This window comes from Rhipicephalus microplus, chromosome 9, assembly GCF_043290135.1.
Source record: "Rhipicephalus microplus isolate Deutch F79 chromosome 9, USDA_Rmic, whole genome shotgun sequence".
NCBI lineage: Eukaryota > Metazoa > Arthropoda > Arachnida > Ixodida > Ixodidae > Rhipicephalus > Rhipicephalus microplus.
The window spans coordinates 92,841,999-93,099,864 of NC_134708.1; the positions used below are offsets into that span (position 1 = coordinate 92,841,999).

At 46.6% G+C, this 257,866-nt stretch overlaps 5 protein-coding genes and 2 long non-coding RNA genes across 11 annotated transcripts; 4 read left to right on the forward strand and 3 right to left on the reverse strand.

The window, feature by feature from the left end:
- Positions 1-9,027: 9,027 nt before the first annotated feature.
- LOC142772012 (uncharacterized) lies at positions 9,028-22,285 on the reverse strand. Its single transcript, XR_012886237.1, has 2 exons — positions 22,062-22,285; positions 9,028-12,264 (listed from the first exon to the last, which is right to left on the reverse strand). It is a non-coding gene; the product is annotated as an uncharacterized LOC142772012 (long non-coding RNA).
- LOC119185068 (uncharacterized) lies at positions 19,627-90,410 on the forward strand. 3 transcript variants are annotated; one of them, XM_075874078.1, is made up of 6 exons: positions 19,627-19,803; positions 33,326-33,462; positions 33,523-33,590; positions 43,901-44,121; positions 66,610-66,693; positions 90,234-90,410. In XM_075874078.1, the coding sequence occupies exons 1-5, from the start codon at positions 19,708-19,710 to the stop codon at positions 66,688-66,690; spliced, it is 603 nt and encodes a 200-aa protein (XP_075730193.1). In that variant the 5' UTR covers positions 19,627-19,707; the 3' UTR covers positions 66,691-66,693; positions 90,234-90,410. The 3 variants fall into 3 exon arrangements, 2 of the variants coding, with proteins under 2 accessions (XP_075730193.1, XP_075730194.1); XM_075874079.1 differs by lacking the exon at positions 43,901-44,121 and having other exon boundaries at positions 19,634-19,803; XR_012886235.1 differs by lacking the exons at positions 33,326-33,462; positions 43,901-44,121.
- LOC142772113 (uncharacterized) lies at positions 48,859-51,405 on the forward strand. The gene is made up of 2 exons (XM_075874244.1): positions 48,859-50,315; positions 50,544-51,405. The coding sequence occupies exons 1-2, from the start codon at positions 49,855-49,857 to the stop codon at positions 51,403-51,405; spliced, it is 1,323 nt and encodes a 440-aa protein (XP_075730359.1). The 5' UTR covers positions 48,859-49,854.
- Positions 87,853-127,564, reverse strand: LOC142772011 (uncharacterized). The gene is made up of 2 exons (XR_012886236.1): positions 127,364-127,564; positions 87,853-87,981 (listed from the first exon to the last, which is right to left on the reverse strand). It is a non-coding gene; the product is annotated as an uncharacterized LOC142772011 (long non-coding RNA).
- Positions 127,565-157,565: 30,001 nt separating this feature from the next.
- Positions 157,566-222,769, forward strand: LOC142771403 (uncharacterized). 3 transcript variants are annotated; one of them, XM_075872881.1, is made up of 5 exons: positions 157,566-157,743; positions 178,367-178,503; positions 178,565-178,632; positions 181,156-181,239; positions 222,598-222,769. In XM_075872881.1, exons 1-5 carry the CDS (start codon positions 157,660-157,662, stop codon positions 222,753-222,755), a joined length of 531 nt encoding a protein of 176 aa, XP_075728996.1. In that variant the 5' UTR covers positions 157,566-157,659; the 3' UTR covers positions 222,756-222,769. The 3 variants fall into 3 exon arrangements, with proteins under 3 accessions (XP_075728996.1, XP_075728997.1, XP_075728998.1); XM_075872882.1 differs by having other exon boundaries at positions 178,379-178,503; XM_075872883.1 differs by lacking the exon at positions 181,156-181,239.
- Positions 168,515-170,559, reverse strand: LOC142772013 (uncharacterized). The gene has a single exon (XM_075874080.1). It carries the CDS (start codon positions 170,526-170,528, stop codon positions 168,651-168,653), a length of 1,878 nt encoding a protein of 625 aa, XP_075730195.1. The 5' UTR covers positions 170,529-170,559; the 3' UTR covers positions 168,515-168,650.
- LOC119164699 (uncharacterized) lies at positions 190,663-193,914 on the forward strand. Its single transcript, XM_037416914.2, has 3 exons — positions 190,663-191,165; positions 191,266-192,650; positions 193,059-193,914. The coding sequence occupies exons 1-3, from the start codon at positions 191,010-191,012 to the stop codon at positions 193,912-193,914; spliced, it is 2,397 nt and encodes a 798-aa protein (XP_037272811.2). The 5' UTR covers positions 190,663-191,009.
- Positions 222,770-257,866: the final 35,097 nt, after the last annotated feature.

Consider the following 257,866-nt stretch of genomic DNA (forward strand, 5'->3'; position numbering starts at 1 on the left):
GAGGGATATTATGGCCTATATACAGCCGCTTATCACAACCATTGTCCATATCTCTTGTAACATAAACTGGTGCTCTTTGGCCAAGAAATGGCCTTTGCGCCACAAAACATCAAACATCATCATCATTTAGAGTTTAGAGCAATGATTCTCACATTCATCTTACCGATAATGTCAATTATCCTAGTGGAGTTTCGTACTTATTCTAATGACGTTCTCTTTAAAAAAAAGGCAGATCTCACGTACAGTGAAAATCAATTATGTGTGAAGCACGAATAAGAAAGGTTGATATGTGACTTAAATATCAGCACAATGTTACAAGGTAGAGGTAAATGATGCCGTTCATGACTTTGGTGTCATGATTATCATGTTTAGGTGTCGCGCTTACCTTCTTCATCTATCCACGTCACGTGATACCGAATTTAGTTTATTTGTAGCTAGCGAAACGACCACGAGCAATCGATTATCGTGGTGCTTTGTCATGTTCATACATTATGCGCGTGACAGGATTGTCATGTTTGTACCAGTCATATAATCGGTCATCCATTCACGTCACGTAACACCTAATTTGATATATGTTGAGCTAGTAAAATGGCCGCGAGCGCATCAAGAAGGGTCCATTATACTCCCACGTTGCGTTGACGCACGCGAACTCTGGGCACTGCGACGCTACGTTAGCGAAAATTGTGGGACACTTAAGCTTCGCCTTTAGGAATTTAACGCAACAGCTAAATTTAGCTCCTAGTTCACCCTTAAACTGCTAAGTGCATACTCAACAATATATTTTGTTACATACACATGCACACGCACAAAAACGCACACAGTAGATTGGACCAGCGCGTGCGATTGTCGCCGAAAGATCTTGTTTTCGTCGTAACACCTGTCCAACGAAATGCGTTTGAAGGCCCCTGAACACTTTTAGGGGCGAAGCTCCTTAAGGCGTGGCTTGTGCGTCCCTCGTATTATGTAACCCCCAGTGGCACATACCCGAAATAGCGGTCACCTCCAAGGTCGTTCCGGTGAGAGATTTCTTCTGTGCGCTGTTGAACAATAAAACATAGTGCATGCACATGTTAATGGCTGCTAAGTGGGAATGAGAGACAGGAGCATTTGGCCTTTAGGTAACGCGCACGCTGCGATCCCCATTAGCAGCTATTGGCATGTACGTTGAGCACGACCTGACAAGAAAGGGTTGCTACGTTATACTCGCTGGGTGTAACCTCCTATTGGTTTTAGAGAGGTTTAGCGATCGTTGGGCCGCATAGCCATGAATACAGTGAACTAGTATATACCATGAACTCGAGGTGGTTAAAGGTGGGAAGTAAACCGGAAGCGCAAGCCGTAAGAAAGTGTGCATGTGCCACCTCCCGTTTAGTCCTTGAAATGTCCGCTGGATGGCGGTGCTTCTATATGGTGAATATATGATGAAAAGATGCGAGATGGTGGTACTTGGAGTGCTGAATAGATGGACGAACGGACACACAGACAGATGCATGGATGGACGCATGAACGGACGCAGACGCGGGTGCATGGACGAACGCAGGGACGGGCGCACGAACAGACGCACGCACGGACGGGTGGATGGACGCATGGACGGTTACACAGACGTACGCAGGAATGGACGGAAGCAAGAACGAATGAACGGACGAATGCTTCGGCCCACTTCCCATCAGTCACACTGTAGATATGCTGCCATTTTTTTATAAAGTTGCCATGAAGTTAAATCCCTAGAAGAATTTATTGCTTCACTATTTCAACCCCACAATAATTTTAGGACCCATTCAGTTCAAGAGGAGTTACAAATGTTTGTCGATATGTGCAATTGCATTGTCTCTTCACTCGTCGTCACGAAAGCGCTGGAAGCTAAGCAATGAGGGGTGGCAAGGCAAATAAACTACAGTGCCTCATGACCTTGAGCACTTTTTTTTCTTTGAATGCGCGGCTTCTTCAGTCTGATCGCATGTGTACGCGTAGAAGAGTGGTGGCCTCCCACGGCTGTCTTGGCAACATAATTTTTTGGTCACAGACGCACAGACAATTTTTCGCTCATTACCAACGCGACCGACGCCGTCGGCGAGTTTTCTGAGACACGAGCTGTCTAACTCCATAGTCTGTAGCCAGGCGCGACCACTGTCCGTCGGCGCGACCCGACGACAACCAGTGCGAAATTTGCACCGATGCATTACCCAGACAACAGTGTGCCTCCCTCTTTTCGTTACGGAGGGATGCTGGGCACGTTGAAACATGCATGCATGAAAGCAACGCAGCGCGGCGCACGCCTGCTAATATTGTTACGGGAAATAAAGTATACACTGGTGGGCAAATGCGTACTGGCGAATATACTGGTGAGCTGATGCGTACGACGCTGCTGCCGTCCGAGCACATTCCCGTTCAGCACTTCGTCGTCGTCATCCTCAGGCATCTACTTAGCTCGTGACATTACCCGTCGGCGGCAGAAGCACCGTCCCGGTGCGATCAATTCTCGAGGCGTGAGAACTATGGTTTAAGCCGTAAGACGTGCACTATATCGGTCGGGACTGAAGCTGGTACTGACGTGGTATGAAGTGGAGCTATCTCATAGGTCACTCTGGTGACCTTGCGTATGACGCGGTAGGGGCCAACGTAACGGGACATAAGTTTTTCGCTGAGACCAACATGACGTGATTGTAACCACAGCAAGACGAGTGACCCCGGAGAGCACTGTACGTCGCGGTGCCGGAGATCATAAGCAGTCTTTTGGTTAAGCTGCGAGGCACATAAACGATCCCGGGCGACTTGGCGGGCGATGTCAGCTCGGGCCAGGGCATCACGAGCATAAGCAGTCGATGAGGGGGCGTCAGATTGGAGCATGGTGTCCATGGGCAAAGGTGGGTCATAACCGAACAGTAGGTAAAAAGGGGAAAATCCAGCTGTAATATGACGTGAACTATTGTATGCGAAGGTAACGAAAGGTAAGTGGATGTCCCAATCTTTGTGATCCTTGGAGACGTACATCGCTAACATATTCGTCAAGGTACGGTTGAGGCGTTCCGTGAGGCCGTTGGTTTGCGGATGGCACGCTGTAGTGAACTTGTGGTGGGTAGAGCAGGATCGCAGGAGCTCGTCGACTACTTAAGATAGAAAACAGCTGCCGCGGTCGGTGATCAACTGACGAGGAGCACCATGACGCAGAATGATGTCATGAAGAAGGAAATCGGCTACATCAGTAGCGCAGCTGGTGGGGAGGGCGCGTGTAACGGCATACCGCGTTGCGTAGTCGGTAGCAATAGCAATCCACTTATTACCGGTGGCCGACACGGGAAAGGGTCATAGAAGATCGAGTCCTACTCGGAAAAATGGCTTATCTGGTACTTCAATGGGCTGGAGGGTACCAGCAGGTCTCAGAGCAGGTGTCTTGCGGCGCTGGCAGAGGTCGCATGCTGCAACGTACTGTCGCACAGAACGGTAGAGGCCAGACCAAAAGAATCGGCGGCGAATGTGGTCATGCGTGCGTGACACCCCTAGGTGTCCAGCGGAGGGGGCATCATGCAGCTGGGCCAAAACGTCTGAGCGAAGATGCACAGGAACAACGAGTAAAAGCTCAGCACCATCAAGGCGGGTGTTGTAGCGGTGCAAGATGTCGTTGTGAAGAACGAACAGTTGTAAGGAGTGGTCAGGGTGAGGAGAGCGCAGACCATTGACAATAGCACGCAAAGAGGGGTCGCGGCGTTGTTCAGCAGCTATGTCGGTGAAGTCGGTAATTGAAAGAACGAGGGCCTCTTGCTCATCTTCCCTCGTGTCAGGGGGATCGACTGGGTAATGGGACAAGCAGTCGGCATCCTTGTGTAGTTGTCCGGATTTATAGGATACGGAAAAAGTGTAGCCTTGTAAGCGCAGCGCCCAGCGACCAAAGCGTCCCGTAGGGTCGTTGAGTGAGGAGAGCCAGCAAAGCGCATGGTGGTCGGTAATAACAGAGAATGGTCGGCCATACAGGTACGGTCGGAATTTCGCAATGGCCCAGACGAGAGCTAAGCACTCGCGTTCTATGATGGAATAATTTTGTTCCGAGCGTGACAACAGTCGGCTTGCATACGCGACGACGCGGTGCATGCCTTGTTGCCGCTGCGCGAGCACTGCGCCTATGCCGTGGTCACTGGCGTTAGTACGAAGCTCCGTGGCGGCAGATGGGTCGAAGTGTTCTAGGACTGGTGGATTGGTGAGAATGTCAACGAGCGACGAGAAGGCGTTTGCTTGCTGTAGGCCCCAGGTGAATGCGACATCCGTTTTGAGGAGGCAGGTTAGAGGACGGGCACCTTCAGCATACTTCTCGACAAAACGACGGAAATAGGAGCACAGTCCCAGAAAACTTCGTACGTCCTTGGCTGAGCGGGGTGTGGAGAAGTCGCGAACTGCTCGGACTTTCGCAGGGTCTGGTTGAACACCCGCAGCGTTAACAATATGGCCGAGTACGCAGATTTGGCGTTGCCCAAAGCGGCCTTTGGATGAGTTAAGTTGCAAGTTGGCACGTCGAAAAACATCAAGCACTGCGGACAGACGGGTAAGATGGTCGTCGAAAGTAGTCGAAAAAACAATAACGTCATCAAGATAGCAGAGGCAGATGGTCCACTTCATGCCTCGAAGGAGAGAGTCCATCATGCGCTCAAATGTCGCGGGGGCATTGCATAATCCAAAAGGCATCATCTTGAACTGATAAAGTCCATCAGGAGTGACGAAGGCCGTCTTTTCTCTCTCTTTGTCGTCCACAGCGATCTGCCAGTAGCCTGAGCGAAGGTCTATTGAAGAGAAATATTTGGCACCGTGCAAGCAATCGAGTGCATCATCTATGCGCGGTAGGGGATAGACATCTTTCTTGGTAATATGGTTGAGATGGCGGTAATCAACACAGAATCTCCAGCTATTGTCCTTCTTTTTAACAAGTACAATGAGTGAGGACCAGGGACTATATGAAGGTTCGCTTATGCCCTTATCAAGCATTTTATCGACTTCTCGCTGTATAATAGCACGCTCCGGGGCGGACACACGGTAGGGTCGTCGGCAAATGGGTCGAGCGCCACCGGTGTCGATGTGATGGGTTACCACAGATGTCTGGCCCAAATTACGGTCGCCGAAGTTAAAGATGTCCTGATAAGAAGCAAGCACACGGCAGAAAGCAGAGACTTGTTCAGAGGTAAGCTTGTCAGATAGCATTGGCTTGAAAAGGTCGGAACAGGAACGTGACGAGAACGACGTTGATGAAAACTCGGGTGGCGAATCGGTGGTTAGAGCGGAAACTGTGTGGTCGACCAGTGGTGTAAGATGTGCAAGTGACATGGCGCGAGGAATAACTTGCGCTGAGAGGCCGAAATTGAGGACGGGAAACGAAGTTCGGTTGACCTTAACGGTAACCACTGTGTTGGGGAGTGCAACATTGCTTGTCTTGGTGACGTCAGAAATTCGGGCAGCAACATAATCACCATAGGGTACTGCAGGATATGGCGAGAGTTGGACTTGGACTGCGGCTTGCGGCGGAAGTCGAAGAAAATCGACAGAGCATAGACGAGGTGGACTGGTAGAGACAGTCTCCGGAAAGGATGGTAGTTCGAGCCGAAGAAGACCTTTGGAACAGTCAATGAGCGCAGCGTGTGAAGTCAGAAAGTCGAGTCCAAGAATGAGGTCATGAGGGAAATTTTCCAGTACAGCGAACAGAACTGAAGTTTGATGTTCAGAAGTTGTTCATCGCGCAGTGCACATTCCAAGCACAGCAGGAGTACTCCCATCCGCTGTACGAACGGTAGGTGCAATCGCAGGCGTCAGAACTTTTTGGAGGCGGCGGCGGAGGTCTGAACTCATCACAGATATTTGTGCACCGGTATTATTAAGAGCAGTTATAGGTAAACCATCAACGAGAATTGTAAGGAGGTTGCACCGCTGGTCGGGAGTAATCAGAGGAATTGCAGTCTGAGTCGTGTATGCAGCGTCACCTCCGGGGGCTGCACCGGCTAGTTTTCCGAGCGACGGTCGTAGGGAGACCGAGAACGGCGGGTTGGGGCGAACGGGACTGACGACGCACGGGCGATGGCGAGCGGCTGGTCCGACGTTCTGGATTATGCTCTGCACCTGTCTCAGCACGGTAGGACGGGGCATAAGGTGCACGTTCAGAGCGAGGTCGCCAATCATAGAAGCTCGGTCGAGGTGATGAGGTCAAACGGCTGCGGCAATGGCGAGCGATGTGTCCTATCCGATGGCACGTGAAACATATGGGCCGATCATCATGAGTGCGCCATTCAGCTGGTTTTCGTCGTGGCGCGAACGTGCCGTTCGGAGTGGCAGCCGCAACGACTGGAGCCGAGCTGGAAGTAGCAGGGGCATTTTGATGAGGTGGCGAAATGCCCATTTTCGCGATCTCTTCGTGAACCACGGCCTGTATCATTGAAACAGCATCGAGGTTGTGTCCTGGCGCGCTGACGCTAGACATAGCGGGAGCCATAGCCTCGAGTTCCCGACGGACTATTCTGGTGACGTTTTCTGGCGCTGGTGGTTGGTGTAGTGTGGGCAAATTTTCACAAGAGGACGTAGCCGCCGTGTTGGGAAGGTGGTCAAATCGGTGAACTATGCGCCTACTTTTTGCCTGTTCGAAGCGACGACATGCTTCGATGACCGACTCCACCGTCGAGCAGTCCTTGGACAGGAGAAAATTGAAGGCGTCATCCGCAATTCCTTTCAGGATGTGTCCGACTTTGCCCTCGTCGAGCATGTCCTTGTCGACCTTGCGGCACAAAGCCAACACGTCTTGGATGTACGCGATGTACGGCTCTGTGGATGTTTGGACACGAGTCACAAGCTCTTTCTTTGCGGCCACTTGACGTCCGATGGGTTTCCCAAATAGATAGCGCAATTTCTGCTTACAGACGTCCCAGCTAGTCAACTCTTCTTGATGTGTCCCGTACCAGAGTTTTGCCGTGCCATGCAAGTAGAAGATGATGTTCGCCAACATAAGCATCGGACCCCAATGGTTGCTGCTGCTGACGCGCTCATATTGAACCAGCCAGTCATCGACGTGTATGCCACTTGTGCCGTTAAATGGAGCTGGCTCACGAGGTTGCACCACAACGATCGGCTGCGGGGCTGATGGATCTTGTTGACATTGAGTAGCCTGGTCAGTCATCGTGGTAGCTGCAATGCGCCGTCCGCTGCGAAGATCCAGCTCGTTGGGCTGTATAGCGAGTGGTACCTCGCACCTTTCACCAATGATGTTACGGGGAATAAAGTATACACTGGTGAGCAAATGCTTACTGGCGAATATACTGGTGAGCTGAAGCGTACGACGCTGCTGCCGTCTGAGCACGTTCCCGTTCAGCACTTCGTCGTTGTCATCCTCAGGCGTCTACGTAGCCCGTGACAATATATGGCGAAACCGGCGCCCGGCGTCGCAACGCCTGCGTGACACGACGAGATGAACGCCGGCAAGCACGTGCACCGCCTCACGACGAAATGTATTGGGGCCTTGACTGTGTCATGTAGCCACGATCTTACATGACAGGAATCTCATTATTAACATGTTTGCACCAGCAACATACTTTCATCATCCATTGAGGTCACGTAATACCCAATTTCACTTATGTGAAGCTAGCGAAACGGCCGCGAGCGCATCAGGAGTGTGGCATGTTGCCATGTTGTTACATGACACGCATGTCATATTTATCATATTGGCACCAGTATAATACCTTCGTCATTCATTCACGTCCCGTAGTACCAAGTTTGGTATATGTGAAGCTAGCGAAGCGGCCGCGAGCCCATCACAAGCGTGGCATGTAGTGATGCTGTTACAAGACACGCATTTAATGATTATCATGTTTCCACCAGTCACAAACCTTCGTCATTCATTCACGCACCGTGATACCGAATTCGGTATTTGTCACGCTCGGAAAACGGCCACGAGCGCATCATGTGCGCGGCATGTGGCCATGTTGTCACATAACACGCATGTCATGATGTTCATGTTAGAGTCGGTCACTTGTGTTCGCCATGCAATCATGTCATACCATACCAGTTTTGCAAGATGCGATGTAAACGAAACCATCACAAGAGCTGTAGTACCTTGACAAGTAAATCATGAAACCTAAGACATTCTTGTCATGCTTTTGATGTTATGACTAGTCAACTATGTTCTTACACAGTCATGTTAATCCACACCAAGTTTGGTAACGATACCATTATCGAAAACACCAGGAGAGCTGAAAGTCGTAGGCGGCTGCATGGGTAGATCGATAAATAGATAGATAGATAGATAGATAGATAGATAGATGGAAAGATAGATAGATAGATCGGCTCAAGGTCGGCGAAGTTCGCTGAGAAATGCTGCGCTTTTAAAAGCTTAATATGGCACTCTAGTGACATTGTAAAAGCGAACTTAAAGTAAGATACCTAGCTTACTTCGTAAGCTACATATCTTGTAAGTCACTGTGGCAACTAAGCTCATAGTCTTATTTTAAATTTGCTTTTATTTCGGCAGCAGCATCGGCGTCACGGGGAAAAGATGAGAAAACGCTCGTTCTTGCACAAGGCAGCAGACGCTGTGGGCCTGCGCGCTGTGGCCTTTGGTTTTCATTAAAGGGACTCTAAAACACTGTTTCAAATAACCCTAGAATGAGCTAACTGGAAGAGCTCTTTGCCCCACGAATTGAATGCCGCAAAAATTTTAAGAATCCGTTCACTGCGAGTAGAGTTACAAAGGTTTGTTGCATTCTGCACTCGTATTCTCTCTTCTCTCGTTCTAATGAAAACGCTGAAGCTAAGCAGAGAGGAATGAAAGGGCCACAAAATAAACTGTAATGCACGTTTTGTGAACTTGAGCACTTGTTTATTTTATTCTTCAAATGTTTGACTTTTTTAGTGTAATCGCGCGCGCACGCGTGGACAAGTAGCGGCCCCCCGTGACGATCTCTGTAACGAGTGAGCGCGTCATGTTCAAATCAGCCAATGGCTGATAGATGTGCTTGCTACGTGTAATTTTCGGTAGATGGCAGGATTCGTCGAGAAAAGAGAAAGCAATTTTTAACTGATTGTGGTAATTTATTTTGAAATACAGGCTGCGAGCTGCGCTATAATATTTTGCTCACGTGTTGGCGAGATCCTGTACCACCGAACGGCAGCGTTTTCTGACCACTCTCAAATATTGTTACAGGGCCCCTTTATTATACTTCTAATCACAGCGGTCGTGTCGGGCTTGCTCCCTCTCTTGAAAGACCGAAATTCTGTCAGTCTCCAAAGTCGCACGTTTGGCACAGTTTGGTGACCCGGACGTGATCGACGCAATTTGTTTTCGTGGCAGACGTTACAATCGAGAATAATGACAGTACGAGTTCTCGAAACCGGAATCTTTCCGAGCAATGCGGTAAGCCTTTCTGCTCAGCCATAGCTGTCCGCCTTCCTCAGCACTAAGACCAGCATCCGTCGGTGTGGTTTCTTCAAGCGGAATCACAATTTCAAGTCGCTAGTTACTGCTCCGAACCTACAAAGTTCTACTACACTCTTGTGGCATGATCGCCCACCGCTATAGATACATGACAGGTAATGAAGGGAATACTGGAAACGCAACAATATTATAAATCTACGTCACGGTGTTCTATAAAGGACGCGAAAGTAGTGTAAACACGTTTTATAATCTGAAAGTGTTGATCAGGATAAGCTTGTTTTAGGGCGTGCGCAAGCTCTGAGAACGGTGAACTGAACCGCGATGCATACAAACGCATGACGATCTGGATCCCTTGAGCACTCTGCTTTTGGCGAATGCCAACGATTATCCCAAGAAGACCCTGTTACAGCACATGGCTGTTTGACAGCTTTCTCTCACCCAGCAGCTTCTGTCCACTGAACAACCTGGTGACCGACGCCCCGGTCAACTTCTTTGCCAAATGAAGCAGCTGCTCGGAGACAACCAAGATCCTTGACGACACACTGCTACGCGAGTTGTTCTTGCAATGACTACCAGTGAACGTGCAGATGGTTGTGGTGACCGTTTTTACCATAGATCACAGTGACCTTGCCGCATTGGCCGACAAGGTGATGGAAGTAGCCACACCGACTATCACAGCAACGACAGCGTCTACCAGTAACAGTAGAGCTACACAGCAAACTCCCCCGTTCCTTATTTGAGCGTCTCAAACGCACCGTCTCTGCTGCAGAGCACTGAAACGTATTACCTCGCTGTTCACGCCACCGAAGTTTCAGGAAACAGAGACACACAAGTCATGACGCGTCGCCAGCATCTAGCGTCTGCTACTACCATCGTTGTTTTGAAGAAGACGCTTGTCGCTGGCGGCTTCTATGTGTGTAGCAGCGGGACAGGCCAGCTGACCATTGACGGTGACAAGTGGCACGGCCCAGCACATAAGTCACCTGTTCTACCTCATCCGCATAGCTACAGGAGAGCGTTTCTTTGCCAACATTGGAGCGAACGTTAGCATTATTCCTGCTCAACGCTCCGACCGAAAAAGGACGCCTGCACCTGTGCCGTTTCTGCAAGCCGCCAACGGTACGAAGATTCCAGTTTACGCATCACGTTCTGCCATGCTCAATCTTGGCCCCCAAAGAGCGTCTCGCTGTATTTTCTTGATTGCAAATGTTTGACGCGTTCTCATCGGAGTTGATTTCTTTCACCACAATAGGCTCCTCGTCGACGCAAAACAGCAAATTTTATGGGCTCTCTCACCCACCTGACTTTTACTGATACCCCTACAACAACTACAACGCCAATCGCACTGATATCTACTATGTTGGGAAAACCTATTGCTGAGCTCTTATGCAAATTTTTCACTCTGCACGCCAGCCGGACTGGACGCAACCGGTGCAACACGACGTCGGTCACCACATTGTCACCGCTGGCCCTCCGGTCTATTTTCAAGTTCGACAATTCGATCCCACTCGGGCGGAGTTTAAGGACATGCTCGCACTCAGTAGCATTTGACCTACACTTCGCAACTGGGCTTCAACACTACGCAAAGTACCTAAGAAGATTGGGAATCGGCATCGATTGAACGATTATCGGGCACTCGACAGCATCACAGTTCCCGATCGCTGCCCAATTTCGATTATCTAGAACTTCACGGTAGCGCTGCACTGTGCGACAATCTTTTTCAAGATCGATCTTGTTCACGCGTATCATCAGTTGTCAGTTGCGAAGAAAGATATAACAAATGCTTTCATCACCACACTTTTCGGCCTTTTTGAATGTCTCCGCATACCCTTCAGCCTACGGAATGCTGACCGATCATTCCAGCGTTTCACCGACTCCGTCACCCATGACATGCCTTTCGTCTTTGCCTACATCGACGACCTTCTTGTCGCAAGTTCTTCCGTCGAAGGGCATGTTCAACACCTGCAGTTGTCGTTTTCCCCCATTAACAGCTATAGAATTGTCATCGATGCCACCAAAAGTGAAATTGGTCGAGAACTTGAGTTTCTTGGATACGTGGTCGACGCGAACAGCGTTCAACCATTGTCGTTCCAGGCTTCCGTAATCGAAGATTTTTCACGACCGACTACGATGATGAAGCTTTACCAAGTTCTCGGGTGTGTCAATTTCTATCAACGGTTTATACCCAACTGTGCACGACTTGTGGCCCCCCTGACGCTCTGTTCAGCTCAAACGAAAACAAGCGCTTAAATGGATTAAAGAGGTCGCCCACGCGTTCACGTGTGTTACGTCTGCCCACGCCAGTTCAGCACTGCTGAAACATACAGAGCTAGATGCACCGACTGCTCTCATGACAGACGCCTCGAACGACGCTGTTAGTGCCATGTTGCAGCAATTCATCTATAGCACGTGGCATCCACTCGCTTTCTTCACAAAGAAGCTGAAGCCTGCACAGACCCGCTACAGTGTTTTCGGCCGTGAACTACTCGCAGTGTACTTTGCTGTCGGACACTTCCAGCACTTCCTAGAAAGCCGCAAGTTTAGTGTCTTGACCGCCATAAAGCACATGTGGAAGCCATGAACTGATCAGCGTCCTTCTACTCGCCACCAGAGACTCGACATTTCTCCTACATCTCAGAATTTACAACAAGATTATGTCATGTCAGAGGCACCGACAACTTTCCTGCCGATGTGTGGAGCTGCGTCGATGCCATCTACACACGAACCGTACAGCTATATATCATCGACGTTAGCCTACTCGCTACTCATCAGCATGGCGACACCGAACTGCGTACCCTCCGAACTTTGTCGATGTCCCTGAAACTGGAGGACGTCGTCTTGACTTCAGATGAAACATCGGCAGTGTGTGATACCTACACAAAAAAAAAGAAAGAAGTTAACTTCTTTGGCGCAAACAATACGGAAAAAGGAAAAAAGAAGGCGAGGAAAGAAACAGATTGACGCATTGATTGTGATACCTAAACCGGCCCACCCAGATTTTTCATTCCGGCACCGATATGCAGACGCCTGTTCCACGCTGTACACAGTGTGTCGCGTCCGTGAATGCGCGTGGCACGGAAACTAATTTCTAGAAGCTACGTTCAGCCTTAGCTAAACGCGCAAGTTCGAGACTGGGTGCATTGTTATTTGCCGCGTACACGTCCGAAGATCCAGCATGATCCTGTCTCTCCTTGAAAGTCCTTCCTTCTACCGGACGCGCCTTTTGACACCATACACTTATAGCAATTGAAATAAAGTCTATTGGTACTGCCATGTGATTGTAAGATGAAGAAAACTGAAAGATAAAAACTGAATTTAGGCATAGTTGGTACTATATATTGAAGCAAAGTTTGAAGCGCAAGCATAGAAGACGCCACAGAAAGAAAGCACACAAAACACACAAGCGCTCACACTATTTAATGCATACGAAGCTCAATAGAGCGTTACCATGCACGCCCACACAACAAACAAAAGCTTCGAAGAGGTCGAGCAGTTACACTATTTCAAAGTAAAATATGTATTGCTGATGCAAACTTGAAGTATTTTTACTATTCATGATTATAGGTCACTTGTGGGACCTATAAGAAAGCAATCATCATAACGCGTATTGGCCACGTAAGTGGCCTGATTCTCACTTACATGGCTTGCACTGAAAAGTAAGAATGCTTGATTTCGCCCTACAAACAGTATAGAAGTGACTTCGGCTAGCGGACTATACTGAGGATGTAATGCGAACGAATACAAAGACGGGGGAAATGCGATGGTAGCTGCGCGAACACTCGAAGCGATGAAAGGCGTACGCGAATGACGATCCAGTCGCAAATGTTCGAAAGAGTGCAAACGCTTGCTCTGCGTGAATTTCTCCTTCTGCAGTTAGAACGTTTACGTCGTGCCTACGCTTGTATGTCACTTATATCGAACCTCTCTGAGATGAGAATAACTGTAGAATCAATTCAGAACCACCTAAATAAAGCGTCGCTACGGTTTAAAGCAAGCAAAAATGAAGCTAGAAATAACTCTCATCACTAGCTAAATGCACCACTAACCTAGAAGCAACCGCGTGGGTTTTCAGAATTGTTCGTTTTGCTCTGCTAAGGAGTGCACGCACTGCGAGGCTGAGCTGGGCGAGCAGGTCGTGCAAGCGAATGGAACCACACACGTCCCAAACAACAACTAAACATTTTATTTCCCTTAAAGTGCACAAAGAAAAGTCACGCGATTCTATGTGCTTGCGCTCTTGACACTCGTGCACAGAAGCACCGTTTCGCGGCGCTACAATACACCTCCCTAGAAAATAGGCTAACACCAAGTTGTAGTTCATAAGTTCAGTCGCACTGGAGGTCTTGTGTGTCGTCCACTCCGCGTGAACGTTTCGACGAATCGTTGGGCTGGCTCAGTCTGGTCTGATAGTAGCCTTTCTGGATATGTAACTCGAGATGGTGCACGTGCTTCGCTGTTGCTGTCCACGCACGCTGGTTTTACGTATCAAACAAAACCACTTCATGACGGCCACCTGTGTCGATCGTGATGTGTTTTTTAAGGGGCGAAACTCTTCAAAGCGCTACTGTTCATCCCTCGTCCTAGTACATAACATTTCTTACGCTTTGCCCTTCCAGGTGGTGCCGGTGGAAGATTTCTCCTGTGCGTTGTTGAACAATAAAAAATTTCCAGCGTGCGCGTTAAGCAAAAGTCAAAATCTCCTATCTCTCATTCTCCATTAGCAGCCATTGGCATGTACATTGAGCGCTAACTGACAAGAAAGAGTTGCTACGTTATACTCGCTGGGCGTAACCGCTTTGGTCTTAGAAAAATTTAGCGAGCGTTGGGCCACAGCGCCATGAATACAGTGAACTAGTATATACCATGAACTCGAGGTGGTTAAAGGCGGGAAGTAGACACAAAGCGCTAGCCGTAAGAAAGTGTGCATGTGCCACCTCTCGTTTAGTCCTTGGAATGTCCGCTGGATGGCGGTGCTCCTATATGCGGAATATATGAAGAAAAGATGCAAGATGGTGGTACTTGGAGTGCTGACTAGATGGACGAACGGACACACAGACAGATGCATGGACGGACGCACGGATCACTGCACAGACGAATGGACGCATGGATGGACGCAGGGGCACATGCATGGACGAACACAGGGATCCACGCACGAACAGATGCACGCACGAACGGGCGCATGGACGCACGGACAGTCACACAAACAGACACCTCGCCAGACCGAAGCAAAAACGAATGGACAGACGGCTGCTGACCCTACTCTCCATCATTCCCCTCGTGGATATGCTGCATTTTTTTCGTTTCGCCACCTTGAGTGGCCTATCAGAAGAGGGCTGGAGTGGACGGTGTACAGCGTCACGCTTCACGGGCCCATGAGAACAGGTGAAGAGATCACTTGAGACGTGGACACGCCGTGGTGCTGGCAGACGTGGAGGGACAGGGCGCAGCTTGCTCATAATGTCCCGCAGTCGCAAGGCGTACTCGTTGTGTGACTGAGCGTTTGCGTTTTTACTGTCAGCGATGAACTCCACAAGAAGGCGAGGTGTTCTGCCGTATACAAGTTCAGCTGAGCAGCAGCCAATGTTCGCTCTCAGAGCCGTCCTAATTCCCAATAAACCAGAGGTAGAGCATCGACCCAACTGTAACTTGAATTTGCCGTCAAGCTAGTCTTCAGTTGGAGATGAAATCTTTGCACCATACCGCTGCTGATGGGATAGTAGGCCGTCATTCGGATGCGCCAGATTCCTAGGAACGGCGTGTTGTTCCCGAATATGGCAGACTCGAATGGCGTTCCGCTATCGGTTGTCACAGTCGATTGAACTCTCAATCCCGCTATACAGTGGCAGATTAAAGCGTGAGCAACCGTCTCAGCAGTGATATCTGGGATGGGGACGGCCTCCGGCAATCGCGTGAAGTGGTCGACCCAAGCTAGCAAGTAGTTTTACCCTTGACAAAAAGGCAATGATCCCACGATGTCTAAATGTACTCGGGAAAATTGAGTGTCCGGCTGGGGAAAAGATCCTAATGTGGTTATAGTATGGCGCCACGCTTTGGAGCGCTGACAGTATAGGCACTCTCGAGTCCAGCGTCAGTCATCCTGATTTATTTCAGGCAACACGAACCTTGCTGTGCACGCTGAGTGGCTCGGACTGCCGGGTGAGAGAGGCGTGCGGCGATTCATAAAAGTTGCGTTGAAGATCCGAAGGCACAAACGGACTGGCCCTTCCAGTGGACTTGTCACAGCATACCGGTCCTGTCGGCTAATCTACCCATTGCAACTTCAAGGCGCTGGTTGTGGACTTCAGTAGGGGCTTCAACTCTGGATTTTTGTGTTGAATCGGTGTTAGTGTGGTGAAGTCAATGCTACTTGGTAGGCTGACAGCGTTGATTGGGCTGCGCGAAAGGGCGTCTGCCGCTTCAGTGTCCTTCCCGCTGACATGGCGTATGTCCATTGTGAATTCTGCGCTGTAAGACATTTGGTGGAGCTTTCGTGCCACGTGTGCACCCGTATCCTAGTTGACCGCGCGCAATGCGCGAGTCAGCGGCTTGTGATCTGTGAGCATGAAAAATTATCTACCTTCTACATAGTGGCGGAAGTGCCAAATAGGCGCGTATATAGCCAGGAACTCACTACCAAAGGTGCTGTATCGGCGTTCTGCCAGGCTCTCTATTTTGGAGAGGAATTAGGAAACATGGTTACACCTTCCGCTTGACTTTTGTTGCAGTACGGTTCTGATAGCCGTGCCTGAGGCGTCCACCATAATGCATTGCGGTACATCAGGTTGTGGGTATGCGAGCAGGGTGGCATTCGCGACAGACTACTTAATATGCCGAAAGACCTCTACCGCTTGTTCATTCCACTGAATGTCGCTCGCCTTAGTTCCTGGAGCTGCTAGTAGGCTGTGCAGTGGTGGAAGGATGTGGGCGCACTTCGGAACGAAACTCCGGTAAAAGTTTACTAGTCCTAGAAACTCTCGGAGCTGGCGGATGGTGTTTGGGTGTGGAAAACGCCACGCTTGTTTCGAACTTGTCCGGGCGTGGTTGCACTCTCACGCTTGAAATGCTGTGGACCAAAATTGGCAGCGATGGTACCCCGAACACGCACTTAGTTGTGTTTATAACGGTGCCGTGTTCTGCCAGTCACTGTATCACGCAGCGTAGATGGCTCTCGTGCTCTTCGGGCGTTCGGCTAGTGATCAGCATGTCATCCAGGTAAAGCTTGCAGAAGTAGAGGTCCCGGACAACGCCATTCATGAAGCGTTGGAAAGTTTGGCCAGCATTCCGTAATGAGAAAGGCATCCGCAGAAATTCAAACATTCTGAATGGCGTTGTTATCGCGGTCTTGGGAACAACCTCTGGTGCTACGGAAATCTGATGGTATGCTCTCACCAGATTTTTTTTTAGAAGATGTTCGTGCCATGCAGGCCGGAGGTCAGGTCGTGGACGAGTGGCACTGGGTAACAGTCCGGCACTGTCACGTGGTTTAGTGCCCTATATTTCCTGCAAAGACGCCAATCACCACCTGTTGATTTGGGAACCATGTGAACAGGCGACGCATACGGGCTGGATGAAGAGCGTATGATGCCGAGCTCCATCATATACGAGAAAACCTGCAGGGCTTGCCGTAGCTTCTCGGGCAAAAACCGCCGTAGGTGCGCGTAGACCGGTGGTCCTGTGGCTCCTATGTGAAGCTGAACATCATGTTTTACTTGATGTTCAACAGAAACTGCCTGTTTCTGTTGCGCCAGCTCAGGGAACTCTTGTACTATGGCAGTGAAGCGATATTCTCCTGATGGACGGAGTAAGGTCGGGCTGAGCGCAGGACGCAAACACGGCTTTCCTTGAACCGCTGCACGACATACAGGATCACGAAGTGGTTTGTTTTGAACATCAACCATCAGACCAAAGTATTGCAAAAAGTCAGCGCCCAATAACGCGAATTTGACATCGGCGGCTATGAACACCCCTTTGAACGTTCTGATGAAAGCGATGTCCAGTGTGGGTGAAGATGTCGGTATGTTCGTATCAGCGTGTTATTTATGGCTTGAAGCGGTGATGTAGTAGGGTTCTTTCTTTCGGTTTGTGACGCGGGTATCACGCTCACCTCGGTGCCTGTGTCGACTTAGGAACGACCCCCGTTCTTGAGGTCAGTAACAAAAAATACTGAGGGACGTCTTAAAGGCAACTGTAGCAGCGCCGGTCGCACTCAGTGCTTGCTTGCCGCGGTCGTTTCCCGAGCGCGCGCAGGGTGAAACACAGCTACGCGCAGAATATACGAACCGCCGATGATACCAGCATATATTTTTGCGCTGCGGCTGTGATACCGATGTGTTTGGCTCAATTGCATTTTGTCCTGTCCTGCTTATACATGCAAAGCTGATAATGTCTCGGTGATTCAAGAAATATCTGCACGCATTTGCTGAAGTTCCTCCTGAGCCCGTTGTTCTTAATCGGCACCCAGTGATGTGGGCGTGGTGATCACCATGAGCCGATCAGCTAGCTTGACGACCACAGTTAAGTCTTTCTGCTCTTACGCCTCGACAACCCCGCGAACACATGATGGCAGCTTTTGCAAAAAGAACTCTCGAAACGATGCTCCGTCTACGCTGTTTGTTGTTTCGCCGCGTATTAGTTGCGTTTGCCGCAACAGCTGACTAAGGGTATGGTCGCCCAGGTTCGTGTCGTGAAACAATTGATGTAGGCACTGCGATTCGTTGGCGTGACACGGCGGGTGACAGTTTCTTTTAGCGTTACGTATGCTTTTTCGGCTGGTGGATCGAGTAAGAGATCCCGTATTTCACTGGCTATGGGTGGCGGGAGGCTGCTCACCACATAGCAGTATTTGGTCAAGTCTCATGTGATGCGCTGCACTGTGAACTGGGCGTCTACTTGAATAGACCAGAGTGCGGGGCCCGCGATCCAAAAGGGTGGCAGCTTACCATCGACTGAGTAGCCTGTCGCAGAAGCGTCCGTTGTAGACGTCGAAATAATAGTCGCGGATTAGATTTGTTAGATTTGTGGGGTTTTACGTTCCAAAACCACCTTATGATTATGAGAGACGCCGTAGTGGAGGGCTCCGGAAATTTCGACCACCTGAAGTTCTTTAACGTGCACCCAAATCTGAGTACACGGTTCTACAACATTTCTGCCTCCATCGGAAATGCAGCCGCCGCCGCCGGGATTCGATCCCGCGACCAGCGGGTCAGCAGCCGAGTACCTTAGCCACTAGATCACCGCGGTGGGGCTAATAGTCGTGGAGTCTGTCGTCGACGTCGAAATCATATAGCCACGCTGATGCGCAATCCCGGTGGCTCCACCACAATTCCGGGTCACCAAAACTGGAACACACTGCGAGGCTGAGTGGGCGAGCAGGTCGCGCGAGCGAAATGGACCAGACGCGTCCCAAGCAAAAACTAAGCTTTTTTTTTTCTCTTGAAGTGCATGAAGAAAAGTCACGCGATTCTTCGCACTGGTGCACAGAAGCAGCGTTTAGCGGCACGACAAAGGTTTTCTTTTTTGTGGCTCGTGCAGATTTCGCCTATTTTTCTCTTTCACCATTTTCCATCATGCAGTTCTAATATTATATTCATTGAAAGCAGCTCATCAGCAGGATCTTTCAAGAATGGAGGCAGCTATAACCTGGCCTCAACATACCATTCTTAAAGGTCCACAAGTCACTTTGTAAACCAGCCCATTATCCATAATCCACAGACAAACAATTTTAACCAGGATGTAAATATTTTTACAGCATGTGTCCCCGTACAGGAATATCTTTCTGTTAGCGGCTTCTGAAGAATGTGTATTGTTTTCGGCAGGGTCATTAATGATGAATTGAACAACAGCAGTTTCGTTGATCAAATCTGCAATGCGACCCACACGTACCTCAATGAAAAAGTATCTTGCTAAATGAAGAAAATTAGCTCTTGTTCGCGCATCGAAGACTGGACTGAGAACTATCCACTGCAGCCACCTAACCCTCTCGTTTTCAGAAACAATAGTTTTCTTGAACATATTTTAACACAGCGCACGTACTGTCCACAAATGGCCCAGCTTTCAGTTCTCTTACATTTTTGCAGCATTGTGCTACAACAGGTTGTGTCTATTGTTCTTTGGATATTTTCTTTCTTTAGTATTGACGTCGAAACTTCGGTCACGTGCCCATTGTCCTGCAGTCGAGACATTATTAGAGATAAAGCGCTAGAGATACATGACAGGTAATGGAGGGATTACTTGGAACGCAACAATGCAATAAATATACGCCACTGTGTTCTATAAGGGACTTGAAAGTAGTGTCAACACGTTTTTAGGCCTGGAAAATGTTGATCAGTATGGAAACGCCCGTATTCGCAGCCATACTGGTCATTATCATCATTGATATTACGCCTCAGACGGCATGTTGGAACGTCAGGAAGGTAAGTTAGTAATTTAGGACATTACAATGTATATTCTAATACTTCGACGCACAAAATTTTATGATCTTCAGTATTCCAGCTTCATACTCGTTTATGAATCTATGTCAGTGTTTTCTGGTTGACATTCATAAGCCAAGAAATTGGACACAATGAGAAACTCGCATCATTCATGAAAACGTATTTTGGTGGTTCTTGGTTCTTTCCTTTGTTTATCGTTACAGGTTTCAGGAGCGAATAAAGTTTTGCACATTTCAGAAAAAAGTAATGCTCTCAATGTTTTCTTCACATTGAATAATAACTGCACTGTGGATGTAATTGAATAATTATGAAGACTAACTATATACATATTCTGCTAAATGTTAGCGAGTGTTATAAATTTGATTCAACAATGATACCACGAAGAAGTGGTCTGCGCAATTGACGCGCTTCATTCTAGGACTGGGTGCTAATCGTCAACTTGAGATGCTATGGAGTATTTGCACTTTCTTTATTCGTGCTGAACAGCCCAATGGTTACACAGAAATTTCTTTCAGTGTGCACGTGGATTATCCCTGCGTACTAACAATGGATAGCTTTGTCAAACAGTCTACCGAAATTTGACACCACTATTCGGCTCTTCCACAGCGCCGTAGTTGTCTGCCACCGCCACCGCCAGTGCCCGTATCCTCATCGCACGACATTAGAAAAAATAACCTATTACCAATGACACAGTGGGACTCGAAGCCGGGTCAGCTGGGTGCCAGCCCAGTATTGGGCTACTGAGCCATGCCGGTGCTTGGGACTTGTTGGTAACCTTGCCTTAGGTAGGCTTGATATCACCAAAGCAATCGCACTAATATGCAATTTATAAAGCGTTTTAAAACAGCAAAGAACAAGGAGTCATCGCATTATGCGAATAGCGCTACGAGTAGGTAGTCCAATACTGCAATGCAATACAAAAGCTTCTTTTCGTTCCGCTAATAACTGTCACGCATACCTTCTTCAGGCATATTTCCTCATCGTCATCTGTACCTGCATGAACGATTGGCGAAAAATTTCTTGCAATGGTTTAGCGAATACCGCGCTTCTCAGAAGATTGACGAAAAATAGCATAGCGAATGCCGGCCTACTACCATACAATTTTTTTATTATTGCCGTAGTTGGCATCGATCAAGTGTGCTTGCAGCAGTTAACTAATGTGTGTTTAAAAAAGACTGAAGGACCGCTGTTCTAGCTTTCGCAAAAACAGCTCTGCACATACCACTCAGGCCTGGTGTTTTTAGTATTACTGGGGAAATTTACTGTTGAAAACTGCCTTTTTGAACAGGTGGTCCAAACGTGAAGTATAATCGCAGAGCGTTGCGTCGGTTTTTTACACGCTTGTGCCTTACTGATATGACACTTCCGGCTTGTCAACTTTTCTTGTACCTTTGGTTGACCAGGTAGAGTATCCATAACAATTTTGTTTGACCACAAGCCACGAGAGCATGGTGCAGATTGTATTTGTATAGCATATTTTTGAAGATCCATATGTTATCACGAATGCCCACTTTACATGGAAACATAAACGTGTGTCTATTCCTCACAGGCATTTTGTTTCTAGCTTGGTACACTTGTACATGATTTCACCCTCCGGGCCTCCAGTTAGAAAGAAAAGAAAATGTTATTTCTTGTGAACAGTAGGACCGCATTAAAAAAAAGTGCCCCACACAGCGCCTTCATATGTTTCAAAAAAATTAGAGGGAGCTTTAAGTTCAATTGCAGTAGCACAAAATTAACGCGAAATGAGCGCGAAAAACCGAGACCTTTTGTATCAAGACGAATGGAAACATTTGCGTCAGTGAGCATTAACTCGCCCCTCTTGAACAAAGAGACAATGTTTTCGAGTAGTTAACTTGTACTTTTCGACTCGTGGCTGAATATTTCTTGCTCTTCACTCTTAAGTGCAAGTGACGGTTTTTCTTCTTGTTTTCAGCAATATATTTCCAGGTGTAATAAATTTACACACAGCTGTTTATCAGCGCTTGTATCGTGTGTTCCGTCTTTCTCCGTCCTGTTTCTTGAGCTGTTTTCCTTAGTATAAGTGGTAAAATACTGGTCCGGCACACAGCGGACCCGGGTTCGAGCCCCACTGTGTCATTGGTGCTAGGTTTTTTTTCCTAATTTTGCGCGTTTTTGTTACGGGCACCAGCGGCAGCGGCAGACGACTGCGCGTGACCAAAGTCGGCATCTCATAAGAGATTTTGCTGTAAAATAAAACAATATGTACAGACACTCACCCTTTGTCAAACGACACCAGATGCAAATGGTTGCACTGAGACTATCTCTAACATCACTATCCGGTTCCCGCCATACTGAGAATGCGAACCTGTCATGCGGTTCGTGCAAGTCGAAAAAGAATTCTAGCTTTGAAATATCATTTCGCAAGAGTGGAATCTTTACCGCGCAGTCAGCGCAATGCGCTCATTCGCCACAGAAGGAGCTGACATATTGTTCACCTCGTTTCGCAACAGTCGCCCGACAGACCATAAAATGAATTCAAGGCAATCCTGCTAGAAAGGGCAGCTGCGTCTGAGAGAACAAAAATACATCTGCTCTTAGCAGAGGAGCTTGGTGAACGACATGCAAGCCAGCTTTAACGGTAAATGAGGCAGTTCCTCGGCTCTTTGTGGCAACTCTTTCTGCAGTGACTGCAATCCCAGGTTAAAATTGTGCTTGCTACAGCGAGAGTCATCAATTTGATATGAATGGCGACGCCAGCCGATGAATTTTTGGATGAGCCGACACCCAATACCCCAGTATATTCATCATTGCGCCCACACAATCGACACCACCCGCACCTCTCATCACTCCTCACCCTCAAAAGCCTGCACCCACTGCCACTTGCTCCTATAAAGTTTCACTGTCTTTGCGCTCGGCTGAAACAACTCATCACGGCCGCACCTTTGTCGATGACATGCGCACATCCCGAGCGCCAACATCACCGTTCTTTGATGCCCAATTGTCAGAGCTAAGAGCAAAGTGACTCCCAGGTAGACCTATGTGCGTTTACTATCGCCGTATCAGCGCAAATAGCTGACACTGCCTTTGTCCTTGCACATTGTCGGAAAATCCAATGGCTCACAATTAGCGGCGACGAGACGTCAGTGCAAAAAAGAACGTTGCCTTTTCGCACACTTTTGACCGAACAACCCGGCATGACTTAATGTCACCAGAGTCTAAATAAATAACCTCCCAGCAACAAAAGCAGAACGCACCTTCACTGTAGAACGCCAGCTGAACAAAAAAGATGTGTTGACAGTGCTGTTACACCTCAAACCTCTAAACGAAACTTATTCCCGTGTTCAAGGGTCTTTCGGTGAGTGCTTCTAGTTGGTAGGTGATCCTAGTCGCAAGTTCTTCACTCGAAGAAAACTCGCACAACTTCTGCAAACTTTTTCAACGCCTCTCCGCAAACGGTGTACTCACCAACACGGAAAAGAGCCGATTCGGAGAAGCAGCCTTTAGATTACTTGTTCAATATTCCGACACCAAGAACATCCTCCCACTTCCTCACTAAGTGCAAGCCATCAGCGAGTTTGCAAAACTGGCCCGCCACGGTGGTCTAGTGGATAAGATACTTGGCTGCTGACCCGCAAGTGATTGAATCGAGTCCTGCAAAGTAAAACGTTTTACATCCAAAAGGTTGTAAAAAGGGTGCTTTTACAAGAAAGCACCCTTTGCAACAACTTTTATTACTCATAAATGGTCGATTGAAAAGAAGCACCCCTTTGTTTGGGTGCTTGCCTCAATAGCACCCTAAAATAGGCTCTACGGGTGCTTTTGTGCCTGAGAAGGGTGTAGGTGACGATTCAGAAGATGAAATATGCATCACAGGAAGAACACATAATTATAATATTTGGGATTTTACGTCTCAAAAACCTTGATATGATTATGAGGGTCGTCGTAGTGGAAAGCTCTAGATATTTTGACCATATGGTGTTCATTAATGGGCCCTGATATCGCACAGTGCACAGTGCACCTTTTCGCCTCCGTCATAATTCGACTGCCATGGCCGGCATCGAACCCGCGACCTTCGGATTGGTGGCCGAGCAGCGTAGCTACTGCACGAATATGTGGACCTTGCGTTAAATGACGGCCTAAACTTAGAATGTGTGAAGGTGCTCTCCGAATACAGTAGAATGCCAGCAGAAGCAAATCGCGTTTCATCTATAATGGAAATTAACTGCAATCCACGTTACGAAAGCTCACCTTAGCGTTGGTTATAAGCTACATGTTTGCTATGGATTATATACAGGAACGTAATGTTCGCCCCAGTATGGGTGTGTGTGCGTGAGCCTGCGAGTGTGTTCGCGTGTAAACGCGATTGTGTGTACACCCGTGCATGTGTGCGTGCGCGTGTATGTGCGAGTCCGTGCTTGTGTTAAGCGTGCCTGTGCACATGTGTACGCCCATGCATGCGTGCGTTTACGGTCGCGCGTTTGTGTGGCCGTATGTGTGTATACGTGTATGTGTGTGGCCTGTGAATAAGTATGCGTGTGCATCAGCCCGTGCGCCCTCGAATTTCGTGTGTGTGTGTGTGTGTGTGTGTGTGTGTGTGTGTGTGTGTGGGGAGGGCGCACTGCTTCTTAGTGTTTAAGGTCCCACACCTGTTCAGACTGTGAGTCTATATGGGAGGTGGCTTAAGGAATGGCGGTGGTAAACGCACTGTACACGGACAATTCAGTACACAGAAAACAGCTGCACATTTTCGTACCTCATCGTTGCTTACGAACTTGCTGCGGTAGCTGATTAGGTCCGCTGAGGCACTTCTACGCTCGAAAATGTGGGTTAAGACCAATTCACACGGAAAGCTGTCATTGCACTTACGCACAACCATCGTTTATATTAACAACGTTTAACAAGAACGTGCCCTGCCTTTGCTACAGGTGCTTAGCTAGCTCATTGGGCAACCAAATGGAATTATGTGCTGATGATGTGGTCAGCAAGAAGTTTGTTATATCAACCTCGGCACATTTCGTGGTGCGTGACAAGCCTTCTAAACATCCGCGACTGTGGATTAATTTGTTCCAGCTTCGACTACGCATTCAGTGCTTGCGGCATCACACGTGGAATTGCCAGACACAGACAATGCGAAAAGAAATTCCTCTGGAAAAAGGTGTAGCGATGCTTCCTCTATGCCACCGAGGACAAAATAATTATTGTTTCTGGCCATTCCATGGTGAACTTTGTTTTCCGCAAGTTTTGCTTCACTATTTTTCGCCCACTACAATCGCATTCCGTTAAAATACTCAAAGAACCCGAGGCTGGTAAATAACCTGCGTCGCTGTGCGGCTGGCTGGAAGGAGAGTTGCCATTTACACGGAGTCATTCTTGAAGCGCAATTCGATTGCCTTCCGCGTCGAACCACCGTCCGCCGTACGCGCCATAGCATTTGCCTTTCGGCGCCATCTTGGCGGGTTTCCCGCTCCCCCCCTCCCCGCTCACCCCAGTCAGCGTTGCCCCCACAACGGCGGTGTAGATAAGCAAATAGTCGCGTCACCGAACACCTGCGTCGACAGCTGCGACGCCGCCGCCAGTGCCTCCTCCCTCTCTCTCTCAACGTTGCTCTCTTTGTCTCATCCGTCTTTCAAATGCGTTGCGTTGGTCTGAGGTCTTGGTCGCTGTGCGAGTTCTAGCGAACAGGCGCATATTCAATGGTGGTCACGCATGAAACCGTGTTTGAAGTGACGCTCGGATTAAGGAATATTTATGGAGCGGCGGACACGGACAACGTGGGCCTGTTAACGGTGAGTGTACTGTTTTCGTAGGTAGTAATCATACAGCGCTAGCTTGGCGCCTGCAGCAGCTCTGCCGAAGTAGGCTGCGAGCAATTTACAAAAGCATGCGTTCGTGAGCCTGTTGCAGATGCCCGATTAAACGTGTGACTTAACGAGTTCACACTGCTATGCGGGATGTTGTGTAATTGCCTGCATCACTTATACAGTGAGTGATGTGATCACTTAACAAGGGCACGATTCGTTGCTGATCGCACAGTGTCTCTACACTGCTCAAAGTGATTATAGTGTTTCAAGATGCGCTTTAGGCTACATCGTAATAACATTTCTATTAATACTGAAATGTGCAGCGTGCTTCTGTAGGTGTAAGCGTGAAAAAAGGAAGAAAAAAAAATTTATGTACAGAGGCGCACTGTACGAAATGTCTTTTTTTTTCTTAAATACGGTATAGTTTGAGGTGCTGATATGCCGCGAAGCTCCCAGCACGTGCGCGTCGGTCTTTTAAAATATTTAGGACACGTGTCACCAGCAACAGGGAAAGATCTAGTAGACTTCCAAAGGCGCGTTGTTGTGGCCATCACCGTGCGTTGTTTTCCCTCGTTTCTGTTTGCTGCTTTCGTGCTTCGCTTTCACCTGCGATAACGTTCGGCGTTATAATAGAATCGAGAGGGTAAAAGTGACTGTGGGAGCTATGTGCGGTAGCTCTAGCACAAGCCATGGCTGGTGCAACGTAGACAGCGTCCGCGCGCGTTGGTGTCGTTCGAGCGCCCCTACTTGCTTGATTGTGTTTAACTGAGTATTCAGGCACGGGTTACGTTTGTAAATCTCGTGGTCAATAATCGCTAACAGCGTGCCCCTGATTGCCATCAGAGAATGGGCTTGGTTGCCGAAATATAGCAGACGCTTTTTCTGAAAGCAAGCATTGAAAAAAAGTTTAAAAAAAATACTTTCATACGTGCTAGGCAGTGCCTATTGCAGGCCCGCAACTCTTTAAAAACTGCACGAGCTATCACATCTTTTATCAAATTACAATGAATTAAGAATATTGAATTATAGATGACGAATTTCTGTGCTAGATTAGGTGGACAAAATACATGATCGCAGCCCTACGTCCAGAAAGCAGGCAAATAGAAAGCACAGCGTCAAATTTGGATTCGATGCCATTGACGGAGCTTCTTTTGAGCGTAGAATGAACGAGAAAATTGTTCATTTTTGATGCCCTTATAGAGGCAGTCAGAATTGCACTGATTGCTGAATTGTCACAATTCCTCAGATTGTTAAAGGCGTGAATAAAGTCAGTAAACCTTTTACTTTCTTTTGCAGACCTCTTCGCTAGTGCCACGCGCAAGATAATTTTTTCTCATGTAAAAGAGAAAGCAGAGATGCCTTCACTGTTTGTACATGAAGAGGTACGTTTCTTGTGCGTTTCGGTTAATGCTACGTGTTCTGAATGTTGTACTTTAAGAATTGTTTTTCACACTGGCTCACAACCCTATAGTAAATTCATTCTTAGGTGAGTTCAGGCTTTCGTAAGTGCCATTTTCGAGCTGTAGTCTTACACTTCACCTCAATTCAGGAATTTGCTGTATGCTGGAAAACTATCTTATCTTTATCGTACGAAATTATTGGAATGTATGGGTTGTATGCTTGAAGTTCAGTGTAATTTCAATTAAACGCCATTTCAAAGGATATACACTACACCTTCTTCATATATGGTACTGCGGGAACAGCACGAACATCCTTTTATGAGAAGTCATATTTGCTCTTATTACAGGATGGGAGGGTGCCGCTGACGTCCTGCGTAGTCTACCCCGGCCCCAGCCTAGAGCAAGCATAGTTCCTGAACCTCCACGTAAATTACCGAAAAATCTTCCGTGTCAGTAATGACGAAGAAGGAGAGACAGCACTGATGAGTTGATTTTTTTGTATTTTCAACATTGTTTACGACCGCAAGGCCTTTAACAACCACCCTGATTAAGTGGCTTATTTTCGGCGCGAGTTTGGAGTTTATCAAAGAAGTTGTTCAGGCAGTACGACGCTACAATTTTAGTGTCAAAATGACTGAACAACTTTTTCTAGTGTGGTCATGGTAGATGAACAAATATTGTTATTTGTGTAAGTTATTCTGCTTGAATATAGCTGGACCATTCCATGCCAAACGTCCCAGCCACTTTGCCGACCATCTGAAATGTATTTGAAAAAAAATGTGATGACTTACTGCGTTGAAAACAGTGAACTGCTTGAATATTCCAGCGAGATAAAAAGTTTTATTCATGTGGCTGGCTTATAACTTCCTGGCATAATGCCCTCTATGTGCTGTTTCTGGAAAATTTTGTTTTAAAACTACCGCTCATTTTTTCTAAAGCATTCGGTCTGCCAGTTAGGTAAATGTGCTTCTGTAAGGTATTTGAAGCTCAACATTATTAGTGCAATTTTTTGCCACATTCGCTTCAAAGAATAAAGCCAAAATGTGTTATGTTTGCAATAATATTGCAATATTTTACTTTGTATGAATATCTGAGCAGTGAATACTTACTCCACAGAAGGTATATTTTGAAGAAAATTTCTTTAGACCTCTCAAGCTGCTGGAATATACGAGAAATTTTTACGAATTTCACAAAATCGTGATTTTTGTCAGTATTGAGATGCAATTTGCTCCATGTTGTGATACAATGAAAACTCATCATTATACCCAAATTGTAAGAAAATGAAATTCTTTCTATAATAAAAATCTTATCGCAAAAAGGACAGAAAATAGCGCTGTCAACTGAATTTTATTGAAGGTGCTACGAGCGTTTTTATAATGAGCACAAGAACAGGGCTCATCTGCAACAACACATGTGTGACCATGACAAAATACTTTTAACCGAGAAAAGAATACTCTTTTTCAGAAAAGATAACTGAAGGTGTATTGATGCATTGATCTTTGGCCTTCCTGATAAAGAGTTCGAAAATCTCTCATTTTTTCAGCTTGCTTTTTTTCAAAAACCGTGTTTTATGAAACCTAGGACTACACTTACATTCTTTACCGTGTCCGGCCATGAGACTACTATAGCCCTTCTTAACATAAATCATGCTGTCTTGCTTGATCATTAAGCCTTGCCCAGTTTGTCCTATGTTTACTTTTCCACATATTAGCGGTATCTCATACTCATTAGATTGCATTCAGTAAACCTATTCTAGTGACGAATGGTGGAAGATTGACTATTCCTGTTGCTGTAAGTACATACACTTTTGAAAGCTTGCAAGGGGTGGAAAACAACAATGTCATATCTGCTGGCTCTTTTCCTAAAATTGTGAGACACCTTATGTACGTAGTACAGTGTAACATGCAAAGGTCATTGGTCATTCTGTTTTTCTTTTGGTCCTGTTTCCTTTAACTTTACTTTCTGCAGGACGGTTTCGCAAACGAGTGTGATGATACTGTTGGGGTATTGGCTGGTGCTATAAGCCCAGGAGTGCTAAGAATGCTCTGCCTTTTGATAGTGTGCATTCAAGATCAGTATAAAGAGGAATTGATACCACATGTATTCAGGCCACCCTTCAGAAGTCACGTTAGCACAAGGGTGAGGTCAGGCTTAAAAACCAGAATAAAAGACAAAAAGATGCTGGATATCCCGACAGAATCATCACACCCGTTTGCGAAAACCTCCTGCAGAAACTAAAGTTAAAGAAGACAGGACCAACAAAAAAACAATGACCAAAACCTTTGCAAGGTATACCACATCACGTGTCTGACACTTAAAAAAATAGCCAGCAGTTATGATCATAACATGTTGTTTTCAACCCCTTGCAAGCTTTTAAAAGTGTGGGTACTAAACAGCAAGAGAAATGGTCGATCTTGGAGCATCCGTCACGCGAATAGGTTTACTTAATGCCAATTTAACGTTTGTGGAAGTGTTTTTTATCAGGTAAACCAATGATCAGTGCATCACTACACGTTCTTTTATCCTTTCCGAGGGGTAGTATTCTCTTCTCAGTTAAGATTATTTTGTAGTGGTCACACGTGTTGTCACGCATAAGTACGGTTCTTATACTTCATATAAAAGCGCTCGTAGCACATTCATTAAATTCAGTTGACAGTCGGTGCTCTTTCCTGTCCTTTCTGTCGCTTCCTGAAGTTGTTGCGCTATGACTAGCACACAACCACGATGAACCAACTCGCCCAAATCAAACTCTTGTTACGTAACACGTATACTAAGTTTCATATAGAAAGAAGGAGCGGTGCTTTTAAAATAAAACTTTTTCAGATACAAAACCTAGACGGCATTCCAGGAAGTTCAGAAGGCAGCCACGTGACCAAATATTTTTCCTCTCTTGAATATTCCAGTAGTTCACTATTTTCAATGCAGCACGAGTTTTTCGAATACATTTGAGATGGTTGCCAAAATGGCTGGGACATTTGGCATAAAATGACCCAGCTGTGTCATTAGCCGTAATTTTGCATTACCTTTTTTGTTTTTTGTGTGTCCTGACTCAGTTTTGAGTTCGTTTTAGCTTCTTCTGTTTCTTATTATTGTATTGGTTTTTAATTATTCGCTAAAGTTATATGTGCGAAAGCCTATATATGTTTGCATGCACATGATTTCTCATAACCAATTGTTATACATCCACGAATACAAAGCTTAAACGACTGTGATTGTTTACATTTGAAAACACTATCCATGTATATTTTGTCGGCATCACTTCTTGGGAACGATTGTGTACATGAAGGCGTATATAGTGAAATCATGGTGAGTGTATATATTTGAAAGAATTATAAGTATATATTTGCCTGTACTTCATTCCTATTAACCGATTGTGTACATGAAGGAAAATTAAACTGGAAACCACTGGAATTGTAGATACTTGAAAGAATTATACGGATATATTAGCATGTATTTCATTTGTAGTCTCTATGTACTTGAAGCAGTACAATAAACTGAAACCAGTGTAATTGTATGTTTCAAGGAATTGTCAATAAAGTAAAACTGAAAAAATTGAATAAACATTTGAGGTGTTCCGTGTGTAGTGTACGTATACGTCAACATGTTACACATCTGGTGAAAAAAGTTGTGTAGCAGAAGAAAAGTTTAAAAGTTTTATTTGCCTATTAAAGAAATGCACTATGCAATGGCAGCAAGGCTTAATTTTCTGTAGTGTTCATCGTGCCTACACTGTGAAGTATATATAGATCCAGCAGAAGTTCATACACGATTGTACGTGTTTATATTTTTGCCCACACGCAATGAATTGAGCTCGACAGGTGGTGCATCATTGATAATCAGGACCACTTTCTTCAAGTAGTGTGCAATCAGTGCATGCTGATATCTATTAGTGCAGTCTAAAAGAATACTGGCATCCCTGCCATGGGCACTCAACACCCTTGTGCCCCCTTCTAGCACCCTCCTCAGAGGGAGCTAAAAAGTGATGGACATCGAAGGCACCCTTCTTCAAGGGTGTTTTTGTAACACCCTACAGTTTTTTTACATATGCACCCTATTCTAAGAGTGCATGGAAAAGCACCCTTTTTGGAAGGTGCTGAATTAACACCCTTGGGGTATAGTCCACGGGACAAGCTCATTTACACCCTTCTGGGTGTAAAAATTTTTACTGTGTGGCGGCGTCGGCTGCATTTTCGACGAAGGCAAAAATGCTGTAGGCCCGTTTGCTCTGATTATGGTGCAAGTCCTAATAACCCCAGGTTCTCGAAACATTCAAAGCCCTTCACTATGGCGTCTCTGATTATTACATGGTGGTTTTGGGACGTTCAACCCCACATAAAAATCAATCAGTTTGTAAAACCAACGTCGACCACAATGATCTGTCAACCTTGGTCTCGTAAGCTTTTACCGCCGCGCTAATAGAAACTGTGCCAATCTGCTGAAACCAGTATACCACGTGCTTTTCAGGAAGTTCTCGGCAAAATAGTGCAGTATTCACTGCTGCTTATGATGCATTTAACGCCGTCAAACGTCCCTTGAGCCGAACATACTCTAACCACCCACGCAAAACAAGATTATTCTCTGATTCTCAGGACTGGCGCTTCCCAAACAATGCTGTGCTACAACAGAAGTACTGCGTCGTAAGGCAAACTTGCGTTTTTATCGAAACACTAGACTCCTACTCAGATACATCACAGCATTTTTGGTCCAAAACTTCTCGCCACACACCTGGCAGCTCATCACTTTTGCCACCTACTCGAAGGCCGAGCGTTCAGAGTTTTCATCGTTCACAAGCTGTTCATCTACGCCACACTTATTCACTACATACATCACGGAAAAAGTGAAAACTAGCCTTTATCTCGGAATTCTTAACGAACATCTTTGCATCAGTGGAGCTGAGCACATTCCCGCTGACGCAATTATTCATGTGGATGCAGCCACGCGCAGTCGTTTGAAAACATCAGTTTCGTCTTAGCAATATATATATATTGATATGATCTGGAAAGAGCGCAGGCAGGTAACTCAGAGCAATATGACTTACAGGACACGCAAACAGCACTCTAATTGGAGACAGTATTCATTGAAGACGTGTCAATCATACCCAATTCATCTACAGCCACACAGACCGTGTTTGCATAATGATTTTGTATGAAAAATCTTCAATTCCTTGCACAACCGTGCACACTGCAGAATTCGTGCAGCTCAAAAGCTGATAAAATGTCATTTCGTGAGGTCGGTGCGATTCGTTACAACGGCAACCGAGTCGCTGGATTTCTCACACACTAAGTAACCTTGCACCAATATGCTCCTCGTCAACACTTCAGGGATTAGGGTCGCCATTTGTTTGCGACAGTTGTCAGCAGCCTTCTTCGCTCTTCTGCAACGTCCTAAAACAAACAATGTCTTATACCTGCAGTGTCTTCAGACTTGCTGAATACTTGAACCATGCACCAGGGGCACGTTGTCCTTGTGCATGTTTGGAGACCACTGAGACTGAGACTGCAACTTAGCATTCGTAACCTTTGTGCATCATACGTTGCGTAATGACGTTACTGGTTATGCTCTGTTTAATTGGTTATATTGCTGTGACCTGCTCTTAACTCTCGACTCACTACTTCCTTCTGAGGCTAACTCAGCAGAATTATACGCTCACGACCCCACGTCTTGTCGTTTCTGATTATTCACCATTTTATCGGTTACATGGCTGTAACCTGCTCTGAACTCTAGACTAACTAGTTTCTTCTAAGGCTAACTCGACAGCATTACATGCTCATGACCACATTTATCGTGCGACGACGGCCCGTCGCATTGCCCGTGATCGAGCCTGGTGTCTAAGCTTTACTGAAACCGCCATTACGACTGTCAACACAACAACATACGTTTCAGCCTAGGTTCTACGGTGCTTGTCTGACTGTCTTTCGTTTCACGTTGGCCACCGAGAAAAACTACTGCCACGCTGCGTTGGGCTTTACCGAGTTCTTCACCGAGTTACTGAAATCACCTAAGAGATCTCACAACTAACTCCAAGTCTTCGTCCGCCTGAGTAGCCCCGAAAGCTTCGCAGGTTTCTCGACTAAAGTCCTTAAATCACGCTCACCAATCCGAGGCACCGATACTGTGCTTTGCTTTTACGATCAGGGGCAATCTTATGTAGAGGTTTGAGCGACTGTTCACTAGAGATAACTATTAGCCGTATAAAAATTGTCTCGGGCATTAAAACGAAGGTGTCACAGTCGTCATAGTGAATGAACGCTACCCGTCTTATATGTTGTGAATTTTAGTGTATACTGCAACCCTGCGCCCATCAAAATCTACTTAAAGTATTGCTTTTTATTATTTTAGTTCTTCAGCCAGATGGAGCCAATATGGACGACCGAAACAACTCGCAACAAGCCTATCAAATGCGTAGTAGATAAAGTTCAGTCTGTTAAACGATTGTCAATTTCATTTAAAAGATGTAAGTTCAACAGAGGAAATAGGTAAGTTTTTGTGTTTTCACTACGTGTTTTCTGCTTAATATGTATGTTTCTTATCCGCAGATGCGAATCTGGAATATACGGAGTGCTTGATGCAGAGAGCTTAGATCAGATGGCAATATATCATAAAGGTAAGGAAAAATCATGTGCTTATTGAGAATAATCAGGATGTAATGCGCACCAGCAGCATGCCACCCATAATTATTTCATAATACTGAAGGGTTCGGAGCCTCCAGACGAGAATTCACATTTTGACGTCACCAACTCTTATCCTCAGTACACTGTAGTTTAAAATGAATAACATATAATTACAAGATACTGGCACATGGACCTCTGTATTTTCCAGTTTCTGATTCATGCAATTTACGCGTGAAATTGCCTGAAAAAGGCATGTGCGGAAAGTCGAAGGTACCTGATTTCTTGCCTACTTGGAAATGTTCATCAAACAGGTAAACGAAACTTAGAAGTGACAGCCGTGTGTAGTCGAAATCTAGACGTCGGTCAACCAAGTGGTTTCTTTACCCAGCACTAGAACCTCCTTTGAAAGCCACTTCTTTCCGTGGAAGTATCGAAGTGTAATCACTTGGCGGACATAATTTCAAGCGCTGAGCACTCTTTTTCAGAAAGTACTTTCACCGCAAAAGCGTCTGCTTACGCAGGCGTTTGGTATGCAGCGACACCATGGGCCCGAGCTAACGGGGCGGATTTGACACCCTCCCACGCCTAGCCGTTCGTGGCTTTGCCATGTCCTGAGAAAAGGGGATCCTGGGGGTTCAGTTGGCGCTGGATAATCAGACCTTCAAGGCTCCTCGGCAGAGGCAACACACCTCTTTGGCCCTGACTTCACGCAGACGGCGCCCCTGGGCTGACCAACCCAGGGGAAATCGGCAGTCACCTTATCCTATCTCTCTCTTTGCTCATCTTCGTTTTTCTCTCAAACTTTTTATTTGTCCTGTTATCTTCTTTTGTCCATTTACTTCCAAATTTCCTGGCGGTGAGGGTTAACTTTGTTTAGCCATCACACCTTGGGTAAATACATTATATAAGTTATAGTGGCGATGCATGGCTGGTGTCTCCAAGTGTTTGTAAATTAACCTTGTAGCGTCCTCTTGTTGGGCTCGGTGGTGGTTGGCTATTACCGCTGCCGAAATAAATACTCTCCGTATGACATATGTTCCTCTCCATCCTTATTGCTCCCTCAAGAGGTAAACTCTTAGTAGCTCGTGCTGGGTCTGCCGTCGTTGAAGCCTAAATAGATAGGACGGTGCGGAACCTGCGCCGTGCTCCCACTCTCCACACGCAGGATTGCCCAATAAAGTCTATTTCTCTTTTTCTCTCTCAAAAGGTGGCGCACCGAAGAAGCTTCCCAAAGTATGAAGTCATTTATAGTCAAACGAAAAAAAGAGAGTCCGAGCGGATTCACCATTCCTAGTGTCAAAGACTTTAACGTAACAAATTGAACCAGGGTACTAAATGACAAAAATGGGAAGTGGCGACCTCCTATCGGAGGCTCGAGACAAAGCACAAAAATACGACAAACTACTCAGGATTATATCATTTGGAGACACTCCTGCTTCAGTGGGCCAATACAGGTTTATGAACACTGTCCGTGGGGTAATTTCTGCTGATGATCTTATCGATCTGCGCAAAAGCGAAATGTGGGAAGTATGGCAAGATGAAAACGTTGTAAAGGTACAGAGAATAACGATAAGGCGTGACAAGAAACAGACCCCTACAAAACACACATTATTCACCTTTGGAACAAGCGACCTACCAGAATCAATAGAAACCGGCTATTGCAAGCTGCGTGCAAGAGTATACATCCCCAATCCTTGTAGATGTTTCAAATGTCAACGTTTCGGGCATGGATTAAAGAGTTGCACAGGGCGTGCCACCTGCGCAAAGTGTGCATCCATCCAACACATATCCGATGACTGCACCTCAGAAGCAACTCACTGTTGGAACTGCGAAGGAGATCACCCTACCTACTCACGATCATGCCCCATAAAGAAAAAAGAAAAACAAATCGAAGAACTGAAGGTCAAATTCAATCTGTCATTCCTAGAGGCACGTAAGCGTTTCGCACTTCACAACCCCTCTTCTAGCTCGTTCGCAGATATGACGCGCCGGGGTGCCGCGCCACATCTTTCTGCACGCGCCAATATCACACATGTTTAGTGTGGTCGTGGTCTTTGCCATCAGCTTCCCGGCTGGAGCAGCCTGTACTGCTCCGCCATGTGACAAACAACGTCTGCAGACTACCGTGTCTGCTGGACCCCGGACCACTGCAAACGCAGTTAGGTCCGAAAGTTCTGTGAACGTGCCTGCCGAGCAGGCACCATCCACAACCTCACAAGAGGTGATGGATACAAGTCCTACTCCTCCGTCGACTTAGAAACCGAAGGATAGGTGCAACTTTTTGGAGCGCGCCAAAAAAAACCCCTGAATTACGGGGCCGCCCAAAGGCCCTGTAACCTAAGGCAACACTTTTTGTGCACACAGCAACACAAAACGTTAAAATGACAGAAATACTACAATAGAACGTAACAGGGATGTTAAGGAGCCTCGACAATATCGAGAAACTTTCACACAAACATACAACAACTGTGCTGTGTGTGCAAGAAAATCACTTCAAATCGAAACACACCAACTTCTTACACAGTTAGGTTATTTTTCTGAAGGAGCGAGATGATGCAGTCGTGTCATCCGGTGGTGTTGCCATTATAGTTACTAATGGAACAGCCTGGACACATTTATTGCTTCCAACATCTCTTGAGGCAGTGGCTGTTCGAGGTGTTATATTCAACAAACTAGGAAACATTTGTTGTATTTGCATATTTCCGCATCACCGACTCAATAAACACGAATTCCAGTCTCTAATTGATGAACTTTCAGAGCCGTATCTTCTCCTTAAAGACTGCAGTGCGCATAACATTTTGTGGGTAGACTCGTGCTGTGATCACGAGGTCGTCTAATCGAGGAATTCCTTTTGTCTACTGGCACATGTCTCTTGAATTAGAAAATGCCAATATATTACAATATTACTAACAACACATACTAGTCAGTAGACCTTAGCATCTCGTCTCCATCGCTTTTTGTGCTCCTCAAATGGGAAGTCTTCAATACTTCTTATGGAAGTGATCATTTCCCTATAGTTATCATCAACACAATTGCAAATGATAGTCCTCCGCAGGTTCCCAAGTGGCTCATCCAAAACGCTGATTGGGAACAGTACCAAAAAGTTACTCGCTGAACCTAGAATGAGATGAGTACGCGAAGCCTAGAGGCTGCTGTGGATTACTTCACTGCTTTTTTGGTTGACGCTGCAAGCAAATGTATTCCACAAACAAGTGGACTCTCAGAAAAGCGACATGTTCCATGATGGAACGAAGAGTATCGTAATGCACGCAAAAAACAAAAGAAGGCATGCAAGTCGCTTCGAAACTCGTCGAAGACTGACAATTCAAACTATAAGAACATTAAGTCCCAAGGCAGGAGGAAGTGCCGACAAGCTTGAAGACAAAGTTGGCATACGTTTACATCGGGCATCACCTCTTATACATAAGCAGGTAAAGTTTAGAACCGGGTGAAAAGCGTAGAAGGAAAACAAGCTTATTCACTTCCTTTAGTAAACGCACAAAGCCACAGCTTGGAAGACAAGTCAAACTGAGTGGGCGCACACTTCGAGCAGGTTTGCAGATTTGCACACTACCCTCCAGATTTCCAACACTACAAGACAAGAGTGGAAAAACGTAAAGTAGACACAAAATGTACTAAATATGAGGCATATAATCAGCCATTCTGCTTGGCTGAGTTACAGGCATCTCTTACTTGCTGCAGCTATTCCCCCCGGGACGAAATGCTGAAAAACCTGCCTCTAGAAACTGAAAAAAAAACATTACTTTCCTTTTACAATGCTATCTGGTTTTCTGGCGTGATTCCTCCCTCCTGGAAAACGACCATCGTCCTTCCAATACTAAAACAGGGTAAGGATCCGTCCTCTGTTACGAGTTACAGGTCCATCGTATTAACCAGTTGTTTTTGTAAACTCTTTGAAAGATGATAAATCGCCGCATTATACACTTCCTTGAAACAAAAAAAGTCTACTTGACCCGTACCAGTGCTGTTTTTGAGAAGGTAGATTCACTATAGACCACCTGGTACGTATTGAAGCACAGACCCGAGACGCTGTTATCCACAAACACTTCTTTCTCTATGTCTTCCTAGATGTATAAAAGGTCTATGGCACAACATGGCGCTTTTGGTATACTTCGAGACCTCCCAGATTTAGGTATACGGGGTAGAATGCTGAGTACAATTGAAAGTTATCTGTCCAACTGGACGTTCCGTGTTCGAGCAGGCACTTGTTCAGGAAACAGGGGTGCCCCAGGGTGGTGTACTAAGCTGTACTCTGTTTTTCATCATAATGAATATATTGCGCCTCTCTATTCCTAGGACTATGTTTTACTGCACTTACTGCACTGTAGACGATGTCCAGTTCGGCTTTAAGTCATGTAACCAGGCAATGTGTGAGCGGCAGGTGCAGCTGACTTTGAACAGAATTTTAAAATGGGCAGATGAAAGCAGGTTCCGGCTGATTACACAAAAAAGTACTAGCGTGTCAATGTCTAGAAAGAGAGGCATTCATTCCGAACCTCACATGGAACTACATGGCCAGCGCCTTTCAAAAAACACTGATCACCAATTCCGAGGCCTAATCTTGGGCACCAAGCTAATCTTTATACCACACATAAAGTATCTAAATCACAAGTGCTTAAAAGGGATGAACATTTTAAAAGTCTTATCACGCCCTACCTGGGGTAGAGAAGAAAAGTGTTTGATGAGTTTATATAGAAGCCCTATACGGACAAGCCTAGATTACGGGGCCATAACCTATCAGTCTCTGACACCAACAGCCTCAAAGATGCTCGAGCCTGTTCATCATCTTGGCATTCATCTTTCCACGGGTGCTTTTCACACAAGCCCCGTGAAAATCTTGTCAATTGAATCAAACTAATGCTCTCTCCATTTGACACGATCCTACCAATCTTTTGTCTACTTCCACAAGGTAATTGCCGACAAACAACAACCCGTACACTCCGCCATCAATGACTTCTCCAGTTCTGTCCTGTTTAACAACCGCCCTGCCATATACCAACCCTATGCACTTCGTGTAAGGACTCCCGCCGAAGAGACGAGCTTGCGGCTTCTTTAACACAGTTTGGCTGCTCTCGCTGTATATGTCTCGCCTTGGCAGTGGCAGCTGATAGATTGCGATATGTCTTTTATACAAGTCACGAAGCTCACGCCAAATGCACATATTAATGCATATTTCGTAGAACTGCAGCAAAAATACTCATGCCCAGAATTTTATACTGATGCCTCAAAAACCCGCCTTTCTCTCTCTTATACAGCAGTCGATCCACCTTTTTTATTAGATGCCGGTATTCTGCACCTGAACACCAGCATTTTCACAGCAGAGGCTTATGCTATACTGGTAGGTGTTAAACTCATAAAACAACTAAAATTACAAAGTGCTGTATTCTACACAGTATCCCTGAGCGCTGTGAAAACCCTTAAAACACTCGGAAAGCAAAGAAACCCCACTTTTTATCTCCCTTTACTCAATCCTGTGCACAGTGAACGCACTCAATACACATGTCATAGACTACTGGGTGCCAGAAACCCATGAGATACAAGGAATTGTTTTGGCGGACCACTTAGCTGCAACCACCAAAGAAACAGCTACCAGTAGATCAATAGTGATTCCTGCACTTCACTTGAAACCTTTCCTGAAACAACAGCTCAGGGCCTACTGGCAGAGCACGTGGGACAGACACACAGATAATGAACTCCATGCTATTAAGCCGCAACTAGGTAATTGGCCACCACTATCAAAATCACGACACACAGAAGTAACACTAACAAGGCTTAGAACAAGGCATACACACTCTACATATTCTTGTTTTCTGTCCTGTGGCTATCCACCCCTATGTGAGAGATGTGGAGAACCACTTACGGTTCTCCACATTCTCGTCCAGTGCAATGAACTGGATGCTTTAAGAAAAAAGCACTTTTTACTGCCCTACCGACAGCAGCTCGCACTACACTCTGGGATGCTCATTGGTAGGAATCCGCTTTTTAAACTGCAATCACTTTTCGCGTTTTTAAAAGATGTTCATAGCTTTCACCACATATTTCGAGGTGATCCGTAGCGTGATCTCTGTACCGTGGTCGTGGCTGCGGTGACTATATCATCATCATGGTTTTATTATCATCACATTTCGCCATCCACTTTCACTGCACATACCTGGCGCCACTGTCATGATTTTACTACTTCCATGTTTTTACCCGCGTTAGCGCGAGAAATTTCAAGGCCCCTTTACAGCCACGCATCTTATCATTGTTCATATATCTAGTCTATTGAAATGGCACTCTTCGGCCATCAATTGGAGTTGCGCCAATAAAACGACCACCACCACCACCACCACCACCACCTACACCACCACCACCACCACCACCACCACCACCACCACCACCACCACCACCACCACCACCACCACCACCACCACCACCACCACCACCACCATCATCATCATCATCATCATCATCAGAGAGTACTTTCTTGTCCCATATTTCACTCTCTTTTCCAGAGTAAATCACGGCTTGTTGAGGCATAATACAGTGATTCCCCAAGAATGGGTAAAATATTTCTCCCAGAACAAAGCTACAAAACGCTACCCGAAGCAGAGTAGCATGACAGTACTAAAGAGAGTAGCAGTACACCTCACAAAAAAAAGACAACAGACCGTGGGCTGAAATTGGGCTTTATAAAGGCCTTTCATAAATTTTCTTACACGTGGATAGAAAAAATAAAATAAAAAAATAAAAACAGTGAGTTAGACTTAAACTATCGACCTGTATATGCCCTGAACAATGCAAATCCGACACAGTAATCGCTACACTACACTAAAAAACGGCAAGCGTACAGGTTTTGCAAGTTATTAGTAATGCTCGTCATTTCTAATTTCTTGTTAGAAGTGCAGATTTTAGTGTCTTCGCATTTCTCAAAACCAGCTGAACTGTAGCTAACGTATGTCATGTGTTTTTTTTGTGCTTCGTGAGATCAGGCCATCTCCCTAACACGTGTTTTACACTAGAAAAAAAGATCACCACAACCGCTTATTTGCACTGACTGGCTCGTCGTTAGTCATTTCTGTATATGAAACATCATGCTTCTGAAGTGTACACTAAATATAGTTGGGCTTTTTTTCCTCTTTAGAAGTACTTTAGGTCATTCTTGTTCACGTTGTTGTTCACGTTCTACGACTAAAGCCATAATTCTTCCCTGTACCGTACCGTACGTTAGGCTTACGACAGCATCCTCCATGCGCGATGGTCGTAGAAAAAACCCGAGTATTAACATAAGGAGAATGTCTTAGGTGTTTACATTGAGTTGCGATTGTGATCGATTGAATAAATTAATAGCTGTTTATTTCACCACACAGATACGAAGCTAAAAATGCGGATATTAGCAGTTCCCAGCGCCCTTGAGTGCACAGACATCCACTGGAGTGGGCTGAAAACGCTGTTCTTTTCGTTAATAGTTTCTAATGACTCCAACAGATGCAATACGTTCTACTGCCTATATATCTGTTTATTAAGGAGTGCTAATCAATCGTGGTGTGCCGGCACATCTAAATGTCATCATGAACAGGTGTATAACCGCGTTTCACTCAATAGTGCCTCAAGAATACCTAAGCATTCTATTCTCTTAAAGAGAGCTACGTTAGAAAGCTGTTTCACTCTCTCAATTCAAACAGAGTGATATTGAATTTCACTCTATTTGAGGCTTTGCGAGAATAAAGAGTAACTTGTTCTTATTACTACACCGATACCCTCCGCAGTTTTTTTAGTGTCCTCGAAACCCGTGAGCAAAACTCAGTGAAGGAGCGTTATAGTAAAAGGTCGTTATAAAAATAAAAAGTCGCTTAAATCGCCCCTACAGTTAACATGATCTGAGCCCTGGTCCCGGTATAACCCTGCGTATTTCTGTGTAAAAACCTTTGAAATGGTCGGTTTTCATGTCGGATAATCTGAACTGCAGAGCCTCTGAGTTTGGTCACTCCACGCAGAAGACTGCCACAAGGATCACAACATGTTCTCGAACAAACCAACGTAAATTTATTACACATGCAGAAGAATAAAAAAGCGTCACCTCTCAGAAGATTTTTTTTATGCTGTGCAGGAGCTCTTGGTCAAGCTAAAATATATCCACAAGTGGTCGTAAAGAAACAAGTGCAATTTTTTATATTGTTTCCGACATAACGCCTATGGTACAGAGAACACGCAAAATAAGTGCTAAAAAGTTCAATAATTGATTGCGTTAACTCTACCACGCTAATGAACGTGTGGTGGTGCATATATACCATCAAATATTTCAATTTTACGGTATTGCTCAGATAAGTGCACGCCAGTCTTTATATTAAACGTATCATTGCGTGACGAACCAAATTTATTCGCTGTTAAAAGCTTGACGAAGCTAATCGATAAAAACACCTACCACAACGTTTATTAGCGTCTTGTTCGCAATACATTGCAGAGGTGGTTTCTGGGTGCAATGTTTGTACATATTAGCGCCCGTCCACACATTTGAAACCCGCCTAATTTTAACATCTTTAATATTTTCCTAGAGATTGAATAAATTTTTAACCTATACAACCACACCTGCTAAATATCATACTTTTGCATTTAGGTTATAATAATACTGGTCCCCAACAAATTGATCTTCAGGAAAGCTTCAGCGAGTGACACTGTCGTGGTAGCTGAGGGAGACACATAACAACAATACATTCATAACTAAAATATCCCCACCCAAGCACTCTCTACAAATGCTTAACCACGAAAGCTGAAGTATTAAGGCCCGGTGTTTAGCAGTGCGCACAAACTGACGCTGACGCACAAACCGACGCCTTTCAAAATTATTATTTACACGTGCGTGCTTCCGAATGAAGTTAGGCTTACGTATGGCTTGGGTTTACCACAGCCTTTATTTCACATGCCTTAGATTCAGCCTCGCATGGTCACGGTTATGGAAGAGTGTAATGAATGGTTAAACGTGTTTTGCATTGTGCTAAAAATAGATATTGTTTCTCGAACGACAAGTGGTCACGAACATTGCCGCCAAAGCAAAGGTACTGCTGGGAAGAGAAAGAGAGAGCAAAGTTTTTATTTTGCCACTAGAGAAACTCTCGCACAAAGCGAGCGTTTGCTCTTGCGATCGCACTCCGACAATCATCACATTGATGCCGCAACACCACGTTTATGCAAGCGTTGGATATTACAAGCTAACTCACAACGCAGTCAATGGCACTCGTGCTTCGGTACTATTCTGCGAACGACGTAACGGATACCAATGGAGACCATTTATGTCATCGCTCCCGCACGTTTTAGGGGCGAAGCTCCTAAGAGTGGCACCCGTTCGTCCTTCGTCGTAGTACGTACCATGTCTTACGCTTTGACCTGCAAGGTGGTGCGGTGAGAGATTTCTCTTGTGCGTTCTTGAACAACATTTAAATTCACAGTGTGCGCGTTAACTAAAAGCCGAAATCTCCTGTCTCTCATTCTCAATTAGCATTCATTGGCATGTACATTGAGCACTATCTGACAAGAGAGGGTTGCTACGTTATACTCGCCGGGCGTAACCTCCTTGGTTTTAGAAAGGCTTAGCGAGAGTTGGGCCGCAGTGCCATAAATACAGTGAACTAGTATATACCATGAACTCGAGGGGGTTAAAGGTGGGAAGTAGACAAGAAGCGCAAGCTGTAAGAAGTGTGCGTGTGCCACCTCTTGTTTGGTCTTTGGAATGTCCGCTGAATGGTGGTGCTTCTTTATTCAGAATTTATGATGAAAAGATGGGAGATAGTGGCACTTGAGGTGTTGACTAGATGGACGAATAGACACACAGACATATGCATGAACGGACGCACGAATGGCTGCACAGATGGATGGACACATGGATGGACGCAGGGGCGTATGCATGAACGAACGCAGGGACAAACGCACGGATGGACGTTCGGAGGCACGAAAAGACGCACGCACAAACGGGCGGATGGACGCACGGACGGTCACACAGATGGATGCATGGACGGACGGAAGTAAGAACGAATGGACAGGCGGATGCTTCGCTCCACTCTCCATCATTCACCCCGTGGATATGCTGCCATTTTTTTATTTTTGCTTTTTCTACGCATATAATGCTTTCGCTGTAAAATTTGCCGGCAGACCATTTATACTTTACCACGTATAGTGTCTTTAAGCATTCTAGACAATAAAAGAGAAGACGAAGAAGTGTGTTTTGAATAGGAGCTACTTCTGCTAACTCCAGCGTATTTCAGTGGTAATTTAAGTCTGTTGATCGGTTTTCACTGCCTCTTTGAAGGGGATGGATGTAGACTACCCCGGGCGCCTCCGGCACCAGCGGCGTCAGCGGCGACCGCCTCCAGGAAGCGGATGGGCCAAGCGAGTGACAGCGACAGTGAAGATACTCATGCTTACTATCTCAGCAGTGAGGACTTTTCAGATGACGGTTTCCAACCTTTGCTGAGCCGCAAAGCGAAGAGGAGGAACATGAGGACATCCTCATCCTCAACTATTCAAACTGTAAGTGAAGCGGCAAAATCGAACACTTATACCATCCTGTTTCTGCCTGCACTTCCTACCGTCAGCATGAAACGCTTTACCAGACAGTCTGCGTCGAGGCCTCTGGAAACACTCGTGCCAAATGAGATCACGGACATAAGAGTGAACGCCAGAAACAATATACTGGCTGTTGACGTTTTGCATGCAAGTGCGTTGGGCGTTCTGTGCAGTGTAACTGACTTGGACAGCAACCAGGTCAGCTCTCATGTTCCCTTGGGATGTGATGTAGGAACCAGCGTGATTTACGACATAGATGTGGCTATTTCCAATAGTGACTTACCATTTGTTGTCAAGTCAACAACTGATACTCCAATTGTTGATGTCACCGGGCTAGGCAAGTCTTGCTGTGTGAAGATTGCGTTTAAGAGCACATCACTCCCCTTTCATGTGAAGGTGGGGTACTTTAAACATGCTGTGCGGCCTTTCATTCCAAAGCCTCTCCAGTGCCGTAAATGCATGAAACTTAGACATATGAAGAGCGTCTGCGAGAATTTGGTGGTATGCCACCGCTGCGCCGAGCCCCATGAAGCGGATAAGTGCGTCGCAACTGTCAAGAAATGCTCTAATTGCAATAAATACCATGAAGCCACATCGAAGGACTGCCCGCGGATTCAGAAGGAAATTCAGAAGGAAAAGGAGATGGTGCGCGATCACTCATCTCATTGAGAAGCCGCAGCTAAAGTCAGAAGGCTTCATTCACGTCGGCGTCCGTCTTCAAGGACGCCCGCTACCTGCTCGACACGTTTGCCAGATCCCTCATCAGTACCACCTCCTTTGCCTCCCCAACCACATGCCGTGGGAAAGGCTGTAAAGGACAAAGCCTGCGAGCATACCGTAACTGTGACAGAGTGGCCTGCACTTCAAAGGGAAGCAGCATCAAACGAACCGAAGGAGTTCATGACGGCCATTCGGTGATCCCGGTTCGATATCTTTCCAACCAAGACAGGCAAGTGACTGCAATCGTGCAATCAATAAATGCCACGATTCGCACGCTACGGAGCAGCATACAATCTCCGTCTGCAAAGAGCGCACTGCAAATACTGGATGCACTGAATCCAGTTCTTGCTAACGTCCTATGAGCACAATGGCTCAACAAAATGTCATCTTCGGCACTGAAGTTAAAAGTGAGTCGATTTTTCAGTGTAATGCCAAAGGCACAAAGTCCCGTATCTCGGACTTTCGCCGATTTGTTCGGGTCAATCAATTCTCTATACTTGTCATATGTGAACCAAACGTATCAACGCCTTATATATTGTCTGGTTATGAAGCTTTTTGTTCAGCCGCTTGCGAAGAACGAAGCAAAGAAATTGTTTACATTCGCACAGACTTGACTTAGCCTCCGCACTCAATAAGTTCAAATGACGACAATCAGTACGTGTGTCTTCGTGTAAAGAAGAATGCAGTTTTGTTCAAGCTGATTGGTGGATATATATCTCCGTCATCGCGATTTGACTGCGACAGAATAAAAGACATCCTAATGAGGACCGATGGGCCTTGGATCATCACCGGTGACTTCAACGCCCATCACATGCTTTGGAGAAGCACTAGGATAAATGCCAGGAGCCGGAGCATGGTTACATTCGCTTCCGATTACGACCTTTCCATCATGAACGATGGTACCCCAACATATCTGCTGGGTCTCACGTATGGCAGTTGCCTTGACCTGACATTGGTGTCACGGTGCTTCTCTCACAAAGTTAAATGGTTTTGCGATATTGAGACTCATGGGAGTGATCACACACCCACCTACATGAGGATCGATGGTATCATAAAACATTTCTCTTCCGGTGTTGTAATTTGCACTGACTGGTCGATTTTTACATCGCGTGTTGAGGATGCTTGCCAAGAAGGCCTCGCCTGCAGCCTGGAAAATACCATAGCGGAAGCTATGCAAGCGTTCAATTGTAAATTACCATTTTCGTCTAAAATAACACAGTTTGACATCGAAATGGAAAGATTACGAGCTATACGAAGGCGTGCTGAACGACGATACAGACGCACAAGATCAATTTACGATCTGAGGGAAACAAGACGGCTCCAGAAAAAGATTCAACGACGCATTTACAAGCTGGAGAGCGAACGCTGGAAAGCATTCTGCGACTCTCTAGACCCTCATAAACCGCTGTCATATATCTGGAGAACAGTTCGTGGTCTTCGCTCCTCTCCGCAACAACGGCACTCTTTTAAAGCTTTGGCACTCCATCATGAAAAAACAGAACTCGAGGTGGCTGAAGAATTTTGCACGAGAGTTGCCGGGAATATTGTCACGCAGCAAAGGACGACGCAGTTGTCTATGAGGAAAACAAGTTTATTGGAGCGAACCTGTGCTCCCCTAACAACTGAAAAAAATTGCCCGCAGCTTCCCTCGGGGGAACACTGTGGAGGATGCGGAGCATATAATTGGTTAACGGGGTGTTAAAGTGCGACTTACTTGGGTCGATGGCTAAATTGGTTAACGTGGTTGTGAAATGGGGTGTTAAATTGCGCCTTACTTGGGTCGATGGCTAAATTGGTTAACGTGGTTGTAGGAGGGGGTGTTAAATGAGTGAACACGTACACACGTATGCGAAGGGGCGGCGCTGGTCGAAGGGACGTCGATCATTGTGTTTGTGGATTCGTTTGAATTCGTTTCACCGCGACCTTGGACGTCGACGCGCCGTACAAACCAACCGACGAGCGGCAACTGAGCGAGCGAGCGCCGACCTTGAGTATATATACAGCGCGACGGCGCATGCACTGTCAGCTGTCGAATGTTCGAGAAGGGGGAGAAGCGCAACGGCGCATGCGCGCGCGTCAGCTGCCGATGTTCTCGAAGCGCGACGGCGCATGCGCGCGCGTAAGCTGCCGATGTTCTCGAAGCGTGACGGCGCATGCGCGCTACATTATACAGCTAGCGAATGTTCGTGAAGAGGAGAAGCGCACGCGGTGTGTAGAGGAGGAAGGGTGCACAGATGGTGGAGGAGTGAAGCGCGCGCGGTGTGTAGAGGAGGAAGGGATGCACAGATGGTGGAAGAAGGAGGCGGAAACTTGCGGACGGCGCCGCACTACAAGCCTCGATTATTAGCTGCTCCGCATCTAAAATACACAGGCGGCGAAGCAGCGGCCAGCAAAACGACGGGCACGCAAGTGAGCGTCGGCGATCGAATGACGCGGCATCGGCTGTGCGGGAATTTATATCCCTCGGCGCGTGGGTTTCTCGAATAGTCGAATTGTATCAAGAACGCCGTGATAGCGTTTGTTAAAAACGCTGTTCGTTCGAACAGCACTTCCAACAAACAACGCTTGAAGCGTTGTTTCTATCGAACAACGCCTGAAGCGTTGTTCGATAGCGTTTGTTCGAAACGCTGTCGTAGCGTTTGTTTGAAACGCTGTGAAAACGGTGATAGCACAGGCCGGCGCAGCCAGGCCGAAAAAACAAAACACAAATAAACAAACCCAATGCATGGTTCGCGGCATTACCCCCCTCTAAGAGTGCATCGACCCGATGCTAACATAAGGGACAGTCCACACAAATTAAAAGTTCGTCTTTGTCCGTAGAAAGGTTTTAAGCGAACCACATGGACGACTTCGGGCCGCGTGCGTCGTCGTGATGTACGGCAGTCCCCATCGGAGATCACTTCGTATGTTTGTTCGCCAACACGTCGTAGAATCTGGTAGGGTCCGAAATAGCGTCGTAGAAGTTTCTCACTGAGTCCACGTCTTCGAATGGGAGTCCAAACCCACACACGATCTCCAGGATGGTACTCGGCGTCTCGGCGTCGGAGATTGTAGTGTCCGGCATCCACCAGTTGCTGGTCTGTTATACGAGCTCGAGCGAGCTGGCGGGCCTCCTCCGCACGTTGGTGGTATCCTTGGACGTCGCCGTTGAGGTCGTCGTCTTGTACGTGCGGAAGCATGGCGTCGAGCATCGTAGTCGGCCGTCTTCCGTAGACGAGCTCGAACGGTGTCATCTGCGTGGTTTCTTGAATAGCCGTGTTGTACGCAAACGTGACGTACGGGAGGACTTCGTCCCACGTCTTATGTTCAACGTCGACGTACATAGACAGCATATCCGCGATTGTCTTATTGAGCCGTTCTGTTAGTCCATTAGTTTGGGGGTGGTACGCCGGCGTTCTTCGGTGATCTGTGTTGCTGTAGCGTAAGATTCCTTGCATGAGCTCCGCAATGAAGGTCGTTCCGTGGTCCGTGATTAGGACCTCAGGGGCTCCATGTCGCAGCACAATTTGGTTAATAAAGAACTTCGCAACTTCTTGTGCAGTTCCCCTAGGAAGAGCGGTGGTTTCTGCGTACCGCGTCATGTAGTCTGTCGCTACGACAATTCATTTGTTCGCGGATCGGGATGTAGGGAACGGGCCCAGAAGGTCCATTTCGATCTGTTGGAAAGGCCTCGTTGGGACGGCGATCGGCTGCAGAAGTCCGGCTGGTCTCGTCGGTGGTGTTTTTCTTCGCTGGCAGTCACGGCAGCTCCAGACGTAGTGGGTGACACCGGATGAAAGGCGGGGCCAGAAGTATTTCGCCTTGATTTTTGTAATCGTGCGAGCTGTTCCGAGATGTCCGGAAGACGGGTCGTCGTGGCACGCTTCCAAAATTTTGTCACGAAGGTCTGCGGGGATGACAAGTAGATAATTCGTTTTCGTTCCGGGGTTGAAATTCTTCTTCACTAGGATGGAGTTTTTGAGGCTGAATGCTGGTAAGTTGCGCTTCAACGCCCTAGGGACGGCGACGTTGCGTCCTTCGAGGTAGTCGATCATGGCGCGGAGGTCAGGGTCGGCACACTGCTGGTTGGCTAGGTCGCTCTCTGTCACGGCTCCGAACAACGCGCTGTCTTCATCGGAGTCCTGTGGTGGTGGGTCGACGGGGGCGCGGGACAGGCAGTCGACAGCGGAGTGTTTCCTGCCGGATTTGTAGAATATTGTAACGTCAAACTCTTTCAGGCGCAAGCTCCACCTCCCAAGACGACCAGAGGGGTCCTTCAAATTGGCGAGCCAACACAGCGCATGATGGTCTGTCACAACCTTAAACGGTCTACCATAGACCTATGGGCGAAATTTTGAAATGGCCCATATGATAGCCAGGCACTCTTTCTCGGAGACAGAGTAGTTTCTCTCCTCCTTCGACAGACCACGGCTTGCATAGGCGATTACCTTTTCGTAACCGCTTTGCCTTTGGACGAGGACGGCACCCAAACCGATATCACTGGCGTCCGTGTGCATTTACGTTTCGGCGTTTTCGTCGAAATGAGCGAGCACGGGCGGGTTTGCAGGCGTTGTTGCAGCTCGCAGAATGCCTTTTCTTGGTCGTTTTCCCAGCTGAAAGGGGGGGCGCTCCGGTCGCCGAGCTGAGCAGACGTGCTCCGAATAAGCTCCTCAGTTTTTGCTGATTGCGCCGCCTTAATTGCTTCCAATAGATTGGATATCAACGCTGCAGTGTCCGTGAACATCCCTGGACTCGATTGATACTATTTTTGGTCCGGCCAACCGAACTTTTTGTCAATTTTTGACGTTTTCTTCACTTGTACGACGCTAGGCCTAGCGGACCACGCCTAGGCTTAGCACGAGTACGGCCGGGGCACGTAGCTGCGTTGGTGGTCGGCCCGGCTCGACGCTCGACTCCTCATCGCCGAAGGTGGCCTCGGCCTCATCGCAGCTCAACGTCGTTTCCCACAACCGTTTCGCAGCCCTTGCTACGGAAGACATGGACTTGTGTGCTGGCGGCAACGACACTACGACCACCGACACGATCAACGACCAAGAGGTGCTACGCAGCACCGGCCGCACCGCAGTCGTGGTGCGCGGCAACGACTTACACCCAAGCGACATCGCGGGATGGAAAACCTCCGGAAAACAAGTAAGCCAACGACTTAATAAGCCCCAGCTTAACGAAGTTACCCAAAGCAGCAAGCCAACTCCGCCATTTAGTGAAGCTCAAGCAAAACGCATGGTAGCGAGAATTACTAAAGCGTCCCGCATGCCGCTGAATTTGCCGCGGGAAGAGCAGAAGATTGTAATACGACCGAGAGGAGGGCTATTCCTAGCAAAACTGGAAGCTGACATCGTAATGTCCGCAGTAATAACGGCAGCCAAAGTTCCCAAGACCATAGCGAAAGCAGATACGATCTGTATTAATCCCACGCAGAACATCATCGTGATCAGCACGCCCTGCCCCGCCGCGGTGGTGTAGTGGCTAAGGTACTCGGCTTCTGACCCGCAGGTCGCGGGTTCGAATCCCGGCTGTGGCGGCTGCATGTTGTAGGCCCGTGTGCTCAGATTTGGGTGCACGTTAAAGAACCCCAGGTGGTCAAAATTTCCGGAGCCCTCCACTACGGCGTCTCTCATAATCATGTGTGGTTTTGGGACGTTAAACCCCACATATCAATCAATCAGCACGCCCTATGAAGAACGAGCACTTTATTATGCAAGCGTACGCTCTCTGTACATTGGGGGCCGTAGCTACGAAACGCATGCCTACTGCACCGCGCCTCACGGCACAGTGAAAGGAGTAATCCGTGGCATCGCAGTACAGAACACTGCCGAAGATCTGCACGGGAATATTGTTAATCAAGCAAACCCGCAGGCCCTTGAAGCACACAGGATTGAAAACACTACATCGATCGTCATTTTGTTCGCAGGAACAAAGATTCCCAACTACATAAAGTATGGCTCCATTATAGTAAAGTGTGGATTATACGGACAACACCACAACGTATGTAAGCCATGCGGCAAAATCGGCCATCGAGCCGATGTATGCCCCACGCCGGAAACCAAGATCTGCTTTGCGTGTGGCGCACCTAACCCGACGGCAGACCACGCGGCGCGGTGCAAGCCACGTTGCAAACTGTGTAACGGAGCCCACGCCACGGGCACGGAAGGCTGTACGAACAAGTACAAGGTGCCCTTCGTAGTTACTCAGCGCAGATGGGAGCGCAGAAACGCGGCGTCAACGTTTCCGTCGAAAGACTTTCCGCAGCTGCCACCGCAACAACAGAACGAAGCGCATCTATCAAAGAGAGGACGCAGCCGCTCTAGGAAGCAGGACAAAAGCAGGGGACAATCGGCGAGCCGCGGCAGAAGCACCGACGGCAAGCGCAGCGAAAACATGAATTACAACCGCAACCAGCAGCGACCGGGCAATGTGATAAATGGGGCCCAAGCAATCAACCCGCAAGCGGCGAACCGCAATCCGCTCAACCACGTAGCTGAAGCGAAGGACAACACGATCCAGTCACTACGCAATGAAAACGACTAGCTCAAGCGATGCATCACTGAACAGAGAGCTCAAATGTAAGAGATGAACGCTAAGTTGAACCAACTCATCAACGCACAGCAGCAGCAGCAGCAGCAGCAACAACAGGTGACTCCGCCACCGCCACTGTCGCCGCCGCAGAGTCAACCAAGACCCCCAACGCCAAAGGAAAACAACACAAACTTAGCCATGTAGGTACAAGTCCCAGTTACTACGGAAGCTAACAGCGCAGAACCCGAAACGATCGACGTTGCTAGGACAAGCGAACCGGCACCCAAGAAGCGAGCGCTCAAATACGCACATGAATGAAGAGTCAACGTTAGGCTGAACAGCCTAGAAGAACGTCAAGATCGACTAGAACAGACCATGAAAGCCAACTACGAAATCCTGAGCCAAGTAATCAAAGCTACTAACGATCGCCTAGATGCTACCAACGCACGCCTCGACACATTGGTGACACCCGTACATGGCATGCAGTCTACCATACAAGGAATACAGACTAAGTTGGATGCACTAATACACTTGCTGACGGCGTCAGGACTAATCCCCCAACAGGCCTTCACCCGACCGCAATAATGGACGGGACAACGGCAACAGGCACCACTAACCACAGAAACAGAGCACAGACACAACAGCATCATCTCCTCATATGGCAATGGAATCCCAACGGCATACAGGGGAGAAAAGCATCGTTACAACAGTACATAAAACAAAGCACCAAGAGACCCGACGTTTTAATACTACAAGAGACGCAGAGTGAAACCCCACCGACGTTACCGGGGTACAGATCCTTTGCGAAGCCCCCCAGCGCACGAACAGTTGGGAAAGGCGCAGGGCAGGGGGTCTGCACCTTGGTAAAGAAGAATCTAACTTCAATAGATCACGAGCTGCTACCCAACGGCGCCATCGAGCACAGCACGGTTGAAATCGTCACCGGGAAGCGCAAGCGCCGTGAAAGCACTTTTATAATCAACGTGTACAGCAATCCGAAGCACTTCCAGCAAGAATTCCGCACCCTTGTGCACAAAGCACAACAGCTCGCGGGCTCCAACGTAACCCTACTGTGTGGAGACTTCGACGCTCAACATATGGCATGGGGGTATCCATACACGACGGCGAAGGGCCACAGTCTCTACGACGAAACAATGGACGCAGGTTACCAATTGCTAAACGACCCCAACGCACCTACGAGAAACGGAACGTCGTCGCAGCGAGACACAAACCCGGACCTCGCTTTCATAAGCACGGCCTCAGCACTGCGTGGAGTCACCTGGCGGAACACCGGGGAGACGTTTGGAAGTGACCACTGCATACTCGAAATTACAGTACCCATCGCAGAGAACACGCAAAGAGCACAGCAACAGCAAATCATCGACTGGCACGTGTACAGAAAGAAATTAGAAGACAACGTTACGGAAACCATTGAAAATATAGAAGCATGGACCAACATGTTGAACGCCACGACCAAAGACGCCACTCAGACGGTAGAAGTGGCGCCGGAGGCAACGATGCTGGACAGCAGACTAGCGCACCTCATGGAAGCCCGCAACTCGCTGATACGGCGCTGGAAACGTCAACGCCACAACAGAAAGCTACGCAAACGTATAGCACAACTCAAAAGAGACATCGAGCATCACAGCGCAGTCCTCTGCAGACAGCAGTGGCACGCGGTGTGTCAAGAAGCGGACGGTCAACTACACAAAGGCAAGACGTGGTGCCTGCTATGCCACTTGCTCAACGATCAGACAACCAAGGGAGCTCAGCATTACATGCTCAACAAGACAATTCACAAAGCCGTCAAAGAAATGGGAGAGGCTGAGGTGCAACGATGCCTGGACGCCAAGTATCTCCCCGTAACGCCAACGGACCCACTCCCCAGCTACGAAGGGGCAACCAACGAGAGACTAGATGCCGACATCGAAGAATGGGAAGTGCGAGCGGTTCTACAAACAATCAACTTTAAATCAGCATCCGGACCGGACCACGTCACCAACAAGGCATTGAGGAACTTGAACGACACGGTAATCGAAGCCCTCACCTAGTACTACAACCAGTGCTGGCGGATGGGCGAGCTACCGCAACAATGGAAGACCGCGAAAACGGTCCTGATCCCCAAACCGGGCAAACCACCCAGCATAGACAACCTGAGACCCATCTCTCTAGCGTCGTGCGTGGGCAAGGTGCTTGAACACGTCCTACCCAACAGATGGCAACGTTACTTGGAAGAATCTAACATATATCCACATACAATGCTGGGGTTCCGGGCCAAACTGTGTACCCAGGACGCCATGCTGTTGCTCAAGAACGAAATCGTGGACAGACACTTTCCCACTTTGGATAACAGAGCGGTGCTCGGACTGGATCTCAAAAGAGCATTCGACAACGTACACCACTTGGCCGTCCTTCGGCAGGTGTCCCACTTCAACATGGGGGAGAGGACGTTCGCTTACATCAAAGATTTCCTGACCAACCACACCACGCGGCTTGTGGCAGGAGAACTACAACTACCGTTCAAGCAGCTGGGGAGCACGGGGACACCGCAGGGCTCGGTGATCTCGCCTCTGTTGTTCAACCTTGTCATGATAGGCGTTGCAAGAACAGTGGAACGCGTTAGAAACATCAAGTACACGATTTACGCGGACGACATCACGCTGTGGTCAACGGGAGGAAGCGACAGCCAGATCGAGGCAGTCCTCCAAGAAGCCGTCGCCGCCGTAGAAGAACACCTACGACCCACCGGACTCAAATGTTCACCAACCAAGTCGGAACTGCTAGTGATCTCACCGCGAAGTGCGCGACGCCCTACAACGCAGAACATCAACGTGGTAACCCAAGACGGAACGCCGATACCGCACGTGCAGACGCTCAGAGTTTTGGGGCTGCACCTCCAGGACTTGAACCGCAACAACGTGACGGTACAGAAGCTCCACGCAAAGCTCTCGCTGGCCACCCGCCAACTCAAGAAGGTGGCCACAAGGTACCAGGGCATGCGAGAAGACAGTCTACTACGACTCACCCAGTCGTTTGCAGTCAGCCACATCTCTTACGTAGCGTCGTTCCACAATTTTAAAGCGGCGGAGAAAATCAAGATTGACGCGATGATCAGAAAGGCGTACAAGATAGCCCTGGGCTTATTATATCCCCACACCAACACAGAACGCATGCTTGCGTTGGGCGTTCACAACACGCTAGAAGAAATCGCAGAAGCCCAGCGAACGGCGCAGTATCACCGCCTGTCCCAGACCAGGACGGGAAGAACGATACTACAGCTCATCGGAATCAACGCGCCAGCGACGACTCCGGAGGTAGCAAAGCAGCTACCCCGGGACGTTCTCCGAAGACTGAGGGTTCCACCCTTACCGAAGCACATGCAACCACAAGTGCACCAAGAAAGAAGAACGGCGAAAGCCAAGGCCCTCACAAAAGGTCACGCCAACAATTCGCGCGCGTACTACGAGGACGTGGCGAAGTATCCCCACCGGCCAAACACGTACGCAGCAGCAGTCATCGCAGCAGACACTGCAGTACTCACAACGTCGGGAAGCATACGGTGCAAGTCGCCCACGCAAGCCGAGGAGTTTGCAATCGCGCTGGCACTAGCGATCCCGGATTGCCGCACGGTCCTCAGCGACTCGAAGACGGCAATAGCCAACTTTGCTACAAACAATGTCTATGGAACCACTGCAAGAGTATGTTCTACTATAGCAAGACCGAAAACCAACGTTACCGTCAAGCGGTTCCCTGCGCACGCCGGGGAGCTGGACGTGGGCCGGAACCGCAACGTCGTTGCGGCCTCGGAGCCGCAACGACCCGATGCCGAAGACGGAGAGTATTTTATCACAACCTACGCCGACGTTCTGCAGTGGTACAGAACGAGCAGACGCCTCTACCCACCGCCTTACCGAGACCTACAACGCAGAGAAGCAGCCACACTACGGCAGCTGCAAGTACAAGCAATGTGGACCCCCGTCTGGGCAAAGCACGTTTGCCCGGAGGTTTACACCACTGATGTATGCCAACACTGCAAGAAGGCGTGAGCCACCCAGAGACACCTCCTTTGGGACTGTGCACCACCGCCGGGTAACCAAGAAGTAATGCCAACTGCCATAAGCAGCAAAATCAGCCGAGAGCCAGGCAATCAAAGAGACGTGGTCCAGCACGTGCTTAGCATCCTAGAACGCCAGCGGCTGAAAGCGGCGCCCCCACGGGTTTGACTCGAGTAGGTTGCTGCTCCGGGACGTCCGAGCACTCTAGTGTCTCGCTTTAATCCCCCTACCCCTTCCCCCTATATACCGGATCGTCAATAAAGTTGTTTCACTCACTCACCCAGCTGAAAGAGGTGCTTTCTTTCGTCAGGCGCGTGAGTGGCTCTGCAATGCGTGCGAAGTTTGCGACGAAGCACCGGTAGTATGCGCGCAGTCCGAGAAACCTTTGCACACCCTTCTTATCTTTCGGCCTCGGGAAGTTCGCAATGGCTGATGTTTTTGCCGGGTCAAGAAAGACTCCCGCGGCGTTCATAACATGACCTAAGAAATTGAGTTCCTCGCACGCGAAACGGCAGTTCTCAGGCTTCAGTGTTAACCCCGACGTACGAATGGCCTGGAGTACAGACTCCAGCCTTGTGAGGTGTTCGTCAAAAGTCCGGGCGAATACGACAACGTCGTCGAGGTATACGAGGCAAGTGTGCCACTTCAGGCCTGCTAGCACAGTGTCTATGACTCTCTGAAACGTTGCGGGCGCCGTGCACAGCCCAAACGGCATCACCTTGAACTCGTATAGACCGTCCGGGGTTATAAATGCAGTCTTCTCTCGGTCTCTCTCGTCCACTTCAATTTGCCAGTAGCCGGTCTTCAGTTCCATGGATGAGAAGTACTTGGCGTGGCAGAGGTGGTCGAGGGTGTCGTCGATTCGTCGCAAGGGGTAAACGTCCTTTTTGGTGATTTTGTTTAGTCTTCGGTAGTCGACGCAGAATCTTAAAGTGCCATCTTTTTTCTTCACGAGTACAACCGGCGCAGCCCACGGACTTTTTGATGGCTGTATTATGTCGTCGCTGAGCATGTCATCAACTTGAGTCCGGATAGCTTCGCGCTCGTGTGAAGAAACGCGGTACGGTGACTGTCTGGTAGGTCGGGCTCCATCTTCGGTTATTATCCGGTGCTTCGCCAAAGGTGTCTGACGTAACTTCGAGTTCGAGAAAAAACACTCGCTGTAGCGACGGAGCAACTCCAGTAATCTGTCCCGATTTTCTTGCGACAGTGCCGGGTTCACGTCGAAAGGATGTGGCAGCCTGGAAGCATCTGCGCGTGCGCGTTCAAAGGTGGCGACCGCGATCACTTGACTCGCTTCTTGCGTTTCTTCGAGGAACGCAATTGCAGCGGCCTTGTTTAGATGCTGGTACTCCTCGGTGAAATTGGTGACCAAAACGTGGGATCTGCGTTGCTTAAACCGCGCAATGCCTCTTGCGACAGACACACCGCGGTCTAGAAGCAACCTGTGGTCAGTCTCCACGATAGCGTCGACGTCAGGAGCAGCACCTTCACAATAGACGGCGATCATCAAGCTTGCACGGGGGGGCAGGATGACGTGATCGTCGGCGATCCTTACAGCAGCACGGTGTCCGAGGTTCGTCTGCGGCGTCGTGGAGTGATCGGAAGAAAACTTTATCGACCTGGTCTGCAGATCAATTATTGCGCCATTGCCCGTCAAAAGTCCATTCCGACAATTACGTCGCGAGAGAAGTTAGGCAAAATGACGAACTCCGAAGGGTACGTAGTGCCATCTATGGTGACGCGCGATGTGCACATTCCACTTGGGGTCACGAGGTGGCCTCCTGCTGTGCGTATGTGCGGACCGTCCCATCTGGTCGTAACTTTCTTTAGCTTGGACGCGAATGACCCGCTCATGACCGAGTAGTCGGCTCCCGTGTCGATGAGGGCGACTACGTCAAGGCCGTCGATGGACAACTGGACGTCGGATGCCGCTTTCCTCGAATTTCGCGTGCGTCGGGGCGTCGTATCGCGGCTTGCACGTGTTGATGGTCGGGCACTATGCGTCGTCATTGTCGTCTTCTCAGCGGCAGGCTTCGTCATTTCGGGTACGCGTCGTGCAGCGTAGCTGTCGTCGTTTTCGGTGGTCTCGTCAGGGTGTCGTCGGGTCGTCGGGATGAGGGCATGTCGTGAGTCACGGTCTTGCGCCGATGGAAGGTTTTCATTTTCTCGCCGTTGTGCAACTTCACCTCCAGAAGCTGCTGCTTTTAGTTTCCCCCTCGTGGGCTGGGGGACCTTCCACGGGCGACGTCAGCATGGCTGCGACGGTTGGGGGATTGGTATGGGTAGGACGACAGCGAATGGTTGAAACGAGATGGTCCACGGCTGGTGTTCGACAGGTATTCTTCGATCTCAAATGGACGCTGGCCGGCTCGCGGGCCGGGTGTGTCGACGGAGAACCCACGCAAACCCAGCCTCTTGAACGGGCAGCGGCGGTAGACGTGGTCGGCCTCTCCGCAGTGGTAGCACAGCGGACGATTATCTGGCGTTCGCCACACCTCGGTCTTCCTGGGTGCCTGGTTTCGGGTTACAGGGGGTCGGGCGGGCGACATTGGGTGGCGGTACGGCGGGGCCTCTTGATAACGGGTTGGGACGGGTCGGGGTCGACGAGCAGCAGCGGAGTAGGTCATCGCTTGTGGTTCGCAAGATGCTTCCGATGGCATGGAATTCCCCTGTGCTTGCTGAACCTCCTCGCGGACGACGTCGGTGAGGGAGGCGACTTGGGGCTGCGGCGTTGCTGGGAACAATTTCCTTAGTTCCTTAGTTCCTCGCGAACGACGGTGCGGATGGTCTCCCGCAAGTCTTCCATCGCCAATCCAGGGGCGTTTACCGGGCTCACCGAAAGGGTGTTGAGTGGTCTATCGTATTGCCGCGAGCGCATATCCAAGGTCCTCTCGATCATCGAAGCCTCGGTGACGAACTCAGCGATGGTCTTAGGGGGGTTGCGGATGAGTCCAGCGAGGAGCTCTTGTTTAACTCCCCGCATCAGAAAGCGCACCATCTTCTCTTCTGCCATTTCGGGGTCAGCTCTCCGGAACAGCATCTTCATCTCCTCAGCAAACAGTACAACACCTTCGTTAGGGTGTTGCATTCGCGTCTCCAACAAAAGGGCGACTCGTTTTTTCCGCACAACCGTAGCGAATGTTTTGAGGAATTCGCTCCTAAAGACAGTCCAGTCGGTTAGGGAGCCTTCATGGTTCTCAAATCACTTCCGAGCTGCATCCTCCAAATAGAAGAAGACATAACGAAACGTTTCTTCGTCATCCCACCTGTTAAAGATGCGGATGCGCTCCAGCTTCTCTAGCCACTCTTCCGGGTCTTCACCAGGAGATCCTCGGAATAATGGGGGCTCACGAGGTTGTTGCAGAACGACGGGAGGGTTGGTAGCGCTGGTCATTATTCCTGCGTTGATCATCGTGGTTTTTACGTCTTCTTCCCTTTTTTTATCCGGGAGCAGTCCAAACTCTGGCTGAAGGCCTTGCTGTCGGCGGCTGACACGAGTTGGGCGTGTTTGTCGGCTTGGCAATGGCTTGGGGTTCATGTACCCCGCACCTCCACCAGATGTCACGCAGCAAAGGATGACGCAGTTGTCTATGAGGAAAACAAGTTTATTGGAGCGAACCTGTGCTCCCCTAACAACTGAAAAAATACACAGGCGGCGAAGCAGCGGCCAGCAAATCGACGGGCACGCTAGTGAGCGTCGGCGATCGAATGACGCGGAATCGGCTGTGCGGGAATTTATATTCCTCGGCGCGAGGGTTTCTCGAATAGTCGAATTGTATCGAGAACGCCGTGATAGCGTTTGTTAGAAACGCTGTTCGTTCGAACTGCGCTTCTAACAAACAACGCTTGAAGTGTTGTTTCTATCGAACAACGCCTGAAGCGTTGTTCGATAGCGTTTGTTCGAAACGCTGTGGTAGCGTTTGTTCGAAACGCTGTGAAAATGGTGATAGCACCGGCCGGCGCAGCCAGGCTGAAAAAAAACGCAAATAAACAAACCCAATGCATGGTTCGCGGTAATATTATGAACGAGAGCATCGACACCGTGATCATTACTGAGACGCGATTACCAGAAATGGACATTCCATTCACCATGGAAGAACTGGAAGGTGCGTTAGTCGCTTCTAAACGCATGTCATCGCCAGGTCCTGATGGTATTACTTATAGTGCGTTGGGACACCTTGGACAAAAAGCCAGAAAAGAACTTTTAACATGCTTCAACAACTCCTGGCTCAGCGGCAGTGTTCCCCGAGAATGGAAAATAAGTCGATTAATATCACTTTTGAAATCGGGAAAATCACCATTGGACTTGACAGCGTATGGCCCTATTGCCCTCGCAAGCTGCCTCGGAAAAGTGATGGAAAGAATGGTTCTACTTCGTCTCGAGTGGTACTTGGAACGATACACCAAACACCCTTCTTGCATGGTAGGTTTTTGTCGGGGCCGCTCCTCCATCAACTGTGTCCTTGACCTATCGACATTTGTTCAGCAAGAAAACAGTCGCAAGTGCATATCAGTGGCACTCTTTCTTGACGTGAAGGGTGCATATGATAATGTAGCTCACGATGCCATGCTCACTTCTCTGGCAGCAATGGGCATTGGTGGACGAATGTTTCAATGGATAAAAGATTGTATAACTGGCAGAAGTTTCTTTGTGCAAACATATGAGGGTACAACTGCTGAACATTACACCTACTGCGGAGTACTTCAGGGAGGGGTTTTAAGCCCCACATTGTTCAATGTTGCCCTTGTTCGTCTGGTGAGGGTTCTGCCAAAGTCGGTGTGCCTATCCATATACGCCGATTATATTTGCCTCTGGAGTGCTGCAGATACTCGCCCTCAGGTGCGTGCACGTATACAGCGGGCAGCAACCCTCACAACAGCCTACCTTCAGAAACAAGGCCTAACTATATCAACTGTAAAGTGCGCGTTGATGGCGTTTACACGCAAGCCAATGACGCCATACCCTGTTTACATCAATAGGCAGAGTGTCAAATATGCACGGACGCATCGTTTCCTGAGCATAATAATCGACAGAAGTCTTTCGTGGAGCCTGCATTGTGCGTACTTGAAGAAAAGATTGCTATCTATTGTTCATATAATGAAATTCATGTGCGGGAAAGCATGGGGAACTTCTGTGGCCTCCATGCTACAGCTGTACAGGGCCCTATTTCTGGGTCTGTTGCGCTACAGCTTGCCGGTACTGACTAACACTTGCAAATCCAATACTCATTCATTGGAGAGTTTGCAGGGTCAGGCACTGCGTATCTGCCTAGCACTGCCCCGATGTGCTTCTACTTATGCCACAACCATGGTGTCCAAAGACCATCCGGTCAGGACATATAGAGTCGTGGATTGCCTCAGAGCGCACATTCGACATGCTAGCCGTGTCCCCGACCACCACTTGGTCCTTCTGCCCTCTGGAAGACCACGTGCTACGTTTTCAGACGTCATTGCCAAACACCTAAGCAGCATTCCATCAGGATATACGCCAGCTGCGAGAATGGCATGTTCTTTGTGGTGCCTCGACCAGCCGCAAGCACGTCTAGAAATTCTGGGAATCAAAAAGAAAAGCAATCACTCCAGAGTAGCATTGAAGCAAGCAACACTGCTATTATTGCATGAGTTGTACTTAGACAGAACGCAAATATACACTGATGGGTCCGTCTCTTCAAGCAGCTCATCAGGTGCCGCTGTAATTCCGGCTGCAGCAATGACAATCAAGTTTAAGTTATCGCATATGACTACATCTACGGCATCAGAGCTTGCTTCTATAAGGGCAGCTTTACAATATCTCGTTCAAGAACGTCCAGCAAAATGGGTCATATTCTATGATTCGAAGGCAGCGCTTCAGAGTTTGCAGTTTGCCATGCGTAGGAAGAGTCGTGAACAATTGGTACAAGAAATAAGACATTGCCATCGTGAAGCTCTAACACGAGGGCATAATATTATATATCAATGGCTGCCTGGACACATCGGTATTACCGGAAATCAATTAGCCGATGATGCAGCCCACTAAGCCCATGAAGGAACCCGTGTAGTCCCGATTCCTCTATCAAGAAATGATGCAGCAAGACAACTTTACCTGCTGGCTCGATATCTCACACGCACGTTCTGATCGTCTATCAGCTTCCAAAGGTGTCAATTTTATGAACTGGATCCTTCGCTCAAGCTAAAGCTACCATCACAACTTTCCCGCTCCGATGCGACACTGTTATGCCGCCTTTGGTTGGGTGTTGCATTTACAGAGGCCTACTCCTTTCGCATTGGTATGGTAGACACTCCTACATGCGACTACTGCGGATCTGAAGAGACCATCGAACGTGTCCTGTGAAGCTGCGCTTGCTACGACACACAGCGATGCCAGCTCCGGATGGTTTTGAATCAACTTGACCCCGGACCATTTTGTGTGCAGAAGATACTAGGATCTTGGGTATCTGCCTCAGTTGCGCAGAAAGCGACTAAAGCACTGCTACTTTACTTAAAGTCAACAAATCTGAGCGACCGCCTGTAGACTGTGTGTGCTCCCCTAGTGTGCTCGTGATTGTGTGTACCTTCTCATCTCTCTGCAACGTCTTTTCTCCCCTTCATCTCTTCCCCAGTGAAGGGTAGCAAACCGGATGTGCGTCTGGTTAACCTCCCTGACTTTCTTTGCATCTTTATCTCTCTCTCTATCTCTCTAGGCAATAAACTTGTTGAGGTATAAATATTGTTATAATCGTGATTTTAATTGTGCACCTGTGTGTAGCAGTAGGTCAGGGGTTGAGGGAGAAGAGGAGAAAAACATCCCTTGAGTTCAGTCAATTCTCGTTCGATCCCCCAGAGTTGGTCTGGGGGGTTTATTGTCCTAAACCCACCATGAGAGCCACCATAGTGGAGGGCTCTGAAAATTTCACCCAACGGCGGTTCTTGAACGTACACTCAAATCTGAGCACACGGCCCTACAGCATCTTTGTCTCCGTCGAAAATGGAGCCGCCGCAGCCGAGATTCATTGCACAGACCTGTGGGTCAGCAGCCGAGTACCTAAGCTACTGGACCATCGTGGTGGGGCCGCCAGATTTAACAGACAACAAACAAACGAACGATAGATACAACCTTGGTTCCTACACAATACCGCTGAGACTCCCGCTATGTGACATCTCAATACACCCATTCGTGGGCGTGACAGAGTCTGGTGCACATTCGGGATACACAACGTCGACGTGCCACGGAGGTACAACCATTCGAACATCAACGCAGTCGCCGCCTAGGTGTTCTTTCAACCCCAGACCCAGTGCACGCACGTTCACATACTCAAACTATCATTGTAATATTATTGACAAATTAGAGGGAAAAATTAATATATGAAAGAGGCGGAGAAACTACTAATGCGAACGGAAAACACACCACCGGTAAATATAAGACGTTCGTCATGCACGACCATATACGTGCATGATAAAGTACGGTATTTGTTGAGAGCTTCGCCACGTTCGACGTAGTGTGCTAAAAGGGGTTTCAAATAAATAGGTAAAGAACTTTCGCGGTTTTTTACAAACTAGGGATTTACTGTTAGGCGGCACATGGCAGGTAGAGAGATATATTTGCTTGTGCCATAAATAAATTGGCTAGTACCAAGCGTTACGTAGGGGCGAAACGTGTATTCGTACTAACAAATAACCTTGTTTACCCCACCATGCTGTAAATATTTACTCTTACGAAACGTGCGAGCTCAGCTACCAATGCAGGGGATTGCTTTAATAAAGAAAAAAGAGCCCTCTGGTGCACTATACTCACTTTATATGTACTTTTGTGAAATCTGACCGAGTGAATCAGTGCCATATTACCCCCGGCCATGAATCATAAATACAAACCTGCGGTGTATAATACAAAGACATTGGAGTGGTTATAATTAATACGCGATTACCGCGCCCCGTAGTCGACAACAGCCGACAGCCAAATAACTATAAGGAAGGACTTAGCCACACTGAAAATTGGGGAACTCTAGGTACCCTTTCACGTTAATTAATTACCTAGCAACATAATCCTGCCAATCGAGTGACTCGGCATACGGAAACTTGGCATGTACCACGTCCTCACAATAATTATGAATTTGAAACATTGAAATAGTCTCTACCAAGTGTTATGTATAAATGGAAGTTAACTAATGATAATCTGCGTACTTTCTCTAAGACTGATGTGGCATATTGGGTGTTCTGATTGTGTTTTTCTTGAATGCTGTGTGATTGGTGTTATGGTTACTTTGTTTCATACATTGCTTTGTTATGAATAGTCTTGTATGCATTTCAGAGTTGCTTTTTTATTATTTGCTCTCATAAGCCATACGCGCGTTTCTTTCAGTATTGTCGCTTTCGGTTGTCTAACATTTTTGTAACTTCGTAACTTAGATTTTTTTCTCTGGGTAAATGGTCTAGCCAAGTTGTCACATGCAGCTTTTTTCTGTTCACATCAAACGACGTGTACATTGTTTCATCATGAAGGTAAATAAATAAAATCAGCTCAACTCACCTTACGAACAAACGTAGAAGTTTAATCCCGTACTATCCAAAATCATACAACAATGGCGTCTGAGGCACTAGTCGACAGTTATCCCAAATTAGGCAACAGGTAACCACTACCAGCCAGTATATTTAGGTGGTAGTGTAACCAGTTTACGCTAGAGGACAGAGAAGACACTTTAACCCATGTTATTTGGTGCTAGCCAATATTTCTGCGTGTTGTTAAGGGCAAACCAATGATGTATTGGATGTACACCCCATTTTACGGCATTATGTGAGGGAAAAAACATGGCTACTTCATGCTGTATGCATCTTAGTTTCTTTTTTTATCCATTTTCTGACTCATGAGATTATATTTTGCACTCTTGCATGCATTGAACATTTTGGAATGTTTTTAGATGCGGAAGCATCTTATACACTCGCCTTGTAGTGCGCCGTCCGCGCCGTCCGCGCCGTCCGCACCGCTTCTCGAACATTCGACAGCTGACGCGCGCGCATGCGCCGTCGCGCCGTCGCCCACCATCTGTGCCGCGCGCGCTTCTCCTTCGAGAACATTCGACAGCTGACAGCGCATGCGCCGTCGCGCCGTCGCCATCTGTGCCGCGCGCGCGCTTCTCTTTCGAGAACATTCAACAGCTGACAGTGCATGCGCCGTAGCGCTGTATATATACTCAAGGTCGGCGCTCGCTCGCTCAGTTGCCGCTCGTCGGTTGGTTTGTACGGCGCGTCGACGTCCAAGGTCGCGGTGAAATGAATTCCAACGAATCCACAAACACAATGATCGACGTCCCTTCGACCAGCGCCGTCCTTTCGCATACGTGTGTACGTGTTCACTCATTTAACACCCCCTCCTACAACCACGTTAACCAATTTAGCCATCGACCCAAGTAAGTCGCAATTTAACACCCCATTTCACAACCACGTTAACCAATTTAGCCATCGACCCAAGTAAGTCGCACTTTAACACCCCGTTAACCAATTATATGCTCCGCATCCTCCTCAGTGTTCCCCCGAGGGAAGCTGCGGGCAATTTTTAACTCGTACACGTTCATCAGCTGAAATTTACTTGACAGTTGTCGGAGTCATAACCTGTGGGTCGTTAAAAGATTGCGAGTAGGATCAATCCGCTTGGTTATTTGGCATCAAACTGTATTATTTCGAACATACTGTATCGAGTGCATGTTTGAAATAAAGAGAGCACATTCTTCATTCACATATCGCGACAGGCATTAGCTGTGTCATTTTCTTTCATTCCAGTCAGCATGGCTTCCAGAAGGGCCTTTTCTGTCACACTCCACTGCTATTTGTTCACTAACGACACCAGTTGCATCCTTGATACTGAGAGCCCCGTTGACGCACTGTTTTGACCTTGAAAAAAGCTTTTGGTAAAATGCCCCACAACCGCTTATTCCTAAAACTGTCGCGCCTAAACTTTCATCATCTCATTTTTCAATTATTACGTGACTTTCTCTCCAACCGCAAACAATTCGTATACGTCCACGAACACTCCTTTTTTCTTGCTCCAGTTATATCCAGGGTTCCTCAAAGCACAGTCTTTTTGTGCCTCCTCTACCTCATTTACATTGTTGCTCTTCCACTCAAGATTTCTTCTGGAATTCTATTGTTTCCTGACGATTGTTGTTGCGTGCTATACTGCGTAATTAACAATAATAATAATGTTTTATGCTTATAATCTCACCTCACGGAAATTGAAGATTGGTGTCAGAGCTGGCTAACGTAAATAAACACATCCAAAACCTGTATTCTCACTTTTCATCGATATAAGTAATACCCTGCTCGTGATAAGATTACATGTTACCCTTCAATGTGTTCTGGCAACACTACAGATATTTAGGAAATAGTCTCAATAGTAACTAACATGGCACTACCACATAACCAGTATAGCAATTCTGCTAGTTGTGTTCTTTCTCTCTTGCGTCGTATTAACTGATTAGCACCCCCATAGTCTAACTTCCAATCTACTGGTCTTTCGTCAGGCCAAAAGTTGAATACGCGTGTGCCCTGTGGTACCCATACCACCATAACAACATCACCATGCTTGAGTCATTACAGAGCCGTGCTGTGCGTTTTAGATTTTTCAGACTATTTCCTTAACTCTAGTTCCTCAAAACTCAAATCCAAAGCAAACCTTCTCAGTTTTTATCTCGCCGTCGAGTCACCCACCTTTCTCTCTTTCACCAGTCATTTTTCAACCTGACATCAAAGAACTGAAATGGCTTTTTCCCAAATGCCGCGCTTCAATCCGACCCAACCATGATCAAACCTTTCATAGAAGAACTGTTGTGGTATATATGCCCGCCCCTCATGTAAAAACCCCTTCCTTTAGGGGGCTTTGCGGTATAATAAAGAAAAAAAATATTATTCACCAATTTTTTCACTTCTCAGCTTATCTGCTGTGCCATAACAGCTCATCACACGAGGTTCATAGTTTAACACAGCCAACAAACTTTGTAAGCTCTACTTTGCCTTTCTAAACTCGCCATAACTCCCCTGTAAGGCACCCGGAAGTCTCCCGTTCTGACCTTGATATTTATAAGTTTAGAAATGGTGTTACAGTGATAGACTTTTAGGGCATTTGTGAACTCTATTCACCACTAAGAAAAGGCTTGCAAATGTTTATAATTTTATTTCTTTCGTTTTTCAGACACCTTCAAAAGAACGGAAAACTTACTTTTTATGTCATTTGACCAATCCTGCGGCGTTTTCAAGGTCCAGTCACTATTAGAATGTACGTGCTTTCAATTCATTCTCACGCTCTAAAAAGATCTCATAAGTCGCTGTTCTAAATTACAACTTCAGAAGAAAATACAAGCTCCACCTATAGCCAACACTGCCTCACCGGGAAAGGTTTTGCATAAGCGTGCCATCCAATTATTTTCGCTCAATTCAATGACATGAATACCCTTTCGCGTATTTAGGATAGTTCGTGCTCCCATGTGGATGTCCCTCGTTCATGTTGCCAGTATTTCAAAAATTGAAAGTCTTAGTTAATATCATCAGGTAATATAACATCAATTTAAAATGAAAACACACAATTTATATAGAAATGAGTGTAATATTTATTATAGGAGTGCACGCACCTTACCAAAGAACAAGTACGTACAGTTATAATACACAGAGGCTTGCGCAAACCTGTTACCTAAGTGGCTGAAAAGCGTTCCGCAGTATTATGCCCCGAGCTTGTAGTTATCATAACGTTGCATCTGAATGTGACAAAGTATGCCTTCGGGAACGCTTGTTCACATAGTATGTTCCCGGAGTGGAGAAGCTGTCTTTCAGAATCATAGAAGTACAGATAGGTGTTTAAAACATAGCCTCCTGAGTTCCTGTGTTTGGGTTCACTGTGACAACACGCCTTACAGTCTTATGATTTGGAAAACTTTCACTAGGACTGATCAGCATCACGTCTTTGGATAAGTACTGCCTCATTGCTTATTGGTCAAAATTTCCGAAGCCCTCCACCTCGGCATCTCTCATAATCAAATAGTGGTTTTGGAACGTTAAACCCCACAAATCAATTATCATTGCTTATGTTCTTCTCGTGTGTCAGTGCTGCCGACTATGAACGCCTAGCTCCCGTACGAAGACTTTTAGACCAATTCTCAAGTTTTTTTTCTCCGTGCTGCTTGCGAAAGTTCAAAGCAGCTGTACCCTTTGCTTTGTTGTCATTTCTTTTGTGCTCCGGTCAATGCTAACAAATATCAAGCTATTTTACAGGTAATCTTGATCCACATTATATGCTTTAAGTGCATAATTGAAAAAGATATCCCAGATGGTCAGAGCATTGCCTGACCTAATCATTTAGAAGTGTTCACTGAGTGCGACACGAACATATACAACATGCTCCAGTTACCTAGAGTAGCTAACACAAAATACCTCTTCACAAAAGCACACCTTTCGAATGATGCTGTGATACACCCGTGCAGGAACGACGTGATTATGGAGTAATTGCAGTACTCCAAAGCACACGAATGAAAGTCCGCTTTGGCAATCAGTGTGATAACTGTCGCGTCCTTCAGCTCATCAGATATTTGCTCATCTGTATCACCAGTGAAAGAAGAGAAAGAATAGTGGTATTGCTGCTCGCGCTCGCTTCATTTGACAGCTGGTCGTCATAATAAAAGTACGGCGTCGTGTTGAAATTCGCTGTGTTCGCAACTCATCGTAGTTTTGGCAGTGCTGAATAACTTCCGCAACTGTTCGCGGGTCTTTTGCCGCCAGCATGTGGAAGGCATCATCTTCGATGCCCTTCAGAATGTGTTTGACCTTGGCTGTTTCAGACATGTCGGGATTGTAGCGACCGCAGAGGCCCACAACGTCCTCGATGTAGAACGTGAAACCCTCTCCAGACAGCTGGGTGCGATCTGGCAAGCGCTGGTCTGCGCGGAGCTTGCGCACTGTTCGGCCAAGCACGACCACGAAAGTGATCATCTTGAAAGTGGCCCAGTCGGTAAACTCAGCTTCTAGGTTCAATATATATATTTATATATATGAAGGATGGTTTGTAGAGGCCGACAAGTAAGAAGTGCTTCATAGAAAAAACATGGCGTATGACAGTCATCATAGCGTCCCACGAGTCGACAGGATGAAGACCTGGCCGCCGCTCATCAGCCTCACATCATTCATGAAGCCACCGCCAATACGTGTGAACTGAATATTGTCACGGGGTCGTGACGTGGCCAAAGACAGGAAACTTCGTGTTGGGATTTAACTGTTTATTTGGGCGAACCTGTGCCCGGTAAAGGGAAAGTCTAATTACAGCAGCAGTCTTGCACAGATAGCAGTCTCGGACTGATAGCGGCGAACGCAGCGTCGGCCTTCGATCAACAACTCACAAGCGGCGAAGCGCGTCGGCATTTAAGCCCAAACTCCATAAGCGCGGAAATGCACGCGACAGCGAAGAGCGACGCTATGAGCGACGAAACAGGGCGTTCGCGCGACGTGTCGCGTGCTCGTTTTCGCGCGATCGCCCGGTTCTCCAGATTTGGAAACCGTCGCTCATCGCCCGGAAGTGCTGGGCTCAAGCAGCCAATAGCGAAAAACCGGAAAAGACGAAGACTACATAGGTGCACGTGATCCTGCCCTAGTCACGTATGCGCAACAAGAAATAACGCAACGTTTATTACGCATGCGCACATAAAAATGCTGCAAGGCAATAATAAACACTTTCCGTTCCATTACACAACAATATATCTTATTGTTTAATTGGAAACCGCTCGCTACGCGGTTTTCTTGGTGCGAGTTGACGGCTTCATGTCAGCAACAGTGGAATTCGCTCGCCGAAGCCGTCGCGTGAATGAGGTTTGCCTGCGCTAGCGACTGATCGCGCGACGCCGATCTACGTCGCGTTGCTCGTCGCTGTCGCGTGCATTTTCGCGCTTATGGAGTTTGGGCTTTATACCCTTGTCGTCGAATGTTCTAGCGTTATCGCTGGCGGTGGCATAGGTTCCAGAACAATCTGTACCGTTCGCACAGTGGGCGTGATCTTATCGAAATGATCTACTACAGTCCGGAACCTTCTCGAAACCTGCAGGCGCGGTTTGCGCCGAGAATCGTGTGGTGTTTCGGAACGATAACAAAAACTTATGAAATGGAACGTGGCATTGCCCCCTCTGAAAAAAAGGCATTGTCCCGATGCTTTAACTAAAGATGAAGGTACAATAATAATGCAAGAAAGTACAATGAATAAATTAGAATACAACAATAATAAAAAAACACTGTTTCAGTTTGTTAACGTGCATGAAAGGCGCGCGACATTGACGACTTCAGGTCGCCATCGGCGTCGTTGAGAGTTCGTGATGCCGTCGGGGACAACCTCGTAATCAAGTGGGCCGAGACGTCGAACCACCTTGTACGGTCCGAAGTACCGTCGGAGAAGCTTTTCACTTAGTCCACGTCGGCGTATCGGCGTCCACACCCAAACACGTTCACCGGGCTGGTATTCCACGAAGCGTCGTCGAAGGTTGTAACGGTGGCTGTCGGTCGTCTGTTGATTCTTGATACGGAGACGCGCAAGTTGTCGGGCTTCTTCGGCTGGTTGAAGGTACTCGCTCACATCGAGGTTTTCTTCGTCGGTGACATTGGGTAACATGGCATCGAGCGTCGTTGCCGGGCTCTTTCCGTAGACCAATTTGTATGGAGATATCTGCGTCGTCTCCTGCACCGTCGTGTTGTATGCGAAGGTCACATACGGAAGAATGGAGTCCCACGTCTTGTGTTCGACATCGACGTACAATGACAGCGTGTCGGTGATCGTCTTGTTAAGCCGCTCGGTAAGGCCGTTGGTCTGTGGGTAGTACGCTGTCGTCCGGTGGTGGTTTCTTTGGCTGTATGCCAAGATCGCTTGAATTAAGTCGGCAGTGATTGCCGTTCCTCTGTCGGTGATAAGGACCTCCGGGGCGCCGTGACGTAGAACGATATTTTCGACGAAAAACTTAGCTACCTCGGATGCACTGCCTTTTGGCAGGGCTTTTGTCTCGGCGTAGCGGGTGAGGTAGTCGGTAGCTACCACGATCCACTTGTTTCCGAAAGCCAACGTCGGGAACGGCCCCAGTAGGTCCATACCAATCTGCTGGAAAGGTCGGCAAGGTGGGTCAATTGGCTGCAAGGTTCCGCTGGCCTTGTCGACGGTGTCTTGCGTCGCTGACAGTCCCGGCATGTCCTCACATAACGAGTGACGTCGGTGGTAAGACGTGGCCAGTAGTACCTTTCTTGTATCCTCGCGAGCGTGCGGGAAACACCGAGGTGCCCTGCCGTCGGATCATCGTGCAGGGCCTGCAGGAGTTCTGGTCGCAGAGCTGAAGGCACCACAAGGAGGTACTTAGCTCGAAGCGGTGAAAAGTTCTTCTTTTGTAGAAGACCGTTTCGTAGAAAGAATGACGCAAGTGCGTGCTTGAATACCTTCGGGACTTCGGCGGTCCTGCCTTCGAGGTATTCTACTAGGGCTTTAAGTTCCGGGTCGGCCCGCTGTCGTTCAGCGAAGTCGTCGGTAGTTATCGTTCCCAAAAAGTAGTCGTCATCCGAGTCGTCGGGTAGCGGTTGGTCGACACGCGCACGAGAGAGACAGCGTCAGAGTGTTTTTTGCCGGACTTGTAAATGACAGTAATGTCATATTCTTGAAGTCTCAGGCTCCATCGTGCGAGGCGACCTGAAGGGTCCTTCAAGGTGGCTAGCCAACACAAGGCGTGGTGGTCGCTCACAACTTTGAAGGGCCTGCCGTAGAGGTAGGGGCGAAATTTTGACGTAGCCCAGATGATGGCGAGGCACTCCTTTTGTGTTGTGGAATAATTTGCTTCTGCTTTGGATAGCGATCGGGTGGCGTAACTAGTAACCCTTTCAAGTCCGTCAGCCCTCTGCACAAGAACGGTGCCAAGACCTACGCTGCTTGCGTCAGTATGTATTTCTGTCTCGGCGAATTCGTCGAAACGGGCAAGTAACGCAGGCGTCCGGAGGCGATGTTTAAGCTCCTGGAAAGCGTGTTCCTGTGGCGTTTCCCACTTGAACTCCGAGTCGGTCTTGGTAAGGTTAGTGAGAGGATCGGCGATGCGGGCGAAGTTTTTCACGAACCGCCTATAATAGGCCCACAGTCCCAGAAATCGGCGCACGGCCTTCTTGTCAGTGGGCGGCGGGAAGTCGCGAATGGCGGCTGTTTTCCGTGGATCGGGACGAACTCCAGACTTGCTGATAACGTGCCCCAGAAACAAGAGCTCCTCATACGCAAATCTGCACTTTTCTGGCTTCAGTGTGAGTCCGGACGTCTTGATGGCTTGAAGTACAGCTTCAAGGCGCCGAAGATGCTCGTCGAAACTCGAGGAAAACACGACGACGTCGTCCAGGTACACAAGGCAAGTCTGCCACTTCAATCCTGCCAGTACTGTATCCATAACGCGTTGTAAAGTTGCAGGCGCTGAGCAAAGGCCGAAGGGCATCACCTTAAACTCGAAGAGGCCGTCCGGTGTTATAAACGCCGTCTTCTCTCGGTCTCTTTCGTCGACTTCGATTTGCCAATAGCCATTCTTGAGGTCCATTGACGAGAAGTACTTGGCGTTATGAAGCCGATCAAGTGCGTCGTCTATTCGTGGGAGAGGATACACGTCCTTTCATGTGATTTTGTTCACGCGGCGATAATCGACGCAGAAACGTAGGGTTCCATCCTTTTTCTTCACTAACACCACGTGGGATGCCCATGGACTCTTGGACGGCTGGATAATGTCATCTCGCAGCATTTCATCAACTTGTCTCTTTATTGCCTCACGTTCTCGCGTCGAAACCCTGTACGGACTCTGACGGAGTGGTCTGGCATTTTCTTCGGTTATGATTCGATGTTTTGTGATTGGTGTCTGCCGAATTTTCGATGACGACGAAAAGCAATCTTCGTATTGCAGGAGCAGGGCCTTGAGCTGTTCTTGCTTATCGTTCGGAAGTCTGGGATTGACGTCGAAAGCTATAGAAGGGGCTTGGTTCCTCCGAGCAGGTTCCGCAGAATCGGCGAGGGCGAAAGTACTGGTGGCTTCGACAATTTCTTCGATGTATGCGACCGTTGTTCCTTTGTTCACATGTTTGTACTCATTGCTGAAATTTGTGAGCATAACCGTTGCTTTGCCTCCCCGCAGCTCTGCAATTCCTCTTGCGACGCAAATACTTCGGGTGACCAACAGATGCTGACTGCCTTCAACGACGCCTTCGAAGTCAGGTGATTCAGGAGCGCCAACTGAAATAATGACGCTTGAGCGAGGCGGAATGGTGACTTGTTCTTCCAGCACATTCAAGGCATGGTGTCCAGACGGCGTGCGCGGCGGTAGTGCTTCTTCTGTGGATAACGTTATCGACTTTGTTTTTAGGTTGATGACAGCACCATGGAGGCATAAGAAGTCCATGCCAGGGATGACATCTCTCGAGCAACGCTGTAGGACTACGAAGTCTGTAGGATAAATACGGCCGTTAATGGTGACTCTCGCTGTGCAGATTCCTGCAGGCGCTACGAGATGACCTCCGGCTGTGCGGATTTCAGAGCCTTCCCAAGCTGTCCTAACTTTCTTTAACTTCGTGGCGAACTACCCACTGATGACGGAGTAGTCGGCTCCAGTATCGACGAGAGCGGTCACACTGTGGCCGTCGATAAAAACGTCGAGGTCGCTAGTTCGTCGTCTCGCAATACAGTTAGGGCGTGGCGTCGGGTCACGGCTGCGTCGGCTTGTTCCGCTGCTTCCATGTTGCGTCGTCAGGTCACCTTCGGTAAGTGAGGTTTCGCCGTCAGGGCTTTGCCTGGTTGGCGTTGTGTTCGAAAAGCTCCGTCGTGGCATCGTCGTCGTCGTCGGATCTTCAGTAGTTCGTCGCACAGCAACCGCACCTCCATCGGTTGCTGCCCTTAGTTTGCCGGATACGGGCTAGGAGACCGGCCCCGCGTTGGGCCAGAGTACTGCCGGGGGTGCGGTGACATGCGGCGGCTGGGTGACGGCGAACGGGAAGGACTTCGTGGTGTCCAATGAGTTCCTGCCAGGTAGTCGGCGATGTCACGTGGCCGATCTCCTGGCTGCGGACGCGGTGCATTGACGGCGAAGCCACGTAGTCCCATCTGTCGGTACTGGCAACGGCGGTATGTGTGCCCGGCCTCGCCGCAGTGGTAGCAGAGCGGGCGGTTGTCAGGTGCACGCCAAACGTCCGTTTTCTTCGGTGCACTGCGCTGGCCCGCTGGGGAACGGTAGGACGTCGGTTGGGGTGGTGGCGGCGGTGGCGTCTGGCAACGGAAGTGTGACAGGGCGGCGTTTTGGCGTGGACGGGGAGGAGCGTTGTGGCGCACTGCAGCGGCGTAGCTCATAGGTTCTGGCTCGGGCGGCGGTGTTTCGGGAATTCGAAGCGATTGCCGGACTTCTCGCACAATGTCGGCGATCGAATCCACTTGAGGCTGCGCTGAAGGCAACAGTTTGCGCAGCTCTTCGCGCACGATCGGTCGGATCGTTTCACGCACGTCGTCGGAGTCACTGGCTTGAGCAGCAGCGCATTCCCGAGTCAGGCGACGATTATACTGTCTGGTGCGCATGTCCAGCGTTTCTTCGATGGTGGTCGCCTCGAATACAAATCCTTGGACGGTGTTCGGTGGATTCCTCATTAGTCCCGCGAAGAGCTCCTGTTTGACTCCTCGCATGAGGAAACGAACTTTCTTTTCCTCAGGCATGTCTGGGTCAGCATGACGGAATAGGTGGGTCATCTCCTCTGTGAAAATTCCAACCTTTTCATTTGGTAGCTGAACCCGGGTCTCGAGTAGAGTAGCGGCCCTCTCTTTGCGAGCGACGCTTGCGAACGTTTGCAGAAATGCGCCACAGTAGACATCCCACGTTCGGAGCGTGGACTCCCGATTCTCTAGCCAGGTCCTTGCGGTGTCTTCCAGATAGAAGTACACACGACGGAGCTTTTCTTCGTTGTCCCAGTGGTTGAGGGCGGCCACATGGTCGTATGTTTCTAGCCAGGTTTCCGGGTCTTCAAACGATGAGCCATGGAACGTTGGTGGTTCCCTGGGTTGATGAATGACGATCGCGGGCTGGGACGCTCCGGTTGTCATTGTCGCTGCAGTCAAGGTTATGGTCTTGGTCTTCCGCGCCTTGTCTTGTAGAAGGCCGTACTCCGGTGGGAGACCTTGCTGTCGGCGGCTCGTTCGCTGCTCTTGGTTGGTATCGGTGTCTTCTCCGCGACGGGGGCTGGGTTCACGGCTTGACGGGGGCGTCCGGTACATGAACGAAGCATCACCTCCACCAGATGTCACGGGGTCGTGACGTGGCCAAAGACAGAAAACTTCGTGTTGGGATTTAACTGTTTATTTTGGCGAACCTGTGCCCGGTAAAGGGAAAGTCTAATTACAGCAGCAGTCTTGCACAGATAGCAGTCTCGGACTGATATCGGCGAACGCAGCGTCGGCCTTCGATCAACAACTCACAAGCGGCGAAGCGCGTCGGCATTTATACCCTTGCAGTCGAATGTTCTAGCGTTATCGCTGGCGGTGGAGTAGGTTCCAGAACAATCTGTACCGTTCGCACAGTGGGCGTGATCTTATCGAAATGATCTACTGCAGTCCGGAACCTTCTCGAAACCTGCAGGCGCGGTTTGCGCCGAGAATCGTGTGGTAATTCGGAACGATAACAAAAACTTATGAAATGGAACGTGGCAATATAGACCACAAAAAAGGTAATCTCAGGCGCATGCAGTTACCCGCACCATGACAGAACCATCGACTGATCTTCCCATCCCCAACTACATCGGAGCAGTGGATAATGTACATGTTCAGGACTGATTCGACCTGTTCGAGCCGCACGCTATTGCTCATCGTGGTCGGAACGGGAGATGATTACGAACTGCAGTGACTACGTCACCAGTGAGGCACTTAAATTTTACGTAACCGACATATTCGAGAACGACGAGTCATGGCAAAAGATAAAAGCGGAGATGATAACCCGTTTTAACGACTATGACCAAGACCAACTCATTGCCAACCATCTAGAGACAACCGCACACTATCGTCAATTTCCTATGCAGTCCTCAAGCATTCGAAAGCCCAACAATAATCGACAACTGCAACAAGACGAAGTGGCACATGAGTTTACTTTCAGAAGACCATGCGTGTTTTGAGAAAAACCTAACCATCAAGCGCTCCTTCCTTCTGCATGAAAGTCGGCATTTTGAAAGTGCTCGCTCTAGCATATGACGTGAGACGTTGCTCACTAACCTGATGCTCGCAATTCTTTGTCTCGCATACGCGGTCCACCACGCATTTTTATCACGCGGCCCTTTAAGCGCTCTTATTGCATACCATTTGCCTCATAAGGACGCCGCGACCACGGTAGACGACCTGACGATTAACAAAAATACCCTGTCAAGCCATGCTCTTTCTGGACGGGTTCATTCACCACCGTGCGGCGCACACACACTAGACAGTCGAAATAAAGCAGAAGGCTAAGAGAAATTGAACACCACACAAGATGTGCAAAAGCCCTTCGTAGTGAACACTGCCGAAGAAGCCTCCAAAGACCTTTTCGTCGATTCTAGTGCCCCACCTCCATTTTCTTTTGAGAATCACGACAACCCAACGACTACCCACTACTTATTGGTCACACCAACTATCAGAGAAAAGCAGGCTCGTGTTACTAAAGGACTAACACCTCGTCAGATTCCTCAACATCAGCAGTGCCATCAAGAACTTGAAAATTTCCGTAAACTACGGCAGTTACATCAAGCACTACGACGAACTAATATAAGACCACAAGCAGATTTGCGGCTTAATGATGGTCTTCAGGAACGACACAAACTAAAGAAAAGACCAAGTCTACATCCGAGCCATATTCGTAGAAGGAAACGTCATGGAAGTCTTCTGTACCAGATATCAAGGCATCCTGTACAATCGTACCGACAGAGATATCACCACAGAAAACCACAAAACAGACTGAACGCTACCAGTTGCAAAATGCAGGAACACAGACATCGTATCATCAACTTCGATTCTCGCACACGCCATCTGGAAGCTATGCGTCCATCTCAGCGACGACACAGAATACAGTGCCTGCGACAGATATTCGGCACCTACGACATCCAACCTTCAAAGGCTACAAGGACGTCCAACCTCGTTCGCTCTTCACAGCTGCTGAAGGAGTGTCATGGTTAGTGCAGTTGTGCAAGACGCGGTTATCTTTCCCAGAACGCCACAGTGAGCCTCGCCCACCAGAACTCCTGCGCTAACCGGACTGCTGCACTCTCTCCTGAAGTGTTTGAAAGTTTACAGAACTTCTCTGGAGCATAGAACCAATTATGAAGTTTGACACTTGTGACTTTTTAAAGTTTCCTTGTTTACGTTTTCTTGTTCGTAATTCATGCCTTCTTTCGGGAGGATGGGAAATTGTTAGACGTATGAAACGATGTTTTGTACAGGCCGAGAAGGAAGAAGTGCTTGATAGAATAAACACGGTGTATGAGCCAGGCCGCGTCATAGGTCGCACAGCGTAGGTCGCCAGGATGGCTCCAGAAAAGGAGCCATCCTGGGGACCTATGCACCGGGTAGGATGAGTGGGTTATAGTTCGGTGTCAAGCGATCGACATGAACAGTCTCGCGACCACGACGGCGTCCATCTCTTTGGTTGAACCGACTCAACAATATAGTTAACCGGTGAGGACTGACGTAGGACTTGGTAGGGGCCTTTATACTTCGGCAGTAGCTTGGTAGAAAGACCAGGAGAAGATGAGGGAACGGGAAGCCATACCAACGTGCCAGGCAAATATGACTGCGGGGAGGGGCAGGTTTTCAACGTGACGGTCCTTCTGGTACGTTTAATCGTTTTCTGTTAAGGAACGCGCGAGTTGCCTGAAATTTTCCGCATAGGTGGCGACTTCGGATACCGTTGTGGATTTTGAAGCGTCCGAACGGTACAAGAGAATGGTGTCCAGGAATGAGGAAGGATCGCGACCATAAAGGAGAAAGGATGAAGAGAATCCTGTCGTAGACTGAGTGGTGCTATTGTAAGCGTAAGTAACAAAGGGGAGTTGTGGTCCCAGTTTGTGTGGTCAGCGAACAAGTACATGACAGCATGTCGCCCACGGTGTGGGTAAACCGTTCGGTCATTCTAATCGTTTGCGTATGGTACGCGCTGGTTGTCCGATGCACAACGTGGCATTCACGAAGAAGTGCTTGTACGGCTTCTGAAATTGACATACGTCCGCGGTCGCTGAGTAGCTCACGAGGCGCGCCATGGTGAAGAACAAGATTGTGAAGGCTAAACAAGCCTTCACAATCTTCACGTGATGTGGCCTCTGGCAGCGCAGCAGTTTCAGCATAGCGTGTCAAGTGATCGATAGCGACAACCACCCACCGGTTCCCGTCAGGTGTGTCGGGAAGGTGGACCGTAAGAGTCAATTCCGATGCGGTAAAAAGGTTGAGATGGGCAAGGCAGCGGCTGCAGTTGTCTATTGGCTATGTTTGGTGGGTTTTTTCGGCGTTGACATTTGGAACACGAACGTACGTACTGTTGGACAAATCGGTACATTCCGCGCCAACAGTACCGCAGCCGAAGGCGTGCATAGGTTTTTATCACACTGGCGTGGCCGCATTGAGGATCCGCATGAAATGAGTCGCCATTAGCAGCACGTAGCTGGCGAGGAATCACAAGCAAGCACTTGAGGTTGTCGGAAAGGTAGTTGCGACGTTATAGGAGTACATCACGGATGACTAAATGTCGAGCTGTACGTCGTACTGAAAAATTGGTGATACCTTGGTGTGGCTGAGACAGTACCTTTATCATAGAGACTTATCCAAGCGTTTTGGCGCTGCTCGGAGTGCATGTCAGGGAACCAATGTGCCGCAGCGTCAAAACTGAAAACAGACACACTTCCATGTTCCTGGGGAAGTGGAGAGCGGGAAAGGGCATCGGCATTCTAATGTCGGTGACCGACTTGTAGATCACACGGGCATCGTAGTATTGGAGACGCCATGCCCAATGAGCCAGACGGCCAGACGGGTCTTTTATCGACGATAACCAGCAGAGGGCGTGGTGATCAGTCACGACATGAAATGAACAGCCACAGACGTAGCGTCAAAATTTTGTGATTGCCCAAACGATGGTCAGGCATTCATTTTCTGTGACCGAATAATTCTCTTCAGCCCTAGTAAGAATGCGACTGGCATAAGAAAACATGTACTCGTGGAAGCCAGACTTGTGTTGAGCAAGAAGAGCGCCAAGGCCGACTCTACTAGCGTCGGTGTGGGTTTCGGTAGGGGCATCTGGGTTATAGTGATGGATAATCAGTGGAGATATCAGCAAAAGACGTAGTTTCGAAAATGCGTCATTGCAAGCGGAAGACCACGCCAAACTTCCTTCACTGTCAGAAAGTAGCCGTGTTACAGGGGCTATTACGGATGCGAAATTACGGACGAATCGACGAAGGTATGAACATAATCCGATAAAACTCCGGAGTTCATTCAATGTCGATGGCTTAGAAAACTGGGCGACGGCACGGAGTTTCGCTGTGTCAGGTAAAACACTATCCTTGGTGACAACATGCCCTAAGAGTGTTAGCTTCCGGGCGGCAAAATGGCACTTTTTCAAATTTAGTTGGAGCACAGCATGTGTGAGGCATTCAAGGACACTAGCGAGGCGCAGTAGATGGGGGTCACGGTATTTTGAAAAAGCGACCACGTCGTCCAGATAGCACAGGCGCGTATGCCATTCGAAGCCTCGAAGTATGTTGTCCATCAGATGCTCTAAGGGGGTAGCGGCTTCGCAAAGACCAAACGGCATCACGTTAAACTCGTACAAGACGTCTGGAGTAACAAATGCAGTCTTGGCGCGGTCAGGTTCATCCATGGGTACTGGCCAGTATCCTGATCGAAGATCCAGCGAGGAAAAGAACTCTGCTTTTTGCAAACAGTCGAGAGCGTCGAAACTTATAGGGAGCGGATAAACATCTTTGAGCGTGATCTGGTTAAGGCGCCTCTAATCAAGACAGAATCGGATGCTTCCGTCCTTCTTTTTGACAAGTACCACTGGGGAGACCCACGGAATGTTGGACGGCTGTATGACGCCACGATTGAGCATATCGGACACTTGATCGTCAATAACTTGGCGGTCAGAGTGAGAAACTGTGTGGACGCTGACGCAATGATGCGTGGGCGCCGGTGTCTATACAATCAAAAATTGCAAATATTCGGCCAAAATGGGTTTGCTGGAAGTGGAAAGACGTCCAGAAGCAGACGATAAGTGTCAAGAGCTGGGTTCGTTGTACAACTGGAAGGTTCAAATCAATAGATGGAAGGAAGGCGTCCAGGAAAGATGTGATGGACGAAGGAGCGAGAGTAACACTGACGATCTGAAGGTTTGTAGCGCGATCGAGCAGTTGACAGGCGCAAACACAATCAATGTCCTCAAAACGGCCGATGAATTTGCCACTGAATAATCTGGCTGGCACTGAAAGGATATTCGTTGCGTAAATGATGGTTGCGGAAGTGTTTTTGACCATCTGAAAAGCAAAAGTTAGAAGAACGTTTTTTCGAGAAGTGAAGTCTTCAGACGGTGTGAACATGACGTTCGAAAAAGCAGCATGGTTGCAGGAGATCGGCATGATAACCAAAGACATAGGTAGGATATCCGTGTCTGTGGCGACGACAAAACAAGAAATGAAAGGCTTGTTAGAATCGTCGTCTGCGAGTGATGATAATTCCAGTCCGGCCCAGGCACAATAAACAACGGCAAGATGTGTGAAAAGGAAGTCCCAGCCTAATATCATGTCATGCGGACAGTATGAAAAACCGATAAATTCGACCACGTACAGAAGTCCCGGATGAGTAGCCAAGCCGTGCACGTCATAGAAGGGTTTACTTGATGCGCGTTAGCCGTACGCAGGGAGAGCGGGAAAGCGAAATCGTACCTTTCTTTAACTTACGACACATGGCTTCACTCACTACAGACACGGCAGCTCCAGCATCGATTAATGCTTGAACGGCAACACCTTCAATAAAAACAGTGATTTCGTTAGTGGGTAGAGTACGAGGCCTTGTAGAGTTCGATGGTGGCGCAGCTCTTGCCTCCGGAACTGCGATGGTCAGTTTTATGTTTAGGCAGGTGGTGCACGCCCAATTATCGGTGAAGGCTAACGTCGGCGTTGGGATGGCGATCGGTGCTGGTTGAAGGCGGAGCGGCTCGGTGGAGTGGTATCCGAAGTAGCATCGAGAGGCAGCGTCTGTGGTGGCTGTTTGTGGGCGTAGCCGTAGGTTTCATCGATTGTACCTGGATGAGAGACGCGGCGGCTGTCGAACAGTTCAACATGGCCAGGCAGACGAAAATAGTAGCAGATGGGTCTGTTATCCGGTGTGCGCCAAGTATTGTTGGGAATCGTTAAAGGATGGCGGGAAAGGAAAACATGTGAACTTCTGGTATGCGTCACACGTAGAAGATGTTCGTTTGGTGGGCAGAGTTGACGACGTTTGACGGTGCATGCGCCGGCCTTCGCGCGACGTCAGCGTAAATCAGGGGAGCGGACGCAGGGATTGGCTGGTACGTGGGCGGGAGTGCCTCGCAGACTTGCTCTTCAATGGCTTGGCGCAGCGATGAGGTCAGCCTAGAGTATTGATGGGAAGGAATGGCGAAAGAGACAACTGTCCAGACATTTCCTCTTGGATGAACTGTTGGATTTGTGGCGTCAATACCGTCTGCTCCAGTAAAATTGTACCAATGGTCAATGGTGACGTGGTCGTCATGTCGAAAGTACGACGTCGTGTTGAAATGCGCTATGTTCGCAACTCATCGTAGTTTTGGCAGTGCTGAATAACTTCCGCAACTGTTCGCGGGTTATTCGCCACCAGCATGTGGAAGGCATCATCTTCGATGCCCTTCATATTATGTCTGACTTTGGCTGTTTCAGACATGTCGGGATTGTAGCGACCGCAGAGGCCCACAACGTCCTCGATGTAGGACGTGAGACCCCCTCCAGACAGTTGGGCGCCATCTCGCTAGCGCTGTTCTGCACGGAGCTTATGCACTGTTGGTCGGCCAAACACGTCCGCGAAGGTGATCTTGAAAGTGGCCCAGTCGGTAAGCTCAGCTTCACTGCACATGACACAAAAGTGTTGGACTTTCACGCATCGGTAAAGAAATTAGGGCATGTGTATTCATGTTGCTGTTCTAGAAAGTATGTATGTATCTGTGCAAGGGGTGCGTGCTTTGTGACTTCAACAAAAGAGATATCACAGTCTACAAGCGGCCGCTGCCACGGTGGCAGATATGTTGCATGCGCTATCAAACTGTGTTCCAGAAGAGGCACACTTGTTTCCTCAGCCAAGCCTCTTACACGGAGCGCGTAGGGCTGCTTGAACGAAGGACGGTAGCCACTTATGAAGTCTATTGATGAAAAATACTTGGCCCGCCGCAGTCTGTCGAGGAAATCGTTGATGCTAGGCAGCAGATAGACGTCTTTTTTAGTTACGCTGTTAAGTTTTCTGTAGTCAACGCAGAAAAGCAGTGATCCATTTTGTTTCTTAACGAGCACGACCGGATCTGGCCAGGCACTCTCCGAAAGTTCGAAAATGTCGTCTTGCAGCATCTCTTCAACTTGAGCATTTATCAAGTTGGGAACCCCAGCACGTATGATGAAAATTGAAATCGCCAATCAGAATTTTATTTTCATAACGAGAAGTCGCTGCAGCTTCTAAACATCGAGTATCTATTACACCTTTAGTAAAGTATGCATTTACCACCAAAAAAGGCACGCAGCCTAGTAAAGATATTTCGAAGGCGAGAATTTTACTGTCAGGTGACATGAGCTTATACGCAATTTTAGCCTTGAGACCTATTCCAATATTAATAAAAATGTGGCTGTTACGTGTCTCCGTGATGATATGCATAGCGGTTGCTCTTCAATTTACTTAGCATGTTAATGTGTACGCCTATATGTTATGGTTTATTATGGTGTTTTGGGCTGCTATATTTATCTATTTACTGTTATGCCAAGTTGTATACTCTATGTCTTGTGGAATTTTTATGATTAGAAAACTGGACCCTATGTTTGGACCCCAAGTGCACTATGTTAGACATTTTTAAGGACTAAAAAGCAGCCGGCTGCCTATTTGTGCACCACCACCTTGCATTATGCCAAGATTAAAAGAAAAAATAGGCAACATGACTGACTTTAGAGTAAATAAACTATCATTGTGTAACGTGCACTGTGTTGGTTAAGGTATCTGTGATATTTTATTTTTAGTGCTCACCGAAAAATGATAATGAACGCATAACGAGCATGAGTTATAAGCGTAGTTCTTGTATCTTAGAACTGTTCTCAGTGAAATAGAGACAATTTGGGGTTGTAGCGACGGCAGAGTACCACAACGTCCTCGATGCAGGACGTGAAACCCTCTCCAGAGTGTTGGGTGCGATCTCGCAAGTGCTGTTTTGCGTGGAGCTTGCGCACTGTTGTTCGGCCAAACACGTCCACGAAGGTGATCTTGAAAGTGACACAGTCGCTAAGCTCAGCTTCAAGGTTGTTCAACCGAAGCTCCGCTACTTCTCCCAGGTAAAAATGGACGTGGCCATGCTTGTCGTTTTCGTCCCACCTATTATTGACGCTTACTTTCTCCTACGAAGAGAGCCAGTCCTTGACATCCTGCTCATCGGTGCCACTGAAGATGACTGGGTCTTGCTCTTTCGGGACATCGGGACAGCGGGCAGATGGGGATGTAGGAATGGTCTGCTGGGCAACGTCGGTGGACATCGTTGACGGCGAAGGTAGAGTTCGGTTGTAAAGTTCAAGTATTGGAAATGGATACAGCACTCTCCACCACTTACTAGTACACCTTTAGCAGTGAGCCGAAGACACTTTTTTGGTGGGGAAACGCAGAGGTAAAGCCGACCAGCTGTCAAGCGGAGCAAGCTTGGTTGGTTGGTTGGTTCCTCAACACCTTGGCGCAACCCACCTAGGGGCATAGGCCATGAATGGGACGGTGCCTTGCTTTTTAAATTAATTCACTTCTTATAAGAGAGGATTGGGTTAATTAGGTAATATAGGTAATATAAAAAAGGTGTTAAATTTCTAAGCAAAAAAACCTTGAAAAGACAACATTATAAACACACAAAAAAGAAAAATATATACATAAAACAACTGAAGTTACTTATTTTTAGCATTCAATTCTTTCAGATTGTCGTAACAAATTTGTAACAGTGGTGAAAACGCTCCTGTGGCTGAATTCAAATGCGACTGCGCAAAATGAAAGAAATACCGGGAGTGTCAAGTTTAAGCCCAACTTTCGTAGGGGTTCTTCTAGTAGATTTTTCTTTTGAGTTTTGAATTTTCGTCATGACAAAAAGAAGTGCTCCAAAGATTCTCTCTCATTACAACACTCAACAACACTCTTCCTTCTCTTCTTTCACTGGTGCTCCTGCCTGTGCCATATATCAATGCTGCAATATATATAATCAAACTAACGGACGAAGGTGAGAAAACCTTTTCTTCCAACGTTTCAACCAGAGTGCAGCCTTCCTCAAGGAATACCTGACGAAGCTGGACGACGGTTGATTCGTCGGAATAAAAAGTTAACGCACGTTCGTCTCCTATTTTTAACATTGAAAAACACTGGGTCAATTGAAACTTTCTGGATAATTGATGAGAATCAGTGCTGCGAAAACAACGTCAAAGACTCGAAATACCATGATATTGACTGACGAAGGCTAGACCAAGGCTGAAGCCTTAGAAGAAATAGTTTCCGCACGTCTGTCTGTTAATTTCTATTTAAAAAAACTCTGAATCCACTTTTATATATATATATATATATATATATATATATATATATATATATATATATATTATGCCTTGAAAAAGACAGGGTTTCTGTCGAAACGTTGGCACAATAAACAGTTGTTATGTGAAAGCGCATCTACTTTCATATATATATATATATATATATATATATATATATATATATATATATATATATATATATATATATATGTGTGTGTGTGTGTGTGTGTGTTTGTAGCCAGAAATCCGAAATCCGACAGTATTCTGCACCTCCTCTTCTTCCTCTACTTCCCTCTAGCTGCGACACACCCGAGCCCCAGCGCGTTTCTTTCTCTAGCACACCGTAGCCCGCAAACTTTCAGTTGTGTCATGCTGGCTGTATTGTCGTGGTCGGTCGAGATGACGTCTCAACATGGTTTGGTCGCGTGCATAAGTGCCTCTTGTGGGCGAAACTAGCTCCATCACAGTGCTCAGCTCTGGAAATGCTGCAACTTAGCTTGGGAAGTCTGAGCGTACAACGGCGCCTAAAATAGACTTGGCGGGCAAATCGTACAATGGCGGGCAAATATAAAGCGTACAATGGTGGGCTAATCTATCGAAGTTCTCGGCCACGTTTGTATTCGTTTTAGAAAGTTACCGAAGACGATTCTGGCGGACACCACTGGCTGTGCTATTGAAGTGGTAGGTCTCACTGAGGAGTGTCTTCCTGCACGTAAAGGCAAGGCGCAGGAGGCTTTTTACGTACAAACGAGGTGGTTGTCCGGATCATGAATGATCATAAGGCGCTGCTGTGATTGGAAGTGACGTACTGGCAAAGCGAAGGTCATATTTTGTGCTGGTGTGGCACTTGACATGACAGGTATGCTGTCACAGTGCCAGTGCACGACCGATGACGGTACACCGCAGGTTTTCAATAAATGGCGCATGATTTCAAGAGCAGGGTGTCATGCCATTTGGGTCTAAAGGCGTGCCGCATGAGAGATAGTTTGGCTGCGCTACCAGTCATATAGTTAAAATGACTTCTGACATACTCACCATCATGGCTTTGTTGCATTCTGCCACGGTGATGCATCGACGGGGGTGGCATAGACGTGGGCGCTAGGAGAAGCGCAAGCGGGCCATCGAACGAAACAGTTGGTTTTTGCTATTCAATTTAGCAGCATCAATCTTTCTTTGCCTCCACGCGACAGTCATGACCCGAACCATGAAATAACAATCCAGAACCTTCCAACCAACACTTCCTCTGAACTAGCCAACCGCTAACCCACCTATCATCAAGGTTCGACTACCAGATAAAACCACGACGCCCTGCTGATTTCTATCTACATCACATCGGTTCGCAGCAAAAAAGGTACGCCATCTCGAGTCAAGCTTTCTCCTACTCTGCGATGTGCCGTGCCTCCTCCTGTGTTGCAGGCGTACGGCTGACTGCGTGGTATCGTGATAGCCCAAGCGCAGCCAGGAACACCACCTCACCTGCTCTCTGATACACTGAAGCTTAGCTTCGAACGTCGGCCCGTCACTGCCATACCATATAAACAATTACCAACTCAAGTTGTCGGATTGGTGCATAGGACTGTCGCGCAAAAAGCATTTCGTTAACTGCGAGAAGCAGAAGACAAGAGAGTACAGCACCGATTTTACGTGCTCCTTCATTTTCATAAATTAGTTTTTGCGTGGCAGTCATCTGCTTTAGATTGCCCTCAAAACAAGCAGTTTTGTGACTTCACAGGTTTCGGTACTGTGGCATCAGTCAGCACGTGGGTGACTACACAGCCATGCACGACATGGTTTTCGACGCCGCACTTAGAACAATACTGTGTAGGTGACGTGCCATGAATGAGTGTCGCCCCACGCCAACTACTTTGACAACTTACCTTTTGTTACCGACGCCAGCGATCAGAGTACACTGCAGTGTATCTACACAGACAATTCCCTGGCAGAAATGGTAGAGAATGCAGTATTGTAAGTGCAAAGCCTTTTTAGCAAAATTCGGCGACTTTCAGCGCATCAATCTATCTATCTATCTATCTATCTATCTATCTATCCATCTATCTATCTATCTTCTCTCTATCTATCTATCTATCTATCTATCTATCTATATTTTCATCTATCTATCTATCTATCTGTCTAACTATCTATCTAGCTCTCCTGGGCGTTTTGAAAAGCCATCAATACCAAACTTGGTATGGGATAACATGACTGTATAAAGAACTTATGTGACTTTTCGCCACACGAAAATCCTGACATGTATGTCATGAATGGTAATCATTACATCGCTTGATCCTGCAGCTCTTGCGGTGGTTTCGCTTACATGGTATGCTGCAAAACTGGTATGATATGGCGTGATTGCATGTTGAACACAAGCGAAAGACCCTCACAATAAAATTATGACATGCATGTCATGCGACAACATGACGACATGCCACGCTAATGATACACTCGCGGCCGTTTCACTAGTGTCACGTATACCAAATTTGGTATTACAAAACGTAAATGGATGACGAGAAGGTGATACTAGTGCAAACATAATAAACATGAGATGCGTGTCATGTAACAGCATGACTACATGCTACGCTCTTGATGCGCTCGTGGCCGTATCGCTAGCTTAACATGTACCAAACTTGGTATTAAGTGACGCGAACACACAACATAGGTAAATGCACATCCAAACATGGTCATTACGACATGCGTGTCATGCAACCCCTTGTCTACATGCCACAGTGATGATACGCTCGCGGCTGTTTCACTAGCTTCACAGATGCCACATTTGGTATTACGTGACCCCAATGGAATACGGAGGTATGTGACTGGTGCAAACATGATAATCATGAGTTGCGTGTTATGTGAGAACATGACTAAATGCCACAGTCAGGGTGCCAAAACACTTCTAAATGACGTGGTGCGCGTGCTCACCGGCGTTCATTTCGTCGCGTCACGCTGGTGTTGCCACGCCAGGCGCAGGTCCCGCATATACTCGCAGGCGTGCGCCGTGCTGCGTTGATTTGACGCATGCGCGTTTCAGCGCGTCCGGCGTCCATCCGTCCCGAAAATGAGAGAAACGCAGTATTGTCTGGGTAACGAATCTACTTATCTATCTATCTATCTATCTATCTATCTATCTATCTATCTATCTATCTATCTATCTATTTATCTATCTATCTATCTATCTATCTATCAAATCACGTACGTCTGGGTGCTCTTACGATCAACCCCTTAACTTAGGGTAAACTTAAATTAGTTTAGAGGGTAAGAGGGTTTGGTGAATACGGCTCACTAATCCTGACATGAATAATGTCACAATGCTATCCCGTACGCCATCAAAGCCTTCTCCTCACACCTCTTTTGTTAACGCATGAGCGTAAAGAAAAAGCTGACATTGGCAACGTTGACCCTACAAAAGCAAATAATAAATGTTTGTGCCCCAGCAGAGGAAGCGAAGCCAAGCATTATGCGTGGAAGTCAGGTATTCTACCACAGACCCATGCAAGGTCTCCGGAATACTTTTAAAAAATATGCTATTGTTTGTGAAACGCCAATTTTTGTTCCTGTCTTGACTATTGAATTTTGCGCGTATGTTTAGCGTCCCTTCGTAAGGTTTCGCTTAATATAAAATTGCAACAGAGTCATCTTCTGTCCGCATGCTTTGCACAGCTTTATTTCCAAGTTACATGGGATCCGCTATTTTGTTGTGGGCTGTAGCAGGTAGCAAAATGTATGTCACGAAAGGATCTTCATCTGGTATTGCAGTGTGCCATTACTGTAAAAGAAATCGAGTAGTTCTTAGAAAATAGAGAATTTTGTAAAGAATACTCTGAAAATACAGAAAAAAATGACTGCATTTGAAGCTGCTTGAACATAAATATGGGGCGAAGGTTTCGGAGGTGATTATTGTGCTTAAAGTTGGCATAGTTCTGAGACTAATTGTGGTTGTGATACTTATATACATTTTTTATTCAAAGAGATAGCGCTGAGACCATTGCGATATAGCGGTGATTCTTCCTCAAAGCTGATATGAGGTTCCGAGTTCGGGGTAACGTTTTGACTTCATAATCACAGCTTCATTAGCTATCATCTCAGGGGTAGAACTATCTTGTCGGTATCGCCGCCTTGCATCCGCTTCAAGTTGTCTCCACTGAGCGTCAGCTTGGCGTTTTTCCCGCTTAGCCTTTGCTTCCTTAGCCCTACTGTGTGGTGTAAAACTTTGTAGTTGCCGTCACCGCTTTGCATCCTCTTCCTTCTTTTTTGTCTCCGCGGTAGCTTCCCGTCGATGGCGACGCTGATACTCAGCACGTCGCGCTTTCCTGCTTTCGTCTTTGTCCATATGAGAGAAGAAAATGTGTGTTATGGAGCGTGGTTATATATATAGCATTGACAGCCACGCCATCACATTTTAGATTAACCACAGCACCCTCTGTTGCTTATAGGTTGACGGTTACATGCAAAACAGTTACCACCGACGCCCTCTGTTGCTTATAAGTTGAAGGTTACATAGTGTTACGGACAGACAGGAGACGGCGGACATCGTGAGGTCTTAAGGAGCTTCGCTCCTAAAAAAAGGCAGAATATCTACGGAGTGAATGATGGAAAGTGGGGCGAAGCATCTGTCCGTCCATGCGTCCGTCTGTGTGACCGTCCGTGCGTCCATTTGCCCGTCCTTGCGTGCGTCGTTTCGTGCGTCCGCACGTCCATCTGTGCGTCCGTGCCTGCGTTTGTCCATGCATCCACCCTGCGTCCGTTCATGCGTCCATGCGTCGGTGCAGTCATCCGTGAGTCCGTCCATGCATCTGTCTGTGTGTCCGTTTGTCCATTTATTCAACACTCCAAGTACCACCATCTCGCATGTTCTCATAATATATGCCGCATATTCACCGCGATCCAGCGGACATTCCAAGGACTAAACGAGAAATGGCACACGCACACTTCGTTACGGCTTGCGCTTCGTGTCTACTTCCCACCTTTAACCACTTCGAGTTCATGCTATATACTAGTTCAATGTATTCATGGCACTGCGGCCCGACGCTCGCTAATCCTCTCTAAAACCAAGGAAGTTATGCCCCACGAGTATAACGTTTCAACCCTTCCTTGTCAGACAGTGGTCAATGTACATGCCAATGACTGCTAACTGGGAATGAGGGACAGAAAAATTCGGCTTTTAGTAAACGCGCACGCTGCGAATTTTTTATTGTTCACCAAAGCATAGAAGAAATCTCTCACCGGCCCCACCTTTGAGGTCAAAATCTAAGACTGGTTACACACTACGACTACTACCACGGCTACGAAGGACGAAAAGGTGCCGCTATAAGAAGCTTCGCCCCTAAAATAAAAGTTGGCCCCGCGCTGCTCGGCCTCCTGGAAGCTTCGCAGCGCTTGCGGAGCGCTAGGATTAAACGCAAACGCACCCACTCACACAGCAGCGTACTATGCGGGCGCCGTCGGCAGTCATCAACTGTGGGGCTATCTTTAAGCCCGCGCTCAGCACACTAGCCAGTATATTTCTAGGCACTGTAATACTGGGCCCTTCATGATTCGCTCACAGACGTTTTCTTAGGTCCACATATACAAAATTTGGCGTTAGGTGACATAAATAAAGGACGAAATATATGACTGGTGTAAACATGATAGTCCTAGCACGTGTCATGTATGAATAGGAGAACATACTACGTTCATAGCGTGTTCGCGGCCGTTTCGGTAGCTCCACATATACTAAATTTGGTATCACATGACGTAAATAGATGATGAAGGGAAACGACACATCCAAACATGATAATCATGTCACAGAAGTCATGTACAGAATCATTTAACTCCACCTCGTAACAATGTGCTGATTTTAAAGTGGCGTATCAACATTTCGTGCTTCACATACCATCGATTTCCACTGTACGCGAGATCTGCATATTTTTTTTGATGTGCCCTAGCTGGAACTTTATTCAATATAAATATATATACTCAAAGCATTCCAGACTTGAATTCGTAAAACGTTTTTGACTCAATCTTTTTTTTTCTTTTTAGGGGACTCTGTCTACTTTGATCTCCGTTTGAGAAATTCTTCTGTTTCCAGAATACCTCATAAAGCCTGTCGAAATTACTTTCAACGTGTGATTGGAAACCAACGCCCTATGGTCGTGTACAGGCCTGACTGCCAGTGGCTATATTTAGGCAAGGGAAGTAAAAAAGTATAACTTTTTACCGGGGTGTTATATTTATTTGAAAAGAAACTTCATATTAACAATGCTGACATTCATTTTATCTATAGTTTCAACTACTCTAACAAAGATCTGTACGTTTTTCAATGACTTTCTGCTATGAAAACTGCAATATCGCCACTGTGGGACATTATTAAAGTGAAATTGAACAGACACTGAACTTACTTGGCAATTTAGTCACTATAACTACAGTCACTATAAGTCCGCCCAAATAAGAAAATGTTCATAGGATGACTGTTGGTGCGTTGACGATAATAACTTAGGCTTTGGCTAAATAACGAATATATTGTTCACACAGAGCATGCTTATTTTGTTCATTTTTGTCAAGATTGGATTTACTCATGTCGATCATCCTTTCATCATAGTGTTTATCAAAAGATATACGGGCAACAACTATAATATAGGATATCAAAACAACACAAAGTAAGGCATAATACACTACCACAGGCCTATCAATACAGTTTGTGATTACGTTGTTTAGGAGATGATCGCCAGAACACGCAACAGTGCGCTCTGTTGTTTTATTTATTTTGAAGTGTACCTAACAGCCTCGGATCCTACCTCGCAGCCACAAAGGAAACATAACCACGCAAGTTGTGGTATACGTGTTCATTAAATTCAGAGCGACTGTCTCTTTGCTACATTTAGTGATGGCGCCTGCTAACGTCAATATTTATGTGGTTGTGAATTACTGTCTCATTCACGGTATGCCTTTTTACTTCGGTTATAACTGTAGGAAGTCCCATATTACAGAGCTACTTCTGTTCATGGTTCTGTGAGCTCTCCCCGGTAACCATCACCAAGGTCGCATTCCGCTTCAGCTGAGCTGGAAACCTTTATTCAGCCACAAAGAGGATTCCAACTAAATTAGTCTCCGTCTATTTACAGAATCTCTATACGAACACTGCGTGCGCACGCAAGCGCCCGTGTGTGTGTGTGTTTCGCATATTTTCTATGCTTTCCAGGCTCGGGTGGCTTTTCTGAATAGTGTGAAACGGAATGTCAACCACTCGGTTTTCCAGTCCAGCTAACGTGCATCTACAAGAAAATTGTCTTTTATTGCGTCCAGATTAGTTGCAGTGTAAATTTCGGATGCTAGAATAGATTCACAGCAGTTCTTGGCGTAGACCAGACATTAGGCAGCGGTGTCCTTCAGTTTCCCTGCACACGCCCCTAGTAGCCAAGTGCCTGGTGGTAAGCACGTGACATTTGCCTCCCTCCGAAAGAAGCATCGTCCCGATGCGTAGCCCTGACGTGGACCTGCCAGGACCTGGATTGGCTCGGTAGTTCACTCGGCCGCCAGGATACAGGTGCTGTTGTCGGTGTATAGTCGCCGATCACTTCCGTAAACACGGAGCCGGCGCCAGCACCACGCAGGGCGTCGAGCAAAGCCTGGTGCGGGACTGAACCAAACGCGTTGTGAAAGTCCAACAGCGCCGCACACAGGTCGGGGCCTCCCGATCAGGCGATGTCGAGCCTGCGTTGTAGATTAGATTTAAGTTCGAACGCGCCGTCGTGCGAAAGGAAGCCCTTCTGGCACTTCAACGATACGGCGTGTTCGATCATCCAGGCCTGGAGCCGGGCTGCAGGGCACTTGGCATAGAACTTCGATGCCGTGCAGCCGAGGGCTATGGGCCGCCAGTTTAAAGGGACTTGCGGATTTCCCCTCTTGAAGATGAGGATGGTCCGCGTCGTCCTCCAGGAGTCCGGCGTTCGGGGGTGGTGAAGGCAGGCGTTGAACAACGCTGTCAAGAACCGTGGCTTCGGGTCGACCATTCGCCAGTGATGATAGGTTAAACGGTCTGCGACCCGTGTTCTCAGACTTGCGTAAACGCACGTACACCTCGTCCGTCGAAAAGTTCGACGTGTCGACGCCCGCCGGAGCCGGATCGCATCCGAGTAGCAGGGTAGAGTCGGCTTGGCGAGCCGACCACGTGCGTCCCCAGTGATCTTGAAGGTCCTGCAACGGGATGGCACACGTCTGTGGCAGTCCCTTTAAGATAAGTCGGACTGCGCGGCGACGGTTGCGGCGGTACAGCCGCTGAACGTCGACCGCGTTGGAAGGGTCGGGCTCGCGGCGCTGGCGACCAGGACGCACCAGTAGGAGACGCATCGCCGCGACAGCCAAGGCGACGACCCGCATCCTAACTGCCTCACCTTGAGCCCACTACACATCAGAGGGTGGGTCTCGCAACAAGAAGCGGAGCAGGCGTGCCTCGTACTCGAGGAGGCGCGTGTGGTCCGGTGGCATCTGCAGCGTCGCGGAGTCTGACTCGGGCTGCTCCGGTACTTCGTCGGGATCGTCAGGAACCGCCGCGGCCTCGTCCACGGACGCGGGCGGCGACGCGAACTACTCGACCACCAAGAAGGAGTGTCTCGCCGTCGTGTGGGCAGTCATCAAATTTCGTCCGTATTTGTACGGCCGCTCCTTCAAGGTTGTCAGCGATCATCACTCTTTGTGCTGGCTCACCAACCTCCAAGATCCATCTGGTCGTTTGGCGCGCTGGAGCCTAAGACTTCAAGAGTTTGACATGATCGTTGTCTATAAATCTGGGAAGAGGCACACCGACGCCGACTGTCTCTCATGGTCGCCAGTGGAAACTGTCACTCCTGATGACGAAAACATCGAAGCGGCTTTCTTGGAAGTTGTCAACACAGCCACTATTGCACGAAAGCAGCGCAGTGACCCTGAGTTGTTACCACTCATTGAATATTTAGAAGGACGACGTAAAGACGTGCCGCGGTTATTTGCTGGAGGACTGCCACCTTTTTTCTTGCGAAATGATGTTCTCTATAAGAAGAACTTCTCACCAACAGGTAACCCGCACTTCCTCGTCGTGCCTGCCTCTCTTCGAAAAGAAATTATGGAAGCGTGCCGTGAAAAAGCAACTTCTGGTCATCTATGCTACACCCGAACATTGTGCCGACTACGATGCAAGTACTACTGGCCGAAGTTACCTGCTGCTGTTAACCATCACGTGCAAACTTGCACCGACTGCCAAAGACGCAAAGCGCCTCCCAGCAAGCCAGCTGGTCTTTTACATCTAGTCGAAGCACCAGAAAAGCCGTTCACCTAGACTGGAATGGATTTTCTGGGTCCCTTTCCAACTTCCACTACAGGGAACAGATGCATTATTGTGGTCACTGATTACCTGTCCATTTATGCGGAGACTACAGCTATGCAGCGCGGCACAGCAGCAGAAGCCGCTCAATTCGTCATCGAAAACATCGTCCTTCGGCATGGCGCTCCGACAACAGTGATCACTGACAGAGGACCTGCCTTCACCGCAGAGCTTTGGAGTCGGTTCGCAGACTCAGCAGTACAGCTCACCGGAGAACAACTGCATACCTTTCGCAGACAAACGGACGGACGGAGCGCCTCAATAGGACCCTCACAGACGTGATCAGCATGTACGTTGACACGGAACATAAAAACTGGGATCAGATATTGCCGTACGTGACCTTTGCTTATAACACCGCTCGACAAGAAACCACTGGAATGACACCGTTCAGTCTGATCTATGGCCGCGAAGTCACGACAACATTGGAAGCCATGTTGCCGTATGAGTTTGACAACATCCATGTAGACGCCGAGGAATTCACTCAGCGGGCCGAAGAAGCCAGACAGCTCGCGCGCGTGCGTATTTGTCATGAGCAGCATCAAGATGCACAACGCTACGACACCCGACACAAGTTTATCAGCTACTCACCAGGCGACAAAGGGTGGGTCTAGATTCCGATACGTCGACGTGGCCTGTCTGAGAAGCTGCTAAGACGGTACTTGGGTCCATACAGTGTCACGCGACGCTTGAACGACGTGAACTACGAAGTTGTTCCCGACACTGATTGCAGTTCTAAGGGCCAATAGCATTTAACCAAAGTCGTGCGTATGAAACCGTATTTATCGAGTTAATGAGCTCCCAGTTACCGTTTTCGTACGACCACTTCATACGCCTGGCAGAGCACCTAAGCTGCGCATCGGGACGATGCTTCTTTCGGAGGGAGGCAAATGTCACGCGCTTGCTCAAGAAAGACGATGACAGTTGCGCATGTGCCACGAAGGACAACGAAATGGACGAAGAGGAAGAACTCAAAAGATCGACCTCCTTCTGGTGTCTCAATCTCTGCGGCAAGACCTCTGTTTTGACGTGGTGACAATATATATATATATATATATATGTATATATATGTATATATATATATATATATATATATATATATATATATATATATATATATATATATATATATATATATATATATATATATATATATATTGAAAAAGGGTTTATTGACGACTGTTGCGACGGTGGTCCTACAAAGAAACACGATCGTGCAAGAGCAACGGTCAAGCAGATGCCGGCGATGATCAGCACGAGCCGAGCGAGCGAAGCCCAGCACCCAGTACCCAAGCGGTGGCGATGTTGCTTGCCAACGACGCTCTTTCTTCTTCACAATTTGCCCCCGCCGAAAAAGAGCCATCCTGGCGACCTAAGAGTCTGGAGGCAGAGGGCTATAATATGGCTTAAGGCGGGCGACGTGGACGATGTCACGTCCACGCCGGCGCATGTCGTCAGATGGGGAAAGTGGCTCGATGAGAAAATTCACCGGCAAGGTTTGCTCTAAAACGCGGTATGGGCCCTCGTACTTTGAAACGAGTTTTGAGGAAATGCCGGGGGTTTGGTAAGGAACAGCCAGCCATACAAGTGATCCCGGGTAATAGCTGGGGCTTTGTGAAGAGTCGACGTTGTTTTCTTTCTGGCGCTGTTGTTCTCGAGACGTAAAGGTGCGTGCGAGTTCACGGCACTCTTCCGCATTTCGGGCAGCTTCGGACACAGATGGGCATTCGGATGCGTCAGGACGGTATGGAAGGAGAGTATCGATGGTGTGGGATGGTTCGTGTCCATAAAGAAGAAAGAAAGGTGAAAATCCAGTGGTAGACTGTGCCGCGGTGTTATATGCGAACGTAATGAATGGAAGAATGCGATCTCAGTTAGTATGACCGGATGTCACATACATGGCGAGCATATCGCCAAGGGTGCGATTAAATCTTTCCGTGAGCCCGTTAGTCTGCGGGTGGTATGCCGTGGTCTTGCGATGAACAACATGGCATTCAGAAAGCAGAGACGTGACGACTTCTGATAGGAAGGCTCGACCTCGATCGCTTAGTAGTTCTCGAGGTGCACCATGTCGTAATATGAAGCGATGAAGGATGAAGGATGCTACGTCCCGCGCAGTGGCACTTGGAAGGGCGGCGGTCTCAGCGTAGCGTGTTAAATGGTCCACAGCGACTATAATCCACCGATTTTCATGTGATGTTGTCGGTAGAGGGCCATAGAGATCAATTCCGATCCGATCGAAAGGTTTGGCAGGGCACGGAAGCGGTTGAAGCGCACCGGACGAGTGGGAAGGCGGTGATTTGCGACGTTGACAGTCAGGACAGCCCATAACGAATTTTCGAACGAAATTATACATTCCGCGCCAGTAGAAGCGATGGCGAATGCGTTCGTAAGTTTTGAAAACTCCGGCATGACCACATTGGGGATCGTCGTGAAAGGAGGCGCAGATTTGTGATCGCAAGCTGCGCGGGACAACCAAGAGCCACTTACGACCTTCGGGGGCGTAGTTGCGTAGGTGTAGTAGCTGATCACGAATGGCGAAATGAGCAGCTTGACGTCGGAGAGATCGTGGTACCGCAGTCGTTGACGATCCAGAAAGACAGTTAAAAAGAGAAGCGATCCACGGGTCCTTGTGTTGTTCACTGGTAAAGGAGTCGAGGTCGAGAGATGCGATGGAGATACCAGTGGTTCCGCAGGCTGAGTCGGGAGGTAAAGGCGAACGCGACAGGGCGTCGGCGTCAGAATGCTTGCGTCCGCTGTGATAGATGACACGAATGTCGTACTCCTAGATTTGCAGTGCCCACCGAGCTAGGCGGCCAGAAGGGTCTTTCAATGTGGCGAGCCAACAAAGTGCATGGTGGTCCGTTACCAGGTCGAATGGGCGACCGTACAAATAAGGGCGGAACTTGCGAAGCGCCCACACTAGCGCCAAGCACTCTTTTTCAGTGACGCTGTAATTGGCCTCAGCTTTAGTAAGTGTGCGACTCGCATAAGCGACGACGTATTCGGAGTAGCCCGGCTTGCGTTGGGCGAGGACGGCGCCTAGACCAACCCCACTAGCGTCTGTGTGAACTTCCGTTGCAGCTGTTGGGTCGAAATGCCGAAGAATTGGAGGAGATGTTAGCAGACTACGGAGCGTGGCAAACGCGACGTCGCAGTCAGAAGACCAGGATGAAAGGTCTGCATCGCCGCGTAGGAGGTTGGTCAGTGGTGACATGATCGATGCAAAATTTCGCACGAAGCGCCGGAAGTACGAACATAGTCCGACAAAACTGCGTAATTCTTTCAGTGTAGTAGGTTTTGGGTACTCAGCGACTGCTCGCAGTTTTGCAGGGTCGGGTCGAACACCATGCTTGGAGACGATGTGCCCTAAGATGGACAGCTCTCGCGCGGCGAAGCGGCACTCTTTAAGGTTCAGTTGGAGCCCAGCGTTGGTTAAACACGTCAGAACCAGTTGGAGCCGAAGCAGATGCTTAGGAAAATCGGGAGAGAAAACGACAATGTTGTCGACATAGCATAGACACACAGACCACTTCAGTCCACGCAGTGTGTTGTCCATGAGCCGTTCAAACGTGGCAGGAGCATTACAAAGACCAAATGGCATTACGTTAAATTCGTACAGGCCATCTGGTGTAATGAACGCAGTTTTCTGGCGATCCGCTTCTGCCATAGGAACCTGCCAGTATCCAGATCGTTAGTCTAAGGAGGAGAAGAATTCGGCTCCTTGTAGGCTGTCAAGGGCGTCGTCTATGCGCGGTAATGGATAGACGTCTTTCCGCGTCACCTTGTTTAATCGCCGGTAGTCGACGCAAAATCGAATCGATCCATCTTTTTTTCGAACTAGAACGACAGGAGATGCCTAAGGACTGTGCGATGGTCGAATAACGCGACGGCGTAGCATCTCTTCGACCTGGTCGTTGATGACGTGACGTTCTGCAGCAGAGACACGGTACGGTCTTTGACGCAATGGCTGGTGCGAACTGGTGTCAATGTAGTGGTGCACTGCGGAAGTCCGACCCAATTGCGGCTGAGAAACGTCGAATGAATTCGCGAAGTGCTGGAGGAGATTAAGAAGCTCGGCGCGTTCATGGGCACCTAAGGTGTCGGCGATGGAACTCGAGAAGGTGTCACTCGATGAGCACTCCAGTGGGGAAAGGGCATGAAGTTCGGTCGAGGCGCTACTGCACGATTCGTCGGGAATGTTAAGGAATAAAGAGGAATCGAGGTACTCCACTCGACCGACACATTCGCCGGCAAGTAGCGTAAGCGGTGCAGAAAGTTGGTTGTGGACGAAAATATTGCTTCGGCCCGCAGTGACGTCGAGTGTAGTGAAAGGCAAGGAAACGGATTTGCGGCTCATGAAAATGTCGGAAAGTGTAAACATTACTGTAGCATCGTTATAGTCAACTTAGCAAACCGGGACAACGGCAAGAGAGGCTGGCGGAATTTCAGTGTCCTCACGCACGACAAGTTTTGGCGACCACTCAAGGGTTTCGTGCAAAGGTTCGTCACACAGGTGCGAAAATTGAACTTCAGCGCGTGCGCACTCGATGATAGCATGATGATTTGACAGAAAGTCCCACCCGAGGATAACGTCATGCGAGCACACCGAAAGGACGATGAACTCGACAACGTACATAGAGCCTCGGATGAATATGCGGGCCGTACAGGTGCCAAGAGGTCGGACTTGTTGTGCGCTAGCTGTACGAAGGGATAGTCCAGAGAGCGGCGTTGTCACTTTGCGTAGGGAGCGGCAGAGCAGGGCGGCTATAACAGAAACGGCAGCACCTGTGTCGACGAGGGCAAAGGTAGAAACACCATCGACAGATATAGCGACGACGTTAGCTGGTGAAGTGCGAGGACTTGAGCAATTTCGACGACGGCGCAGTTCTTGCCTCTGGAACTGCGGCGTTCAGTTTTCCCGGTTGGAGGAAGCGGATCTAGGACGCATTGGGGACAGTGATCGCCTGCGAGGAGATGGGGAGTGGGGAGAGTGAGTTTGAGGCTGGTGTGACCGAGACTCAGGAAAGTTAGTGTATTCATACTGCGGTGAGGGATAGGGAGCAGGTATGTGCATGGGCTGTGGGTCATACGGTAACGGCCGAGTAGCGTCGTGGAGTGGTTGGAAGCGACGGCGACAATATCGTGCCACGTGTCCTGGAGTACCGCAGGTGTAGCAGATCGGTCGATTGTCAGGAGTGCGCCAGGAATTGCTGACTCGTGGTGCGGCCCAAGGTGTCGAAAACGGGGCGGAGTGGGTAGCGACTGAAGACATGGGTGGCAAATGCTGCTGGCGGGGTCTGCTACGTACCACCTGGGCATACGTAAGAGGCGCGGCCACGGGCTGCATAGCCGGCGCATGGGCAACAGGCATGGCCACAGGCTGCTGGTGGGCAGCGACGGGAACAGCCTGAGCTACCTCTTCGGCAATAACGTCGCGGAGTGGTGAGGGCAGACGAGAGGATGGCGGCTGCTGCGTGAAGGGAATCAACGACAGTTGCCGAGCTACTTCTTCACGCACAAAGTCTTTAATCTCTTGCAGGGTTGGTGAGTGGTCGGGAACAGAAGTGAGACTGGAGAGCAAGTCGGCGTGTGAGGAAAATGGCCGAGTCAGGGCACGCTGCTTGGTCAACTCGTCGAAACTTTGACACAAAGTGACAAGTTTCGCAACGGTGGCAGGATTACAGGCCAGGAGCAGCTGATATGAACCGTCATTTATCCCTTTGAGGATGTGTTGAATCTTCTCCGACTCGGGCATGGTGGTGTTCACACGGTTGCAAAGACCAATAATGTCTTCGATGTAGCTGGTGAAAGATTCTGTTGGCTTTTGTGCGCGAGTCCGCAAGCGTTGTTCGGCTCTGAACTTGCGGACTGCGGGTCGGCCAAAAACGTCAGGAAACAAGGTTTTAAAGATGGACCACGTCGTGATGTCGTTTTTGTGGTTGTTATACCACATTTCGGCCACGTCAGTGAGGTAAAAGATGACGTAAGTCAATTTGTCCGCGTCATCCCACTTGTTGTTTGCGCTCACCAGTTCATAGTTAGCGAACCAGTCTTCCACGTCGGTCTCATCAGCTCCGCTAAAGACCTTGGGCTCTCGCAAACGAAGAACGCCGGGGTTGCTGGGGGATGGAGTGGAAGAGCCAGGTTGCGCGTTGTAAGTAGCCATGATGGGAGGTAGCGTTCGGTTGCGCAGCTCCAGGTTCAGGCGACGGAGAATGGCAGCACCCAGGTTCAGGCGACGGGGAATGTCAGCACCTTCCACCAATTGAAAAGGGTTTATTGACGACTGTTGCGACGGTGGTCCTACGAAGAAACACGATCGTGCAAGAGCAACGGTCAAGCAGATGCCGGCGATGATCAGCACGAGCCGAGCGAGCGAAGCCCAGCACCCAGTACCCAAGCCGTGGCGATGTTGCTTGCCAACGACGCTCTTTCTTCTTCACAATATATATATATATATATATATATATATATATGACTCTATAAAGAATGGGAGACGTGGCCTGGCTCATACTCCATGTTTATTCCACTCTCCCTTCTTCCTCCTAGGCTTCCACTAACCATCGCTACCTCCTTACGTTACAGGATTCCCCAAAGTCCCGTCAGACAACCAAAACGAAAACTGAACATCAACGGCTTAGAATTAAACACTGTCAAAAAGGCAAGATCATTCCATATTCCAGGAAAATATCGTAAGCACACAATAGCTTCACAGGAGAGTGCAGCAGTCCGGTAAGTGCTGGAGTTCTGCTGGAAGAGGCTAACTGTTGTGTTCTGGAAAACTCAAGTACACCTTGAGCGTGGAAGCTGGTGATGGCACTGCGTGTAATATTGCGAGGAATGAACGTGGTGTGAAGGATTTGGAGCAACTGCAGCATAATTTGAGTAGGTGGCAGCGTGTTTTTTGTCTTTATTGGTACACATGCGACGCCAACCGTTTGCGTATATGTTAACCAAGGCGTTTGCGGTGATTTCCGCGTCCTTTCGGAATACAGTGTGTTGGTTTGCGCCTTTTTCGTCGGTGTATGTCGTGTTGCCTGAGTATAGATCTCTGCTAGAGAAACCTTACTTGACAACCTTAAAAAAATGTATGGAATTCCATACTTTTTCGTCTTGAGTGAGACACCTTGAATATGTTGTCGCTTTGGTTGACTCGTTTGTAAACGTCTTCCTTTAAGCCACGTGTGTTCTTCCGACATCTGTACTTGTCCGTGTCAAACACAGGGCGCTTAACCTGGTCAATTTCATTGTGCTGGACTTGCTGATGCTGCGAAAAGTGTTGAGGTGGCAGCACTTTTGGAATAGGAGAATGCTTTTTCTGGCAACTTGACGTAGTGTCCAGTTGGTAGCTGTTGCAACGGTTTTGAGGCAGTGATGTTAGTAGGACAGATTTGGCTGGAGAAACATCAGAAGTGCCTGTGACATCGTTTATTGCGTAGGCTTCTGGCACCTGGCAACCTGTCAGAGTTGCTTCCGAGCCTCCTGTGTTTGCGATTTCAGACGGCTGTGCTCTCCATGGCGACACCACAACAAGCGTGGTTATGTCATATTCCAGTTTGTAATGCTTGTATTTCTGTTCAACGAACAATGCGAGCCCTTCTAGCGCATGAAACTGAATTGTAGGTCCCGGGCTTGACTGAGTATGCTTCGAGCTTCTCTGCTCTATTCCGACCATAGTGAACATGTCAGACGTGAGGTGGGTGTTGTGAGCCAAGTGACGGAAAGACAGGAGGTGGTAGAAATGCGCTAGACGGAGAGTACAGTGCACAACGTGGCTTCTTATCGTGAATGCTACGGCCAGTAATGACGTAAAGTTTGGTTTTGAATCGGCCAGTCTAGAAACGCAATGCGGGGGAGAGCACACTCTTACTGCAAACAGATCTGGCTGGCTTACAGTGAGAGGGTGTTTTAATTGGTCTTGTTTGAAAGGCCACTTCATTCTTCTTGTCCTAATGCGTGAGCAGTGCTTCCGACTGTGGCGACCGAGTGCGATTGTTTCCAGATGGTAGGCAATAAAAAATCCTTCACTCTTGTCGTGAGAACGGGCGTTCATCTCCTCTTTGATTTTTTGCTACGACTCAACGCTCTTGAATATGTGTGTCAAGTAAAACGCGAAGGCCTCATGGGAGATGTGGTCAGTGAAGTTGGTGATCATATTCCGTTCCTCCAAAATGCAGCGGTGGCGTGGAGCTCGAAGTGTTTGAACCAGTTTTCTACGGGTCCGTCGTCCACTGATTCAGTGTACTTGTTTAACAAGGTGTTTCCAACGCTTTGCTACGACGGCACGGTGATGGCACCTGCCCGTCGCTTTGCATTCGACACCTTATCACCTCTTTTACTGGCGCGCGTCTTTTTCCACGGTCGCGCACGGCTTTGTTTTCGAAGATAACTGCCAGATGGCGCTCGTGCCTAAGGTAAAGTACAGACTGGCAAAGGGTCATGGTAAAGGGGCGTCGTGCCTAACGTAAAGTACAGACTGGCAAAGGGTCAAGCAGGAGTGCAAGGAAAATTTATGGCTGAAAGGGAAAGTGGCAGGGCAAATGACACTCTTTGGTTTCGTGTACTTGTGGACGGAACAAAGGGCAGAGAGAAAAACCAGGCAATGGTAGAGTGTATATCAAAGGACATTCAGGAGTTAGGAGGAGAGTTCGAGATAATTATACTAGGAGATATGAATGCACACATAGAAGATATAGATGAGTATACCGACCCGACAGGCAAAATGATCATGGATATGTGTGAAAGGCTTGATTTGATCATTTGCAACAGTACCAAGAAGTGTGAAGGGCAAATAACATGGGAGGTAGGAAGGCTGCAGTTGACGATAGATTACGCACTGATGTCACATAGGATGTATGATAAGCTCAGGGGAATGCACATAGATGAAGGTGGCTCCAGAAGTCTGGGTAGTGATCACAAACGTATCAAGCTAAGCTTTGGAAGAGCGCTGAAAGTGGGAAGGAGACAAGATGAGAAACTACAGGAATATTTTTATTCACAAAGGCAAATTGAAATAGTCACTAAACAAATTGAGCAAGTAATCACTGAGGATAATAAAACAGTGCGGACATACACAAATCTAATTAGAATGTTTGAGCTAGAGCTTGCTAAGGCACGTGACAAGTCACACCAGAAAAGAAGACAGAAACCCAAAAGTTCGTGGAATGAGGAAGTTAAGAGAGCCATAGCAAAACGTCAGGAAGCTTTAGGGAACACAGGCCGGCTAAGCAGCGGGGTGAACCGACAGAGGATGTTGAAAGAAAATGGGAAATCTTTCTAAGCTGTAGAAGGGATGCATCCCTTATGATGAATGAAAAGATTAGAAGAAAGGGAGCCCAGTGGCTGGCAGAAGTACATAAAAAAGGTAGAAAGGCATCTGCGAAATTTTGGAACCATTTAAACTACCTAAGAAATGAGACGAGCCTAGAGCAGAGGTTTATAACTACAGCTCAAGGTGCTAGGCTAGCAGGGGACGAAGCTATTGAATATATAATAACAAGGGTGACACAAGAGTTTCAACAAAAAAGTGCTTTATGCACCACCATAGACAATGATGAATCAAGTGGCACAATGGCTCCAATTTCACAAGAACGGAAAGTGCTGAGAAAAGGGTTCCTTGTAGTACATCAAGAGGCAAAGATGGCATTCCTGTTATACTGATAAAGACATTAGGTCCGAAGTCTAAGCAGGCTTTGAGAGAGGGTGAGCGAAATAATAATTGATGGAAAAGTTACCTTAGCAGGATGAGCATGTTCTATAAAGGAAAGGGGGACAATGCTGACAAAAACAAGTACCGTTCTATAACAGTGACATCAGTGCTATACAGGCTGGCTATGCAGATTATAAAAGAAAGACTGCAGGCATGAATAGAGGATGAGAGGGTGCTGGGGGAACTGCAGAATTGGTTTCGCAAACACAAGAAGTAGGAAGACAATCGTTTCTCACTGACGCAGTGCATAGAAATAGCAGAAAAGGAACACAGGTTCCTAAGGCTACAATTTTTTGATATCAAGGGAGCGTACGATAGCGTGGTTTAAGAGAAATTGTGGGGAAGACTGGACACACTAGGCGTGGAAGATGTAGTCACTAATCTTTTAAAGGATATCTATAAAGGTAAAAAGGTAATTATAAAGTGGGAAATACAGGCGTCCAAGCCTGCAGAGGTAAAATGGAGGCTGAGGCCGGGGTGTCCCCTGTCCCTTTAATATTCATGATGTACCTACAAGGACTAGAGGCCAAATTAAAGGGAAGTAGACTCTGCTTCAACATCTCTTTCATCAAACAAGGAAAACTCATTGATCAGGCACTACCAGCATTGATGTACGCAGATGATATAGTGCTAATGGCCGACAACAAGTAAGACTTGCAGAGATTGGTGGACATCTGCAGTAATGAGGGAGCTAGGTTAGATTTCAGATTTAGTAAAACAAAATACGCAGTCATTATTTTTTACGACAATGAAGGTAGTGAGCTTAGAATACAGAAGGTCACGCTAGAGATAACAGATAAATACAAATATCTGGACGTATGGATAAGCAATGGGGCCGTGCACCTAAGGAAACACGAAATATACGTGTCGACTAAAGGTAACAGGAAGGCAACGGTAATGAAAAACAGGGCACTGTGGAATGACAATAGGTACGATGTTGGGAGAGGAATATGGAAAGCGGTCATGGTTCCTGGTCTGACGTTCAGCAATGCAGTCTTGTGCATGATATCAGAAGTTTAGGCAAGATTAGAAATTAAGCAACGTGGAATGGGTAGGCTTGCTTCAGGAGCTCACGGGAATACACCAAATCAGAGAGTACAAGGTGACATGCGATAGACAAGATTTGAAGACAGGGAAGCTAGCAGCAAGATAAAGTTTGAGGAGCGATTGAGAGAAATGGGGGAGGAGCGTTGGGCTAGGAAGGTATGCAGCTACTTGTACATGAAGAATATCGATACAAATTGGCGAAAGCGAACCAGAAAATTGACTGGTAAATATTTGGAAAACAGCAGGTGTCCAAACCAAAAAAATTATCGGTTAAGAAAAAGGTGAAGGAAGCTGAGACTGATATGAGGAGAATGACCATGAATAAAAAGTCCGCACTAGAAATCTATCGAACTTTTAAGCAAAAAACTGCCTAGAAAAGGATCTATGATAATACTCGGGGTAGTTCTCTACTGTTTGAGGCCAGGACGGTAGTATTGCGAAGCAAGACATATCGGGCCAAATACGAAGGGGTAGACACGGTATGCAGTGCGTGTGGAGAGGAAGAAGACACTGCGGAACACTTGATAATGTTCTGTAAAAGGCTTCACCCTATAGTTTAGGATGATGGCCCAGAGTTTTTCAAATCACTGGGATTTAAGGACAGTGAGGGTAAAATAGACTTTAAGCAGGTAGAAATAACTAGCACGAGGTTATCTGATTGGCGGCTAAAGTCAAGGCACGAGTGAAAATAAACCCTTCACTGCGAAGTACGAATCCTCAACCTCACTATTTAAGGGAAAAAATAAACCTAGTGTTTGGTTCATTAAGTATTACGGCTTGGTGGCGCTAGCACCACCCAATCTAAAGGGTACAGCCAGCCAGCCAGCCAGCCAGCCAGCCAGCCAACCGTCCGTCCGTCCGTCCGCCCGTCCGTCCGTCCGTCCGTCCATCCATCCTAGGTTCGCTTCTTCGCCTCCGTTACACACTCGAAGCACTCTAACGCAGTGCCTTCAGAACACCAATGACCAATTTTCTTGCACAGAACATCAAATAAACGTTTTGTTCACTTTCTCCAGACGCAAAACTATCGTCTTTCGACGACATTCATAGTGTAACGTGTAGACTCGGGCGAAAGTTTTTCACTGTCACTTCTTCCTCCTCAGCTTTCACCAACCATCGCTACCTTCTTACGTTATACACACACACTTATACATATATGCGTACACATATACTGTGAGTTATGTGGGAGTCGACGCCGGCGGCAAAATAAAGCCCAGAGTGTCCATATTATTGCGTCGTAACTTATGAAGGCTTAATTTTTGTCCCTTCCTGCATGGCGGTATTGTATGCGAACGTTGCGCACCAGAATACCCTGCCGAATTTTCACGCTCTACTCCGATGTACATCGACAACATTCCTGACAACGTTCTTCTGAGCCGATATGGCAATCTCTTCACTAGCTAATTATGCACAATGGTTCTCTAAGATTAGTGTGCGTAAGTTTCATGAAGATACCTGTCTGCTCGCTATAAACTTTCTTTCCCTATCCGGGATCAGCGCAGCAGGAGGTCCAAGCCGTTGTAGAATGTTCGTCAAAAAGAATTCATTTGCTTCCAGTGCCTTACCATGAACAAGCGATGCTGCCTGCAAATATCGAGTTAGCGCGATATGGACCAGTGCAACTATTTATTCTGGAATAAAATTATGTAACACTATATTCTGACTTTGCTCATTGAAATTTTGCATGCGGAGGGTTGCAGCAAGATATTGTGAAGTAGGCATGCTGACTCTGTTCTGTTTTTCTTTTCTCTGAGTCGTTCAAATTTAGAAAAACAAGAGCCCATTAAACGCACGTGATCAATACTGCACCTACTAAACATCTTTTAGGTTACACGATTTATGCGTTGAAAAAAAATGAATTGTTTGTGCTTCAGCAAGAACAAAATAATTCTTGTATAGCGCAAAAAGTGTGTAGAGTGCATAGTTTTGCCCGGAACTGTAGTCAAATCTGGGTGTGCTTTTTACAGTACAATAGAACTTCGTGAGAGCACGCACGCACCTGATGTTGGGCAATGCATTTATGGCAGCAAACACTATTTTTTCTTAAAAAATTATCGTTTCTTTTATTGCGATAGCATTGATATGAACACACTTGACTGAATTTTTCGGCCACCGTCGTCGTCGACGTGAACGGGGGCGTCGATGTCATGCACCGTATATGTATACGTATCAATATATTTGAAAACACAAGAAGGAAAAAAAAGCAATCCAGAAAAAAAGACTCCTGCGCGAAATAGAGTACGTGGGATTTCCGCGTCGGGAATGCAAGGCGTTCACCACTGAGGTACCTTTAAGTACGTCCTTGGACGTTCAAACGGCAACGTATTTATAGCTCCCACTTACCTTTGTTGGCGGAACTCGGGGGGGGGGGGCTATCATGTTTCAGCGTTATCAGCAAGACGGCGCAGTGAGCGCGTGGTAGCTAGGGAGCCTTCATGTGGGCGCGTCTACGTCTTTTAAGGCCATTACACGCGCTAGCCGCACAGCCGCTCCGCACACCCGCCCCGCACAAATGGGCAAAAGCGGCCGTCTCTGTGACGTCATGCAGGGCGGCTCTCAACTTTTGAAAGCCGCAAGCAGGCTCGCATGGGTCGCCTCTCACTGGCTACTACGAAAAGCGGCCTGGCTGGCCGCCCCGTCGGCTCGCTTGGCAAACATGGCGCTTGCTGAAGCGGGCGCTACAGTGACATGAAAAAAGGTAAAGAATAGCTGATTTCACGGAGGAAGGAAAAAGGCAAGGAGAGGCCCTGACGTCACTCGTTGTGAAGCCGCGATGAAGCCGGAAGTCGGTCATTATGACTAGGCAAATTCTCCTCTCTTGTTTACATAAGAATCCGAAGCAGAAGGCGCGACTCCCTCTCCGGCTCGGAAAGCACGTGGGCTGCGCAGCGCGTATGTCGTGACGATCCGCAACTAATGGAATGGGGCTCATCACTCTGAGCCAGCAGGACACCTTCAACGAAATCGCTTCGTCCGAGTAATAACAGGGAGTAACAGCTCGCCGACAACGAAGCAACTACGAGAGAACGCGCGCTAGATGCACTGACAACGGCGAGTGCTTTCACGTCATTAATTCAGCAACTGTACAGACAACACGATCGGTCGTGAGCCTTCTACGGTCGCATTCCGCCACGCAACTGACGTAGCGTCCTGCCACTGTGTCCGTGTTCCGCGTGAAACTCACCTGCGTCAGCATTCTGCGACCGTGGTGACTTTGAGCACGGTGCTAGTGACAGTTGAACGTGGTTGCTGTTACGTTGAGACACATGCAATGCTGGTGAAGAGTGTACCAAGCGGAACAGAAAATGTGTTTTAATACGCACATGCAAGTTGTTACTGTACACACACAACACGAAACTACGTATGTGCACATGGTCCTCACGGCGTCTTGCTGGGCTCAACAGCGTCGTCCGTCACAAGCAGGAGCACTGCTCAACCGTCACTGACCTGCAAGGCGTTCGTCGTCATTCAGCTTCGTCATGGTGCCCAACGCCATTTTGCTGAACACAAACTGCTTCATCCGCGTCATCCGCCGCACGACACATGGATATGCACTTGTTCTGCGCACTGTTGCAACCTCGTGATCGACAAAGGGATTTGGAAACGTTGCTAAGAGTAATGTAACAGCCAGGAGAACACTACGTAACCCATAACGCGGCGCAGAGCACAGATATTGTCCGCCACGGCTCAGCACGAGACCTGGGGAGGCACACATTCCACCGCCAGCTGCGGCCGCTCACTGCTAGACCAGCTTCACTGCGCAACACGTAACCATAGCAACGCCGCCATTGTGCCTAGTGAATATGGCCGCCATGATGTCATTTCCGCCACATTTTTTACGCCCTGCGCCGGCTGGGCATGCCCTCTCCTTACCTTTTTCCTTCCTCCGTGGCTGATTTTATTGTTGTGACCATCGTAAGCGCTGTGAGACTCCAGGGGAGATGTCGGTAGCCAGCCAGTGCTCACTGCCCCGTCAGCACGTTCACTGCCCCGTCAGCACGTGCGATCAACAGCGGAATTGAAGAAACGAGCACAGTGTAGAAATTGTGTTTGCGAATGCGAGTGTCGTCTTTTCGTGTGTTTCCTGGGTTGTAGCGTCCATCTTTGAAGTGTAGTCGCAAAGTGCTTCGAAGATTTTGTGATGTAATCATCCAGCTTTCTAAAGCAGAATATGCGTTTAGTGCGAGCCGAAGTGAAATGTTTGTAATCATCGCAACAAGTGTTAGCGTCGGGTGTGTTCTGTGGGTGCCGTTCGTCGCAGCAAATAGCATGCACAAATTTTGAACGCTTGCGAGCGCTAGCTTCTGCTATGATAAGGAAGGGCAAGTTTTATTGCCCGTCATTGTTGTCATTTGTTATGCTCAACGCCGTACGAGTGCTGTTGTGTGTAGCGCTTTGGTGACGTTGTGTGGGCCGTGTCACATTTGAGCAATTCTGTCCAGTGTTGTGAAGTGTGTTCATGAAATGTAAACCGTGAAATATTTAGGAGTGTACAGCTCAGTTTCCGATTCGTGTAGTTGCGTGCATGTGCCCTGAAGAGGAGCTTGCATACAAGACATTTTTGTGCATGTAGCCCCCCCCTCCGCAGTATTTAAGGTACGCATAATGTTCAATTGTCTATGAATGCGTGAAGTAAGGTATTGTAGACCAAGTTTAAAGCAAGTGTAAATATCGCAATAAATTGTCAGATGTTCGACAGTAGCTGCTAATACAGCACCAATAGTTTTGTCAATATTGCAGGCAGTCATGCTACATTACTTGAACACCATGACAACTGATATAATATGCAATGGTTATCTGTTTTCATCAAACACTTGAAGAATAGTTTAACAATATTTTCAATATTCTGCAGAAATGCCCATGTCGGTCTTGTTAAACATGCATCTGTCATCGTCAAGTGTGTAGAAAAATATTTCAAGCACATATCAGGTCAATAAAAGTTCAAACAACAAAAATGAATAATATTGTTAGCTTGGTGTTGGATGTCTGTTCCTTCGCAATAGTGCACAGAAACTGAAAAACGTACACCTTGTCTCCTAAGAAGGATGCCTTCTCTCAATCAGCTAAAACATTTTATCAATCAATTACCAGAGTGCGATGATAATTCGTCATTCTTGTCGATAATATATATATCTCAATTAGTACGAAGTACTGGAGTAACTTGTTGGCAATCCTCTACACTTATCAACTGTCGGTGGCAGTTGTTGAGGATTTTTGGTTGAATGAAATCAGTATAATCTTCCAAGCAGGCTATATTGAATAAATCCAGCTATATGTGCATGTTCTTGCGGTGGAGGTGCTGAGAGGTTTCTGTAAAAATCTGGAGCTATTCCACTCGGTGAAGGTGGGTGACCAGCCAAGCTGTGTCGCACAAGGATCTTGATTGCCTACTTTCTATATTTATACATGTATTAGGATTTTAAAAACTTTAGCATATGCTTTTTAAAGCAGTTCCACCTCATTTTATGTGGCCTAGAAGTGCAACATGTCAGTTATGTATTTATGTATGCATTTATCCCTTTGCTCTTTAATTTTTTCATTCACCAGTTTCTGTGTAATTTTTATGCACCAGTAGTGAGTGGTAATGTTTGCCCCATTTCTGCGGTGCATACCCAGTAGGAGCTTTCTGTAGATTAGGTATGTGTTTTTAGAGTCGCAGTACAGACATACTTATTACTCTCATGGTTGCACTGACATCAGTCAATTTACCTAGTGCGTCAGCTACCAATTAAACTCAGTCTGGACGCATTCAGTCCCTTAGTTCAAAATTTGAAACTAGAGACAGTTGACGACCATAATTTTCCGTTCAATATGTAAGCTCGTGGAGTTGTGTGGACCTATACAGTAGAACCTCACTGATACATTCCCGCTTAATACGATTTCGCCGCTGATTGATCTGTGTGGTTTAACATCCCAAAACCATGATATGAATATGAAAAACGCTGTAGTCGAGGGATCTGGAAAGTTTGACCACCTGTGGTTCTTTAACGTGCACGTAATCTGAGCACACGGGCCTGCAGCGTTTTCACCTCCACCGAAAATGCAGCTGCCGCAGCCCAGATTCGATCCCCTGACCTGCGGGTCAGCAGCCGAGTACCTGAGCCACTAGACATCTGCGACAGGGCAATGATTTCCCGGCAGCTACACTCGCAATCGTGAAAATCAATTAAACCAATTTAGATCATAAGTATTCTCAGATCCTGCATTTATTGTGCTCACTTTTTTTTCAGGAACTTATCGACGTTTTATTGTATATTTTGTAGCATGCATCATGAATGTAAGACATGATTAAAAAAATGTGAGACATGATTCCAACATCGCGGCTTAGGTAACTTCGAGGCAGTCTAATCACGTAGAGATTAACCTGTTTTGGCGAGACGACGTCGCTTGAATGTTATTGTGTCTCTGTGTGCATGAATAACAAAGGAACCAGCTCGTAATGTAGTGATAGCACTGACGTAACAGCAGAGTTTGCATCCCACTGTGTCGGTACTGCTACATAGGTGTTTTAGGGCCAGCAGTGCAAGCCATTCATAGCCTTGCTGCCAAGAACATTGATAATAATCGAGTGCAGAGTGATAGCATTAGCAGCACCCATTTTACTATATTCGCATTGGCTTGCCATTCTTCATTTCTTTATGAACACGTGAACCATGTCATGAAGAATGACAAATTTGTGCACATTGTAGAAAATTGGCCGTTGTAAACTTTCCCAGGGTGCCAATTGCGATTGCGACCGCAAAGTACCTACTATGTGTCTGCTAAGCAAATTATGCTCCTGTGTAGCTGTGAATTTTTATAATGTGGTGGTAGTTGATCACGAGGAATTACAGCTGGGCAATTTGTAATGGTTTGTCTTGCTATGTATTATATTAGTGGCTGATAAAAGACTGGGCTTTTGTTAAAAGGAGCCTGAAACAGTTTTGATGATTTCGTACAAACACATTTGGCTGGTAGATTAAGTCTCAACGGTTATTTAGCGACCGATTTGAACACTCTGCGTAAACTGTGAAATTTATTACTACGCTTGAAAGCTGCCAGTTGCTGGAAATTGGTGCAGATCGTTGCAACTTGGTCAAATGCCTTTTAAACTGCCCATTCATAGAGCAACATGCTCCTCCCAGAGCACGTCAGCAGCCGGATCAACATGGCTGCTTATCTGACTGGCTGTCATAGGCTGTAGATTGTGCAGAAGTAAGATCAACTGGTAGGGTGGCCGCACCCATGAGAGCAGTTATCAACCACTTACTTCGTGGTCTTTGTTTCTGTTTCCAGACGACGTACGTGCTGCCAGGCACACTGCGTGATGGCCTCCGAGACTGCACGCAACCTGTCGATGCGCCATCTCGGAGGTCTAGACTGGTAAAATTTCAAAAAAAAAAACGAGCGCACTCATGAGAGCTCTGCGTTCGGCAGCGTGCCTCGTGAGTTGTGGCAGTCAGACATAGGTGAGAAGGAGGGCATTATATAATTGTCTGTAGAGGCCTTGGTATAGTGCGTGTCACTCACGTTATGGTGCGAATGGTTTTATGATGCTCTACCCTAAGCGCTGACAGAATTTCAAACAACCGTTTCAGGGTCTCTTCAATGAAAGTTCGCCGAGTTGATAAGCGTTGAAGTACAAGAATAGGTAGGGCTACAATGAGGCAGGAATGCCTAATGGAGATTCAGGTGGGGGAGCGGCCTATGTGCTGAGTCGGAGGGGCAGTCACTTGATACTTCATGAGCTCCAAAAGGGAGGAGGAGGTGTAAATGAACAAAGAAGAGGGATCTGTAACTTTTGTAAGCGCTAAATGCACGTACGGGACACTAGAGAAAGACACAGGACAAGCGGTTGGCTTGTCTTACATACGTGTATTTAGTGCTTAGACATGTTATGGATCAATACCAACTACCCTGAACACAGTGGGTTCTCAGAGAAGAAGTGGAGAATTCCAAAGAAGCCTGTGCCTTGTGTAGGATGCTGCAAACAATGTTTTGTATCATCTGTGCATAGGTGCACCAGCCGTGGAGGGCAAGGGGGGTGCGAGCCCCCCCACTTTCGACAGTGGTGACTATTGGCTGCACGTCAGGGAAAAGCATCAATTGAGGCGAAGTTTTCCTTCACCACAGTATTCCCTGAATTATGGTAATACGAGTGAATATTACATTATAGTGAAATTTCTCCAACATTGTAGTTGTGACGATTTTACTTGTAGACTCTCGCGGTGCGAGCGGCCTAAGCGGCACTTTGGTGCCTTGTGCTGTAGCAATGCAGAGCAGGCGAGCGCTGAACAGGGGCCCAATAACATTGTATAACTTGTCTGCGCTTTCGTTCTGCTGCGACTGGCTGATGCAGTTACGGATGCAAACGAGCAAACTTTTTATGGACTGGTCAAACAATCTGCAGCTTCAGGAAAATTATTTTCTTTGATCAAAAGTATATATCAATGCTGCTTTGTTGAAGCTGCTGTGAGCTGATTTATATTACCAATCTTTTTTAATGTTCTAGTGTTGCCTGGAAGCGCCAAAAAGGGGTCTCCACTTTAGTCTCCGATATACCTGATCAGCCTTGCGTATGGTTATTCGGAGCACTGGTGGTAGCTTGCCAAGTGGCGACGAACAAAGCAGTGGACTCGAGCACAATGGGAATCTCAGCTTTTAGGCTTGTCCTTCAACTTGAGCAACCGGACCAAGGAGAAGGTGAAAGAGTATGGTTTTTAGCACTATGGAGGCTTAATTGAGAGTCAGGCTAGTAGGTTTTCATTCAACTCGAATGGTCTTTTGAAGCTTAAAATACAACTTGGACAGTAAAGAAGCACACACGTGTAGCACTGTTTATTTCTCTCTCTTCCTCTCTCTCAGCAAGGACGAGCTCACAGAGATGTGTGCACGCACAAACTACTAAACGCTTTGATGCTGCAAGTGAAAATATTTTATTACGCTCATGTTATTTCATCTTGGAAGCTGCAATAATTAACCGTTGATATTGTGATAGGCGGCTACTTTACTTGTATATTATTTAAAAGAATATTCTCTTCGACTACCCCAACATGTTTTAGGTATCGTTCAGTGCGTGAATGCCCTGTTTAATAAGCATGCCCTCTAATGAACACCGCAAAATTTCACAGATTCCTGATGTAAGAAGCAGGCAATTTCATGGCACACAGACAAATTTAAATGCCGGAGAACCAATGGAAAACATTATGCTGCCGTATTGGAAATAGTCTTTTCTCTTACTTTTTTAGTGGTCGTTTATAAGTGGTCGCCACACGATGAATATGTGTGTGTGTGTGTGCGTGTGTGTGCGTATGTGTGTGTGCGTGCGTGTGTATGTGTGTGTGTGCGTGTGTGTGTGTGTGTGTGTGTGTGTGTGTGTGTGTGTGTGTGTGTGTGTGTGTGTGTGTGTGTGTGTGTGTGTGTGGTTAGGGTTGCCCCCCGCGCCACTCGCGAAAGAGTCGGTACGCTCCCTGAATTTGTGGATCTTTTTTGTTACATTCATCCCTTTCTGAAGTCAATCCTTGAACCAACTGTGAAATCCTGGAACCTCTTTGGAGGCTGTATGGTTCTTCGAGGTCCGGCAGAAATATTTTAGTCTGCTTTGGTTGATCTGTCACTGACTCACTGACTTCGGTGTGTTTGTCTCAAGAAGCGCTTGCCGTGTTGAGTACTCAATTCCTGTTCAGGCTGCTGTCTTCCAACAGAAACTCATATGACCTGTCATAAATTCTCCTAATTATTGTCTTTGACCCATGTTACTGTTTTCTTTGAAAGGGGACATCCACTGACCATTTCTAATGACTGGTGAATCCTTTGCTTGCCTGTGTTGGTAGCTCGTCCTTTTCAGCCTCTTCTAAATTGTTATTTCACTCACATCGACTGTTTCTAATTACCGTAACTGTGAAACTAGTAACCCACTTATTTTAGTGTGGCAACTCATTGACAGTTGTGCCGGAGTACTATTCTTTTTTTGAAGTGATGTGTTTTGTTAATAAACATATGTTATTTGTGGGTCTTATTTGTTAACGCTAGTCGAACCCAAGCTTCAGCAACAATAATACACATAGATTGAGGTTGAAGCAGAGGCTTGCACTTGTCGAGCTTGGGACACTGGGTCTGGGTATCTGCCTTGCGCACGATAGGGCAAGGTTGTGACTTGGCTGTACCGGAATGGGCTCTGGGTCGACACCTGGTCCAGACCAATTTTAGGGTTCTACCTTTTTTCCACTAAACAGAATTTTTTTTATTCTTGAAGCTTGCCTATCAACATACTTGTACTGTTGCACGAGATATGAAAGTTTCCGTGCGACTGTTGACTTGCCTAACATCCCATGGGCCTAGTGGCATAAACAGTGCAAATAAAGATTGTGCATTCTTCTCTACCTCGTTGCCTGTTGCATGCTACAACAATCGCCCATAAGGCGAAATGTACACATTCAATTTCTCTCAGTTTATAGCCCCTCCTTCGTCGCAATCCAAATGTATTCTTTTTTTATTGAAATAGAAAATAAACGGAGTTTTTGTCACCGTTACTTAGCGACGGCTACTCCTTTCCACTTGATTGGTACAAATAAAATTATAAAAAACCATAGCATATATACATATCTACAGTCCTACATGGATGAGACCAAAAGTTCTCCTATGGGCAGAACAAACACGTAGACGCCGCGCTCACTTTTAATTTTTGTCTGCTCAGTAATCGTCACAAATCTTCAATTCTTCGAAGAACTGTTGCAGCACCTTCATTGCTTTGTCATTTGTTTTGGATGGCCATGAACCTAGTATTTTATTCAGCGCGAATGGCCGCCCAGGATCTAGCTCATGCCGTTCCTGTTCTAGTCACCTTCAGTGCGTTGTCCTTCTATTGACGTTTCAATAGTTAGTAGCTGAAGCAGCCATGGTGGGTAGTTTTTGTTCAGTGCCAATGTGTCGACACAGGAAGCCGGGAAATATACTGTTCGTACACATGGTGTATTTGCAATTCAGCACGGTTCAAGATGTTGGATATGAACGGATTGGAAGGGTGTTGCGTGATTCTTCGTGGGCTTTTATCTCCGCAGCCGATTACAGAATTACTTAGGAAAATATGTTACAGCTGGAGCTAGGCACTGCTTCATTTAAACAGCTTCTCCAGGTGGGAGTGATCGCTGCTTAAAGAACAGCAAAAAGAGTGAGCTAAGCTTGCGCGATACCACGTTCTTCTCGAAAGTGTATTCTGAGACATGGAAATACTGCAGTTCTTAGTTGTGGCTCGCGTAATAGTCTTCGAATAGGGATTGATTGTACACTTTAAACATTCCTGGCTAACAGCCTTGATTGTTCAGAGTGCACAGTGCTGTCTGTGGCCTCTTATTACACTAAGGAAGGCAGTAACTTGGCCGGCTCATTACCAACTAGAAATGATCCTTCGTCGTGACAGCAAAGTTCCCTGCACACACTGGACAGGCTTTTAGTCTGGCTGATGAACCACTGGCCTGCTTTTTAAACTCCTCACCAGATACTGCATTCCCCACCACTTCAACGAGACATGTCTCCAGCCTACCAGGTCTTGGAAACTGTCAGTTGATGGAAGATGTCGTAAATGTGCACTGCATGTCAAAAGCATCTAATTTCATGACAACCTAACTGTCCTCTTGTCCCCTTGCATTGTCAGGATGCATCCTCTTTCTCCAGGGGCATTTGCATTGACATACTAATGCCTCAGAAGGGATACCCTATGGGCACATACCATCTTCATTGTCTTACTGGTGAAGACATGCTCACGTCATTGTATTGTGCCAGTCTAAAGAAATGCTCAGTTTAGACAGACACATTCCAGAAATGAAAGTCAACCGAATTTCATTACAATTGTTTCAGGCGTTCACTGAGTGAAATTTTTAGCAGCGATTATTAGGAGTGATAAAAATTATGAGCGCAGGATATATTGGAAAGCAATAACACAAAAAAGTCTATTTTCTGCGGGCAACAGCAGCGTACACCACATGTGACATTGTGGCAGCATTAAGTCAGTCACACTGAAGTTAATAAAAAAAAGTACAGTGCAACATCGATGCATGTGCTTGTACGAAACAAAGTTCACACTCAGTTTGTCTCAAACAAGTGGATGCATCTATGATGCACTGTTCTTTGAGTGCACACTGACTCAACGATGACCTGCAAGAATAGTTTAGAAGCTGAGTTTCACGTGGCAACATCTTTCTTGCATAATCCTGAGGTATATAAAAAAATTTGCAAGGTTGGCACTAGCAAACAAGTGCTGGCAAACATAAAAATTAAAAACGAAAGCAGATGACAACTACTGGCATACCTTGTAATATTTTATTCGCACAGCATGTTGGCTTTCTCCTTCCAGTGAAATTTCAGCCTACATAATGTGCTACCAAAGCATACGTAGCCACCAGCACAGTTTTTTGAAGGAATCATTAGGAGTTACAGTAAGCACATGGGCCGTAACACTAGAACCTGAGCACTACAGTGACTTCAAAAGATATTAATATTATGACTAGCATACGAGCACCCATAAGAAGGTAAATAGTTTTCTCCTAATGCAGAAATGCAATGTAAGATATCACTTTGCGTAGGTTGTTGGTAAACACTACTTGCGTTGGGTGCACACAAAAGCAAACCGTTTCGCACGAATGCACATCTTTTTTTGCCCCTCAGAAAGCATGAAAGACGCTTCTATTGTTATCATCATAATAATATCCACACCCCTAGCATGCAAAAGAGATTCTTTATTTTGGGCCAATGAATACTCGCACTTGAATATGCCACGAGTATTGGCAGAACTTATTTAGTTTGAAATGCTTTGATTTTGTCACTTTTACTGAAAAACATGAAAGAAAAGCAGCATGGTCCCTTTGGAGGGTACGACATAATGCATGATTCTGAAGGAACACAAGCTTGGTAATGTTTTTGAAATAATAAATTGCTTTGTGTAACATGACACAACAAAGTAATGCAAATCAGTTCTTCGGAAACCTGCGATGGGGCAGAATGGTTCAGAAAGGAAAACTAGACAACCACTCGTTTGTGGCACAAGGCCACAAGAAAATCTGTACGGATTTCTCACAAGGAAAAGCTAGTTGCCAGAAAATTTATCCTGGTCCGGGGATCAAACCAGAGAATAACGCCTTTCCAGCGCGGTCGCTCTACCAATGCGACAACAAAATTACAGGTAGCAGAAAACAAAGGCATACAGGGTTGGCGCGAGGAATTCTTCACTACGGGGGGTCACCCGTGATACGCGAGTTCCTTCAGGAGACAAGGACGCTGAGAACTTCTGTGTGTGTTTCACTATGTTTGCTTTTGTGGTAGCAGGGGGGGGGAGCAGATGGAAATTTTAAGCAGGCTCCAGCCCCCCACAACCTCTCCCACACTGCTGGCATTGCCCCTAGAGGTGTACTTACTGAATGCAAGGCAACTCTTTGCCATTGGTAATCCCCTCAGCAGTTTTCTGGAATCCAGTTTTCCATGCAAAAATTACACTGCTAGAGCATTGTTAAAGTTGAACTCACCATGTAAGTGGCAACATAAGCTGTTTACACTTGCATTGAACCACTTAGTTGTTTTAAACCAATAACTCGCATAGTAATTGGCAATGTGGTTGCAGAAACACTTCCAAAAACATAATTTCAGTTATGTGTTCAGTTGTAGTACCACTGGCTCGGTATGATTTCCTACATTTGAACGTTTTGCTCTAAATTGGCAACATATATTTTTTGGCTTGGGTTCGGGCGGGTTTCGAGAAAACTTATTTGGATTGATTCTTACTAAAATTACTCTTTGGGAACAGCTTTTTTTTATTGGGGTTTGATGAGACACCATGGTGTTACTGCAAATAATGAACGAGCAAATATGTTGCGAAGAAGGCATCTTACAACATGCATGCCGACTAGTACAAGCATGACGTGCACAGTGCCATCCTCGACGACCCACTTAAGATTGCTTTCAGTGCAATAAGTTACAATTCCCATGATTTGTCAGGCTTAGTGCTTAAACGCTCGTGTTTGGACTTAGCTCAGATTTTATTTTGAGGAAATCAGGAGTGGGGAGGGGGAAAATATAATCACTATGTACATAAAATTGTGAGTGTACATGATCTCGCACATTCAAACTGAATGATTTTAAGGTGTTTCAAACATATCGTTCAGCTTGTTTGTGGTCTGTAGCATAGCAATATGGGAAGGAATGAAGCATTACTTGTGATGTGTGGATTTGCTTCGAGTATGTGAATGCATGATCAATTGACCTTCAGCACAATAGCTGGGCTGCTGTGGCTTTATAACAACACAGAGTCTTAAATTGTTTTCATAGTGCTGATAGGGCTGCTTCTATTATACTTGTTTATATAAATAGCTTACTGTAAAACATGCTCACAGTATCACATTTGCATGCAACGTATTCTTCACTGTTTTAAAGGGGTGCCCAAGAAGTGTGAGTCTGTACTACAACCCAAGAACAACGTGACATGTTTTCCGGTGTACCTTATGCTATATCCTGTGCAAGCTGCTAATAAACTACCTTGTGTAATTCAACCGTTATCGTATTTCATTAGAAGATGCAAAAGTTATTCAGGCAAAATTAATGAATTGATAGCTCATACCTTGCAGCAGTATAGAATTAGTACAATAGCACATGTGGCTCAATGTTCTATCCTATGCAATTTGTTGCAAGCTTTCATCTCATTTTTCATTTAAGCAGCTTGCTAGAAGAAATGCACGTGGGCTAGAAAGTAAACTTTTTCTATGACACCACTGAACCCATTTTAAATTTTATTCAGTGTGTTTCCTTGGTTTAGTTTTGAATAAAAGACAGATACTTGGAAGGTGCGCATGCCAATTCGTTTTATATATTTTTAGCAAGGGCTGACCTTTTGACACTTCATCACGATGCTATACATTTTTAAAATAGAATGTAGTGGCAGATGGTCAGCCACCAGGACCTCGTTCTGTAGATTTTAGTGCCTCCTCTGCGCTTTATACTCAATAAATGCATAAATGAAATTTGGCACTGTGCATCACCACTGTGAGAAGAAAAAATACCACAGGTGGATTTGTATCTACGGCTATTTGTTCTCACAGTGGTGAGATTACAAAGTGATATATAAAATCAACATTGAATTTGTATAAGGATGCTGCGATAGTCTGGTTCAAGAAAAGGGAAGAGAGCAAGATATAAATTTACTGCAAATCAAAACAGACTTTTTTTCAGTTACGTGAATTTTCTGCAAAAAATTTTCTAGTGAAACAACAGCTACAGATAGAGAATTTCACATATTACAAAAGTAATAACACTGCAAGTAATCAACTTCTTGGGGTTTTCATGAGTGTGTTGAGCCATTCCTGTTCTGCTCTATGGCAACAGACTGTCACAGACAGACAAAATGTCTCATCAGACTGACTCAAGAATGGCTTGCAATTTACTGATGATGCTTCAGTATTACACGAGCAATATGAAAGAGACTCATGTTATCAGCGGAAAACACTTCATGTTATCAGCAGAAAAGAATTAGTGATCTAACCACTACATTTGCATTATTACCACAGGTGACAGAACGAAACGGCTCGATGGGCTAGTACAGCATGACTGATATTCGATTTTAGGATAATGCAACAACAACATTAGCATGCCAATGCCCCATCTCAACTCCACACGTCACATCATGTTCACCCTGTAGTCAGTGGAAAAAGGCTGTGCATACATATCTTATGCCTAGTAGGGCAAGGCATACAACGTTGATGCAGCCCAAAGGCAAAGCCAGGGGTTGGCACACCCGGCTCACACTCTCCTTCCTTTTTTAAATATTTTCCCCCCGTAGTATGCAGAGTGCAAAATGACGCTCGATCACATCGACGAACTGGTCCCCACTCAAGATCATGGTGGTGCTCCTCCTACAATTCCACGCCCACAAAAAAAATCAGCCTACACCCCTGTGGCAGCCCACACATATTCTGGTGCTCACTTCAGTGTTGTCAATCGTGGCCAAGACCATGTGTACGCATAGTGTGAAGGCACTTATTACATGCACAATTAGAATAGAAAGACATGCGTACCAAAAATAAAGTGCTGAAGCTCAAGCACTTTCACACCAGTCAGAATTTAGGATAATGTGGCAGATTTGGCAAAATAGTCAATACTGGTTAACTTGGCAGCCAAAAAAGAAGACATCACAAATTGTATCACAAGTTGTCCCGAGGACAGCTAGTTAAAGCCACGGCCATACCTTGTGCCATTAGAATGCTCTTGCACAGCGTATTACACTACGTTGTGGCTGTTCTTGTTTATGTTGCCAGAGTTAAAGCAAACAGAAGTGTTCTTGTCTCTTCTGAAGCCTTACGCAGTTCAACACATTTACATTTTCAGCAAGGTTTCTTTGCAAAAGCCTTAAAATTCATGAATTGCAGAAGTGACAAATGATTTGAATTTACTGATACAATTAGGCCCAAAAATTACTGATAGCTGAAAATGTGTCTTTGAAGGAGGCGTTGTGCACAGCTCAATTGATCATAAAGGGAACGCCTTAGATGCTGCCCATGTTTTACTGCATTTGGGTTTCTGCGCCAGCTAGCAGAATAGGAAATGGAAGAATTCAGGCTCCCCAGAAAAAACTGAGATATTGAGTAACAAGAAAGAAGGTTTACCTTAGAGTGAACAGAAATATGCGTCAGTGAACAAGATTCGTGGTTTCATTGGCGTCCAATAATAAAAATGCATTTTATTCAAACGTGCCTTTCAATGGGCAACTGTAAACTTACATAGCCAAACAGAAGATTTCTTGCTAACATTTACTCAAATGGGGGAAAAGCAAGCTGAAGCACCAAACATTTCTCACACATCATCCACAGAACATTCAAGTGGGTGTAGAAACCTAATATTCTGAAATTGAAGTCTGGTTATGACATCATGTTAGTCCGTGTAACATTGAGGCTGTGTCGGGGTATGTAATGAACAATACTGCCAATGGGAAAAGATGATGAGGTGAGCAACAGGAATATAGAATTGAATTGGTTGTACCAAACAAATTGTAAAACCTTCAGAAGAGTTAAAATAACAGCGATGTTTGTAGTGTCATTTTTTACGTACACCAACGAAAAATGCAGACATGTGTTTTTGACAGCAACAAGGTGTCTCGAATAGTATTTAAACACACATTACGCTTCATATTAAAATTCTTTAAAAATGCTATAGCGCCTCTCATATGATGCGTGACTACTTGATATGCACATACATTTAATTGCAGCTTTAATGAATATATCACAAATGCTAAACTTTTTCTTCTAGGCTGAAACTTCAATTACTTCAATACTTGTCGAGCTTATTGTGGCATGTCAAAGAGCAAACGGTAACTTGTATAGAGCAAAGTAAAGAGCGCGTCAGCAAGCCGCGCACAATGATATACAGCAGCGCCAAATCATAAACATTACTGACCAGTCAATTCCTTTAGCTATTTGTAGATAGCATCGCGGTATCGCAGCATGCAATGCTGCTGCCACTGTAGGCCTTTTCTTCATTGTAATACAAAGCGTGTGCACGTGTTGGCGCCCGCATTCCTGCTAGCTGTAAGGGCCAAACCTCATAAGCGCTAAAATGCACGCGACAGCGACGAGCGACGCGACGTAGATCGTCTTCGCGCGATCAGTCGCAAGCGCAGGCAAACCTCATTCACGCGACGACTTCGGCGAGCGTACTCCACTGTTGCTGGCATGAGGCCGTCAACTCGCACCAAAAAAAAAAAAAACACGTAGTGAGCGGTATGCAATTTTAAAATAAGATGTATTGTTGTGTAATGGAACGGAAAGTGTTTATGAGTGCCTGGCAGCACTTTTTTTATATGCACGAGCGTAAACATTGCGTTATTTCATGTTGCGCATACGTGACTCGGGCATGGTCACGTGCACCGATGTAGTCTTTGTCTTTTCCGGTTTTTCGCTATTGGCTGCTTGAGCCCAGCACTTCCGGGCGATGAGCGACGGTTTCCAAATCTGTAGAACCGAGCAATCGTGCAAAAACGAGCACGCGACACGTCGCGCGAACGCCCTGTTTCGTCGCTCATAGCATAGCTCGTCGCAGTCGCGTGCATTTTCGCGCTTATGAGAATTGCTATTAAAAGATCGCCGTCGCGCCAAATGCAACTCGAGCGATACGACCTGTGTGCGGTAACGACGACGACAACAACAAAAAGGGAGTGCGTAATTAGCCTCGAACACCGATGACTATGGTGACGCAACACTTGTGGCTGAAAAGCGCGTTGTGAAAATACAACAGCCTCAATTTCGTACTAAACGCGGCGGCTTGAACCAACGCATTAAAGAACTTGTCAGCGTCGTCTGCTGTTGGTGATGGTTGCCGACCTCGAAAACTGAAGCTCTGCCAAATGGTTACCAGCTTCAACAGCGTCGCATCGTCCAACCAGAGTGCGCATCAGAGCCGCTCATGCGGCTAGCACTTGTGTTGTATTTTGGCCCCGGGCCACCATTTCGCTTTCCGTTTGCGAGCGGCAAGGGTCCCGCCACGTGCGGAGAGGGTGTGTGGCTAGCGCGTGTAAGGGCCCTTAGGGTGGTGTCATCCTGTGACCCACCACTTGCCGCTGCCCGCTAAAACACACTGTTGCCAGTCCCGGTTTCTCTGGCAACAAGCGCCGTGTTTGTTCTTGCGACCAGGCGTTCCTGCTCCGCCGCACTGCACCAGCTGCACGTTGAAGCGGGTGTGTAAGCTGTGTTTGACTACACCGTAGACGTGGCTTCCTCTACGACACCATCCTCGCGCTTACATGAATTTTGAAGTGTATATGCCAGAATTCTTCGTGCCGCAATGCAAAACCATCTGGCGAATTTCTAGCTTCCTGACTTGCTCCAACAGAAACGTTTGATTACACAAGTGAAGTGAGACTGCTTGGAGCCTACTACTTCTCTTCGTTTTTGTGAGGTGAGTACGCGTTGTATTGAGAGTAGGCTGAGTATATCACCGCACATTTCGTGAAATGACTGACTTAGCCATGCGACGAAAAGCAGTTTGAGCAACGCAAACATGACAACGTGCACACTATAACATTGAATCATGCTTCGTTGTGCTACGCCAGGCTATGCGAGCGGAAGCTGGTTGACTATGCCTGTTTATCCTCGTAGTCGAAGCGCAGCTCACCAATCGAATGATATGACTAGTCGAATGTGTGGTCCTGCATGGATTCACTATCTGAGCTTTATCGGTTCCCGAAGCCAACGCCATATTTGTCGCGGAAAACGCAAGGCACGTAAACCACCTACAGACGCTCACGTTCACGTCTTTCGTTGCTGGAAGGTGTTGGCGTTCCTGCCATTTCACCTTGGTCGCTGAGGAAAAGATTTCTAGAAGTAGGCAGGTGAGCCGACGAACGCGTTCCTTGTAGACTATTGTAGTCTTGGACAGTTGCAACACAACAAAATTTTGTGTGGCTTCCCATGGGGTATTCCTTCTTCCCTTAAATGACACGTGCAACGAGACCTAAACTCTCTCAATAATTGCGAAAAGAATTTCACTTTGATAAAATAGAATGCGACAGATTTACTGTTTGTGTCTGTCTGTACTTTTGTCGGTCTGTTGGTCCTGAACGGTGAAGTATATGTGCACTAAGCAAGTCAGTTGTTGGCCCATAGCTCAAATATGCTCTATGTGCTGCATCATAATTTTAAATGCGAAGCATTTCTTAGCGAACTTCGGCGACTTTGTGCGTATCTATCTATCTATCTATCTATCTATCTATCTATCTATCTATCTATCTATCTATCTATCTATCTATCTATCTATCTATCTATCTATCTATCTATCTAGCAGCCAACGACCTTTGCCTCACCTGGCCATTTCGATAATGGTATCGATACCAAACTTGCTATGGCATAACTTGACATTATTAAAAACAAACTCGACTAGTCATAATATGAAAACCATGATATGTGTGTCATGAATATCATGATTTACATTTCATGGTACTGCAGCTCTTGCAGTGGTTTCGTTCACATGGCATGTTGCATAACTGCTATGGTGTGACATGATTGCATGGCGAACATAGGCGACAGACCCTAACTTGATAATCATAACATGCATAATATGTAACTACATGACTAAATGTCAAGCTCATGATTCGCTTGTGGTCGTTTCGCTAGCCTCACATATACCAAATTTGGTATCATATTACGTGAATGGATGACGAAGGTATGCGACTATGTGACTGGAGCAAACATGATAATCATGAGACGCGTATTATGTAAAAACCTGACTACATGCCACGCTCATGATGCGGTAGTGGTCGTTTTCTAGCTTCACTATTACCAAATTTGGTATTATGTGACGCGAATGAATCACGAATGTATGATACTGGCACACACATGATAAACATTTTATGCGTGTCATGTAACAACCTGACACTACATGCTATGCTCATGATGCACCCGCGGCCGTTTCGATGGCTTCACATGTACCAAACTCTGTATTACGCGACGTGAATGGACGACATAGGGAACTGACGCATACGAACATGACAACTACAACATGCGTTCCGTGTACCAACATGACTACATGCCACACTCATTATGCGCTCATGGCCATTTCGCTAGCTTATCATATGCGAAATTCGGTATTACAAGACGGTAATGAATGACGAAGGTCTGCGACTGGTGCAAACATGATAACTATCAGATGCGCGTCATGTGAGAACCTCATTACATGCCAAAGCCAAGGCGCCATTACGTTTCGACGTAACGCGGTGCGCGTGCTCACCGGCGTTCATTTCGTCCGGTCACGCCAGCGTTGCCACGCCAGGCACCAGTCCTGCCATATACACGCCGGCGCATGCCGCGCTGCGTTGCTTCGAATGCGCGTTTCTGCGCGTTCGGCGTCCCTTCGTCACGAAAAGAGAGAGACGTAGTGTTGTCTGGGTAACGCATTAGCGCGAAACGCAGCATCTCGCAATTCGCGCCGGTTGCCGTCGGGTTACGCCGGCTGACGCTGGTCGAGCCGGTCGCACCTGGCGTCAGACTATAGAGTGCAAGCCTTTCACTCTCGTAGCATTGCTGTGCACAGCGCGCACGCGTCAACGCTACATTGGAGTATATTAGGCCCTTCATAATGCGCTCGCAGCCGTTTTGCTGGCTCCACGTATACGAAACTTGGTGTTGCGTGACGTCAATGGCTGACGAATGTTCATGACTGGTGCAAACATGATAATCCTGACGTGCGTGTCATGTAAGATTATGACAACATACAACGCTCATTGCGTGCTCATGGTCGTTTCGCTCGCTCCTCATATACTAAACTTGGTATCACGTGACGTGAATAGATGACGAAGGTAAACGACACCTCCAAACAGGATAATCATGACACGGAAATCATGTACGGCGTCACTTACCTCCACCTCGTAATTCCGTGCTGATTTTAAAGGGACATATCAACCTTTCTCATTCGTGCTTCGCATCTCATCGATTATCTCGGTACGTGGAATTTGCCAATTTTTTTTTGTCGTCCTTTTGTTTCATAACCAGCCACACAGATGATTTGACATCGTAAATTCAGTTTTTATTCAGTGCATGTAGAGAAAATGTGTATGGACTTCGTATGTGTGTATGGCACCATATATGACTTTTCACATTATTGCTTAGTTGTAGGGCCACTGTGAGGACACAAGCTTACTGCAAATGAGGCAAGACAGTTTAAAGAAAATAAGGCCAGGTTCTGTTTAGATGCTGTTTTTAATAAAAGCTAACCTAAAAAAACTTGGTTTGTCTCTTGTTGCTTCCCTTTACTTTCCTTCAACCCTAATATACAGGCTTGGGCGGTGCGGATAGGGACAGAGTTGTTGTAGCATGATTGAGTGCCCTACTATTTTCTCGAAATGCTTACAGCTTGTAGGGTTTTTAAGCAGTCAATCGTACAGATTTGTTCGCAGGAACTAAACTTGTTGCAGGAAATATATTACGAACAAAAACTGTTTTTAGGGTAAGAAACACAGGCTAGCGGAGTTATGTGGTGTGCAAAGAACATCGCGAGCTACCCGGTTGTTCGATCTGCCTTCCCTGTTGTTATGTGTATTTCATTTATTTATTTATTATACCCTCAGGGCCAGAGGCATTACAGAGGGGAGTGGTACAGAACAAAGGCATAACATGAGGTAACATAGTTACAAAAAACGTTGTGTACATAAAAAGAAAAAGGAAAGACAAAACAAATTAGTATTATCGCAACAATGTGGTCACACAAACACAGAATAAACATCAGAGATTTCTGCATATACAATATTGGCTAAGGCAGCACGGAACAGTTGGTTATCGGTGATACCCGCAATTTCAGTGGGAAGGTGGTTCCATTCTCGGGACGAACGGGGCAAGAATGACTGAGTGGCAGATTTTGTATGATAATAGTTAATTCCAACCTTGTGACAGTGGTCAATGCGATGGGAAATGTATAGTGGTTGGGGTAAGAGTTCGTTGCGCAGGAAGGAATGATAATATATTTTATGTAGCATGGTTAACCGAAAAAGTTTCCTGCGTGATGATAAAGAGGGAAGGGAAAGGCTGCTTTTCATTGAAGATATGCTGGCAGTACGGTTATAGTTTGACAGGATAAAGCGAGCGGAATTATTTTGAACAAGCTAGAGACAAGCGATTAGATTTTTTATCTAATATATATCATAATATAAACAGCACGGTTTCGAGCCTTTTACTAGAAGGCTTTTGAGGTGTCTGCCGTGCAAAGGTGATTCGCTTCAGGAATGCTGCGCGGGCATTGAAGTCCGTTCACTATGACATTGAGGTTCTCCTCCTCGCAAATATAAGATCCCTAAATATCCTCACTCCGCCAAAGCGGTGGGTCTACCAGGGGGGAGAAACGAATTGTTTTAGTAGTAATAATTACAAACATGAGTCACGAGCGTATCTTTTCTGTTCTACCAAACCGCGGCTAAATTCATAAAACAACCCTTCAGTCTAGAGAACATTCTATATATATATATATATATATATATATTTATATATATATATATATATATATATATGTATATATATATATATATATATATATATATATATATATATATATATATAAACTAACCTCTTTTTGTTGAAACCCACGCCGCTTTCAATGTGAACGTTCAACCTCTCAGAACCAACATGGCGGTCCGTCAAGTATGGCGGCTGTTTCAGCCGATTGTAAGCTACCAAGATGTCTCTTGTCATCACCATAAAACACGGAGACGCACGCACATAAAGGCTCCCAAGCGGCGGCTCTCATTTCTCCCGCGTACTTCGGACTGCGTAGAGAATAGGGGGAGTGTACCCTCGATCGCGCGCCCTTTTTATTTCAGTAGAGAGGATCGTACATCTTGTGCGTATTTTGTTGTAGTTACCGGGCTTACAAAGGTCACTGCAATTGTTGCTCATCCTTCCTTTGCGAAAAGGGCACGCTTTTAAAACACAGCCAAGTAACAACTGAGGCGCTTATTCGCGTTTATCTTACCTGTCAGTGCGTTTCTTGCGTCATTTGAGCGTCACAAACGCAAGGCACATTTAAATCTGCTTGACATTTTGCGCGTGACTTTGCAATTTGTTACCATCGCGTTCATTGCTTCGCCTTTGCAGCGAATTTAAGCTGTGGCTTTTTCAGGGCGAAGCTCCTTATAGCGGCACCCATTTGTTCCTCGCAGTCGTAGTCGTAGTCGTAGTGTGTAACCAGGCTTACGCTTTGACATCCAAGGTGATGCCGGTGGGAGATTTCTCCTGTGCGTTGTTGAACAAAAAAAATTCGCAGCATGCGCGTTAACTAAAAGCCGAATTCTTCTGTCTCTCATTCCCCATTAGCAGCCATTGGCATGGTCCAGTAGGAAACGTTAGTAGAAGTAGAAGTTTTAAAAGCTGACTTCTGCTGTCTCTCATTCCCAGTAGCAGCCATTCTTTACCTCCAAGGTAGTGCCTGGTGAGATTTCTCCTGTGCGCGAATAAACAATAAAAATTTCGTTCAAAACGCCGATGATTGATGAAGCAAACCAACGAAAGATGCCACACATTTTCTGAAAGCAAAACGAAAAGACGCCAGATGTTATTAAAGCAAAACAAAAAGAAGACGCCAGCTGCTGAACGAAAGACGCCAGGTGTTTTCTAAAGCAATGGTTTTTTAATGAAAACCATATTGATACAGGTTTGTAGTTTCCTATGCTCGTTGCCGTCGGTGTGTGTTCGTATGGATAGGGAGGGCGAGGGCGGGCGCGCAGGGCAGCGGCGGCGCGCGCTCACAGACAGGACCCTGAAGTGAGAGCACGCGAGGATAAAGCGCACCGGGAAGATGCGTGACGTCGCCGCCAAGATCCTGCTGTACGGGAAAAAAGAAGCCACAACAGCTAGGCAGCATCTTCAAGATCCCGCCGTACGTGATAAAAAGCTGCAGCGGCACGTCAGCGTCGGCAAAATCCTTCCGTACGGGAACAAGAGGTCACATCAGCAAGGCAGCGTCGGCAAGACCCTGCTGTACGTGAACAAGAAGCCACATCAACAAGGCAGCGAAGACAAGATCCTACCGTACGTGAACGAGAAGCTGCAGCGGCACGTCGGCGTCAGCAAGATCCTTCCAAACGAGAACGAGAGGCCGAGGCAGCACGTCAACGTCACGAAGCAGATCTTGAAAATGATCGACAATGGGAAGCGGCGAGGAAGCGTGCATACCACCAGGCAAATGAACCGAAGAATATTTCACAGTATTACTTCCAGGAGCTTCGCCTAATCTCATCATCATTCACCTTGTGTATCTGCCGTCATTTTTTTTTTGTTATCTGATACCCACGAGGCTGGGACAGATGCTGCTGTGAATTCGAGAGAACCCGTTGGCGTTTCATTGTCGCATCGGTTCCTAGTATAGACACTTAGGATGAGGAGGGGAAGGACGACGGTACGAAGGGTTATATGTGTCTACAATAGAAAATTATGAAACAAAATAAACGTAGGGAGTATAGTTGTTGTTTCGCAACCATAAAAAAATCTGTCTCATAAAGATGAAAAAATGCACAATTTCTGTATTGCCGAACAATCAGACACTAGTTTCTTTGTTTTGTAACAGCGTGATCATATAATAAAGAAAAAAATGTGGAGCTATTACCACCTCTCCTTAGCACCTTTAACAATGTCATGGAAGGGGCTGAGATCTACGACAACGCTGTGAATAACTAGATACATTTCATGGCTGAGACAAAACAGTACAGGCCGACATTTACCCACATGATTTATATGACCACAGAAAACGAATACGGAGTCTACAACGGCACTATATTTGTTAGCCGACCCCTTGTGCGGGGTCTATCTCCCTTCACTCACATATTAACAATACACCCACTTGGCGTTGTTGTACCGAACAGAACTCTCAAGAAATCTCTAGCGTCCATTGAGCTTGCTATTGAACTCGACCTAGATATACCGAGAATGTAACAAATCCTGGTAAATACTGGATCCATTCCGAAATACACTGAAATAATGCTGCAGGAAGCGTTACATTCCGCTTTCCATAAATAGTCGATATTTGAATACACTGCATGTGCCAAGATGACATAGATATTCGCTTGGCTAGTACTGTTCATTTTGGCATCTCACCAGCTTTACTATTGCTATCTGGAGAGACCAATGTGATTTTCAAATTACAGTGTCATAACTTTTGCAAACAGTCATAAACCTCTAAGAGTGCTTCCATCTGTTGTTGTCCATTGCAAATAAATATTTCAAATCTCAGCAACATCCAAGCAGTGATTTATCGTGGTTTCTATTCTGTTAAATAGTTCATTGTGAAACGGGGTTTATTGGCACAAGAAGTGCTTGCACAGCAGGTCTATTGATGAAGAAAGCGGGCGGCAGCAATGGACTCAGGAATCACAGCCCTCGGGGGAAAACGCTCGCGCTTCGTTCCTCTCGCTAAAGGCGTGATCCACTACGGCGCATAATCTTCTTTCTCTCTACAATACCCTGGCGACGAAGACGAGCCATCCTGGCAAGTCAAGGTGATGAAAGTAGGAGAGGGTCGCGATAGGGCTTGAGACGACTCACGTGGACAGTCTCACGACCAAGGCGTCGCCTGTCTGTAGATGGCGCGACTGGTTCGATCACGTATGTTACATGAGATCGACGTTCGACCACGCGATAAGGAACGTGAAACTTGAGGCCAAATTTAGAGGACAGACCTGGGGGGTGCAAGGGCTGTCGGAGCCAGATGAGCGAGCCCACGGCAGAAGTCTCGACTTGCTGGTCGCGGTCGTAGCGGTCTTTTTCGAGTGCTTGCTTGTCCGAGGTGAATGATCGGGCCAACTGACGACACTCTTCAGCGTGGTTCACAATTTCAGAGAGAGGGTTGAACACTGAGACGTCGGGACGATACGGCAAAATGGTGTCAAGGGTGGAGCGTGGCTCCCGCCCATATAAAAGAAAGAAAGGCGAGAACCTGTGGTTGACTGCGTCGCGGTGTTGTACGCATAAGTCACAAATGGAAGAATAACATCCCAGTTCGATTGATCGGAATGGACATACATGGCGAGCATGTCTCCTAGCGTTCGCTTGAAGCGCTCAGTTAGACCGATGGTCTGCGGGTGGTAGGCTGTTGAGGTGCGGTGCACCGTGCGGCATGCCCGAAGGAGTTGTCATACAACTTCGGATAAAAAGACACGCCCTCGATCACTCAGCAGTTCCCGTGGTGCCCCATGACGCAGTACAAAGCGTCGCAAGACAAAATTGGCTACGTCACGTGCACCAGCCGTAGGTAGTGCAGCTGTTTCAGCATACCTGGTCGATTGCGAGAATGATCCATCGATTTCCAGTGGCAGTGTACGAAAGGGGACCACATAAGTCAATTCCAACGCGGTCGAAAGGGCGCGCCGGACACGGTAGATGCTGCAATAATCCGTGTGAATGGACCGCTGTCTTTCGTTTTTGGCATAATGAACAGGACCGAATGTATTTTTGTACAAAAGTGTACATTCCACGCCAGTACTAACGCTGGCGGCACCGGTGATATGTTTTTAAAACACCAGCGTGAGCATGTTGTGGGTCGGCATGAAAACACGCACAGATATCAGATAGCATGTGGCGTGGTAAAACTAAGAACCATTTACGGCCATCCGCATGGTAGTTTCTGCGGTATAGTTGCGCATCCCGTATTTCGAAATGTGTGGCTTGGCGGCGAAGAGCGCGTGGGTACGCAGACGATGAGGAGTCGGAAAAAATGTTGAGGAGAGATTTTATCCAAGGGTCTTTCCGCTGTTCAGACGACATGCTTGAGACGGAAATGGGAGCGATGGCAAAGTTCGCGTCCGAATGCAGGTCTGCGCTGGCTCTGACTGGTGATCATGAGAGGGCGTCCGCATCAGAGTGTTTTCGTCCTGAGTGGTAGACGACACGAATGTCGAACTCTTGTACGCGAAGAGCCCAACGTCCAAGGCGACCTGAAGGATCTTTTAGTGACGCCAACCAACAAACTGCGTGGTGGTCTGTCACAACGTCGAAACTCTGTCTGTACAAGAAAGGACGAAACTTGCTCAATGCCCAAACGATTGCGAGGCACTCTTTTTCAGTTACGGAGTAGTTCGTTTCCGCTTTCGTGAGTGCGCGGCTTGCATATGCGATGACGTACTCCGGAATACCGGGCTTTCGTTGCACGAGTATGGCTCCCAGACCAACGCCACTGGCGTCTGTGTGCACTTAAGTGGGGGCACTTGAATCGTAATGGCGTAGAATGGGTGGCGACGTAAGTAGGCGGCGCAGTGTAAGGAAGGCTTCGTCACATGCCGGGATCCAGTTAGAAAGATTAGCTGGACCATTCAGTAGTTGCGTAAGTGGGGCTATTATTGATGCAAAGTTGTGGACGAAACCGCGAAAATACGAGCACAATCCGATGAAGCTCCTAAGTTCTTTGAGTGAAGTCGCCTTCGGAAAGTTGGCTACGGCTCGAAGTTCCTCCGGGTCGGGGCAAATTCCGTCCTTTGACAAAACGTGACCAAGTATAGTAAGTTGGTGAGCCCCGAAGCGGCACTTCTTTAGGTTAAGCTGGAGGTTTGCCTTAGTAAGGCACTGAGGAATTGTGCGCAGGCGGTCGACGTGGGTAGGGAAATCAGGAGAAAATACGATAACATCATCAAGGTAGCATAAGCATATCTGCCATTTAGGGCTGTGTAAAACGCTGTCCATCATTCGTTCAAATGTTGCAGGTACATTGCACAGACCGAATGGCATAACCATGAATTCGTATAGGCCATGCGGCGTAACGGACGCTCTGCCATCGGAACCTGCCAATAACCTGAACGTAAGCCCAGCGAAGAAAAGAACTCGGCACCTTGTAGGCAATCGATAGCGTCGTCTATGCGGGGAAGAGGGTACACATCTTTTCGAGTAATTTCATTCAGTCGCTGGTAGTCGACACAAAATCTTATCGAACCGTCTTTATTCTTCACTAGCACAACAGGTTAAGACCAGGAGATAGAAGATGGCTTGATGACACCGCGCTGAAACATATCGTCCACGTGCTCTGCAATTACACTTCGTTCCTTGGGTGATACGCGGTAGGGGCGTTGCCGCAAAGGAGGGTGCATTCCAGTGTAGATTGTGCGAGAGACGGTGTTAGTTTGACTAAGTGCCTTTTGAGGAAGGTCAAAGGAATCATGGTATTCATGCAGAAGGGTTATTAACTGGTTCATTTGATCCAGAGGAAGCTTGCTGTCGATGGAACGATCGAAGATATGCGAGGAGTAGTCATCCCGTGTAAAAGAAGGAGTTGAAGTTGAGCGTTCAGTTGAAGTTGCTGGCCAGTGTCGTAGGACTCAATAGGCACAATAACATTGTCATCAACAGGAAGAACATAGCCCAGTGTTTCGTGAGCTCTTAAGGTGAGAGGGCATGAGCTAGGATTGCAAACGAGTATTCTGAAAGTACCTTGGTGAGGTGGCAGAACGGCGTATGGCAGAGACGTACCGTGGCGGCGACTGAAAAGGTCGGATGGGGAGAACACAACGGTAGAGCCAGACAATTCAGTGCGATTGACGGGTACAACAATGGCACTAAGAGGGGGAACATCTGTGTCGGAAGCAACAAGAAGCTTGCCAAGGTGAGTGAGCTCATTGTCAGTAGATGGCGAATCAGAAAACACAGAAAATTCCACCTGCGCGCGAGCGCAGTCAATTACAGCATGGTGGCGTGACAAAAGATCCCATCCAAGTATCACGTCGTGGAAACAAGTGGCCAACACGAGAAACTCGATGTGGTACAGGACGTCATGAATGATTACTCTCACTGTACATGCTCCGACTGGTCGAATGGGTTGCGTGCTCGCGGTATTCAGCAATACGTCAGAAGGCGGCGTCGTTACTTTTCGTATTGAACGGCAGAGTTTTTGACTCATCACAGATACGGCGGCACCTGTGTCAACAAGCGCAAGGGTTCGTAGACCTTCAACAAACAGTTCCAGAGCGTTTGTGGGGGACGAGCGAGGACTTCTACAATGCAACGACTTCGCAGCTCGTGCCTCCGGAGCTGCGGCAGTCAGTTTTCCGTCTCTACGGGGTTTGGTCTGCGACGCAGTGGGGAAGGAGAACGGTAGCGGCGTGGTAAGGATGAGCGACGGGGACCGGATGGTCGGTAGTTGGTAGCAGGGTGGTGGTCTAGGTCGGATGGGGATGGGTCGCGTTGCACTAATTGACGGTCGTATTGACGGGGCATTTCTCGTTGCGCGTTGTACGGGGCCGGGAAAGAGTCGTCAGAGTACCTCGGTGATGCAGCCGGGCCCGTTGTGAAGCGTCGGCAACAGAAGCGCGCCACATGACCTGGATATCCGCATGCATAAGAGATTGGACGATTGTCAACTGTGCGCCAAGGGCTTCCGTTATAGCGCTGGTGTCTTGCTGGAACTGGCATCGTTGGTACTCCTAGAGGCTGGGGAGTCGGCCGAAGTGGAGGTCGTGGTGGAGTAGCAGCAACAGCAGCGTAAGTCAATGGCGCGGTGACAGGTGTTGTCTGAGAGATGGGCGGCAGTGCCTCAAAGACCTGCGCCTGTAATACCTGTCTGATGGTGGGCGCGAGCCGCTCAGAAGAGGGTTCTGATGCCGGTTGATACGACAGACATGAAAGTTGTCGGGCCACCTCCTCGCGCACATATCGTTTGATTTCCGACATGATTGTGTTGTGGTCTCCAACTAGGGTCAATGCCGCGAGAGTTTCGTCGGTAGCCGCTGGCCGCCGTGTCATGACCCGTTGTTTGCGCAATTCCTCGAAGCTCTGGCAAAGAGTGGCGAGTTCAGACACAGTACTGGGGCCCTTGGCCAGCAGCATCTGGAAGGCGTCGTCGTCTATCCCCTTCAAGATGTGTTTGATCTTGTCCGCCTCGATCATTGAAGGGTCAAGGCGCTTGCACAATTCGAGCACATCCTTGATGTAGCTTGTGAAGCCTTCCCCGTGAAGCTGTGTGCGTCCCCGTAGACGCTGTTCGGCACGGAGCTTGCGTACCTCGGGTTGACCGAATACATCGGTAATGCGTAGCTTAAAAGCACCCCAAGTGGCGTATTCCGAGTGGTGGTTGTTAAACCAGAGACTGGCTACCTCTTTCAGGTAGAAGGGTACATATTGCAGCTTCAATGTGTCGTCCCACTTGTTGCTTGCGCCTACCTTTTCAAATGTCTACAGCCAATCTTCTACGTCTTGCTCATCGGTACCGTCAAAAAAAGGTAGATCGCGCACGCATAGCGCAGTGGGCACAATGACCATCGGAGGCTGGGTCGTACCTTGCTGGGTGGTTTCTTCAGCCATTTCTGGGATGCCAGGTAGTTTCCTGTTGCGGAGTTCCAGGTTGAAATACCTCGCACCTCCACCACTCTGAAACGGGGTTTATTGGCACAAGTAGTACTTGCACAGCAGGTCTATTGATGAAGAAAGCGGGCGGCAGCAACGGACTCAGGAATCAAAGCCCTCGGTGGAAAACGCTCGCGCTTGGCTCCTCTCGCTAAAGGCGTGACCTCCTGCAGCGCATAATCTTCTTCTTCTCTACAATTGCAACAAATATATATCACCTCCGTGATAACGGCTTTGGCAATGAGCCAAATAAGTCTGCTTACACTTTGGGAAAGAGGCCTCTGGTGGCTCTGTAACATGGAGGAGACGAGCTCGTTTGAGTGAGTGAGTGACAACAACTTTAAAATGGTCGAGTGCACACGCTCAGGTCGCCACGCGTCACCTGGCTACTCCCATGTTGTCACAGGCAGGTCTCGCCTGACGGCCCTGTCGCGGGCGCACTGGACGGCCAGAATTCGGTCATGAAGTTTTGGGCTGCACAGAAGGGTATCTCCCTCGGGTTTGCTATAAGTCAGTCCAAGCGACCCACACTTCCAGAGCATGTGTGCTAATGTAGTGGTCTGCCCGTGAATGGCGCAGGCGGCATCGGGGAATTTGTGAGGATAAATTGCATTTAGGTATGCTAACGACGGGTAAGAAAGGGTTTGAAGTAAGCACAACAAGGCGGCCGATGCTCTATTGAGTTTTGAATGTGGCATTGGGAATGCCCGCTTCGCAATGTAGTAATACTTGGTTTTCTAGTTGTGTTTAGTAGGTGTATACTGTGGCACAGTTCGTAGTCAATCCCGTCTCGTCCACGACCACCGCTGTGAACTTCTTGCCGTCTCGATATGCTGCAGCGTCAACAAAACTTGCATTTACACCACCTTTTCCCTGTTGCTTCAGTGAAGCCGTCGTCTTTGTCCGACGACGTCTCTCATTGTATACAGGATGAGTGTTGCGGGATATTGGGGAAACATTGGCGTTTTCTTGTATGTGTTTTGGTAAACGCACGCTATTCGTTTCCAGCTTCATAGGTTTAACACTTAGCTCGCCAAGTATGCACTGACCAGCCGTCGTAGTGGACAATCGAGCCAGCTGCGAGCGCTGCTGCACTTCCGCTATCTTGGCAGCAGAGTTGTGCACACCGAGCGCAAGCAAGTTCTCGGTGTGTGTGCGTACGAGAAGCCCCAGTGGTTTTTGGACGATCTTTCTGAAAATCACCACGAGGTTGTCTCACTCCGACCTAAGCCAGTTGTGCATGGCAATGGTATAGGTAAAGTGGCAGGGCACAAACGCATTGATGAGCCTTTACAAATTGTCTTCCTTAAGGCCTCCATGTCTCCCGAAGAATCTTTTGACGAGTCGAAAAGCGTTGTCAGTCTTAGTGACAATCTTCCGCGGAGCGGTGCCGTTGTGACCTTTCGTTTAAGTAAGCCCTGCCGCGGGGTTCTAGTGGCTAAGGTACTCACTCGGCTGCTGACCCGCCGGTCGTGGGATCAAATCTCGGCTGCGACGGCAGCATTTTTGATCGAGGCGGAAATGTTGTAGGCGCGTGTGCTCAGAAATGAGTGCACGTTAAATATTTCCTGGTGGTCGAAATTCGCAGAGCCCTCCACTACGGCGTTTTTTATAATCATTAGTGGTTTTGGGACGTTAAACCCCACATATCAATCCGCAATCAATCGCTTTAGTAAACATGCCGACAATCAAGATGGTGTCTACTCTCGCGATTTCCTCCCCGTCACATGTGTAAATGTGTATATTGCTTTCTTCGACGGGTTTCCATCCCTTAGGTCGACCACCTCGTTGTTTTCTATAGAGCAGAAGCTCTAACTTGGTGGAGGAGCTTCTCAGTCCTGTTTGGCGCAGGTATGATTCCACCTCGGGGATTTCTTCTTGAAGGGCATCTTGCACCCGGCCTTTGTTGCCGCCAACAAACCAGATTGTTATGTCGTCGGTGTGATTGGTATGCTCGATGCCGTCAATGCTAGCCAGTCTTTTCGGCAGTGTGATCATGCAGAGATTGAACAGCACCAGAGAAGCCACAGACCCCTGGGGCGTGCCTGATGTACGAGTGGTACGTGTTCAGAGAAGTTCTCGATGCGCAGCCTCGCTATTCTTTCAGACAAGAAGGACTTGATGTAGTTGTACAGCCTGGGCCCAAGCTTGAGTTTTGCCCCAGTCTCCAAGATAAATTCGCGCTCAATGTTGTCAAAGGCTTCCTCTAGGTCTAGGCCGAGAAGAGTCTTTGTATCTCTAGAGTATCAATAGAGGACTCTGTGCTTAATGAGCAGCATTGCATCCTGCATTGAAAGGCCGGTACGAAACCCGATCACAATGTGCTTATTAATCTCTTTTTCCTCCAGGCAGCCGTTAAGTCTGTTGAGAATCGCGTGTTCTGCCACCTTACAACGCACGGCATGAAGGAGATGGGGCGAAGATTTTAAACACTAGCGAACTTTCCTGGCTTGCGAATCAGTACTGTGTTAGCTAGCTTCCGTTCCCCAGGAACCATAACCGTTTTAAATGCCTCATTGATGAAACCAGTTACGCGTTCTATGGATGCGTCATCAAGGTTTTTCAGGTTTGTGATCCCGTCTGGCCCTGGTGCTGACTTGCAATTGAGCATTTTGTATCACTCTCCTGATTTGGTCTTTTAAAAGTATTCGTCTAGTTTAGGTAGAGGAGGGCTGCCATACTCTGGGAACACGCAATCTTCGTCCTCTCGTTTGACCGGCAGGCACTTGGAAACTAATCGGGTAACAAGTTTGTCAACCCCCTGTTCTTTGGTGGCTTCGTGAAGGGCACGGGCTAAAGTGTGTATGTGGTTTTCCCTACTGCTGTGCTCATCGGAGAGGTGCTTCAGAAGGTGCCAGGACTTGCCATTTCTGATTTCACCGTCGACGGACTCGCAGAGCTCATCTTAGAGCTGTTTGCACAGTGTGTCGCAATGTTGCTCGATTTCTTTGTTCAACTTTGATATCCTTTGCCGCAGCCGATGGTTGTGCCTCTGCTCCTTTCATCTAGAAACTAGAGCTGCCCTGGCTTCGTGAAGGTGGGCAAGCCTGCTGTCCATCGTTTCCACATTTATTTTTGTCTTTATCTTCTTGGTGGCAGCGGTGGTATTTCTGCGGATGCCCTCGTCCCTTTCCTCGAAACTGTCAGGAGCACTGGCCCTTGTAACGCGAACGCTGCAAAAGAGACCCCAGTAGGCCACCGTAAACTCTTGAACTCTGCTATGGTTTCAGTTTCAATTTCAGTTTATCGAACGTAATTGAGTAGGGTGTTACATATAAGGTAAGGTATACAGAAAGAGGTTCCTTAGTGAAAACACTGCATTAAACCTTTTGTTATAAAATATACAAAGAAAAAATAAAAACAGGAGCAGGATCGCGTAAAAGAAGTGGTAATATGCGTACAAAATAATAAAAGAGGCCTTATGGTATGCAATAACATAGAGAATATTTGACATGGAAATACACAGAAAAGCGAAATAAACAAGTGGAGCTAATACAGTGCAAACAAAACCATCTCTAGAAATAAACACTACCAAACATTTCAGAAGAAAAAGAAAGTATTATAAATGGATAAAAGCATGAAAATTACGACAAAAAAGGCAACGACAGTAACTACACATAAGTCAGAAGTTTAACGAAAAAAATTCAGAGAAGGGCGAACTGGCGAACTGAATGTTTAAAAGCATTTGATTAGGGGCAGGTTTTTGTCTCTAAAGGCAGAGTGCTCCATACCTTGATGGCGGAGTAGCTCACTGTTTTCAGTTCATAATTAGTACGCGCCTTGGTCAATAAGATATTGCTTTGATAGTAGAAACATGTAGTACTAGAGGAAGGGACAATTTTATTGCCTACAATACACAAAACACCTGGAATGTGTACCAGGCGGTAGGCGAATACAGCTAAGTTATAGACGATCATATTTGCAATAGGAAGAATATTTAGTGAAGAAAATAGTGGAGCTTAATAGGCATGATAATCACTGTGCGGTATTATGCGGAAAGCCTTTTAAATATGCGCTAATGGGCTTAGATAGGTTTTACACAAGAGTCCCCAAGAGGCAATACAGTAGTTGAAATGACTATGTAGGAAGGCAAAATAGAGAACAGATAGTGCAGGAAGTGCTAAAAATTGGTGGGCTCCGAGCCGGGCACGAATACCGCAGGTGGGTTTTCTTCTTCTTTACTCAATATGATGGTTGAAGTTCAAGAAAGAATCAAGTTCTACACCAAACAATGTGCATCTGTCAGATGGAAATATTTCATAGTTATTAACATACACCAGGAGTGCATTATCTCGTTTTTTAACCTAGAACTAAAAATAACGAACTTTGTCTTGTAGGAATGAATAGCAAGCTTGTGGTTAGGCACGAAATAATGACGCTCTGAAGATCGACGTTTAGCTAGGAGGTTAGGGCAGAAATGGAGTCGTGAGCAGTAAATATGGTGGTGTCATCTGCGTAAAGCAAGGAGCCTGTGTGAGGGGATAAACAGTCTGTCAGGTCATTTATGTAAGCGAGAAATAGAAAAGGACCTAATATTGATCCTTGTCGGACCCCTGTATTGGTGGTTTTGGAGCCTGAAAGTATGCCTGAAATAAATAAATCTTGTGTACGATTTAGCAAGTAACTAGAAATGAAATCTCGTGGTAGACCAGTCATACCAAAGGAAGCGAGCCTCTTAAAAAAATGGCATGACCGATAGAATCAAAGGCTCGACTGAAGTCGATGAAGACCGATCCAAGGAATTTTCTGCCACCAATTGCGTTTCTAATATTTCCAGTAAGAGCAACTAGTGTTAGATTGGCGGAAAGACCTTGACGAAAACCAAATTGAGGGGGCAACAAGAGCTGAAACTCGTCGAGGTATTTTGTAAGGTGGACGGAATATAATTTTTCATCAACCTTTCTAAAAAAGAATAATAACGATGGGCCAATATATATTTATGATTAACTTATCACCTTTCTTGTGAACAGGTACTATCTTGCTTTTTTTTAGTTCGGACGGAAAGATAGAGTGCTTAAAGGTTGAGTTATCAATACGGGCAAAAATATGGAAGATGACATCAACAATGTCCTTCATGTGTCTTGCAGATCTGTTGTCGAATCCAGCGCTAGTTGTTTTCAAACTTACAATAGTGTTGCGAACTTCGGCTGTGTAGGTTGAAAAAAAAGAAAAAGATTGCAATGGACGCCGTTTATCGTTGAGACATGATTGGCCGTATTTAGCGCTGGTACTGGAAAAGCACTGGCTCAAAGCGTTTGCAATGGTACCGTAAGTTTGAAAGGTCTTTCTGTCGTGACATATTTCAGTGATACAAGCAGCAGCTTTATTTTTATTTAGAAGAGTATCAAGTATACGCCACTGCTTTCCCGTATCCTTACCAGCTTGCATTTTTAATCTTTCGTCGTAATTTCCTTTCGATTTTTTATTATGAGGTCTATTATGTTGCTGTACTGTTTGAAACGTTCCCTCAAAGCCATTTTATAAGCTTTCTTATTGAATTTTCTTTATAGATTGCCTTTTTTTCTAAACGGGCGAGAAGTCTCGTTGTTAACCAAGGATTTTGGGGTGATGCGTGCTTTCTTTGGCACTAAGCAGTTGAGGTCGAAGTAGTTATATTATCAGATATAAGGTAAGAAAATTCTCTACAAGCTGTCTCAGGGTCAGTGCAAGAAGTAACGTGGAACCAGGTTATTGCGCCTATTGAATCAGTAATAACTTTCTTGTCGAATATTTACTTGGAGCAGCAAGTATTCTTAGGAGTAGCCAAGCGAAGAAAGTGAAGTGCTACAGGAAAATGGTCCGTAATAGTGACACGGATGACAAAAGCCTCAGGAGGAATCAGAAGACTCGTTAAGGCATGATCAATAAAGTACCAGAAGTGTTACCCATAGAGCGAGTGGGTTCGTTCTAAAGAGAGTCGAGACCATACCCAAGAAAGGTTGTTGCTGTTGTTGTTCCCCCATTGATTGTGGCGCCAACCCAATATAGGGGATTGACCTAGAATCGAGTGGTTTTCAAAATTATTGTTCAGATTTGGAATAGTGGAGATATAATAGAAAGATTACCGATAGCCTAGGAAAGTGTCGTGCCTAATGTAATGCCTACAATTATTTACATAAACGAATTGATCCTTAGATTAGTGCAATATTCTAAATTTTATACCTATATAATTTTGTCGACAAGTTAGGATATTGAAACAGGTTAATTAGTCAACCTATTAGTTTCATCAATATAGTCCCGGACGGCCGCGCATAGTGTCGCATTAGAGAACCAGCATTGAAAGTTCCAAAAAACAGTGACAGGCACAGTTAAGTCCATACCAATGCCACGTAAAGGTATTTCTAAAGGGGTTTTTCGTATTGTGTTAAACCGCCTGCAGTTCAAAAAGAAATTATGTATTGTTTCCAGTTCACCACAGAACGCGCACAGTGGCGAAGGTGCCTGAGCAGACCTGTGTTAGAAATCTAAATTTGGTAACCGGCAACGCAGCCTTGTGATAGCTACTTGTTGTTTACGAGCACAACAAAAGTCTCTTCACCAGGGATATAATAAATAGCGATAATCTGTAGAGTTTCTTTGTGCTGTACCTCTAAAGGCTTCCATAAACGTACGTCTGCGGAATCGAGCAGCAGTCACGTGAGCGGTTGATGGACGGTGCGGTATAATCGGTTCGCTAACTGACGACTTTGCTAAGAGATCAGCTATTTCGTTTAGAAATAAACTTTGGTGTCCAGGCACCCAAACTAATCGTACTTTTCTCAAATGCGCAGGCACTAGTCCACGGAACGCCTTTGTTACTTGACTGTCAGCACCAACAGAAAGCGCTGCACAGAGAGATTGAGAATCTGTTATTATCACAGCTGATGTAATTGCTGTATCTAACTTGCATAACGCGAGCACTACTGCTAGAAATTCAGCCATAAAAACGGGTATGAAATCGGGTATTCGAAGGGAAGAAATGCAATCTAAAATCGGGCTGAATATACCAACCCCTGACTTTTCGTCACACCGCGATGCGTCTGTAGCAATAATAAAGTTCGTTATCATACTGCGCAGGTGATCTTGTAGTTAACCATCCAAAATGTTATGGGAAAGTAATTTGGGATTATTAGGAAAAAAGTCATCAAATTTAATTTCCACAGGGTATGAATTATCACGACTCGGCATGATGTCGCATATACGTACGTTTAGAGGCTCCAGTAAATTTTTCACAAGTAGAAATTGTTGGGTGTGAAATAGCGGCAATCTAGCACGAAAAATATTTCCGGGATTGAAATAAAGGCTGTTTTGAATGTCGTTATGGTGATTCATAAATTCTTAAGAATGTCTGAACAGTCAGACGGTAAATTCTACAAGAATGTAGAGGGACCCTCGATGCAAAATACAACACATTGTTAGCAAATATTTTGGTCAGGCCAAGGCAAAAGCGCAAACCCCGACGCGGTGGTCTAGTGGCTAAGGTACTCGGCTGCTGACCCGCAGGTCGCGGGTTCGATTCCCGGCTGTAGCGGCTGCATTCCGATGGAGGCGCAAATTTTGTAGGCCTGTGTGCTAAGATTTGGGTGCACGGTAAAGAACCCCAGGTGGTCAAAATTTCCGCAGCCCTCCACTACGGCATCTCTCATAATCATATGGTGGTTTTGGGACGTTAAACCCCACAAATCAATCAAGGCACAAGCGCAAAGTTTTCCTTTCTAGAAGAATTAGAGGCCACAACTTGTATGATGGAACTCCAGAGAAAACTACGCAACCAAATTCTAAAATAAGACGAACGTGCATGTGATGTATCATAATCAATGTGTCTCTTCTCTTACCTATGCGGTCATTGCTGAGCCTAGGTAATGTGCCATTGGACCGCACACCTTTTCCGGCGATATATTGGATATGAGGTCGCCAGTTAAGCGATATGTGATAAATTACTGCAAGGTGTTTAACAGATTCCACCTGTGGTATAGCGTCATCATGGTGAGACAGAGAAATGTGCCCAGGGTATTGCAGCGGGAAAACAAGGAGGGCAAATTTACTCAGATTAAGAAGAAAGCAGTTGCCATTGAGCCTGTTCTCCAATATATTAAGGTAAGCCTGGAGCCGTTCATATAAGGTCTGAATGTCATCTGCCATTACAAAAAACGCGATATCATCTGCATAAACATATGTTTTTACGTTCTGTTTACGTGGAGTGGTGCTCATTAGTAAATTAAATATCACCGGGGAGAGCACTTAGCCTTGCGGTACTCCCCTCCGTTTGTGTATGAGTAAATGATGAAAACCAATCTTTAAAACAATAAAATCTCCTGTCTGCAAGAAAATGGTGAACCCACGCTACTATGTATGATGGAAAATCAAGGTATTCTAATCGATTTCTCAAAATACAGTGCTCCATGGTATCATATGCTTTAGCGATGTCTACGGTAACTGAAGCTGCATATTTGTTATGTAGCCGAGCTAATTGAAGCCGACTTTCTAAAGCAACGTGGGTATCCCAAATTGAACAACCAGCCCTGAACTCAATTTACCAGAGGCTTAGAATGGACCTCACGGTAATAAATTCTATATTTCGTGTATTGATGATTCTCTCAACCAATTTCACTAAGTTTTAAGTCAGTGCAATTGGCCTTGTGTTATTAAACATGGCTGAATAATTTTCATTTATGAGCAACAATATAATTTTGGCGAGTTTCCAATCTTGAGGTATCTATTTTTGTATTGACTAGAGCTTGACTCATCCAAAATATATATGTTGATGTCACCCATGATGGCTACATTTTTGTTTTCTTGCGTGAATGAACGAAGCAAAGCGTCAAGAGCAGAGCGAAAGTTAGCCATTGAAGAGCTGGGTGAAGGGTATATGCAGCCTAATACTAAGTTGTGTGAGTTGCAATTGAAATAAGGACTATCACATACTAGCCAAACTGCTTCACAATCGGGTACATCAAGGACTAAGTCTGTTCTACGTTTGTTGCTGACAGTATTAGATATGAATATCGTGGCGCCCCCGTGGCACGAGGATGCACTGTGGTTGTACTCTGCGTTGTAGTTCAGAAAGCAAAACAAATTTGTATCAGAGTCGGTAAGCCAAGTCTCTGAAACACAGATTATCAGAAACGGAAAGCGTAAACTGCAAGAAAGGGCATGAAAATAATCGGAATGGTCACGGAGGCTGTGCGTACGAAAATTAATTATTGAATTATAGGTCTTAGATGACAAAGAATGAAGGCTATCAGTATCAATGTAAAAGGCATGGTAACGCTAGGATATAAGATTAGCTTAGTTCGAGAATACGCTTACGTCAGCTTCGTTTCGAATTCGGAATACGTGGCTGTCAGTTGTTTTGCGGGCCTTGATCTGACATTCATCTGTCGACAAAAATTGCCATTTTTTTCGTTTTCAGGCAAAGGGTCATCGCGAAAATTTTCTGGTTTTGTTGGGTGAGGTGATTATTCACATATGCGGGCCGCACATAATTCACGCACATCTTCTATATTGTCCTGTATAATATATGTTTGCAGAACGTAGTGGTCGTTGCCCGAATCCATGGTGGTGTTGGCCCATGTAGTTTTTTTGAAAGTCTTGATCAAGCTGGTTTGAGTGGTGTTTTTGGTGTTTTTGCGCCTTTCGCAATCCCTGCAAGTTCAGAAGTAATGCTGTACAGAATTTTGCTACTTCTGTCATGAGTATTTTGTTGAATGCGTGCTATTTCCTTTACAGACCTAGAGTCGTAACGTGGTTTGAACGACAAATAGGGATGCATCTATGCTATGTCAGATAATTTTTTCGCGCTGTACGTTACCTTGGAGGACATAGAACGACTGGCTACGCGAAAAACGCGGGGAAGATCGACATCTTTTCTCATCAAGTATGTGATGAACAGCACAAACCCAGCATCAGATATTTCGTTTTGTGTGACATGCGATGAAATCACAAGTTTCGAAAAAAAGAATATTATTGTCACATTCCGTAGAGGCAGCTTTGATGAACCAACCTTTGCATATGACAAAGAGTTGGCATCTTTATGCTTGCGACCGGACTTACAAAAGAACATTATGATGCCTTCTTGCAGCCATAAGCTCCATTGTTCGCAGATAGCTTAAAAATAACTTTCATACTATCGCCGTAGATTACTTATTGTACAAACAACCGCAAGATATTCTTTTTTCGTCGTCAAGTATTTGACCTTAGTTTTCGAAGGTGCTCGGCAAGTGTGTGCAATGACCTGCTCTACACCATTGTGCCACTGAATGAGGATGGATCTGAGACCTAAGTTGTTTCGTCTCTGTGAGTAGAAGTTTTAGCTTCAATGCCAAATCGGGCGAATAGACTGTGAAGACAACGTCTCAGCTCATCTAAGGCATCATCCTTTTTCTTCAGCTAAATAAAATTTGGATCTTGTTTTATCAGATGCGTTAGTTGTTCGACCACGGAATGTCGTCCGTATTTTCAACTACTGTGCCTGATGAGCGACGCTGTTCTGGGTGCCACAACGTTTTCTCTGATTACACTGACACTTCTGACTTCTTCTTACTACTACATCTGAACAGTAATCTACCACCACGAACGATGGCACAAGAACAATCGACCATTCTCTACATCGACGTTATGAGCATCGCAAATTTTGACATTCTACTAGGCCCACTGGCCTAGAACTACTTCAGCTACGCTATGATCTACGTTTCAGATGCCAGTGCCAGACAGTGCATGAGCACTAACCACACAACTAAGCCCGCGTGTGTTCTCGACCCACAATTGACTTCCACCTTATACTCCTTGTTATTGCCAAAAGCGCCCCTTCATCGCGAGCCTCAGCCACTGCGGAATTCCTTGAGCCAGTCTGCAGAGAGCCACTGCTTCTCGATGACCGCTCCAAGCTGACGACCTTGACTGGCCATGCACCCGTTCGTTTTACGACATAAACACTCCTTTAAATACTTGCCCATAGTTTTTCATTTCAGGTTTGATTCTGCGAGTGGGGGGACTAATATGTAGTGCCATCATCATCGATCAGAATCACCATCATGACAGCCATAGCGCCACGCCTCGCATTCCAGCCGTCTTGGAAACTCGAGGCATGAGCCCGAAGAAAACAAGTTCTCACCCTTGGTGAGTTGAACACCACCGTTCTTCTTTGGCTCTGTTGAATAAAGTAGTGATATTTTTAATGTCGCCCTGCGTCTCGCTACAGGTTGCAACATTGGTTGATAGGAACATTACAACCTTTGTAGTGGAGCATACGCACCAACGCGTATGCGCCTTCGGAAGACAACGAAAAGCCCGTGCTCTGATTGCGCGAGAACCTGTGCCGCCATTGCCAGACTTGCTGTTCGCCCATTTTCCGTCGCGACTTCGTTGCCGCTCCTCTGTTCCATTAAACATCATCGCATTTGGTGGAGGCTGCTGAGATCCCAAGGCAGACCTGGAGCTCCGCTCTCGCAAGTTGGCCGAAAGACCACCGTACAACATGACTGACGCAGTCGCCAACCAGCCCATCCCAGCACAGCCAGCACCATCGGCTGCCCCGTCGACCTGCCCCGGTGCTACCCGTCAGCGGGACCCACCAATCTTCAGCGGCAGTGGTGAGCAAGACGTCGAAGACTGGCTCTCCTTGTACGAACGCGTGAGTGCCAGCAACAAATGGGACAATGACTCTAAGCTTGCCTATGTTATCTTTTACTTGGCTGACGTCGCCAAGCTATGGTTCACCAACCGCGAAACCGCCATCGCCAGCTGGTCCACCTTTAAGACCCTCGTGACCGAAGCGTTCGGCCGACCAGAGGTCCGCAAGCTCCGCGCTGACCAGCGTCTGCGCCACCGAGCCCAGCAGCCTGGCGAGACCTTTACTGGCTATATTGAGGATGTGCTCGACCTCTGCAAGCGTGTTAACTCATCCATGCCTGAAGAAGAGAAAATTCGACATATTCTTAAAGGCATCGAGGATGGCGCATTCCAGATGTTGCTGGCGAAAAGCCCGACCACAATAGCAGCCCTCGTAAGCCTGTGCCAGAGCTTCCATGAATTGCGTCGTCAGCGTTCCATCGCCCGACAGAGTGTCCCATCACCAGATTCAATCTCGGCCGTCGCACTCGCAAATGGCAACGTTCACCAAGGAACTCTGTCGAACCAGATTAAAGACTTCATCAGGGAGGAAGTCGCCCGACAGCTCTCTCTGCTGCCGCATAGCGACGCGCCCACGACAAGCCTCCCTTCGAATATGCAGCAGGCCATACGCACTGAAATTTGCAATGCCCTCCCTACAGTTCCGGCCTCTTACCCATGCACTTCGGTGCCATCTGATCTCTCAACTGCTGGCTACGCACCAACTGCGCCGCCTTCACCTCTCAGCTACGCAGCTGTGGTCGCGCGGCCCCCACCGCATCCAGTCGCCTTATCGGCTCCACCTCCTCCGGCCTCGCCTCCAGTTTACAGGCCCCCACCTCGCTTTTTCCGTCCATCTAATGAGTGGCGCACCCGAGACAATCGTCCCATCTGCTTCGCGTGTGGCATCGCTGGCCACATTGCACGCTTCTGCCGCCGCCGTCCCACACCTGCGCACGCATACTTCGGAGCTCCTACCTACGCACCGCAGCAGACTACCACGTCTAGATATGAACAGAGGCACTCCGACTCGGATCACCATCCATCGACTGCTCGTTTCTCATCACCTCGTCGCCGATCGCCATCGCCTATGCGTCGTCGACCACCTCCTGAGGAGGGAAACTAATCAGTGCAGTTCCGGAGGCAAGAACTGCACCTTGTGCGCAATTCCCAAGGCCTCCATTTTCGCCGCAAAATGTTGTTGATGTCGATGTTGAGGGAGTCGCCACATTAGCGTTAATTGATACCGGGGCCGCCGTTTCTGTGATGAACGCAAAATTTTGTAGGAAGCTGAAGAAAGTGACCACATCTCTCAGTGGCTTGGTGCTGTCCACGGCTAGCGCGCAACGCATTCATCCCTCGGCTGTGTGTACGGCGCGCGTCGTCATCCGAGACGTTTTGTACGTCGTACAGTTTTTTGTTCTACCATCTTGCTCTCATGACCTTATCCTGGGTTGGGATTTCTTATCACGTCATGAAGCTATCATTGATTGTTCCCGTGCCGAAGTGTCCCTTGTGCCAACATGTGAATTTACACCACCCGACCGCTCTCCTCTGCTCTGCAAACTCACCGCTGATGACGACATCACCTTGCCTCCTGAAGCTTCGGTCCCTATTAGCCTTTCATGTGTGGCGCAACCTGACGGCACGGTGGTGTTTACGCCATCTCCGGTTTTTACTGAACGCAAGGGCATCGTTCTCCCATTTGCTGTTCTTACAATTGCATCTGGTTTAACCGTAATGCTGGTCACCAACCACTGCAACTACCCCATTGGCTTACTTCGTGGTGAAACGTTAGGATATGTGCAACCTGTCGACCATATCGATGATATTATTCTTCCCGACGAAACGCCATGTCACATTGCTGCAATCACTCATGCGTCTGAGCCGTCAAGTTCGTCAGCCTTCGACAATGCTATTGACGCAGACCTTCCCCTCTCGCATCGCCGCCAACTTGTTGCTCTCCTTAACAAGTTTCGTTCTTCTTTCGACTTTCAAGAACCTGCTTTGGGCCGCACCACGACTATCACTCATACTATTGACACCGGCTCACATTCGCCTCTGCGACAACGCCCTTACCGCGTTTCCGCCGAAGAGCGCCGCGTCATTACGGAGCAAGTAGATGACATGCTTAAACGTGGAGTGATACAGCCTTCTCAAAGCGCTTGGTCATCACCTGTTGTTCTGGTCAAGAAAAAAGATGGCACCGTACGATTTTGCGTGGACTATCGCCGCTTAAACAATATTACGAAAAAAGATGTCTACCCGCTACCACGAATAGACGATGCTCTTGACTGTTTACAAGGCGCCGAGTACTTTACATCTTTGGATCTGCGTTGTGGGTATTGGCAGGTGCCAATGGCTGAATGTGATCGCCCTAAAACAGCCTTTGTAACGCCGGATGGCCTATATGAGTTCAAAGTCATGCCATTTGGGCTCTGCAACGCGCCTGCAACATTTGAGCGCATGATCGACACCATCTTGCGTGCCCACAAGTGGAAAACCTGCTTATGTTACCTGGACGACATCGTAGTCTTTTCATCTGATTTCCCGACACATCTTGCTCGCCTCCACGAGATTCTGACGTGTCTAACTTCTGCAGGCCTACAACTCAACTCCAAGAAGTGCCACTTCGCAGCACGAAAACTAACCATCTCGGGACATGTCATCACAAGAGACGGTGTTCTTCCGGATCCCGATAAGCTTCGAGCTGTCGCTGACTTTCCGTTGCCCACATCACTGAAAGCCCTAAGAAGTTTCGTCGGTCTCTGCTCTTACTTTCGTCGCTTCGTGCGCAACTTCGCGTCCATCATCGCACCTCTCACGAGTCTGCTTTCCAACAGCAAAGGCATATCTGCATGGTCACCTGCATGTGACGATGCATTTCGCCAGCTGCGCCGCCTGCTGACCTCACCACCTATTCTTCGTCACTTCGACCCTGCTGCGGCCACAGAAATTCACACCGATGCAAGTGGCATCGGTCTCGGTGCAGTTTTCGCACAACGGAAAGGCACCCAAGCTGAATACGTAGTCGCCTATGCAAGTCGCGCTCTCAAGAAGGCTGAATTGAATTACTCCGTGACAGAGAAGGAGTGTTTGGCCATAATCTGGGCGTTGACGAAGTTTCGCCCGTACCTTTACGGCCGTCCTTTCGACGTGGTCACAGACCACCACGCTCTATGTTGGCTGTCCACCTTGAAAGACCCGTCCGGACGCCTGGGGCGTTGGGCACTTCGATTGCAAGAATACGACATCCGTGTCGTATATCGTTCCGGTCGCAAACATGCGGATGCCGATGCACTTTCGCGATCGCCATTAACACCAGATGTGGCTTCTTTGTCTCCCCCTTTTACCACCTTGTCACCACTCGACACGACTGACATGCTTTCAGAGCAGCGTAAAGACCCATACCTTGCCTTGTTAGTCGACTACCTTACCGATCCGTCTGCTGTCCCTTCCACGAGAGCGCTACGCCGGCAAGCAGCCCACTTTTCCTTACGAGACAACATTCTGTACCGCCGCAACTACATGCTTGGTGGTCGGAAGTGGCTCCTTGCTGTCCCAACTCATATGCGCTCTGACATCTGCATGAATTTCCATGCAGATCCCCAAAGTGCTCACGCAGGGGTCCTGAAAACCTACGAAAGGCTGCGCCAACGCTATTACTGGCGAGGAATGTATCGCTTTGTGCAGAAATACGTTCAGTCTTGCACCACTTGCCAACAGAACAAGACACCTCCGCGGCACCTTACTGGCACGTTACAGCCGCTCCCGTGCCCGGCTCGCCCATTCGACCGCGTGGGTATAGACCTATATAGCCCCCTCCCATATAGTAGCTCTGGAAACCGGTGGATTATTGTCGGAGTCGATCATCTGACACGCTACGCTGAGACTGCAGCTCTACCGGCAGCCACCGCCCACGAAGTTGCACTCTTCATTCTCCGCAGCTTCATTCTACGTCATGGTGCTCCGCGGGAATTACTCAGTGATAGGGGTCGAGTGTTCCTGTCGGAGGTCATCCAAGCTATCCTCGCTGAATGCAACATTATCCACCGGAAATCTACCGCATACCATCCACAGACAAATGGTCTTACTGAGCGGTTCAACCGCACACTTGGCGACATGCTGAGGATGTACACCTCCTCCGACCACACTAACTGGGACGCTGTATTGCCCTTTGTTACCTTCGCTTATAACACCGCGACGCAAGCGACTACCGGTTTTTCCCCGTTCTTTCTATTGTACGGCCGCGAACCTTCCCACCCACTCGACACTATACTACCGTACCGCCCTGATGCATCTGAGTGCTCCCCGCTTTCGGAAGTCGCCAGATACGCTGAAGACTGCCGCCAGTTGTCTCGGTCTCTGACAAGTGAGGCTCAAGGTCTACAAAAGACTCGACACGACGACGCTCACCGCCTAGCTACTACATTTCGTGCTGGCTCCCTTGTGTGGCTTTGGGTGCCCCCGCACGTTCCTGGCCAGTCTTCAAAACTTCTGGCCCGGTACCATGGTCCCTACCGTGTCATTGACGCGACCTCCCCGGTGAATTACATCATCGAGCCATTAACACAATCACCAGATTTGCGCCGTCGAGGACGCGAGACCGTACACGTCGACCGTCTCAAGCCCTACTACGACCCCCTCATTGTGCCTACTCCCTGAGTCGCCAGGATGGCTACCCTTCACCCCGGGGGTATTGTAGTGGAGCATACGCACCAACGCGTATGCGCCTTCGGAAGACAACGAAAAGCCCGTGCTCTGATTGCGCGAGAACCTGTGCCGCCATTGCCAGACTTGCTGTTCGCCCATTTTCCGTCGCGACTTCGTTGCCGCTCCTCTGTTCCATTAAACATCATCGCACCTTGGTTGATAGGATCAATATCTGCCACCGAGCGTCAACCTGAGTGGGTCCAGGATGAGCGGTATGCTATAGCTGTCATAGAACAACAGACTATGTGCAAGCTCTCTTATAAAAATGCTCAAGAAACATCAAAGTACTTCTGTAATGAGACATTCTGCTTCTTTGTTACACCCATTTGTACGATGGAGGGAAGAACCATGCTTTTTGTTTTAGTTAGACATTAGGAGCTGTATCGCCGTTTTCGTGCAATATAAAGACTTGTGCGTTTACGATGCCATTGTGTGCCGTGACGACAAACCTCAGAATAGAGCAGATATACTAGCTTTCTCTCCAGATTATACCAATTCTTAAAAAACGCTGCCATATTCACTAACTAAATACCAGCCGTATACTTGTCTCAAAAACCACTAGTCTATTAGCAATTGATAGTAGTACAAGGCAGGTTTGTTAAACCTGCTGTCGAGTTAGTGAGTGTAGTGCTCGCATGAATGATTGGTTTCTTATTCATTTGTAAGTGACCACGCTAGACGCTAAGTCTTCATGTTGACACGAGTGCACTACATTTAGCCAATTAGAGGTTTTCGCCTATTTCGTTTATATGTGCATCTGCATTGCCTTATGAAGATGATTTTATCTCTGAATTATATAGAGAATCATCACGCATATGCTCAAGTCTGTTTCACTGATAGGGCTATGCCTAATAGATTATACAGGCTGATGGTATCAAACAAAAACATTCTCTTCATTCCTAGGGGATTCACGTACACGCAAAACGTGCACAATCGAAAAGTCAAAGGTAAAAAACATAGGTATTGAGCTCAACATCCGCTGTAATTCGAATTTAGCTCATTCTCGCACATACGGTTCAGGCAAGCCCTTCGAATAGTTGGGATACTCTCTCCAGCGCATTAAGCATGCGCCATGTCCACGTTCTATGGCGGCGTGCACAATGAAGCAGTTACTGCAGCGGTAGTTATGCGCATTGCTCACTGAGGTCTACACTCGATCAGCAGGGATACGTGGGAGCTTAGAGTGAGTGGTAGTTCCGGGAGCTGCTTGTCGATGTTAATTTTTGTGTGGGTGACTGGGGTGATAACAAACCAGGACTTGCTCAGCTGTCGACAACCCTAGGTGGTGACCTGGCTTCCCTGCTCGTTGCACGGGTCTCTCCAACTTTCTTTGTCACATGCTCTTTCGTCTGTTCCTTTATCTTTTTTGATTCCAGTCTTGAATTCATAATTATTTCCCAAGAATTCACAGCTTGGCCGCAAAGGTGAAGCAATCAACGTGATAGCAGCAAATTGGAAGGTCACGCGAAGAATCGCAAGCAGATCAAAACGTGCCCCGCTTTTCTCACGCACAAATGACGCACGAAACGTATTCACAGGCACATATGAACGTGAATAGGCGTCTCAGTTGTTACTTCGCTGTGTGTGAAAGGCGCACCGTTTTCGCAAACGGTGACTGTGCAGCGATTGCAGGGACCTTCGTGTAGTAACAACAGCAAAATAATTCCAGTGAAAGCGCAAGAGCAGCAATACGTACGATTCTTTCCACCGCGAGATAAGCGCGCGCGTTTGCGTCCACCTTAGTGCCTCTCCGCGGGGCAATATACGCGTGGGAGATGAGAGCACGTGCCGCCGCGTCGTGACGACGTGGGAACGCGTGTTCATTGTGCCATAATGCTGGTAATGCTGAAAACACGATAGTCCCGCCCTGAAATGCCCATCACCAGCTGTAAGTGGTATATATAAATGGCTGGTCGTTTGAACATTGAAGGCGGTGCTCATTCGTGGCTCAGTGGTCACCACGTTGCACTCAAGATTAAGAGGTCCCTCGTTCAAAACCGCGGGCCGGAGTCTTTTTTTGCCTTACTGTTATTTTTGCGTATTCATATAAATAAATACGCATACATATACGGTGAGTGATGATGACACCAACGCTAGCGGCAACATCCAGCCGATAGTATCCATATAATATCTATCACAATAATGACTTTACATCTTTATGTTCTTTTCACGTTGTTATTTTTGACAAGCATGAAAACAAATCCATCGCAGCAGTGAATCGAAGGTAATTGTTTCGTGTACCTACTTGGTGATTACGAGTTACAGCCAGATGCATAGAGTTATTAACTTTGAACGCTAAGAAATGAGAACACACACAGAAACTCACATGCGAAACGTGGCTTCCCCATAGCCTATATGTACTTTTGCGGGAGGTTGCAGGTTATTTATCCCCTTTAATGAATAAATTTATTGTTTTTGTAAATACTGCTTACGGCAAATATACTGCGACATCTATGAATTAGCAGGCAATGTAGATTGCTCAGTGATTATTTAGCGAAAGACACCAGCAGCTCCCCAATAAAAACCGCCAAAATTACAAGCCTCACAAGCTGCTGGAGTCTTAAAAGAGGCCCCAAGGGCAGTAATATATATAATTAATTGATTGATATGTGGGGTTTAACGTCCCAAAACGACCATATGGTTATGAGAGACGCCGTAGTGGAGGGCTTCGCAAATTTCGACTACCTGGGGTTCTTAAACGTGCACCCAAATCTGAGCACACGGGCCTACAAAATTTCCGCCTCCATCGGAAATGCAGCTGCCGCAGCCGGGATTTCATCCCGCGACCGGCAGGTCAGTAGCCGAGTACCTTAGCCACTAGACCACCCGTAGTGATTTATCTAAGCTCTAAACAAGTAAACACACGTGTTTACTAATCATTAACTTTTTTGTAGCACGATGGAACGGCGCGATGAAGTGCGTATGAGAAGTAGCTGTACAGCGACACTTGGCTGCAGCATACTTAATCAAAAACATTAACTTTAGAGTTCACTGCACATTCTGCTAACACAGTTGGAGGTGTCCTGGCGTGACTCTTAGATCTGCTTTTTTACCGAAGCACTCTCAGGAGGCCGCTGCTCTCTGCATGCCAACTGGTGCACCTCTGGGCCATGAATAAATTGGTTTATCAATCTATACATCAGAGGTAGGATGTTAAACTGCCATCCAGAAAGCCTGAATTTGATCCGGCTGAAGCAGTAAATTTATTTCCTTCCCATGGAGATACTTTCCACTTCGATTACATCGCCTAAAGCAGCACAATGTTTTATATCACATGGGTTACTTCTCGAAAATGCATTGGGTTTTTCAAACCCTGGGTTTATGTAGCTTATGAATTACCTGTGGCGCACACACATATAGCAAGGGTCGAGTATGGTGGCATAGGCTGCACATGACCGCTGCAAAGACTTTATGATGTACGTGAGAGGGCCGTGAGTGGGTGATGATGTATGATGTACGTCAGTGGGGTGTCCCGTCATTCTTGTGATGGTTAACTGCGAATATTTTTTGTCATACACTCATGTCTTCATACGCCAAGCTTGCCTCTTACAATCTCCCCTGAATCATCAAAAAAGCACAAAGATGTAATCAAAGAGCCAGCCTTGCGCAAGGCTTTATGCAAGTATTATCCATTATGGCACCTCTCAACGCTACTTTGCGACGACGAGCTGACTGCATAGCACGTTGCCTTTGTCTACTATCGCACATGTTGGAAATTCTAAATCTAGAGCGTGATGTAACACAGTGATAAAAAATATTATAAGCCATTGTATAAGTTCCCTGATTGATGATGTAGTGCGCTCTTTACTGTACAATATAAAGGACATGATGCGTATAACCATGCTTTCACCGTCGAAATCAAATTGTATTGTCGGTTTAACTGCTCTGTAACATATTTAAATAAACTCAAAGATAAAACTTCACTTAGGCCTAGTTGGTACTTAATACTACAGTAAATGTCAGGGTACATTTCAATCAAGTTATGGCTAAAACACGGCGGCGAAGTGGCCCTTCACCACGGCGGCAAATCTCACGCACCGAGCCGCGGCCGATTCCGTGGCCGCCTTCACCTCCGAGAGCGGGGCGATGATATTATTAACACAACAGCAACAATCGCAATGGTCGTGGTGTGATCGCCTGACTACAATAATTGACATAGCAATATATACTAAACTGATGCAAATACCCACTTCCACATAAAAATTGAACAGAAGAAAGTCCATAACTCTGAGATTATTGCAGATAAAAACGTTCCCCAAACTGGCGATCCTACGCTTGTGTTTCCATACCTATACCCAACGGAAGAGTGTAGCTTTACACTCCGCACGCTTGTGCGGAGAAAAAGCAACACTGCGGCACAAGCTCTGAAATTGTGCCGGAAAAGGTATAGTAGCTGCCACCATTCACTCCGCGACGCATGTTAGGCAGGAGCGAACTCCTGCTGCTACCACCGCATGAGGGCAGGTGCCGGCCTCTGCCTCGGCTGCGGTCAGTGTTGTAGATCGGGCGGCACTCACCAACGACAACCTGGTCGATCAGCTTCGGGCCGTCGGGCAAGCCAAAGATGCTGACCGGGTCCAAGGACTTCGAGCGGTCACCTCCGGCCCCGCCATCATAATCGACGGAGGGTGGGAAGGAGCACGGGTTAATGTCTTTTTTTTTTGTGTTTCCTCGCCCGGAGGAAACAGCCAGAGTTCAAATCAAGTTTATTCATTCATTCATTCATTCATTCATTTAGCACAAACATAGAAGACGTCGCAAAAAGAAAAGACACAACACACACGAGCACCCACACTGTTAAATGCATACAAAGCTCAAGGGAGTGTTACCATGCATGTTATCATAACAAACTTAAGTTCCAAAGAAATAAAGCAGTGACACTACTGCTGAGGTAAGTATCTATCGCTGTTGCAAATATGGTGACTTTTCACTGTTCATGATAATATGTTTTTATTACCTAAACTTGGGTGGCCTATCAAAAAACAATCACCATTGCACGTATTGTCCACATAAGTGATTTAATTCTCAATACACACAACTTCCACTGAAAAGTAAGAAGGGTTGAGTTCGCCGAACAAACACCAGAGAAGTGACAGCGACTAGCTGAATACACTGAGAACACACTACGAAAGAATACAAAAAAAAACGCTAAACGCGATGACGGCTGCACGAAGACTCGAAACGATGAAAAGTCTACACGAATGATGATCCAGCCGCATACGTCGATGAAGGGTGCCAACGCTTGCTTTGCGTGAGATTATATCTCGGCAGTCGGAACGTCCGCGTCGCACCTATCACTGATCTCGAACTTGTCTGAGATGAATGTAGACGTAGAATCAGTACAGAAGCACCTGAATAAAGCGTCGAATAGGTTTCGAAGAGAGAAAGAAGCAAGCAAGAAACAACCTTCATCACCTAGCTAAGAGTACCACTAATGTAGAAGCAACCACGCACGTCTTCAAACTTTTTAGGCTTATTCCATTTCTTTCTTTCAAGTTTTCCATCATACTGTTCTAATGAAGTATTTGTCAAAAGCAGGCACCCAATAGAATCCTCTAAGGATGAAGGCCAATACAGCCAGGACTCAACATGCAAGTTCTCGAAAGTACGCACGCCCCTCCATAAACAAGCCTCTTATTGATATTCAAAATACAAACGATTGTCACTAAGCTCTTGTTATTTACAGCGAGTGCGCCCGTTCATTGAAATCTTTTTATTAGAGAATTCTGAGAAACGCCTTACCGTCATGAAAGATAAATTTAACAACCGCAGGTTCGTAAATCATATCTACAATACTATCCACACGTACCCCAAAGAAGCGATTTTTTTTAAATAAACAATATTAGCACCTCTTCGCGGATGAAAGACTGGACGAACAACTCTCCAGCGCAGTCACCTATTTTTCTCGTTTCCCAGAAAAGCCCTGCTTTTTTGGCAACACTGTGCTATGGGCAAGTTGTGTCTATTTTTCTTTCGATATTTTGCTTTTACAGTACTGATGTCGAAACTTCAGTGACGTGCTAATGATTCCGCAGCCAAATCCTTATTTAACAGATGTAGCGCTAAAAGTACATGACAGGCAATGAAGATATTTCTAAGAGTGACACAATAGAATTAATATGCGTCACGGTGTTCTATAAAGCACACAAAAGTAGCGTCACCACGTTTTGTAGCCGCGAAAGCGTTGATCAGGATCAGTTTTTTGTAAAGTGTGTGGAAGCTCTGTGAGCACTGACCTAAACCGCGATGAAAACGGGCGTGTTTGAAGCCATACTGATCCTAATGTTCACTGATATTACGCCTCATACGGCTGGCTGGAACATGAGGGAGGTATGTTATTATTCTAGGACGTTTCAATGCGTTGTGACAGTTTGACGTGCAAAAGGCTATGCTCTCCTGTATTCAGGCTTCTTTCTCTTTTACGAATGAATGTCTGTTTTGAGTGGTGCACATTTATAAGCGATGATAGTGCACACAAAGGGCAATATCACCGAATTAAAAAAATCTTTCTGGCAGACGTGTCCCTAGGTTGCTAATACGTTTGTGCTCGATGTTTCATTCTGTCTGTTATTTAGTATTGTGTGTATCAGGAGTGAGTAATGTTATTAACGTTTCGAAAAAAAATATATGGCCCTAAATACTTAGGTACAATGACTAATGACTGCAGCATGGATGTAAATGAGTATTTGTGAAGACTAATATGCCGATTCTACTAAACAACAGCAAACAGTGCATTGTTAGACCATAGGCGTCTTTGAGGAGGACACCTTGTTCAAGTCTTTCATTGCGCTGCTGGGAGTGCCGCTGCGCACCCATGCTATCAGAGCCCAAAAACCGAAAAATCGAAAGGAAAAAATGCACGAGAAAGAGAGGAGGCTTATTTTAATAATACATTAGAGGACACATGCGTGGCGGGGCCCTCAACCACGTTACATGCCACCGAGATAGATTACATGAGTGCTTGCCACTAAATTGAATCATTTTCTGCTAATCTAAGTTGTGACTTTGTTGACCTGCATATTTCTATGTGTGCTATTTTTCAAACAAATTTGGTTGATAGTTAGCGCTTGTACTTCCCTCATGTTCTTTTTTTGCGCCATAAGCTACGTTACAATGAATTGACTCACCCAAAAAGTCACTCTGCTGCCAACATTAGCAGGTGTTATGAATTTGTATAACAATAACGGAAAGATATAGTCGGCTTGATTTATGTGCTGTACCCTAGGACATCTTGTTTGTGGTTGCTGTGAAGTTCTTTCAGAATATTTGCGCTTTGCCTAATCGTGTTGAATAGCCTGATTGTTATACTGAAGTTTCATTCAATGTGCACGCGGCTCATCTCTGTTTACTAACAGCGGATAACATTACGAATGAGTCTAGCTTCATAATACTGGGTATATTTACTAGTGAGAATGCTTATGTGTGGAGCTTGTGCGTAGGTCGTGTAAAACTGTGGAGTGATGCCTTTGTGTTTTTACTCCTTTGCTGTCTTACTTAAATGACAGTTCTGGCTTCTCGACTGTAATGTAGCTTTGGTTGACAAGGTAAAATATCTACAACCATTCTGTTTCATCACAGAAAGCGCGAGCATGTTCTATTCTATTTTACACGGTGTATTGAGTATCTGCGCATTATTACAAATTCGTATTTTGCATGATATCATGAGCAGGTGCCATTAAGTTACGGCTGTGCTGAGTGCGTCTCGACACACTTATGCTCCATTTGCTTCTCCGGGTTTGCTTTACCTATAAAAAAAAAGCGTTCATTTTATATGGATCATCAAGCCAAAGTAAAATAATACGGTTTGTACGCACTGCCCTGCCCTGTAATGCGAAAAAGTTACAGGGAGCTTAAAGTTCCATTGCAGTAGCAGAACTCACAGGCCATTCTGAGCCCCATTCTTATTTCTTTTTGTACCGGCCGCCAGGCTTCCCAACTGTGTGAACACTCCAACACTGTGTCCGGTAAATAGATTTTTGTGTGTTTAATAATATATAGACATTTCTGTGTGTGTACTAGAATTAACTATTCCGAAACGGTTATTACAGGTTCCTGATACGCTGACCAGAAAAGCCTGATATCTCACAAGAGAAGTAAAAAACGGTGCTGACTCACAAGTGTTGTTTATTACAAAAAGCGGGGTGATATGCACCAAATAACCAATGTGAACCAATTACCAACAATTGTGAGTCAGCGCCGTCATTTTTTTCTCTTTCGCTCCTTCCCTGTCTTGTGTTTTTCTGGTGTAGCGCTGTAAATTAGTTCACGATGGATCCTAACTAACTGGCCCAACTTGCCATCTTACTGAAACCTGATATCTGTCGACAAGAACACAACTACTATAAGCATCTCTTTTCTACCCCTTTTCCTGGCGGCGGCCCACACTACCGTGTTGCCGCATTTTGGTGTGTGGAGCAAAGTGAGTCATAGCACACGAACATCATATCTCGTTGTCAGTTCATTCGCTGCATGCCGTCTACAATTGGTTACCTGGTTTTCCTAAACGCACCTAAGAAACTTAGATTCGCGCCTTTGAGAAATTACAACAATAGGACGCCAACCCCGGGACTTCGAAAGTGGAACATTGTGCACACACACCCACGCTCTGTCACACGGCAACAGAAGTAGATGCATCCATGAATGTCATTTCCAAAGTAACGATCCTTTTTACAACATGCTGGGAACACAAAGCTGCCTTGTGGTTTCTGCGAAAGGAATATCAATTCCAGTTTTTAAGTATCACCTAGTAACAGCGGTACTTTAACCACGTAGATGACGTGATCGGTTCATTCACTGCAGATGTTGCTGACCTAATTATATCGTTTTGCAACAGTCACCCGGAAGACCACACGATCAGCTCAAAGCAATCCTTTTGAAAAGGACAGTTGCGTCGGAGAGAACCAGATTACATCTACCTTCTGCAGAGCAGCTCGATGAAGGTCATTCAAGCCAACTTTTGCGGCCGTTAAAACAGTTCCTCGGCTGTTTTGTGACAACTATATACTCTGCAGTTTTAAGGGAACTTCCTGTGCAGTGACTGCCGTCCCAGGTTCAAATGGTGCTTGCTTAAACCACAGAAATGAGTTTGACAGCAATAGGTGCACTAGCAGAATAAATTTCTTAGGTGCCGTCACCAAATTTCCCAGTCGTCTCCAAGGGTGTGCTCACACAATCTCCACCACCAACCACTCTTCTAACCACTGCTAAGCCACCAAACCCTGCGCCCCCTGCCACTGACATATAGAATTTGACTGCCTGTGTGTTCGGCTGGAACAACTTATCGCGGCCGCAGCTAAGCCAGAGCCATCCGCGCATTCTGAGCAACAACGTCATTGTTCTTTGATGCCCAATGATTCGTTACTAAAACAAAGTGACTCCCCAGGTTCATGTATGTGTTTTTAATATCGCCGTATCAGCACGAATGGCTGCCACTGCCTTTGTCCATGCACATTGTCGGAAACTCCAACGACTGATTAGCGGCGACGAGACGTCAGAGTCAAAAAGTATCTTGCCTGTTTGCACATCTTCATCCGAATGACTGGGAAAATGTTTTTTATTGTCACCGGAGCCTAAATAAATGACCCCCAAGCAACAAAACCGGAACGCACTTCCACAGTACATCGCCCCCTGAATGAAGAGGATGTGTTGACTGTACTGTTACACCTAAAACTTCTCAACAAAATACAAAACCCCGTGTGCAAACAAGAGCATTTCGGTGAGTGTTTCTAGTCAGTAGGTGATCCTAGTCAATTTTTCTTCACGAGAAGAACACTTGTTCCAATTTTTGCAATGCCTCTCGGAAAATGGCGTAATCATCAACACGAAAAAATGCCGTTCAAAAAAGAAGCCTTCAAATGAGTTGGTCATTACTTTGTCACCAATGGCATGCGCCCACTTTCCCAGAAATTGCAAGGCATAATTAAGATTCCGAAATTGTCATTAATCAAAGAAACACGTCAGTTTCTTGGCCTAACCACCAAGAAAATAAAAAAAACTTCAACATTGATTGCCGCTTTATTAAAATGCTGCTAATATTATGTGGGGTGTAACGTCCAAAACCACCACACGAATATGAGAGACGCCGTAGCGGAGGGCTCCGGAAATCTGAACACACAGGCCTACAACATTTCCGCTTTATTAGATACAGTGTCAATCTACCGGAATCACTGGGTCACGTTCTTTGCAGCAAGCTCTTAGCGAAAACAGTACAATGACACCGCTTTTGATGATGCATTTAACGCCATCAAGGGAGCCTTGGCCGAGCCCACTCTAACTTCCCACCCAAAACAAGATTGTTCGCTGACACTCATCACTGACGTTTCCGACACAGTGCTGGAGCTGCTCTACAGTAGAAGGTATGGGTAGCACATGAGTTTTTCACGAAAGACATCACTCCTACTCAGACACATTACAGCGTCTTTGGTAGAGAACTTCTCGCTATATACCTGGCATTACATCGATTCCGCCACCTACTCACAGACCGAGCGTTCACAGTATTCCCAGATCCCAAGCCTTTCGTTGACGACGTAGGCCACGCTTTATTACGGCATACATCACGGGAATTGCGACAACTATGCTTCATCTTGCAATTCGCAACACGCACATCCAAATCAGCGAAGTTGACAACACTCCAGCTCAACCACTTAGTCGCATGCATGGATACTATCACGCACAGTCGTTCCTAAACGTAACTTTCGTCGTCTTAATATATCATTTCATCTGATGTCGCAAAAACACAGACAGATGGCTCAGAAAAATCTAGCCTACGGCACACGCAATTTTAGTTGCGTTGCCGAGAGTATTCATTCAAGACGTGTCCATCCTATCGCGATCTATCTACGTGCACACAAACCGTATTTGTCAATCTCTTTAAAAAAACAGCTTCGATTTCCTGGTACTTTTACATTAAGGAATTTGTGCATTTACAAGAATAATGAAATGGCGCTTCGTCTGGTGTGGCGCGCTTTTTTTTAAGTTGCAATTAATGTCACTGAATTTCTCATTCATTCGGCAAACTTGCTCCAAACGGCACCTTACCATTTGTAACCTGAGTCTATCATTTGTTGCTTCATGACGTTGCTGGATATTTTCCGTTTTATATGTTGTATGACAGTTAATGTACTCCTCCTTGTCTAGCTTTTGCACTAGCTAATGAAGAAACATGTCGGAGGTTCGGAATGAGTCCCCTCGATGACTCGATTGCACGGAGGCAGCGCGAAGGCAGAGCCGTAGTCCGGTGAAAAGACGCTTCATTCCAGCCTCAGGCGTCTGCTCGAGTCCAAGCCCGAACTTCCGCTTCTCATTTCAGATTCAAACATCCTCTTTTTAACCCTCGATTGCACAAAGGGACTTCACACAAGCCAACCACACGTGTGGGCTCGCATTACCTTAACCAACTGCAGGAACACTTTCATAGTAGACACTGCATTGCTAAAAACCACATTACAAAATACAAAACGCAGAGGGATAGGTTCTCTGCGTGTGACACTCTCTCCTATGCCAGGCCGTGCTGCTTCCGTCGGCCGACTTCCGTCGGTGGTCGTTCTCACGCTCGAGCCCCGTCAGATATCTCATTAAATGATGCTTTGTAGAAGCCTTCTTAAGAGCAGTAAGTACAACGTTGGGCTCTGTGCGATTACCAGGTGTGTATGCGACAGCGAGGCGCCCCGACATCCTAACAGCACTCGATAAGGACGTACGGTGGGGCAGGTTATCATCGTCTTTCTGCCGCCACTATGTCTTGGTCAGTCAAGTGGTCGCGTCCCCGCGTCATTCTCAATAGCACGTGTGCATGCCAACAATGGCTTAAACTCAGATGGTGGCACCTGACGTGCTTCTTGCCAGACGCTCTTCGGAGTAAGCTTTACCCATCTAGTACCGAACGGGGAAGACATTGACGGCTCCGCTCGTCAACAAAGGAGTCTCCTTTCTTTCCCGTGCTCGAATCTTCCAAGTTCGCCTCCGCGGAACCGAACAGCTTCGCTAGTTGACTGGTCGGGAACTGGCTACAAGCTCAGCATCAGCTACATTAATTGCGCAACACACATCATCATCATCATCATCAGCCTGACTACGTCCACTGCAGGACAAAGGCCTCTCCCATGTTCCGCCAGTTAACCCGGTCCTGTGCTTGCTGCTGCCAATTTATACCCGCAAACTTCTTAATCTCATCTGCCCACCTAACCTTCTGTCTCCCTCTAGCCCGCTTCCCTTCTCTGGGAATCCAGTCAGTTACCCTTAGTGACCAGCGGTTATCCTGTCTACGCACTACATGCCCTGCCCATGTCCATTTCTTCATCTTGATTTCAGCTATGATATCCTTAACCCCCGTTTGTTCCCTAATCCACTCTGCTCTCTTCTTGTCTCTTAAGGTTACACCTACCATTTTTCTTTCCATTGCTCGCTGCGTCGTCCTCAATTTAAGCTGAACCCTCTTTGTAAGTCTCCAGGTTTCTGCTCCGTAGCTAAGTACCGGCAAGATACAGCTGTTATATACCTTCCTCTTGAGGGATAGTGGCAATCTACCTGTCATAATTTGAGAGTGCTTGCCGAATGTGCTCCACCCCATTCTTATTCTTCTAGTTACTTCAATCTCGTGGTTCGGCTCTGCGGTTATTACCTGCCCTAAGTAGACATAGTCTTTTACAACTTCAAGTGCACTATTACCTATCTCGAAGCGCTGCTCCTTGCCGAGGTTGTTGTACATTACTTTCGTTTTCTGCAGATTAATTTTAAGACCCACCTTTCTGCTCTCCTTGTCTAACTCCGTAATCATGAGTTGCAATTCGTCCCCCGAGTTACTCAGCAATGCAATGTCATCGGCGAAGCGCAGGTTACTAAGGTATTCTCCATTGACTCTTATTCCTAACTGCTCCCATTCTAGGCTTCTGAAAACCTCGTGTAAGCACGCGGTAAATAGCATTGGGGAAATTGTGTCCCCCTGCCTTACACCCTTCTTGATTGGTATTCTGTTGCTTTCTTTATGAAGCACTATGGTAGCAGTTGATCCCCTGTAGATTTCTTCCAGAATGTTTATATATACTTCATCTACGCCCTGATTCCGTAGTGTTTGCATGACGGCTGATATTTCTACTGAATCAAACGCCTTCTCGTAATCTATGAAGGCTATGTATAGTGGTTGGTTATACTCTGAGCATTTCTCTATTACCTGAATGATAGTATGAATGTGGTCAATTGTTGAGTAGCCTGTTCGAAATCCTGCTTGTTCCTTTGGTTGATTGAATTCTAATGTTTTCTTTACTCTGTTAGCAATTACCTTTGTAAATAGCTTGTATACTACAGAGAGCAAGCTGATCGGCCTGTAATTCTTCAAGTCCTTGTCATCTCCTTTCTTATGTATTAAGATGATGTTAGCGTTCTTCCAAGACTCTGGTACTCTTCCCGTCAGGAGACACCTCGTAAACAGGGGAACCTGAACATGGCAACGTTTAACGCTAGAACCTTATCTAGTGAGGGAAGTCTAGCTGTACTATTCGAAGAGCTAGAGGGTGTTAAATGGGATATAATAGGGCTCAGTGAGGTTAGGAGGACAGATGAGGCCTATACAGTGCTACAGAATGGGCACGTCCTTTGCTACAGGGGCTTGGCAGACAGAAGAGAACTGGGAGTGGGGTTCCTAATTCACAGAAACATAGCTGGCAACATAGAGGAATACTATAGCATTAATGAAAGGGTGGCAGGTATCGTAATTAAACTGAATAAAAGATACAAAATGAAGGTAGTACAGGCTTACGCGCCTACATCCAGCCATGATGACGCTTCAGTTGAAAGCTTCTATGAAGACGTGGAATCGGCAATGAGTAAGGTAAATACACAGTATACTATGGCGCAACACACAACACACCCGTAATTGTTGCATCATACTAACTCCTCCCCCCTCAAGAGTGTTACTGTATACTCAATGTCCAGTAACGTGATACAAAACAATGAAAAAAAGATCGCTCAAAACAAACTCACTCACGGTGCGCGCACGTGCGTGAAGCGATTGTCATCTTAAACTCAACCAGAGAACTTTCGTGTTCTACTGCAAAATAGACGTAGCAACATATATACATATTGCGCGAACCCTATCGGAAAAATTGCCATGGTGGATACTGGAAAACATGGTGGGAGTAGTGGAAATAATAGTGGGCATGGTGGAAATAATAGTGGGCATGGTGGAAATTATGATGGCTATGGTGGGACGTAGTGGAAAATATGGTGGTTATTATTTATTTATTTTATTTATTTAATAATACTGTCAACCCTCCAAGAGGGTCATAACAGAGAGGACAATACAATTACATACATAAAAAATGTACAAGGTACATAAAGTTGCGTAACACTCGGCACTTCACAATGAAAACAGGTATTTCATTAATACAATTCAGAATACAAAATAACAATTCAAAATTCACTGACATATTCCAAAATAATGGACATGAGGTCGCTTACATCAAACTCAACAATCTCGTAAGTGTGCCTCTACAGCATTTTCGAAGTCGGTGACATTGTTTAAAACAACAATTGCGTGTGGTAGTTTGTTCCACATTTCTACGACATCCGGGAAGAAAGAATATCGAAACATGTCAGTATTTGTTTGGTATGGTTTTATGACGCAATCGTGGTTAGTTCGGGGATTTATTTTGCCTGGGGGGTGTAAATATTTGAACTTATCAATCTTAAGTTGATCGTGAATTATTTGGAAGAATACCTTCAGCCTATATTTTTTTCTCCGCAGTTCAAGAGTATCTAAGTTGCATCTCTGTAACATCAGCGTGACCGATTCCTTTCTTCGGTATGTTGAACAAATAAAACGCGCCGCCAGTCTTTGTATTCTTTCCAGCTTCTTCTTAAGGGTCGCTTGATGGGGACTCCAAACAACGGCTGAGTATTCTAGTATCGTCCTAATGAAGGTGGTGTATGCAATATGTTTTACGTCACGCGATGCATGTTCCAGTTTTTTCCTCAATATGTACAACTTTTGATAGGCTATCGTGCAAACGTTATCTATATGTTCAGTCCATGACAATTTTCGCGTAATTGTTACCCCGAGATACTTGAACTGTTGCGCATGCACCAACAAGTGTCCACCAATGCTGTACGGAAAGGAATGGATAGTTTTCCTTTTACTGATGTGTGTATATGTAGATTTAGAATAATTTATTGACATTTTCCATTTCCTACACCAATTATCTAACTTTTTCAAACAATTCTGAACTTTCAATTGATCATCTAACTTGGTAATTGTGGCGTAGATTAGGCAGTCGTCTGCAAAAAGTTTAACATGGACACCCTCTTCTGCCGCCACACTACTGATGTCATTGATATAGAGGAGAAACAATAGTGGTCCCAATACTGAGCCTTGGGGCACCCCTGAAAGTACAGCTAAAGGATCTGATACATGGCCATCCAGTTTTACTACCTGCGTACGGTTTGTTAAATATGCTTCAATCCATTTTATTACGAGCTCATTTATTCCTGCATTACGTAATTTGAAGATTAATTGGACATGGGGTACCTTATCGAACGCCTTCGCAAAATCCACGCAAACCACATCAACCTGTTGTCTTATATCTACAGCAGCCGCAAAATCATGGATTGTTTCTATTAACTGTGTCACGGTTGATAACCCGGTCCTGAAGCCATGTTGATAAGGATACAGCAAAGTGTTCTGATCTAGGAACCTGAGTATATGTTTTGCTATTATATGTTCGAACAGTTTGCAGGTAACTGAAGTAAGTGACACTGGACGGTAATTTGTAGCCTGTTTTCGGTTGCCTCCTTTAAATACAGGAATGACGAATGCGGTGCGCCAATCTTGTGGCAGTGAGTGCATTGTATATGTTTTTTGAAAGATGATAGTCAGATAATGTGACATCCATTCTGCATATCGTTTGAGGAATACAGTTGGAATACCGTCGGGACCGCTCGATTTTTTCGTGTCCAATTTGAGTAATTGTTGAAATACGCCTTTCCTAGCTATTTCGAGTGTTTCCATTGGAACAGTGGGAAGAATTCTTAAGGCTTCTTCCGTACTCGCTGTAGTTTCCAGTGGGTTAAATACAGACTGAAAAAAGTTGTTGAAATGGTTTGCTATCTCATCTTTTTTTCTTATAATGTTACTACCAACATGAATTTCATCAGCTGTTTCTTTCCTGTCGCTAAAATACCGCCAAAATTTCTGAGGTGAAGACCTGAGGAACTCACCGAGGTTTTTTTCAAAAAATGTTTGTTTAGATGTGGCCAAGGTACGCCTGAGTTCAGTTTTTAAATTTCTCAGAACCACTGGCGACGTGCTCCCCCTACGCAGTCTCTTAAGTTTCCTCTTCATATGAATTATATCTCGGGTGATCCAAGGACTTCTCTGTTTCGTTTTTTTAACGCGTGATGGAACATATTTGGCTATGCAGTAACATATAATACATTTGAATTCTTGCCATAGCTCTTCTACTGATTTTAAACCCGAGATGCTCTCGAAATTATCCAATTGGATCTCCAAATAGTCAAGAATCGATGTATCGTCAGCCCTAGCATAGTCTTTAACTTTTACTGGCACATAGCTCTTTACATGTCTCAATGCTCGAACAGGCAGATCAAGACAGATCATCCTGTGATCCGATATACCATCTTGCACCATCACCTTGTAATCATTTAATTTATTTGATAGGAACACCAAGTCTAGTATCGACCTTGACGTCGGCGTAATTCTGGTATCTTCAAGCACTATTTGTTTCAAATTGTAGGTAAACATAATTTCTAGCATTTTTTCTGCGTTTACTGGCTCCCCACCACTGTACGAAAAATTCTTCCAGTTTATATGTGAAATATTAAAATCCCCAGTCAATATCAACCTAGTGTTCCCATTTACATGGGCACATAAAAACTTGTTCAAGGATTTCAGAAACTCAGGGGAGCTTGAGGGTGGCCGATATACAACTCCAATAAGGAAAACGGTGCTTTCACATGTTATTCTACACCAGAGAGTTTCTGGTACTTCGCAATCAATCAACGAAGCATTAAGAGAACCTTTATAGATTATACACACCCCACCTCCACGTGAGTCTCTCTTTTCTAAATATGTTGAAACTGGGAGGTACAACACAATCATTCGGTATATTTTCATGCAACCACGTTTCTGTTATCGTGGTTATGTGAGGATCGTGGGAAAGCAATAAGTACTCAAGGTGCGTAGTCTTGTTCACTATACTGCGAGCATTGAACGAGAGCAATCTTAGCTATTTTTTTGGTGCCTCAAATGAGCTGCCTGGGCTATCAGATCCGTTTGCCTCAGTTAATACGACGCGCTCACTTCGCTTCGTTGGAACAGTACCACGTTTGCCCGAGTGCAAATAGCGCTCGCCTCTGACGTCATCCCATGCGTATATGTCATCGTTTATCCTGAGTTTATCGTGTACGAGAACTACTTTCGCACCCGCCTCCCTATCCAAGGCAGCGCTTTGCCATAACTTCTTTCGTATCTGCACTGTTTCCTTCGCATAGTCGTTGCTTATTCTGATCGAAGTTCCCTTTAGTTTTGCGCAGCTTTTAAAGATAGTATCCTTTTCCTTGCTGTCGTAAAATTTCAGGATCACGGGCCTTGGTCTATCACGATTTACTTTTTCGATCCGGTGAATTCTTTCCACTGTAGTAACTTCTATGCGAAGAACTTTAGAAAAAATGTCATTCACAATGCGTCTTTTTAACACTTGCGCAGACTCGTTCGCGCTCTCAGGAAGGCCAAACACCAAGAGATTATTTCGTCTGCTTCTATTTTCGTAATCAATTAACTTGTCATTTTGCTCTCGAACGATGGCCTCCAGTTTATCCATTCTATCTTTCATTTCATCAAACATGGATATTACACCCTGTATCTTATCTGTTTTAGCATTCACTTCTGCAATTTCTTTCCTGATGTCGTCTACCTTGCATTCCAAAGCATTTTGTTTTTCGAGAATTTCCTGCAAAATGTCAGCAGTCTTTGGGCCTGGATTTTCCTCAACATCACCAGCCATCAGCAGTAACAGTACTGACCAGCAATCGTTCAAAATAGCACAACATCTACGAGGGCACGGCAGCACTAACAAGTATCTATTATCACTGCGATACGTAGAGCTGTAACTAACCTGCAATAGCAGCAACGGTGTTTTAGACATCTTGTTCGCCAGCCAAGTGCCGTGCCCTCTGAAGCCGATGTTCTCGCGTTGTCCCTTTTTAAGACTGGTCGCTGGTGACGTCACACCCGTGGCAGCAAGTCCAGAAAGTGCGCACTCCAAGCTTCCATTTTCGCAACGCTGCGCATCGACGAAGAAAAAGCAGCCTCCGTCGTCGTCCACAGGCATTCCGACGATAAACCATGGCAGCATCTGCAATAGCAGCAACGGTGTTTTAGACATCTTGTTCGCCAGCCAAGTGCCGTGCCCTCTGAAGCCGATGTTCTCGCGTTGTCCCTTTTTAAGACTGGTCGCTGGTGACGTCACACCCGTGGCAGCAAGTCCAGAAAGTGCGCACTCCAAGCTTCCATTTTCGCAACGCTGCGCATCGACGAAGAAAAAGCAGCCTCCGTCGTCGTCCACAGGCATTCCGACGATAAACCATGGCAGCATCTGCAATAGCAGCAACGGTGTTTTAGACATCTTGTTCGCCAGCCAAGTGCCGTGCCCTCTGAAGCCGATGTTCTCGCGTTGTCCCTTTTTAAGACTGGTCGCTGGTGACGTCACACCCGTGGCAGCAAGTCCAGAAAGTGCGCACTCCAAGCTTCCATTTTCGCAACGCTGCGCATCGACGAAGAAAAAGCAGCCTCCGTCGTCGTCCACAGGCATTCCGACGATAAACCATGGCAGCATCTGCAATAGCAGCAACGGTGTTTTAGACATCTTGTTCGCCAGCCAAGTGCCGTGCCCTCTGAAGCCGATGTTCTCGCGTTGTCCCTTTTTAAGACTGGTCGCTGGTGACGTCACACCCGTGGCAGCAAGTCCAGAAAGTGCGCACTCCAAGCTTCCATTTTCGCAACGCTGCGCATCGACGAAGAAAAAGCAGCCTCCGTCGTCGTCCACAGGCATTCCGACGATAAACCATGGCAGCATCTGCAATAGCAGCAACGGTGTTTTAGACATCTTGTTCGCCAGCCAAGTGCCGTGCCCTCTGAAGCCGTATGCTGGGACATACTGGGTGGTATGGTGTACAGATGATGGGTAAAGTGGAAATGATGGTGGAAAGCAGGGGCTAGATAGTGGGCAATAATGGGACACTCTGCCCACCATTGCGATAATGCTGGAAAGCCCTAAGCATATGGTGGGTGGTGCTTATTATGGTGGGCTACATGGTGTACCAAGTTGAAAAACTCTTCCCACCATTGCGATAATGCTGGGAAGCACTAAGCAGATGATGGGTGCTGCTTGTTATGGTGGGCCACATGGTGTACCAAGCTGAGAAGCTCTGCCCACCATCGCGATAATGCTGGGAAGCAGTAAGCAGATGATGGGTGGGCTTATAATGGCGTGCAATTTATATAGTGTACAAAGCTGGGATCTGCACACTACATGTCCTACCCCAATGATTTCCACCAAAAGTTAGGCCTACTGACCGAGCCCGTACAATTGTGTTATCCGTGCTTCAGGGTTTCAGAATACATGATTACGACGATTAAGTATGACAATACAGCGCAGCCATATGGCATCAATGAACCTAAATGAAGCATTTTTCATTGTGTATGGTGTCCGTTCAAGAAGCAACAAACATCGATGCGACGCGATTAAAGCACTCCCAGAGAACGTAATTAAGTGTCTTCTCACCGACAGCCGCCGGTCACACTCGCCGGCACTTCTCTAGCTTTTGTACGTGAACTCAGACGTGGCAATTCGTGTGCTTGGTGAACCAATATGATAGCGTAATGTTTCCGGCACACTGCATTCGTTTTGGCCAAGCCGTTATGTAGTTGTTGCTTTAGCGAAAGAGCTACAGCATTGCGCTGGCGCGACCGCCCTCTACATTGCGTGAAAAGCATCCCAATACTCAATCAAATAAATTAGGCGGGCGTATCTATGGAATGAGCCTAGAAGCGTCATAAAGCGTGAGCAGATGTCGCCCTTTAGAACGAGCGCGAAACGGATATTAAACTTGGCAGACCCCGCCGGTAAACTGTCGCTGCTCCCCAGTACACTTGTTTTTTTTTCTTGAAGTTGTGAATTGCAAAAAATAGCACTAGTGTCATTAACATAGTGGCAATCGTTACAGGCCGCAGTTGCTTGTGTTTAATAAATGTGCAATATTTAGTAGCCGGTGTAGATCTTGTCTATGTTGTGTACACGACAAACATAACTAAGTTGAACCTTAAATTTGTATGGCAACTGAGTATTTAACACGCAATCAACGTTATGTTGGCGTGGCGCAGTGGTTAGCGCCTTCGAATGGGAATCCACAGGTTGCACGTTCGATCCTCCGTCGCGCCTTGTTTTTTTCTTTTTACGGGACGGGTGCTTTTATACCGTTTTTATAGAATTCTTTTTTATTTTTTGTGGCAGCTCGTCACGGTGATTCTGACGTCATTTCGCGCTCAAGTGTTGCCGGCACTGCAGCACCCACCATACCCACCATGCGCCATGGTGGGCGTTTCCCACCATTCACCCACTACATTAATCCACTATAATGGTGGGTGGTGGTTTCCACCATGCCCATCATTCGTTTTTTTCCGATAGGAAATGGTCCTCTCAAAGGAAACACTCTCGTAATGCACTACAAGGAAGAACGCTTTCTGAATGAAGTCCACCGTGCCAGTCAGTTTGAATTGACTTGAAACTGGGAACGCGCGCCGTGCATTGTCTGGCGGCATAGTGTCTTTTAAATTCACATCACATGGTCATTGTCCCAACACGGCAGACCCACCCTATGCGGCCTCCAGGCCCCGCATGACACACTGAAAGGGAGCGACGAACGCAGTGCTACGGGTATACCTCAGTCTCAACATATCGCACCACGAAAAAAAAAACATAATGAACTGGCCTCACAAACGCCACCTTATTTCATTCACACAATTATCCCTACACAACACATCTAATACACCTAAAAGCAGTTCTACCTCTTAGAGGCTAGCTCGTATCTAAAGAACCACACAACAAAAGAATGTCTTTTACAATGGAACTATTAGTCTGTTTAACACCACGCATAACGTGCGATGCAAACTACTTTACAGTCTTAAAATATATAGAAACCACTTCAGTTGATACATATCAACAACAACATCAAAAACAACAAAAACTCAACCATTTGAAGCAGACAAAACCTTACCTTGCCACTAAACAGTCACTATCATTGATTTCAATGATCACCCGAGACGCGAAAAAGCATCAGCAGCCCCGCTCAGCGCGCCCCAATGTTTCACGTTCGCATCTCATTCAACTGTGAAACTCCCTTTGTGACTGGCTCAACCTCTTACTATAGCATGTGACTAATCGTGCACATTCACCTATTGTTTGGGAGAGGCAACCTCTAATTGCCCTTTTTGATGCGTCCGTGGCGAAACAAAAAGGTTTGCTGGGGTTGACTGCCGTCATTCAGAAAACAACGCGAAGCCCTCTAGCACAATCAAATGCTACTTTTGCCTCTACGTTTCACGGCAGTGTGTTCGACACTTTCAAACAGCCGTTACTTATAAATAACTGACTTTTCACTATAAGCCTTTCACGACGTCACCACCCTTTGGTAACACTCCATACCAAAATACTAAAAAAGGAAACAAAAAACTAGTCACTAAAATAACTTCTATCCGTGGCGATTACATGAAAAAATTGTTTCAAAACTAAAACAAAATCCCAAAACAAAAATGCATTCAAAAATGTGGTAGTTGAATCCTCTTAGGAGCTTACGTCTCAACTTCACATTTGAGTCGCACACGCGATGGTCCTAACCCGACGACTTTTATTTTCGAACAGGGAATACGCAAGACGTAAAACTCTTTCGTTCGACCGCTCAACCGCAAAACTTGCCGCCTTTTAACGCGCTTTCTCGTTTTCTTTTCTGAGAAGCTACCGCAGCAAGAGTTGCCATGTGCTCGGTGCGACTCTGGCACCACCAATTCGTGCGACAGTTTACTGTCTAATTTCTCTCTATGATACAGCAGCCGTCCATCAGTTCCCTTGACATGCAATCCCTCTTTCACCTGACGCCGCGTATCAGCAAGTGACTCATTGCGTTCGTCTTCCCCGTCGCGATAATGTCCACAAAATGCACCAAGCCACTCGCTGTCCACAGTACATTCTGCAGCAGATTGGCGACTTTTCAACTGCGCCTGCTCCACAAGTAACGCGGACTTAGTCGTTGGCGGCTCCCTTGCTCGGCCGTCTCCACTGCACATTGCACGGTGTTAGCGCTAGGGCTAAAACCTTGGTCAAATGCTTTGCCTCTCTCATTAATGAATACTGTTGTGGTCTAACTTCCCCTCTTACACAGCTGATCTCCCTCGCATCATGCTCTTTTAGACCATTCAGTCGCTTTTGCCGGTGGTGATGGAGACATTCGTGATCTTTCGGTGAAAGCAAAACGAATACACTCGAAGCCAACTGATTGGTCACCGCGCAGCGCAATTTCACCAGCTCAGCAACGATTCCTGGCGAGACCGGAAGTCCGAGAGGTACGCACACTAGACGTGCGGTCACACCTTGCCCAAAAGCATCAGTTAGCTCTATTGTGCCACTGCTCTCACGCAAAATCTCAGCGGATACCTCATTCGCCCGTATCACCATTATATCCACCCCTGAGTCAACGCGTGCGAAACAGTGCTTGCCTCCCACAAGAATCTCAATGTGCGGATTCTTCATCAGCGAGTTTCTCATAATCGCAGAGGGTCTCGATGGTGCGGTACGGCTTTCCCATAATCGCTTCTTCTGGGATGCCATGCTCGAAAGTTCGGCTGTATTAGCAGCAGTATCACGAGAAAATTGGCAATCTCTCTGAAAGAGACCCCGTCTTTCGCAGCCAAAACACGCTCCTTATTTGGGGCTGAAATTTGCTCTGGCAAAGGGTCTCGATTGCAGCGCATATTTGAAATTTCCTGATTCTGCACCACGGTAAATGCCCTGTCTGCTGTCGAGGCTTTCTTCAATGTTGCCGGCCAACTCCGCAATATCCTTGGCCTTCACCAGTCCTTAACTTCCTGCTGAATGACCAGTAAGCGGAGATTACTTGGCATTAACTGCTTTAGTCTGTCAGCTATAAGCAACTCTTGAAGACCTCCAAATATCTCCACCTCTCTACTGCCGAAGTAGTATGAAAACATAGTCTGCAGGTGCACCGTCACTCGGTTCCAAGACTCGCCCTCCTCTCGCTTGTTTTCCGCAAACATACGGTGGTACTCGCTTGAAGTCATACGCATCTTCTTTAACACTCTAGACTTCAAATCCGAGTATGGCATCACACCATCTTCTGCTTGATTGGCAACGAACGTGCTCATCTTTTCACTTATGAATGGCAACCGAATTGTGCCCTGAATTTCTTCGGGTATGCCTAACGTCACAAAAAGGGCGTCCACATGTTTGAACCACGCTGGAATTATCGACTCCTTAGTGGGCATAGGTGCTAGGACTGAAACTGCACCTTCACGTACAGTGCGATACCAGAATGCTGGTTCCCGTTTTCCGGCTCTTCTGACAAAGCACGCCCCGATTTCATTTTCTCTAGCTCAAGCTTGAGCTTGAGCACTTCTATCTCAAGCGGCATCTCGTGGGTGCGATCCAATTCATTCATAGTGTCGCTTTCTATCGCATCTCTCTCTGAATGCGCGATCTCCTAGAGTGTGCCTGAACGCAAGGGCACTCAGTGAGCAAAAAACAATTTGGCGCCTCGAGAGAGCACGAAGCAGGCCTCATCTTGTAGTGATGCGTCACCCGATTAAGTTGACTGTTGGAACTGCGTCCGTCTCGTCACCAATGCTAGTCGCCATGACCACTTCCAATGCAGCAGGTCTCCGACAGATGAGTCCTCTCGCTGACTCGGTCTGTCACATTGACTGTCCCTGCTGCTCTGCTCCTGAAGCAGCACCCTGCCGCGGCCCTGCGGCAAGTCCATCACTGAACTACAACCTTTGGCTCTGCTATCGTTCAGTGACGCTCAGCGCTCTTGCTCTGCCCAACTCCAGGCTCCAATGTTGACCGGCCGGCTCGTACCGAATGCCAATGCTGCTTCTCGCAGCACACCAGCATGTCCCGAAGCAGCATGCGTCTTGTCAGCTTCCTCTCAGCGAGCTCTCCACTCCACGTCGACTGCGCCAGGTAATTTCCTCCTCCTTGTCTAGCTTCTACACTAGCAAAGGATGGAAGATGTTTGAGGTTCAGAATGGGTACCCCCGATGACTCGTGTGCACGGTGGCAGCGTAAAGGAATAGCCGTAGTCTGGTGAAGAAACGCTCTATTGCAGCCTCAGGCGTAAGCCCGAGTCCAAGCCCGAAACTCTGCTCCTCATTTCAGATTCAAACATCCTCTTTTTCACCTTCAGTTGAACGGAGGCTCTTCACACAAGTCAATCACAAGTGTGGGTTCACATTGCCACAATCAATTGCAGGTACAATTTCATAATAGACACTGCATTGGTAAAAACCACATTACCAAATACAACACGCAGAGGGATAGGTTTTCCGCGTGTGACACGCTCTCCCATGCCAGGCCATGCTGCCTCCGTCGGCCGACTTCCGTCGGCAGCCGTTCTTACGCTCGAGCCCTGTGAGCTCTCTCATTAAATGTTGCTTCGTTGAAGCCTCCTTAAGAGCGGTGAGTACACCATTGGGCTCTCTGCGCTTACCCGGTGTGCATCCGACAGCGAGGCGCCTCGAAATCTTAACAGTGCTAGATAATGACGTACAGCGGGGGAGGTTATGCTGGTCTCCCTGCCGCCACTATGCCTCGGTCAGGCAAGTGGTCGCGTCCCTGCGTCATTTTCAGGCACGCGTGCATGCCAACAATGGTGCAAACTCAGACGTTGGCGCCTGACCTGCTCTTTGCCAGGCGCTCTTCGGAGTAAGCCTTCCCCTTTTAGTCCCGAACGGGGGTGACCTTGACATCTCCGCTCGTGAACCATGCGAACGAAGAAGTCTCCTTTTTTTCCGTGCTCGGGTCTTCTCCGTTCGCCTTCGTGAAACCGATCAGCTTTGCTAGTTGACTGGTCGGGAACTGGCTACGCGCTCTGCATCAGCCGCGATAATTGCGCTACACACAACACGCCGGTAATGGTTGTATCATACTAAATATGACGGTAAACTGCTCTAACCCCTCGTCTCATTACTTCCTGTTAAGGCTAACTTAAATGCATTGTACGCTTACGACCCCATTTATCGTGCGGTAACGGCAAGTCGCAAAGACCATGATCGACTCCTGGCATCTTAGCTCAACTAAAACCGCCATTTCGTCTGCCACCACCGCAACACACCTTTCAGCCTTGGTTCCCTGGTCGTTCTCTGGCTGACCTCATGTCTTGTGTGCCAGTGAAAAAAATTGGCCACGTTACACCACAAATCTCGTCGCAAGACGATTTATAGTCTGCCCCGCCGCGGTGGTCTAGTGGCTAAGGTACTCGGCTGCTGACCCGCAGGGCGCGGGTTCGAATCCCGGCTGCGGCGGCTGCATTTCCGATGGAGGCGGAAATGTTGTAGGCCCGTGTGCTCAGATTTGGGTGCACGTTAAAGAACCCCAGGTGGTCAAAATTTCCGGAGCCCTCCACTACGGCGTCTCTCATACTCATATCGTGGTTTTGGGACGTTAAACCCCACAAATCAATCAACGATCTATAGTCTTCCGCAAGGAGAGAGTGAACAAAACTTTTATTTGATATTATGCGCGAGAAAATTGGTGAATGCTGTTCAGGAGGCGTGGCGTTAGAGTGCCTCAAGCATGCAGCGGAGGCGAACGAGCGCATCAAGCCACGTCACACGAGAGACATGAGCGCTATCTAGCAGTTATCCTGAAAAACGGGGCGCACACCGTGGGCGCTGATTGATATGTAGGGTTTAACGTCCCAAAACCACCATATGATTATGAGAGACGCCGTAGTGGAGGGCTCCTGAAATTTCGACCTCCTGGGCTACACCATTTCCGCCTCCATCGGAAATGCAGCCGCCGCAGCCGGCATTCGAACCCGACCACCGAGGGCGCCCGTCTCTGAGGTGATAAGGTGTAGAACGTAAGGCGACAGCTTGGTGCCACCACCGCGACGTCTCAGCAAAGTGTTAGAAACACTTGCCGTTTCGTGCAAGCGTCGCATGGCCAGCACAGCGTTATAATGGCTACGATCCTTGAAAAACTTATGTATGGCTTTTTAGTAAAACGTGCCCATACATAATAAGGACGTGTTGTTATGGTGCCTCAGATATGCGTAATAATTGCTTTTTGATCGGCAATCGCACAAGTATGAACGCTGAACCTTGAGCAATACTGGTGGGTGCTGCGGATGAGGTAAGTCGTTTAAAGCATCGTTTGGTCACTTTGGTGCCGTTAAAAGTACCCTTCGGACGGACAAACAGACAAAGCTACAGGCTGACAGACAGACAAAATTTTTGCGTCGAAGGTACCCAAGAAAAAACTGCTCCCGCGCTAAGCTGGGCCTTACGGGGTTCTCACTGAGTTACCAAACTCGCCCACGAGATCTCGCCACTGACCCCAAGCTTTCGTCGTTCTCACCAGCTACTGGGACTTAGCATGTTACCCGACTAAAGCCCTTAAACGACGTTCTCTGATGCAACCCTTAGAGAGTGTGCTTTTACCGTCAATACTTGATCTTACGTTGGTTTTTGAGGCACTTTTCACTAGAGGGTGCCACTATAGTCGCAGAATACGTGTGTCGGCCATGAAACAGATGGCGTCGCTCTTGTAGCGCATGACCGCTGCCCGTCTTCCATGTTGTATAAACATAGTGTATTCTGCAACCCTGTGCGTAACGAAATATGTTTTAGAAATTATTTTTATTATTTAAGTTCATGAACCAGATGGAGCCCATATGGACGGTGAAAACAACTCGCAGCAGGCATATCAAATGCGAAGTAGATCAAGTTCAGTCTGTTACACCAATGTCACTTTCAATAAACAGATGCGTGTTCATCAGAGACAGGAGGTAAGTTTTTGTGTTTGCGCTACGTATTTTCTGTGCTACTCGTTGTGTTTCTTCATCGCAGGTGCGACATGGGAATACTTGGAGTGCTTGATACACAGCACAAAGAGCGGATGACTATATTTCACAGAGGTAAGAAAAAAGCATACGCTTCTTCGAAATACTCAGGATCTGAACTGAAGCATCACGACTTCCTAGATAATATATTCACAATTATTATTGGTTCTGAACATACGTACGAGACTTCACAATTTAACGTTGCGAACTTCAATCCCCAACATGTGTTCTTAAACGAATGTTTAGAATGAGTAACTTTTCACTACCAGATACTCACACAGGCACATTTATAATTTTTAGATCCTAAATAATTTGCTGTTTTTACATGTGACATCGCTTTTAAAAGCAAATGTGTACATTCATAGGTGCACGCTTTCTTGCCTATTTGGAAATGTTCAACAAGCAGGCATACGTGACTGAGCAGTGAAAGCCTATTGCAGTAGTCAGTCTAGATGTCAATCAACGTACTTTTTTATTTACCTCACACAAAGACTTCACTTCAGAGCCCCTCTTTTGTGTCGATGTATCGTAAGATAATCCCTCGATGGACATGCGTTCCCGCAACTCATAAGCAAAACGGAGCGGAATACTGTTATAATAAAATATCGTTTGTAAGAACTCGCTTAACTCGAACCTACATGTAGCCTAATCTGAGTTCTGGTGCTTTTAAATCTTTGTGTATTTCTGTGAGGAGAAACTCCAGACAATTCAAACAGGTCGGTTTTCATGATGGTTAATTTGAAGTGCAGAGCCAGCTATTTTTGTCACTCTATCCAGCAGACTGCCATAGGTTCAATACTTGTTGCTGAGCAAGCCAACGTGCTTTTAATATACATGAAAAAGAACGAAACAGCGTCACATTTTATCAGATACGTCTTACGCTGTGCTGGAGCTCTTGGGCAAGTTATAACAATGAGCACATGCATTCGCAAAAGAATAAACGCAAATTTTGGAGATATCTTAAATATTTCATCTCAATGACCACCTTTCATGGCCCAGAGAACACGCAAAAAAGGCCCCAATTAGTTCAAAGTCTGATTGCGCTAACTTCATCATGCTAAAACACGTATGCTGGTGCTTTATAGCGTCATACATTTTGAGGTTACGGCACTGCTGATATGAATGCGTGCCGGTGTTTTTTCGGCGTGTCAATGCATGAAAAATAAAATTTATTTGCTGTAAAAATATACGCGAAGCGAATGGATGAAAAGATCTACCACTAACGTGTAGTACCGCATAGTTCACAATAAGTTGTGCTGACGGGGTTTCTTCGAGGTGGTTTCTGGCCTAATGTTTGTACATTTTAGCACCCACCCACTGGCTCGAACGCCGCTTAAATGGAGCAATTTTAGGTTCCCCTCAATAATTTATTAATCAATTTTTTATTTATAGTATAACGCCCACTAGCATATCTTACTTGGTAGTAATTTTGTAGTTAACGCGTAGTACAGCTGGATCTTAAACAAGTAACCTTGTTTACAGTGCTGCGCTCTCAGAATGTACTCTAGAAAACGTGGGAGCTCAGGTTCGAACGCAAAGCATTGCTTTATTTTAAAAAGGAGCGCTTTGGTGCACCCGATTTCGTTGTGCTTTGGCGAAGTCTGACCAATGAAACGACAACCTTATAACTCCAGTGCATGAATCATAAAAATGAACGTGCAGTTCATTTTAATGCTTCCAAGATATCGGAGTTGTTTTAATATACACGCGATTACCACATCCCTTAGTCTACTTCAGCCGGCCGCCAAATATAATTACGGGAAGGATGAAGCTACACCAGCATTTCGGGAACCCTAAATGGCCTCACGAGAAAACGTAGTAACGTAAGCATGTGCTAGCCAAAGTCATAGACGGCTGACGTAAGAGGCGCAAGAGGGATAGTCGACAGTTATACTAAACTAGGGAACTGTTACTCGCTGCTGGCAGTATTTTGAAGCGACAGTTGCAATCAGCCTACACGAGGTGACATGCAACACACTTTAACCTCTGTTACGGACTGATAATCAATATTACTGCGTGTTGTTCAGTGCAAACCAATGACGTGTTGGACATGCGTCACAATTTTAAGGCAGCGTATGGTAAATTAAGAACCGTAGTTACATGTCGAATGCGTCTTGCTTTTTCTTATTCAATTTTTTGACGTAATGCACTCAAATATCCTCTAATGCATGCATTGAACATATTTCTAATATTTCTATCTCATGCGCGTTCCTCTGCTGAAGTTTATTTGATAGGTGTGCGAATCATAACCAATGTGTCGTATGAATGCGTGCAAGATTAACCCATTCGGTTATTTGACGTCCAGAAAGGTATCATTATTCACCAAGTTTCCAGTACTCAGCTTATCTGCTGCGCCTTGACAGCTCAACACGCGAGGCTCATAATTTAAAGCGGCCTACGAACTTCATAAATTGGAGTTCGTCTTTCTGGAGACGTCATCTATTCACTTGAACGCTACCGGGAGTCTACCTTTACGACCATTTTATTTTCACGTTTTAGCTTTGGTGTTACAGTACTGGACTTAATTCAAACGTGTACTCTATATACAACCAAGAAAAGTTTGTAAATGGTAAATATTTTATTTGTTTCGTTTTTCAGGGACTTTGAAAAGAACTGAAAGTATACTTTACATGGCGTTTGACCATTCCTGCAGTGTTCTCAAGGTCGAGTCACTAATAGATTGTACGTGCTTCTATCTTTTTTTGCGCTGTAAAAGATCGTTGAACCATTAAGTGTTCTCGACTACAATTTCAAAACAAATACAAGCTCCACTTGCAGCCAAAACTACCTCAGTCGCAAAATGTTTTGCATATCTATTCCACCTAATCATATTCGCTCGTTTTTGTGACGTCAATTATCTTTCGCGCGTTTCGGATAGTTCGTGGTTATGCAGTTGTCGCTCATTCATGCCACCAGTTTTTTAAAACTTGAACGCCTTAGCCAATGTCATCAGATATACCATCGGTTTGAAATCAAAACTCGGTATGTAAATAAGAACGACAGTTAGTATTTTTTACAAGTTTACACAGACATTACAAAAAGACAAGTACGTGCAGTCGTAAGGACCGAAACTTGCGCGAATCTGTTCCCTATAGGTGGTTTACAAGCGTTCTGTGGTTATACGCTCCGAGGTTTTCTCTATTATAAGGTTGTAAGCGAATGTTACAAAGTATGCCCTTGGGAACGCCGGTCTAGATAGTACATTCACGAAGTGAAGCAGCTGTCATTCTTAACCAGAGCAAACAGATGGGTATTTACAGCGAAGCCTGCTGAGTTTCTGTGTTTAGGTTCACTTTGGCAGCACGCCTGACAGTTTATAAATTGAAGAATGTTCATTAGGAATGCACAAATGCTCAGAATCTCGTCTTTAGATAAGTACTGCTTCAATGATTGTGTTCTTCATTGAGGTTAAATACCAAAATACGCCTCCATCCTGGTGGAATGCCGTCAGACCTATTGTGATATTCTTGTTATAAGTAATAAATCGCTTCTTCTCCAAGTTGTTTGCCATAGTTCAAGCTGCTGTAGTTCTTGCTTAGTTCTGATTTTTTAGTGCTCTGATGTATGCAAAGTGATATCAGGACATTTTATCATTAACCTTGACCGTATCGTGTATTTACGCGCAATAGTGTATAAGATATTATGCACAATCAGAACAGCTCTTGACTTATTCACTGAAATTGTGCTGTATGGGTATGGCATGAATATTTACAGCATGCCGGAGTTTCCAAGAGCAGCGAACACAAAATACCTCATCACAAAAGCACACCTTTCGAAATCTTTTTCTGATGAACGATTGCAAAAACGACCTGATTATGTAGTTATTGAAGTAATACACAGCACAAGAACGAAAGCCTGCTGTAGCATGAAGTGCGATAGCTTTCGCGTCCATCAACTCGTCAGACATTTATTGCGAAAGAAATAGTCATATTCGTGGCGCAGCTCCACAGCTCAGTATAAATGTCATGCGATCAAGTAGAAATGATGTCTTGCATGTCCCTCGTCATATATTGTCGGATGTCAGACTATTACGTCCTGTAAACCTGACACAAGGTAAAAGTGTATGCCAGTGAAAAAAAAGACAGATCCCACGTATTTGAAAATTGACATTATGCAAATCATGTGGAGAGAAGGTGGGCGTGTCGTAATTCTTTTTGTGTGACACATCAGGAAATAATGCTAAAAAATAGGCAGATCGCACCTGCAGAGGGAACCGATGGTATGCGAAACACGAATGAGAAAGGTTGATATTTTTCTTTAAATTTAAAACAACGTTACGAGGCGGATGTAAATTATGCCGTACATAACTTCCATGTCATGATTATCATATTTGTATGTGTCATTTACCTTCGTCATCTGTTGAGGTCACTTGATACTAAGTATGGTGTATGTGTAGCTAGCGAAATGGCCGCGAGCGCTCTATGATCGTTGAATGTAGTCATGTTTAAGATGACACGCATATTATGATTATCATGTTTGAGCTTGTCATTTATATTCGTCACCCATTCACGTCACGTAATACCAAATTGGATGGATGTATAGCTTGTGAAACGGCCAAGAGCACGCTATGAGCGTAGTATGACACGCACATAATCACTATCATGTTTGGACGTGTCAGTCACATTCGTTGTCTATTCACGTGACGTGATATCAAGTTTGGTATATGTGAAGCTAAAAAACAGCCGCGAGTGCATCATGACCGTGGTATGTTCTCATTTTCTTATATGGCACGCGTGTCGTTATTCTCATGCTTGCACCAGTCATATATCTTTGTCATTCATCAACGTTACGTTACTCTATATTTGGTTCATAAGAGCTATCGAAATGGCCGCGAGCGCATCATGAAGGGCCTTGTATACTTCCACGTAACTTTGACGAGCACGTACGAAGGGCACAGTGACGCTGCGCTAGCAAAATGCACGTCAGGGTCGACTGTTGCGACCTGCGTTCCTCGGCGTGGCCCGGCGGGACCGGTGCGAAATGCAACATGCTGCATGACGTTACCGAGTTGTACCAAGACTGCACTGCGTCTGCCTCTCTTCATGATGGAGGGACGCCGGGCGCGCTGAAGCTTGCTTGCGTCAAAGCAACGCAGCACGGTGCGCGCCTGCAAGTATCGCCGGCGTTGACGTGACGAAACGAACGCCGGCGCGCATGCACGCCGAATCACAGTGAAGTGTATTGCCACCTTGAGTGTGGCATGTAGTCATGTTCCTACATGACACGCATTTCATCATTATCATTTTTGCACAGGTCACACACCTTCGTCATCCTTTCCCGTGGCGTAATGAATGGATGGATGGATGGAAACAACTTTGTTTACACGTCCTGTACAGGGAGTAGCCACTTGCCTGGCAAATCCCACGTTGGGACTGGGGGGTCGAGCATCCTAGCCCTGTTATGGGCGTACTGGACAGCCAGGACTTGGAGGTCATCGTGAGACTTTATCATTCCTGTAAACCTTTCCCGGGAAATGCCACGGCCAAGCGACCCACATTCCCAGAACATATGATCAAGCGTGCATACTTCTTTCTTACATGCCTTGCAAACAACATCAATATCTTTTATATCGTACTATTCTTTTATCTGTGGCGGTGAGTAATAAGACTGAGCCTGTAATTGTCTAAGTGTGACAGCTTGCGCTTTGTTTAGTCTACTTTGAGGGGGTGCAAACTCTCTCCTTCCCAGGTAGTATTGTTTAGTAATTTCATTATGTGTCATGGGCGTATCCCTATGTAGATTTTTGAATCCAGCAGAATCAAAGCCACGTTTAAAAGCGTCCAGATCAGTAAGTTCGCGGGCAACGCTGTTGGCCAATTCCTTTGGATTCATGAGAATGTCATAGAGTGATCCAAGGTGCGCTGGGAACCAATATATGTAATCTGTATCAATGGCCTGTTTACTATTAATAATTCGAAATGCTTGTGGTGTGATCCTGCCCCTGCTTAAGGTTCTGATGGCTGGTTTTGAGTCACTCTATATCTCGGTGTATCGATCATCCGTCAGGGCCAACGCAATAGCAACTTGTTCAGCAACTTCCGGTTATGAAGTGTAAACTGTGGCGCAGTTGGTACACCTGCCCTGGTGGTCAACTACTACCACGGCGAACTTTATTCGGGCTTTATATGAGGCTGAGTCAAAGAAGCAAGCCCCGCTGCTTCCTTTATCCAACTTCTTTAATGAAGCCTTAGCCCAGGCAACCCTCCTGGCGACGTTGAAGGTTGGGTGCATAATTCTTGGCAACGGGGCAACGATGATGCTCTCGGCAAAGTCCTGTAGTATCTTGGTGCACGTCTCCTTGTCTATGATAGGGTTGATCATGATTCTATCGAGGAACAATCTCCCCATGCAAGTGGTAGAGAGTCTTGCTATTTGTGACCTTTCTTGAGCCTCCGCAACTTCTCTAGTCGTGTTGTGTCCTAACTTGAGCAATTTTTCAGTGCGGGTGCGAAGCGGAACACCCAGTGCACTATTGATGACTTTCTTGATCACCACGTCGAGCTTCTTTGGTTGGGTTTGTGTCCAGTTATACGTAGAAGCCACATTAGAAATATGACATAGCACGAAAGAATTGATCAACCTGATAAGAGTGTCCTCTTTCATGCCTTTTTTGTCTTCCTGCAAGTCTCCTGATCATCCGGTATGCATTCTCTGTCTTGAAGATAATTTTATTGAGCGCCATTTGATTCGTGCCATTTGCATCTATAAAAAGCACAGTACCCTCATCGTGTCAACTCTGGGTATATTTACTCCGTTTTTGGTCAATTCATGTATGTCACTTTCGGATAGGGGCTTCCAGCCCTTAGGTCTTTCCCCTTTCTTTTTTTCTGTGAAGTAATAACTCCAATTTCTCTGGGGAGCACCTGAGACCAGCGGGCCTCAAGTATTCCTCCACTGTCTGCACCGCTTCTGTGAGTGTACCTGTCCTTCACTACCACCAGCACACCATATAGTAAGGTCATCAGCATAAATGATGTGGTGAACGTTGCTGATATTGCTCAGTTTTCTGGACAGGCCGATCATGCACAAGCTGAAGAGGACTGAAGAGATCACCGAGCCTTGAGGGGTTACACGATCACCGAGTTGAACCACGTCGGAGTTGGTGTCTCCTACCCTTAACCTCGCCGTACGTGCCCCTAAGAAAGATTTTTTTTAATTATACATTTTCGATCCAAGTCCAATTTCCTCTATCGTTTGAAGGATGTATTTGTGCCTAATGTTGTCGAATGCTTTCTCAATGTCTAGTCCGAGGATGACTTTGGTATCTCTAGAGTATCCGTCTAGAATGTCGTGCTTAATCTGCTTCATAGCATCCTGAGTAGGTAGTGAGGATCTTAAGCCTAACATAATGTAGGTGTATATGTTGTTGTCTTCCAAGAAATCCTTAAGCCTGTTAACAATTGCATGTTCCGCAACTTTTTCTACACATGAAGTTAGCGATATTGGTCGCAAGTTCTCCAGACTCGGAGGTTTACCCGGTTTCGGTTTTAGTATGACTTGAGAAAGTTTGCATTCATCTGGAACATCACCCGAATTCCATGCATGTTGGTGACGCCATCTGGGCCAGGGGCAGACTTTCTGTTTAACTCACTCAACACCCTTCTGATTTCAGATAAAGTGATGGGTCGATCCAGCTCCGGCTGAGGGGCTTACTGGTATTCCGATCGTGAAAAACGTTGTGGCTCCTTAGTGACAGGTAGGTACTTGTCTATGAGTTGTTTAGTAACTGTTTCATTGTCTTGATTTTTAAGGGCTGTGTGTATGGCCCGGGCAAGACAGTGTCTCTAGTTGGACCTGGTGCCTTTCTCGTCTAGGCGGTGCTTAATAAGTTTCCATGCTTTGCTGTTCCTGATCTGCCCATCAATCGTTTCACAAAATTTATCCCACATCTTATTACATAGAATGGTGCGGTGCAGTTCGATTTGTTTATGGAGTTCTGCTATTTTCTTCTTAGTTTACGATTCAGTCGTTGAGGCCGCCATTTTTAGTAATGGCATGCTTTGCTTCAATTAAGTGGGCTAGTTTAGAATCCATGGCCTCGACGTTAGCGTCAGTGAGAAGCTTTCTGTACGCCGATTTGATATAATTCCTGATGGATTCGCACCACTCTTTGAGGCTTGGTTTGGCAGCATTTGACCCGCTCGGCGTTCTACTTCTGCGAAAGACATCCCAATCAACAACCTCAAATTCTCGAGTGTGGCCTTTCTCAACCTCCAGCTTAACCTTGAGAACATAGTGATCACTGCCGAAGTTATGACCGGTATTTGTCCGTAAGGGATGCTCTACGTTCTTGACAAATGTTAGATCGGGTATGGTGTCTCCACAGACAGAATTGCCGCTTCTTGTGGGATACCCTTTATCCGTAATGAATACAGGTTTTGCTCGTCAGCACGATGCCATAAATTCCTGCCTTTTTGGTTTGTCGCAGTATATCCCCAGGTTTCATAAGCAGCGTTGAAGTCCCCTAATTTGATTAGAGGCCTAACTTCCGCGAGTTTCGTAGCTTTCTCGAAAATTATCTTGAAATGTTGCTTGTAGTGCTTCGGGTTACTGTAAATGTTGAGGACAAATAAGCTGTTGCATCTTTCATTTTTGTATGAGACCGGCACTTATACCTCCACCAGGAGATACTCTAAGTTCTTGTCGCGAATAACTAGATCGTGAGAGATATGTGTCAGCTGCCTATTTACCAACTCATGTAAGCCTCTACCATAGTTTTCGCACTCTATAGCTCTATGCTCAGTAAGCTTGACGTATCCGTACCCAGTTTCTTGGAGTGCTATTATATCCGGCTTAGATTGTAGTGATCTGAGATATTGCTGGACTGTGGCAAGTTTGTTGTTGTACCCCCCGCAATTTCATTGCCACACTCGAAATTCTCTTTTAGTGTGGGCCATATTGGATGTTCATATCCCCTGCCTGGGGAATCATGCGCGCTGTGTGGAATGATGGTCCACACTGCCCTCTTTCGTTGCCGAACATACTCATCATTTCAAGAGTTTTCACTTTTTCGCTAAATGCCTTAAGCCCTTCCCTAGGATCATTTATTGTACTCTGCATTTTTCCCACACTCATCGTGAGCTGTGAGATGCTGTGCATGATCATTTTCATTTTATCTGCAAATGAGGCTAGTGTTTGTTCCATTTCCTCAATGTGCGTTTCAGTATTGTTCAGCTTACTTATGACGGCTCTGCACTTGGCCGACATGGCCACGTCACCCACAGGCGCGGGAACTGGCGTTACCTTTGGCGTATTTTCGTTTTTGGCCTGCTTGGTTTCACTTAAGTTTTTTAATTAATGCTAATTCTGTAAGAAATTTTTGTTCATTTCCTTTAGCTCTTCATTTTTTTTCTTGAGACTCTCTATTTCCCTACTTTGCTCTGGGGGTGGGCCGCAAAGCATGACACCGGTTCGGTTCGTCCTTCATTAGCCCAGACAAGTCATCTGTTGTCGGAAGATTGTCCTCTGGTAGTTTGCGTCTCGTCCGTCATTGCCAATCCTAGACTTTGTCGGCCCACGTCGAACCAATGCCTCCTTCGGATTCTGGGTTGATAAATAGACTCCGATTCCCAGACCTCAACACAAATTCCAACCTGGATGCACTCCTTCTTCTGGATCGGGAGTGATTTCGAGACTGAGACCTGCCGCGAGATGCTGCTGTTGGCTTCGAGTCGTCCATTGGAGCTGATGCCGTGAAGTGCAGCTTGGATGAGTGCAGCTCGGACGAGTGCAGGTTCAACGGATTGTCGACTTGTTCCTTTCCAGCGATGGCTGCCATAGCACTTTCACTTCTTCTTCTGACAACGTATGAAATTGTGTAACGCTGTCTGCACATCTTGTCTACCGTGGGGTGTGGACCACCGCAAAGTTCACATCTGGGTGGACACCTGCGTTCCTTAATCACGTTTACATCGCCACATCTTCTACACACGGTCTCTTCCGGGGTAAGACACACGTCAGCTCTGTGACCCAGCCGGCCACAAGCATAACATATATCGATCTTTTTCATGTAGAGTGAACACTTCTTCAGGATCGAACCATACCTGACGAAATTTGGAACCTTGTAACCGTCGAAGGCGAAGATCACCGTGCTGGTATTCTTCATTCTTTTAACCGCAAGCGGCAAGGGGTCTTTTGGTTTGACAATATTTCTCTCATGCTCCAATGGCCCGTTGGTGATGTCGATGTTTCTTATCACACCTTTGCACTTAATGTCTGGTGCAGCCTCATAGGTGTTGATCTCACAATTGCAACCACCCAGGTCTATCGATCTTATTCTCACGCACCTCTCAGCATTTTCCCGCTCCCGTGTACTCGCCACCATTATGTTCTGGCTGAGGTTCGGGCACATGATGTCTGACGCCGTCTGAGCTAAGCCCAACCCTGCAGCTTCTATGATGGCTTTGCCTACCTTGGTGGAGCCAATCTTGCTAATATTGATGCCGCCACGTTGTCGTAAGATAATCTTGAAGCGATCCTTAGGCATGTAGGGCATGCGGGACGCCCTCCTAACTCTATTTTTTTCTGATTGCCTTTCTCGAATGTTCTAGACGCCGCGTCTGTGGTAGGCCCAGCTCCAGCTGACTCCCCGCCTGCAGCGGATTTGGTCGACATTCGCTTGGAAACTGCTGCTTGCCACCCGTACTCTTCGGTACACTCATCGCGAGATCTGTTCTCTCCGTCCATCATTACTTGTATGTCGAACGCGCGGTCACTCGCCCCCGACGAACGTCACTTGGCGCAAGTCCGTTGGCGTTGACCCGGCTCGGCGTAAGCCTACCTCAAGCACGGCGTCGTCGCACAAAAAGTCTCGTAAACTGACGAAAAGTTCACCCACCACAGTAAATTCATGTAGCCTTGTTCTCCTTGACGTTATGCGTTGATCGATGTATGTCATTTAATGACACACATTGATTAACTGGCGGAAACAGATACTGAGAGTGGGTACCGATATTTTCCTTCCTCACTGTTCGGCGCTTGCGGCATCTCCCCCCCCCCCCGTGACGTGATACCAAATTCAGCACATGTGAAGCTTGCGTAACGGTCGCGAACGCGTCATGAGCGTAGCATGTTGCCATGCTGTTAAATTACACGAATCTCATGATTATCACGTTTGCGCCAGTCACATACATTCGTCATTCCTTCTTGTTTCATATTACAAAACTTAGTAGATGCGAAGCTAGGAAAACGGCCGCGAGCACACCATGAGTGTGGCGTGTAGTCGTGAATAGTCATATGATTGAATCATGACATGCATGACATAATTTTCACGTTAGGGTCTGTCACTTGTGTTCGTTATGCAGTGATGTCATATCATGCCCGTTTTGCAACTTGTTATGTGAATGAAACCACCGTAAGTGCAGTGAGGCAATGAAATGTAAAATATGACATTCATAACAGAGATGCAATAATTTATTGTTATGAGTAGTCACGTATGCTTGTCATGCAGTCATAATTTGACATACCAAGTTTGGTATCGATCTCATTATGGAAACGACCAGGAGAGCTAAAAGTCGTAAGCTGCTAGATAAATAGATGAATAGATATATATTGTCACAGCAATCAAGATAGATATATACACTCAACGTCGCCAAAGTTCACTAAGAAACGCTTCGCATTTATTATACGACAAATTTCGTACACGCAGACATATTGCAACGGGTATAAACTGAAGGAGGAGAAAAAAAGAAAGGCGTGAACTGGTGCAAACACCGACGCTATTATTATCCGACCATTAACCTTGCCTTGCTAATAAACACCCTTCAACTTTAATCGTAACAATTTTCTGGTAGAGGTGCCGGTGTAATCACCCAAGACGATGAAGCCACGGCCGCTAGGTCCTCGCCGAAGCCGACGCCTCGGGCGACTGCCTCCAACACTACTGGAACTCTCGATGTTGGACAACGGCGGCCTACAGTCATCTTCAAATCTTCCGGCACGGACACCCGGTGCCTGGATGCGTCAGTTGGAGTAGCGCCCTTTCTCAGGGAAACCCGGCAAAAATGTGGAAGGATGGCTCACACACTACAAACGTGTGAGCAAGTACAACGGCTGGGATGCTATGGCTCAGCAAGGGTGTGTTGCTCTACCACCACCTAAATGAGTTCAGGCCTCTTCACTCCGGCGCGCCTTCGTGTGACGTCATTCAACTTTGCCCGAGCCTCTCACGCCAACACCACCTAGCTCACGCCGTACCAGCAGCGTTTCGGCGTGTCCGGGCATGTTGACAGGCAAGGAGGAGGGCCACCTCTCTCGAGAGAGCGAGCACCGTGGTAGCCCGTAGCTTTGCGGCAGAGCCGTAAGTTGTCCGAGTCGCCGACAGGTGGCGGCAGCCGTGACAATTATTTCACTCTGTCGTTGAACGAGACCACGCGGCCACGCCGTGCGCGCTGTTCCGTGTTGCAGTTACCGCTTCCGCCGAATTTATTTTGTTGACGAATGTATCCTGAGACATGGGGCGGTGTTGTGTACCCAACTGTCGAGGGAACTATGACAATGGTCCGAAAGTCCGCTTGTTTTCTTTTCCGAGAGACGCTAAGCGAAGAGCGGAATGGCAGCGGGCTGTGCGACGGAGCGACGTCGACGTGAGGCTGTTGAAGGACCCCAAGGTAAGCTGCATCGAGCGTACCCCTTCAGAATTAACGAGATTTCTCGTAATTATCCCAGGAGATTCTAATTGGTGTTTTTTTTTGTTCCGGTCACGCGCAGGTTTGCGAGCGTCACTTCAAGTCGGAACACCTGCGCACAACGTCAACGTATACGGACTGCGATGGACGAACCATTGAAGCTCCTATGAAGTTGACACGGCTGACTCCAGACGCCTTCCCAGCCATTTTTCCAGACTGCCCTTCGTATATCTCGGATTCGCGCACGTCGCGAGAAGAGCCTGAACTGAAAAGGAAGCGGACTGAAAATGAGCTACTCCAGAAAGCCATACACGAGTCCCAAGCAGCGTTTGAAAAAGAAGAAAAACAGTACAAAGTTTGTAATCTGGGTGAACTGATTTCTCGGGTTAACGAGCGTCCAAATAAGAAGTTTTGGTGTACAACAGCCTGCGAGACGTGCCTCATCGTCGCCCACATCGAACCGGCATTGCAAGCTCCGGAAATGCTTGTATCTGTGGTGGTTACAGAGGATCTGTCCGTTTCCGTGTATTTTAAGTGCGCTCCGTTGGTGTCGGATGATGTGTGCATTCCTGACGAAGTCCGTGATGTCCGTGTGCTAGACAACCTTCTAGAAAGCGTGGAGCGATATTGTGAAAAGAAGGCCCGTCAACAGGAGGACAAGGTGGGAGGAGTGCTTAGGCTTGTTTTATCCTTGCTGGATGACATTTGTGATGATGAGCTGCATGATGATGAGAGGGCTGACGCACTAATCTTCCTGAAGGAGCAGTGCAAGCTGCTGACAAAGAAGAGTAATGGCGTGCGGTATTCTGCAGAGCTTTTAGTTTTTAGCAGTATATTACACACAATTTCTCCACATGCTTACAAGTTTTTTCGCCACAGCAACAAGCTTGCCTTGCCGCATGACACTACCATCAAGCGAGTTTGTGCTGCACATGATGTGAGCCCATCGAAAGAGCAGTGCGAAGAAGGTTTTCTGAGGTACATTAAGCGCAGAGCAACCATTCTGAAGCCTCATGAAAAAAATGTGACTGTCATGCTTGATGAAATACACCTGCAACAGTTTTTTGAATATAAAGGTGGCTGCCTAACAGGGTTTGCTGCGCATTGTGCGGAACCAGCAAAGACAGCGCACGTGTTCATGGTACAGTCTTTGCTTTCATCTTATAAAGATGTTGCTCATATCCTTCCGGTAACTCGTATCACAGCAACGGAGCTGCATGATGTTCTAAAGACACTCATCCTGAGGCTTGAAAGTGCTGGTCTGCATGTTGTTGCGGTCGTAACAGACAACAATGCCATAAACAGGAAAATGATGTCTCTGTTTAGCGAGCAAAATGAGCCAGGGATTGTTTTTCCTCATCCTGCCAACCCGCAGCAGCCATTGTTTCATGTTGTGGACACTGTTCACTTGCTCAAGTGTATACGCAACAATTGGCTCAATCAGAAGGATGATGACAAGTCGTTTTTGTATCCTCCTTTTGAAAGCTGTGGAAGTGGTGAGGACCAAAAAGCTTCGTTTACTTTTTTGAGGAAGCTGTACCAGAGTGAACAAAGCAAGCTTGCAAAGGTTGCCTATGGTCTGAGCTATAAAGCACTTTATCCAAGCCACCTAGAGCGTCAAAATGTGAAATTGGTGTTGAAAGTTTATAACAGCTTTGTGTCATCAGCTTTGTCACTTGAAGCGCAGAAATTGCATTTGGCTGCACTGCAGGAAACGGCCACCTTTATTGATTTGATTGTCAGGTGGTGGAGCATTGTAAATGTTAAGGCTCCAGAAAAGGGGCACAGACTACGTGATGTTTATCAGCAGCCTGTGAAGGATATGTCTTGTTTGCAAGTTCAGTACCTTGATCAGTTCATTACCTGGCTTGACAGGTGGAGCCGGAGGGGAACCACGGCTGGAGGTTTGACAAAGGAGACCCACTTTGCTCTCCGGCTAAGCACGTATTCATTGATTGAGCTGTCACGGTATTGCGTTGATGAGCTGGGCTTTAGGTACGTCCTTTTGGGGAAGTTTCAAACAGATTGCCTTGAGGCCAGGTTCGGGAAGTACCGCCAAATGTGTGGATCTCACTACAATGTGTCAATCATAGAAGTATTCGAAGCGGAGACAAAGATTCGCTTGCAGGAAACTTTAAAGCTGGAAGACATGCCGCTGTCATTGGCACCTAAGGAACAGGAGCTTGATGCCGAGATGCTAATAGCAAAGTATGCCATCAAACTCACCCAAAGTGACCTGAAGGCATCACAAACTGACGTGCCTGCGTTGGCATACATTGCAGGCTATTGTGCGCATGCTGCAATTAAACGTCAGCCATGTGAGGATTGTCAGTCACAGCTCATGATCACTGACCGAGAACTGCAGCAAAGTGAGCACGTACTCATTGACAGCATGAGCAGAGGCGGCTTGAAGTTTCCGCAGCCTTTTGTTATTAATGTTGTTCTTGGCACTAAGATAGTACTAGAGCACCTTGTCAGTAAGGAACAGGAGCAGCGGTTTCATGCAGAAGCCAACCAAAGGATGGTCCTCTTGAGCATCATGCAGTTCCTACTAAGCGACGGCGAGGAGTTGGACATGTGTGCAAGTGGCCACCATCCAGATACCGTACTCAAGAACATTCTAAAACCAGCTGTCAACACGCTTCTAAAAAACTATGTCGCTTGCAGGAATGACAGTGTCATGAAAGAAAAAGCCTGTACAAAGCAAAGAAAGTTGCTAACGCTACAGTAAACTTTGCTAGTGGCCCCTTCGCTAAAATATGAAGCAAGCTTTACTAATGGCTAGTTTTTTTTAAGCTGGCCGGTTCGTATTTTCTTTTTGTCCCACAATGTGAATATGGCTTTGAATATGACTGTTCCAAATACTAAATGTTTGTTCCTTGTGATACACTTTATACATTGTAATGAATACTCCAGTAGCTAGTTTCTTTCGTTCTAAGAGCAGTTGTGTTTTTCTGTTTGCCCCATAATGTGATTATGGCTGTGAATATGACTGTACCAGATGCTAAAAGTTTTTCACTGTGATAAATTTTGAAACATTATAACGAATAATCTAGCGCCTTGTTTTTTTTGCTTAATCTTGTCAGTTTCGGTTTTTGTGTTGCACAATGTAGTCATAGATGTCAATATGACTGCTAAAAGCTGGAAGTTCGTATGTTCCTTGTGATACATGGTACTTACATCGTAATAAATATTTTGCCAGGTGCCCGGGACTTGTGTACGTTTCTCTTAAGTGCAATCTGAAGCAGTTACGTCCGCCAAGATGGAGCGGAACAGCACTATTTCATCTTGATGTGAAATAACGTTCGTTCAGAAATTTTATATTTTATGCCTATATCGCGGCAATGCAGAAATTAATGTTTTACTCATCTGTAGTGGCCGCCGCGCAGGAAGCGTCCGCGCCGCAGCGGCTCGCGCGCGCGCGCGTCGACGGGCCAGGTGCGTGACGTCACGGCGGCAGTGAAGAGGCCTGCCTGAACTTATCTAGGTGGTGTTGGTTGCTCTCGCCCTGACAGACACTGCTCTTTTGCGGTTCGAGAACCACGAAGTGTCGCTAACAACCTGGGATCACTTCGCTATTCAACTCACAGGGTGCTTCGGTGATTCTACTGCGAAAAGGAAGCGAGCCGAGCAGACATTACTTCAGCGTGCTCAAGTGCCAGGCAAGAATTGTACCACGTACATTGAGACGATCCTGAAGTTGTGTAAGACGGCGAATCCTCGTATGTACGAAGGGGATAAAGTCGGGTATTTTCTGAAAGGTATTGCCGTAGACGTGTACACCTACTTGATTGGTAAGGAGAGTCTCAATTCGGTAGCTGACGTTATCGATCATTGCCGCACATTTGAGACCTTGAAGCTACACTGTATAACGGCAAATTTCGGCAGGTTGGCGAACGTTGCGACGGTTGAAGGCATTGAAGACAGCTACAGTATCCATTGGGACCTTGCGACCACTGTGAGGCAAATTTTCCGTGAGAAACTTGAGCGACACATTAAATCAGTGAACGCCGTGAATTCCAAAAAGTTCGGTTGCGTTTTTATTCATCCTCACGAAGCTGCACCGGTGGTTTTAGCGCGGTCGGCCATGCGGAGCGTTGTAGACAGTCGAACAGATCCCCTACAATAGCAGCATCATACGTTTCCTGAAGACGTGACGAGTGGTCAACGCGCTTACCAGGGTATGACCACGAATCGGCACTTGGAAGATCGTATCTACTACTCGCAGCGTTCAAGGGTGGCTCATCCCGAAGATTACAACGTCGGTCACCCTCCACCTGTTCGCTGCAACTGCGGTGCAATAGGACACATCTCTAGTTTTTGGCGCCGTCGCCGCCAGACGAGGTAAGGCCCACCACTAACTTGGCCTAACTTTGAAGGCGTCAACGATGGTCATTGATCGGCAAAACATTGTGCAACAAACGCTACAGGCTGATCATCCAGGAATTTCTTCCGCCTTTCCAACAGAAGGAGTGGCTCGCCAGCGTCAGACAGCAGCCAGGCACTCACGCCGTTCACCGTCCACCCGGCGACGTTCTACACACCCGCCTCTATCGAAAAACTAGCCGGTGCGGCCGATGGAGGTAAAGTTGCCGGCCGGTCTACATCTCTGGAAACTGCTCCTTTTCCTAATATGATGTCTCAAAACAATGTGTACGTGTTAATTGATAGTGTGCCTGCAACTGCGTTAGAGGATACTGGTGCTACGGTTTCCGTCATGAGTGCCACATTCAAGGAAAGGCTTGGTCGGAAGGTTATGTACGCGTGTAATGGTGGTGTGACGTTTCTTAGTGTCAGCAGAGTGCCTCGTTCCTTTAGGTATTTGTGTTGCAAGTGTTTTCTTTGGAGCAGAATATCTCCTTACGCAATTTTTGATATTACCACGGTGCACTCATGAAGTGATTCTCGGGATCGACTGTCTTCTGTAGTGTGGTGCTTCCGTTACTTGTGGCACAGGCGAAATTGCGGTGAATAACGCACTTATTTCTGCGCTTTCTGACACATCTTTACCGGGGAAAAACTGTTTCGTTGTGTCAAATGATTCTGTTTTAGCGCTGTCACGTGTTTTTGTTATTCTTGCCGTTGCTGACTTTTGATCGTTTGACGCAAAACTTCAACAACTTGCGAAGGGATGCGTAAAGAAAATGTACTTGTGCCTCGTTCTCTATTGACAGTCGCGAATAGCGCCTCAATATTATGAACTTTCAATTGTTCTTTGGTGCCTGCTGTTCTTCCGCGTGATATGAAGCTTGCCGAGTTTGACGAAATCACATATGGCCCTATCACCGTTTTAAGCGAAGAGCAGCAGTCCGAAACAAGCGACCCCCAGAAAAGAAGTTCTGAAGAACAGATCTTAAGAATGATCAGCAAGTCGCTACCCTCACATAAACGCTGCGCTCTTGCAAGAGTCTTTATGACACATTTTTTGGTGTTTGATTTCACGCGAGGTGACACGAAGACTTCACTACCGCGTTCTCGTGCACATCGCAGAATTGACACCGGATCTGCACACCCCGTTCGTATGAAACCTTTCCGCGTGTTGTCGACAGAAAGGGCAGTGATAGCTGACCAGGTCACCGATACGTTACGGAAAGGTGTTGTTCAAGAGTTATCTAGTCCATAGGCAGCGCCTGTGATCTTAGTAAGGAAGAAGAATCGATCAAGGTGGTTCTGCGTTCACTATAGAAAACTAAATACGGCCACCAAAAAAAAATTCAAATCCGCTTTCTAGAATTGATTACGTCATTGATTGCCTGCATTATGCGGCCTACTTTTCGTCACTGGATTGTCGATCAGGGTATTCGCAAGTACCCTTGCACCTGAACGACAAAGAGAAAACGGCCTTTGTGACGCCTGATGGCATTCATGATTTTAATGTTATGTCGATTGGTCTTTGTAATGCACCGGCGATGTTCGAATGATTTATGGACACAATACTTCGTCGACTTAAGTGGGAAATTTGTTTGTGCTACCTAGATGATGTGATGATCTTCGGCAACACACTGAAAGAGCATAACAGACGTCTCAGTCTTGTTTTGAATTGTATACAAAAGGCTGCCTTAATCCTAAACTCTAAGAAATGTTGTTTTGGTGAAACAGAGAAATCAGTCTTGGGCATCTAGTTGACAAAAATAAAGTAAGGCCATACACACGAAAATTCGAGGCCATCAGCTCTTTCGAACCACCAAAATCGGTGCGGGAACTGAGAAGCTTCTTGGGCCTATGCTCATATTTTCATCGTTTCGTTCCAAGGTTCGCTGACATGGTGCATCCCCTAACATGTCTTCTTCAAAGGACCTCCCTTTCAACTGGACTTCAGCTAGCGACGATGCGTTCCGCCACTAAAGTTTCGACTAACGTCGGGGCCCATACTGCGTCACTTCGTTGTGTTCTTGCCTATGGAAGTGCATGCTGATGCTAGTGGCATCTACATCGGTGCTGTACTTGTGCAACGTCATCAAGAAGCTGAGAAAGTAGTGGCTTATGCCAGTCCCTCTTTCAACAAAGCTGAACGCAACTATACCGTAACCTAACAAGAATGCTTGGCAGCTGTTTTTGCTGCAAACAAATTTCGACCATATATCTGTGGACGTCCGTTCACTATTGTTACCGACCATCACGCTTTATGCCGGCTAGTGAATCTTCGTGACCGGACTGGTCGACTGGTGCGTTGGGTTCTTCGACTTCAGGAATACGACTTCATCATCTAGTTCAAGTCTGCACGATGCCACGCAGATGCCGACTGTCTCTCCCGCCTTCCCCTGAAGATGCATGAGTGTGAACAAGACAGTTCGGACGACTCTTTTGCCTCCACTTCTTCCACACACCCAGACTTGAGTACTTTCAAGAAAAAAACAAGAGCCCGATATTAGCTTGGAACCGTTACTTGTCACGGCATCACGTCCTCGAACCTCGGCCACTTTTGTGTCCGTCCCCTATCTCCCCTTATCTCCCTCAGACAAATGGGCTGGTAGAACGTACGAACAGAACTCTGACTGACGTGTTGGCCATGTACGCATCATCTGACCACAAGAACTGAAATGACGTTTGCCTTTCATTACCTATGCGTATAACACGGCCAAACATGAGACAACCAATTACAGTTCTTCTTACTTTCTTTATGCACGTTCACGTTAAGCTGCGTTGATAATATTCTAGTGTTTGACTTCCATAGCGACTACTCTGTCTCCAAGACACTCTGCCTAGCCGAAGAAGCCCGGCTTATTGCTCGTCTTCGTACTGTGGCTTTGCAACACCGGTCGAAGGAAAGCTATGACTCGCCGCCATAAGTCTGTTTCTTACTGCAAAGGAGACTTTGTGTGGTTGTGAACGTCACAACGTGAACGGGGCCTATCCAAAATGTTTTTACCCTGGTAAAATGACCCATTTGTCATTGTTGATGGCTTGAGGGATTTGACATACGTGACAGCACGACTGACATCAGCTGGCCGTCGGTCTAATCGGACCAAGCTCGTATGTGTCACTCGCCTTAACCGGTTTCACCTTAACATTCGGAGTGATTCATACTCGCCCAGCGGGCTTCGTCTGGGAGATGGGAAATGCAACGGGTATGAGCCGAGAGAGAAGAAGGGGAAGACGTGAGATGGTGCAGATAAACGAGATGGCTGACACACTTGCGCGAACATCTCTTGATCTTCCGATTGTGCCAATCATGCCTCCTACAGCTTATGTAACAGCCACGAGGTTTAGAAAACTTTCCCTTCTTGAAGACTCATTAAAAATCACGATACCGAATCCACATTTCTCGCACCTGCACTTCACATGGAATAGTATATGGTTTCCGACACGTAAATTGGAAGTCTTGATAAAAAAATTACGTTGCCGGGTACCACCTCTTAATTACTACCTAAACAGGTCTGGTCTGGTGCCATCCCCTCTGTGCTCAAGCTGTAACGAACCTGAACATATCGACCACTTTCCTATGTCACCGTTTCAAAAATCAAAGAAAACACTGCTTCGAAATTTTATTCAGAAAACTAGGAATATCACTTACAACTCCCATTATTTTGTCTTTTGGGGACACTTCATTGGGACATAGCTATAGGAACATCTGCGGGGCTCTCTGCAAATTCATTAAAACACAAGAAGATTACCTTGCTGAGTCAGTAATCAGCTCTCAAATTTTACTAGCCACACTACCACTTATTATTTAGCTGATACACTGCAATGATTCAACTTTCAGCAGAATTTCATATGACGGTTACACCTCAGATATTCAACAAACACTATTATTTCTCCCCCCCCCTTTTTTTTCTTTTTTTTACATTGCGCCAAAATAATTTCACAGTAATCATATTCCCCTAGTCTTGAAAACATAAAAGTATTGGCTTGCATCAACCATCGGCTTCTTGGCCTATCGCCCTTAGTGGGTGAGAGCCACAAAAGAAAGGAACAAGCAAGCAAGCAATACCGGTGCCATTATTACCCGACCGCCAACCTTGCCCTGCTAAATAACACTCTTCGACTTTAACCATACCATTATGTTGAAAAGTTGTAGATGTATATATAACCAGTTGTTTGCGCTTGTTCAACGATACCAACTGGTACGCGCGTATTAGCAACAACTGAAGCTGATAAAGCGCTGAGGCTCGCGAGAATGCTGGCTCTGGACACTGCTACCTAAATCAACTTCAGCGCATGGCAACTCACCACAATTTACATTACGCCGACGTGATAGCTGTATCAAATGAGTGCACATGTAATCTTTAGAAAATTGAGTAGGGAGCACTGCATCCTCTATTGACGTTTCAAGAAGATTAGCATCTACTTGAAAAGTAGTTCGTAGACTTGGCGTAGCTCTGTGGTAAAATGCTTCATTGCCACGCAGAATGCTTGGGTTCGAATCTAGCTGGTACCCTGACATTTATTCTTTGTAGTCATCGGGTGGACGCTGCTCATGTCCGATGTTCATTGACGCTCGTGCTTAAAAGTGCCCTTATGTGTTTTCATCGTTCCGGGGTATATACTGTCAATTCACTGATGAAGATCACGCTGACACAAATAATAGTTCTCTTTTTACCATATCTGACGATTTCATAACTGTCGAAGGTGTACTTTCATTGTGACTTAATGTTAGGACTAGATCGTCTGATGGTTCAAATGGTATATCAAACGTATTTCTGCACCATTACGCTTAACCTATCGCACATGTTTTCAGCCATAACTTTTGTCTTCCTTTTCGTGATTCAACTCTTCTTGATGTGTGGGCGTACGGTGCATGTTATTACTGTTTTTACAAAAGCTGATCACCTGAATGTTGAAAACTGCCGGCCAATATCATTGACTTCCGGTCGATGTAAGCTTTTTGAGCACATCATCACGCATTACATACAGTCACTTTTTGAAAAAAAAAACAATATTCTTACGCCTTTTCAGCATAGTTTTAGGAAAGCCCTCTCGACTACCACGCAACCCATCACCACTATTCATGAGTTCGCAATAGCACTTGATAAGGGTGACCTAATAGACGCCATATTATTCGACTTGATAAAAGCGTTCGACTGTGTCTGTCGCGGGGAACTACTCACAAAAGTATCAAACATTGGTCAACCTATTAACATAAATCAGTAGATTCGCCCTTACCTCACTAGATGGAAGCAGTATGTTCAGGTAGAAGGCCGCAGCTCTGGCATTTTGCTTGTTCTCTCGGGAGTTCCCCTGGGCAGCGTCCTAGGCACTGTCTTGTTTCTCATCTTTATCGATGATGTCACTTCATCAGTTGATACCTCTGCCATAGGTCTAAACTTTTCCAGATAATGCGTTTTTTACAAGCCAATCAAAAGTCAAACGGATCAAGAGTGCTCGTAGAACAACCGAAATTCTCTTTCCAATCGGTGCCATACTTCGTCGATGGAAGGTTACAATATAGTAAATGAATCTTTATTCAAATTTCAGCTAAAATGAGTTTTTGTTACGTTGCGAGTCACCTTCAATATTAAAGCCTCGATCGAAGTGAACAATTTTAAACACTTAGGAGTAAAGATTACCAAACGATTGTCGTGGAAAAACCATATAGACAATGCCTATTCCTCTGCCTCTAGAAAACCAGGGTTTCTAAAACAAAAACTAAATTACGCACCATCACAAATAAACTTCTTGCATACAGTACATCTATGCGACCCCGCCTTGAGTGCGCAAGTGCGGCCTGGAACCCGTATTTTAAAAAAGAGATTTATAAACTTAAATAAGTCAAGAAGGGTGGTGAGATTCATTTATAATGCCTCTCACAATCTTGATTCCCATTCATCGCTCACAGCAACAAACAACAATCCACCTTTGAAACGGCGTAGAGCTATCACTAGGCCCAAGTATATTTTCCTGCTTCTAAATCGTCACTTTAATATCGAACCTGAAGAATGCCTATCTTCGTTTTCTTCCAGGCAAACCAGACAAATTCACAGCATGATTTGACACTGTACTTTGCACGCACTAACCTTTTCAAACACTCCTTCTTTCCACGAACCAATAGCCAATAGAATGCACTGCCTACAGATGGTTTTCCTGAACATGGCATTCCTGACTGTAAAAAATTCATGTATCTTTTTACTTAGCCAACATTGTTGATACTATGCCATATATTGTCATCTCTTGAGCTCAGTTGTGTTGCGTTACTTCTTACTAAAGACTGTTACTTTTTACTATAGACTGTTTCATGTAATTTGTGCATTTTTTCTCTTGTTTTTTTCTAGCGTTGTTTACTTAATTAACTCTGTTTAGTATGTACTTGCTTTTAAGGTATTGCGTAGGCTAGAAAGAAAACTTCGTTGTACAACGTGTACCCTTTGTTTCCACTTTGTTCTCTTTTTTCGCCCCTCCTGCTTGGTCTACAAACTGCAGTATGTATTAAAACAACTAAATAAAATCACCTGTGACACAAACCCGCATACCAATGGCACACGCCCGCCCGTCGAAATGTGTCACTGTCAGGCCGGAAGTTTTTGACAATGTACGTGACGTGACTGTGATTGTATTTATGTCTTGACCAGCGCATCTTATTCGTGAAACCATCTTACACTTCCATGCTAATTCTTATTCACGCCAAATTAAGGAAGTGACTTCGAGAGCACCCAAGCGTAAGCGGCTAATAGATAGAAAGATAGATATGTTTAAAGTTACCGAAGTTCGATGAACGCTTTTCATTTAAAGTTTCTCGTGATGCAAGAAATTGTCACGTAAAGCGTAGTGCCGCCACGCGCTTTCCAAGCACGCAAACCTTTCTCTCCTACTACAAATAAAAAGGATGTAGAACAATTATTATCATAAGGCCAGGCGTTTTGTATCAGCAAAAGCCTCTAATGAACAGCATGGCCTAAGACGTGAGCCACGCTTCTACAGTACAGCGCAAACTTGCATAATGAAGGTACACAATTTATATAGTTCTAGATATTACAAGTTTTATATGCGAAGCATTTCTTAGCAAACTTTGGTGACTTTGAGCGTATCTATCTATCTATCTATCTATCTATCTATCTATCTATCTATCTATCTATCTATCTATCTATCTATCTATCTATCTAGCTATCTATCTACGACTTTTAGCTCGCCTGGCCTATGGAGTGCTTTCGTTTTGCTAAAGTAGTGGTGATGTGCCCAGCGTGTGCGCGAGTCAGCGTGTGCGCGAGTATACTGGGCCCTTCTTCAAGTGCTCATAGGCATTTCGATAGGTTCAAATATACTGAATTTGGTGTCATGTGACGTCCATGAATGACAAAATATATGACAGACGCAAACATGGTAATTATGACACACGTGTCATGTAAAAACATGACAACATGCCATGCTCATTGCATGCTCGCGGGCGTTTCGCTAGCTCCAAATATACTAAATTCGGTTTTACGTGACGTGAATAGATAAAAAAGGCAAACAACACATCCATGCATGATATTCATGACACGGAAGTTACGTACACGGTCATTTATCTCCACCTCGTAATGTTGTACTGTTTTCAAAGTGTCATATCAACCTTTCTCATTCATGCTTCACATATCATTGATTCCCACTGTACGTGGGGTCTGCCAATTTTTTTTCTGGGGAGCAGTCATTTTTGAAATCAGAGATGTAACGTAGAGTTCAATTTACACATGATGCGCTTGAGCACTATAAAGTGGGGAAATGCTTGTGGATGATGACGTGCCAGGTTTGAAGAGGCTGAGCTTGACTCCAGCGGAATATTCAGTGAGGCGACGTTCACCAGAGTGGAGGTTCTACCCTATAACTATAAAAACCGGTAGGTCCTCGAGGACGGGAACACCGGCTGGGAGCTTGCTACCAGCGTCGGTTTGGAGATAAAGATCAAGCGACGCAAAAGCCCAGGTGCAACCACCGAGTAGACGCACTGGTGCCTCACGCCTTGGTTGGAGGTTGGCTGGGGCATGGTGCCGAAGTGCCACAGTACACGGAGGTCCAGCTTGTACGAGCGCCGTATAGGTCCCTCATGCCAGTGACGCAGGCGTGTAGTGTCAGAAGCGACGACATTTGATGCTGTGTGCGTGACTCGGGCTCTCCCTGTGTAACGTTGATTCGGCAACCAAAGCAATGCGGAAAGTCCTTCTTCTGTAATGCCAAATACCACAATTTGGTTTTACTGTTCGGTAGTGTGCAGGCAGACACGCCTGCCAATGAGTTGCAGACTCTGGGAGATTTCTTTTCGAGCTGCTTCCTTGGTATGTGTCTGGCTCAGAACAGATGTGTTGCAGCGAATGCGGCTGACTCCACCCAATTCAGGAACGTTTACCGACAACTTCGTACTTCCGCCTCGCATCTGTATCACTGCGAAGGCGGTCAATAGCCGCCAGATATTTCTCAATTTCGAGCAAGACCTCATGCTAGCTGAGCATCTTTGTGGTCACTGGCTATACGTTCGCGTCGTCCTGAAAGCCGTGGAACTCCAGAATTCCGAATGCGCTCTATATGATAAGGTGGCCTGCCTTTGGCACAACGCTAATCGGTGGATATTTTGTGGGAGTCGCTTGAGGGTACGAAAAACCTCACAGCGCTCCTGGGTGGCTCGCATGATCAGTTAGGGCTGCATCTGCGCAGGATGTGGGGGCTCTGGTACGCATGGTACAGGGGCTCTGGTACACTGATGGGACAAGCCCGAGTCTCTGCAATTGTCCCATTTGTTGAAGTACAGCGCGGTAGACCCAAGCATCTTCGTAAGCATTGAGCTTTAACACTCTCTAGTGTCTTCACACAACCAGGTCTCATATTGGAAAGCACCGGCATGCTATATCGAATGTATCCCACAAATAGAGCATTTTGCAATTGAAGTAGCGATGATTCTGATGGGCCCCATCTTGCTCCTGCTACGTGGCGAAGAATGAGAGCAAAGCTCTTCAATTTAAGCTTAAGTACTGCGACATGCCTCGTCCGCCATAGATCTCTGTGTACGACAACCCCAAGGAACTTAAGGTGCGTTACAGCAGGTATCGCTGTCCCATTAATAAATATCGGGTATTGCGACATATGCTTGCGCGTGAACGCAAGCACTGCGCATTTGTCGATTGAAAGAGTGAGCCCCTGACGTCGTAGATATTTGTATGTGATCGTCACTGCACGCTGTAGTCGAGCTCGCAATTGCGGACGAATAGTTTCGGATGCCCATATTCATATGTCATCAGCGTATGCAGTGATCTTCACCGTGCTGGGAAGTTCTGCTGCTAGGCCGATCATTGTGACATTGAATAGGATTGGGCTGAGAACTCTTCCTTGGGGAACACCCACTGATCTCCACTAGGGTTGCTGGATGGCGCTTCGCCGCTGTCGCGGCCTAGCGCGCGCACGGCCACCGGAAGTTCAATGGCTCGTCCCGGAAGTTGAGCGTCTGCTACGCTTCTCAACCGCTGATCAGCGTTCCCATTGACGCATTTTGCATGTTGTTCTCACTTAATTGCATTTTGGTGATACACATCGCGTTCAGATCACAACTTATGCTATACCAAAACATGCGACGTTAATATGAAGCAATTTATAATTGCGAAGGAGAACGAAAATGTCACTTAGGTATCGGTTCGAGAGGAGACGACGCAGCTCGAATGGGATTTATGCGGTGAGAGAACTTTATGATTCGTGTTACGATTCACGTCTTACAATAAATTAACAGTCGTTAAGGGGCTTGTATTAGTCGAAAACAATAAATCAACAGCCGTGAAAGGCCTTGGATTATCGGAAAATCAACTAGCTAAGCGAGTTCGATAACAACGCGGAGGAAGCTGCCTGAAACAGAATAACCGATTTGATGTTTGCTACGTGCCGGCCAAAAAAAAATCCTGAAATGGCTGTGCGCAGCTTGCTCCTGTTACAATGTTCAAAGACCTGGAAGCCCCCACGTCTTTCAACATTGTAAAGTTACAACGGAGACCATCACATGTCAATGATGTCACGTGCACTCCTGTCTCATGCAACTTTGTCAGACAGAGCTTCACAATGTTCGCACACTCTTTTCCTGAAATACCATTGATAAAAAAATAGCCACACGGTACCTTCCAGAGGGAGTCCAGAGATACGAGCATGAAAACAAGGGCTTCAGACGCAACTGCGTTACTGTCATCGTCCACTTCATTGCCAATATCCACGTAGCCTCGAAATTTTTTGCCGTCCCATTCAAGGTGCTTTCTAATGGCCATTTCATCAACAACAAGGTTGCAGAGAAGCTGTTTGTTGTTCTTCTTAGCCCCATTGGCTTTTGCTCGGATGGCGTTGATTGCTTCGCTTGTGAATCCAGGTTCTCCGTTAATGGAGCTATACCATTTAGTTATAGTCGATGGATGTGGCAAGGAACATTGAAATGTTTCTCTGACATAGTTATATGCCTTTGTCGAGTAAAACTGTAGCGTGAGTTCAAATGCACGCAGTGCAGGAGAATATTTGTCTCGGCTTAACTTAACAGACGACTTGTCGCCTTCACTGGATGTTTGCTTGAGCAACCGTTTCGTAACTTCCAAGGGGATCCCCGTGAAGCACCTTTCAAGCATTGCCGAGGCATTTTCTGAAATGAGCTGCTTGTGCTTGAGGTCATCAATTATTTCATTAAATGAGCTGACCTTCCTTCTTAACCGACGTTCTCGTTCAAGACTGAGCTTCAGCTTTCTTTTCACTGTAGCCGCTGAATCTGTGCAACCATCCAGTTTCCTCTTCAGTGTTTTTGCCGTGTCAAGGACTGCATAGCTGTGCTCGGCGACCTGAAAACAAAACAGTGAAAGTTAAAGCTGTTGAAAAAGACACCTTTCACAAAAACCACTCATCATATGACAGTCTTTGTAACGCAGGCATCTGTTTGTAGCTTACGTGGTTTAACGCAGAAAATAAGCAACCAGGTGCACAGGGGAGTTTCGAAATTAACTTTGTCCCCTTCATTTACCGGTGCACTCAAGAAATGCCACATCAGACAGGAATTTCAATATTTTCCCTGGATTAGAAAAACTGGTTCTGCAGCCATGAATAAAACCAATGTTCTGCTATGACTACAGAACATACCAGGACTACTAACTTGATTCAAATTGGATGCTATCCTGGTGTGCATAATGTATACAAAGTTATCGTGTTGGTTACCACGAGATTGCAAGAAAGTGGCCTGACTAACATCGGACTAGTTACATTCAACTGAGGACGGACCAAGTAGCTGCACTCGGGAAGCGTAGTACAAAAAAAAAGGCAACTTGCATGGGCTGAGTTCTCTTGCACCATGGTTGGAGTGTTGTCGTTTGGCTGTTCCACTGGGGTCACATCCACAATGGCAGTTCTCTGCTTAGGCGGCTTTCTCTCAGCAGTCCTCTGAAACAGCCGTGTTTCATTCACAGTTATGCTTATTTATTACTGCGAGTGCAAAATGCTGTAAGTAAAAAAATATGCTGGCGTCAAGCATATTATAGCAGTCTAGCAGTTTCTGAATTATACCACTAGCATCTTAGACAGCTATCATAGCACAACTGAGATATATAACGCAGATAGGAGCATTTCAGTAATTGAAAGAAAAAATTGGGCACTTAAAATTCAAGACCTCACGCTTTGTAACGTAATGGACATGTTTTTCCAATTCCGTTTCATTGCTTACAGTACATGGTTTTCAGAGTAAGTCTGCCAAACAACTCCTCAACCACAGCTTCTCACAGCTACATGTAGATTTTATTGTGCTCCGAGCTAATTTGTAGGGCGTCATTTTAAAAGGGACTCAGCAGATGAACTACGAAAGAAGGTAGCGCCCATTCAGGCGATTTCAGTGTCTAATAAACGTAGCATCAACTGTAGGGGTAGTTATACGAACGCTAAACGAGCGAACTGCGATGGCCGAACAGTATACTTTTTTTTCCGGGCCGCTATACCAAAATGCCGAGATGTCGCACTATATCTTTTCCAGGTGCTTCGGGAAAAAAAACAAGGTGGGCACGGCGTCAGGCTGTAGCCGAGCTCGTGCGCCCGTTCTGTCAAAACAGTTGTCAGTAAAGTGGTCACTGCAGAGTCTGCCACCTGGGGATGGAGTCCATTTGTCCCTTCTTAAGTTTACCACCCAACGCCGGTATAAATCCGGCTTATAGCGTGGGAACCTGCGTAACAAGAGCCACGGCTTAACAACGACACTGATATGACGTTTGCGTTTCGCTGCGTATCACGCACGTCGCACAGAATACTGTAATACTTACAAGTGAAACGTCTTCCCAGACGACTTCTCTGGTCTGCTGGTGCAGTTGACGGTGCAACAAGCCGGCATTTTTAGCGGAATGCGCGCAAAACCAGCCCATACGTAGCACGCGCTATGCTGAAACGGCGGCCATTTGTCCGACTTCCGGGACGAGCGCTCGAACTTCCGGCGGCCGCACGCCGGAGAGCTCGAAGCGCCATCCAGCACCCTAGTGCAGATCAGTGGGAACACCACGATGAACCTTATATCGATCGGCGTCTCCGTTACTTGTCGTCATGTAAATGGTGCGCTCCCTAAGGTAGCTAAAAATCCAAGCGTACAGTCGTCCACTGATGTCGAAATCTTCCAGTGCATCAAGAATCGCATAATGCAGCACATTATCATAGGCACCCTTAATGTCTAAGAAGACCGCCGCCACTAGTCTGCGTCGGCTTCTTTCTTCTTCAACGCTGGTGATCAAGTCGACCACACAATCAATGGCAGGTCGGCCTCTTCTGAAGCCGTTCATTAATGCAGGAAAGGAGTTGTTGCTCTCTAGAAGCCACTCTAATCGTGTCAGTACCATTCTTTCAATCACTATTCCGACGCCGCTGGCTAACGCGATTAGCGTGTAGGAGTAAAGTGCATAAGGACACTTCCCCGGCTTAGGCAAGGCAATAATGCGACTGCATTTCCAATTAGCTGGGACTTCTCCTGACTTCCATGAGGTGTTATAATGAGATAACAGGATACGTCGTGCTTCTGTATCAAGATGGTTGAGTGCAGCATACTTGATTACGTCAGGTCCTGGTGCCGATGATCGGTGGGAGGCAGAAATTGCAGCGTCAAGACCTTGTATTGTAAAACGTACATCAAGCCGCTTGCCAGACGATGGAGGCGCAATGGTAGTAAGAAACTCATTAGTGGTAAGACCATCAGTGGTGTCCACGATGAGGCTACAGTAGTCACCGGCTATCTCAGCTTCTGTCCGTCCCTGATGTAGAGCAACAGCTTGAAATGGTTGACGTTGTTGGAGAGTTGTCTGCAAACTTCGTACAACCCGCCAGATCTTAGATAGAGGTTGCCTGGGGTCCAGAGATCCACAGAAATTTCTGCAACGTTGCCTGTAGATCTTGTCAAGATGCCGAAGAACATGTCGTTGAGCTCGACGACAGGCGGAAAGGTCTGAAGGTGACTTCGTCCGTCTGTATCGCGGTTCGGCACGGCGACGAATTGCACGAAGGGCCTCGTATTGGGAGTCAACTGCTGATCTCTGCATCGGTAGGTTAACCTCTTTGGTCGTGTCACGCAGTGAAGAAGCAATGATGTTCTCTACCTCGGATAGATCAGTCGTGTGCTCACCGCCAGACTTGACAGATGCCTTGAACAGTGTCCAGTCGGTTTGACGGATGTAGCGTGTGTGCATGCGGCGAAACCACCAGAACTGAACATAGGTTGGAAGGTGGTCACTACCGCGAGTGTCCAAATCTATGCACCAAAATGCGGAAGACAGAAGGTTTATGGAAACAAAACAGAGGTCGAGGCAGCTGCCGTAGGACGTGCAGTGAACAAATGTAGGTTATCTGTCGTTGAGTACGCTTAGTCCATAGTTGTATATAAAATTGGCTAAATCGTTTCCGCGCTAATTTGTTGTAGTGCTACCCCAGAGAGGATGATGTGCATTAAAATCGCCGATAACAATGTGTGGCCTTTGTGCTGCTTGAAGAATGGTGCCCAGGTGGAAGCAGTCCATCTGTGCGCTTGGGTGTATGTATCCTCCTATTACGGAGAATGTTCGCTTTTTATGTGTTATAGTCAGGATCACGTAATCATTGCTGGTATGCGACGCGACTTCATGTCTCAAAAACGTCAAATCACGGCGTATACAAACGAGAACTTTGCTCGTACGTTGATCACTGCGGCACCAAATCTGGATATATCCAGATATACGAAAAGGTGATACCATATTCAGTTCACATATAACGACATCAGGAAATTGATATTCAAAAACCCATTGTCTGCAGTCTGACGGACGGCCACGTTGGCCACGAGTATTCCATTGCATAACAAGCGACTGGCACATGCGTTCTTCGAACATCAGTGCCATGTTCACTTACTGAAGAACCAGTAGAAGAGGCTCCAAAACCTCAAGTAGCTGCACAGCCGCCTAAGCAGAGGGAGTGTTTAGGCTGCTAAGAATCTTACGCATTGAACGCATCAAATTTTAAAGCATGACATCTGTGTTGTCCATGTTCTTGTTTTCTTCATTGGGGGTAGGGGCACTATGTGATGATGGTGCTACCGTAGCTCTTGGCGGTAGTGAAGGCCACCGAGTCTCCGACATGGGGAGAGCCAATGACTGCTTACATTGTACTTGCGTGGACTAAATTGGCATTTGAGCATCTGTATCCTCCTTTCTGGCCGACAAAAGTAGGCTAGGAGGTGGTGAGGGCACGGTTTTGTGTGTCGAATTCGATAAGCTATGAGCACTGCTGCTTCGTTAGCGTCGATGTCGCCAACGATGTTTACGGCGCCGTACAGCCCTTGCAGCTTCTCTGTGAGTGGAGTGGTCTCGAACCATCTTCTTCAGGATACTAATTTCATTACTCATTTTGGGACATTCCTTTGATGTTGCGTCATGGGCGCCTGAGCAGTTTGGGCATTTGGCCACAGCATTGCAGTTATCACCATCATAAGGGCCACCGCAATGCTTGCAGGTTACTGCACCCTTGCAAACTGCACTAACGTGCCCAAATTTCATGCATTTATGACATTGCAGAGGTTTTGGTACGTAAGGACGTACCGAGTGCCTCACGTGCCCAACTTTTACTTGTGTGGGTAACGTCTTCGACTGAAACCCTACATTAACACATTGCGTGCGTCCAAAGCGGTGGAAGCCAAGCACGGGAGCTGACGATGACAGCAGTTTCTCGAGACTCGAGTCTGTTATCTCCTCATCCACATCGTATATAACTCCTGTTGTCGTTTCTTCATCGTACGCGGAGAATACGCGAACCGGAATGTTTCCTAATTGAACAATCGCTTTCAGCGTGTCCAATAAGGCCTTCATAGTGACCTCCACGGACAGTATGTTCTTTTGGGTATTTATGCGTATTTGTACGACTTTCCCTGGAGCGATGAGCTCAAAGTACTCTGACAGGCTCTGCCTATTTAGAGAGTTCAAGATGTCTGTCTTCGATGTCGGCCCATACGAAATGATGTACGACCGCATGCTCCTCGCCTTTGTCTGTGCTTGCCGGCTAGTGGGCGATGTCCCGCTGATTTTCCTCTTTAGGCGTCGGCTTGGTACGACCACGCAGTCGCTGTACGAAGCGTAGGAGACTAAAGTAACGAATAAGTCCTTCTCACGGCATTCATGGCATTAGGAGTCCTAATCTCTTTCCATTAGGGGTCCTAATCCTGAGAGTGAAAGGCCATGACTTCTGTTGGCGATAAGTGGTTTAGCGGCACGGGCGAAGGAAAGTCATGCCGCCGAAAACGACTGGTCGCCTTCACAGGACGACCGTCACTGTGCCTTGAGGTTTAAATGCGACGAGAAAGCATAAATGCAGTTCGTGAATCGTGCTCGCTGTGGTAGAAGACAGGAATAATAAAACTATATCTAAGGTTTACATCCCAAAATCACAATTTTATTACAAGAAGCGCTGTAGTAGAGTGCTCCGAAAACTTCGACCACCTAGGGTTGATAACAGCAACCTAAATCTATATACGAGGAATTCAGATATTTTCGCCTACATTGAAACTCTAGCCATAGCAGCCGGGCTTCCAACCCACAAATTTCGGGTTAGCAGTCAACTGCCATGCCACTAAACAACTACGGCGGGACGCGGCGGCCGGCATCCAGGTGCCTTGGCCGACGAACCTTGTAAAGATTTGCTTTGATATCCCGGACGCTGAATATGCACAATGCTTTGCACTCTGTCAACTTCTTTATTGTCGTGCAGAAAAACAAGAAACACCACATGTTTAGCCACTCGGCTTTTAATTTTGTTCTTAGCGTCATTTCGTACTCCCTAGCCGACGAAGTGCAAAAGCCCACGGCTTCCGTAACTAAATACAATATATATATATATATATATATATATATATATATATATAAATATATATACTTATATAAACGTGGCAAGGAAGGAAGCGCACTGGCTCCGTAGTAAAAACGGAAGCGAGAAAGCACGATGTACGACGAAACACTTTTAATAATGACATATGTTCCGGCTGGTGGGCCAGCCTTCGTCAGTGGCAAGAAACTTGAGGAAAAAAACGCGGTAATAAATGTATATATATGAATATATATATATATATATATATATATATATATATATATATGTTACCACCTTTCTTGCCTCAAGTTTTGTTATCCCCCCGTTACACTACGTTCAGCGCAAACCGCGCCTACGATGTTCGAAAAGATTGGAAGCATTAGTAGATCGTTTTGTTAAGATTACGCCTACTTCGGAAACGTCACAGATAATTCGGGAACCTGCGTTGGCGCTCGCCATAACGCTAGAATATCTGATGGCAAGGGTATCGATTCCGATGCGCTTCGCTGCTTGTCAGTTAATCGACGGCTGACACTTCGTTCGCCGCTATCAGTGCAAGACTGATGATATGTGGGATTTTAACGTCCCGAAACCAACATATGATTTTGAGAGACGCCGCAGTGGAGGGCTCCGATAATTTCAACCACCTGGGGTTCTTTATTGTGCACCCAAATCTGTTTGATTGATTGATTTGTGGGGTTTAACGTCCCAAGACCATGAAATGAATATGAGAGACGCCGTAGTGGAAGGCTCCAACAATTTTGACCACCTGGGGCTCTTTAACGTGTGCCGAAATCTGAGCACACGGGCCTACAACATTTCCGCTTCCATCGTAAACGAAACCGCCGCAGCCGGGATTTGATCCCGCGACCTGCGGGTCAGCAGCCGAGTACCTTAGCCACTGGACCACCGCGGCGGGGCACACCCAAATCTGAGCACACGTGCCTGCAACATTTCCACCTCCAATATAAATGCAGCCGCCGCAGCCGGGATTCGATCCTGTGACTTGCGGTTCAGCAGACGAGTACCTTAGCCACTAGACGACCACGGCGGTGCCTATCAGTGCAAGACTGTCACTCTAATCTGTCTTTCCGTTTACTGGGCACAAGTTCACCCGAATACAGAGTTTATTATTCGACCCGCAGTGTGCTCCATTCGTCCACGTAACGACCCTGTGACATCTGGTGAAGGTGCCGTTTTTCCCATGTGCCGGACGCCTTGTCAAGCCGTGAACCAAGCCCACGCCACGAAGAACACATCGACGCCAAAAATGAGCAGTGAGTTAGCCACAGACAGCAATGTCTGGCACCGAAGTACAGGCTTTTACCGGACAAGATGCGGACAACCAAGACCATGACATCGACCATTGCAACAATGACAACTGCTGCGCCGCACCCCGCGATCGTGATGCAGCAGCCATGGGGACCACCGATTCTCCATGTGTCATCATTTGAAAATGTGGACACCTGTCTGGAGACGTATGACCGGGTGGCCGTCCTCAACCACTGGCAGACAGAAGAGAAGCATCGCCTCGTCTACTTTTATTTGGAGGATGCGGCTAAGACATGGTTTGAGAAAGACGGGTCTGCCCTTCAAACATGAGATCTCCTCTACGGCGCATTCCTGGATACAATCAGAAGCATCAATGCAAGGAAAGAGCCTTGAAGTAGTTGGAAACGATGGTGCAACTCCCGAATGAAAATATAGCAACCTTCGTGGAAGAAATGACACGACTTTACCACCACCTTAACCCCAACATGCTCGATGAGAAAAAAGTTCGTTTTCTCATGCGAGGGGTCAAGCAAAACTCTTCGCTGGACTGATCCGAATTATCCCACAGGCTGTCCAAGAATTCCTGTCGGAAACAAGATAAATCGAGAAGACACTGGAAATGCGAACCCGCCACTGCAATCGGCGAACGATGGAAGACATGCTCTTGGCTTTGACGATCTTCGCCAAATGATACGAGCGATCGTACAAAAAGAGCTGCGTAAATTGTTGCCGGCCTCACAGCACCTTGTTGGTCAGATTGCTGACGTTGTACGCTAGGAAGTCCAAAAATTTTTCCAGACACCCGAACCAGCGCAGCCTGAGCCACAAGCCATGAGCTATGCTGGTGCAGCCCACCGTCACGCCCCTCTTCCAGGCCTACGCCTAAACGCCACCCCTTCGCCCTTTCATCCCCAGACGCGGCCACTGCCACCACCACCACCAACGTCCTACCGTTCGCCAGCGGCCCTGCGCAGCGCACCGTGAAAAACCGACGCTGGGCGGGCACCTGCGAACCACCCACTCTGCTACCACTGCAGGGAGGCTTGTCACTCTTACCGCCACTGCAAGTACCAACAGATGGGCTTACGGGGCTTCGACATCAACGCGCCATGCCCACAACGGGGTGAACGACCACATGACATTGCCGACTTCCTCGCGGGGGCGCAGTTGACACCCCGACGACCTTATCGTTCGCCGTGACCAGGCCGCTACACCTTACCGCACCTCGGGCACACCGGTTCTGTTCGGGGTTGATTATCGAGCCCTTACTTGGAAAACGAAGGGCAGTAACCGATGGATGTGCGGTTGCTGTACGATTAACTATCGAAGATCCTCCGCCGCCGCCGATGACGATACCGCCATGAAATCAAAAGCACCCGCCACAAAACAAAGTTTATTGACGTCCAACCTTCTCAGCTTACAGAGAACATCACGCCGCAACGTGAAAACACGGAACACATAGGCCTAGCCATGCTCCGAAGCCATGACCCAACCGCAACGCATGACGATGAACCAGCGACCTTAATGTAATATTCGATGGCCACCTCGTCGATGCTCTCGTCGATACTGGAGCAGACTAGTCCTTTGTCAGTGGGTCTTTCACAACAAAGCTGAAAAAAAGTGAGGACTGCATGGCAAGGCCCGAAATCCGGACCGCTGGAGGTCACTTAATAACGCCGACTGGAGTCTGCACAGCAAGAATTACCATCGATAACGAGACTTACCCTGCCAGCTTTGTAATCCTATGAAATAGCTCCAGAGATGTGATACTTGGATTCGACTTACTAAGTCGACTAGGCGCTATCATAGACCTGAGGTCCGATTCTATCACACTAACCTCCGAAAACGCACTGGTGACCCCTACAACGCCAAGCAACTACGCATTGCATGTGCTAGAAGAGCAGGTTACCGTGCCGCCTTTCTCCAGTAACATCATTTTAATTGGCACCAAAAAGGTCGAAAACTTTGAAGGCACTGTCGAGGGTGATCAGCACCTCTTTCTGAACCGTCAGATGTGTGTCGCAAGAAGCATAGCTGAGCTGCGTGACGGCAAGTCAAACGTGGCGTTGACAAACTTCAGTCACGAATATAGGTACCTCAACTGCGGTACAGCGGCCGGCCACCTCGACGAATACGTGAAGGCCAGCAATTCATTTGTCCTTTTTGATGCTCCAGTGCTGCTTGGACGAATTGAGGTCCCGAATCAGACTTCGACGTCAACCCAAGCCTTCAAAAGTGCAAGCAAAACCAGCTCAAGTTCCTGCTCTTGTGATTAAAGGACTGCTTCTCGTCATCATCCTGAATTCGACAAACCTCAGTCGCGATACATTGCATCATAAAAGGAGAAAGTGCCCGACCAGTTCGACAAAGCCCGTACCGAGTTTCGATGCGCGAACGTGATGCCGGGAAAAAACAAGTTGACTAGATGCTACACGACGACACCATTCAGCTGTCACAGTACGTGGGCGTCACGCGTTTTGCTATTGTGTACCGCCGCCCGAACAAAATCACAAAGAAGGACGTATACCCGCTCCCACGTATAGACGATGCGCTGGACCATCTCCACAACACGAAGTACTTTTTTTCTAAGGACCTCAAAACGGGTTATGGTCGAACCTAAACGGGCTATTCTCTCGATTTCTCTCGTCAACCTCAAATCGAGGTTGACGAGAGAGATCGAGAGAAGATGGCCTTTATCACACCAGACGGCCTCTTCAAGTTTGACGTCATGTCATTTAGTGTTCGCTCGGCGCCTGCGACGTTTCAGCACGCTGTGGACACCGTGAAGGCTGTATTGAAATGGCACACTAGCCTTGTTTACTTGGATGACGTCGTCGTGTTTTCCTCCAGTTTCGACGAGGATCTCCGGCGCCTTGAAGGGGTACTGCAAGCTATCAACACATCTGGAACAACCTTGAAATCATGGAAAAGTGCCGCTTCACGTACGGAGAGCTAGTCTTGCTGGGACACGTGATAATCAAGTTTGGAGTCCGTTCCAACCCGTAGAAAACATTCGCCATCACTGATTACCCGCAAACCACTGACAAGAGGGCTGTACGCCAATTTTTTCGATTGTGCGCCTCTTACAGGCGCTTCGTTTAACATTTTTAACAGGTCGCCTTACGAAAAGCAACGTCGAACTCAGGTGAGAAGCAGCAAATAAGGAAGCATTTTAGGCACTTAAACGGCGCCTCTAAACACCACCAATACTAGCGCATTTCAAACAGAAGTATACACCGATGCAAGCAGCGTAGTACTGGGTGCTGTCCTTGTACAAAGGAGTGGTGTCGTTAAAGAGATCCTCATTTATGCTAGCCGGTTGCTATCCGAGGCCGAGACCATTTATTCCAAAACAGAAAAGAAGTGCCTTGCCATCATCTGGACAGTGTCAAAGTTTCACCTCTACCTCTACAGCTGGCAAATAAAAGTTGTAGGAGACCACTAGGCCTTGTGATGGCTAGCTAACTAGAAAGATCCTTCGGGTCATTTCGCACGGTGGAGCCTTAGATTTCAAGAATTCTACGTGACCGTCGTTTACAAGTCTGAAAGAAAACTCTCCGACGCCAACTGCTTTTCTCGCCCTCCCGTCGAATTACCGCTGCCAGACGGGCTGGATGAGGACAGCTTCTTAGAAACAATGACTGCCGACGACTACGCCGAGCAACAGTGACTGGACCCGGAAGTCAGAAGCCTTGTGAATACCTCGCGAGTAATAGCGCGACTGTTCTGAGTGTTTTCAAGAGAGGACTGGAGTCGTTCTTGCGAAACGGAGTTGTCTTAATGAACTTTTCGCTCCTTCGAGCCGACCACCTTCTCATGGTTTTTTCAATTTAATGCAAATAAGATGAAGGGAAATGTTCGATGCTTGATCACGGAAACTTAATTTTCAGCCCCTTATTCTTCTTCCTATTTACATTAAATTGGTTGTTATAACTTCCCCATACATCATCATCATCATCATCAGCCTGACTACGTCCACTGCAGGACAAAGGCCTCTCCCATGTTCCACCAGTTAACCCGGTCCTGTGCATGCTTCTGCCAATTTATACCAGCAAATTTCTTAATCTCATCTGCCCACCTAACCTTCTGTCTCCCCCTAACCAGCATGAATTCACTAGTAATCCAGTTAGTTACCCTTAACAACCAGCGGTTATCCTGTCTACGCGCTACATGCCCGGCCCATGTCCATTTCTTCTTGATTTCAGCTATAATATCCTTAACCCCCGTTTGTTTCCTAATCCACTCTGCTCTCTTCTTGTCTCGTAAAGTTACACCTACCACTCTTCTTTCCATTGCTCAATGCGTCGTCCTCAATTTAAGCTGAACCCACTTTGTAAGTTTCTAGATTTCTGCTTCGTAGCTAAGTACTGGCAAGATACAGCTGTTATGTATCTTCCTCTGGAGAGATAGTGGCAATCTACTTGTCATAATTTGAGAGTGCTTGCCAAATGTGCCCCACCCCATTTTTATTCTTCTAGTTACTTCAATCTGGCAGTTCGGCTTCGCGGTTATTACCTGCCTTAAGTAGACATAGACTTTTACAACTTGAACTGCACTATTACCTATCTTGAAGCGCTGCTCTTTTCAGAGGTTGTTGTACATTTCTTTTGTTTTCTGCAGATTTATTTTAGGACCCACCTTTCTGCTCTCCTTGTCTAACTCCGTAATCATGAGTTGCAATCCCTCCCCTGAGTTACTCAGCAATGCAATGTCATCGGCAAAGCGCAGGTTACTAAGGTACTCTCCATTAACTCTTACTCCTAACTGTTCCGAGCCTAGGCTTCTGAAAACCTCCTGTAAGCACGCGGTAAATAGCATTGAGTAGATTGTGTCCCCCTGCCTTACACCCTTCTTGATTGGTATTCTGTTGCTTTGTTTATGAAGCACTATGGTAGCACTTGATGCTCTGTAGATTTTCTTCAGGATGTTTATATATACTTAATCGATGCCCTGATTCTGCAGTGTCTGCATGACGGCTGATATTTCTACTGAATCAAGTGCCTTTACGTAATCTATGAAGGCTATGTATAATGGTTGGTTATATTCTGAGCATTTCTCTATTACCTGATTGATAGTATGAATGTGGTCGATTGTTGAGTAGCCTGTTCGGAATTCTGCTTGTTCCTTTGGATGACTGAATTCTAATGTTTTCTTTACTCTGTTAGCAATTGCCTTTGGCACGTTAAAGAACCCCGGGTGGTCTAAATTTCCGGAGTCCTCCACTACGGCGTCTCTCATAATCAAATGGTGGTTTTGGGACGTTAAACCCCACAAATCAATCAATCATCAATTGCCTTTGTAAATAGCTTGTATACTACAGAAAGCAAGCTAATCGGCCTGTAATTCTTGAAGTCCTTGTAATCTACTTTCTTATGTATTAGGATGATGTTAGCGTTCTTTCAAGACTCTGGTACTCTTCCCGTCAGGAGACAAGTCGTAAACAGGGTGGCTAGTTTTCTAACACAATCTGTCCTCCATCTTTCAGCAGATCTGATGTTACCTGATCCTAACCAGCAGCTTTGCCTCTTTACATGCTCTTCAAAGCTTTGCTGATTTCTTCCAACATTACTGGTGGGGTGTCGTGTGGGTTACTGCTTGTTCTTCTAGTAAAAAAGTTGTGGTTGTCCCGGCTACTGTACAGATCTGTGTAAAACTCCTCCGCTATTTTAACGGCCCCATCCATTTTGGTAGTTATTTTGCCTTCTTTGTCCCTTAGTGCATACATCCGATTTAGGCCTATTCGAAGTTTCCTCTTCACTGCTTTGACGCTTCCTCTGTTTTTCAGAGGGTGATCAATTCTCTCCATGTTATACCTTCGTACATCTAATACCTTATGCCTATAATAAACTTCGAAAGCTCTGGCAGTTCTATTTTGTCTGTTGTACTTGAGACTTTCATGATTTGACGCTTCTTAATGAGATTCTTCGTTTCCTGGGTACGCTTGCCCGTGTCCTGTTTAACTACTTTGCCTCCAACCTCCACTACACCCTCCGTATTAATACTCGTCAGATTATCAATCATTGTATGTATGCTAAGGTTGGTTTCCTCACTAAGAGCTGAGTACCTGTTCTGAAGCGAGACTCTGAATTCCTGTACTTTCCCTCTCAGTGCTCGCTCAATGATTGGCTTCTTGCGTATCAGTTTCTGTCATTTCTTTCTCAAGTCTAGACGAATTCGAGACCGTACCATTTTATGGTCACTGCATTCTATGGTACCCATACAGTCCTTGGCATTACTGTCTGTTAGATCTCACTAATATTGTGTCAAAACATGGAAAAACGAACTCTTAGGTATACACTTCTTTCCCTTATTCATTGACGAGGGTCTCGTACTGGGAGGCTTGGTGCCGTTAGGTTGTATACAAGGAACTATTGGTCAGCTGCCAGCTCACAATTAGTTCACGTGCTACGTCACGCCATACAGGCTCATCAAAAGAGTGTGCCATACTCGCCGACATTGCTACAGGTGGCGCTGACTGACACTTCCGCGTTTAAATTCACATATAAACCCAAAAAAGTGGCTGGGGAGATAGCCGCCATGACAGCTGTGGTAGAGCATTGAACGCTTAATTCGAAGGTCGTAGGTTCGATTCCTACTAACGGCAAGTTATTTTTTCAGCCCCTTTTTTTTCTTCTTATTTACATTAAATTAGTTCTAAAAACTTCCCGTATACATTTCTTGGCAATATTTTCTGGTATATCTCACTAATAATGTGTCAAAAGACGAAAAACGAGCTCTTAGGTATACACTTCTTTCCCTTATATATAGATTGAAATCAAGCAGAAAGAGCACCCGATCCTGGGTCAGCTCTTGTTTTCTGTACCTCGTCTTCCTCTACTTCCTTCTAGGCCCAGCACCTTTTTTTCTCTAGCAACTGCTCGCAACGTTTTAGGTTTGCAGTGTTGTCTGTATTAGACAGTTAATTTGCGGTTAACTGGATAGCGGATGTTAAAGAATTGGCGTTACCATGCAGGAAACTTGTGTTGTGCAGAGCGTCTTACAGTTTAGCGGGATAGCTTTTGCGTGGTTTACGTGCCCCAGCTGTAACAGTGGCGCCACCTATGGAATGGGTAATAAATAAAGACAGTGAAAAGAAAGAATGAATGAGAATGTTTGGCTATGCCACCACGCGAATCATTGTTACAAATTTATTTTACGAATGATAACAGCAAATAAATATGAAACCTGCACCAAATGTGAAAAAAATATACGTGGCCGAATTGTTTACAATGATCCTATAGTTAGGCCTAGACCCGTTGGATATGAGAAGCTACCTCAAAATTACGCCAACTTATTCATTATTCTCGGTCATCGAAGCTAACTGAACGCAATCGAAGCCCCTTTAAACAGTCGTTTGCTGCGAACAAGGTGAATCCTTAAACAACTACGCCAAAATCACTTCGAAACGGGCGTCAAAGAGCGCCGCCATGTTTATGTACACTACGTACGTTTACGCTACCACGGTAACCTTAAATGAGAAAAATACTGCGCGTACGGTAAGCGTATGGGTAATGTACGTATTCCTACCTGCGCATGCGCACCTCAATTCCCGTATCATGGTACGCCCGGTATCCCAGTAAGCCCAGTATACTAAAGGTTTCTTGTTTGTGGCCGGTCCAGACACGCTTCAACAGTTCTTCGTGGCCTGTCCTAGGTGTCTCTGGTAGGCGACAGTGACTCCATCATGGTTTTTGGCCTTGAAAGCAATGCGAGTTGGCTTGAGAAGCCTCCGCGTGCTGTGGTGGGTGAACTCGACGTAATTGTAGTCCTCAATATCTTAGCAATGCTGACATTAGGCAGAGAAAGCTGCCATTAATGGCTCCGGTGGGCGCCATTGGCTATGTCATTGAATTTAGAGGCCTCACTGACGAGTGTCTTACTCCACGTAGAGGCAAGGGGTAGGAAACTGTTGGCGTACAAACGACGTGATCGTCCAGATTACGAATGGTCACAAGGCTCTGGTGCGGTTGGAAAGAAATTGGCGAAGCAAACACCATGCCTAGTGCCGGTGCAACTCATGACATGGCAGGTGCGCTGTGCTCAACTGATGACGTGAAGCAGCACGTGTAGAGTACCGCGTCAATTCAAGCGATGTATGCTATGATGCCATGCCAAATGTGTCGAATTGCGTGCTGTATAAGAAATACTTGGGCTGCGTGACCACTTCTATAGCTAACAATGACTTCAGCCTTACTCATCGTCATGGCTTGGTTGCATTATACCATGCACTCGCAGTGACGAGGATGGCATAGACGTGGGTGCAAGAAAAAGTGCACACAGGCTATCATATGAAACAGTTGGTTAATGCCATTGATTACAGATGCAACAACTTTCTCCCGCCTGCCAGCATTGGTGGTGTCCTGGATCATGGAGTAACATTCCAGAAAATTCCAACGGACACTTTCTCTTCACAAACTAACCTTTCACCCGCCTATTATCATAATGCAAGTACTAGATGAAACCGCGACGCCCTGTTGGTTTCTACCTACACCACATCCTCTCGCTGCAGAAAAGGCACGTCATCACGATAGTCATGCTTCCTCCTGCTCTGCGGTGCGCGCGCCTCCTCCTGGATCATAGGCATACTGTGAGCGCAGTCACCGACTCTTCTTTATCAATTGGACGTGTTATCATCATTTCTATAATTTGCTCATCTGTAGATATCATCATCAGTGTGTGCAAGCTCGAGCTCGCCTCGAATAAAGCTCTCGTCATAGGTGGTGGAGGTGCGGGGTATTGATCCCAGTACCTTTCGCACTGACTACGAAGTACGACTGGCTACGTGGTCTCGTGATAGCTCTAACACAACCGGGAATGCGGAAAACCGCTTCAATTGCTCTCGGCCGCACTGATCCCAAGCTTCTAATCTCGGGCCGTCACTTTCACACCATATAAACAAGCCAACTAAAATTGTCTAATTCTAATAGTTGATGCAGATGACTGAGGCGCAAACAACATTTCGTGGAATGAGGAAGCAGTATAGAAAGAAAAGCAGCGCCAATCATTTCTGGCCCTCTGGTTTAAAGAAAATATTTTTGCCTCTCAGTCATCTACACCAAGTAAACACCAAGTCGCCCAATTATAAATGCTTTCGCAATTTCACCGGTTTCGGCGTTGCGCCATCAGTCAGGTCGCAGGTAACTTTACAGTAATTGCACGAATAATTTTTGAGGCCACACATAGGACGATGCTGTATAAGTCACGTGCCACGAATGATTGTCACCCCACGCTAAATGCTTTGACTACTACACCTTCTGTAGCTTACGCCAGCGTTCAGAGTACTCTGATCTGTATCTCACGAAGGCAGTGCAATGTGAGAACTGGTAGTGAAAGCACTATTTTTTCGATGTATGCTACATGAAATTTGATTCAACACATATACTCGAATGATTTCAGACTTTAATTCATCTTGCGTTTCTGACTTAATCTTTTAATTTTTTTCTAGGGGACTTCGTCTACTTTGATCTACGTATGAGAAATTCTTCTCTTTTTAGAAGACCCCTTCAAAACTGTCAAAATTACTTTCAACGTGTCATCGGACACCAACGCCCTATGTACGTGTACAAGCCTGACTGCCAGCGGCTACTTAAGCAAGGGGAGTAAAAGTATGAAACTTTTTTCCTGTGTGTTTTCTTTTCTGCAAAGCTTATGTAAAAGATCCTGGCATTGTCCATACTGATAATGTGAATTATTTTAGGGGAGTTTCGTGCGTCATTTCATCACATTGCCGTAAAAAAATGAAAATATGACAGCTTTAGTGGCGTTTTTGAAACGAAGGTAAAGGAAAACACCTAGCTTGCTCGGTACATTAGTTACTATAAACAATGGTCATCTAAATAACCACATGCTTATTAGTGGACAGTGGTTGCACGGATGATAAATATGTAGGCCTTGGCTGAATAAAGAAGATAGTGTCACGGGGTTGTGACGTGGCCGAAGACAGGAGACTTTGCGTTCGAATTTATCTGTTTATTTGGGCAAACCTGTGCTCGGTAAACGGAAAGTCCAATTACAGTAGCAGTCTTGGTTTAAGAGAAATTTATTTCCTGATATATCATACACAGCCTATGTGTACGCACAAAAATGGACAATGGTGAAAAATGCGTATGTACATTGCAAGCTGTTATATACAGCGAAAGAACTTATAGCGTATACAGTGACGTACTATGCAACAATTGTTCAACAAAGACAGGGCATTCTTGCCATCGAGATGATTAAACTTAAAAAAACAGTAAGGCTATATGAACAAACAAGGGGAGGTCATTCACAGTGAAGGGTGATGTGTTGCATCACCTGTGAGGCTCTCGCGCTCAAGAACAATACTGCACAAAAGGACATGTTTTTAAGGAAGAAAAGAAAAATACACACTGTAATGTCACAGTGGTACAAGCTCTAGCCCACCTCCTCAATAGAGGAGGAAAGGCATGAAAACTGTTGTTTTTCACGATAATGAATCGCGTAGACCAACGTCGGAGGAAAACCTCGACCAGCACGACTAATTCTGTGTTAAGATAAATAAGCATTATGTTTCTTAGCCGATGTAGTAGGGGAAACAGCTCTCTGTGGGCGTCCCCTCAGACGGGCCAGCCCCTTCGTTTCTATGAGACGAAGGCTCCAATAGCCATTAAAAGTACGACAAAATTATCCATGTGGCTAGACTTCCACTGCGTACTTGTTTGGAACATTTTCGTAACCATGTGCCAAAAGCTGCGTGCTACAATACATTCATGGAAGACATGGTTCAGTGTTTCGACGCGACCACATTGCAGGACATGTGGCGGAGGGCGCCATGCCCTACGCCGCAAGGCGGCTGGCTGTCAGTAATGCCTCCCATTCCCAAAGCCAGTTTAGGTCTCGGACATCAAAGCAGAGAGACGTGTTTGTAAAAGTCCAACGTCTTTTCACCCGGCATTTTCGGCGTTGTTCTTCAGATAGGCTTTTAAATGATATTAATTCACTCATGTCGGTGCGGGACATTTCCATAAGTTTTTGAACAGGAAAGTCGTTTCGCCATTGTTGCAAAGATTTTATAACATGTGTGTAATACGCCGGGGGCTGTTTGGCAGCTGGTCCCGTGTCGTTTGCTACACCGAAAAATCTTCTAGAGGTTCCTAGCAGATACACTAAGAGTTGCCTGCCTCGATACGATGAGTTCTCTAAGAGTGCAGAGGTGTTTTTGAGAGACAACATGTGGCACATTACATCAAGGTTGGGTACACTGAGCCTTCCCCAATTTACTGAAAGGTGGACCAAGACTCTGGCAACAGCTTTGGTGTGGCCATTCCAAAAAAAAGCCGCACGCAGTAGCTACTCTCAGCAGAACCTGACGAGGTGGTCGAGCAATTCTGGCTACTTAAAACAGTGGCGCTGTTATGCTGGATTTAATTACATAAGCTCTTTCAGTAAAAGGTAGTTGGAACGTTCTGGCAACTTCAATGCGTCCGTCCACTTTGTGTCGGATTTCTTTCCATGTGGTGCGGGCTACCTCGCCAGTCGAGAGGAAAGTTACACTTAAGACTAACGCCTTGGACGATTTGGGCGCCATCAGGGAACTCTTCAATGGGCATTCCAAAGCGCAATGCCTTGCTTTTTCCAAGATTAAGACGTGCTCCCGACAGGTAACTATACGTGTGGAATATTCGCAGAAAGGCTTTGTAGCTATCTATGTTCCAAATAAACAGCGAGATGTCATCGGCGTATGCCGCTACTTTCACTTCGCCCAAGCCTGGAAGAGGAAAACCGCGTATTGAAGTGCAGTTCTAGATTTGCTTCAATAATCGATCTATGCATAATACAAAGAGGATTGCGGAGAGAAGACAGCCTTGTCGAATGCCTCTACTTACTGCAATAGGTTCATATGTATAGCCATTCACTACTAATGACGTTTCTAAGTCTGTGTAGAGTAAGTGGAGGATGTCGGTTAAATGCGCCGGGAAGCCATAACACTCAAGCATCGAAGAGATAGTTCCATTCTACGCGATCAAAAGCTTTTTCTTGATCCACAGAAACAAAAATGCCAGATATTTGTGTTCTTGTAGCCTACGTGAGAAGATCGCGAGTCAGCGAAAGCGAGGAATAGATCGTACGACCAGGGACACAGCATGTTTGTATGTCGCTTACTATTTCCGGTAAAATGGTAGTTATGCGGTTTGCAAGGAAGGCTGTCAATATCTTATAATCCAAGTTAAGTAGGGAAATGGACCTCCGCGCTTTTGGATCAGACTGCTCTCCCTCGCTTTTAAGTAAGAGTATAACTCTGCTCTCTCGAAACGTATTCGGTCTGATTCCGTCAGCAAGAAGCCTATTTAGCATCGTCAAGAGGTGGACTTTTATTGTTCCAAGGAAAGTTTTCTAGAAACTCAAACGTATCCCGTCAGGGCCGGCGGCGGCGGTTGCGTTCATGTGCTGAAGCACAAAGCGTACATCATCCAGAGTCACTGGGCTGCGCAGACCATCGCGGAGCTCCTCCGGTACGCGGGAAATTCCCGAAAAAAAAACTCGTTAACTATGGTGGCGTAGTTCACGTCGCTCGCGTTCGTCGCCCTGCAAAGATTCGAAAATTGTGTTTCAAAGACCCTCATTATGTCTTCTGCTCGTGTAGACTGTTCACCGTTCGGCAACTGAACGATAGGAACATGCATTTGTTCACCCAAGGAGCTGTTGCGAACACTTCGAAGAACCGCTGGATCTGAAACCGGTCGTCCGTTGATAAAAGACTGTGCAACCGTTCGCGAACTAAGACGTAGCAAAAGTTCGTACCGCGCCTTCAACTGATCGAGATAGTTGTGCATTGCGAACATCAGCGTCTTGCCTCTGCGTACAATGCGCGCTTTCCGTAGCGTGTCGTTTATCTCTGTCGTCAGGCGCGATTTCCTTTCGCGCCCCGCGTTGATAAGCTCGGCGCGCCAACTGTGTTTCAATGCGTCCCAGCGGCGGGGTTCAAGCGGCCTATCACACGCTTGCTCTCGTGCATTGCGCAGTAATGCTACGCTTTCCGGGTCGTGCACGAGTGTGATGTTCATTTTCCAACAGTTTCTAAAGGTAGTGGACTGTTCAAAGAAAAGTTTTATAGACACTGAAAAGTGGTCTGAATGCATGGAGCGTCCGGTGGGAATTGTAGGACTTCGCAGCTTCGGACATGTTTGTCTAGCACTTCAGGAAAAGAGTAACGATCTAGCTTGGTCATGTTGGAACCCCGTTGCCAGGTTGCAACGAAGTCATTCCCGTGAGTGTCGACCCACGCATCCCTGAGGTTGAAATTGCGGATGATTTGTCGCAATGCGCTAATTCCACTATATTCTAAGGCTCACACTGCCGTAAGCTCTGTTTTCTCCTCTCGCGAGGACTTCCGCATTAAAAAAGTTGAATCGGTAGCAAAAAAGCTATGCAAAGACCTAAACCTTTCTCGAGTTGTCAGTGGCATCACAAATAGTAAGCATGACTTTTTAAAAGTGTTTTTTAATGCAAAGACTCACAAGAGTAATATGCCTTTTAGGGTAATTGTTTCAAAATGTGATACATGGCAAAAATCGATTGCTACCTTTTTGCAAGAAAAGTTGAACCGGCTTCACGTTGATGATCCTTTCATAGTAAAAAGTTCTGATCAAGTCATAGATTATGTGAGAACTTGTGTCGTTGAGCATGTTTATGGTTTTTCAGTCGACGTGACTGATTTGTATTATTTTATTCCCCATGATCAGTTGCTTCCTGCGGTTGAAGAGTGCATTGATTTGTTTGGCTCTGTTAGATTTCAAACCGAGTGTGGTGTTCCTGTCAGTCGGTTTTTAGAACTTTTATCATTTTACCTCAAGACGACCTACATTTCATGGGATGACAAGCCTTTTATTCAAAAGGACGGAATCTGTATCGGGTCCTGCATTGCGCCTACTTTAAGCGACATATTTTTAAGTAGAATTGACAGATCAATTTACCTACGTCTTGATAATTTGAAGATAAAAAAAAGTGTTCCGGTATGTCGATGACTATCTTGTTTTATTATCTAACGACACGGTAGCGGATGAGGCAGGTGTGGCAAAAATAATTTCACATTTTTCTGAGTGTTTTAAACCCTTGACTCTCACACACGAACTGCCTGAAAGCAATGCCATAAAATTCCTCGATGTCCTCTTAACCTTTCATCCTAACCGCATATGTTGGGCTTACCAACCACGTATGAACAAACCGGTCCTTCCTTACCAATCAGCTCACTCCAAACTAGTGAAAAGAGGCATCATCAGTCATTGTTTTCGTCATGCTTTAAACAAATCTTGTGAGCACGAAATCGCCAATAGTTTTCATAATCAGTCAGACCGTTTGTTGAAAGCAGGTTATCCTATGCACGTCCAAACTTCAGTTGCAGAAGGTTCGCTTCGTACGCTTCGCAACCCAGGATGTACAGCGAGTCGTGATTCCGAGAAACCGAAGCACCTAGTCGTCATACCATACTATCACAAGATTTCGCACAACCTAAAGAAATTAGCTAAGCGCTCTGAAGTTAGGGTTGTCTTTTCGGCTCCCAAGAAGTTGGTCAGCCTGTGTGGCCTTCATGACTGTGAGGGAAAACCCAAAGGTTGTAGTAAGAAGCATCAAGCTGTTTATGTTCCCTGTATCATATGCGTTGTTTATCGTATCCCGCTTTCTTGTGGTAAAGAGTATATTGGACAGACGGGCCGTTGTCTTAATGATCGATTAAGAGAACATTGTAATATTGCGAAAAATGGCCAGGGTAGTTGGTTGGCCATACATTGTAAATCCTGCGGCTGCGCGCCGATATTCACTGCATGCACTGTTATCAAGAGAATAGATAGATATGTGGGGTTTAACGTCCCAAAACCACTATATGATTATGAGAGACGCCGTAGTGGAGGGCTCCGGAAATTTAGACCACCTGGAATTCTTTAACGTGCACCCAAATCTGAGCACACGGGCCTACAACATTTCCGCCTCCATCGGAAATGTAGCCGCCGCAGCCGGGATTCGAACCCGCGCCCTGCGGGTCAGCAGCCGAGTACCTTAGCCACTAGACCACCGCGGTGAGGCGTTATCAAGAGAATGTTTGACAAGCTTACTAGAGAGATTATTGAGGCTGAGGCTATCGCTTCACTGGGGTCTAAGTGCGTCAGCACTCCCTCTCTTTCGCTCAGTGATAAAGAATTGTATTTTCTAAGAAATTAATTTTTTGTGCGCATCATTCATGTCATGTGATGTTATTTTTTCTTGGTGATATAGGCGAGTGTGCGGTGGTAATAAACATTATGTTGGAAGTTAGCGCCTGTGCCGTGTGTCCTCGTCTTGTGTCCCCGTTTCTTTGCGCTATTTTCTGTCGTCACAATGCACCAACAAGCCCAAATTTTGACAGTGTTTCACTATATTGTCTGCGTCCGCGCGCATTTCTGTCGGTGTCCTCAACGCAGTTTAAATCTCCAACTAAGAAAGTGGGGTAACTGTCAAACGTAAATGAATCGAGTGAATTGAAAAAGTCGGCCGTGCCCCCACGTTGGGCTGGGGCATATAATACGAGCGCCCTTACTCGTGTGCCATGAAGGTCAAAGTCTACTGCTATTGTGCGACCGTCAAAACCATAAGCACAGTGTGCTCCTCGACTTAACGCTGGTGTGAAAAAACAACTCCAACTTCGCACATGTTTGAATCGGTCAGCGAAAAAAAGGCTTCGACTCCAAAATGCAAACAAAAGGATTTTACATCATAAGGGGTTCTAAAGTTACATTCCTGTAAGAAGAGGATATCGACATGACGCGACCTTGCGAAGTGCATGACTTCTTTCTGCTTATCTTGGCGTCTGAAACCCCTAACGTTTAAGGAGGGAAAATGCACCGTAGCCATTTTGAAAAGGGAGTGTGCGCTCAAACTTCAGAAACCCCTTGCAGAGGGTGGGGCGTGCGCTCAACGAGTGAACATGACTAAAAAGAGAAATGCTCTGACATCGTCAGAGGACTAGCGAGTTTTTGGAGCTTACTACTGTCCGTAGGGCCCTCAGAGTCTGTGGTCAGTGGGTGGGCACGTTTCGTGGCTGGACGGTCAACTTCCAGGGCGCCGGCGCCGACACTCGCACCAGCGGCCACACCTGTAATCTGGTAAATAGGGTTAGACAGGCTTAGTTTACGGCTCTGGGCAGAGGATTGGCCGGCGCGGGTGCTCGGCGTTGTCAGTGTCATAATCACCGTCGTGGTCTGGGCTGGGCTGATGACCGGAGCTTCTGCACGTCCCGTTGTTCGGGTGCCGCGTCCTATCGAAGCTCTCGGCGCCTCGGTGCTGCTGGTGGCACCAACTATGTCGGAACTGTAGCTCTCGTGGTCTCTGCTAAGTACGGGCACACCAGCTTTGACCTTGGATGAGCTGTGGTCTTCATAGGCGTCCGGCGAAAAGTCGCTGGTCTTGGACGGAACGTGTAGGGTTGACGAGGCTTTCTCAGACAGGGGAGGCAGGTCTCCTGCGTCTTGTGGTTCAGCATGGGCGTCAGTGTCGCTTGTATAAGTGTCGCTCACAGGCTCGAGCACCAGATAATCATCTTGCAATGTGGGAGTGAGGTCGGTGCACGCTTGTTCTTCGGTTGCCACTGCTGCAGCCGCTGCGAAGGACTTCGGGCGTACGCAGTCAGCTGTTGCATGGCTGCCCGAGCACTTGCGGCACGGTTCTGCGCATCCCTCTGTGGCATGTCCAAACACGTCGCAGCGCGCGCAACGGGGCGTGGCACAATTTTTGGCGATGTGGCTAGCATTCTTGCACTTAAAGCACACTTTCTTGACACCCCGGTAGTCACACATGACAATGAAGCCTTGAACTGTCGGAAAGTTTGGTATTTGGCTTTTCATTTCCACTCGCGCCACACGGACACCTGTGCCAACCCCAGGGCGTCCCTTGAACACTGGCTCGTGGATATGTTGCACGTTGCTGTAGGCGGAGAGAGCAGTCGCTAGGGCTGCGTCGCCTATCCACAGCGGTACCCGGAAGACTGTGACGTGGACTATTTCAGGACCTACGCTGACTAGTGGAACTTATTCACCGCTCAAGAGAATGGCGCCCCGGCTCTTCAGCTTAGTGGCTGCATGGACGTTTGCGGCTGTGGCGCCGAACTTTGCACCTCCCATGTGCTGGAGGGACTTGATACCGGCTGGGCCGGTTACTGCTTCGAGGACATCTATGATGTCGTCGACGGTGCTCCCCTCTGGAGCGCTGAAGTTAAAGCAATGAGTTTTCGGCAGTAGCGCTGCGAAAGCCATCACACTTCCATCCTGGCCCTGGCTCCCACGGCTTGCGATGTGGTGCCCGGGCGTTGGCTCACGATGAAGGCCTGGACAGAGCCGGGGTGTTGTCCAAGGGTTCGCTTGATGCTCGATGAGATGGGTTCGACGACTGGCAGTGTGCCTGGACGCGGGAATCCCGGCACCAGGTAAGCGGCGAACAGAGCGTCAGCCGTCGATCAACTGCTGACAAGCGGCGAAGTGCGTCGGCATTTGTACTATTGCCATCGAACGTTCTAGCGTTATCGCTGGCGGTGGCATAGGTTCAAGAATAAGCTGTACAGTTCGCAGAGTGGGCGTGATCTTATCGAAATGATCTACTAAAGTCTGGAAACTTCTCTAAAACTGCACGCGCGTTTTGTGCTGAGAATTGTGTAGTGTTTTGGGGTGATAACAAAACTTGAGAAATGGAACGTGGCAATGCACCCCTCTGAAAAAGGCATCGGCCAGATGCCTTAACCAAAAATGAAGGTACAACAAAAATTCAAGAAAGTACAATCAATAAATTACGATACAATAATATTACAAAAAACACTGTTTCAGCATGAAACGGCTTGAGGCGCGCGACATGAACGACTTCATGTCGCGATCGGCGTCGTTGAGAGTTCGTGATGCCGTCGGGGACAACCTCGTAATCAAGCGGGCCGAGATGTCGAACCACCCTGTACGGTCCGAAATACCGTCGCAGAAGCTTTTCACTTAGTCCACGTCGGCGTATCACCGTCCACACCCAAACACGTTCACCGGGCTGGTATTCCACGAAGCGTCGTCGAAGATTGTAACGGCGGCTGTCGGTCGTCCGTTAATTCATGATACGGAAACGCGCGAGTTGTCGGGCTTCTTCGGCGCGTTGAAGGTACTCACTCACATCAAGGTTTTCTTTGTCGGTAACGTTGAGTAACATGGCGTCGAGCGTCGTTGCTGGGTTCCTTCCGTAGACCAATTTGTAGGGAGATATCTGCGTCGTCTCCTGCACCGCCATCTAGTATGCGAAGGTCACATACGGAAGAATGGCGTCCCACGTCTTGTATTCGACATCGACGTACATTGCCAGCATGTCGGCGATCGTCTTGTTAATCCGCTCGGCGAGGCCGTTGGTCTGTTGGTGGTACGCTGTCGTCCAGCGGTGGTTTGTCGGGCTGTGTTCCAAGATCGATTGAGTTAAGTCGGCAGTAAATGCCGTTCCTCTATCGGTGAGAAGGACCTCCACGGCACCCTGACGTAGGACGATATTTTCGACGAAGAACTTAGCTACCTCAGATGCACTGCCTTTGGGAAGGGCTTTTGTCTCAGCGTAGCGGGTTAGGTAGTCGGTAGCTACCACGATCCACTTGTTTCCGAAAGCTGACGTCGGGAACGGCCCCAGTAGATCCATACCAATCTGCTGAAAAGGTCGGCAAGGTGGTTCAATTGGCTGCAGAAGTCCCGCTGGCCTTGTGTCTTGCGTCGCTGACAGTCCCGGCATGTCCTCACATAACGAGTGACGTCGGTGGTAAGACGTGGCCAGTAGTACGTTTCTTGTATCCTCGCTAGCTTGCGGGAAACACCGAGGTGCCCTGCCGTCGGATCGTCGTGCAGGGTCTGCAGGAGTTCTGGTCGCAAAGCTGAAGGCACCACAAGGAGGTACTTAGCTCGAAGCGGTGAAAAGATTTTCTTTTGTAGAAGACCGTTTCGCAGGAAGAACGATGCACGTGCGCGCTTGAATACCTTTAGGACTTCGGCGGTCCTGCCTTCGAGGTATTCTATTAGAGTCATAGGCTCCAGGTCGGCCCGCTGTCGTTCAGCGAAGTCGTCAGTAGTTATCGTTCACAAGGAGTAATCGTCATCCGGGTCGTCGGGTGGTGGTTGGTCGACCGGCGCACGAGAAAGACAGTCGGCGTCGGAATGTTTCTTGCCGGACTTGTAAATGACATTAATGTCATATTCTTGAAGTCTCAGGCTCCATCGTGCGAGGTGACCTGAAGGGTCCTTCAAGGTGCCTAGCCAACACAAGGCGTGGTGGTCGCTCACTGCGTTGAAGGGCCTGCCGTGAAGGTAGGGGCAAAATTTCGACGCAGCCCAGATGATGGCGAGGCACTCCTTTTCTGTTGTGGAATAATTGGCTTCTGCTTTGGATAGCGATCGGCTGGCGTAACTAATAACCCTTTCAAGTCCGTCAGCCCTCTGCACAAGAATGGCGCCAAGACCTACGCTGCTTGCGTCAGTGTGTATTTATGTCTCGGTGAATTCGTCGAAATGGGCAAGTAAACGGAGGCGTCTGGAGGTGATGTTCAAGCTCCTGGAAAGCGTGTTCCTGCGGCGTTTCCCACTTGAAGTCGCTTTTCAGGCTGCTACAGCGCTTTCTCTTATTAGGCTGTCACTTCTGACTTCCTCTTCTGAGCAGTAATCTACCACCACAAACGATGGCACAAGCTCCATTTACCATTCTCCTTATCGACGTTATGACCTCCGAGAATTTTAACGTTCTACTAGGCTCGCTGGCCTAGAGGTACTACACCTACGCTATGATGTACGTTTCAGATGCCAGTGCCCGACAATGCCCGGGCACCGACCACACTACAACAGTCGCCTCTGTTCTCAGACAACAATCAACTTCCACCTTATACTCCCTATATTGCAAAAAGGCGTCCCTTCATCGCCAGCGTCAGCCACTGCGGAATTCTAAGAGCTACCCGGCAGAGACCCTCTGCTTCCCGATGACCTCTTCACGTGGACGACCTTGAGTGCCCACGCACCCGTTCGTTTCACGACATGAACACTCTTGTGTATACCCGCCCATAGTTTTTTATTCCGAATGTAATTGTGCGTGTTGAGGAAGTATTATGTAGCGCCATCGATCTGCATCTCAATCATGACTTGTTAGGGCTGGTTCAAGGTAGCGGCAAGCATGCTTCGCCGAGTGACCTAAGATCTTCTCAGGCAGCTGTATGCAGCTGTTTTCTTTGTGCGTGTCTGCCGTTCTTTACCGTTCGAAGAATGGGTCCAAGACTCATTTTTGCTCCGTTTGCAATTTCCGGAAAGTGAAGTAGCCAATCAGCGATGGAGGAGCAACATGAGTGAGCAGCGTCGTCTGCTTCAGCAGTTTGGTTCTCGCTCTGTGGTTTTCACGCTGTACTGAATGTATGCGTGGTTCTGGCAGAATAAAAACAAGCACCTAATTTCTGTCTGCCTATAGGCTACACTTCGCAGTGCCTTGTAAGAGATGAGAGGAGGGGGATAAGAGGAAGAAGAGAGAGGACTTGGCGCAGAGGAGTCACCGAAATAAGGAGCACTTGGGAAAGATAGGGTACAAGATCAACACGGTAGAAACAGTCCGAGGTCGGGGCACCACTCGGCGCTGGCTATACGGCGTCAGTAGATCTTTTACGGTAGGCCGATCGACGAGAGGTGCACTGGCGTCGGAGATTTTGGGTGACACCACCGTTCATCTTGGAATACTCCAGTCGAATCCCCTTCATGCTCTAAATGTGGATGTCATGCGTGTTGTTCTCAGGCTTGGTTTCAGCACTTAATAGAGCATTTTAGCATCTCTCGCATTCACAAAAGGCGTTGCATAAAATCAACAAGCCCCAAATGTGGTACCCGGACTAGTGACGCCAGCTGTCCAAGCTTAAAAACAACTAACAAACGTGTAATATGCACCCTCGAAGATTCGTGAAGATTTGTAAGCTGACAATTACAATTATTCGACTACGGCCCTCGAAAACATTGCCGAGTCGATTCGAAAACTCTGTTACTGAAGCTTAAGAGAACGAGCCAAAGCAAATAAAAACACTCGTTCGTAGCTTACATGCTGCAGGGCGCACAGCAGCCGCTCCATAGATTCGACGTGGCCGACAACTGCATTATGAAGAGCAGTCATGTTGCCGGAGGCTGAAATGTATTGCTGGCTAAGCTTGCCGTGCACTTTTAACAGCTCTCCTGCGGACGACGCCCGCCGCCACTCTATGGCACCGCCCAGTCAAGGCATGCTTGCAGCTTGTGTGAACCGGCCCTTAGCCATAACACCAGGCCTCGCGCGCTATTTGCCCGGCCAGCTCCAGCACGAGCCAAAATAGACCGAGTATTCGCCCCTGGATAGTTGGATCACGCCACTTTGCTTTTGGCGAGATTTCTGACGTCGGTTTGCCTTCCGCTACAGTTTTGTTGAATTATTGCATTCTTGAACAATAGTCGATAGTATGAACATCGACCTCCGAGCGTCAACTTTGGTGTATCCAAGGGGAACTGCATGCTATACTGCAGTCTGTTGGTGTCAAACACCAACAGACTATGTGCAAGCACATTTATAACAATGCTTAATAAACATCAAAGTACTTCCTAATGAGACCTTTTGCTTCTTTGTTACACCCGTTAGAATGATGAAGGGATAAAACATGCTTTTTGTTTTGAGCCTAGCATGAGGAAGTGTATCGCTATCTTCGTGCAAAAAATGCTTGTGTGCCTACAATCATGGAGTGCCATGACGTTGAACCTCACAAGAACGCAGATATGCTAGTCTTCTGTCCAGAATATACACTTTTTCGGAAGAAAGCTGCCAAAGTCACCAATTAAAAACACTCGTTCAGTTGCCTCAAAAAGCATTAATATATTAGAAAGTGTCTGTACTAAAATGTAGGTTTCTAAAACTTCATATCAATTCAATAATTGTTGTGCTGATTTCAATGAGTGAAATACTAAGTTGTTAAAGACCACGCTAGAAACTCAGTCACCATAGTGACGCAAGTGCTTTATAACTAACGAATTAGAGATTCCCTCCATTTTTACCCATGTACAGCAACATTGCCTTATGAAAAGCATCCTTACACGTAGATAAAACTGCCATGCATATGCTCGGCCTGTTTAAACCAATTGGCTGTGCTAAATGAATCACATGGGCCCATGCTATTAAACAAAATTTTTCTCTTCATTCCTAAAGAATTCACACGCACTCGGAGAAGCAAAGTTAAAGAAACTCTAAGCGTTTCAGGCTCAACATTCGCTATGATTTGAATTTAGCTCATTCTCGTGCCTATGCTTCAGGCGAGCCATTCGATTAGTTGGGAGGCTCTCTTTAGGCTTCAGCGTGATCACCACACGCCGTGTACGCATTGAGTGGAGACGTGCAGGCTGAAGCAGCCACTGCAGCAGTAGTCTCGTGCACTGCTCGATGAGGCCGATGCCTAGCAGGAATACGGAGCAGCTTAGAGCCATTGGTTGTTCCGAGAGCTCCTCGCCGTGGCTGATGCCTGGGCGGAAGACTGCCACAATAGCAATCCAGAACTTCCGCAGATGTCGGCCCCACTGGGCGGCGCCCTATAGCTTCCATGTTCTTCCCACGGCCTCTACGACTGTTTTCTGCGTGCTCTTACCTCTATTCCTTTCTTTCTTTTGATTGCAATTTTGAATTAAAGTTTCTTAGAAAAACATTACCTTCTTTTCTTCACCTCGTTTTTCCTGATACGAATAAAAGCAAATTCTTGTACTGATCAGTGAGCACTCATTACTTCTCGTTGTTGCCATGGTAAACGTGAACTCCGGACAGATGCAAAGAGTTATGAACGAATAACAAACTGGAACACACACACAAACTCACGCGCAAAACATGAATTCACCCCAGCTCATACTTGCCCGTTGCAGCAGCTTGCAGGTAAAATATGTGGCCACTTTTGAAGTGCACACTATGCACTGCTTAGCAGCCGCGCAATTTGTATTATTTATTGTTTCTTACCGACCATCCTGTGTCCTTGTATTTTCCTAGACGTGTGCCATCAGGCAAAGCAAAATTTTAATTCCCATGTAATCAATGAAACTATTCTTTGCGTGCACATTCCTAAATGGTTTCACAATTACGGCAAACATTTTGTCAAGTTTCTGGCAACAAATTTGATTTATTGGGCTTGTTGAGTCTACTAGCCAAGAAGCAGCCTAAATATATATTTTTTTGTCTTCTTTGACTCACGGATCTCACACCAGCAGACCATGTAGCAATAGTCCCCCCCCCCCCCCCCCTGAAAGCATCGACTCCGTGCTCGTAAAAAGAGAAAAAAATAAAATGAAGGCTAACAACACAGACGTTTAGAACAAAAAGAGGGAGAGTGCCAGTACTCGCAGTGCAAATAAGAGTTTTCCCAACACTTGCGCCAAGCGCAGGAAGAAAAAAGTACAAAAACACAGAACACAAACAGCAGCAGCAATGCAAATACATGACCTGTTGTAACACGTGAAACCACAAGGCCTTCATCCGAACGACATGCAAGGTTTTGGGCCAAAGCTGTAGACGAGAAGACACTGTGCCGTCGAGAAATACCTTGTAGGAAAGGTCTGTGACAGGTCTAAGAACCTTGTACCGTCCGAAATAATGAATTTTAAGTTTTTCGAATAAGCCTTGTTGCCGAACAGAGATCCACTACCACACTCGCTCCCCAAGGCGGTAGGTGACGTTTCGACGGTGGAGGTTGTAACGCGGTGCGTCTGCATCGTGTTGGTGACTGGTGTTTATGTGAGCTAGCTGATGAGCTTTTTCGGCGTACTGAGTGTATGGCTCAGCGCCTGGAGCAAGTTGTTTGCTTCGGTCGCACGGAAGCATAGCATCGAGCATGAACCGCACGTTGCGCCGGTAAACAAGGCGAAGAGGCGGAACTGGCGTTGTTTCTCGCGTTGCCGTATTTTCGCAAACGAGATGTATGGAAGAATCTCGTCCCAGGATTTGTGTTGCACGTCCACGTTCATTGACAGCATGTCTTCTGTGGTCTTGTCAAGCCTCTTTGTCAGTCCCTCGGTCTGCGGGTGATAAGCCGTCTGTTTTCGATGACTTGTGCAGCTCAATTTAAAAATGTCCTCCATCATTTGCAATGTAAACGACGTCCTTGTGTCCGTAATCACGCATGAGGGGGCACCATGTCGAAGGACGTTTTGGTGCACGAAGAACTTTGCGACTTCAGAGGCCGTGCCACGGGGTGACGCTTTTGTTTCAGCATAACAATTAAGATAATCTGTCGCAAATATGAACAATTTGTTCCCGAAGGACGTCGAAGGGAAGGGCCTAAGACGGTCTATTCTTACGAGGCTCAACGGTGGCCGCAGTAGTGCGATTGGCTGGAGCAGACCCGCGGGTCTCACAGGTTGAGTCTTGCGGCACTGGCACTCACGGCAGCCTTTCACATAGCAATGTACACTAGTTCATAGTCGTGGCTAATAATACAGTTTGCGTACTCTGGCGAAAGTTCGCGAATAGCCCAAATGTCCTGACGTGGGTTTGTCTTGGCACGCAAGGAGGATTTCATCACTTATGTCGGTAGGAATGACGAGTAGGAAGGCTTTGTCGCTACCACGAGTGTTTTTATTGTAAACAGTGCCGCTTCTTAGACTAAAGAAGGACAGCTCGTGAGCGATGCGTTGAGGAACCTGAGAGTGCAGGCCTTCCAGGGAATCAATGACTGGGCTGAATTCATTGTCTGCCCGCGGTCATGACATGAATTCGGAATCACTAACTGCTCCGAGGAAGCCATCTTCATCCTCGGAATCTATGATAGCGTGTCTCACAGACGCTTGACAATGTGCGCCTGCATCCTCGTGTTTGCTCCCTGACCAGTACCCAATCCTAATGACGAACTCCTGCGAGCCCGAACTCCAGCGAGCGAGACGGCCAGATTGATCTCTGAGTTCGGCCAGCCAACAGAGCAAGTGGTGGTCAGTCAACACGTTGAGGGACGACCATAGAAGTAAGGCCGAAATTTGGTCGTCACCCACACGACTGCGAGGCATTTTTTTCCTGATTTACAATAGTTGATCTCGGCTCGAGAAAGAGTACAACTGGCGTGAGCTATTACATGCTCAACGCCACCGTGTCATTCTACAAGTACAGTGCAAAGTTGATTGATATGTGAGATTTAACGTACCGAAACTACCATATGATTATGAGGGACGCCATAATGGAGGGCTCCGGAAAGTTTGACCCCCAGGGATTCTTTAACGTGCACCCAAATCTGTGCTCATGGGCTAGCATCTGTGTGAATTTCTGTAGCAGCGTGCTCATCGCAATAGGCAAAAACAAAGGCTGTTTGCATTCTCTGCTGTAGTTTTGAGAACGCTGTATCTTGTTCTGTGCTCCAAGTAAAGGGCGCGTCATCTAGGGTGAGTCAAGTTAGAGGTTCAGCTATCTTCGAGAAGATGACGAAAAAGTGGCAATATTACGTGCACAAGCCGGGGAAGCGGCATCCTGCTCTTCTATCTTATGGAACACGGAAGGCGGTGACAGCAGCAGTTTTGTCTTGATCATGTCATACTCTATTCCCAATAACAACATGACCCAGAAACTTCAGCTCTTCATAGCCAAAATTACAGTTTTGGGTTTAAGCCCAGGTTCAGCTGTGAGAATGCCTTAAAAAACCTTCCTTAGGCGCTTCAGATGATCTTCGAAGCTCTCGGAAAAGATGACATCGAGGTGGACAAGGCAGCTTTGCCACTTCACGCCAGCGAGAACAGCGTCCATCATATCCTGAAAAGTGGCTAGGGCAGAACAGAGGCCGAAGGGATGAATTCGGAATTCGTAAACTTCGTTCGTAGTCTCAGACGCGCTTTTTTCTCGGTATAGTTCATCCACTTCATTCTGCCAGTAGCCACTCTTTAGAACGAGGGACAAAAATACTTCGCACGTCGCAACCCGTCGAGAGATTCATCGACCCGTGGAAGTGAGTAGACGTCTGTTTTGTGACGCTATTGAACTTCTTGTAGGCAGCGCAGAATTGCAGCGTTCCGTCTTTTTTTATTCACTAGAACGATTTAAACGACCAAGGGCTGCTAGATGGTTGAATAATCTTGTCATCAAGCATCATTTTTACTTGTGTCTGAATAGCCTCGCGTTCTTTGCAGAAACATGATAAGGCTGCTGCCGGATGGGGTGCACGTCATGGTCGGTAATAATTCGATGCTTTTTGAGGTGTATTTGACGGTCTTTTAGGAAGACGTGAAGCAAGACTTAAACTACCTTAAAAGTTCATGAAGTGCAGCTTACCTCTCATCTAACAGTGTCAATTTCATGTCAATGTGGTCTATGAATTTCGCATCCTCATGCGTTTGCTCGACCACAAAGCACCGCGTAGCGTCGGCAACAGGGTCTCCATAGGCTACGGTGGTTCCGTGAAAAAGATGCCCGTTTTTGTAGTTGCAGTTCGTAACTAGTATCATCTGTGACTGTCCGTCACGGACACGCACAACACTTCGGGTGACATGTACACCTTAGAGCAGCCGAAGAGATAGGTTGCTGTCACCCACCACGTCATCGTCTCGGCTGCCTTTACAAGTGACTTCAAGGGAACAGTCGCTCGAGGCGGCAGCTTCAAACTGCCGTTAGCAACACGCAGCGTAGGTCTACGGCAGTCATCAATGTGTCGATCTGTTACGCCTTGAGTCGAGAAGGTCAAAATGCGCTCACGCAGATTTAAGATGGCACAGTATTCGCGAAGGAGGTCTATGCTGATAATCAGCTGACGTGAACAGTCGAGAAGAATTAGGCAGGTGACTACAAACGTTAACGAACGAATTTTCACTTTTGCCTTACAGTGACCCAGCGGTTTTACAACGTGTCCTCCAGCTGTTCGAATTCGCATACCATTCCGTGGCGTAATCACTATCCTGAGATCCTTTGCTAGCCTTTCGCTGATAATCAAATAGTCTGCACAAGTGTCTACCAAGGCATTGACCTGAAAACCGTCAAGCAGCACAGTTATGTCGAGTGACACGTGGTCACTGTGTTCCCATGTAGCTGTCGGCGTTTATTTGGTATTGCGCTCAATCTCAGACAAAATGCTTTCGGCGTTGCGTGCAAGCGTCGACGGGAGGTATTCTGCAATTTAGGTACCATTGACGTTGCCCCCGAAAGACGCTGCCTTCCGTTTTCCCGGCCAGGGCTCGAGGAGCTTCCCCGTGCCGTCACTTCGGAGCGTAACCCAGTGGCTGTGGCCCTCCATGGAGATGGTGATCGCACTTGCCGCCATGTGAAGAATGTACGCTGTTGCGCGAGATACTCTCCAATATCCCTTATGATTTCAAAAATTTAGGGACGTGGAGGATTGACGGATCACCCCCGCAGTCCAAGTCGCTGGTATGGACATACGTAGTAAATGTGACCAGCCTCGCCACAATGAGAGCAAAAGGGTCTTCTGTCTGACGTACGCCAGAGGTCACAATTTCGCATCGGTGCATGACAACCTTCGAAGTCCAAACCAGCTGCGCTGACTGAATCGCGACTGACGGCATCATTGTCTGGATCGGAACGTATGGCATTGCCTGGATCGGAACGTGTGGCACTGTCTAGATTGTGACTTGCGGCATCAGCTGAATCAGGACGTGTGGCGTTGTCTGGGTCGGAACTCCTTGACCAGAAAGAGGCGTGGCAGATCACAATGCTTCCGCATACGTACGACGGTGACTGCCGGTAGACACAGCTGCTGTTTCCGGATTGACTGACATTGGTGGTAAACGGTGGGCATGCACCACCTGCTAGACCTTCTCACGGATGACACTGCTCATAGAACCAACATAAGTTTACCTTGTTCAGTGCATGTTTTTCGTTTCTTTGCGAACAACAGAGCGGATGACCTCGCGAATCTATTTGAAGCTCTTGCTCTCAGGGATGACAAAAAATTCGGAAGTAGAGGCAGCTTTCCCTTGACGATGAAACAGGGCAGACCGTTTGAGCAGTACTTGCTCCATTGTTGCCGCTTCAGTAAGGAAGTAAACAACAATCTTTAGAACACTACGCACCAAACCACAAAAAGTAGTTTTTTCAACCCACGCATGAGCTGGCGCAACTTTTTTTCTTCTGCCATAGCAGAATCCGCTCGTTCGAAAAGCCATGTCACGTCCTCGACGTACATCGAGACGGTCTCGTTTGGCATCTGGATGCGTGATTGTAGTGAACGCTCCGCCCTTTCGCGGCAATCGGGACTCTTGTAGGCCTCCAAAAGGCGACGCTCAAAACTTGCGCCAAGATGTAGGAACTTCAACGGTTTTCAGGAACCACGTTCTGGCACCATATGTAAGGCAATTGTGCACGTTCCAGTGCTTCGCGGCATCATCCCAGTAACTAATCAGAGCGACACGTTCAAACTCACCCAGCCAGTCGTCAACATCTTCATGCTGCACTCCGTGAAAGGGCTAGGCATGAGCGGGTACTGAACGGTGTAGTACATCGGCATGGAAGGTGTCGGAGCTTGCACGACATCTTGGGCCGAAGTCTTATTCCGTGCATCACTAGTCTCTGTCTCAGGTGGTAGGCCTCGTTGGCGGCGGCTTGCTTTGTGAACAGGAAGGTCCACGGGCTCAAGGTTTGTGTTCTGGCTGCTGGGTGGGATCTTGTGCATCAGGTAGACTGTGAGAAGTTGTATCCAGCTCCTCCACCAGTATTGTCGCGTTTCTGACGACAAACTTAATTTAATAGGCTCGCTGAGTGTACTAGTCAAGCAGCAGCTTACACATCTTTTTTGTCCTCTTTCAATCATGAATGTCAGCCAAGCGGCCATGTTGCTATATTGCGACATCTACTGAACGGAGAATGTAGACGGCTCAGTGGTTATTTCGCGAAAGACACCAGCAAAGCTTTCCAGGTCAGAACGGCGAAAGTTACAAGCCTCACAAGCTGCAGGCATCGGCGAACTTTACAGCAGCTTGTAAGGCTCGTTCACATTTCATTGCTCATGTTAGGGACTTTTTTGCAATACTTAATGCGACATCGTTTCACACTATGTAAGGTAGCGGGCTTTTGAAGTATATCAACACGTCTCTTATAAGGCCTTAGTCCTCCACTAATTTTCTGTCGAAGGAAATCATTGAGTTCAGGGTAGTCGCAATAAACTGTCCTCTTGGTCTCCATACTGGAACTAAAAGGGTGAAACTTCGCCACCTTGCACGCTGTCCCGGCTTACGCGGCGGTGATGCAGAATCAACAAACGACACAGTTACTGCTCTGCACAAATACACACTTGAGTATTCGAAGCGTCTAGCTCCCGCTGGCAGCAAGACCGAAAGTTCGACAAGTACGCCATGTGATGGGAAATGTGCTCAACAAAGCTTCTCAAGATCTCAGCGAATTGTGCGCTGCATCTCTGAGAACGTTAGCCAAGCGCACTGCACAGGTAATCGCTTCTTCAAAGCAGCCACAACTGCGAGCAACTCGCTTGCAGGTCGCAAACCTGTAAATCTCGGCGGCGTGTTCAAGGCGTTCAACGAGGGACGCTGACAGATTTTACGGGTGTCAAAACGAGTGCCATGCGGTCGCTGCATAAGGTCCACTCCCGGGAATATTGATTCGAAATAAAGCAAGGCAGACACCACCCAAGTCATCCCTAGCTTCCAAATGGCCAAAACCCGAAAATGCCAATCAACGCTCTCACGTGCTGCTGGGTTTAACAGTCGCTGCTGTCCTAGCGCAAATGTAGGCGAGGGTTTGTGAAAACGCGTTTCCCCGCAAATCGACGCAAAGTCTCGGGTCTCGTTCACGTGTGTGAAAACTGCGTCACATAACCAGTTGCGCTGCCTATTGGTGATAACCAATGGGATTTTTTCTCGTTCTACCTCGTAGTGATAACAAGTTCGTCCATCGCAACCGTGTTACTGCTGGGTTTTAAATGCAAAGCATTTCTTGGCAAACTTCGGCAAGTTTGCCATATTCTTTTTTCCAACTATCTATTTCGCCGCCTACAACTTTTATCTCTCCTGTCTGTTTCGATTATGGCATCTATAGAAGAATATGTCTGGCATAACCTGAGTGTATGGCCAGCATAAATTACTATTCATAACATGAAAATAATCACATGTATGCCATGAATGTCATGATTTACACATTGCGGTTTCACTGCTTCTGTGGTAGTGTAGTTCACATGCAATATCTAAAAACGGGTTTGTATGCCATGACTGCATGGCGTACATGAGTGACAGGCCCTAACAATGAAATCACGAAATGTGTTTCATGCAAGAACATGACTACAAGCCACGATCATGATGCGTTTGTGGTCGTTTCACTATCTTCATATACAACAAATTTGGTATCCCGTGACGTGAAAGTCGACGAAGGTAAATGACACATCCAAACATAATAATCGCTACACTGAAGTCAAGTATAGGGCCTCATTTACGTTCGCCTTCGTAAAGAGACATATACAAACTTTCTTCAATGGTGCTTCGCATATTGTCGATTCTCACTGTGCGTGGAACCTGTCGATTTCTTCAGGGCAGCCTTGCCGAGCACACGCGGGAAGACTGCAGCCCAATAGTATGACTTTCCATTCCTTGTCACTTGGTGACCCTGCCAGTACCCAGTGGCATGAATGACCTTCGGACGGGGCAAATTGCGTTACGACTTGCTGGTGTGCGGCCTGTGAACCGTGGAAGATGGAGGTGGCACACACGCCGCACCTGGCGCTGCCAGCAGAGATAGTATCAGATGACAGAGTTTTGCGAACCTTAGAACGGAGCTTTGGCGGCGCGAACAGGAACAATGACGTGTGCAATTCTTCCGTTATCCTCGTGAGTGTCCAGGAGGACGTCGGCAATTGTGAATGCTGCTAGGATTTTTTAGTTGTGAAAAACTAGAACAATAAAGAAGTGGACAAAACTGAGAGAGAGGGGGCACTAAAAATTTGATAGTGAAAGCTTCGAGGGGATATTGTCGACGCCAGTGCCAGCCAGGCTGCCGACCAGACAGTTGACATTCTCAAGGAGAGTGATAACGAGGAGATACATAACAAGGAGCAAAGAGCCAAAAAATGAAGTCGAACCAGACGTCATGAATGCGAGAATGAAGAAAAAGAAAAAGTTCAAACGAGTAAGAAGCGAAGATATGCAGATGTATAAAAGCGATCGCAGTCAATGAAAAACAAAAAAATGTTCATAAGTAACACCTGGGTAATGTTCAATAGTGAATTTCAAGAATAAGGCTCTCTTTATCCTACTTAGTGAAGAATTGTAGTCTCACCCACAGAACTTGCTCATATTCAAAGGCCTTTTTCCACCACAAACGTACGATTAAACGGCAATGCGATAGCACCATGCCTTAAGGTTTTCAAAGCGATTTGCCGTTCGCTATCTTTGTCGTGGTCTCCAAGTGGCAAAGCTGTCCTACTGGTTCCAGCGGCTGTGCGCATTGCAGATGTGCACCGAGGGTGACGACGTTTCTGAGTGCAGTTGAGTTTGCCCTATAGTGCGGCCATGAAAATTTTGTGTGAATTCCTAAGCAACGTGCGAAATTTCATCTCATTTTAACTGCTGACGTTGTGTGGTAAAAAATTTCCGTTGCCCTTCACTATGGCATCTCTCATACCTATATGGTGGTTTCAAGATGTTGGACCACACATATTATTATATATTATCTTATAGTCATATTGGTGGTTAAATACGTTAAACTCTACATACCAGTCAATTGAAGTTGTTAGGAGATCACGCTAAGATCTTGGTATAAATACCACAAGGTTCCAGACACTTTTTTCCTATGGTACGTAAAATGGGGTACAGGCGCCGGCTTTCGCAACAGCTGGATCGAACAATTACGCCCTAAAAAGTGTGCTGTCGCGAATTTATAGCTGCTTTTGTTGTAAAGAGCGAATACAACGTCCACCAATAAAATGACTCGATGGGCTGTTACCGAGCTGCATCTGGCAGCGTTGTGTTTTAGGGCACACTTGTACTTTGCCCAATCGCATTCATCACTTCGTTTATTGACCCTTACACAGTATTTGCGCAACTTCATGTCCCGCCACCCATTGTATAAACATTCTCAGTGGGCTTTCTACGGACTTCAGTTTAGCGGACGTTTCCTTCTAGGGCTAATATGACCTTATTTTCACATTCGCAGGGTGGAGTCAATGTCTTTTCTGCTGGTTGCCTGCTTCTAAAGCCCAGCTACACAACTCTTGCTATTGAAAGTAATTTTGTGGTGTGTATTGTATACAGTATAGCGTGCTGCGCACGTTAAAGAATGTTTGAAGAAAGTAACAACGTTTTGAAACAACTTCACGAGCTCCGCAGCTAACTTCACCGTGAAGTTCGCTTACTAAAAAAGAGCTTAAAGTCCTCTCTTGACACTTGTGACTTGAATGCTGAAATATAAATGGATGCGAAGTGACTTTGGCTAGACATGAAAAACAAGACAAAAAAAACACACATGCCTACTGAAGAACAACCAAAAACTGCAGACCGAATTAAATAAGCTAGAGCAGCATTAGAAGCTTAAGAACATTGAGGTGAAAGGGTTGCCTGATGGCTGTAATTGAACTTCAACTTTCAAAGCTGTTGGTTTTAACGTGCATGAAATCATTGACAACTCTGATATCGATATTCGCCTCGTGGTTAAAACATCAAATGATATGGCTAGAACCTCATTGTTCGCTCTAAACGTCGTTCGAAACATACAGCTGATTTAGCTAAAGCAAGAAAGGCATGAAGTACTCCTCTCTCCTTTGAGTAGCATGACCCATCAAGCAGAATTATTAAATATATACTTCTGAGCAGAATTATTGCAAACGTTGACCTTCACTCGAAAAAGATCGGGTGTTTGTATTGACTCGAGTGATCCTGTGGGAATACTTTATGCGCGTTGAAACGAATCACTAAGCATCCGCCTAAGTCTTACCGACTCGATCATTTTCTAGCGATAATATTCTTCAAATGTTTCATGCCTCATCCCCTCATCAGATGATGTATATCACGCAACTGAACCGGTTATCGCATAAGAAGCATTCATGTTTTATTTCAAAACGATATACTTTGAGCCTTTCCTTGCTTCATTGCATTAACGTTAAGAATCAACATTATAAACATTTTGGTAAGACCAGAGACATAAATTTAGCGCAATGTAAAGCGTAAGAAAATAAAATAAACATGGGCCATAAAACGGCTTACATACACTGTTATGACGACAATTTGTAACGCAACAATATTCGAAGTGATGTACTCTTGAGGCAGCTATCAACTCTTCTAATTTCTGCAGGCAGAATTGAAAGACCTCATAAAATGTCTTTCGATAGCGCTGAACTGTCCGGCACATAACTGGCGAATTCCTTCAACAGGTCATGGCTTGTTTTCTCGCAGTCCCGTGATACTTGATGCGAGAAACATTTACTCCTCGAGACTATGACATTGTTTGTTTCTACTGTCGAGAACCTGGAAGTCGTATTTATGTTTCGTAGTCTAAGAAACAGCACTCGCTTCGAAACGAATGGCTTATCTGTTTTGCCGGCCAAACGTGTTATGGAGTTGTTTGCGCACTGCCTGGTTCATATTTTTAACTTGTACCTTAGAAGAGCCACACCTCCAGTTCAATTGAAAATTTTGAACGTCATTCCTGTTTTAATGCGAAGCATTTCTTAAGCCACTTCGGCAACTTTGAGCTTATCTATCTATCTATCTATCTATCTATCTATCTATCTATCTATCTATCTATCTATCTATCTATCTATCTATCTATCTATCTATCTATCTATCTATCTAGCTGCTTACGTATGGGTGCTCTCGTGGTCATTCCTTTGAAATGGCGTGAACCTAAATTAGCATGGGAAGGTAAGATGCACAAAAAAAGAAGTTAACTTCTTTGGCGCAAACAAAACGGAAAAAAGGAAAAAAGAAGGCGAGGAAAGAAACAGATTGACGCCAAACTAACAACTACTTTATTCTTCACACAGCAACGCATATATATGCCGAAACCACATACATTGCATGCGCACGCCCAGCTTCGTATCGTATACGTAAAAACGAAAAATTCCTAAACCTTAACACATCACACCACACACCTGAATGTACACACCTGAATGTTGCATCACCTGTGTGGTATATGGCATACCTCTGGTATGTGGCAGGATCTACATCGGGCAAACGGGACGTTGCATAAACGAGCGTCTTAGGGAACATGCGCAAAAAATAGTTAACAAGGTAGACAAAGGGGCACATCTTGTTGCTCACTTGCAATCCTGCATTGGATGTTCGCCACGGTTTCATGATACGATGATTCTGGGCAGGAGCAGGAATGAAGATGCAAGACTTGCTTTGGAGGCTTATCATATTAAGAAAAGCGGAGCTGACTGTATCAGTGATACTTCCGTTTCTTTGCATGCCATCGAATATGAATTTTTGCGTTCACATCTTGGTTAAGATATCGTGTTCTACAAGTGTAATATGACAACACGCGTGTACATTCAGGTGTGTGGTGTGATGTGTTAAGGTTTAGGAATTTTTCGTTTTTACGTATACGATACGAAGCTGGGCGTGCGCATGCAATGTATGTGGTTTCGGCATATATATGCGTTGCTGTGTGAAGAATAAAGTAGTTGTTAGTTTGGCGTCAATCTGTTTCTTTCCTCGCCTTCTTTTTTCCTTTTTTCCGTTTTGTTTGCGCCAAAGAAGTTAACTTCTTTTTTTGTGCTATGTACCAACTAGACCCAACGCAAGTTTTACTGAAGGTAAGATGGTTTGATAAATATGATGCGCTGGTGAACACGTGTATATTGCTACAATCCTGTCACGTATGTCGTATAACACTTCTCGCCAGACAATGGAACATACCCAAGGGCGGGTATGTGCCGCTGGTGTGCGGGTATTTTCCACAGCCGACTGACACAGTATCTACCCAGGAAAGACGAGAACATGCACGGATAATGTTAAGCACGAGCGTTAAGAAACACCCGACATTGTTAGAAACACCCGACTCGACGAATGCAAAGTATTGATTGATTGATATCTGGGGTTTAACGTCCTAAAACCCCTATATGAATATGAGAGACGCGGTAGTAGAGACTCCGGAAATTCGAACCACCTAGAGAAGCACGGGCTGTAGGCCCGTGCGCCCAAATCTGAGCACACGGGCCTGCAGCATTTTCGCCTCCATCGAAATTGCAGCTGCCGCAGCCGCGATTTGATCCCGCGACATGTGGGTCAGCAGCCGAATACCTTAGCCACTGGAACACCGCGGTCGGGCAACATGCAAATAATAAATGCCAAGGTCATCGCTTGAATCAAACTAAAGCTTTGTGCGTGGCAATGAAGCTTCTTGCCACAGAGCTACGCCAGGTTTCAGAACTACTTTTCAAATAGACGCTAACCTTCATGAAACGTCAATAGTGGTGGCAGTGCTGCCTACCCAAATATATACACAATAAATATTTTCTCTTTTGATACAGTCCTCACGTTGGATTACGTAAATTGTGGTTAATTGCCATGCGCTGAAGTTGATTTATGTAACAGTGTCCAGGGCCAGCATCCTCGCGAGCATCAGCGCTTCATATCAGCTACTGCTGTTACTAATACGCATGTTACAATTGACATCGTTGCGTAAGTGCGAACACCTCGTTATATAAACATCTAAAACTCTTCAACATAGCTCTATGTGTATGCGTGCAATGATTTTACGTATATTACGTAATAGCCATTTTATGATGTGTCACTCAATGAAGAATTTCAACCCGGTCACCTACCTTCTGCCTGCTTTCCATAACGTCAATTCCCAGTTATGTGTCATCTGCCGAATTTTTTTAAAAACAAAAGATCCAGAAAGCCTTGCGATACAGACTAACACATATTCTCCGCGTTTTCATAAGGGCGAAGAAAAAGCTAACTTAATTTGCCTTTGCTGTTTCAGTGAACGACACAAGCGGAGAACATCATTGCAGCATGGTTTCAAAAAAAATAAGGGGGGGGGGGTTCCCTGAAACAGCACTAGTCGCCAAAAAAAAAATTAAATCCTAAACAATTTTAGAAATAAAGCGGCAATATTTGTCCTTTTTGGTGACATTAAGAAAGCTTTCGACAGCCTTAACTAGAATACTTTTCCACACGCTTTATTAACATGGCAATACAGGGCACGCTCTCAAGCTGATCAAATTTTTTTATTTATTTATTTATTTAACATACCTTACAGGCTCCCGTTAGAGCATAGGGTAAGGGGGGCTTACAGAAAAAAAAGAAAGAAAAATGAGAACGTATACAGTTCAAATATACAAATAAATGCAACATAACAGCGACACTAATAACAGTAATAGAACAAGGAAAATACAGTCACCAAGTATACGCACCTCCATACAAATGTCTATGAAATGATGCTAGATGTAGTGAGAGAGCAGTTTCTCGCGGAACGCGTTGTTGTTAGTGACTGAAACTATCTTGTCGGGAAGATCACTCCACAGTGAGATTGCCTGTGGCAAAGCAGATAAGTTGAACGCGCGTGTTCTGCCAAAAATACGCTTAAAGCTGCGCTGATTTCGCGTGCGTGCAGACATGCGATCCGGTGTGTGTAGAGGGAAAGCGCATGGATTTCTGCTATTAATGTACTTGTGAAACAACACAAGGAGGGCTATCTTGCGGCGGATATCCAATGGTTGTAAACCGATCTCGCGTTTAATTTGAAATACACTGCTGTGACATTGGTAGTTTCGAGTGATGAAGCGGGTTGCTCTGTTTTGAATGGCTTCGATCATCTGTATTAAATAGTTTTGATAAGGTGACCAAACTGGTGAGGCATATTCTAACTGTGGACGTACGAATGTTAAATAGGCTATTTTGCGGACGCTTGATGTGAAGTAATGGAGATTTCGACGTAAATAACCTAGTGTTTTGGATGCCTTGGAACACATGGAAGTTATGTGGGAAGACCATGAAGGTTTAGAGTCAATAATAACCCCTAGATATTTGTATGATGTGGTTGGAGATACTTCACTATTTTTAATTTTGTAGGAAAAAGTGGAAATCGAGGTTTTTCGGGAAACCGACATTATTTTACATTTTGGAATGTTCAAGCTCATTAACCACTTATTACACCAACTGCAAACGAGGTCTAGGTCACCTTGAAGGGCCTGATGATCAGAGGGAGATGTTATGGTTCGATAAATGACACAGTCATCTGCAAACAGGCGTATACGGAATGAAATGTTAGTCGGCAGATTGTTGATGAAGATTAAAAAGAGTAGAGGACCAAGGACGCTACCCTGCGGCATTCCTGAAGTCACTTCTGCGATATCTGAATGAGAATCATTTGCAAATGTGAGCTGTTCACGAAATGAAAGAGAATTTCGAAGCCATGATAGCGTTAAGGAGTCCAATTTAAGAGAAGACAGTTTGGAAATCAGACGACAATGGGCGACACGGTCAAAGGCCTTCGAAAAATTGAGGAAAGCGCAATATGTCTGTGTGTTTATGTCCAAGTTAATCTGTAGATCTGTCGTGAATTCAAGTAGTTGTGTATCGCAAGAGAAACCTTTCCTAAAGCCATGTTGGGGGGAACAAAAAAATTGTTTGATTCAAGATGACTGTAAATGTGAGAAGCAATGATATGTTCAAGCAATTTACAGCTGATAGAGGTTAACAAGATGGGACGATAATTTTCAACCTGATCTTTACATCCTGTTTTAAATATGGGAATAACTTTTGCGACTTTCCAGTCCCTAGGAAGCTGACCGGTACACAAACACTGTCTGAAAATGTGAAATAATATTTGAGAGGACGTGGGAATTGTATTTTTTAGTATCTTTGAATTGATATTATTTAGACCACTAGAAGTAGAAACTTTGAGATTGTTGATTAGTTTAGTGATGCCCTCAATGTTAATATCTAAGAGTGCCGTGAAAGGGTAATCAAGTTCCGGAAACTCAGGAATGCTAGAATGATCTTCCCGTGTGAAAACAGAAGAAAAAAACGTGTTAAATGCAATCGCACACTGGTCCCTTGGGAGAGGTAATTGATTTTCGCCTTTCAAAGTAATATCTGTCACAGCAGAAGCAGGTGATAATTGTTGCCAAAATTTTCTGGGATTGCATTTTAATAATGATGGTAGGTCATGTATAAAGTAGTTGTGTTTAGCACTGAGTAACGCAGAAGTATAACTTTCAAGACATTCCTTATATGAATTCCAAGCAGAGGCACTACAAGCGTGCATCGCGATCCTATACAGCCTTTTTTTCAATTTCTCAAACTTTGCAAATATTTGTTAAACCATGGGTTTCTCTTAGCATTAGATATGGCGATTTCAGGGACGTATTTGTCGACTAATAAAGTAATCTTCTGTCTAAACAATGACCAATTTTCATCGACGGTACGACTTGACAATGAGGGCAAGAATGTGCTGTGATAGAATTTTTCCAAGTCAGAATTCATACCACTCTAATTGGCCTTACTGTAGTCTCTAATCACTTTTCTAGTTTTACCCGCAACTTTGAGAGGAATGTTTATTGATAATTGAATGAGCTTATGGTCACTACACCCTTCAAGGCAAGCGATTTCACCTACATTATCAGGATCTGAGGTAGGTAATGAATCCAAAATATTGTTGCCCTGTGTTGGCTGGTTGAATATTTGAGTGAAATTAAAATCAAGGGCAAAATTCACAAAGTCAAGAGACATTTTTGAAATGGATGAACAATTGATCCCGTCAATTTGTGGTAAATTGAAGTCACCAAACAGATAGACATTATTAGTGCGGTATTTCTCAAAAGCTAATGTGGTGCTGCTGCGAAGGTGATCTATAAATGATGGTTCAGAATCGGGAGGACGGTAACATACGCCTACTAGTATTTTAGTGGCACAAATCGTGCACGTGACCCAGACAATTTCTAAGTTTGAGTTTGTATCGATGAAAAAAGTAGGTGTAGATTTTTTATAGCAATAAGGACACCTCCCCCACGTTTGCTTTGACGATCACATCGGAAGACATTATAATCGGCATTCCCGTGAAGAATTTTACTGTCATCAACATCCTGAGTAAGCCACGTTTCAGTGAGCAGGAGGACATCAGTTAGGCTATCTTCTAAGAATGAACAAATGAGATCGCGCTTGTGCAGTAAACTGCGAATGTTAGTAAAGGAAACACATACAGCCGGTGCAGATTTACTCCGAATTTCTCTAGAGACATGCGCACGCCTATGCCTCAGCTATCTAGCAGACAGCTTGACTGCGTGAGTAGCACTATCATATATGTACGTTTTATCGCCCATGCGCAGACGATCAATGACGAGCTTGTAGGGCTTGTTTTCATTTTTGGCAAATTTTATTAGCTTTCTTCTGGCTTGTAGCGTGGGTAAAGAGAAATCTTCACGTACTGAAAATGTCGATCCCTTTAGTTTATGAGCTGAAGCAAGAACGCTCTGCTTATCTTTGAAAAAAGCAAATTTCACTATTATAGGCCGGTGTTTGCCAGCAGCAAAGCGACCAAGTCTGTGAACTCGTTCAAATTGCGCGGCACTTGTATTCTTCTATAGTTTCTCCGAGCAAAATTTAATCACCTTCTGCTCAGATGCATTCCAGTCCTCGTTTTCATCATCTTCTATTCCAAAAATAGCAAGTTACGGCTCCTCAGTCTGTTTTCCGTGTCATCACATCTGGATGTGATTTCCTCGAGTTTCTTAGAGATGGAGGACATAGCGGAACTCGAAGTGTCATCTGTGGTATATGAGGAGTGTAGACTACCTTCCAGCTTCGACACCCTCTATGAAAGAAGCTTTACCTCAGCGTTCGTGTTTATATGGCCTTGTTTTATTCCCCTGACTTCCTCAAGTAAAGCAGTTTGAGTAGCTTCAATTCGACGCACTGTTTCGAGTACCGCACTATCCGATTTGGGATCAAATGTAGGAGAACTGGTATTACCTTCGAGTACTGACACTCTCTTCGATATGCTTCTCAAATCAGCTTCTATGCGCTGCACCGTCGACAAAACACTACTCAACATATTTTCCATTTTGGCTCCAGGCCCGGGATTTAACTCGACGTCAACCGACAACACAAGCAACAACCCTAAGCACGCTGAGTGCACATTTGACAGGCAAGATAACACTCGTTTCGTAGCACTGCAAAGTTCATGTGGGCACGACAACGCAACAAGACAGTAGTCATTGCTTTTGCAACATGAAGCATTCGCGAAATATCTAACCTGGAAAAACAGCATATTTAAGTGCGCCATATTCGCTGCGGTGCCGTGCCCGAGGAAGGTTGGTCTCGGTGGGCGTATATATGTGTTCGCTGCGGTGCTCATCCCAATGGACGCCTCACTGTACGACCAGGGTAGCTTGGCGAGGCCCGTGTTGTCGAATGAACTTGGCTGCACGGGTAGATACGATGCTGCAGGCGCCAGTAGATCCATTCGGCTATTAGTTCAAGCATTTGAAGTTGAAGCAAAGTTGAAGCAGGGCAGGACACAGGAGAGCATTGCCTGGAAAAGCAGCATATTTAAGAGCGCCGTTTTCGCTGCGGTGCCATGCCCAAGGAAGGTTGGTCTCGGTGGGCGTATATATGTGTTCGCTGCGGTGCACATCCCAATGGACGCGTCACTGTACGACCAGGGTTGCTTGGCGAGGCCCATGTTGTCGAATGAACTTGGCTGCACGGGTAGATACGATGCTGCAGGCGCCAGTAGATCCATTCGGCTATTAGTCCAAGCATTTGAAGTTGAAGCCAAGTTGAAGCAGGGCAGGACACAGGAGAGCATCACCTGGAAAAGCAGCATATTTAAGTGCGCCGTTTTCGCTGGGGTGCCGTGCCCAAGGAAGGTTGGTCTCGGTGGGCGTATATATGTGTTCGCTGCGGTGCCCATCCCAATGGACGCCTCACTGTGCGACCAGGGTTGCTTGGCGAGGCCCGTGTTGTCGAATGAACTTGGCTGCACGGGTAGATACGACGCTGCAGGCGCCAGTAGATCCATTCGGCTATTAGTCCAAGCATTTGAAGTGGAAGCCAAGTTGAAGCAGGGCAGGACACAAGAGAGCATCCCCTGGAAAAGCAGCATATTTAAGAGCGCCGTTTTCACTGCGGTGCCGTGCCCAAGGAAGGTTGGTCTCGGTGGGCGTATATATGTGTTCGCTGTGGTGCACATCCCAATGGACGCGTCACTGTACGACCAGGGTTGCTTGGCGAGGCCCGTGTTGTCGAATGAACTTGGCTGCACGGGTAGATCCGATGCTGCAGGCGCCAGTAGATCCATTCGGCTATTAGTCCAAGCATTTGAAGTCGAAGCCAAGTTGAAGCAGGGCAGGACACAGGAGAGCATCGCCTGGAAAAGCAGCATATTTAAGTGTGCCGTTTTCGCTGCGGTGCCGTGCCCAAATTTAATTTGCTTCAGGAACACCTCTCAACGGGCACACCTCAAACACACTTTTTTACGTCAGATGTGCCACAGAGAAGGATCCTACGAGTCGTTTTGGTTCATTTTATATATTACTCATTCTATCCACTGTCACTTCAAGTCACTTTTTGTTATATATGCCGATGACACGTTTGTTCATTTGAGCGGTGAGGATACACACGAATTATTGGGGAATGCTCACAATATGCATCACAATCCCCAGCTATATTTGTGCTGTTTTTCCACACCTGAGGTGAAGGTTTATTAAAAAGTGTCCGGGCGAATTCATGTTACTCACGTACGCTTAGCGGTATTACGCCTAATTGGAATTTTATACTTTAATATTCACGTCCTGCTTACCCAAATCAAGCTTGCTTTTGAAGCATTTTTTTATTTCAGTGGTTAATTATTACCTGTTTTTATGAGACACTAAACATTCGCAAAGTTAGAAAATGTTTGTCTTTTACAAAAAGAAACTCTAATTACGCTCTACACAGATATTATCCTTCTGCAAAGCTCTTTCAAACTGCTATTCTTCTAAAAGCATTTATTTTTTACAAACTATTCCTTCTTTTTTAATATGAAAATGAAATAAAATAACGTTGCCTAACAAATAGCACAACTACCGCAACGTGTTTCCATGTGCCCTCGGTGGCTAATAGAAAAATTTGTTGAAGTCCTCACTTATAAAATGTGGTGTTGTCCGAATGTCAATAATCGTTTTACCCTCTCTCTATTTCTCTCACTCTCTCTCTCTCTCTCTCTCTCTCTATATATATATATATATATATATATATATATATATATATATACATATATATATATATTGACTGTTTTAGTACCAAAAGGTGTTGACATTGGTGCATGTTGTAGGTCTGACCTTCTAGCGTTTTTCTCTTGAAGCGGATTTCTGGGCCTTTAGTGGTGTAATGTACTTTATGAAGTAATCCGAGTGGTTCTTTTGGTTCGAATTCTGATCACTCATCGCGTGTTACGAATGTTGTCCACTTTGGTCTTTTTTGTTTGTTTGTTTTTTCGCATAATGTGCGTACTGCTTCTACGTGACGCTAGGTTGTCAGAAGCTGGGAAGCCTAGTCGAGCTTTTCCAAGCCCTTACGGCTCATGCCGTTTGCCATTTGATGTCGTAAGCAAAAAAAAACAAGAAAGTGAAACAACAATGTCAGACAGCCCTGCACAGAACACGCGGAGTGAGTCCGAAGCTCGCGATTCTTTAAAGTACAGCTTCAAGGCGCTGGAGATACACGTCGAAGACAGAAGTAAGCACAACGGCGCCATCCAAGTACATAAGGCCTGTTTGAAATTTCAAGTCAGCCAGCACTGTATTCATAATGCGTTTGAAAGTGGCAGGTGCGGAAAAAAAACTGAAAGACATGACTTTGAATATGAACAGGCCAATTGGTGCTATAAATGCAGTCTTTTCTTGGTCTCTCTCGTCCGTTTTCATTTATTTGTTGCTGATGTTGAGGTCAGTTGACGTGAACTAACATTTTCAAATTCTCCTTTTTCCCGCGCATTGTAACCGAATGGAATCAGTTACCAGCATTATTCATAAATAGCATAGACTCAATTGAACATAATGTATCTTGACCTGTATTGTTAAAGTGTTAAATGTCTTTCTTATTCATTCTTTGAGTTATGTCCTTATTCTTCGCGCTTTTCATGTTCTTGATCTTCTGTTGTCCTTATTACGAGCTTTGTAAATACGTCCCTCCTGCTTGGGCCCTTCACTGGGCCAGCAGTATTATGTAAATAAATAAATAAATAAATAAAGTGGTTTCCTTGGGGAGTTGATGTAGAGCGTCGTCTATTTGTTCGAGAGAGCTCAATCCTATTTCCTCAAGTTGCAATTATCGATGCAGAAGCGCAGTATTTCATTCTGAAGACCATCTCTAGCAGTACGCATGACGGCCACGGACTCTCGAAAGCTGGATGATCTCATCGGACGACCTCATGCCTGTTCGTCGAGTTGTTTCTTCATTTCGTTGCGGCGTGGTCATCTTTAGCGAATATTTGGCGCTTATTTATACGACAACCACCCTTCCAGTGTTCGCTGACGTTAGTGTTTCGGATTCAGGCTAGACGAACGGCCGTATTTTGGGCCAACATACGGCTGGTGGTGCGCCGATGTGGAACTGCGAGGTGGTGGTGAACAGAAAGGTTATAGGGGCATCCGATGCACTCCACCAATGTATTCGGTGATGTTATAGAGCCATTTTGAACGCAGCGCGTCGGTGGCGAAAGCTCAGACTTTAACCTATCGGTTCTGGTAAAGTAAGTATGTTGCGGCCTGCTTCTCCGCAGTTGTAGCACAGGGGCGATGGTCAAACGTATTCGGCACAAAACGTCGAACTTCCTCGCAGCATAACGCTTTTTTGCGGACGGACGTTATGGCGTTGGTGTCCGTGACGGTGGTGTCTGGCAGTGGCAGGGGACTGCGGCGATGTCATGCCTTCACGCGGGCGTGGCGGAGGAGCATGATGGCGGGCAGCAGCAGCATAGGTCATAGCCGATGGCTCCGGCTCTGCTGCCTGAGGAACACCAGCTGACGGCAGGATATCCTTCAGAAATCACCTCACCTCAGCCTATAACAAGAAGAGTATTCTGCGTGTTGTCACACAGGTCTTCGGAGCCAATATTTGAACATATTAGCTGTCTACAGACAAGATTTTGCTTTAGGGTGCGCATTCTAGTGTCCTCTCAATTAGAGTTTCTTTTCAGACAAATTCTTCAAGTCTACTTTGTGGATTCCGCATCAGTCCTGCAAAGAGTTTCTATCACACACGTCAAGTGCGGAAGTGTTTTTTCCTTCAAGCATGGCTGGATCTGCACGGCGCAATCGTTTGGCCCTATTTTTTGTGAAAAAGATGATGTTTTTTTTTTTGGGCTGTGACTTTCCGGCAGAGTATCAGCCCTTTCCTTGCGGATGACAGCTTTGAATGAAACGAATAACCTGGCGTGAAATATGTTTCATGTTGTCAGGGGGTCACCCATTGTACTCAAACTATGTTCCAGCGGCATGCTCCAAGGCAAAGTACACATGTCGAAGGTTGTGTTGGCTAGATCAAAGTGAAAACGGCACCTGGATGGTATCCTTCGAATCTACTTTTCTGGTCTTCGAGTTACGACCCGCAGAAGATTTGTGGTTTTTCCAGCTGCCAAAAAGAGGTTATGGTACGCTTCACAGGTGTAGTTCACACTGCTCCATTGCAGTGGTTTAGTGGCTAAAGTACTCTGCTGACCCATAGGTCACGGGATCAAATCCCGGCTGCAGTTGCGGCAATTTCGATGGAGGCAATAATTTTGTAGGATAGTGTGATTAGAGTTGGGAGCACGCTAAAGAACCCCAGGTTATTTATATATTCCAA

Coding starts and splice junctions, on each gene's coding strand:
- LOC119164699 (XM_037416914.2), top strand. CDS start 191,010: ATGGGGCGGTGTTGTGTACCCAACTGTCGAGGGAACTATGACAATGGT. Junction 191,166..191,265: donor GGCTGTTGAAGGACCCCAAG/GTAAGCTGCATC, acceptor GGTCACGCGCAG/GTTTGCGAGCGTCACTTCAA. Junction 192,651..193,058: donor GATGATGACAAGTCGTTTTT/GTATCCTCCTTT, acceptor CTGGCTTGACAG/GTGGAGCCGGAGGGGAACCA.
- LOC119185068 (XM_075874078.1), top strand. CDS start 19,708: ATGTTGATCAGTATGGAAACGCCCGTATTCGCAGCCATACTGGTCATT. Junction 19,804..33,325: donor CATGTTGGAACGTCAGGAAG/GTAAGTTAGTAA, acceptor TTATTATTTTAG/TTCTTCAGCCAGATGGAGCC. Junction 33,463..33,522: donor AAGTTCAACAGAGGAAATAG/GTAAGTTTTTGT, acceptor TCTTATCCGCAG/ATGCGAATCTGGAATATACG.
- LOC142772113 (XM_075874244.1), top strand. CDS start 49,855: ATGGACTTGTGTGCTGGCGGCAACGACACTACGACCACCGACACGATC. Junction 50,316..50,543: donor AACATCATCGTGATCAGCAC/GCCCTGCCCCGC, acceptor TCAATCAATCAG/CACGCCCTATGAAGAACGAG.
- LOC142772013 (XM_075874080.1), bottom strand. CDS start 170,528: ATGTCTAAAACACCGTTGCTGCTATTGCAGATGCTGCCATGGTTTATC.
- LOC142771403 (XM_075872881.1), top strand. CDS start 157,660: ATGAAAACGGGCGTGTTTGAAGCCATACTGATCCTAATGTTCACTGAT. Junction 157,744..178,366: donor CTGGCTGGAACATGAGGGAG/GTATGTTATTAT, acceptor TTATTATTTAAG/TTCATGAACCAGATGGAGCC. Junction 178,504..178,564: donor GTGTTCATCAGAGACAGGAG/GTAAGTTTTTGT, acceptor TCTTCATCGCAG/GTGCGACATGGGAATACTTG.